Source organism: Mixophyes fleayi, chromosome 8 (assembly GCF_038048845.1).
Source record: "Mixophyes fleayi isolate aMixFle1 chromosome 8, aMixFle1.hap1, whole genome shotgun sequence".
NCBI classification, from domain to species: Eukaryota; Metazoa; Chordata; class Amphibia; order Anura; family Limnodynastidae; genus Mixophyes; species Mixophyes fleayi.
In genome coordinates this window covers 36,785,394-37,073,751 of record NC_134409.1, presented here as the reverse complement: position 1 = coordinate 37,073,751, position 288,358 = coordinate 36,785,394, and the positions used below count along the sequence as shown (strand labels likewise).

At 40.7% G+C, this 288,358-nt stretch overlaps 4 protein-coding genes across 7 annotated transcripts; 3 read left to right on the top strand and 1 right to left on the bottom strand.

The window, feature by feature from the left end:
• Positions 1-787: 787 nt before the first annotated feature.
• Positions 788-17,278, top strand: LOC142099173 (retinol dehydrogenase 8-like). The gene is made up of 6 exons (XM_075182359.1): positions 788-961; positions 7,452-7,613; positions 10,217-10,396; positions 11,705-11,798; positions 13,287-13,470; positions 15,773-17,278. The coding sequence occupies exons 1-6, from the start codon at positions 865-867 to the stop codon at positions 16,004-16,006; spliced, it is 951 nt and encodes a 316-aa protein (XP_075038460.1). The 5' UTR covers positions 788-864; the 3' UTR covers positions 16,007-17,278.
• A 10,285-nt stretch (positions 17,279-27,563) lies between these two features.
• Positions 27,564-40,365, top strand: DR1 (down-regulator of transcription 1). The gene is made up of 3 exons (XM_075182356.1): positions 27,564-28,139; positions 36,713-36,876; positions 37,244-40,365. The coding sequence occupies exons 1-3, from the start codon at positions 27,920-27,922 to the stop codon at positions 37,385-37,387; spliced, it is 528 nt and encodes a 175-aa protein (XP_075038457.1). The 5' UTR covers positions 27,564-27,919; the 3' UTR covers positions 37,388-40,365.
• A 43,096-nt stretch (positions 40,366-83,461) lies between these two features.
• On the top strand, positions 83,462-176,314 carry FNBP1L (formin binding protein 1 like). 3 transcript variants are annotated; one of them, XR_012678485.1, is made up of 16 exons: positions 83,462-83,615; positions 131,504-131,619; positions 149,432-149,485; positions 153,488-153,635; positions 154,474-154,536; positions 154,788-154,892; positions 156,211-156,339; positions 158,726-158,872; positions 159,703-159,906; positions 166,303-166,317; positions 168,124-168,233; positions 169,214-169,346; positions 170,639-170,733; positions 171,129-171,274; positions 171,659-172,795; positions 173,406-176,314. XR_012678485.1 is itself a non-coding variant. In XM_075182355.1 (16 exons), exons 1-16 carry the CDS (start codon positions 83,592-83,594, stop codon positions 174,378-174,380), a joined length of 1,656 nt encoding a protein of 551 aa, XP_075038456.1. In that variant the 5' UTR covers positions 83,462-83,591; the 3' UTR covers positions 174,381-176,314. The 3 variants fall into 3 exon arrangements, 1 of the variants encoding a protein (XP_075038456.1); XM_075182355.1 differs by having other exon boundaries at positions 171,659-171,817; positions 174,373-176,314; XR_012678486.1 differs by lacking the exon at positions 166,303-166,317 and having other exon boundaries at positions 83,463-83,615.
• Positions 176,315-177,536: 1,222 nt separating this feature from the next.
• On the bottom strand, positions 177,537-267,006 carry BCAR3 (BCAR3 adaptor protein, NSP family member). 2 transcript variants are annotated; one of them, XM_075182353.1, is made up of 12 exons: positions 266,769-267,006; positions 251,960-252,288; positions 225,873-225,915; positions 193,132-193,263; positions 188,918-189,366; positions 188,049-188,149; positions 186,929-187,560; positions 183,463-183,578; positions 181,949-182,117; positions 181,223-181,334; positions 180,227-180,439; positions 177,537-178,593 (listed from the first exon to the last, which is right to left on the bottom strand). In XM_075182353.1, the coding sequence occupies exons 2-12, from the start codon at positions 252,277-252,279 to the stop codon at positions 178,433-178,435; spliced, it is 2,448 nt and encodes an 815-aa protein (XP_075038454.1). In that variant the 5' UTR covers positions 252,280-252,288; positions 266,769-267,006; the 3' UTR covers positions 177,537-178,432. The 2 variants fall into 2 exon arrangements, with proteins under 2 accessions (XP_075038454.1, XP_075038455.1); XM_075182354.1 differs by lacking the exons at positions 225,873-225,915; positions 251,960-252,288; positions 266,769-267,006 and adding an exon at positions 211,039-211,335.
• Between the last annotated feature and the right edge of the window lie 21,352 nt (positions 267,007-288,358).

Genomic DNA, 288,358 nt, shown 5'->3' with positions numbered 1-288,358 from the left:
AGGTGCAGGCCAAGACTGTGAACTCTTTATGTACACACTGCATTCTTTCTATACTACACTGTGGTGCTACATGTCCTGAAAGTCAGGAGTGCTGGGACATATGTCACGCTCCGGCAAGCGGGCACTGCATGCTTGTGTCAATGGTGTACACAACAGTGCAGGGTTTTTTTTGTGTAGGGGGGTGGCCTAGCACTTTTGACCTGCTAGGCACGCCCCAATGATGCATAGCCACCCCCTAAATAGTATGACCACTGCCAGAGAAACGTTGGTGCCGCCACGGGGCGAAGTCAAAAATTTTTTGGGGGGGGGCCCCATGAAGTTGCTGTATCGGGGCCCTGAATTCCTCTTGGCAGCCCTGTAACAACCAATCAGATTCTAGTTATCATTTATTTAGTACATTCTACAAAATGACAGCTAGAATCTGATTGGTTGCTATAGGCAACATCTCCACTTTTTCAAACCCGCCGTTTAGTGAATATACCCCTAAGTATCTTGTTTTGCCATTTAGCAGTTTACAGTATTGATAATGAATAGCGTGTAGTATTTTAATATTTAATATGAATGAACTATCCAGGAATACTTCAGACCATAGCCGAAATCAACCTCTGCTTTGCCCTGTCAGCCTCATAATGCAGAGTCTATCCAGATTATGTCATTATGCTGTTCACCCCCATTAATGTCAGAAAAGAGATTATCCAGCTTTAGTCATAAAACGTGCAGGTTTGCATTTTTAGCCATGCTGACGCAGCCTGGATCCAGATAAAGCACCTAGAGGCACTGACTAAAGCCTAGAAATAAACTTTCCTTGCTTCTGCTAGCTCACGTTTGATACTTCTGTTACACAGACAGGCCTGAGCAACAGCCATGTCTCTGAGAAATGTCCTTGTTACAGGATGCTCATCAGGAATTGGTTTATCTATTGCAGCAAAGCTGGCCAAGGACGAGCAGAAGAGATTCAAAGGTAACCGGCTGATTATTTTACTGTGCAAAGCATGGGAATGATCAGTGTCAGCCATATAATGTCTATAATGTCATATGTTACATTAACAGAGAATGCAAACATTAACATATTTAGAACTAGCTGCACTGGTTTAAAGGTCTTTTTGTGCAAGGATTAGTGGCTTTAAAGAGCAAATCTCTGCTGTTTATTACAATAGCCTATTACTTTAACTGTAAGACAGAGGCAGAGGTCAGTTTGTAAATTCATTATGCTGGAACCACTTTTAATCAATATAATACTTTAGTTTTACAACATTTACCGTTTCTACTATATCAGGTGTCCAGCTCCAGATATATTTTAGAAGCATATTTCCAAATCTTGTAAAATCCAGTTACAAATGCTACATCCAATAACTGAAACCTTTTAAAAAATGCAATGTTTGGGCTTGTTGTCAAGAGCAACTGTTAGCATTTATATATGTCATATTTCCCAACATATTATGTCTGTGTTTCAGTTTTATTAGTTATTATTATTATTATTATTATTAATTTTTATTTATAAGGCGCCACTCAGTTTCCGTAGCGCCGTACAGGGACAAACAAGTACAGTACAAGGTGGGATGGCAAAATACAGTAAACAATAAGCACAGTAACTCAGTAAGCTCGGAGCACAGCTAGAGAGAGGGGGGAGGGAAGACCGGCAGGCGCTGGAGCCCAAGAGGAAGGGCGCGGATGACGGGGAGACCCCCAGAGGGGTGGGGGGAAAGGTAGCTGGAGAGCAGAGTAAAAGGTGCAGGAAACAGGAGGAGAGATGGCCCTGCTCAAGGGAGCATACAATCTAAGGGGAGGAGTAGACAGACAGAGAGACACGGGGTGAGAGGGAGAGAAGGGGGAAGAGGGGAGGGAGGCAGAAAAGGTAGGAAGTTAAGTGGGAGACTGGAAGGCTTTGAGAAAGAGGTGGGTTTTTAGAGCCCGTTTGAAACTGGACAGAGTAGGGGATGTTCTGATGGAGGGAGAGAGTTTGTTCCAGTGGAGGGGGGCAGCGTGGGAGAAGTCTTAGTTGTTAGATACTATGCATATACACTAAGCAGACAGCTTGTTAGGTGTACCTGCACTTACCATGTAATCATATGTGCAGAGAATGCTATTTACAGCATGTGGTCAGGTACCAAATGGTTTATATGTAATAATTCAGAGTTAGGATGGGCTAGCTGTAATTGTCAGCTCATGACTATCCAGGTGTGTGTTATGATGCTTCAATGTATTCATATATATGTTATTATGTTTATTTTATTCAACTATGTCATAAGTGTACGATGATTGTCCAGCGCTACGGAATCTGTGGCACCCTATTAATAAGTTATGATGAGGAAAATAGCTTTTCCTGCATGATTTTGAATATGATGTACTAAGAATGGACTAACCACACAAAATAATCATCATCATTATCTATTTATATAGTGCCACTAATTCCCCAGCGCTGTACAGAGAACTCACATACATCAGTCACTAGCCCATTGGAGCTTACAGTCTAAATTCCCTAACGCACACAGACAGAGAGAGAGAGACTAGGGTCAATGAAATAGCAGCCAATTAACCTACCAGTATGTTTTTGGAGAGTGGGTGGAGACCAGAGCACCTGGAGGAAACACAGGGAAAACATACAACCTCCACACAGATAAGGCCAGGAATTGAACTCATAAACCCAGTGCTGTGAGGCAGAAGTGCTAACCACTATTTAAACTTAGCCAGTGCTGCTGGAGACTGCAGCAGTGAAGGTTTATAGGAATTGCCATAGTTGTCCTAGTATTATTCCTATTATCATATCACTGAGCCTTTTGTAGTACAATTAGAAAATGTCTCATGTCCCCAATATGACACATGAGGAAGTACAACTTCCTTCATCATCATCAGTTATTTATAAAGCGCCACTAATTCTGTAGCGCTGTACAGAGAACTCACTTACATCAGTCCCTGCCCCATTGGAGCTTACAGTCTAAATTCCCCAACATACACACTCACAGACCGAGAAAGACTAAGGGCAATTTAAAAGCAGTGAATTAACCTACTAATATGTTTTTGGAGTGTGGGATCCAAAGACAGTCATGTAAAAGTCGGTTGATGAAAGCAGCCAAAGTATAAAATGGTAAAAAGAAATCAGTCAGCTAACAGCAGAGTATGATATTAGTGCTGAAAGAGGGATATCAGGATTCATGACTTGTCATACCTCATCATGGCTGTCATATGGCAAACAGCGACACCATTCTTTGCAAGAAGGTGCTATGGGATGAGGAACACATACACTGGACAGCAAAAACATTTCCTGGTCTGATGAATCCTGGTTCCTCATGTTTCACACTGATGAAAGAACCAGGATACAGCGAAAGCAACAGTAGTTCATAAATCCATTTTACTGGCTGTCAAAAATACAATAATGGTGGTGGCAGTGTAGTGGTGTGATGCTTAGGGTCCCTTGATATACAGTGTGACCCGAGCACTCTTCGAATGATGCACACATGACAATGACTTGTTTGTACTTCGCTTTTATTGTCAGGAGGCAAAGTAGCTCATAAAACAAAGTTCCACAAACTTTCTTGTGACCCTGATGGTAAGTTACCAGAGACCATTTCCCTAGTCACCAGCCAACTTTTTCAGCATCAGTCACACTGCATAATGAACAACTCAGGCATAAATACCTTACACTCCTCCCACATGCATATCATGATGAACAGATTACACTCCCATCTGGGGGTATATTTACTAAACTGCGAGTTTGAAAAAGTGGATTGTTGCCTATAGCAACCAATCAGATTCTAGCTGTCATGCTATAGGCAACATCTCCACTTTTTTTAAACCTGCAGTTTAGTAAATAAACCCCCATGCCTCCAGCCTATTAAAGCAAATTCTGGCGGATACGGTGGATTCACCCTTTCTGGAATTGGTCATGACAATTTTCTCTGTTAAGGGTACAAGTGGGTCCAAACATGGTTTATCTGGTCATTCAAAAAATTATGTTTGCACCATTTTTAACACTCTTTCATTTTCCAGCGTTATTTGCATTCCCGGAAAAACGTGGCTGCTATATTTTATGCTAAGTGTATTGAATACACTACTTTATACAAGCGATCAAAGTTGGAATTATAATAGTTCTACTCAGAGCTGCCACCAGAAATTGCGGGGCCCAGTTCAGATGTAACAGACAGGGCCCCCTCCTTCCTTCTATCACAATACCATCATTCTTTCTCTACCCAACATTTGCTTTCCCCCCGATTCTATACAGTCACCTCCCATCTCCGCTTCCATCTAACCCCTGCAGTAGTTTACTACCCTCTGCATCTTCTTGCTGTCTCCTTTCGGCTTCTCTCTATTGACAGCACTGTGACAATGTTAATGTATGGGAGCCGGGCACCTGGGGAGCTGGGACTAGAGCAAATAGCGGTAGCTGTGGGGCCCCAACATCTTGTAAGTGGAGGCAAACATGCTGTCTACAAGGGGCCCGCTGCTGCATCTCCCCACACCAGCTCTCGCATCTCAGGCACAGCTGCTGCATAGAAAAGGCGCCCACGACCTCCCTTAATTAACTGCGGAGGCTCCGCCCCTTATACATTTGTTTGGGCCAAGGGCTGGTGGGGCCCCACTCTGCTGTTGGGCCCCATACTGCTGTACTCCCTGTACCCCCCTGATGGCGGTCCTAGTTCTACTGCCAACTGCACAATACATTATGTTTTTTAATTTATCGTTGATCGTCTATTTTCCATTCTCTTGATAAAATATTATTTGTGATAAATAAGAGATTGCTCTGTGTCTGTGTTGACACGTGGAGGCAAATTGTCAACTGATTTCTGTGCTGCCAGAGAAATAACATCCTGAGAAGATTAAAAACTAATATTTGCATTGGCGTCTGCTGTATCCTGCAATTCTCAGCTATTATTAACTGCTGAGCTAATTCTGGGCATTCACAGATCGCACATGTTGATATTGCCTTTAGGAAAAGCTCTGAATAATAAATGTATTTATAAGGATTTATTGGTGCATCTAAGTCTACGTATCTTCTTAACCTATTAAACACATATTTACTAAAACTATTTTAGAAACATGTACATTGACTGTAGAAGCCAAGAACAAGATTTTAGAATCCACTCTCTTGAGATTTTCTACCCCTAAATTAACTGCATTAGTCTATTCCCAGTGTATTTTCTGTAATGAAATGGTTTAAGGTTGGTTACATCAGATATTTAACACGCTACCACCTGCCAGTTAGTTCCATAGCAACCATTACTAGAGATAGTGTCATTACTGTGATCAGAACTGGGAGAAATAACAGCAATATTTCTAGGTTAATAAAGTCTATATACAAAATTGCAAATAAATTATAAGTTTACAATAAGGGGCATATTGAATTAGGTCTAAAGATCGCGGATACGCGCTCCCACTGACAATACGGTACTGCAACATCGCAGATTTCCGTGCGCACCCCATAGGGTTGCGAAGGATGTTGCAGTACCGTATTGTCACTTTACACGCTCAGCCGCGCATAATCGCAATCACTGGACCTAATTGAATATGCCCCTAATTGTCTTTGAAGTAAGTGCCTAAACACACGGATAGCAAACTCAAGTGCTAGAGTGCATTTAACACATGTAAAAAAAACTTAGTAATTGCTCTCTGATGCCGAGGCTTAAAATAAAAATAATAACAAAAGAATGTGCAGAGAACGTGTGTGTACAGGTCCATGCAAAGTGAAACTGGGAAGCTGGAAGGCACAAAATACTCACATGAAATTATAGAACTAAATGCGAAGCGTGTCAAGCGCGGGCAGGGGGGAATGTCTGTGCGCCCTTTTGTGTAGCATGGAACTCCCATGGAACGCCCTCCTTCCTTTTATTTAATTTATCTTATAAATATAATTTTTGCACCAATCCACAAAACTAGTGGCACGACTGCCCTACTCTTCCGCAAACACTGCTATCTTGTTACCCATGCACCTTAGTAGAAATCAGGCACACTTACCCAAATTAAGGTGCACAGCACCACCAAATTGAATCTTGCGCTGTATCTTGCGCTGTATCTTGCCCATTTTACTCTTTATAAATGACCTCTGCTAGGTTTTAGGATCTCTTTGCATTTTCAAATTTGCATCTCTAATTATATCGTTAAAGACTGAACCCTCATTACAACCCCTAATTTTCAGATACTAATATCGTTTGCATGGTAATAGCAATCTGTATAAAAATTACCATACATACATTTTTATGTTCAGCCAATGATGAGAGATAGTTTTAGATGGTGTAAATATTTTTATAATGACGTCTATGTGAGGCAGCATGTGCACATATGTTTAAGATCAGCGACGACATAGCAGCACACGCTAACAGAATTATTTAATCTTCAATGCTGAGGCTGGTTGTATGTAGGAGAGAGGGCAACATGCTTTACTTTATTCTACTAAAAGCAAGAAGTCCTGCACTGGAGTAGCCCAAATAATGGTAGCCCTTCCTGGTTGGCTAGTGCAGGACATGCTGTGTAATGGAATTGGGGTTCTGTGGACCCCATGACTGTTCTACAGGGACCCTAGAATGGTGGGGTGGTGGCTGCTTTTTTAGGGGCCCTACTTGTTACCTGGCCACCACTACCACCCAGATGGCTAAGTAACCCCATACAACTTTCAGTGCTCTGACTATTTGTAATTAGTAGAGGCGGTGGACAGTGGCAGATGGGGCGTTTGACTGGTACAAAGGTGAGATCAGGGAGAGCAGAAATCTGCAAGTAAGTCTGTTTCAGGGACCCAATGGTGTGGGTTATCCCCAAATTATGGAAGCCAACAAATCTGTGGCTTTTGATTAATTATGCTAGCCAAAATCAACTATAGGGTGTCAATGCAACTATATAATTGTCACCCTTTGGAGCCTCATTAATTACCCTAGTAACCACATGCACCTGCAATGTCCCATGCTTCAGTCGGATTGTCTTTGTTGCTTCTTTTGGTATGAAAGCGAAACATGCCATTGGCCCCTCTAAGTCCCTTCTTCATTAAAAGTACCTATTAACCATGGTAACCTGGATTTGATTACCATGCTTAATGGTGATTCCATGCAACAGGTCTATATAAAGCATGCTAGCCAGGCCAGACTGGCTACCTTCATTTTAAAACATATGAAGGTGGGGTAAATCGCTTCCTTTGTATGTGAGCACAGGTCTTTCTGACTCATTATCATAACATATGGCTGTAAATGGGCGCAGCATTGTCTAGATTTCTGGTCCAGGAATTAGCATAAGCTTAAATAGCCCCCACCCCCCAAGATTTTCTGATTACATCATTCATAAATCACATAACGTTTAATGAGGTCACTGATGACATCACAGAGCATTTCAAGCATTTTAGCTTTGGCCACAGCTTTACTTATACCTAAAAAAGTCAATTAATTGAAAATGTGTGTTTTTCTTCATTTATGTTGTTTTATCTCATTGAATGTTATAAAGTCGTGACTTACTTTCCTGTTTGGTTTTATTAGTTTATGCAACAATGAGAAACCTGGGGAAGCAAGACGAGCTGGTAAAAGCAGCAGAGAAACATGTGGGGAACACACTGGAGATTAAACAGCTGGATGTGTGCAGTGAAGAGTCCATCAGAGACTGTGTCAATAGCATCCCAGACCGCCGCATAGATATTTTAGGTAAGTAGGGTCAAATCATTAAAAAAAAAGACTGATGCATTATTTAATTAATTTCGTTTTTAATGCTTGTCAGTCACCACATGTTTATGCTGTTGCTGTTCTGTGCATAGAACACATATCTGCTGCACAGTAAGTTTACAATGTATTTTTTGGGACAAGAGCAAATAAAAGGCACATCCTATTATAGAAGGAAACTATTTATTCACTACCTATAATCCTGATTGTAAAACAAAACATTGTATATTTAATTTAGAGCAGTTTTAATTGACATAATCCATGTGCTACAGTAACAATTTCATATTAAAACAAAACTACATTACAGCCTAATTTCCTAACTTAATAGAAATGTCAGACTGTATGCCACCTGGAGGTAAATGTATCAACATGCGGGTTCTTCAACACCCGCGTGTTCAGCCTGTTCGGCGATTAAATTTCAAGCGGCCCTGCATTGTAAAGGGAAACTTCCCTTTACAATGCAGCGCCGCTTGAAATTTAAATGCCGAACAGGCTGAACACACGGATGTTGAAGAACCCGCATGTTGATACATTTACCCCCTGGACTGGATCGAAAGGAAAATACTATTTCATTGTTATTTTTCTATCCATGTTCATTTAGATCAGTGGATACACTGAATATTCATTTGAACGTTTTCAGCTGCATATTTTAATTTTAACGTAAGTGGAGGCCATGGGGTAATACGATACAGTCCTATCAATCAAACATTACCCTTATATTATGGCAGAAACTGAATAATTCAAAACTCACATTATTTTCAAAATAAATATATATTTTTTTGTAGCATAACACCCCTTTAAAAGCTTTATGGTTTTGGAGCTAAAAGATATTATGGTCTTTCCATACTTGATGACCTGGACTGACAGGTCTCACTCTTACTCCAAAACTGTTAAACGAACTAAACAAACAAAAAGCTTAACATTTGTCTTGTTCTAATTAAATGGATTAGCATCATCAGACCTATTTACACGTGAAAGGATAAAGATTTGAGCTTTGCAGTGATACAATATTTTTATTATATTTGCGTGGGTTTGTTTTCCCTCTTCCATATGCTTGAGTAATGCTTTCTTACAGCATATGGGCTGCCCTGTTGCTCTTGGCTATAAAAAGATTGATTTTTGGATGAAAAACTTCCATGATTCAGGTTGTTTGTTGAATGAGCAGATGTGTGATTCAGGCCGGGCTGTGAATATCTGTCTGTTTAGCAGTTGTGCAGAGTGACTGGATTGCATGTATAGTGGGTGGCCTATTACACCGTCCCTGTGTGATTGTCAGACAGACAGATTTCTACCCAGTCAGAGCAAAATCAACTGCACATTGAGTGGCTTTTGATATGACAGGATTTTCATGTTTGGGTTTATGCAGAGCAATGTTGCGGCAACTTGGTTGTAAATGACCAAATTATCATGTTTATGTAGCCAGCTGAAGAAACAGCATTTGAAAGATGCCAGTGGAGTAGTAACCAAGGCTTGCCCTGGCATGAAGCATGCAGGAGTTTCATCTCAGGCAGCACAATTCCAGAGTTGGCAGAGTTAGCATCTTGTCCCGGTGGTGAAGGGACAGCAGTGTGACACCCATCATCTGTCTTTTCTCTTACAGTCAGTACATGAGATGTGCTGAGACTACAGGTTACTGGAAGGGATGAAACTTTTTCCCACTGCCCTACTAATGCAATGACTATAAGGCATTGAGATTTTGAGATGGGAAGGGGGTAACACTGCAGCTGATTGATAGGGGCGACACACGAAGGGAAAGGGGGGATGTGGGTAAGAACTGATTGAAGGGACAGTGCGCTCAGCCGTCACTTTCCTGGAGGATCTCAGGCTGCCTGTGCGGTGTGATCATTTGTATCCACGTGAGTGAGTCTCTATGTCTGTTGTTCCTGCAATTCAGGTACTGGGACCCCTGATTTGGAAATAAAGTGGAGATACAATAGAAGCCATTATGGGAGAAACATAAAATAATAAGAATAATAATATTATTTATGTAGCGCCTTTCTCCTAATTAGGACTCAAAGCGATTTAAGATGAAACATACAAAGAATACATGACACAGTAAGTTGGGGCTATTTTGCTAGGCTTACCTGGTACTTGCCAGGAGAGTCCCTCCTCAGGGGCTTGCTAGATTTTGTCACAGCTCGAGCATCTGTCAGGCTGCTGCTTAGTCCTGTCTAATCACAGCGACGGAGAGCCATACAAGTAGCCGGGTCCTACTTGTCTGGGGGTGATGTGGGCCCTGGTATAGGGGTTGAAGTTGAAGGAGAAGCCTGACCTGATGTTCAGCCATTTCTAACTGCAGTCGGTATGACACTGATGGCAGAGGGAGATGATCATGATAACGGAATATCAGGGTGAATAAGGAGCCTATCCTGGAAATATAATGTATTTTGTCCATGATAAAAAAGTTTTGTTTTTTTATGTATGGTAAATTATAATTGGTTGTGTAATATAGTGTGGGAGGTACAAGTGGAGAAGTATTACATAGTAATAGCATACAAATTATTGTGGGGCCTCTGTAATATTCGGTTGTAGTGCTCAGTGATTTCTAGTTATGTCCATCATTGTAACTCTTTCTTTATCATTCACAGTTAGTAATGCAGGAATTGGACTTATTGGTCCCATTGAATGCCAAAGCATTGAAGAAATGAAAAATGTGATGGATACAAATTTCTTTGGACTGGTCAGACTACTGAAGGAAATATTACCAGACATGAAGAAGAGGAAGAATGGACATATAGTAATAATTAGCAGTGTCATGGGAATACAAGGTACAGTGACCCTCTCCATCTATGCACTGTTCTGCTACCTGCAAAGAACACATTCAACCAAGAACACAATTAGCTTGGATCCAGGCCTGGACTTGTGGAAAGGCCACACAGACCAGGACCTAGGGCAACAAAATTGTAGGGGCAGCAGTCTGTGGTTAGCAGTAATGTTTGCTAGTTATATTTAGGATCTCGCCATAGGTGATCACTGACTATAAACGCAAATGGTGCTGTCAGCAGCAAAGAGACTAACAAAGGCAGCAACTAAATGGGCTCATTTATTTTTCCGTACACAAACCAACACAATAATCTCTTTCTGCATAATACAATTGAATGGACACATGTTGTCACTTAATTTAGTATTAGAATTTTCACCAGTTGAGAAATCATTAATTTAGGAAACAGCAACAAAAACATGTGCAATTTAAAAAAAAATTCTTCTACAATGTGTGTACCCCAGCCAAAACCCACTGCCTCACCCAACTGCCTCATTGTAGGACTATTCCTCCTGCCAGATTGTTGGCGTTGCTGTTTATGTGTCCATACATCCCAACATTCCAATTTGTGGAATCAGGACCCTGCGAAAAGGGTCCGTTAACACCTTGCAATGGTGGGAGTGCAATCACATCAAGATGGGGGCGGTAGGCTGCACTCAAACCCCCTCCTTTCCCTTGAAAACACCCGTGCATTGCTCCACATAGCGGTGGCAGGTGTGTACGGCACCCACTCACAGCTCTGAGACATATCTTCCAACATTCCTGGCAGTCAGGACAAAATTCCTGCCTGTTGGACCATCATAACAGTCCCACAGGATCTGGATAGTCTTGTCTGAATTGGGACACTTGGGAGGTATATGTGTGATATCTTCTCTTCAAAGCAAGGATAATTGACTTCTGTGTAATGGTAAAATGATTAAACGGCTTCCTTTTGCAAAGCAATAATTCTGCCAACCAGAGGACAAATTCATTCTATATTTCTTGATAAATCTATCTTATGCTAAGCTAGGAATTATATTGTGTAAATAATCATTACAAATGCATCAGTTTTGTAAATAGGATATGGATTTATGTAATATGTGAGCACGCATCAGTTGGAAAAGTTGGATCATTCTCACACCATTGGGGAAGAACACATAAATGAGTAATCCAGGTGTCTGTGTGTTACTGCATTGTACGTGTTAGTCTATCAGTAAACATGTAAGCACAACTATAACGTACGTGTGAACAAGCACTTGGAATTGAATACTTTCAATTGTATCACTAAATACTTTACAGAATACATTGTAAACACATTCACCTGTTCTTCTTGCAGGTATTTTGTTTAATGATATATATGCTGCCTCCAAGTTTGCTGTTGAAGGGTTCTGTGAAAGTCTTGCAATACAGGCGTTGAAATTCAAACTGCAGTAAGTGTGACTTCCTTTTATTGTTAGGTTTGTGAAAACAGGACCTGAATGTATGAGTGGTTTTACATTATGTTATTAAGGTCAGTTTACTAACTAAAGTGTTGAAGGTCGTATATTAAAACATAGTTATCGCTTCATGCCCTACACTAACACTGTGAGAACTTACAATTCTGAATATTGCTCAAACCTTTGCCAATAGCTTGTTTTGGTTGACAATAACAAATGTAGCTAGAAATTTGGCTATATGTTCTGCTAATTAGAATGCATGTCCAAATGGGAAGGGCTGCTGGATCACATTGTAACAAATACAGACCTTAAAATGATAAGATCATGGGATGTCCCCACAACCCTATTATTTTAGACACATTGCTTAAAATGAAGGCAGGACTTTGCAGTTACTTTTCCTCACCATGCGCATTTCCACCTCCACTCATATCGGTACACACAAAGGGCCTGAGTCATGAAGGAGAGCAAAGCATAAAAAACGAGTAACTTTGCACCTGGGCAAAACTATGTTGCATCGGAGGGGGAGATAAAATTAAAATGTGGGGACAAATTTATACTTGTGGTAGGGCATGTTCTAGATCAACTTTAAATTTCACTGTAAAAATAAAGCTATCAAGTATTTGTGTGCTAGATTAAAAAACAGCCAGTATTTAACTTATATGTGAAAATAATAAACTAATTTGCACCCCTTGCATTGTAACATGATTTGTCCTAGAGAACATTTACTAATTTTTTTGCCCTGCTTTCCTTAATGACTCAGGCCCAAAGCGTTTGTGTGTTGGCAGTTCACAAACCAGGTAATGAGCATGAACCTCATGGACCTATGAATGTGCTCTGTCTGTCCACATGTTATAAAAGTGGTGCTCAACTGTTTTTTAGCTGGGACCACAAGGGTCACTGTGCAATTTGTCTGGAACCCCAAAAGAACAAAATGATAACCCAACTAATGCCTTAAAGAAGTCCTGAGCACATACAAAACAAGTCAAAAGATAAAAAAGAAGCATACTTAAAATGTAATATTACAAGTAGATTTAAGAGTAACCTCTTATGCACCAGTATATATGGAAAATAATCTCTGTATGGCTTATTTACCAACATTGCATTTAGTGCAACATTTGCAGTATATCATAGTAACTAAACAGACACTTGATTTCATGGTCTAACTTGCACAAAACAGATAAAAGCTAATTGCTGATGTGTTTCTGTGCAAGGGTTAAAGAACTCATTGGAGAATTGGCTGGAATGTTATGTCCTTACTGCCTGGACTGGTAGGAACAGACTCAGACTACTCTGGAACACAGTGAACTTAGGATGTCACTGTACCAAGAGTTCAATTACATACAAGCTTGTATGACAATACATTTTTTATTTCAGTGTGAGATTTTTTTAGTGCAAAAACACAAAAACTATATATATAAATTGAGAGTACATAGTTGGGGGGAGTCCTCTCTTCATTGAAATTTGTCTGGTAATGTCTTACAGGCTGAGTCTCATTGAACCAGGTCCAGTCATCACAGAGTTTGAAAAGAAGGTGTTTGAAGATGGGATGAAAATGGACCTTTCTGCTGCAGATAAGGAAACTGCTGACATGTTCACCAATGTCTATCTTAAAAACTATAAATCTATCTTCCAAAGCCTGGGACAGACAGCTGAAGATGTGGCAGAGGTAACGAGTGTACATATTTATCCTGTCCAACTCTATCAAATTGGTGTGGGCATATAGGCACATGCCTGGAGTCCAGGACCCTGCCCAGTTTATCATTACATTGTCTCATATACCCATGTGACATTATGCAATGTACAGTCATGGCCAAAAGTTTTGAGAATGACACAAATATTGGTTTTCACAAAGTTTGCTGCTTCAGTGTTTTTAGACCTTTTTGTCAGATGTTGCTATGGTATACTGAAGTAAAATTACAAGCATTTCATAAGTGTCAAAGGCTTTTATTGACATTTACATTAAGTTTATGCGAAGAGTCAATATTTGCAGTGTTGACCCTTCTTTTTGAAGACCTCTGCAATTCGCCCTGGCATGCTGCCAATCACCTTCTGGGCCACATACTGACTGATGGCCGCCCATTCTTGCCTAATCAATGCTTGGAGTTTGTCAGAATTTGTGGGTTTTTGTTTGTCCACCTGTCTCTTGAGGATTGACCACAAGTTTTCAATGGGATTAAGGTCTGGGGAGTTTCCTGGCCATGGACTCAAAATTTTGATGTTTTGATTCCCAAGCCACTTAGTTATCACTTTTGCCTTATAGCAAGGTGCTCCATCATGCTGGAAAGACATTGTTTGTCACCAATCTGTTCTTGGATGGTTGGGAGAAGTTGCTCTTGGAGGATGTTTTGATACCATTCTTTTATTCATGGCTGTGTTCTTAGGCAAAAGTGTGAGTGAGCTCACTCCCTTGGCTAAGAACCAACCCCACACATGAATGGTCTCAGGATGCTTTAATGTTGGCATGACACAGGACTGATGGTAGCGCTCACCTTTTCTTCTCCGGACAAGCGTTTTTCAGATGCCCCAAACAATCTGAAAGGGGATTCATCAGAGAAAATGACTTTACCCCAGTCCTCAGCAGTCCAATCCCTGTACCCTTTGCAGAATATCAGTCTGTCCCTGATGTTTTTCCTGGATGGAAGTGGCTTCTCTGCTGGCCTTCTTGACACCAGACCATCCTTCAAAAGTCTTCACCTCACTGTGCATGCAGATCCACTCACACCTGCCTGCTGCCATTCCTGAGCAAGCTCTGCAGTGGTGGTGCCCTCATCCCGCAGCTGAATCAACTTTAGGAGACGGTCCTGGCGTTTGCTGGACGTTCTTGGGCACTCTGAAGCCTTCTTTATGAATATTGAACCTTTCTTTTTGAAGTTCTTGATGATCCGATAAGTGGTTGATTTAGGTGCAATTTTGCTAGCAGCAATATCCTTGCCTGTGAAGCCCTTTTTGTGCAAAGCAATGATGGCTGCAAGTGTTTCCTTGCAGATACCCATGGTTACCAGAGGAAGAACAATGATTTCAAGCACCACCCTCCTTTTAAAGCTTAACTCAATCAGCATCACAGAGTGATCTCCAGCCTTGTCCTCATCAACACTCTCATCTGTGTTAACGAGAGAATCACTGACCTGATGTCAGCTGGTCTTTTTATGCCAGGGCTGAAATGCAGTTGAAATGTTGTTTTTTGGATAAAGTTCATTGTCATGGCAAAGAGGGACTTTAAAATTTAATTGCAATTAATCTGATCACTCTTCATGACTTTCTGGAGTATATACAAATTGTCATCATAAAAACTGAGGCAGCAGACTTTGTGAAAAATCATATTTGTGTCATTCTCAAAACTTTTGGCCATGACTGTACAACAAGCCACAGTTTTGTCTACATCATGCAAATATTAATGGCATGCACTAGGGAATATATTTTTGCAAATAAGTACAAAAGGTTATACAAATGTCCATACTCTAATCAAAAAGTAAAATTATGCAGGATTTTGTAAAGAATATTTTGGTTAAAAAACTGCAAATAAGTTTTGAATCCCTTCCTGCCCGCCGTTACTTATGGATTCTTTCCACAGTTAGCGCTGTGGATAGCACAGAAGGGAAGCATGGACTTTACCATTGATCACAGGAAGTCCTGCGAAAGTGATGTCATTGGGGATTTCCTTATGGGTAGGAAAGACCATGGAACTGCAAGGGAAATATATCTCAGCTCTCCCATGGTTGTCAGCTCTGAGAGATCCATTATATGCTGGATCTAACAGCGACTGATATGTCAGTTGCTATCATATGATGTCAGTCTTGAAGCAGTTACTAACACTTTGTTGGGTCAAATAGACAGAGCTACTGGTTGTGGAGTTGAGTGTCTTCTACTAGGAAAACATTCTCTGCACACTTCATAGTTTGTGGGATCAAGGATTAACCTATCAGCAAGACGAATGTGTAACTAGTATTTGTTTCTTTTTTAATTAACAGCACACACTAAAGATTATTCTGGCAGAAAACCCACCTTTCCGACACCAGACAAACACCCTCTACACGCCAATGACAACCTTAAAATATGCGGATCCTAATGGAGACCTTCCCATTGACACCTTCTACAAGATGGTCTTTCAACATGACAAAGTTTTCAACGCAAGCCTTAATTTTATCAAGCTGTTGAGATGGAGGAGTAAAAAGAGTTTTGACCTTGGAAAACCACAGCCATAAGAACCATTGTTTGCATTTACACTATATTTCTTGATCACTTCCTATGCAAAATGTATTTAAACTTAACCAGTGCAGTTGGAGACTGCAGCAGTGAAGGGTTATAGGAATGGCCCTAGTTGTCCTAGTATTATTTCTATTATCATATCACTGAGCCTTTTGTAGTAGAATCAGAAAACATCTCATGTCCCCAATATGACACACGAGGAAGTACAACTTCCTTCATCATCATCAGCTATTTATATAGTGCTAATAATTCCGCAGGGCTGTACAGAGAACTTAATAACATCAGTCCCTGCCCCATTGGAGCTTACAGTCTAATATCCATAACATACACACACACACACACACACATAGACCAAGAGAGACTAAAGTCAATTTAATAACAGCCAATTAACCTACCAGTATGTTTTTGGAGTGTGGGAGGAAACCGGAGCGCCCGGAGGAAACCCACGCAAACACGGGGAGAACATACAAACTTCTCACATATAAGGTCATGGTCAGGGAATTGAACTCATGACCCCAGTGCTGTGAGGCAGAAGTGCTAACCACTAAGCCACCATGCTGCCCACCTTACTACGAACACTGAGATGCGTCTAATGCCAATAGTAAAGGTTTCTTCCACACCTTCATATCGCTTTTGTATCCCCTGTCCAATGGCTGAGAGACTGACTGGAGAACTCCAGAGAGTATGGTAATGTTCTTTGGTAGGATTCAGTTTGCTGACCATACAAATTGAATAGACATCACCGTATAAATTGATCAGGTTGCACTCAGAATTTGTCAGCTGATGATCACATCAATATGTGTATGGTGTTATTGGCTGGCTAACAAGTATTAAGTCACTGGGTCCGTACCTGTGTACTGACAGTTGTCTCTTTTACTAAAGTTATGGGATCAAAGGGATTAGAGGGGTTACATAGTAGATGAAACATATTCCATAATGATTAATTTAGCACACAACTGCAACTCTTATTTAACAATGTAAATGATGGTTGTTAAACCCTATATTGTACATACATTGTCAGGTCATTTATTATGATAAAATGTATTTGTTTGATGAAAGTCACTGATTATTTTATATTACAAGATATCTTCCTTTGGTGCAATAATATTATACATTATAGAAATTAATTTTCATATCTTAAAAAAATTCAACCAGTCTGTATTGTGATATTGGATTTTACCTGTTGGTGCATTTCCGTCTGCTGTATGTAATTGTGTAGCTGATATCTGAGATTTATCAGCTCCTTATTCATGACGGCGTTCAGATGTAAATATATTAGCAATTGAACTATAAAAAAAATAAAAATAAAAATTGTTTCAATTGTATCTCTTTGCACAATTTACACAATGGTAACTACAGAATCATTTAAAATATTTAATGCCTGGGATAGACAGAGGGTGGTAAATATAGCAGAGTGGATTACAGGTTACTAGAATCCACCCAGTAGAATTATTGAATATAATACATTCTTTTTTTAAACAAATCTTTTTTATGGAAATTTTCAAAGTGAAAAAATATAAACAAAACAACCACCCCTCCCCCCAAGAGAAAAGAACTACAAAATAAACCTCAATCCCAAGGTACAGTAATACAAAAACACATTAAAAGCATAAGAACAACCGGTGTCAGTGATAGTTTGCACAGTTCAGTACGTTACATAGGCAGAAGGAGACAACAATGAAATGAAATAGGCATACACAGCAGGATGCACATTAAATTAAGCTTCACACAATAGAACATTATATACACCATCGTAAAACAAATACGTGCATAGACATACATTGTGGCGAGTATGTACATATATAAGTACCAAAGAAAGGAAAAATCCGGTTTGGGCGCCTAGGAGGGATCACTATCTGAATCTTCGAATTCCTGGCCATGTGGATATAATGTTTATGGCCAATGGAACATACAAACTCCACACAGATAAAACCATGGTCGAAAATTGAACTCATGACCCCAGTGCTGAGAGGCAGAAGTGCTAACCACTAAGCCACTATGATGCCCTTCATTAGGGTAAACCTGAAACCAAAGGTACCCTACACAATGCTCTTTCCCCAACGGCCATGCAATTTCTAGCTGTAATAACATTGACCAGGGGCAACAAATGAATTACATACTGGCAAGATGACCGACCCAGGAAAAAAACAAAACAAGAGCCCTGTTAAAGTTGAATTTATAATATTAAATACAATTCATAGTGTGCAACCGGAATTGCAATATAATATATATTATTATAATTACATTATATTGCATGGGCACACTTCTGGTGATGCATACACAAACAACTTCTTGATGAATAAACGGTGCTTTTATTATTCCCTTCACAAATAAACAGCACACTTTGCATCAGGATGACTCCAGGTAACCTAACACTGACTAGACACAGTCTTTTTGTCTAGTTACCGGCCACTATCTGGCATCGGTTGCATTGAACAATGAAAAAGACAAGTTTTTACACTTTACACTCCTCCCACAGCCTTAACTTAATGGACAGATTACACAACAAGCTGACAGGGTGTGTCTATAGTGAAGAGTAATTAAACAGAACACCTGCAGAGAACTCCTTTTTAAAGAGAAGGTAGGAGTGTTATTAAAATCTCCAACACATAGCACCGCGGTATCCAGGGAGAGAGAGAGGAAAGGCTTATGCTTTTCTGAGATCATCATTACTAAACGCTGGGTAATGTACAGTGCCAGGATAACCAAAGGGGAGGTGTCAGTTCTACTACGAAGAAATACAAACCAACATTATGAGTCAGTCTACACCTGTTTCATGACAAAGTGTAAGCCAGTCCTAATAAAGATGGACACTCCCCTGGATATAGAAGAATGGGAGGGGTGGTAAGCCCACGGCACCCATGGCCTCTTAAGGGCAAATGTCCAACTACCTTCCAAATGCGTTTCTACTAAGCACGCTTTGTCGGGATTATATGTATTGAGAATGCTTGATCTCATCATTCAGACCCCGTACGTTTCACATGAGCATCATACATAGAATGTACCCACTCAGGAGGCACCTGGTCCGCTGCTGAGCGAACAAACATATATCAAATTTTACAATATCCAAAGCATTGATCAATAGCTCTCAGCATGGTGAAATAAACCCCTACCTATGAACAACTAAGTATATGTACCACCAAAAATAATGAACCAGCAAGTAAATAATAGTACCTTACATAAACCCTAAATCCTCCCTGTGTATCCATACCCAATTAGATATACCTGGAACCCTTAACAAGAAAACTAAAGAAAAACCCCTTACCCCCCTGGACTCCCAACAACTTCTGGCAGAATCCAACCCACTGGCAATCCCTGGAGCAGAAATCTTCAGGAGAAACTATTTGAAGGGTGGGAGGCGCAAGAAAACCCTCTAATTATGCCCTACAGCACAGGCCTCCCCTTATATATGGAAACTCCAGGAAATGGACTAAGGTTGAATCCAACATAGGAACCACAGCACAGTACAAATAGTAATAATAACAGCAATAATAATCAGCACCCCTAGGCTACTAAAGGGAAGAGAGAACATATTAGTGAAACATCTGAGTGGTGCAGCCCTGCTTACATAGAAATAATCAAACTTTACCCTTCCCAACCCACCGTAGGCATCCAGTTAAAGACATTATGCAATACATGCTTCCCATATGATACAGCTCACAGTTATGGCATTTCATTGTCTATGGCAAGCCTTCTAAGGAAGATGGTGGTCCAGCCAGTCCACAGCATCTTGAAGAGTGAGAAAGAGTGAGATCTGCCGGCAACCACCACTCTCGGGCGAGATGGAAAAGCATGGCGTACGGAAGCTGAAGGTCTCATAAATGTCTCTTGACAAGTATAAATTGTGCCCAACACTTTTGTACATTAAGGGCAAAATCTGGGAAGACACCCACAGTCTGATTTTCTAATTTAGCAAGTCCTGTTGCCTAGCCAGTTTTAGGATAGCGTCTTTATCTTTATAGTACAGGAACTTTACAATGATGGTATGTGGTAGGGCGCCAGGTTGCGGGGCTTGTGTAGGCAGACTGTGTGCTCTCTCCACTGCAAATTGCTGCGTGAATGCTTCCATTCCAAACAGCTGCGTAAGAGAGTGTTCAAGAAAAAGTTTTGGAGTGGAGCCTTCGGCTCATTCAGAGAGGCCAACAAAATGTATATTATTCCTACGGAGCCTGCTTTCCAGATCTGTAAGCTTTTGCTTGAAAACAATAGATTGCAAGGCAAGACTGGAATTTCACCCCTCATGGAGGCAGTAAAATCCTCCAAAGTAGAAATCCTATGTTCGCCTTCAACAAATCTTTCTCTCATTTTCTGAAAATCCTGCGTAATTAAGGATGGGTCAGTTTGGACTCCTCAAAAGTGGTCAGTCACACATTTCTTCAATGCCAAAATAGCCAGCTACAATTGTTGAATAGTCGGCAGGAGGAGGAGGTAGATAAGATGTAGCTGGAGTATCACCGGAGTTGGACAGAGTAGAGGCTCTGGCAAACCTTTCCAGGTGAGCTGCCATAGCAGCAGCCTGACTGGACTTTCCCATGACAGGCGTGAGTGTAGGGATATCGGGGAGGTGAAGGGGAGGAAAACAAACACATGTATAATTTCAGCTGAAAGTGCCAAAGCAGGGTAGTAAAACTATAACCCTACTTGACTGCCACAGGTGCAGGTCACAGGTTAATATACAGCAGAAGAGAGGCCCTCCACACACTCCCAACAGGTAAAGTTCCAGGTGGAGGAGAGGTCAGCACGAGGCAGGGAATAGCACCCTAACATATGTTTAATATTGGAGCAGTAAAGGGATCAATGTACAGTACTGTTGAAGTCAAGCGGGTGTCACACAACCCTAAAGGTGGCCCACAATGGACAATATGACCAAGGGAGTGCATAGGCTGTGGCACATATACGTGGCAGGTCATAGGCATTGAAGCGCGAGTTTTCAATAAGGGCTGTACCACTCAGTGGCCCCATGTGGGACTCTTCAGGGCGAGTACGTGAAAAATGACTCCAAGCAGAGTAAGTGTGATAAGCGTTGGCAGCCTAGTGACGGATAAATATCGCTCTCTGCAGGGCCTAGAACAACGGAGCCCACCTACCCTGTGCCCAATAGTGGATGTACGTACTGGTGGCCCAGTGGTGTGAAAACCTAACTCACCGCCCAGCAAACAGGGAAACATCCAGCGTTGGAGGCTGCAGTGATCTCCCAATGCCGGACAATGGATGTGACTCCTCACACCTTGTCCCCTGACCACAGAGTACATGTAGATTGTCACAGACGTGACCTTAGTACCTGCAAGTATTGGCACTACTACACCAGGAGGCGCGGAGTCTAACACGCCGCTGGTGTTCACCAGGGACCCCCGCAAGGAAGTTTGGACTTAGCGGCAACGACGTGCAGGTCGCGGCCCTCCCAGGTAGCTACTTGCGAGATATAGAGAAAGACGTAGTCAAACAGGCAGAGTCAGGAACCAACCGGGCAGATGAGGTACCGAATCAGAAGACAGAGAATGGTCAGCAGGCAGAGGTCAAACCAGAATATCAGGATGGGACAAATGGAGAATCCGAAAGCGAGGTCAGGAAGCCGGGTCAAAACACAGGAAACCAGAAGTTACTATACAGGGACACTGAGACTAAGTAAACCAGTTGCTCTGGCACCCTAATGGTGTCAGAGCAGGCTTTAAATAGGAAGTGAAGCTTCCTCATTGGTGGGCAGGGAATCGGCGGTCAGCTGTTCTGACCGCCGACAGGAACTAGAGAGAGGCGTCCCGTTGCTATGGCGACGGGCGCGCCTGCGCACCTCGTCGCCGGAAGAGGCGTCCCCGTTGCTTGGCAACGGGGTGCTCTGGAGACAGACGTCCGTCCCTGCTCGAGGAGGAGGCGCAGGGACGGCGTCTGACATAGATGAGCTGCTGCGGGGAACAGCCCACATGCCAGTGTGGCTATGCTGGCACTGAAGCAGTCTCCAGAGCAGCAGGTAGTTGCTGGGGTCCTGGGTGGTCACTTGGTAACAAGATTGCTACCAGACTAAAAGAATTTCCAGGATAATTAGCGGATTTCAGCAGAAGAAGCAATCAAATATGACCAACTTCGTGCAAATCCAGGCCACACCCTGAATATATGACATTCTTACAAATAAAGCCACTCTACCACTTCAAGCACTGAAGAAGAGCTTGGACTGGTTCCCCTCTACAGTACAGTACAGTGTGTACATTTTTGTCCACAGCAGGTTATACAATAAATATGTGTTTGCTACATATGAATATTCAGAGAATAGAAAACTGTTGGAGAAAGGTAAATTCCTGTGTGTCCAGGACGGTGTAACCAATAGGTTTTAATATGACTGATTAAAATACATGTATTTGAATTATGCATTTTTTTTATATTAGACAAAATACACTGGTCTGATTATATGTAATGTTTAGCAGCTTCTCTATAGAATGTAAGGTAGTAACTTCCTATACTTTGTGTTACGGTTGATCTTGGAGATAATAAAAGATACAGCCGGTGATTAGCAACTTTCTGTAAATAGAGATATACTAAAGCTGGGTACACACTACAGAAATTTCGACCAACTTTTTATGCCGAGCGATTTTACATGCGACCGATGGTCCGATCACTCGGTCCATGGACTGCATACACACTAGCCTTGTTTAGGACGATAAAGGGAAGAGCGGACGTCCCTTTAGCGACTTTTTACAGCCATGTTGTCGTGAACAATGATTTAAATTTCGTACACACTGCAGCAATATTTGCGGGAAATGTAACGAGATACCAAAGACATTAGCATAAAGCGGCAGAGCTTTCACGATAGTTAACTCCCAAAACAGCATAAAAACAGAAGGCTACACTGTCTCTTCATTCATTCCTATTTGTAAACCTACAATGGCTACAGAAGTACAAGAACAAGCAACTGCACTTCTCCTGCTTGCTGTGGCAAGAAGACTGCTGGTACGGAACCAAAGAGAAAGAAGGAAAAAGAATAGATCTTGTTGGAGCAAAGATTGGTTCAAGAGGAGAGACACGTTCTCTCATATGCCCCTGCTACAGGAGATACGGGACAACAACCCAGATGATTTCAAGAATTTTCTTCGTATGAATGATTCAACTTTTCAGGAACTGCTCCAACTAGTAACCCCTCTCATCCAGTGGGAGAACACCAATTTAAGGAGACCCATACCGCCAGAGCAAAGACTGGTGGCAACACTACGTTTTTTGGCAACATGGAGAACACTTTCAGATCTTAAATACATTACGGCTATTTCACCCCAAGCTCTTGGCATGATAATACCTGACACCGGTGATGCTATCATCGAAGTTCTCAGTGACCAGTATATGAAGGTTGGTGAAAAGCAATATTATTTATTGTAAAAATAGCGGTTTACATATTAACATATATAACAAAAATACATTTCACTTGTAATGTGCAATTCATACATAGTTTGGACCAGAGCAATACTTTATAATTGTTGGTAGTGCAAAATTTCGCTTGTGTCCATACCAGATGTGTCCCCTGCGTAATGTGGCATCCTTACTGATGGTAATGGCGTGGATGTCATATAAGGTTGAGACACGTTGCTTTGCAACGTAAAAGCAACGGTGGACGTACCACTCAGCTGAATGTGGAAAGTACTGCCGAGGACATGGAGGTAGTGGGCTTGACACCATTAGAGTGTGGACAATCTAAAAACAGTAGTGTATTGGCAAAATTAAATCCTGAAGCGTACCTTACGTATTTCAACGGTGATGGCGACGTGCCATGGCAGAATGATTGCTTATGACTATTTATATACATGTTATGCATTGTTATTGTATTGTTGATTGTTTGAACATGAATAAATCTGTTACATGGCAACATCATAATGTACTGTACTTACTGTGCCGCTTGCAGGTATATCATATGCTTGCTCAACCTCTGGGGATGAACTGCTGTCCGTGGGCATGCTGCTAGTGGACGTACGTGGTGTTTCTTGGTCCCTCACAAAGTGTAACATATCAAAGTACCATAGCTTTGGCACATACACGTCTTCAGCTGCAGCTCCTGATTTTTTTGCTGCTTCCACTTTATTTAATTCCTTTTTATACACAGTCCTAAGGTTCTGGATCTTGCTTTTTGCCCATTCAACAGTTGCTCCAGGGTGATATGGCAGACATGTTTTACAAGCTCTTGCATGGCCATGTTTCGCATCATTCTGTTAGAATACTCTTTGGATTTGGTTTTCCACAAACATGGGTGAGCCCTGTAGGTCTCAATAAAATCCTTCATTAGGTCAGCATTTCTTTCGTAAGCCATTGTGTTCTGTTTGGGTATAATTAAAAGAAACATAAGTCCCATCTGTGCTGTACAATAAACCAATGCAAGTACACACATGTGAACGAATGTACAGCTCCGAAGAATCGTAAAATCCCTTTGTATGTAATGGTCATGAACGGGTTAAAGTTATAGAAAAAAAACCTGATACACGAGATTATTATACACGAATAGGCTTCACCCACAATCAGGGCCGGATTAACCCGAGGTCTAACTGGGCTATAGCCCAGGGGCCTCGGGCATCCAGGGGGCCCTTCAAACTCCTCAGCAGCATTATTGATCGGTCGGGGGCGGGGGCGCCCCCGGCCCGATCGATGCTGCTGAGTACTGTCAGTGCAGTCCTCCGTCCCGGCGCGCTGTAAGCTCCTTACTGAGGAGATCTCGCGAGAGTTCACTCTCGCGAGATCTCCTCAGTAAGGAGCTTACAGCGCGCCGGGACGGAGGACTGCACTGACAGGTAAGTGCTTGGGGGGTCCTCGCGGGGGGTGGGGGGCGGCGGACGGCTCACATTGGGGGCCTCGCGGGGAATGGAGGGCCCCTTAGCCCAGGGGCCTCCATTCCCTTAATCCGGCCCTGCCCACAATGCTCCATTCTCTAAACAACGCCCATGTCTCAGTGTATAAAATTATAGAGGAACCTGTCTGGCGCCGAGGAACGTGAGAAGATGGCGAATGAAGAGAAGGAGGTAAATGTATGAATCTCCGGATTCTTGATCTCCGGCGTGTTCAGCCTCTTCAGCGCTTAAATTTAAAGCGGCGCTGCCTTGTAAAGGGAAACTTCCCTTTACAATGCAGCACCGCTTTAAATTTAAGCGCTGAAGAGGCTGAACACGCCGGAGATCAAGAATCCGGAGATTCATACATTTACCCCAAGGTGTTAGTGGGGGTTGAAGCAATGGAGACGGAGAAGCGGTCACAAATGGTGCTGGAAGGGCCAACAAATGTTCGAAAAGTTAAGGTGGGGTATGGAGATGCTCAAGAAGAATGTACTGCAGGTAAAAGAGCAAAGTCAATGAGCCCAAGAGAGATGGAGATGATGGTAAAAGTACTGGACCAGTACAACTACGACTGTCAAAAGCGAAAATACAGAAAAGTAATTAATAGAAAGGAATTGATAATGCAAAAACTACTGCGATTACTGAAGGAAAAACTTGGAAAGAAAAGAAATAAATTCCAAGTCCAGAAGAGGTGGTCGGACCTTAAAAATAAAGAGGCTAGGAGACTGGAGCGAATACGTAAAAACATTAAAAAAAGTGAGTAGCCCGTGTAGTCGTGTAGTGTACCTGTTTGAGGGACTTTATGTAATTCATTCTACTGTCACAAGAACCAATGCATGTCGGCTGTTTGAGCCGATTATTGGACGAAAACAGTGTAGTGTGTACCCAGCTTTAGAAACGGGAGATTCATAACAAAACCTGGCCGTGGAAATGTACGAAGAGTGAATTAAGAAAACCAGATAAAAGGAAATTAAGTATATTAGAGTGTGCAGTGGTGGCAAAATATGATGCAGTCAGTGCAAAGGTAGCGGATTGGAAGATACAGCTGTCAATGTTAGTTAAAGAAGATTGATTATTTGCATTACAGAAACATTCCAATGTAGAGAGTATAAATCTGAATTGATCCTAAATCCTTATGGAGTGATGAAAACTGACTAATTTGTGCTGTACGCTAGTAACAGGATGGATTGGGGACAGCCAGATCCTCATGAACTCTTGTAAAAGATAAAGTTACCCAATGTAAATATAAAATGTGAAATGTCTAGACAAAGTTTCACAGCATGAGAAAGAATCTAAATTAGGAGGGTATAATAAATATAAAGCCATTTATTGCGATTTATTTGAATTGATCATTAGCAACTAAGAAATGCAGTGTGTAGACTATCACAAATTATCCTAATGAATAAAAGGAAGCACCCCAGGCACCTCACAAATGACAATAAAATAGCTGTCACCAGTCTACAACATACTTACCAACTTTTTTAAATCTGGGAGATCCCGGAGGACAGGACATGTGACAGGTGGTGGGGGGGGGGGGGGGTTTGGCATGGTGATGTTGTTGCATTACCATAGCTTCGCCCCCGCTTTAAAATGTTGAAAATAACAGCATTGAATAGCGGGGGCAGGGTTTAATGACGCAATCACGTCACTAAGGGAGGTCTTTGCTAAAAAAAAACCTGTGTTGTGAAGGGACAAATTGTGAGTCTTTTTGGAAATCAATCATCATTGATAAGCTGTCCATTTCCCAAGCCAATTTCCCATGGCGCAGATTATACAACTCATTTAAGTTTATATTCTGAAACTTTTTATTTTTAAATCTGTTTCGTTATGAATGTCATGTCATCTTAGTTGTTTTTATAACATGTAAGCATTGTTTTTCTCTATATTAAATCTAAACATGTAATAGTGATGTCCTTAATGCTCTAAATTAATTTACTGCCTGTTTATAACAGATAGATTGCTGGACCACGCTAACCCTTTAATTGTCAAGGTGTGAAATGTGAATACATTTGCATACAAAGCTGAGTGCCTGCATGTACATTTGTGTCATATAATTTAGATGGGTTGTTAACCCTTTGATTGCTAGTGTGTGCCTTGCTAAACTGTGTGTAACAAGGAGTGATCATTGTGTGCCATGTGTGCCAATATTTTGGGGTCCTGTTGCTTTTTTTCAATATGTGGTGGCAAAACCAAAATGGGTGCGGTTATGAGCGCTGTTCGTGGGTGATTCAGCATATCTGTAACCTGTGCGATAGATGAGAGGAAAATTGAGTGCTGGAATCCTGTGTAACCCCATACAGTAAATACTTCCAAGTCACAAGTGCCCAATGTGCGGGGTTGTGACTGGTAAAGGTAGTTTAGTTAGGAGAGGTTTCCTGACAAAATAGAGGTGATATATTGTTTGACTGTGTGTATATATGATATTATATTAAATCAGGGAATGGCTATTCTTGACACCAGTGTACTCTGAATTAGGGTTATCCCACAGACATGCAGGGGGTGCACCTCACTATGTAACACCACACAGTAACTAGTGCATCCGCATACAAGCTAAACAGAAACATCCTGAAAATGATTTATAATAAAGGTGAATGTTGTTGACAACAGTATTAATGTTTGTGGAGTTCGTATTTGCAAACCAAAGTGACTTATGTAAATATCCCTTTAACAAGGCCGCGTCCGCCTATCCCGTGCGTGCAGGCCGTGACGTCACGACGCGCCAGCGCGGCACCGCCATGGTAACCTGGACGTCGGCGCGTTCCCGGAAGTGGAGAGCAGTGCGCCGTGCTCCCCTCAGACGCCGCTTCCGGCGGGAGAAGGTGGCTCTCCGCCCTGACCGCTCGCCTGGCCGGGATGTGCCCATGACCGGTTCCGCCTGATTACTTGTTTTAATAGACACTGCCCGCCCCGTGTCCTCCTCTCTGGTCCCGGTGTGCGGAGTCCCGAGGATGCTGTGAGGAGGAGCAGGGAGCCTGCCCGCTCTCCTCTCCCCGGGGTTTTATCGCAGCCTGTGGGTCCCTCATCTCTGGTTTTATTGCTTTCTGCGCGTTCCCCGTTATATCACCCTCTCCCCGGCCCCTGGTCTCCGGTACTCCCTCCCCTGCTCCCGGAGACATGGCTTCCTCGTCCGGTAACGATGATGACCTGACCATCCCCCGGGCTGCCATCAACAAGATGATCAAAGAGACTCTGCCCAGTGTCAGGGTGGCTAATGACGCCCGGGAGCTGGTGGTGAACTGCTGCACCGAGTTCATTCACCTCATCTCCTCGGAGGCTAACGAGATCTGCAACAAGTCTGAGAAGAAAACCATCTCACCCGAGCATGTCATTCAGGGTAAGCGGCTGTGCTCATCACAGGGGCCGTACTGCTGGTAATCCCACTTGTGCACATACACCTGGCGATCACACTGTATTATACATGGACTAGTGTACATGGCCCTGCTGATCATACCCTAGTATACATGGACTAGTGTACATGGCCCTGCTGATCATACCCTAGTATACATGGACTAGTGTACATGGCCCTGCTGATCATACCCTAGTATACATGGACTAGTGTACATGGCCCTGCTGATCATACCCTAGTATACATGGACTAGTGTACATGGCCCTGCTGATCATACCCTAGTATACATGGACTAGTGTACATGGCCCTGCTGATAATACCCTAGTATACATGGACTAGTGTACATGGCCCTGCAGATCATACCCTAGTATACATGGACTAGTGTATATGGCCCTGCTGATCATACCCTAGTATACATGGACTAGTGTATATGGCCCTGCCGATCATACCCTAGTATACATGGACTAGTGTACATGGCCCTGCCGATCATACCCTAGTATACATGGACTAGTGTACATGGCCCTGCTGATCATACCCTAGTATACATGGACTAGTGTACATGGCCCTGCTGATCATACCCTAGTATACATGGACTAGTGTACATGGCCCTGCTGATCATACCCTAGTATACATGGACTAGTGTACATGGCCCTGCTGATAATACCCTAGTATACATGGACTAGTGTACATCGCCCTGCAGATCATACCCTAGTATACATGGACTAGTGTACATGGCACTGCTGATCATACCCTAGTATACATGGACTAGTGTACATGGCCCTGCTGATCATACCCTAGTATACATGGACTAGTGAACATGGCCCTGCTGATCACACACTAGTGTACATGGCCTTGCTGATCATACACTAGTATGCATGGACTAGTGTACATGGCCCTGCTGATCATACCCTAGTATACATGGACTAGTGTACATGGCCTTGCTGATCATACCCTAGTATACATGGACTAGTGAACATGGTCCTGCTGATCACACACTAGTGTACATGGCCTTGCTGATCATACCCTAGTGTACATGGCCCTGCTGATCATACCCTAGTATACATGGACTAGTGTACATGGCCCTGCTGATCATACCCTAGTATACATGGACTAGTGTACATGGCCCTGCAGATCATACCCTAGTATATGGACTAGTGTACATGGCCCTGCTGATCATACCCTAGTATACATGGACTAGTGTACATGGCCCTGCCGATCATACCCTAGTATATACACTAGCATATGTAGTCCTGCAGGTAACCCACCACTTGTACACTATAGGTAGCCCTGCAGGTAACCCTCCCCGTACACACTATACATGGCCCTGCAGGTAACCCGCCACCTACACACTGTGTGTGGACCTGATCATAAATCACCACTTCTACATCAATCAGCAGAGATTTCACCATTTACGTAACTGACAATAAATTACAATTTGCAATGTGGGTGCTTTATACATAGACCTATTGATAAATAGAGATTTGCTGGGTAGGTAATCATTTTCAGTCTGAGTTATATATAGTTTTGTTTCTTGTTTTATTTTTTTTTTATAAAATTGAAGTTGACTTTATAATTTGGTAAACCAATGGTCCTTTTTCTGAGACTGCACCTGATCGGTTGTGTTGCCTGCTCGGCAACTATTCAGCATAACACTATCCTACTTAATTGTATGCCTTTTACCAAAAAGAGAGGCAGTGTTACTATTTTCTTCCCTGTGTTTGCAAAGTAGCAATTCCTGCTTCACTTAAATAGTAAACTTGCTAACATTTGCATGCAGATTTTGTTTGTGCTTTTGCTTGTTACCTGTGTCTGATTTAATATAATGCAAAACAAGGTTTTCACTTAGTTTTAGATTAGGTTGGTATGTTTAAGTGGGAACTGTGATAGCTTTTACTGCTAGTGAAAACATGTCTGGTTTCGGTCTTTGTGGCCTACCAGAATATTGTTTGCATATTCTCACAATCTGCTGTATCTGGTTTCTTTTAAAGATATACAGGTACGTTATGGCTGTCATAATGCATTCATGACCTGCATGTTCTATGTAGGTAACAAGTACAACTTATGTGGCGTGCCAGAACTGGGGTAAAAGGAGTTGAAAACATGTATAATTTGTCTTTGTAGTGGACACACAGGATCTACAATAAATCTCCATTCAATATACTGCAGTCAAGCTTGTTTCTGTTTTCTTTTCCTGTTGGTGACGCTAGAGACAGAATTGAATTGCAGCTTGCAAAAGTGATTGAGTAGATCTCCTCACTTGTTCTCCTGAACTGTACACGCAATCCCACACGAAGCAGATGCTGAAGGCATTGTTGTCCCATCTGCTTGAATGCATTTTTGGCGTACCCTGACAGTATGTTTATTGTATTGTCACTCTGCAGCTTAAAATAACAATTTAAATTGATCTTTTCTTCAGAGTTGAAGGTGCTAAATTAATAAGTGCCATAGCAGTGCTAAAGGCTTTAGTTTCTAGCATATGGTAGCCATAATATTTGGTCACAGAAACACCAACACTTTATATGGCAGCACGGTGGCTTCTGCCTTACAGTGCTGGGGTCATGAGTTCAATTCCCAAGCATGGCCTTATTTGTGTGAAGTTTGTATGTTCTCACCGTATTTTCCTCTGGGTGCTCCAGTTTCCTCCCACACTCCAAAAACATACTGGTAGGTTAATTGGCTGCTATCAAAATTGACCCTAGTCTCTCTGTCTGTGTGCATGTTAGGGAATTTAGACTGTAAGCTCCAATGGGGCAGGGAATGATGTGAATGAATTCTCTGTACAGCGCTGCGGAATCAGTGGCGCTCTATAAATAAATGGTGGTGATGATTTATATAGCGCCAGCAAATTCCATAGCGCTTTACAATTGGGAACAAACACTGTATTTAAACAATACTGGGTAATACAGACAGACAGAGGTAAGAGGGCCCTACATACAATCTGTAGGACAATAGCACTCTGATTCATGAGGTCAAGTTCCATATGTTGTATATTGGTCCATCCAGAATGTAGAGTTAGAGTGCCTAGTGGGCCATATGCAACTCTTTGCTACAGTAATTTTATATCTGTATCATGCACCATGGTATGGAAGTAAGATAAATTAATGTAAATTTATACTGTAGTTTTTATTGTTTTAAGAATTATTACTGATCTAGTGACATCATGATGTAAAGTCACAGATTTTCCCTCCATATTGCCTTACACTCTGCACTGGCAAAATATATATTGCGATCTTGTGGCAGAGAACTGAATTATTCTATACCTGATCTGAAGACTGGACCACCAAGCTGTTGTTAACAGGCATCATCCAGCGGCCGTGGCATTCATAGCAGACAGTGGCCACCCTCTTGTTTCTAAATGCCAAAACTTTAGAAACCGCTAAGTTGATATCTTAAAATGCAATGCCTTTTGAAAGTGATTCTGTGGCACCATCTTCTGGTCATAAGTGGTATTGTAGCTTCTTCTGTATTCCTAAATAGCAAGCTGATTTATGTATTTATAAGGCGCCACACACTCTGTAGCATCAGATACAGAAGCAAGAAAACAAATTTTTTTTTTTTATTGAAAGCCTGAAAAGCAGTGCTTTCACCCTAGTGCTCGAAAAAAAAGTGCAAAACTTTAAAAAACGTGCATAAGGGTGCGGTACGTGGCCCTCCTTAAGAAAGGAAGGGCCCTAGTCCCCGACCCCCGGATCCAAAAAGGACCCTTAGGGGGCAAGGGTCTTCAGACCCCCCTTCGCCGCAAAGCTAGGGGGGGTCCCTTTGGCCCTGGGATCCACCGAGGCTTCACCCAGGGCTCTACGTCTAGTCCACCCCCTAAAGGGAGGACCTCCAGTGTTTTCAGGGGGGCCGGAACCTCAGGGCCACACAGCCCCCCCTAGATCTCTCGGGGGGAGAACCCATAAGGGCCCAACCCGCACCAATAAAATCCAAGTGAAAAAACATAAAAAGGTGATAGAGACAAAACGGTGAGAAATAAATAGTGCCGTGCATAACGGCCCCAGCCTTTCGGCCGAGATGTTAAAAATTGTTCCTGCCTAGCCAAAAAGGCCGGGGCAAGAAAGGGTGGTGGTAGCTGAAAGTGAGATTGTGCTCTGTGCCTTTGTGTCAAGTGAGGATAATTTAGACCTCAAGTGATATCCGGCACCCCTGGGTCACCACTCCAGGGGCACTTTTTAGACTCAGGCTTCCAAGCTACCGGCCTTCTGGCCAGACCAAGCTTTCCCATGGTCTTTTCACGTTGGGCGAGGCCTTACTCAGACAGGTACTCACTTGATCTTAGCCAAAAGGCCGAGAAGCGAGAAAACAAATAGATGAGGTGATATACATAATTAGCACAAATGAGTTTGAGTAATGCTATGGGGTCTCTCAGTGTGCAGCAAAAGACATAACAGGACGTATGAGGGAGTCAGAAATGGGACAATGGGTTGAGAGGACCCTGCCTGCAAGAACTTACAATCTAAAGCGAGAGACAGTAGGAGCAACTGGGAGAAAATAGAGATGTCGGGCAAGAAAGAGGAGGGGATGGGTTTAGGCGAGCTTGAAAAGGTGAGTTTTGAGTGAATGTTTGAATGACTGAAGGTTGGGTAGGGAGGCGGGGTAGAGGGAGTTCCAAAGAATGGGGGCAGCACGGTAGAAGTCTTGGAGGTGCGTATGGGCGATGGTAATGAGAGGTGAACTGAGGCGGAGGTCAGAAGTGGAGTGGCCGGGTAGGTATGTACCGCAAGACAAGGTTAGAGATGTAAGCAGGGAGTAGTGTTGGTAAGGGCTTTGTAAGTGAGGGTAAGGAGCTTGAATTGAATTCTGAATCCGATAGGGAGCCAATGAAAGGATTTAAGCGGAGGAGGAGCATCAGGAGAGGAAGATGAGCATTGCCTCAGCATGCTGTATGGGTTAAGGTCAGAAAAGTGAGAGACCGGAAGGCCAGTGAGAAGGAGGTTGCAATAGTTGAGACGATAAATGAGTGAATGGACCAGAATCTTGGTTGCTTCCTGAGAGGGGAAGGGACGGAAAGTTATAGGGAATGCAATTGCAGTGGGGCAGTTGCAATTTACCTGAAAGCAGGGGCGGATCCAGACTTTTGCTATACCCCGGGTGATTTTAGGGGGGGCGATTTAGGCCCCGCCCCCTTTCTAATTTCTAAGGCTGCCGGCGGCTGCACAGTATGTGCAGGTCCGCTCGGCAGTGACAGTGTGCTGCCCCGCTGCTCTGATTGTGCCCCCCCCCCCCCCCCTGGATCCGCCACTGCCTGAAAGTATCTTGTTTGACCCTTATCTGTCAACAAGGTTTGAATAAACTGAACGCTCCTCAGTTTACAGGATCAAATGTGGCCTTGAAAGGGTTTGTTTTCTCCCCTTCAGCTTCAGTGAGAGCTTCTGCAGAATTTAGCATATTAGATTATTATATTTTTCTTATGCAGCTCAATCCATTGATGCTTTCTAATTAAAACTTGGACAGAACTTTCATGGATCAGCATCTTTATCATTTATAGACTCCGTTATATGAAATACTTTCTTTTGACTTGTAATTGGCATATAGTTGTAACATACAACCTTCTTGCAGTAAATACTTGGACACCACTGATCTAGGGTATATCTTTATAGCCGTGATTGGTACAGTCACTGATGTCATGTATATTGTGATGCTGTCATTATAATAATTGTTACATGTAACTTCTGAATGGTGCTGTATATTTGATAGTTAAGAAACAAACACAGGATTTTCACAAAATACAGGATGATACACCTACACAAATGTAGCATGTATATTGAAACCAAAATATGTATAATGGATAATGCAATCAAGTGTGGATATCGCCAATGTACACTTGGGACAATTGTGAGCACTGTATTCCTCCCATATCTTTGTATCTCCTACGTGAGTGCTTTGCAACACTTGGAGATTTATTAGAAATCAGAGCTTTCAATTTACTGTCTGTTGTTCAGTAAAAAATTGTTGGGTTCCAAATCTGAAGTCGGCAAACTGCCTGGTCAAAATAAGACCAGCTATGCAGTGCATGTAGGAGTGTATGACATTTTCTTACCAAAGATGCAACCAAAAGTCTTATTGATGCTCATCTCCTACTTGCTACTGCAGCCACCTCCTATATGGCGTTACCCTCACCCATCTGTCACCATTTTATGCCCTTACCAAATGCTTCTGCAAGATTGATCTTCCTCTTTCTCTCCTCCACATCCACCAAACCACTCTGCAAATCCCTTCACTCACATTCTCCTATGTACCCTCAATACCACCAGCCTTTCATACATGGCAACCCTAAGCTTGAAATACATTCCCTTACGCCTTCTTAGATCTATCTCTGACCTGCACTTCCCCCTCTGCTTTAAAATCTTGACATAATTTTTTAAAAGCCACCTCTTTACTTAAGCTTACCATACTATTATACTGCTCACATTGCTGTCCCAATTTCCACTACACATGAGCCACAGTCTCTGCTCTTGTCTCAGCTATGCCCTTTTCTCACTAGATTGTAAGCTCTCCAGCAGGGACTTCGCTACAGTGTTTTCATGTCTGCTTTTATTTGGTCTCTTATATGTCCTTGTCTTATGTATTCTGTTTTCTCACTTTCTGCTTTAACTGGAAAGGGCTTCAATGATAGACTCAAACCACAATACAGTTGGGTGTACCAATGGCTGATTTGGATGTTTGTAAAAAAACGTTTACTAAGAAATTGTCGCTCTCAAAATTTTGTCGCCTCCTGCCGCTGTGCTGGCTGGAGGTGGGGGCGCTGTGCTGGCTCCTGGCAGGTGGAGGCGGGCGCTGTGCTGGCAGTGGGTGGACACGGGCGCTGTGCTGGCTCCTGGCAGCAGGTGGAGGCGGGCACTGTGCTGGCAGTAGGCGGAGACGGGCGCTGTGCTGGCTCCTGGCAGTAGGTGGAGGCGGGCGCTGTGCTGGCAGTGGGTGGACACGGGTGCTGTGCCTGGCTGTGGGTGGAGACGGGCGCTGTGCTGGCAGTGGGTGGACACGGGTGCTGTGCTATGCTGGCTCCTGGCAGCAGGTGGAGGCAGGCACTGTGCTGGCAGTGGGCGGAGACGGCCGCTGTGCTGGCTCCTGGCAGCAGGTGGAGACGGGCGCTGTGCTGGCTGCAGGTGGAGGCGGGGCCGCTGTGCTGGCAGCAGGTGGAGGCGGGGCTGCTCTGCTGGTTCTTGACTCCAGACATTTGAAGTTTAAATCCTATGTATTTTTATAATTTTATTCATAATCTAACGGCACATGCTTCTTAATAGTTTGAGGGCCTAGTTGAAATGTGTGATTTAACATCCTGCACAAGCTCTTTGGCACCTTCCTTCCTCCCAGTCTGTTAAATGCCATGTTTACTTGGAGGAGCACTGGTTGTGTAGTAAACATGTGTTAATGAAGCATGTCTACAGCAAGCCCTACCATTCTATTTGCAGCAGTTTTATAATGCTACAGGCCATTATTAGAATTGAGATATGAACCATTAATGCACTTCATGTTAAATTGGACTGAGAGACTCAAATATACATATTCATAAATGTTATTTGCATATTGAAGGACACTATAGAGAGATGCTTGAAGCTTTGGAATGATGATCGTTCATCGTTTCAGTGTACACACTAATGCAATATCTGGCTGAACAGTTGTTTTTGTGATTGGCACGATAAGTGGCTGAAAAACCTGTAGTGCAGTGTTGGCTAACCTGTGACACTCCAGGTGTTTGTGAAACTACAAGTCCCAGCATGATTTGCCAATATATATCAGCGTATTGCTGGAAGGGTATGCTGGGACTTGTAGTTTCACAACACCTGGAGTGTCACAGGTTAGCCAACACCGCTGTAGTGTATACCCAGCCTTATGGAGTGTTTTAAATCTGTTTGCCATTTCGGTTTTTATTAATGACCTGTAGACAATGTAAAATATCTTGTGTACATAAATACCAGATATTAATTACATCTATATAGTCATGCTAGATTTTACAGTAAAAGTGTAATTATTTTGGTTTGAATAAAATGTAGGTAACAATACACCTTCTCAGGGATTGATTTGGCAATGGGAATTGAATAGCCCTATCTATAAAAGATAACTCTCTGAAGTCTTTGAATTTAGACTTATCTAAGTAATGCTTTTCTATAACCTTTTTGTGTTGCCATAAGACAATAAATACAATACCTACAAATCTGCAATCTGTATTCAATATTGATATAAACTTGATAGATGAATGAGTTTGGTTTGTGAGGTCTCTATTGCAGTTGATCCATTTTGACTCTTCTCATAATTACTTCTATAGACCACTGAAATCTGTTCCCTCTGCCTATGTAACTGGTTAATCATAGTTGCCAATCTGTGTTAGTATTTACTTGTAAATTGTTTGAGTGTTTGGAATGTTACATGTGGTTATGGTTACATTAAATATTTTATTTAACTATCTTTCCATTCATTCACCTAATACTCTGCTTATTATTACCTTGTATGTCCACTTATTTGACTGCTAGATTTTTGTTATGTATGGCTTCTGAATATTAAAATGTCAATTATGTAAATACAAGCAATATAATTTTGCTTGTTTTTTTTTTTTCTCCCAGCACTAGAAAGTTTGGGTTTTAGTTCCTACATCAGCGAAGTAAAAGAAGTCCTGCAAGAATGCAAAACGGTAGCATTAAAAAGAAGAAAGGCAAGCTCTCGCCTGGAAAACCTCGGCATTCCCGAAGAAGAGCTTCTACGGCAGCAGCAAGAGTTATTTGCAAAAGTAAGCATTTACTAAACCTCCTCCTTTATTACAGCCTCCTCTGGCATGTGTAATAAGGGCAAACTTGTGACCGATCTGAATCTGTATTAATGACATCCAGCTGGTGCAAGGTTTTATTTCCCAGGTGTCAGCAGAAAGAGAGCCATGTTGTAGACTCCTATGAAACTAATGTGCAGGAGGCTAGCCCATCTGTCTGTCTTTGAAAATACTTAGTTGGAACTCCAGGATATGCCAACCATTCTTTTTTAAAACTCCGTGGAAGAGCCATCTATTCATGTCATTTTGGGAGAACTTGTAAAACATTATTTTTTATTTGCCTTTCTGTTATTGCTTTCCTAAAGCCTCTTCTCTGCTTTACTTATTGTAGGCCAGACAGCAGCAAGCGGAACTAGCCCAGCAGGAATGGCTACAGATGCAGCAAGCTGCTCAGCAGGCACAACTCGCAGCCGCCTCAGCCAGTGCAACCAACCAGGCAGGCTCCTCTCAGGACGAGGAGGAAGAAGACATATAAATCCTCCCTGCTGGCTTTTCTATTTACCTTCTGAATAGTTTTCGCCTGCACAATGAAAACCGTGGGGTGGGGGGGGGATGCTTACCTGCAACAATTTTTTTTTTCTTTTTAAGCCTCTTTGGTGGACTTGTCAATTGGTATTATAGGGGTGTCTGTTAAGTCTCCGCTGTTGTATGCATATATGTAAAAACATCCTCTTTGCACTGTCAACACTGATGGTTCAGTATCATATCTATAGAAATTTTTTAATGGTCTTTCTGAAATTTTTATATTAGCAATGAGTCATTTACTTGATCAATAAGCAGTGTTAAACCAAACTACAACTCTATTAAATATAGTGAGATTTATACAGAAGCTCTAAAACCTATTTGCATTTCCCCTTTTAACTAAGCTTACAAAAGAAAAAAATAAATCTTAGGAATTTTTTAATTTTTGGGGTCGGTTAGGGACATTTATTGATCTGACGGGAAGACGAGTAGATATTGTATTGTTGGTACTGGAATCAGGGACACGTGAAATTGTAGCAATTCGGATAGTTGGCGCATGGCTGCATAGAGTACTGAATTGTATATACATCCAGGCTAATTCCAGGACCTGCGGTATCTTTTGTATGTGTCTTGTTTTATAAGGCTGAACTGGCAATCTATAGACGAGTGCTACGTTTTACAAGAGCGTGTCACAGATAAAAGGGGTATGAGGAGACGAACATGTATTCTGCTATTGTATGTTCAGACATGTAAAGCTAGTGATTGTAAGAGTGCACGTTGGCTGTCATGTTTGGGTTTGCATTGGTCATCTTTTAGGATTCAAATGTTCATTTAACCCCCCCCCACCCTTTTTTTTTTTCCCTTCCTCTTTTTAAAAGTCTCATACCCACACGTACTGTGACATCCATATAGTGTCAGTGTTTCACAGTGAAATAAGTTTCAAAATTGGAACTGGGCCAATGATATTAAACTTTGGAGCGTACCGTAACATAATTTTTTCCAGTTGTGTTAGTATGTTTTGGGTTTTGTTTTGTTTAATCTCTTGCACCACTGTGGATATGTTGCACTCTTCAAATTGTGGTGTTTGTGGATTTATTTGCTTGATGAAGTACAGTGTGATTCTTAATTTGAATGTTGAGAAAGGAAAAAAGGCCATGTCACAGTGTGTTTCATCATTTGAGATTGGCTCCAATTTGTGCTCGATAAAATATACAAGTCATTTGCAGCATGAGCTAAATTAATGCCTATTATGACATAGTGAGCATGTAAAGAGAAAAGAAAAAAACCTTAAAACCATTATAAGAAAGTCAATTCTAAACCACTCCAGTCCAAATGTAAGGGCATAAATATTTGCTCTCCCTAAAGTTATGTTGTTGGCTACCTGTTCTCTAGCTGTCTGCGCAATCTTGTCATATAAGTTGTAATTACAATTCATGTGATGTGTCAGGGCTTTGAGTTTCCATCTCTATACAGTATTTTTGCAGTAGTGCAATATATCTTTTTGCCATTGATAGACACGTTGGCACCACAGTCTCAATTTATAGATGCAGTTTTACATAGAGAATATTTGGTTATATCATAGAATGTCTGTTTTCCAGTGTTTGCTATCACTGGGAACGTTGCTAAACCTAACCAGTCTGACACTTGTCATTCCCTGTGTGACTTCATCAGAAGCCTCAGCGATCTAAGGCTACATGTTACCAGCCCATCTTCTCTGCTCCTGTAATCTACATCATGTTAAGGACGGCGTATATATGTGCCACAAATTAAATGGAGGGCGAAAGCTAGCTATTACCTCTAGTGTAAACTTTTTTTTTTTTTTTTTTTTGCTTTTTAACACATAGGAAATGAAAGCTTGACGGCTTGTAACATATTGTATACATAATGCAAATTTGCGATTTTTGCAGTAGTAATGAACTAAAGTGAGTAGTGACAGCCAACCGGCTCATGGCATAAAATGTTGGGAAAGTATGTTGTAAATCCAGGTTATTTCTAGAGCCTGATTTTGATTCATCGACAGATGTGCTGATAGTGGAATCTTTTATGTAAATATTGCACACTTTACCTGTTTTTAGTTGAAGTTTTATATCAGATTTATTTCTCATACCTTTAGCTCTTAACAGTTTTTGGGTTTTGTGTTTCTACTTTTCTTCCTGTCAAAGACCCACGTTAAGAACTGTCTCCTCCAAATTACTGAAAATAAGCCCCGGGATTGAGTGTCATAAATGATATCGGTGCTGCTTAATATTTCATATTTTACCTGCTATGTCTTATAATCATGAAACCAAGGTCTCCTCAATTTAGTTTGATCTTGGACCGAGTGTGTTAAAGAAATATGGAAGCAAAGGGTTATAGATGATTTAATGCTAGTAGGGTGAGTTACTATACATAGCTTACCTGTATTCAGGTGAGGCACATATAGAAGCAGACCTAACCTCAGCTAGTTTATTCTCATTTTGTGATGGTCACAATTGATCCAACTGAGAAGTTTTTGTTAAGACCGCAGAAAACAAATTTAATTTAAGGAAGATGGTGGATTTTATTGCATAAATTTGACTTTTTTTTTGTTTTGTTTTTTACTTGGGCGCTGCTTGAAAAATTGATGGTAAAGATCTATCTAAAGTTGGGGTATATTTTCATTTTTGTTTTTTTGTTTTTAGTGTTTTTTTGTTTTTGTGTGCATGAGGTGGTTTTAATAACCGAAGTTAGTTACATCAAGTATGACCAGGATAATTCCAACATGCAGTGTTGACATTTCTAATTTGTATTCTAATACGCTAACATTTTCCACTTGAACAGAAAGCCTTCCCTTAAAACCATAGAAAAATATTTCGCAAACCTGATTTCAGTGTGCAGTGTTTGGGATGAGGTCACTGCATTAAGTGTTTGTGTTATGTGATGGTTGGATCTTTGTGAAATTTTTCTTTAAACATATTTTCCCTTCTCATATGCTGTATTCTTCAAGCAATAAAACTTTCATGTTTTTTTAAACCGTATTGTGTGTTCCCTGTTCTAAAAAAAGGTGAAGCACAAGCCAGTGATATACGTTAAGAAGATACATATGTTTTTTAGGTGTGCTCTTTGCATGTCATAGACTTCAGATGTGTAAATTTGCTGTGTTACAGGTCTGTGCAGCACTTCAGTGTGTGTTGTGCGTTTTGCATAAAGCTCAGTGATCGACATGATGAAGCCATTCAGCTGTGTCCACGGTTGTTTGACTGCATAATTAAACCTCAATGAGTCCTTGTTTAGGTAATAAGGATATAGATGTTAACGCTGAGGTTTTAATTTCAGTAGACCCTCTTCTATATTCCCCCTGTATTGCACCACCCCCACTTACCACCAGGTACATGCTCTTATATTCCCTGGCTGCCTCTTTATAATGCTAGCAAAGCAGGTAATAGTAGCAACATAGTTGCTTAGTGCTGTAGATTCCAAATATTTGTACCCGACCATTACTTGGGGCTCATGTTCCTGATTTTGTGCATTTGTGTTTTAAATATAAGAAACCTCATTTTTTTTTTAAAAAATATAATAAATATTATTTTATATAAACATTTCTGTACCAAAAAAATCTTGGTGATCAGAGCACTGCTATTCATTTACTGCCTATGTGTTACCACCACCCTTTAATCACAAATAGCCACAAGCTGTAAAGTGCTATATCCACTTTAATAGAACACACATTCACCTTTTATTTGACCTCTTTAGTCAAATATGCCCCCCTAAGTTATAGCAATAAATCATAGCGGTGTACAGTGGAAACAATGTACTGCAAAGCCCCAGTCATCGCACTGTCTTCCATATATGGGTTAGTGAGCTATTCCAGTGCTTAAGGCTGGTCTGTGAGACTGCTCTCTGCTTCTGATAAGGGTATGCTGGGTGGGAACCAGCCCTCTTTGATTTAGGTATGGGGTATATTACTTTTAAAGAGGCATAAAATAGAGTTATGCTTTTTAAATACTGTGTAGCTAATTAAGCATTAGTGAGGAAAGTTCAAGAGCGGGGCACATATTTAGAGAACGTTCTCTCAAAAAAAAAAATAATCCCTTATTTAAACCGAAGGTTTCCCTTTTCATAAGGCTGGCTCATGATTCCTTACCCCTTAAACTACTAACTGGCCCTCACCTTTCCTTTCCTCACTGCAGTGCCACAATATGGTCCTGTGCTGCTCTACATTCTCTAGCATCAAAGCAACAATCTTGGCTCTGGTTACTTCTCTACTGTAACCAGATGGAAAAGCTGGTCTAAAAAGAAAAGAGGAGACAGGTGTCTAGCACAGATCATCTTTATCAAAAATGATTCAGAGAAACCGGCCAATTAATATACTTATGGTTTGTGGAAAGTGGCTTAAAGCTGTTATAGATAAAAACAAAAAGAATCAAATTCCAAACAGCCTGAATGTTTTCCTTAAGCTCCTTATTAAGGTGTGCATTTCCAAGCTAAAGGCCAGGATACTTCAAGCAAGTCTCGAGTGGCACTGTTCCACATGACTGGGGTCCTCTATACCTGACAGAATTAGAGAGTTCAGATTGGTTTTCATAGGTCATCAAATTGAAGATTTATTCTTTCCAGTATGTGGAACAGGATTGTTTTTTTTTTTTTTGTTTTTTTTTTGTGAGAAATTAGCTTTAGAGTGTTGGGAAAACCAGTTCTAGATTTTAAGGTAAAGAAATTTGGAATCGGTCACAACTATTGTAGCTAGAATTGGACATCGGCACTAGGGAGTATATTTCCTAAACTATGGGTCTTGGATGGATCTACAGTCATGGCCAAAAGTTTTGAGAATGACAAACACATTATTTTTCACAAAGTCAGCTGCCTCAGGTTTTTTTATGATGGCAATTTGCATATACTCCAGAATGTCATGAAGAGTAATTAGATGAATTGCAATTAATTTCAAAGTTGCAAGACAATGAACTTTATCCCAAAAACATCTTTACTGTATTTCAGCCCTGCCGCAAAAGGACCAGCTGACATCAGGTCAGTGATTCTCTCATTAACACAGGTGAGAGTGTTGACAAGGACAAGGCTAGAGATTACTCTGTCATGCTGATTGAGTTAGAATAACAGTCTGAAAGCTTTAAAAAGAGGGTGGTGCTTTAAATCATTGTTCTGCCTCTGGTAACCATGGTTATTTGAAAGGAAAAGTGCAGTCATCATTGCTTTGCACAAAAAGGGCTTCACAGGCAACGATATTTCTGCTAGTAAGATTGCACCTAAATGAACCATTTATCGGATCTCCAAGAACTTCAAGGAGAGAGGTTCAATAGTTGTGAAGAAGGTTTCAGGGCGCCCAAGAATGTCCAGAAAGCGCCAGAACCGTCTCCTAAAGTTAATTCAGCTGCAGGTTTGGGCACCACCAGTGCAGAGCTTGGTCAGGAATGGCAGAAGGCAGGTGTGAGTGCATCTGCATGCACAGTGAGAGGAAGACTTTTGGAGGATGGTCTGGTGTCAAGAAGGCCAGCAAAGAAGTCACTTCTCTCCAGGAAAAACATTAGGGACAGACTGATTTTCTGCAATAGGTACAGGGATTGGACTGCTGAGGACTGGGGTAAAGTCATTTTCTCTGATGAATCCCCTTTCAGATTTTTTGGGGATCTGGAAAAAATGCATGTCCAGAGCAGGAAAGGTGAGCGCTACCATCAGTCCTGTGTCATGCCAACAGTAAAGCATCCTGAGGCCATTCATTGTGGGGTTGCTTCTCAGCCAAGGGAGTGGGCTCACTCAAAATTTTGCCTAAGAACACAGTCATGAATAAAGAATGGTACCAAAACATTCTCAAAGAGCAACTTCTCCCAACCATCCAAGAACAGTTTGGTGATGAACAATGCCTTTTCCAGCATGATGGAGCACCTTACCATAAGGCAAAAGTGATAACTAAGTGGCTCAGGGATCAAAACATCTAAATTTTGGGTTCATGGCCAGGAAACTCCCCAAACCTTAATCCCATTGAGAACTTGTGGTCAATCCTCAAGAGGTGGGTGGACAAACAAAAACCCACAAATTCTGACAAAGTCCAAGCATTGATTAGGCAAGGCTGGGTGGCCATCAGTCAGTATGTGGCCCAGAAGTTGATTGACAGCATGCAAGGGCGGATTGCAGAGATCTTCAATAAGAAGGGTCATCAATGCAAATATGCAAAAAGTTAATAAACTTAATGAATTGTCAATAAAAGCCTTTGACACTTATGAAATGCTTGTAATTTTACTTCAGTATACCATAACATTAACAAAAATGTCTAAAAACAGCAGCAGACTTTGTGAAAACCAATACTTGTGTCATTCTCAAAACTTTTGGCCATGACTGTAAACATGTGCGAGATATACTTTTCCCCTTGGATTACCTGGCAGCCCTATCGAATGAATAGGTTAACTCCTTGGTCAGCTGAGTAGAGACAGGAAGAGCAATGGCCCTCAGAAGGTGGCTCCTCCTACCTTAGATATCTACCCAACCGCCTGTTTTTTTAACGGAGTAAGTAGTGATGAGTGCAGAGAGGTTTGTTTTATTTGCATGAGCTTACCTAGATGTTCATAGACATAGATGGAGGATCCAGAATCAGTGCTGATAGGAATGCAAACCGAGACTGGTGGCTACCTGGGCTGCAGGTTGCTGAAAATGCTGGTGTATACTACATGTCTGTGAGACAGAGTATTAATAAGGAAAAATGTGTCCTTTGTTACATCAGTATAAGCTGCTCGGGTGTCCAGAGTGACTTTCGGGTCAGTCTTACACATGGGTTGGTGGTGATCCACGCAGCAATTATGGATCCAGAGCCCACCACGAGAAAGTTGAAGAATATGTAAGTGCTTTGATTGTTAGAATAGTTCCTTTTGTTCTTTAGTACTCGCTTAGAATATGGGATGAAAGAAGAACAATAAAACTCATAATAGGTATTGTGGAGCATGTGATAAAGAACTAGCTGGTGACAGTGAAGGGGCCTTATGGTATGGACTATATTTCTCAAAACAAGTAGAAACCAACTTAATCTCTAACGGTTTAAAGATTTAGGAAATTGGATGATGAAATATTTTGTATGTTTGTCAAGGAGTAAAGAGAGCAAGGTCACATAACTGTTTATATCTGGTTGATATTCCAGGACTTTCGACCTGTGGATTTTTAGATTCCTTTGGGGAGCATGGATCTATGATTCATAATGAGCATGAGATGGTGATCACATCATCCAGAAGAGATGGGGAACTATATGATTTATAGTGCAAGGATCCTGATTTCCTACCTATGAACAAATAAATGTAGCAAGACTATAATTTTCTTATCTACATGTGCCCATCAAATTGGGTATTTTTCTGTTCAGTAAACCAAGACACGTCTAGCGGCCCTAAAGATTATTTTCACCCACAAAGTGAGTTTTTAGTTGCTGTTTTAGTATCCTTTATTTACAGGGTGCCATAAACGGTCTGTAGTGCTGTACAGAAGGCATAGAGCACAGCAGTACATTACAGGACAATAAAAGTAGCGGTGAAATCACATTACAACTAGGAGCCCATATTTATTGTGCTTAAAATCTGGAGACCTTTTAATACCAATGGCAATTCCTGAGCAAGCCTTGACTAACATTAGGAAATTCTTGTGGGAACATATGAGTAAACATGCATTTGCATTGCTTCATTTAAGTGCCTCCATTGGGTTGGGGGGGGTAGAATTCTACTATTATTCATGTATACCAGTATTTAATCACTGCTGTATTCAGGTGTTTCTATGGTGAGATGAGGGTATGTTGTGGTTCTTTGACATGGTACGCTCTTGCTTGGGCGGGTGTTACATGAATTAAGAAGTCCCATAGTACAATTTATTTCTACTTTCATCTGATGTGAAGATTCATTAGGTATGTTTCACCTCTGTAATTTTATTTCCCTCTACTCAGTTGTTTACAGATCTCTTTAGGTATCCATGGAGTTTGTCACAATGCCTGTACAGCTTTGAACACTGTTAGGTGAAACAACTTGAAATAAATCTGTGCTCAACCCTGCCTTTAGATAAGGATTTGATAATAAAATCAAAGATTATTTGTTTAGTCATTAGATTCCCAAATTTACTACTGGAGGATATAATCACTTATGATGGAACATCCCACTCTCCAGTTCCTTTTGCTAGCAACCCATTTTTCAGAATCCTCCTACAGTATATAAGAAAAGTATTTGGCCACACCTGTTAATTATTGAATTGAGTTTCAATCAGAACCATTGCCAGAGGTGTATAAAACCAAGCACCTAGCCATGCAGTGTCCTTTTGCAAACATTTGTGATACAAAATGAGTCGTTCTGAAGAGCTCAGTGACTTCAAGCATGGTACTGTGATAGGATGCCACCTTTGCAATAAGTCGGTTCATGAAATTTCATCACTGCTGGATATTCCACAGTTGACTGTAAGTGATATTATTAAAAAATGGAAGTGTTTAGAAACAACAGCAACTCAGCCACAAAGTGGAAGACCAGGTAAAATCACAGAGCTGGGTCAACGACTGCTAAGGCCCATGGTGCGTAAAAGTCACCAACGCTCTGCTGATTCCATAGCTGAAGAGTTATGAACTTTCACTGGCATTAATGTAAGCACACAAACTATGCGGGGCTTAATGGAATGGGTTTCCATGTTCGATCAGTTGCCTGCAAGCCTCAAATCACCAAGACCAATGCCAAGTGTCAGATGGAGTGGTGTAAAGCACACAGACACAGGACTGTGGAGCAGTGGAAACATGTTCTGTGGAGTGACAAATCACGCTTCCCTGTTTGGCAGTCAGATGGGTGAGTCTGGGTTTAGCGGATGCCGGGAGAACGTTTCCTGTCTAACTGCATTGTGTCAACTGTGAAGTTTGGTGGAGGAGGGATAATGATATGGGGCTGTTTTTTAGGGTTTGGGCTAGGCCCCTTATCTCCAGTGAAGGGCAATCTTAATGCTTCAGCATACCAAGTCATTTTTGACAATGCTATGCTTCCAACTTTGTGTCAACAGTTTGGGGGAAGGCCCTTTTCTATTCCAACATGACTGTGCCCCAGTGTACAAACCAAGGATTACAAAGACATGGTTTGATGAGTTCGGTGGGGAAGAACTTGACTGGTCCGCACAGAGCCCTGACTTCAACCCCATCAAACATCTTTGGGATGAACTGGAACGGAGATTGAGAGCCAGTCCTTCTCGTCCAACATCAGTGCCTGACCTCATAAATGCTCTACAGAATGCATGGGCACAAATTCTCACAGAAATGCTCCCAACATTGTATGGAAAGCTTTCCCGAGAAGAGTGGTAGCTGTTATTGCTGCAAAAGGGGAACCAACTCCATATAAAAGTATATGTGTTTGAATACAATATTATTACAGTCCCTCTTAGTATACTAGTCAAGCGTTTTAATTCTCTTGTCCATATAGTGTATATCTCCATTGTCTTCTCAGGAAGACTATATGCAGGTCAGATCTACCAGACATAAAGCTTAAATAAAAAGAATCGCAAATAAGTTCTATAGTAATTAGTTTGGTCACAACCTAAAGCTACTTAGCCATTATCTGCAAAACAAGCCTTTTTAAGTTAGAACAAGACTTTGGGCTAGATTTACTAAGCTGCGGGTTTAAAAAAGTGGGGATGTTGCCTACAGCAACCAATCAGATTCTAGCTTTCATTTATTTAGTACCTTCTACAAAATGACAGCTAGAATCTGATTGGTTGCTATAGGCAACATCACCACTTTTTCAAACCCGCAGCTTAGTAAATCTAGCCCTTTATTTTTGCCCCATCTTACAAGACTTGTCATGCAGGCCTTTAATGGGGGGAAGTAGAAGTGTGGAGTAGGAGCTATTCTTTCTCCATGGGATCCTGGGACATAAATCATTTATTCCTGCTTCTTTTGTTTTAAAAATTCTTGCCAGCAGAACAATATTGATGATCATTTTTTTACTACCAGTTAAATAGTCATAATGGTATGGAGAAACCTTTCATAGGGTGGTAGCAATGAGATCACTGTTCTAAAGAGGAACAGGTGCTGTGATCCTGTTCCACATCCCTAGAGCCAAGTCACAAGATCACTGTTCAATGTGTTCACACAGTGCTCAGTCCAAGTGGCTGAATCACGGTTTGCATGTATGTCGCCTATATGTGCGGTCAGACAATGAACACAAATACATGCTGTTAGCAATCATCCACTGAGCACATTAACCAACATGACCAATAATTATCTAATTCATTTTTATATGATCATTATTGTACACAGTGACTGTTTAAGGACCACACGTTGATATATTTTGCTACGTGTTGCAGTATACACAGATCAGCCACAATAAAACCACCTGCCTAATATTGTGTAGCCCAAACAGCTCTGACCCATCGAGCCCCAGACTCCACAAGACCTCTAAAGGTGTCCTGTGGTATTGTTAGGAACCCCTCCAGCCGGCACAACACAACCCGGAATCTACTCTGCCAATCAGGTGTTCACTGGAGCCCCTGATGGTGAGGACAGACTGGGCCGCAGACTGACAGAGGGTCGTGAAGTGTGTACCGGCTGGGGAGAACCCAGGCAAGCGGAGTGAGGTTCACGCAGAGGTCAAGGGCCGGCAGCAGGCAACAGTACAGGTAAACAAGCCGAGGTCACAAGCGGATAGCAAAAATGGTAAACAGGCCAGAGATCAGGGTCACAGGATACACAAGCGAAGTCCAATTCAAAGCCAAGGGTCATACACGGGAAATCAGTAGAGGTTCAGGAGACAGGAACGGGAACAAGCAGGTCAGCAGACTGGAGAGCAGAAGCTATAACCGGCAATGAGGCAGCATACCTCATTGCCCTAAATACTCAGGCAGACCAATGAGAGCCCAGCTCTCTTGATTACACACCAGCTGTTCCAATTACCCTGCAGGCTTGCCCCGTTGTTTGCGCACGTGCCCGGCAGCCCTGTGATGCCGGGACGCGGCGCTGGAGAGGAAAGCGTCTTGCCGTTGCCACGGCAACATCCGACGCGCCCCCGGAAGTGACGTCCCGGTCGCTATAGCGACGGCCGGGACGGAGGTAGGGGAGTCGCAGCGGCAGGGCACCGCCGTGGCTTGTAACAGTACCCCCCCTTGAGGAGGGGTCGAGGGACCCCGACATCCAAGTTTTCTTGGAAACTTCCTAAAGAACTCCTTCAACTGTTTAGGGGCATGAAGTTGTCTCCGCGGAACCCAAGACTGCTCTTCTAACCCACGGTTCCTCCACTGCACCAGGAAGTGCACCTGCCCTTGCACTTTTTTAGAATCAAGGATCCTCTGAACCAGGTATCTTTGTGGTTTGTTAGAATTTTTTCCAGGCCTACTTGAAGACTGGGTACGACTAGGATATAGTACCGGTTTCAACAGCGAACAATGAAATGTGTTGGGGATTCTCAACGAGCCCGGAATTTTAACCTGAATGCGACGGGGTTCACCTGCTTGATGATGGGGAACGGCCCGATGAACTTAGGACCCAACTTCTTGCAAGGCTGTCTGAGCCTGATGTTCTTCGTAGACAGCCACACTTTCTGGCCCACCTTGAGGGAGCAGGTGGTACGGTGGCGGTCCGAATTTTTTTTTTACACAAATGAGGCTTGTCTTAATGATGACTGGACCTTCTTCCAGATAACTCTGAGATCCCTGGCAGTGGAGCGGATCTCCTGGGTACCAACAGACTTGAAACGGACTTGAGGGAGTATAAAGAGTTAGACCTGGGGTGAAAACCATAATTGCAAAAAAACTGAGAGGTTTTGGTGGATGAGTGACAGGAATTATTGTAGGCAAATTCCGCCCAGGGTAACAAGGAAGACCAGTTGTCATGAAACTGATGTGTAGCAATGTAAAAACTTCTCCAAGGACTGGTTAACCCTCTCGGTTTGCCCATTTGATTGAGTGTGATATGCGGATGACAAATTGACCTTGATTACGAGAAGGGTACAGAAGGATTTCCAAAACAGCTGTCACTCACCGGACCGTGAGTGCCTCTTCCCGGACATTTAGGAACCGTGGCCGTCCTCCATCCTGAGGGTCTGCGCATGCGCAGCCCTTTCCTACCCTTCAGTGTCTGTCCCTTTAACTTAATTGGAAGATCAGGCAACACTCCCTATATTAAGCACCTGTGGTCAACACCACGTTGCCTGATCTTGGAGTCTCATTCCCCATGAGTCTCTGAAGGTGTTTCCTCGTTTGTTCAGCGCTGCTGATTCCTGTGGTTTCCAAACCACTTCTACCTCTGTGGTTTCCAAACCACTTCTACTACTGTGGTTCCCATACCACTTCTACCATCAATTGTATCATCGTGACTGTTAGCTGATTCCTATCCGCTGCCTCCGTGCACTACAGTCTTCTATACCACTTCAACTCTATCTCATATCATTGTGACTGTTTGCTGATTCCTATCCGCTGGTTCCGTGCACTTCAGCCACTCTCCACATCTACTCACCTGTTCATCATCAAGTCTGTGAGCTGATTCCTATCCGCTGCCTCCGTGCACTTCAGCCACTCTCCACATCTACTCACCTGTTCATCATCAAGACTGTGAGCTGATTTCTATCCGCTGCCTCTGTGCACTACAGGCTCCAGCGTACAACTCGTCTGTGTTTCAACATCGTGACTGTTAGCTGATTCCTATTCCGCTGCCTCCGTGCACTACAGCCTCCAGCTTGCAACTCGTCTGTGTTCCAACATTGTGACTGTTAGCTGATTCCTATCCGCTGCCCCTGTGCACTGCAGTCTTCATCTCATCTCTCCCGTGCTTCCTCGAGACTGCTGCTATTATTGCCATCCGCTACTCTCCGTGATCAACAGCTCCTGGTCTACTCTGCTCACCCGTGTTCCATCGCTATTTGCACCTGCTGGTTGCTACTGGTTACCTCCGGGGATCCGCAGAGTCCTGCTGCTGCTGCCAGCGCTAATCGTCCATCTACTGCTGATCCGCTCTCCACGCCTTCCTGTGTTCCGCTGGTCTCTACCCGCCTGTCAGCATTGGATTCCTGTCTCATCCGCTATCCTGCTGCTAGATCATCACCATTCTCCTGGGTCCTCCAAGAGTCCAGTCCGCGTTCTACCGATTCCTGTGGATTCGTGTCCCTGTTGGTTTACTTACCTGTGCGCTGCACCTACTAGACCTCTGCTTCATCTATCCAGGGACTTCTCATCCTGCCGGCCTCCTGCCGCTCAGGTATCGCTGCACTCCTGTCTGACTGCCTGCTTCTGAACCACGGTATGCATACTTCTCATTGACTGTGCTGGTGTATTGCATACCTTGCTGGACTGAGTTTGTTCTCCTCTGGAGTTTACTATCCGCTGAGACTATTACCATCATTGACTGTACTATCTTGTGCCGGATTACTTCAAGAGACTTTCCATATTTGCAGTGCTGTTCAGTCATTCATATATATATATCTATATTGTGCATATTACTGTGGATCGTGGTAAGGTGCCGTGTTTACCCTGTGTTGCAGTCTCTCCCCGTGCACCTCCTCACATATATATTCAGTGGTACAACTTGCTAGTAGCAGACCACTGATCCCTGTTTCCAGTATCACCTGTTCCAGTATCCTCTCACATAGCAGTGGTACAACTTGCTATCGCAGACCACTGACTCCCCGGATACCTCCACTTGGATTCCATTCCTTCACCCAGACAGCGGTACAACTTGCTATCCGCAGACCGCTGACTCTCATCACTTCCTCGTTTCTGTTGGACATTCCTCCTCACTATAGCAGTGGTACAACTTGCTATCGCAGACCACTGACTACCTTCACGTGTCCTTGTCCATACAGTTCCTCGTGTACTATTACCTCCATATTACCAGTGTTGCTAGTCATAGACTTTCCTGAGCATCTCATCATCTGCTATTTACTGTTCCGTGATCACCCTGCTACCAGAGTACCCTATTACCACCTACATTGCTCTGGTAAGCCTACCACCTGGTGATCCCTGGGTAAAGACTCCTAGTGCCCGTGACAACAGCGTTATGAACTGAGACCCCCGATCAGAGACGATGTCAGTAGGAAGTCCATGGAGCCGAAAAATGTGTTGAATAAATAAGACGGCCAACTCTCGAGCAGAAGGGAGTCTGGTTAACGGAATGAAATGAGACATCTTACTGAACCGGTCTACCACGACCCAAATGGTATTGTGTCCTGTAGAGAATGGCAGATCCACTATAAAGTCCATGGACAAGTGCCTACATGGTTTTGCAGGAATGGCCAAAGGAACCAACTGGCCTACCGAATGAGTCCTGGGAATTTTGTTTCTGGCACAAACCTCACAAGACAAGACATGATCCTTGACGTCAGCAGACAAGGATGGCCACCATACCGTACGGGAAAGAATTTCCAAAGTTTTGAAGACTCCAGGATGTTCAGCAGTCTGATTATTGTGTGCTTCAGCAAGGACTTCCTTAGATGAACTGGGACAAACAAGCATCCTACTGGAGTATTATCAGGAGCCAATTTCTGAAACCTTTGTAGGGTGCAGCTTAGGTCTTGGGTTAACCCAGCATGGATCACAGATATGGGAACAATAGGCTCTGGACTAGTAACTGGAGCATGATGTGCCAAGAAACTTCTGGACAGGGCGTCTGCTCGGACATTTTTAGAACCAGCACGGTAGGTGATTATAAAGTTAAACCGAGTGAAAAACAGTGACCAACGAGCATGTCGGGGGTTCAGTCGTTTGACTGACTGTATATACTGAAGGTTCTTATGATCCGTGATAACGGAGATCTGGTGTGCAGCGCCTTCCAACCAATGTCGCCATTCCTCAAAGACCCATTTAATAGCCAACAGCTCTCGGTTTCCCACATCATAGTTGGTGTCCGCTGAAGAGAACTGACGGGAAAAATAGGCACATGGATGTAAGCGGTGGGTATGTGGATCTTTTTGTGACAAGATGGCCCCAGCACCGACGTCAGAGGCATCTACTTCAAGAATAAATGGTATCTTAGCATCCGGGTGTCTAAGGACCTGAGCAGACACAAAGGCTTTCTTCAGGGTTTCAAATGCAGTTATTGCCTGTGGTGACCAATCAGCTGGATCACTTCCCTTGCGGATCAAGATGACAATAGGAGCCACGATGTCAGCAAAGCCGCCAATAAATCTCCTGTAATAATTGGCGAATCCCAGGAATCTCTGGACCGCCTTGAGGTTATTTGGTTGTACCCAATCCAGGATTGCTTGGACCTTGGTTGGGTCCATGGAGAAACCTTTTGAGGAGATTATATAGCCTAGGAAGGATACCTTCTGGACCTCAAACTCGCATTTCTCGAGTTTAGCGTAGAGATGGTGTTTCCGCAATTTCTGTAGGACTTGTCTGACATGACCCTGGTGCACTGACAATGATTCTGAATATATGAGGATGTCCTCCAAGTAGACAACGACGAAGTGCGTAACACCTCATTAATCAAATTCTGGGATACTGCAGGGGCATTACTAAGGCCAGACGGCATGACCAGATATTCGTAGTGGCCCAAGAGCGTGTTGAATGCCGTCTTCCACTCATCACCTGCTCTAATACGTATGAGAGTTATACATTGTCCAGAGCGCCATCCAGTCTGTTGGGCCCCAAAGCATGGGTTACTAGGCTGAGAAGTGTTTCAGAGACACTTGGCTGTTTTGTGACAGGCAGAGAGTGTTTCCTATTGAAAGGCAGGTGACACTGTCGGAGCTTCAGTTCGAAAACTTCAGAGTAGTACCAACTCAAGTATAGGCGTAAATCTGGATAGAGCTGCGGGATTTTGAGAAACGTTGGGTCTTGGAATATTTTTGTGGATCATTCATTCTGCTTTGAAATATCACAACATAGGGATCCATTACTACTCTATGCTGTGCCCATCTGATGTCCACAGGGACAACAGTGATTTACATGCTCAGCAGTTACCACAAAAAATGGTATCTGCATAATTTTTTCACAGAAACATCTGCCTCACATATCATTGCTGTCAGTGGATCTCTGTGCTGTGCTATTTCCTTCCCAGAAACCACACTGACAGTCAACTAGTGGTCAGCTAGTATGATGTCACTATTACATTTCCACCATGCTGAGGTATTTTCCAGACAAAGCCTGACGTCACCTGGTTTCCCAGTAATCCTTATGTGGAAATTATGGCCCTTTCTAGATGGCACTTTACAGTTTTTGTCCACATTATTGGAAACAGGAATTATTGCTGACAGCTTGTAAGGTACCCAACATTTCATAAGGCCATAGAGCATTAAGATTTGGGGGTGGGGGGGGGGATATATAGTGCTTACTAGACTCATTCCTGTCTTTCTTCAGATATAAATAATCACAGGTTAAAATCCAAAACTGTTAACAGTAAAATAGTTATTTACAAGGTGTATGTTATTATAAATGTGGGAGCCAAACAGATACTTATAGGAGCCTGTCATAGTCATAACATAACCAGGTGTTAAAAATAACTAAAATATGCATTGTGCGTAATTTGTAAACTCTGGGCAGGTAACAAAGTAATTAATTTAGCGTTGCTGACATATCAACGGATCATTTGACAAAGCCAGGCCCCGTTACTGTTCAATAAGTCCTATGTCATAGGCATAGCATGGGGATAGTGGGCTCAGTGACACACAATTCTGATGCCAGAACGGTAGATGAACAGAATCCTGGCGTAATCTAGATATAACACCCCAGCAAGGCGCGGAGTCTAACAAGGAGATGGTATTCACCAGGGACCAGCTGCAAGGCGGTTTGGGATTAGTTGCTTCTCCTTGTAGGTCGCGGCCCTTGCTTGGAGTAACTAGCAGGAACTTCTTAGAGGAACAAGCCTGAGGGGTCGGCAATAGTAGAGTGTCAGCTCTGCAGACAACAGGTTACCACTGGAATGGCGTCAGAACACTCAGGGGTGTTTGTACAACAGTCAATAGATTCTACAGGAACAGAGGAAAAGCGCTTGAAATAGAGTGTCAGCTTTGCAGACGACAGGTTACCACTGGAATGGAGGCAGAACACTCAGGAGGTGTTTGTTCAGCAGTCAGCAGATTCCACAGGAACAAAGGAGAAGCGCTTGAAATAGAGTGTCAGCTCTGCAGACGAACCAGAGGACAAGGAGCCACATCAGAATGCTATGAAACATAAAGAACAGGCGCTGAGGATACAGGGAAGGTGCCTTTTAAACTTTGGAGCCAAAACTCCAACCAATGAAAGAGTAGCTGAGGAAATTAACAGGAGCGAAGATGGCGCCCGACCAGGAGCGAGCGGACGGCCGGAGCAGGTAAGTGTGCCGGGGATCGGGTGTATAACCCAATCGCCCGGCGTGTGACAGCCTCATTGGCACAGTTATCAGATCATGTCATAGAAATATATGACTGTCCATACTGATTCAAAGTACATGGTCAGACATATATTTACAAATAAGAAATGTCAACATCGAAGCTATTTATTTAAATTTCCTATTTGATCAAGTCACTGCATGTATTCGTACTCAGGAGAATGAAATACACCTAACACTTGAAGCAGAAAGGTCTACCTGACTTGGAAATGATAGAACAAATTAGTATCCCACATAATCAATATTTTATAGTTATGTTTCATGTCTGCATGCAGGTAATTTTATCATCTATTGATTGCATGTATTATTAAGATTCTGTGATATTCAGGAGGAAACATATATTGTATAAGAATTTCAGCGTTAATGAGAACTCTGATTGATTTAAAGTTAAATTGTAGTGAAATTTAAATTTCAATAGAATATAAGAGCTCCTACAAAGTGCTAGAGATGAAACTAACTCTTCTTGGTGGCAGTTTGGACAAAGATAGTGAGTGTGAAGTATCATTTTGAAAGGTGTTTAATCATTTTAGATAGACTAGATTTTCTTGTAGTGATCAACCAATGTCATAAACTTATTATGCAGGCTTAGGTGAATGCTTTTGAGGACTTTTTTCCTTACATATCATCATCATTGTCATCATCTATTTATTTATATAGCGCCATTGATTCGGCAGCACTGTACAGAGAACTCATTCACATCATTCCCTGTCCCATTGGAGCTTACAATCTAAATTCCCTAACATACACACACACAGACCGAGAGAGACTAAGGACAATTTGATAGCAGCCAATTAACCTACTAGTATGTTTTTGGAGTGTGGGAGGAAACCGGAGCACCCGGAGGAAACCCACGCAATCACGAGGGGAACATACAAACTCCGCCAAAATAAGGCCATGGTCGGGAATCGAACTCATGACCCCAGTGCTCCTTACAGATCAGTGCATCAGTCTGAAAAGATGGGCAATTTGGAAAGAAGGACTATCCACCCTTAAAAGGGACATCTGGTAATTATGATAATTATGACTGCATTTTCATGAAAACAGTTAAATTAATCAAATAATGGATTGATAGGGCTGTCACAACAAGACAACACTACCTGGTCTGTGTAAAAATGACTAAAAAAAACCTCTTAAATCAATCTTACAATTACTATTCAAAAAAAGTACTGTCATCTTAGAAATTTCATTCAAGAATTGACATTCCTAAGAAGTCTACAGTTCACTCCATGAAATTCCATCTCAGCCCAAATTAGCAAAGTTAGTGTAAATCAAACAATTCCCTGAATAAAAGTCACATTGACTATTGAATAACTATAGTTATAACAAATTTACATACAGGAATATAAATGCAAAACAGTTAGAGGGGTGAATTCAAGTTTTTAGTTAAGTGTGTTATATGCGTCAAATACTGGGGGGAACTATTAATTTCCGGGACAATCATAAGTGATGAGGAAAAGATCATTTGGATGTAACACAGTAATCTCTTGTTTTCTATATGGCCCAATTTGAGAAACATTTAACATTCCATTTTTTACACCTTTACTAATTATACTCATCACATGTGTTAATATGAATACATTTCTGATATCCACCAGTTGCCTATAGATAATGTGCCATTAGTAATATTTATATATCTGGACCTGCTCTTTAATTGTAACTAGGATTTTCTCGATATATTATCAGTAGAGCACGAAGCCGTTTATGATACTCAAGGATTTAGTTATTTTTCTCTTTTTACCTGTTTTATGTCTGATCACACACTGCCATACTCGTATTAACAACTTCTCTCATGTGACTTCTTCATGTACTGTAGACACTGCGTGCAATACTCACAAGTCAATGCCAGTGATAGAGCAGCATCCTATTTTGCCAGCTCACACACAATTAAACTTTTCCAGTATGTTTATGATTACATCACTAGGAATAGATGGTGAAGGTCTGGATTCTGTCGACCCAAATTATAATCAACTCCACTTACAAGGCTCTCTCGCACTCTACAGCCCCCTATATCTCTAACCTCCTCTCCATTCACACTCCTGCCCGCTCCCTGCACTCAGCCAATGATCGCTGCCTCTCCTCCACTCTTATCACCTCTTCCCACTCCAGAATCCAAGATTTTTCCCGTGCTGCCCCCCTTCGCTGGAATGACCTCTCTCGTTCCAGCCGCCTCTCTCCTACTCTGTGCTCCTTCAAACGTGCACTGAAAACCCACCTCTTCCTTAAAGCCTACCAACCATCCGCATAACCCCTTCATCTCCTCCACTCACTCTCTCCCTTGCCTCATCTAGTTCCCCTTGTGCCTGTTCTGTTTTCCCTCCCTTAGGATGTAAGCTCACTTGAGCAGGGCCCTCTTCCCTCCAGTCTCCTCACCTGTTCTTCTGCTCCGTGTTTATTGCTTTAACCTGCCTGGAGCTCCTGAAGTACTGGTATCTCTGTTTATTGTTTTGTACTGTTTCACCCTGTATAGTGTACTGTTTGTATGGTGTACGGTGCTGCGGAAATCTTGTGGCGCCTAACAAATAAAGGATAATAATAATAATAATAATAACTCCTGTTATAAATCAGGTAATGCTGGAACTTGTGTTAACCACACAAAAAACAAATCATACCTAGAAAAACAAAAAACATTAGCTATGGCAAACTTAAGTGCTCAATGTTACAATATATAATTATTATACTTTCTTTATATAGCACCATATAAATATACTTTTGTGTGTTTCTATCAGTCCCTGCTCCAGTGGAGCTTATAATCTAAATTGTTTACCATACAAACACAAACTAAGGTTAAACGGCTTCTGATGAGCTTGAAGCATCAGTATGTTTTTGGAGAGTAGCACCTAGAGGAAAGACATGCAGAGAATTTTCAAGCTCAGATAATTCCTTGGACAGAATTGGACCCATGGCCGCAGTGCTGAGAGGCAGCAATGCTTGCTGCCATGCTATCAATATAATGCAGTGGTCATTGTAATGCCTCCATAGACAAAATGATGTAGAAGTAGTAGAGATCATCTGAATGCTCCCCTTACAATTACATTTCAGTATATTGTACACGGAGTGAGCAATCTCATGGGTGCTGGTTATCACAGATGCACATTTTTTCTTTTGTATTTTACTTCCATCTCTGCTATCATTCATAATTTTTTATGGTAAATGTAGCCCCACCAGAGCCCACTGATATCCCAAGGTCCAGGGGCGGGCTGGGCCGGGGGGCAGGGGGGCAACGGCCCCCCGGGCCGCTCAGTCTAATGGCTGTTCGGCGGCCGCATCGCTTGTCATATGATGCGGCAGCCTGTGCGCTCCTCGGGCTGAAACTTGCCAGCCCGCGCCTGCCAAGGCCTTTAATGAACAGTGATCATTGTTCATTGTTCATCAGTGATAGGTAACCTGACATACTTCAAGGGCTGAAAGGACGGCCCACTAACCTCCAAAAGGCAGCACATTACCCATAATGTCAGTAATAAGTTAAAACAATTAAATTAAACAACGAAAGAGACACAGACCTGTAATAACATATCAACAGACATTTAAACAAGTGTTACACGCTATAACAAACCTATCTGACAATAAAGCAGGAAGGAGCTGGGGGCCACATGTGGGCTTTGGCTCTACATTAATTGAATTGGAAGCTTCTTTGTTTATCTGGCTGTGGGAAGGGAACAATGAGTGAAATATTGTGTTGACACTAATACTACCTAGACTGAATGGGCCTGATTCATTAAAGAAGGTAAAGCAAAAAAAATAAAATAGTAACTTTGAACCTTGACAAAACCATGCTACAATTCAAGGGGTGCAAAATAGTTTATTATTTTGCACATATGATAAATACTGTCTGTTTTTTCATGTATACTTGATAGCTTTATTTTTACACTCACATTTAAAGTTGATGTAGGACATGCCCTACCCCAATTATAAATTCATCCTCACATTTTAAATGTACCTCCCCCTCCAATGCAACATGGTTTTGCCAAGGTGCAAAGTTACTCTTTTTTTTTTTTTAGCTCTACTTTCCTTAATGAATCAGGCCCAATAACTTTATTAAATCCTGAGTGGAAGTAGCCTCTGCCAAATGAATACTATTAAAACTCAATTTGTTAGTGCCATTGTTATACGAATGCGTCTGGAGCTCTTTAGGATATATTCATCCGCTGGTCATTTTTTTCTGTCAATCTTGTGGACATGACATTTCTTTTACCACTTATTAGTCACATGATCACATAATGTTACTGTGGGAATATGTAAAGGACAGTCTGGCTTGTTCCACTTTTAATGCAAAGCTAACATTTTGTTTTAGAGCGTGATAAGCTTTTTGAAAACTTGCTTTTTATGTGTAAATCAGAACACTTACACGAGAGCAAGTTTTTCTTTGTCAGTATGGTTATAAATTCAGTGCTGATTGACACATACAATTAACAAGCTGTCTCAAAAGCTGTTGCACATAACACAGCGGAGGAGGCTGATAGGACCCTGTACTGTAGAGATTCATACAGCTCCGGAAACTGCAAAAAGGTGAATAAATAAAATAAATGCTTCCAAGAGATAGAAGGATCAAGAGACATAAATGGTGTTATGAATGTTTTTTGCTCCTTTCCAGCCAGGATAAACTTCTGTTTCTATCCTTATTTCTACAGAGGTCAAGACCTTTAGAACTTTTTCAACCATGCAAACATTTTTAGACCACATACATAAAGTACTTAGTACGTAGTACAGTACTTAAGACCAGTGTCGGACTGGCCTGCCGGGCAGCCGGACTATCCACCGGTAGGCCTGGCAGGCTTGAAGCTCCGCCCCCTCTGCTGTTAAGGCGGAGCTAACGGCACACTAACAAGCTGTTTTTTTTTTGGGGGGGGGGGTTTTCTTCAAGTGCCGGTGAAGCCCTCAGATTGGACTGTGTGAAGCGCGTGCGGTCCCCGGCTCGCATCCCTATTGGTTAAGAGGTGATGTCAGTCAGGCGGATACCTGGTGGTGGCGCGGCAGGGCAGTGCTGCGGATGGCATGGTTATAAGGACTATAGTGTAGATCCTGCACACACTGGTGATCCGGGGAGATACCAGCACACAGACAGCAGCAGCATCAACACCATCATCATCATCACAAACAAGTAAGTTTGAATACTGAATGCCTGCGCTGATATTCTGGATTATCCTGAGTATACTAAATATGCATGTTACATCTCTCTATAAATCAGCTATGTAGGAGACAGGAGGTTCTGCAACTGTTGTGGGACTGTAAGGCTCAGCATGCCTCTCCAGCTACCTGTGCCCCATCCTTCCAATGCTTGCAGTAGGTTTAGGCAAGCAGTGGCTTTCCATCTGCTGTGGAACTACAAGTACCAGCAGCCTGTCAGTGAGTAGTAACTGTAAGGTTCTGTCCAAAAGATCACTATTGTGGTTAACCCTTCCAATGTGCTGTATAGATCTTTGCTTAGAACTGCACAATATTAGGTCTTTATGTAAAAATTATATATAATGTATTTATTTTTTTCATTGCAACCCAGCCTTCTGTTTTATTGTACAGCAGAGTCTGCATTGCTGTTCCCTCATCCTGCTGTGCAGAAGCTTGTTACCTGGGAGGGACAGTGCCATCACATACAGGGGCTGGCTGGGCTGGGAAGCAAAGGGGCATCTGCCCCCTCCCCGGGCTGGTGTTCCATAGTGGACCACCTTGGGCTGGGTCATTGGGCCACCTGCATTTTTTTTTCCTTAAAAATGTCCCTAGTAGGCTGCTGAGTTGAGTCTTGCCCCCAGTGTCGGACTGGCCTTCGTGGGCTGACCACTCCCCCTCTAGTGTCTGGTCCCGCCTCTATGATGGCTGGCCACACCCCCTCTGGTGGGCCCCTAGCGTTGCAGTCCCCCGGTGGGCCCTTCATGCCACAGTCCGACACTGCTTAAGACTCAAACTGTAAGACTGGGAAAAGAATTTCACTGCAGATTACATGAGGAACAATTATCTTGGGATCATCTGCACATGAGTTGGAAAATAGCACCTGTGGAAATAGTGTACTACCATAGAGAGCCAAAGATCCACGTGGACAGCTGTAATACACAGCTCAAGTATTGCCACTTCCTTGGAACATTCGACTTTAATGAGTAGAAAGATCTGTTCATCAGTGTGGTGTGTGGTATAGGGAAAAGCAAATCGTACCAACTAGAAATATAAACACCTATAACTTAGACCTGTTATTTGGCAAGTCTATATTTTTTTAACTACTGAATGCAGGAGGTGAAACAAAATACTTTACTCCCGTCTAGAATGTAAGCTCTTAGGAACAGGGCCTCTCTCCTAATGTTTTCCTTATGTAATTATGTATTTTTGCGAGTTGTAAATTTGCTGTTTGTATTTATATAATTTTGCCACTTTTGTACTGTAATATTATTTTGTCATTTTGGTGTATGTTCTAAGCCCCTATGCACAGCGCTGCGGAACCCTTGTGGTGCCTTATAAATAAAATATAATAATAATGCTATGATACCAAACATATGGGTAGCCTGGTGTGTAGATAAGCAAGTTCTGTTAGGTCATGTAGGTTTTTGTTTCTTTTCATAAGAACATAATTCAGGTATTTACAATGAGTTCTAATAACAATATATCCTATTCATTTATATCAATTGTGTGCTTTATCGACTACGTGCTAGATTTGAAGTGTTTTACAGCAGCTGTGCTGCTACCAGTTTCTTCACCTATGGCAGGCCTGGCTAACCTGTAGCTCTGCAGGTGTTGTGAAACTACAAGCCCCAGCATGCTTTGCAAGTAGATAGCAGCCGGTGGCTGGCAGGGCACGCTGGAACTTGCACAACACTTGGAGAGCCACATGTTGGCCAGGCCTGACCTATGGAATAGTCAAGAAATACTTATTGCTTTTGATTCCGGCGTGTGTTCTAGTAACTGAAATAAGAGATATAATGATCATGTGTAAAATGTCTCAGATGTGCTATGCTCTGGTTTCCTCAGCAGGCAAACAGATACAGTCATTTTCCCTATTCTATATTGTTAAATAAGTGACATTTATATTGCAGGCACCTGCTACTCACCATTTAGGGAGATCAGTTCCAAAATGAAGGAGAACCCCTGTTTGAAATCTAATTATTTCTAACTACTTCTAAACGGTGTCAATAATTTTGTTTGGTCCGTTTAAGGCTTTCTGGGTGGAATAAGCTATGACGTAATACATTTTTCTGCATTTTGTCTTTTTATTCCACTGCAAACCAAAGAAATACAATTGTGGATACTAAAATATTTTTAATTTTCAACAATTTTCTGGAAATTAGTGCATTACTTGAAAAAATGACAAGGGTGCCAATATTTTTGGCCACAACTGTAGATGTACTGAAAAGATAAAATAATACAATAAAAATACCGATATGTTAGGAATAGTTTCTGACATTTTCACCTCAGACCACTAGAGGTCACTATTATACCTAAAACTATTATTAAACTTGCCCTTTTCGTAGATGGCCAGTACTGCCTCAGAAGGAACCATCTTGAATCCTGTTTACTGTTTGGGTCTACATACAGGCACATCCAGACTGAAGCCTTTGCTTGATTATTTTGTTTGCTCAGCTCCTGCTACCTGGACATGTTCCTCTTGTATTAGCTACTATCTGCTGTGTACCAACTTGGGTTACATGAGACTACCTGCCTGTGTACGGACAAGGCTTACGTCTGACTTCTGACTTGTATACTTATCCGGATTATTACTGTCTACCTGCTTGTTTGATAACTTGGCTTACTACTGATTATCTGCTTGTGTTCTAACCTGGCGTACGTCTGACAACCTCTATTACATCCACTGCTATTAGTCTAAAATACCGCACCGCCGCGGGCGCTTCTTTAACAGCGCCGCGGCTGCTGTATAGTACAGTGCTGCCGTATGTTCTACCTGTGTTTGCGTGGGTTTCCTCTGGGTGCTCCGGTTTCCTCCCACACTCCAAAAACATACTAACAGGTTAATTGGCTGCTATCAAAATTGACCCTAATCTGTCTCTCTCTGTCTGTCTGTGTGTGTATATTAGGGAATTTATACTGTAAGCTCCAATGGGGCAGGGACTGATGTGAGTGAGATCTCTGTACAGCGCTGTGGAATTAGTGGCGCTATATAAATAAATGATGATGATGATAACTGAAGTTCCTGCCTTCTTTTATACATTAAAATTCCCATCTCCTCTTACAAAAAATAAATTGCTTTTGCAGCATTTAAATAGTGCAGTGTAAGCCATAATAACTGTTTGGTAGAGATCTGACAGACCCCCTTCCATCATGGATTAGTTCAGTAGGATTGAGTTTTATATGACTATGTAAGACCTTATCCTCTCAATCCAAGAAAAAGTTGCTTACTTTACCTTCTCTTGGCTCAGCAGGCTAACGTTTAAAGAACCAGACGAATACCAATCTCATATCTAGGCTCCCTACTTCCAAATTCTATGCCATCTTTAAATCAAACAGATCAGGTAAACTATGCATGTGCCCTCATAATGTTATAATCATATACATAATAGCCCATAACCTTGGTGTTTCTCTAACCCCAATCACAACCACCCTGCTTTCCGAATATCCCCGCCACCCTTTCATCTGTTCCCTCACACGAACACTCTCCTATGCCAACCGTTTTTAGAAATGCACTGTTTCTTTCATTGCTTTGTCTTTTATTTAAATATTACAAAATAACAATATAAATAGTTTTGTGATAATATTTTTATTTAAGTTTGTGCAATAAACAAAGAATATATAAAAATATCACCACTCTAGGGAGTAAATGTATCAAGCTGAGAGTTTTCCGGTGGGTTTGAAAAACCAATCAGATTCTAGCTATCATTTATTTAGTGCAAAATGATAGCTAGAATCTGATTGGTTGCTATAGCCAACATCTCCACTTTTCAAACCCGCCGGAAAACTCTCAGCTTGATACATTTACCCCTAGGTCAGTACCGAGTAACAGAAAAAGACCATGGGCTAAATTCACTAAAAATAGTGTTTTGTGGTGGCTGTAAACCGCCACAAATCGATCAGTAGTTTAGTGCTACAAAATGCCGCATTTACTATAGGCCCGTTTGAGGGTGTGATGTAAAATATCTGGCGATATGTAGCGGATTGAAAACAGCGAAACTGCCGGCGATTTGATGAAAACCGGCATCAAAAAGATAATTTTTTATATACTTGTTGCTGTTTGAGCTATCTTGCCATTTAGTACATAAGAGGAGGCACCATTGACATATAAATTATTATTTATTGATTAAGGGGCAAAATTAATTTCTAATTAACTTATGTGGGTGAATGTAATTTTTCATTATACTAAGGGAACACTATAGAGTGGCAGATGTGTGCATCATAAATAATTATTGCCCCCATTAGCAATCAAATAGTATTGCAGAGTTAATATAATTATATATTTATATTTCCCCATAATATAATACAATAATAGTGTCCCCTTCATATAATGAAAAATAAAATTTGCCCCATAATTTAAATTAGAAATAAATTTTGCCCCTTAATCAATAAATAATGATTGGCCCCATAATGTCTATGTGAATGGTGCTTCACTTTATGCTGTGAATGGCAGGATAGCTCACCCAGCCTGCAGCTTGAGCAATCTTGCCTCTCACAGCCACCTCTTTATTCTGGCTGGCTGTCAAACAGCAGCAGTGGTGGTTTGTAAAACTGTGATTTCTCAGGCTTTTAGCTGGCGGTTTGGCATTTAGTACGATGGAAAGATGGCCAAAAAGTGGCGCTTTAATCCAACCACCCCCTTTAGTAAATCTAGCCCCATGAACGAAACATGAATTTATAATAGTAAAATTGCAAACAATTACTTATAAGCAAAATATCATGATAAGAATTCCTGCACCAGCTGAAAATGTCCACGTAAGAAGCATGAACCACTCTCTTTATTAATTTTCAATGATTATTTGATTTAGTCCCATTTATCTCTTTAATGATGAGAGAGGAGACATCTGCACTGCCTTTTGTGTGTTTGACTGTTCTAGTTTCACTGGACGAAGTGTGCCTAGCAAATCACATCACGGAACTGCAAAAAAAAATCTGAAATTCTATTCTTGGCTAGCAGAACCTCCCAAGACATGGGGAATTTGCACTGGTCACCAGATAAGTTAATGTGGTTACATGATATTGAGGAAGAGGGGGATTAAGAGCTAAAAGAGGGTGAGGGGATTCTAAATGGTGATGATGATGATATTGCTTATTTTTATGTAAAAAAAATACCTGCTATAAAGAATCACCTTAAATATTACATTTAAATGACCATCATCATCATCAACATTTATTTATATAGCGCCAGCAAATTCCGTAGCGCTTTACAATTGGGGACAAACACAGCAATAAACAATGCTGGGCAATACAGACAAAGAGGTAAGAGCGCCCTGCTCGCAAGCTTACAATCTATAGGTCAATGGGAGTGAGATACACAAGGTTAAATCTATATACTGTGTATTGGTCCAGCCAGATTGTAAAGGTAAAAGTGATTCATATGCTATGTGATCCAGTCATACAGCAATGTTGGTCTGGGGTCAGTGGGTTGTTGTCCAGACCATATACTCATCTATGCTTAAAATAATCAATTTCATCTTTAATAATAATAATAATAATAATAATAATAATAAAAAATAAAAATAAAATTCTAATTAGAATAATATATATCCTGCTAGGTAGCTTACTGAGCAACAAAGAGCTCTTATATTGACAACTGCCAAAGAAAGTTGATTTCCAAATGTGATAATCTATGAAGGAACCGAGAACCAATATACCCAGAAAAATAATTATTATTATGTTTAACTGTTATTGTTCCTACAGACTGTCTGTGTTTTCCTCATACTGTAAATACATTTGCTTTTACAAAGATTACCAAGTAACATGGGGAGGCCCCGTGGGCCATTTTTCAACAATATAAGCCGGCAGGGTTAGGTCAGAGGTTAAAGTGTCACTGGGCCTTTTTCAGGGCACTGAATGATTTGTATTGTAAAAGCATGTTAAGTGTGTCACACACTCCGTAAAAACACAAAATCACACTTTGTGAGCTGTCCGGTTTTATTCTCTTTTCATACGATTGATTAAATGAGAAATGAGATAACCCACAGGAGGCAGATTGTTTTACTCTCCCAGAACAGATAGACATCTTTAACATAATTTTTTTTAAATTATTTTCCCCACTTCAATATACCTTAAATTTAATGGCCTCTACGTGCTATACTGCAACATTTGCCAAATTAATTGTGGGTTTTTATGCTTTTTAGCCACAGATCTTTACCAACCAACAGAGTTGTCTATTTTTGTTAATCAGGATTAAGACACAAAGTTTACCATTAGTTCAATGTTCTGTACCTGTAATTACCAGCTGCCTGGAGCCAAGAATTAGCGCAGTGGTTGTTTTAATGAACGTGATCATCTACAATTATTATTCCGCTACCTTATTTATCAGGTGGTTCCCACACCAATTAGATCATAAGTCTGTTTACGCAGGGTCATCTTTACCTTCAGTTTCACTTTGTTTGTATCACAATTCTATCAACGTACAGCGATGACTCAGCACTGCTGAGGTATACGTTGGCACTTTATAGATAAAGGATAATAATATTATAATACTGCTCAAAACGTTAGCTACATTAGATCATCTTGCCTGAAAATATTTTTTTTTCCTCTGGCCACTATTTGGGATGTGAGAAAATAAATTTTTGACATAATTCTGAAATTTAGTGATATTACATTTGATGCAGTAGCCATTACCACAAGCATTTCTTTACTTGTGTAAACTATTTTCCCTGCTTTACAATTAGTTAACAACAAATACTGACACCTCCCTTAAATGCCTCATTTATGAAGCTTTAGTTGGTGTCTTTTATATGAAGGTCCAGCTATTATCCAGGATCGAAGGACCATCTTGACCCATCTGAATAATACTCTAGATATTGACCATCTCAACTGTACTATCTGCCTCGTTCCCTTTGTGGCATACAGGTAATTCAGAAATATTTATTCACGTACAGTACATATATGTATCACTAGGCATGGTCTGCTTACTGTTCTAGGCTGCAGAAAGAGTTCCTAAGTGTCCTTATCGTCCACCACTGGCTAAATCAACTGACACATAAGAAATGGTTTGAGTTGGCTCTATTTTAATTACTACATTAACTTAAGTGTAATAGAATTAATTTATTTGATTCCCTTTTATTCTATTCTTTGAAAATGGATAAATTAATAAAGATGCTCAAACTATTCAAGCATCTTCATTAAACCTGGTTGTACAAATTACTGAGGTCCTTGTGATCCCTTAGTGATTTTGTTGAACAAGCCCTTGAAATCTACCAGCAAATCCCCAGTCAGACTCGTTATGCACATATGCAATGCAGCTAAATTTCAAATGCCAACATTTGGGGAAAAAACAAACTTGGGTAGGAATGTTATACTAAGTTGTATTTTGCTTGTATCATCAATGTATATCAAGAATATTAAACAATACCATTTAATCTTATCATAAAACTAGGGAACATAGGCTTTGTATAATAATTTAACTATTCCGATTGCAGCTTAAATGAATGAATGGACAATTAAACAGCAGAATCTCTCCACCACTTACACAAACCAGTTGTTATTTGTACAATTTCATTTAAATCTAACTTTTCTGAATCATTATGAATATTGTTATTTACATTGCTTTAATAAATAAAGACCATCAGTACTGTGTGTATTTCTTAGCTGCTAAACTGGTAACTCATATTCACAGACTGAACTTTGAAATTTTCATTAAAATGTTGAATTTTCTGTATGTATCAGTTTAAATGCCCATATTCTATAGTATACTTCAATATTTTTTTTTTTATTTGAAAAGCAAATATTACTGTATCCAAAGTCAAAGTTCAAATTCACTATCTGCTTGTAAAAATTGCTATACAATGTAGCCATGTAAGCTTGAACAACTTCAACACATTCAAACTAGTTTGAGTCAGATCTGTTCAAATGTAGCTATTTTTTTTAACCTTAAATTTGAGATTTTTTTTGTAACTTTGCAAGCTGTATACGGTTATCGGTTTAACAAACCGGTTCATGAACCACTTTGAAACAATTTTGATTAACTCTACAAACGAAGTGTGTGTTAGCTATTGTTTTAAACTTTATTAGACATCAATATAACCAGCACCAATGACCACTACTAAATCTAACCGAAACAGTTTTCAAATCTGTTATCAAGAATATAATAAGCAGCAGCTTATTCTCTAAATAAGTATTAAGTAAGTTTTACACTACTAGGTTGTTAATTGTTAGTTTTTCCATGCACAGGCAGAATTTTAGAAATAGTGAATTACTCTTGATAAAAACAGCAAATTAAAATTAGTTCTGAAAAAAACTTACACAAAAGTAGCTTTTCTACCTCAATCACAATATGTTTTGGTGTGATCATTTTGCATCTGAATTTAAGTACTGCTGAATTATCCTATCATTGATATGCAGACATTAAAACACTTTGTTATAGAAATCATTACTACTAAACCTATATGGAATCTTCTACAAAACGTGGGGGCTGTTTGCCAGTGTACACTGTACAGATCTCGTCTGATGACCAGTATGTAATGCAGAGCCACTATTCTGGTGCATTATAGACCCCAATTCTTGTGCAACACTCTGATGGCTAGTAAACAATGCAGACTTCCATGTAAGTGGCTTAAATACAACACCATCCCCATTCTTGTAGCTGGTGTGTTAGGAACCCCTCCAGCCGGCACAACACAACCCGGAATCTACTCTGCCAGTCAGGTGTTCACTGGAGCCCCTGATGGTGGGGACAGACTGGGCCGCAGACTGACAGAGGGTCGTGAAGTGCGTACCGGCTGGGGAGAACCCAGGCAAGAAGAGTCAGGTCCACGCAGAGGTCAAGGGCCGGCAGCAGACAACAGTATCGATGAACAAGCTGAGGTCAGGGGTCACAGGCAAATAGCAGAACGGGTAAACAGGCCAGAGATCAGGGTCACAGGAAACACGAGCAAGGTCCAAATCAAAGCCAAGGGTCATACACGGGGAGTCAAATAGAGATATCAGGATACAGGACAGGAACTAGCAGGTTAGCAGACTGGAACACAGGAGCTATAACCGACAATGAGGCAGCAGACCTCATTGCCCTAAATACCAGTGGCCACCAATCAGAGCCTAGCTCTGAATTAGACACAGCCCCCAGCATAATTAATAGGTTGCATTAATTAGCCCACAGGCTAGAGAATATGGTGAGCGCTGCGCCCGGCTTCCTCTCATTGCCGGGACGCAGCGCTGAAGCGTCTTCTCGTTGCCCCGGCAACGGCCGGGTCAGGGCCGTAAGTGACGTCCCGGTCGCCATAGCGACGGCTGGGACGCAGGTGAGTGAGTCGCGGCGTCTGGGCACCGCCGTGGCTCGTAACATGGTGCATAACGGTGACTCCCATTTTGGTGGCTACTGCACAACAGTGATTGTTACTCAGATAAGTACATATTCCCATAGAAGTGTCTCAAATATAAAACAAAGAAATGGCAGCAAAGATACATGTGGTATGTATACCTTATGGCTAATTTTAACTATCGAAATATAAGATGGGACAGTGATTTATCTATTTTATTTTTTATTTATTAATTTTGTTTTATTTATTTTGTATTTATTTATTTTTATTTATTTATTTATTATTTTATCTATCAGTGACAGTGTTTTATCTATTTTAAAAGACAAATAACTTTTACATATGTTAAAACCACCTAGGAGAGCTCTGCAGCAATAGGTACTATCTGATGCAATTTGACGTGAGCTTAAATAAAATATTCTCTAAGGCTGGTTACCCTCTGGCATTAAGAAAACTCCACTAACACTGCATGTCATACTCGATACACCATATCAGTATTTGATATGTGGTGTGTGACCAGCGCTTACACCTGTTGTGGAATACAGCAAGCATCATCCAAAAAAATGCTTCTCTGCTGCTTCCACTCCTGGCTAACATTCGAAAGCAGAAGTGGGTATGAGGTCATTGGTACCAATAGATTCTATCACCATACCCGTTGGCATGCTTTGTAATGCCAGGAAGCTACAAAAACTATGAATTTTAAAGGGCAAAGTTCAGAAAAGCATTAAAGACTGTAGATTGCAGACTGGGAAAGTGTACTCTTAAATTAAATTAAAGCACAGAGACCAAAATGGGAAAAATTTAAATACTGTTGCCTGTATATATCGTATGGCATCCGATGTGGTTAAAAAAGAAAGTATTGGAGACAATAATGTAAGAAAAGAAAGAGCTTTTAAACCCTTCCTAAAGAATGAGTGGGATATACTTTTGAACCCCACTTGTTCTTAGCACTAAAGGAGTTCAAAGTACTTGAATTTATACTTAAGCTAGGTACACACTACACTGTTTTGGTCCAATAATCGGCTCAAACTGCCGACATACGACCGCTCGTTCAAAAGTCGGGTTAGTGTGTACAGTTACACGATGGTCGAAAGTCTGCCCAAATGGACGATTCTCGCCTCATTTGGTTGGTCGTACCGTTTAATATTTTCGTTCCAATCTCGTTTCCGCTGTGTAGTGTGTATAAACTTCCGACCGATCCACAACAGTGAGTACGAAATTACAGTCATTGCTCACGACAACATGGCTGTAAAAAGTCGCTAAAGGGACGTCCGCTCTTCCCTTTATCGTCCTAAACAAGGCTAGTGTGTATGCAGTCCATGGACCGAGCGATCGGAACATCGATCGCATGTAAAATCGCTCGGCATAAAAAGTTGGTCGAAATTTCTGTAGTGTGTACCCAGCTTTAGTCATCTTCCACTTATATCTCCTGCTAGCGGAGGTCAGCAGAAGAGACACCTATTGTTGACATCATTGCACCGGTACATGGCTATGTCACTGAGCACGTCCTAAATTACAGGTAAAAGATCTGTAATGCATGAGATGGGGAAAGGCACTAAAAGTGCCCGATCTCACCCCATCCTGGCACCTTATCATATTCAAGTGAAAATTTTACTATGAAAACTGTTATAGAATACTGCTTTTTGCTATTTCAGAAAGGTGGATTGATGCCAAAGCAGAAACCACAAAGTGTTTCCTGGAGGTGTTCAGAAAAAAAATACACACATTTGCTTTTAGTTTAATTTCTTACAATTTCAGTTAACAAAAAACTAGAGATGTTCACTGACCCCCGTGCATTGGTTTTGGTTTTGGATCTGGATTAACTTCGTGTTTTGGTTTTGGTAAAACCGCTCTTGCGTGTTTTGGTTTTGAATCACGATTTTTTTTCTAAAATCCCGATATTTTTTTTGTTGCTAAAGTCACATATTTTTGCTTTTTTTTTCCCCTCTACATTATTATTAACCTCAATAACACTAATTTCAAGTTATTTGCAGTCAATTTTGACCACTTTACAGGTCACAATATTATTATCATACACTTTCAAATAAAGACTGCAGCGACCTGGCTGGATGCTAAGCGACAGAGCAATGACTCAAACACACAGCAGTTCATAGCACATCTAGGAAACATTGCCACACAGTAGTGCCAGTAAGTGGTGCAATTAGGAACGGAGCAATGAAGCTCTTCTCTTTGTGTGTTACCTATATAACACAGTACAATGTGACTGCAGATTTAGAAGACCAAGCCTGCCAGACCTATTATTTGTATTTCAGCAATGACAATTAGCAATGGTGCAATGGAGCTCTCCTGAATGTCACTGGAGACTTTGAAGAACACTGCTACCCCTCCTCTTTCTATTCTACCTATGACGCTGCCCAACTGCACTAGAGACTGCCAAGAACTGTGCTACCTCTTCTGTGTCCCTCTGTGAAATGGCGCTGGATCGCCGTGGAGGGCGGTACTTATAGAATCCAAGGCTCACGAGATCTGACGATGTAACAATGACGTTTTGCCTAATTTTTAATTCAGAGGGAGCGCAAAAGCTCGGCTCGGTACTCGAGTGTTAAATTCGGGTGTGTTCGGTTCTTGGGGAACCGAGCCTGGGTCAATTTTATTTGCCTTATCAGGAGGTATAAGCAAACTAATTGCATTTTCTGAAAATTCAGTCTTCAGGAAAAAACCAAGGTATAATTTGTGTGGTACAGCATAAACAAATGACTGATATTGATGTAAGAATATGATGAGCACAAAAAGTGCCAAAATAGGCTCAGCACAGGGGTGAGAAAAGCTCAACGGAGAAGGAATTAAATTGTTAAAAGTAGAAGGGACTGAAAATTTATTGTGGATATACAAGGAATGTAGCAAATACTATAAAAAGGAAATCAGCTTAGAAATAACTCTATGACGGACTGAGAGGGTTTTCTGGACTGTCTGCGCTTGTTGTGGTGTTGATGGTAGGCTGTCGTGCAGATGAGGGTCAGGAGTTCCTTTCCTGCAAGTTGAAATCTATGTTTGGGGTTTCAGAGGCGCACCGTGGGGTGTTTGTGGTGATGATTTAATGGACTTACCTTTTTTGTGTTCTTCTTTTTAGTAGGGTGAATTTCCAGGGGTGTGTTTCTTGAGAGTGTTGTTGCTTTTGTTTTGTTTTTTTCTTTTGTTCTTTGTTTTCTCTTTTCTTTTTAAATGCTCATGTTGGAGGCCTGTAGAGAAGAGTAAAAAAAAGAAAAAAAAAAGAGGGGAAAGGGGGAGAGAGATGGGTTTTTTTTTGTGTGGTTAATCTCTTTTGTGGCGGTTATAGGTCGTTTGCTGCATTCAAATTTCCTTTTTGCAGTGTTATAGTTTTTTTATGGTGTTATAGCTCTTTTGTGGTGCTATAGCTCTTTTGCGGTGTTATAGCTCTTTTGCAGTGTTTGCACGGTGCGCCTCGGTAACCCCGTACACAGAAATAACTGTAGGTGAAAAACAGACTGCAAAAGATAGCAAAGTGTTATTGCAAGAGGAGTATTCCTTAATCTTGATCCTTTTTTTTAAACATGTTTTCTATTTCAAAAGGAAGTGGGGAGGAGGATAGGGGTACATAAAATAAGATGTGTGTGGTACTGTTACGAATTGCCGCCTTAGCGGTACAGCTGGAGCTCTTGCTGGCTGTGTCCCGGCTGTTGCTTTGGCAGCCAGGATGTCACTTCCGCCCACAGTGTCCCAGCCATTGCCAGGACGACCAGGACGCTTCTCTCTCTCTGCTGCCGCAGCGTTCCAGCCATCAGCTATAGCTGGGATGTGCGGCGATCATGTATAATTATTGCCTCCTGAGTGGCTAGGGAGGTGTATGTCCTCTGTCCTTCTCTGATTGGTCCTTGTCAGAATTTAAGGCAGGGAGGGCTTAGCCTTAGCCCTATGGCCTTAGTTCTAAAAGCTTATGTCAGTAGCCGTCAGCCGTAAACAGGTGCAAAGTTCAAATAAATCCAAAGGTAATCAATTGGCATAGACTTAATAAATACAATTTGTAAAATTGGTACTCAGTCACATTAAGGAGAACTCTAAAGAGAGAAGGAAATAAGAAGAGGAATGTGGGAGCAGAGGAAGGAGGGAAGGGGAAAGCAGAGGAGTATTGTAGAGAAAAGTAGGGGGAAGGGGACAGGAACATACGCAATGACCTATAAAGGAGTTCAAACTGTGGGTCATCAGTACAGTAGATGTCCATGTGCTCCAGTCACAGTCACTATGATTGTTGGATCCTTGAGGCCTATCTGGCTAGGCGCTACCCAGCCCAGAGGTGCGGAGTCTAACTGTCACTCACCGGACTGTGAGTGCTACTTCTAAAGTAGCTAGGAACCGTGTCCGTCCATTATTATGAGGTACTGCGCATGTGCAGTCCCTTTTAACCTTCAGTTCTGTTCCTTTAACTTAATTGGCTGATCAGGCAACACTCCCTATATTAAGCACCTGTGGTCAATACCATGTTGCCTGATCTTGGAGTCTCATGAAGTCTCATTCCTCATGAGTCTCTGAAGGTGTTCCAGTGCCTCCTCGTGTGTTCAGCTTATGCTGATTCCTGTTTGCCGTTTGTGGTTTCCAGACCACTTCTATTCCTCGTGTTCCTAGTGACTTCAGCAGCTGATTCCTATCCGCTGCCTCCGTGTATCTACAGCTACAGATTACTGCAAACTCTCCTGTGTTTCATCGTGACTCCAGCAGCTGATTCCTATCCGCTGCCTCCGTTTATCTACAGCTACAGATTACTGCAAACTCTCCTGTGTTTCTTCGTGACTCCAGCAGCTGATTCCTATCCGCTGCCTCCGTGTATCTACAGTTACAGATTACTGCAAACTCTCCTGAGTTACATCGCTACTGTTCCAGCTGATTCCTGTTCGCTACTTCAGCGTGTCTACAGAGTCTGCTCGTCTCAGCGCTCCAGTCTGCATTCTACCTGCCGTCAGCTGACCCGCTGCCTACTGCTTCTACAGTGTGTCCATTTGTGTCAACTCGCCTGTTGCTTCGAGTCTACGCTCCTCGGCTTCCAGCTTTGCTACATCGCTTCAACTCTCCCGTGGTCTCCTGCTGTTCTATTCAATATACTACTGCTTCCTGAGTATTTGTCATCTTTGCTGTCCTACCTACAGTGCGCTGCACCTACCTGCCGCTTCCATTCTGCAAGGACTTCACATCTCGTCTGTTCCCGGCCGCTCAGGTATCCCTGCAGCTATCCCTAACAGCCTGCTCATCTGAACCACGGTATGCATACTTCTCATTGACTGTGCTGGTGTATTGCATATCCATCTGGACTGAGTTGTCCTCCTCCGGAGTTTCCTTCCTCTGAGACTATTGCTATTATTGACTGTGTTTCCTTTTGCTGGACTATTTGAGTGACTTTGTTTATCTGTGCAGTGCTGTTCATTCTTTATTATCATTGTGTGCAGTTCAACGTGGGATCAAGTTCAGTGTACCCGTGTAGACTCTGCATCGCATTTATCTCCTCGTGTCCTTCCTCACATATATATTCAGTGGTACAACTTGCTAGAGGCAGACCACTGATTCCTGTTTCCCTGTGTCACCAGTTGCATATATCCTCTCACATAAGCAGTGGTACAACTTGCTACTCGCAGACCACTGACTTCCCCGTGACCTTCACCTGGATTCCATTCCTTCACTACAGACAGCGGTACAACTTGCTATACGCAGACCGCTGACTTCCACCTCCTTATTACTCCTGGACATTCTTCTCACTATAGCAGTGGTACAACTTGCCTTGCGCAGACCACTGACTACCCTCACGTGTCCTTGTCCATCCAGATCCTCGTGTTCAGTTACCTATTGTTTACCAGTGCTGCTAGTCATAGACTTTCTGAGCATTCTCTAACCATCTGCTGTTTCCAGTTCCATTATCACCCTGCCATCAGAGTATCATATACCAACTCTACTGCTCTGATAAGACCATCAGCGGGTGATACTGGGTAAAGCCTCCTAGTGCCCGTGACACTAACGAGGCAGATGGTTTTCGCCAGGTACCCCGGCAAGGAGGTATGGACTTTGCGGCCTCTGCCCCGCGATCCTCTAAATGAGTGCCAAGACGAGATCAGTAGAGAGAACCCAGAAGGTGGTAAAAGGTGATGATCCAATATAGAGTGGAGAAGGCTCAATGGTCTGAAAAAAAAAAACTGCTAGGCAGTTCATTCAGTCTCTCAATATCTGGGGAGGAGGTCAGATGGCTTCTAAGATACTACATTTTGAGATTTGTAAGTTATGTTGTTTTGTATGTGTGGAACACTAGGTCCCTACTTTAGAAGAAAGGGAGTTTATGTGTATTAGTTAGAAGTCAGAAAGGAAAGGATTTTTTTATGCCTTTTTTATTTTCGTGTCAGTGAATAAAACTATCTGAGACTATTTAAACCAAAAGACTGGACGGGTGTGACAGTTTTGACTGATTGTGTGTAAAGTGCAGCTGTCTACCCCATGAGACAGTACCCCTAACCTGACCTTATCACTATTATTATTATTATTTTATTAATTTTTATTTATAGGGCGCCACAAAGTATCCGTAGCGCCGTACAAGGACAAACAATGGCACAGTACAAGGTGAAACAGCACAGTACAAGTAACAGTAAGCACTATAACTCTGGGGGCTCAGGCACAGCATGAAAGAGAGGGAGGGGAAAAGTGAGTACAGGCAGGTAACTATGGCCCAAGAGGGTGGGCACGGATGACAGGTTGAGAGTCACTGAGGGGAGCGGAGAGAAGCGAGAGGAGACAGAGGGCAGAGGGACTGAGAGGAGGTGAGCTGAGTAGCTGGAGAGCGCAGTTAAAAGTGATGGAAACAGAAGGTAGGAGAGCCCTGCTCAAAGGAGCGAACAATCTAAAGGGAGGGGAAGACAGACAGACACATGGATGAGACGGAGAGACGGGAGGAAGGGGGAGAAGGGAAGAAGGGATGAGAAAGAGAGGTAGCCGACCGGTGGGAGTTTAGGCATGAGACTGGAAGGCTTTAAGGAAAAGGTGGGTTTTTAATGTTCGTTTGAAAGAGGACAGATTAGGGGAAGTTCTGATGGAGTGGGGGAGCTTGTTCCAATGGAGGGGAGCGGCGCGGGAGAAGTCTTGGATACGTGCGTGAGAGGAGGTAATCAGAGGGGAAGAGAGGCGACGATCGTTGGACGATCGCAGTGAGTGGGAGGGAGTGTGAATAGAGATAAGGTTAGAGATGTAGGGAGCAGTGGAGTTGGCGAGGGCCTTGTAAGTCAGAGTGAGGAGCTTGAAAAGGATTCTGTAGGGGAAGGGGAGCCAGTGAAGGGCTTGGTAGAGTGGGGATACAGAGGTGGAACGGCGAGAGAGGAAAATAAGCCTAGCAGTGGCGTTAAGTACAGATCTAAGGGGAGCGAGATGAGAGAGGGGGAGGCCGATAAGGAGAAGGTTGCAGTAGTCCAAGCGGGAGATAATCAGAGAGTGGACGAGAGATTTGGTGGCATCCTGGGAGAGGAAGGGCCGAATGCGGGCAATGTTGCGAAGCTGGAAACGGCAGGATTTGGCGAGAGAGTGAATGTGAGGGGCAAAGGAGAGAGAGGAGTCGAGGATGACACCTAGGCAGCGGAGTTGGGGAACAGGGGAGATAGATGAGTTGTCAACAGTGATGGAGAGGTCAGAGGTGAAGGAGGTACGAGAGGGAGGAAAGACAATGAGTTCAGTTTTAGCAAGATTGAGTTTAAGAAATCTAGAGGACATCCAGGAGGAGATGGCAGAGAGGCATGCGGATACCCTGGAAAGAAGGGAGGGAGAGAGAACAGGAGAGGAAAGGTAGAGTTGAGTGTCATCAGTATAAAGGTGGTACTTGAGGCCGAAGGAGCTGATGAGTGCACCCAGAGAAGATATATATATATATATATATATATATATATATATATATATCACAATGTTCCTCTAATTGATCACATTGCTCCCCTCCATTATCACACTGTCACCCTTCATCACACTGTTTCCCCTTCATCACACTGCTTCCCCTTCATCCCCTTCTCTTCATGCTCCTCTCTGCCTGGAATTCACTTACAATGTCAGGACGTGATGATGATGTCACACCTATCAGTCAGTGAGAATAAGGGAGCAGGGCGTCAGAGCTCATGGCACCCGCAGATGCAGGAGGGGGAGAGGCACTGTCTGACCGCATCACACGGGGCACCCCCTAGTTCACAGCGCCCTACGTGGCTGCACTTCTCGATCATGCCTTGAGCCAGCACTACCCCTGCTAGCAGGTTAATTTACATTATATTCCCCGTGTACAGGCTCTCAAAAGCACCAGTACCACAAGTACAGTTACTGTAGTGACAATAATATACCTACTAGATAGACTGACACATGGTTATGTTGTCCAATTCTGGATGATGATTTCTGGAGTATAAAACTTGAGACAGCTGACAAAAGAAATGGTATTTTATGAACTCTCAAATTGGGTTGCCCATATATGTAAACCCCTGCTTAATCATACTTGTCCACTCTCCCGGGAGAGTAGGCCATTCTCCCCCATCCTGCCCACTTCCTTATGAAATAATCAAGACACAATTCACGGCGAATAGCGTCATTTTGACCCCACGATGAAATGACCTAACTCATCATTATGTTGCAGGCCAAAATAACGCAAATCTTGCCCACCCTCTTCTGCGATCACATTTCACCTCCCCTCCAGGAGGGGTAACAGAAAAAGGCAGCAAGTATGTGCTTAATCAGTCCTTTCACCACATTTAGCAAAAGGTGCCTCTCAGGCAGTGGTTTACATAGGCCACTGATTGTCATGATCAGCAGTAGCTGTGTGACTATGAAGAAGCACTGAGCATGCTCTACACACCTGAGCCAAGCATGCTCCAAGAGACAGGGAAATATAGACAGATTCCTTACATCTCCTTGCAGTTAATTCATGTCTAACTGATGCATAAATAACTATTATACAATGTCTGTTGTCTGCAAAAAAAGTCTGATTACATAATGAATGTGCTAAAAATAATTGCAGAACATGCAAGTGTGAAGACTGAATTCCAGGGAAAAAAACACCAAACCAATAAAGTATAATGAGATCTTGAAAGATCAGTGTCAGGGGTGAAAGAGTCAATCTCTTTATTACCACCTAAAGGGGCTGCAACTGGTGCCTGTTCAGCCATCTGTCACTAAAAGGGGTCTCTGCTTGCACTGAAAGTAATAGGATGCAGGCAACTATCAGGTTAACATAGCAAACCCTTTGTGTCATTTCCTTCCTTCCTCTCCTGAAGAGAGCAATCATAAGACGTTGTATTGTTTCTGATTTAAAAGGCAGTACCTGACTGTTGGTAAATGAGCAAAGAATAAATAAATCACTAATTCTCACCCCATGATGGGGAAGTTACTATTGTATTAGATCAAATTTTCCAAAACTATACAGTATGTAAACATAATAGATCACCAGACATAGATACTTAATATTTGGGTAAACAGCTCTTTTTATTGCGTTCTATGACACATCCTGTGTCAGAATAGTGTATATAAATTATTATAAGGTCTGCTATATATACACTAACAGAGATACCACATAGCACTAAAACTCTAAAAATACAGTGTGGGAAAGATCCTGTTTTAGAGATGGATACATTTTGGCAGTGACATAACAATAGGATTTGTAGGGGTTGTAGCTGCTATCGGACCCAGGACCCCAAGGGAACTTCAAGGTCAAGGCAGTGACCGCTATAGGTACCGTGTACAAACCAAGCCACATATCTGGGAAGCCACCCAGTCTCACAGCAACCATGCTAATAATTGTGGTTCAAGTGTTACAATGTTTAGTACCTTTATCCTGTATGTATGGATATTTGCACAGTAGCAATTCTGTGTTATTTATGCCGAATATAATTTTATATGTAAGAACAACTGCATGGGTCATGAGGGTCCCACATCGGGTTATGCACCAATCAGTGCCCAGGCATCTTTACCAACACTACTGCATTTTGGAGCCAGACAAGAAGTTTTTCCATTTAGTGTATGCATCATTTTTAAAAGGAGGACTGCAGTATTTTGAAGAGAACCCCTTTATTGTATTATTCAGGAATAGTCACAGTGAGCAGAAGTAGTTGAATAGAAGTCTAATGATTGAAAGATTTGATTGATAGACTTTCAGTTTGCTAGGTAAATGATCTGTATAGATTAATGAAGTCAAATATAGAAGCATAAAGAACAAACTGGGCTCATATCATTTGACACATTTTACGTAAAAAACACATTTGTAAAATGCATCTGAAAAAAATGTGTAATTCTGTGTGTATGCTGTACACACACCTAAAGAAGTAAAACCATGTAAAATACAATTAAATTCAGACACAAATACAAAATAAAAGTATAAATTAAATTAAATTAAATACAAACATCTACTTTCTTCCCCTTTAAAAGTCAATGGGAATGTTCTTTCTAGCAAGCGGTTTGAATGCAAATATCGATTAAGTATTGTGAATAGATGGACGCATTGTCACATAATATACTAATTATTTATTACTATCCGTGCGAGGGGTCCAGACGTAATCAGCCAATCAGAAGTGTAAGTTAAACATCCTCAGAGGTCGAGCACCTACAAGAGATACGCTTCCTGACAGGCGCATCTACATCTGTGCCCAGGTCTACTGGGTAGCATTTACGTGACCATAGCCTTCATTTGTAAGATGAGAGTAATATTGAACTCTGAATTTTTCTCCCATGTTTCATAAACCAAAACCAAACATTTTAAGCTTGGTTGCGTTTTAATATTCTCTGACTCAATAATAAACTGAAATCTAAGGGGAGTATTCAATTGTTGCTCCGGGCGCCGCCGGAACGAGCGCGTTAAAACTATTACCGTTTATACGGTAATTACTCGCTCAATTTCAGCTCGCAGCTCCCTGAGCGGTAATTACGCGCAATATTACCGTATCAACGGTAATAGTTTTAACAAGCTCGTTCCGGCGGTGCCCGGAGCAACAATTGAATACCCCCCTAAGTGTATTATATGCTTTGGATGAAGGGGGGTCACATACCATCTTCTACAACTGTTAGTTCAGCTTCAGGACTTCACTGCACCTCCAGCTTCTGTGCCATGCCAGGGTGGTTTCTTTATGTTTTACTTGTAGTATGTAATAGATTTTTGAGTGTTAAAAAAATAATAATAAAGAAATAAATATAAAACAGCATGCCACTCCCCCCCCCCCCCCCGTGCTCATATCCTGGGGCGTTTACAGCTAATGTGGAGGGATGAACAGCGTGTGGTCCCCCCACAAAAGGCATCACTGATTATGGGCCACCACAGGCGCCTCTGCTCCCCCAGTCGGTCCATAGTGGGCTACCTTGGGCTGGGTCACTGGGCAACCTGCATTTTCTTTCCATTAAAATGTTCCCAATAGGCTGCTGAGGCAAGTCTTGCCCCCCAGGCTAAAATTTGCCAGCCCTCCTCTGATTACACTACAATCTTAGGATGTAAGATCGTATGAGCAGGGCCCTCTTTCCTCCTGTCTCCATACCGGTTCTTCCGCTCCGTCTCTACTGTATTTGCCTGCCCGGAGTTTCTGAAGTATTGGTATTTTATGTTTAATGTTCTGTACTGTTTTACCCTGTATTGTCTACTGTTTGTACTGTGTACGGCGCTGCGGAAACCATGTGGCGCCTTTCAAATAAACGATAATAATAATAATAATAATAATAATAATCTTACAGCTTCGTTTTAGTGATCGACATTCTCCTTACAATTACAAACCCGCACAGATCCCTCCCAATATTATCATCATCATCATCATCATCACTTATTTATATAGCGCCACTAATTCCACAGCGCTGTACAGAGAACTCACTCACATTAGTCCCTGCCCTGTATTTGCGTGGGTTTTCTCCAGGTGCTCCGGTTTCCTCCCACACTCCAAAAACATACTGGTAGGTTAATTGGCTGCCATCAAATTGACCCTAGTCTGTGTGTGTTAGGAAGTTCTCTGTACAGCGCTGCAGAATTAGTGGCGCTATATAAATAAATGATAATGATGTATTCTTAAGTGTGATGCTTCCCTATTTCTCCCTTCACCATACTGTTTTTCCATCTTTGTTATATCGAAAATTTAATAAAACACTATTTTAAGAAAAAAATAAAGGCCTGAATACTTGCCCTGTAAAAATGGTTTTGTAGGCCAAGCACTAGAGTAAGGAATTTTAAACATGGCAACACAGTGTCATCTATTTGCTATCAAATCTTTGAACAATGAGGGCGAGAAAGTCTGAAAACAGAGAGAGACCACTGAGAACCCTCCCTTCTTATAGAAATTGGTCAGCAGACTTTCATATGAAAACAGACCGTCCTCAGGATTAACTATCCATCACTGTCACAAAATTACACTTAAGGGGTACCATGTGACTATTAGCACAGAGAATCAACAAAATTGGCAGTAATAGGTATATTTCCTCAATAACTGTTGTGTATAACAATATCCCTTGTCATACTTAAAGTGAGTCTTAGTTACCATATCACAAGATGCACAACAAGAGTCTCAGAAGAAGTAACAACTCCTTTGGGCTACTTACTTGCAGAAAGTAAATGGGAAATAAGTAACAATTTCACATGTTCCTTTACAGTTTCCTGTAATACTACTTTTGAATATTTTAGCATTCTAAAAATAAAGCATAATAACAAATCAGAAAGAAAGCCAGATCTATTAAACTTTATAAAGGGCATGGTAGCTGCTTTACCACTTTAAAAGCTATACAATCAAAATTGTAACCTGTTTGTTATTTTGTTGAGAAGCTTTAATTATTGAAATAAATGGCCACACTCCAAACACATACTGGTTGGTTAATTGGCTGCTAAAGCATTTGAACCCCTCTACTAGAAATCCTGCATTTTCCCCTGTTATGGGTTTATAGAAAACACAATCTTTAATGTACACAATTCACCTCCCACTTTTTCTACAACTGTATATTTGTTATTATTTACTAATCATACTGACATTTTATTTATCACTCTGTTATGAAAGTTTGCTCCAACGCCATATTTTTTTAAAATTTATATCTTGAGGTAAAATGCTCTAATTTTCTTACACATTTTCAAAATAGTGCATGATTATACAATTTTTTTTTACATTTTCAAAACAGTGTATGATTATACACTTTTCTTCCTGGCTTTTAATTATACCACCAGAAAGAACTACATGATTACTATGTGAGCTTGAACGTTCAATACTGTTGTAAGTATAAGGCCTCAGTTAGCCTTATGAGCATCATTTTGTATAAAATATAAACAAAACCTTTATTGATATTTAAAAAAATGCAATTGTATTGTGAAGCATGCACCACCATAAAGTATTTTAGTACAAGACCACTGTACATTAATTGAGAACCAATCTCTCCATCATCATCATTTATTTATTTATATAGCGCCACTAATTCCGCACCGCTGTACAGAGAACGCATCTGACTTTTCAAGCTTTATGCAAGTCTGTTGAACCAGTGGAGTTTTAGGGTCTACTATGTTGGATATATATAATTCTACATTACGGACATTGGGAACAGATGTGGTGGGTATATTGATGTACTGTATGTTCTAGACTCTGTGCAGTACAATATGGATATTGGGCTAAGTAACATTTGTAATAATTGAAGACAGCTAACTCTTAAGTATTTGTTTTTCACATAATAAGTCACAGTGACAATCATAGTTGCTGGTGGGAAAGCACGGTGGATTAGTGGTTAGCACTTCTGCTTCACAGCACTGGAGTCATGAGTTTGCGGCGTGCGCACTATTGCTGTCATTACGGTAATAGTGCACGTAATTACCGTTAATACGGTACCTATAACGCTGGATTTCAGCCCGCAGCTCAGGGAGTTATCTGTACAGTGCTGCAGAATTAGTGGTGCTATATAAATAAATAAATGATGAGGTGTGGCTACAGTGGAACAGAATCCTTATCAGCCACCAAACTAGTCCTACTTCTAGTCCAGTGTTGGCTAACCTGTGACACTCCAGGTGTTTGTGAAACTATAAGTCCCAGCATGCTCTGCCAGCTAACAACTAGTTATCTACTGGCAAAGCATGCTGGGGCTTGTAGTTTCACAACACCTGGAGTGTCACAAGTTAGCCAACACTGTTCTAGTCATTACTCACCAGCCTCAGAATACGCAGCAGCTGTGTACAGTCACCTCACTCATCTGACATTCAGTCAATCAACAGGTCAAATTGTTTTAAAAACTTATTATTATTATTTCGTACATATTAAACCTTGATGAAGTCTACTAGTATTGCTACAACTCTGTATTTCTGGGTTACTTGTCAGTATACCATCTAGGAGAGTGTGTCCTACCCTCTAGTAAGAGATGCCCCTAGCGGCCAGGGCAGCCTGTGCCCTCCTGTCTCACGGTAACACCTAGAGCCTTTCTCCACCTCTTCTCCCATGCCATGATCCCTCCCTGCCCATCCCAAGCCCTTCTCCCACCCCGGCTCTCCTCCCTCCCTCCCGCTCACTCCTCCCTCCCTCCGCCTGCTCCCCCCACCTTCCCAAGCTTCACACAAGACAAGGAAAGAGCTCCAGCAGACAGAGCCGCCCGTCCTTCCTCTGCACTAACACCCGGACACAACCCAACACCCAGCCGGAGCCATGAGCTGGGGCACGGAGCTGTGGGTGAGTGGCCTCTCGCCCCGCGCCGCTGGGAAGGCGCTTTGTTTGCTTGGAGGGGGCGGAGGGAGGGGTGTGAAGGTGATTTGGAGGTCCGGAGTAGTTTGTTTAATTCACCATTGTGGCTCTGCTTGTGACCCACAAGGCTTACACTGGTGGTGGTGGTGTCGTGGCTGGAGCTGTGATGGTGCTCGGTGCTGTGCAGTGTGTGTTTAGCACATGTGTAGTGTACTTCGTGGTACTACTGTTCCATTATGATCGGTAGATGGATGTACGTGTTTGTATTTTTAATATAAGGTCTCCTGCGTGTACGCACCTCTGTGGCTAATAATAGACTTGGCAAAATTATATTTACACTGGCATTGTGGTGTATTCTGTTCCAGTCCCTACGTATAGTTTGCATGCTGGTGTGACCTGTGTCAGTTTTGGTTGTGATCCAGGGGTCATTGTGTAGCTGAAGTCATGCTGTGCAGCTGATTAGCCTGTGTAAGGTTGTATTGTGTGTGTGTATGTGTGTAGTATCACTGCTGGGGTGTGCACACATAGCCAGGTGAAGGTTTGCTATTGTTTCACTGCCTGTAAGCAGACAGATCACACCCTTTCTTTCATCTCCTTCCTGGCTTCAACCAGTCACACACTCTCCTCTCTCTCTGTTCCTTTACCAGTCACACACTCTCCTCTCTCTCTGTTCCTTTACCAGTCACACACTCTGCTCTCCTCTCTCTGCTCCCTTACCAGTCGCACACTCTGCCCTCCTCTCTCTGCTCCCTTACCAGTCGCACACTCTGCCCTCCTCTCTCTGCTCCCTTACCAGTCGCACACTCTGCTCTCCTCTCTCTGCTCCCTTACCAGTCGCACACTCTGCTCTCCTCTCTCTGCTCCCTTACCAGTCGCACACTCTGCTCTCCTCTCTCTGCTCCCTTACCAGTCGCACACTCTGCTCTCCTCTCTCTGCTCCCTTACCAGTCGCACACTCTGCTCTCCTCTCTCTGCTCCCTTACCAGTCGCACACTCTGCTCTCCTCTCTCTGCTCCCTTACCAGTCGCACACTCTGCTCTCCTCTCTCTGCTCCCTTACCAGTCGCACACTCTGCTCTCCTCTCTCTGCTCCCTTACCAGTCGCACACACTGCTCTCCTCTCTCTCTGCTCCCTTACCAGTCGCACACTCTGCTCTCCTCTCTCTCTGCTCCCTTACCAGTCGCACACTCTGCTCTCCTCTCTCTCTGCTCCCTTACCAGTCGCACACTCTGCTCTCCTCTCTCTCTGCTCCCTTACCAGTCGCACACTCTGCTCTCCTCTCTCTCGGCTCCCTTACCAGTCGCACACTCTGCTCTCCTCTCTCTCGGCTCCCTTACCAGTCGCACACTCTGCTCTCCTCTCTCTCGGCTCCCTTACCAGTCGCACACTCTGCTCTCCTCTCTCTCGGCTCCCTTACCAGTCGCACACTCTGCTCTCCTCTCTCTCGGCTCCCTTACCAGTCGGCACACTCTGCTCTCCTCTCTCTCGGCTCCCTTACCAGTCGCACACTCTGCTCTCCTCTCTCTCGGCTCCCTTACCAGTCGCACACTCTGCTCTCCTCTCTCTCGGCTCCCTTACCAGTCGCACACTCTGCTCTCCTCTCTCTCGGCTCCCTTACCAGTCGCACACTCTGCTCTCCTCTCTCTCGGCTCCCTTACCAGTCGCACACTCTGCTCTCCTCTCTCTCGGCTCCCTTACCAGTCGCACACTCTGCTCTCCTCTCTCTCGGCTCCCTTACCAGTCGCACACTCTGCTCTCCTCTCTCTCGGCTCCCTTACCAGTCGCACACTCTGCTCTCCTCTCTCTCTGCTCCCTTACCAGTCGCACACTCTGCTCTCCTCTCTCTCTGCTCCCTTACCAGTCGCACACTCTGCTCTCCTCTCTCTCTGCTCCCTTACCAGTCGCACACTCTGCTCTCCTCTCTCTCTGCTCCCTTACCAGTCGCACACTCTGCTCTCCTCTCTCTCTGCTCCCTTACCAGTCGCACACTCTGCTCTCCTCTCTCTCTGCTCCCTTACCAGTCGCACACTCTGCTCTCCTCTCTCTCTGCTCCCTTACCAGTCGCACACTCTGCTCTCCTCTCTCTCTGCTCCCTTACCAGTCGCACACTCTGCTCTCCTCTCTCTCTGCTCCCTTACCAGTCGCACACTCTGCTCTCCTCTCTCTCTGCTCCCTTACCAGTCGCACACTCTGCTCTCCTCTCTCTCTGCTCCCTTACCAGTCGCACACTCTGCTCTCCTCTCTCTCTGCTCCCTTACCAGTCGCACACTCTGCTCTCCTCTCTCTCTGCTCCCTTACCAGTCGCACACTCTGCTCTCCTCTCTCTCTGCTCCCTTACCAGTCGCACACTCTGCTCTCCTCTCTCTCTGCTCCCTTACCAGTCGCACACTCTGCTCTCCTCTCTCTCTGCTCCCTTACCAGTCGCACACTCTGCTCTCCTCTCTCTCTGCTCCCTTACCAGTCGCACACTCTGCTCTCCTCTCTCTCTGCTCCCTTACCAGTCGCACACTCTGCTCTCCTCTCTCTCTCTGCTCCCTTACCAGTCGCACACTCACGCTCTCCTCTCTCTCTCTGCTCCCTTACCAGTCGCACACTCACGCTCTCCTCTCTCTCTCTGCTCCCTTACCAGTCGCACACTCACGCTCTCCTCTCTCTCTCTGCTCCCTTACCAGTCGCACACTCACGCTCTCCTCTCTCTCTCTGCTCCCTTACCAGTCGCACACTCACGCTCTCCTCTCTCTCTCTGCTCCCTTACCAGTCGCACACTCACGCTCTCCTCTCTCTCTCTGCTCCCTTACCAGTCGCACACTCACGCTCTCCTCTCTCTCTCTGCTCCCTTACCAGTCGCACACTCACGCTCTCCTCTCTCTCTCTGCTCCCTTACCAGTCGCACACTCACGCTCTCCTCTCTCTCTCTGCTCCCTTACCAGTCGCACACTCACGCTCTCCTCTCTCTCTCTGCTCCCTTACCAGTCGCACACTCACGCTCTCTCTGCTCCCTTACCAGTCACACATTTAGTCTTTTTTTGATGCAATTGACAATGATTTGTCATGGTAAGAAATAATCTGTTCCATCTGGGAAGATGAGATAACCCCCCCAGTACTGTCCTTCCTTGATATTCATCCCTGGTTTTGCCTATGGGTATACAAACAATGCAGTGTGAAACACAAAACAATACCCTGTGTAATCACTAATGTGCTTGGTTTCAGGCTCCTGATTGCTTTGCTAATTTCATGGTAGAGTCAAACACACAGTACTTGCTTTAATACTATTTGTTTAATTTTATCCTGAATTAGATTTCTGCAGTGTAAATGGAGACATGATGGAATAGCTCCTGTTTTACTTGAAAGGGAACTATACCAGATTATAAACTCCCTTGTTCAGGGCCTCACTATGCTAATTATAAGGCATTCACAAGGGCCTGTTCTTGTCACTGATACATTTTTACTGATTTTTGGCCACAGGACATTGTTCCAGACACTTTTAGTGGCATTTTATACCTCCGTCAAACCCTGATCTGTATGGCAAACAAATCCTTTAATGTAATAAGGTAGGCCTTATATGTAAAGTAGAAAATCTTGTCACAGTTCAAGTACTTGGTATAAATAGTGTCTGTGAACCCAAAGCATTATGCAGGGAAGATTTTGTTGGCAACAGGCGATCGCTTATCTGAATACCCTAAATGACATATTAAGGCAAGTTCTAAAATTCTATAAAATGCACCTTAAACCTTCACCATTATCTTGACATATGAAGACATCACACAGGAGACACTATAATCTGTCTACCATTAGAATAGACGGTGTGAGCACATATGGCGAGAATCTGGGATGCTTGTAAGAATAGAGGAAATGAGTCCAAGACTCTGTTTGTTCACTGAATCATATTTGATCTGTGTAGTAAAATATATGGCTTTAGTACTTCTTAAGGTCACAAGCAGGTTATGATGGTTTTTAGTGGACAGGCACTTAATTTCCTCTGATTTTGTATCAATACATCCACTGATATTTAACTTTTACTCTCCCATACATCTTTTTTATGTTCTTAACAGAGTGCTAAATTAAATATACACTTCTGTATTTAACATATGGCTTTTTCTGATGTCAGAAACAAATTGATAAGTGCACGTGTGTGTATATGTATGTATGTATGTGTGTGTGTATATATGTATGTATGTGTGTGTGTATATATGTATATATGTGTGTGTGTATATATATATATATATATATATATATATATGTATATATATATATATATATATAGTATATATATATATATATATATATATATATATATATATATATGGTACAGTCCAATGCCTAGATGTAAGTGCAACTTGCTTATTGGGTTAGTTATGATCATATTAATGCTTTGTGGTCATGCATATTCATTAATGCTGGACTAGATATATTTTGAGATTTCCGGAAAAATATATTTCAACTCCAAACCCATAGTCTTCCCATGCACCAGTCCTGCTTTTTTTTTTTTTGCATGTTAATGCAGAAATTATCCATAATCCTAAATTACAGCAAGACCCTCAGCTTGCCTATATTATTGCATTACTGCACAACCATATGCTGTGTATAATATAGTGTGACTTGCCACGGCTTGATGGTGTTCAGATCTGGTGACTGGGAAGGCTTTGACATATGGATAACATCTTTGCAATGATCATCAAACCATTGGGCCACCACACTTGCTCTCTGGACTGAATATCGTCATCCTAGAAGACACCCCTCCTGTCAAAAAGGAAATGCTGTAGCATGGAGTGAAGTTGGTCTCTTGGTACCATGAGTAGCTATTAGGATTGATCTTGCCTTCTACTGGAATTATTTGCACCCAGACCACGCAAAGAAAGTGTGCTCCACATCATAATGGATCCACCACAACACAGCACTGTTGCAAACAAGCGCTCAGGGCTGTAGTCTCTTAGGTTGATTTGTAAGCGCTTGTCCGTTTATCGAGAACATTGTGAAGAATGATTCATCTGACCATATCACCTTCCTACACTGCCCATTAGTCCATTGCCTGTGCTTGTTGCATTACTGAACTTGCAAATGTACATTACTAGGTGCAATTTATGCTCTGCAACTAGACTATGATTTACTGTTGTGCAGTTTTTCTTCAGACTGTTTTGGATGAAGCGGGATACTTGCACCCACAAATGGAAAATTGCAGTAAATTGATCTGCAGTTACTCCTCTGATTTTTGCTTGGCACTTTGAATAAACGTATGGATAGCAAGTTGCTGCAGTATGTGCTTCCTTTCCTGGTTACCCTTTGGTGATGATGGTTTCCCTTCAGAGTTCCTTGTTGACATCACCTTAGATACTGATACTTTAGCAAGTTGAGTTGTCTTGGTCACTGAAGCGTCAGCCAAATGCACCACAACATTCACTGCTCGTTCAAAGTTATTGAGGTCTCCCTACCTTCTCCACTAATTTCCAATTGTAGTAACCATACTCAAATGTAAATATTTATGTTCAGTGTTTTTTATTTATTGTTTTGCTTACATTTTGAGAAACGGATACTGGAAATCATTGGGGGCAGACTGTCTTATGGGACAAACTGCTCGTGTATGAAGTTATGTATTTAGTTATTATAAGTAGTATTTAAACTGTAGTCTATATTTTAAATAGGCTTAAATGGGTTTAAAAAAACTGACTTCTTTGGTATAACTCTATCTGTGGTCTTATTGCATGTGGAGACAAATGATCACAGATCTGGTTGTGCAGTAGGTGGGGTGAATAAACAGATCATTGACACAATTTGTGCCACCTAATGATTGGTCACGCAGGTCGATGCGTTCATTGGGTACCATGCTTTACTAAATACCTATATCCTGTCCAGAGGCAGAACTAGCGAGCTGTGGGCCCCCGATGAAGGGAGACAGACCCCTGGGCCCCTGTCCCTCTGCATTTGCCATGAAGTGCGCCCCATTATCTCCATGGGCCCCGGTGCACAGCACCTGCCTCACCAATGTTCGTTTCGCCACTGATCCTGACTGATTTGTTTGTTTATTAATTGGATGGGAATTTTGTCATGCGTGGCTAGCTTTATTGCACTGCATTTAAGCAGTGTGTGTGCTCTACAACATCTCGCAAAGGGCAGCAAGACGTTCTAAACACAGAGTGTAGCACAAGAAACGCGCTGGCACTGCTTTTTAAACCGAGCTTGCAGTGTTTTGGGAAGGTGTCAATTGCCGATCCATAGAGATGTTTTATTATTGCAGACCTTGTCACGCCGAGTGCTTTAAACACTCTGTAAAAGCAGTTTGTTTCAAAGGCCCAGCGCTAGTACTTTAAAATGCCCGTGTTGCACAGTTCTAATTCTCACTGTGTATATCGTGATATGGATTTAATGTTTATGCTGGGGTTCAGATTACTGGGGAATGTATCATTTTCACTTATAAATGTGTGAATTTTCTTATATTTATTTATTTTTAGCTTTTATTTTGTTAAAACATATTGTTGCCACAATGCTGGATAGGGTCTTTTCAGGATATACACTGTCTGCTTTTGTTTAAATCTTTGCAGTGATTCTGTTTCTCATCTATTGAAAACGTATGTTTTGCTTTTTATGTTTGAGGCAATGACAAGATCCATGAAGAATAGTTTACAAGGCTGACTAATTTAACATGAAATTTTGATAATGTCCCTATCTGTCAGGTCTCCTATATTAAACTTTTTTTTTTTTTTTTTTTTTTTTTTAACACTCTTGTTAGATCGTTGGTAACAACAGACAATTACTTGTTACAGGTGGATGTTCTTTAGGCTCCCTATGGATCCAAACCCTTAGTCCACCATTACATAAAGTGGGATAATCATAATATCACCATAACATTAAGGCTACATTAAGATAAGCATTTTTATTGGAAAATAGTATTGGGGTTTGCCGGTACACATGTTTCAGCAGAAATCCTATTGCCTGTTTCCATTTTTAAAAAGCTATTCAAGGGGTATAGCTTGGTGACTTCTGTGTCACATCTTCCCAGGTCCTCCTTAACATTTTTTACCTCCCAGGAAATGAGTAATGACCATGATTTTTGGTGTAGTCCATACCAAGGACTCTGCTCATGAGCAAGGCTAAAGAAACCATATAAAGCTGCTGGAATAAGGCATTACAGGAATAGTACAAATCAAATAGTACAATGACTGGTATTTCACTTATGTAGTGTATGAATAGCCAAGCTAAGAACATTATTAAATGGAATTTAATGTGGCAAAATAGCCACAATGCTTAAGGTATACAAAATAAGATAACAAAATGACACAAAGTAATATGCAAACAGTTTCTTTTGGAATAATACAAAATCATACTAAATGTATGAATACATTTTCAATTTCAAGTTGAATCTTAATAGAAATGACTGTTTTTAAAGTATTGCATAACCTTTTAAAACCGCTCTTTTTTCACCTCTTACGTTGCCCCCCCCCCCCCCCCCCCTTGTGACCTCACAGAAAAGTGGTATATGTGTGTGTGCCAGTCATAAAATTTTTAGATGAAAGTATATTTTCTCCATTACAACTTAGGGACGTAATTGTACATTTCATTAAAATATCACAAGTGTACAGATACATACCAAACATGCATACAATATACTGGATGATTCTTCATTCCTAGGCTCCTCTAGCAGATTGGACTTTGAGCTTGACATATGAACAAGGCCTAACTTCACAGATTACAATCGTATACAGATTTCTAGACACGTAGAAATTATGAAGCAATTTCTTTTGGTGTTTTTTTTTTTTTAGAATGGGGATTAAATAGAGACTGAAGATTTTCCAAATTGGTTACACTGTGAGCATTTAGTACCTGGGTCTTAAAGCTGTATCTGTGCATTGGGTCTGAGCTGTAAGTTAGGCTAGGTACACAATGAAGAATTTTCCGACTGACTTGTCACCTACAACGATTTTACTAATGACTGGGGGTCCGATTGTTTGGACGATTCATGCGTAGGCACGTTTTAAAAGATTAATGAAAGACCGGCCAGACAGACACTTAACAGCCGTATTGTCGTGTTAAAAGATGGATTTCGTACACACTGAAACGACATATGTGGTCCCTGTAGCGATATCCCCAAGAAATTTAAATAGGCCGAGCATGTTCATCAAGAACCAGCCAAAAACTCTTAAAAGGAGAAGAAAACACGTCTTCTTCATTCATTCTCTCCACAGCTAACACAAGACGACAACCCTCTGACCAACATTGCTGTGTGACTGATCACACAGCCCACTGAACACTTTTTTACCTTTGCATTCTAGCTGGTCCAATGTGCAATATGATGTAGCACGTGCCCCTGTGTTTCGAACTCCCATTGTCCCATAGATTGGGAGCTTGCGAGCAGGGCCCTCTTACCCTCTCTCTGTATTTATTACCAGTATTGGCTTATAAATGTTTGTTCCCAGTTGTAAAGCGCTACGGAATTTGCGGGCACTATATAAATAAATGATGATGATTCTCTAACACATACTTGTTTACAGTGCACGATCCTTTGCAACCACACTGTAACAAATTCTTTTACTATTATGGATACTGTTGGATAATCTAATACACGTCTTTTATATTTCAAATGTATGTCTTTATTGCATACTAGGGGGGCATAATTATAGAGGCAGACATATGCGATACACACATATAGAAAACAAAACTACGTGTCTTCTTGTAGACTATACTGACAGGTGTATAACTAAACAAGCAAACATGCTATCACATCAATGTAGTAGACTGCTACTATTACGTTACCGTTACAAGCATCTAATTACCAATTGACTGACCTACTGACACCGTACCACGTTGGAGACTTATAGGCATCAGAAATTTACATACACGCTCCCAAAGCAGTCGCAGCTAGAGGAACTATCGGCACTTGGTCGTGGATCAACCGGAAAATATTATATACGTACATAATCGTATGGTGATTGGACAGAGGTTATTAAGCAGTAAGACCAACCAAATGAATCGACAATCGGCACTTTGGAGTGACTTTCGACCATTGTGTATTTATACACAATAAGCCGACATCCGAACAAACGGTCGTATGTCGGCTGTTTTGCACGATGATTGAATGAAAAAGCTCCAGTGTGTACCAACCCTTACTCATTCTAGTTAACTATACAGACAACCTCTTGAGACTTCCTTGCTAAGGAACAAGACCCACACCTTCAAAAATAACATCCAGCTCAGATGACGCAGGGGAAATGGACAGGGGTGAAGTAGCAAAGGTAGATTAAGCCCTGACCTCAACACTTATTGTGGGTTCATTTTTTGCTTTTAGTCGTCTTTTTAATGTGTTACTTTGTAAAGAATATTTCAAAGTGTTCACTAATAACATTTAAAGCTCTATAATTTCCTAATGTGCCCCCCTCTCCCTAGCCAGAGCCACGGGGCTGCTACGTGAAGCCATTTTCCCTTGGTCTCCTCTGTCGATCATTGTAGGAGGAAGATATGTTTGTGTTACAGAAAGGACCAATCGCAAGCCACAATGAAGAGATTGCGGCTTGTGATTGGATCTCTTGCTCCCGTTCCCATACAACATTGTAAGGTGGCAATTTAAATTTTATTTCCCCAATTCTGTATCGCAGAACAGTCAAAGACCTGGTGGGGAAGAAACAGCTGCTTGTAGCAATCCCTGGGACACTGGTTTGTGGGATGGGCATGTCAGTAAAATCTTTTCCATAGGCGATAGTACAGCTTTAAAAGTAAAATAAAAAAAAATTGCATGGATTAAAAAGTATAAACAACTCTGTTCAATATCTACTATGCTGTATGGTTTTACAGAGAAACTACAGTGGAGAACTCGGTAAACTGTTGATTGAGAATTGTGAAATTTCTGTTCAGCAGAGGCACATAGGAAGCAGATCATCCTGTATGTATATTTCATAAACATCTGGTCACCTTACACATGCTCCTTTGTGTTACACTAATAGATTGACCCCCATGGTGAGCAATGCATTTGTCTGTCTCTCAGAACTGTCAGTAATTCGAGGAACAGGCATTACTTGTATGACCTGCTAACTAGTCTAGAACCCCCTGAATGTAATATGAGTACCTACACCACACTAGCACAGGATGTAGTGGATTATAGCCTGAGATCACTGAATATTTGTGAAGTGAATCAGGAGAATATTTGGTAGCGTATATGTCTTGTCTTTCCTGGAGTAATTTAAATGACAATTATTTATGAACAGACAATTAAACAGTTTTGCATTCCATACTATTGTTATGTGAAAACCTTCATTGCGATATGAGGTGTAGTATATAGCGATACAGAGATGTGCCTTGCTAGATCCTATTTGCAGAAAATGTTTTAACTTTCAACCTCCCTGTATGTGAAGGACACTCTCATTACTTTATAGTTGCCATGGAAACTCCTGAGTTACAAAGCAGAGAACACACACTGTGCATTTGGATGTTCCTAAGATATGCCAGTATCATTTTGGCATAAGCTCATGCTATGAAGCTGGAGTGCTGGGGAGCTTAGGCGTGATCCTTACAAAGAGCTGCTTTGCTGACTGAGTAGTGGATAGTTTTAAATAGATTTCCAGCTGAATTGGTACAGATGATTAGAGTAACATTCTTCATTGTGCTTGGTGCTAACCCAATTTCTAAACTGCAAGCCAGAAGTAACATTTTCAGGATTAAACAGGTTAAAGCTGCAGTACCATATACTATTATTCTATATTCCTAGGCGAGTGCCCCTTCTCCCCAACGGGAATCCTGTAGCTTGGGGGGGGGGGGGGGGGGGGGGGGGTGGTAGCGGTGTGTGTTTGAGCAAGAGGTCCAATCACAAGCCGGAAAGAAGAATTTGCCCTTTGAGACTGGTCCTCCTGCTCACACACCTCCTCCATCACAAATAAAGTTGATAGCAAAAATAATTTTGCCAGTTCAGTATTACAGAGCCTCTATATAACCTATAGCAACAAGTTATGTATCTTGCTTTAAAGTTGACTAGACAGAATTTTTTATTTTTTGTGTGTGCATCGGTCATAAATATGCCCATTAGTTTTCTGAAGTTTTCCTTGATAATTCCAGATTAAGAAGCACAAGTGTCGCTGTAAAAAGACAGCAATTTGGATTGAAAACTTGATCATTTTAGATCAAGTTGATCTCAAAACACTGTGTATGTCAGCTCAAAGTGTCTCCAATCCTGATAAAAACCTGATTGGGCCTTAGTGGTCTGGTGTGAGTCTGGTTAACAGCGGACTATATTAATTGGGCCTCATAAGATTCATGTGCGGACAAATTGGATGTAGATCAGCCTGTTCAGCACTTAGGCTGGATCTACCCGATTACTTAGATGTGGAGAGATTCAAAGGACTTTTTTGAAGTGTTTATATATTTTTAAAAAAACAACAATATTGAATGTTTGTATACACCACTCGCTGTGAATGTGGTTGCCACAGGGATCAGCGATCCCTCAAAGTCACACTTTATTGGCTAGTGTTGTGTCATTAGCCTTTGTGTTAGTTTGTTTTCGACTTTTGTCTTTGTTGTGATCACAGAAAGCAGACCCAATGCGGTATGTAATACCAGTCTATGGGGTTCCCTGCTAGAGCCCTGGGAAGATGACCCCACTCACAAGCTTCATTATTGAGCATCTCAGTCATTTAAAGGGCCACTGTCTAGTTTGGCCACACAGGGAGGCCAGATACAGTATACTGGTCATACAGGTGTGAGGTCATTCCACTGTAATTAGTGATTGGAGTGGTCAGATCATGTCCAATTTGGCCTCCCATATGTCTGGTTAAAGTGGAGAATTTTCATGTTTTGCTCTTAAATATTGAAATTAAACTTGGAAATTTGAGATGTTTACATATGTTCCAGCTTGCAACATTTGTGTTCCATAGTTAAAAAAAAAAAAAAAAAAAAAAAAGAGTGTATCAGAGTACCTTATATAAATGTGTGCAGTATGTCCCTTAGTAACATTTCTGGATTGTATTATTTTTTTTTAAAATCCCACAGGCAACTGATAAACACTCAGGACTGTTACCAATCCTCCTGACATTGGCGTACTACACACAAGCAGGCGTCATGTTAATTGTTTGTTATAGGTTTGTGAATCCTAGCTGAAAATCTGCTCTTTCTCGTCGATGCTGTTGTCATTTAAGGTGCCTATATGGGCAAGTACAGCAGATCCATATCCAGTTTGCTGTCAAATAGGAAAGACCCAGTCATTTGATGCTGTAGATGAACGAGTGGTACCTATACAGGACAGATATTGTGGTTGCTTGATTGTTCACATGGTCATATAGCAGTTATCGCTTGATGGCATTTTCCAGTAGTCCCCATCATTACCGAATAGATATCAATGTAATCGACAACTATTTGAGGTTCATATTCTGTGATTCGTGGCCATTTAGATCTAATATGGCCCAGTTGGCAAGTGGAACTGCATAGGCCTCTTTACTGTTGCAAAAAAATTTGGTATAGTAGTTGTGACCGTTAAAATGTTTCTTATTTTTAGAGGGTTGGTAATCCTAATTCAGGACCTGCTACTCCCTACCTCTGTTTTTAACACAGACCTGACTAAAAGTAGCAACTTTTGTGCTATTGATTTGGATTGTTCATGAAGAGTTTTTACTCTGTTCTTTTATTAGCAAAAGATCTACAAATAGAGATTAGTTATGAGCACACCTCGAAACACTGGTAGTTTGTGTAGGCCTTGCTGTCTACATGTGACTAAGTCCTGGAAATTTAGTTTTGTGTTGTGCAATTGAAGGAGGGATTTGTTGCTCCTGAAGCATGTCAAAGTGCATGAGCTAGCAGGTAACTAGCTTCCTGTGGGATCGAATTCTTTTTGCCGAGTAACATTTATTCCCTGCTGTCATTGTTATGACAGCTACTGTATGTGGTTCTTGTTAGAACAAATTCCCAGAATTCCATTTGTATAACTGCAGCTTCAACACATGACTTTGAAGGGTTATTCTCAACTGTGTCACTACATGCTGGATAATGAGAACACGTCAATGGCATACAGGCAGTGTTTCGCATCGTTTAGAAAAGCAATACATTGTTATGCTTCAGACTGAGAACACCATTAAAAAATAGGAGTTAAAATATTCTTGGTACATTTGTCATTCTGTAGTTTTAGGTCGATCTCTGTTGTTTCTTCATATGGTAGTTATGCAATTATTTTAGAAGCTTGCAGTGTACACACTTTTGCTCTGTGGCAATAGGTAGGTCACAGTTCTGTCCCGGTTTCTATTAGACTTTCGTTGCTTAACCTGTCTGTTTTGTAGGTGTGTGAAAATGAATTGTATACTAATCCCAAGGCAGCATGTACTCAACTTAAGCTGTAGCAGTGTATTTATTCATCCCATTGATTGGCTTCCTACACTCTGTACAAGCAACAGGTACACTTAAGTGCAGTTTAATAACTTTACAACAATTGATAGTGGTAACATAAACTTTTTGGTGCTTGCTGAATGGTCCCCTTCAAGGTTATATAAATACTTTTTGTTAGACTAATAATAACTGGGTTGCACTTTGCATTTTACATGGTTGGATTTCCATGACACCTGTAAAACTTTCGACCACAATACTTGAATTGCTTTTTTTTGTTTTGTTTTGTTTATTCATTTTTTCAGTTTGTAAATAGTGAGAACTCCCCTTGTCTGTGCAGTTTATTTTCAATATGGGCTCCATTACGTTGAAAGAGCTGGCTATCAGTGAGCTGTCGCCATAAGACCTCTGTGTGTTCTAGTATCCATATAATTATTCCATCTACTGCTAAAAATATCACATTCACAAAAATGTAAAGAGTTTGAGTCAGCAACAAGGGGCGAGTAAAATTCATTACCATAATTGCCCTTTATGCGCACACAAACACAGTGCTCAAGGTTACTATGGAACCTTGCAGCTAATTGAATTATCAGACCCTTAATGTAGGAAACTAGTTTTGTTTTGTGAAACGGAGTACACGAGAAAGTGTTAAAAAATTGTTCTCTAAATTTTATTATTATTCATTCCATTATTGTGAGTTGTGTACACGCTGTTTAAATGGGAGGTTAGCACCCTCTTGAACCAAGAAAACCTACAATTTCTTACATTATTCCAATATGTTCCTATGGCAGCGTTTTTCTTATCCCAGTTAGTTACATGTACCCTATGCTCTCAGAACAGTAATTGCTTATTCTTATTTCACCAAGTCTAACAAATCATGCACTTGTCCATGCATTCGGCACCACACTGCTACTTTAACATTACGCTGGTCTTGGAGGTGCATTTTAGTATTATATCTAACTTGGGACTAAAGTAAATGGAGATATAGGTGACCTGCATACACGGTGATTCAAAGTGAATAAAGCTAAAAACATTTTTTTCCCCTGTTGATTAGACACTATATTGTGTTCAAAATAAGATCACACAAACGGCCCAATTTAAATGAGTGTCCCTTTAATACTAATACTGTGGTCATAGTCTTTGCTATACAAAGCAGTTTTGTTTTCTGATGTGTGCTTTTCATGCTACAGGCATTTAAATGCTTATGAGTCTCATCCTGTGACTTGTATACAGAGGCAACTTCACACATGCCTGCTGTAATATTCATGAACAACAAATATAACGGCTGTTGTCTTAATAACAAAACACAGCTTCAAGCGTTGGTAAAAAAAAAATCGGTTAGGTTCCATTAACCTGATGCAAATATCCTATAGCATAAGCTGCAATAAAAATAAATTGTACTTAACCATGAATAGTCAAGACAAGAACCAGCATGTACGTTGTACGCTATGTTTCCGCTCACAAAAATGATAGTGTTTGAAAGAGTCTGTTTTCAGAGTTCATTTATATCAAATGACTTACAGTCAACTAAAAAGTAGTTCCTGCAATTTTCTGTACCCTAAGTGTTAATGGTGGAAATTCCCTCAGCGGTGTCATTAAGTCATAGATTTTGTCAGAAGTTTCCTTGTGGCTCATCTCGAGTTGGAAAGTGTTACTTGTTAGTCAGTGTTCCAAGGTTGAACCCCAGGAGGCTTTTATGTTTTCCAGTAATCAGCCTGCGCTTCATAGTTGGTCATTTATCGATCTGCAACTATTCTTTAGAAAATAATATGATGGTCTTCTCTTGAATAAGTGAAATATAAATTAGTTTAAACATTATATGCTGCAGCATAACATTTTTGTTTACTAAATTTCTTCCAAAATGGAAAAGAATGAAAAAGCAGTTTGTTTTTTTTTGTGGCATTTTTGTGCTGGCTTTGATGAGTTTCAGGATAGCCATGGTTTAATATACTTTTGGACACCGTCTGGTAAAAATGCAGGGATTGGGTTTCATTCTTTAGCAATGGGCGCTTATCTTTACATATAGACTTGTTCAAGCGTCTATCGTCATTCAGATAGGCTTGAGGACCAGATTACTTAGACGAGTACGCTGTAAGAAGGGGATGGTAATCATTATCGCCGTTTTTCATATAGTGACACCAATTCCGCAGGGCCGTACAGAGAATATTTGTCACACATCCGTCCCTGTGCATTGGAGTTTACAACCTATATTCTCTGACACACACATGTTCATTCTGTCATCAGCCAATTAATCTACCAGTATGGTTTGTTTTTTGTTTTTTTTGTTGTTGTGTTTGTTTGTTTTTGACGTGTGGGAGGAAACCAGAGTACCCGGAGGAAACTCGTCACCCCAGTGCTGTGAGGCAGAAATGCTAGGGAATGCCAAGTCGGGAATCAATTTGGTATTTCCTGAGAATCCTACTTGTCCAAACTTTCTTGTATATTAAATGATGTTTCCATAAGCAAGGAGCATGTTTGTCTAACCCACCCGTGTTTCCTTGTAGGAAGAGAATATTTATTGCAGATCATAGGTCTCTCACACTTGGAAAACCCAGATGCTTGCTGGGAATACAGGGTTATTACACCTATACGAATCCTTTTCATTCTTAGGTGTCTGTTTTCCTGCCTGTACTTTTGTCTTTGTAAGAAACGGAGGGAAGGAGTTGTTAAACTAATCACTGAAATATTTCATGGGCTATGAATTTCTTTACCATCTGGTTTTAATTGCTGCATTGGGGCAGCTTGTTTTGTTAGGACCGTTTCTCTCGAAAAAATATAAATGCTAAAAAAATTAAATTTCAAACCTTAATTTGGACTCCAAAATGCAAAAGTTATATGTCTGACCCTGTCCACCCCCCTTCAGCTGACTCTGTGGAGGCCGGTCTGACCAGATCAATGCGTTTTTCCCCCATCACCTGGGATGCAGGCTTATTCTTTGTGCTCCATGTAGCTGTAACTTGACATTTTCAGCATCCAGTATTGCTGTTTATAACATAGCAGGTAGGCTAGAGCGTTATTAATGTGTCCGTAAATGACATTTAACTTCTCGCTTTCTGCAAACAAATTCCAAACTTCCCTTTGTGTCTTCTGTGTGAAATCTGTGATATTTGAGAACCACATTATTGTGGTGGATTGAAAGGGGTAATGGGAAAACCTTAGATCCGCTTACTGCAATCCCACCAGTTCTTCAATAAAAGTGAAGCTTTAAAGTGTCTGGTATATTGAACCTGCTATACTATGACATTGTTTGGGAAGTACTAGTTTTGGGATACCCCAGATGCTATACACGCTATCGGCACCTGCCTCTTCTGGTGTTTGGGGCTCCAGAATAACGGCCCACTGACACTTGTCCATACTATAAAAAACAAACTGGTTGAGCGCCTCTGAATATCAGTATTGGAAAGTGATGTCCAGAGATGTGAGGAGGTGCATGGTAAGCAGGGGCTGGCTGGCAAACTGTAGCCTGGGGCGAGACAAATGACCCAATCCAAGGTAGCCCACTATGGGACCAGCCCCTGGGACTATTACCCCCCAGCCCAGCCAGCCCCTGATGGTAAGGGAGCCTTGTTTCTTACAAGAAAATCTGTCTTGGTTTGAGCGTGAAAAAAATTCCATTGTACATTACTCATGAGTTGAAACATTGTACTTTGTTATGGATGCATTTCCTTCCAGACTAACAGATTCCTGAATCAGCTAACACATCTGTTTGATATTGTGTGGAGGTCTAAAACTTATGTGAAGCCGGTGAAAGTTTGGTAAACGGTGACGGTCACAGAAAAATATCAGACACTGATGGATAACCAATGTCTCTAACTCTTGTTTAGTGAAAGCTCCCAGCAGTCTATCAAAGCCGCTGCTTGGAGACTGTTCTCTCCTTACTTCATATACTATCACCTGCATATAGTCAGTATGTTGTTTAAAACCTGATGGCAATTGCTTGTATAACTTGCCTTTTGGGGATTAACCGTGGGGAAAAAATAGAGCAGTAATTATTTGTGCTGTAGGCTATGCTCATCTGGACGAAACCGAAAGTCACTGCAGAAGTTAAAAGTATCATAACCTGGAAAACACAAGTAGCTGCTTGTATTAGTATGTCCTAGTGATACATTACTGAAGAGTCTACTGTGTTTGTACAAATTTACTAACTGTCCACAAACCATGTTAATAACAGGACTTGCCAAAACATGTGGAATACAGGAACCAAATAGCATTTTGGTAGGCAGGAACAATTCTATTAGTTTAAGTTAAGGTTTAAAATATCAGTGTTAAGAATGCCATTTTCTGAGAGGGGACTTGTTGGTTTTATTTTTTTCTTTCACGCAAAGCAAATGTTTGGGGTATATATAAAGTATATTCTTCAGATTGAAATATGACACATGTTTATCATGTTTAACCGTTCATACTCGTAAGACGTCCGTTGATCTCCAGCAGTGGGTCTTAAAACATTGCTCGGCGTGGCTTGCCCATTTTCACCAACTCCCAACCTTACCTGCATTAAAAATGATCTGGGAACGTCTTGCCAGTTTAATGGATTGCGCCATTGGCTCTAAAGACTAAAAAGTCTTTCAGTATTTGGGTCTCTTTGCAAGCCATGTTGGTGGCTTGGTGCACACATTTGTACTAAAATCAATATAGTGCATGGACAATGCAAAGTCCTGAAGCTGCAGCTCTGGAATAGAGATCAATGATGCCATATTCCTGTTCATACTATAACATAGATTAAAGCCCAAATCACATGCCAGGTTAGAATAAGTGACCTTTTGGTCAAATTTATCAGTTAAACTAGCACCATGTGCTCAGCGATCTACAGTGTATTCGCTGCTCAGAAAACGAGTTTGCAAACAAGCCAAGTTGGTTATACAAATATATGATTATTTTGTCCTCCGAAGATAGATGATGGAAAAGGATTTGGGTTGAGTAGGAGGTTTGTCTGAGGCATTGTGACATGAGACAAATGATAGAAAACAGAGGAAATAGGAAATCAAATCCTTCCCAAGACTCCTTGCATTATTTACATTCCTCCTCTTAAAAAGGAAAATACTGGTTATAGGTGCCAGCTGTAGTCCATTAAATATATTGTGGAATGCCTTTCCCCCCAAGGCTTGCGGTGGTTTCCCCTTTAAGCCTTGTACCCTGTGAATGTATGGCTCATTTAGCAGTGAGATTATGGCAGTAAAAGCCTCACTATTATACCATGCTTTATTCCCGTCATAACTGCAGTATAGCACATAAACGTCTCATTAATGTGAATATTATGTGCTGTCCTTAAATTTTTCTTTTTTACCATTTTATAGACTGCTGAATTTCCATCACATTTCTGTAGATGACTCTGCTGAATACTCCACAAAAATAGCACATCCAGAAATGATGGTAAAACACAACAGCAGTAACTACACAAATCAAATATTGCCGCACTTGTCTAACACTTTGTCGTCGAAATGTTATTTTTTTACAGATCACACAGTAGCAAACAAGCTCTTTGTATAACGCACAGAGTATGTATTTTGTTTGTTTGTGGTTTTTTTTGCCTGCCGTGGGTTTGTACACTTGTTTGCACTGATACCCTGACAATGTGGTGCAGTTTAGTTGCACACAGAACACTGAAGCAGCAGCCAGATTGGCACAATCCTATGTCATTTTCCTGTTCATATTGTAACCTGCGTTAAAGTCCAAGTTCTTGTGCAGGGTACATTAATTTATTAAAATGTACAACAGCCTGCCAATCAAATAGTACCACGTGCTTAGAGATCTATGGGGGGGGGGGGGGGGGGAGGGGGTTTGAATTTTGTTTTTCTTTTTTAAGCTGTATTTCTGATAACAAGTAATGCATGGCTCCCATACTCCAGCTTAAACCTCTCCCACATCTTTAGAAGCGTGTCCTAATGGCATCAATCTGACATTGGTCAAAGGATGCAGTCAGTTGAGTGTCTGTGACATCACTAACTTTGTGTATGAATCCTCCAATCCACACACTGTATTTCTGTACCGAAACAAGTTATCACTCGTACTGTGTTCAAGATGGCATGAAAGAGAATAGTGGTCATTTTTAGTCCAGTATAAACCCTCAGGTTATATCATGTATATCACAGTAATACACAGCCTTTTCTATATAGTAATATAAAATTGTAGCTTCAATTGCTTTTTAACTCAGTCCAATGGTAATCATAGAGTGGCTTTTCATTACAGGTCACTGTGCATTTTCCTGATAGTATTTCTGTTGCCTAATTACTGAGCAGATTTTGCTCTCTTGCTCTTCTGTGTCTCTTGTGCCTCCGTACAATCCTCATTGTGTGTGCGGAGCCAATTTTCTTGAGCATGCAGTCTATCCGTTCATTGGACACTAGTACCCCCATGCTGTATTGGATTTATAGGCTGAATTATTGGTTCTTCCTTCAAAATCACTGCTTCTACAGCATTTAGTGACAGGTATACTTGAAAGCCCCAGAAGTGCAAACAGTTTAAATTGATAATTTGTGCTGTCCAGTTTTGAACTAATCTGACACGTTTCCAGTGCCAATACATGTCACACAATGAATAAAGACTATATGCCGTTTTCAGCCATGTTTTCACCGTGTGCTAACATTTTAGCTTTGAGGAAATATAATATTATGTGTTCAGCTTGTTTGTTGAGAAAGTGATGTCTATAGCCTGGAATTCCTATAACCTTACCTCAGTTGTCCCTTGTGAGGTTACACATCCAGCTTCTATCAATGCCTTGGCAGAAACATGAGCATTTCATTCTCTAGAACATGTCATTTTTTTAGTACTTCCAGCTGAACAGGAGGGGAGGGAGAGAAATATGCCTTTCAATTAATAGAAACAGTATGTGAGTTTGTGTAACTGCTTTTCCCCTAGACAACGCTCTTACTGTGGGAAGCTGCAGCATCCCAGTATATTTTATGGTGGACATGTTGTGTTTCTGTGTGAGGTGCTTTTTTTTTCCTTAAAGGGTGTATGTCCCAATTTAGAAATGCTGTGTATATCATGGCACATGGGTTGCATGAATGTAGCTTAATTTCTTTTTAGTGCTGACAGAACTACTAGCAATTGTAATTTTGGTTTGTGTTCAGGTTCTGCTTTCAATGGCTGACGTCCCACACTGTATAGGGAATGGTTCACGCCAACTGTATTTTCTTTGCCTGATTTGGTATAAGGATTTAAAGCTAGCTGGATAATTGGGTTTTGTTTTAAATCCTTAAAGGGATTGAATCTAGTTTGACAGCATTGAATGAGTCTTGTGAGATAACACACTTCCAACCTCCAGTGGCAAAAATTTCCTCTTAAAAGAAAGTTACTTTCCATTTAGTATATTATTACAGCTATTTTTTTTTTATTTGGAGTAAAATTGCCTTTTGCTACTTTACACCCAAAATAGTATTAATACTACTTCCAGAAGGATTGTACTTCTAGTTTCCATTCTGTATGTGATGTACTGGATTGGGGGGTAGTAAACCATTATGTGAAACAACATAGCTTAGTTACTGTACTCATTTAAAGCTTTGATGCATAGCTGGACCATCCATTAGGGAAATTTTGCTCCCACCAAGGGCCCAGTAGGCACCGAGGGCCCATATTTCTATAACCCATTTATTTTTTTTGTTTCCCCCTGACAAGCAGGGGTGGGGGGAAGGAGAGGAGAGGGCCCAAACCAATATATGTTGCTTAGAACTCTGTGGGGTATTAATCCCCAAGTTACCATACTATGGCAGAACAAAGTGACATTTTATTGTCATTTGTACAGTGTCTGTTGTGTCTTTAAATCTACTGAAAGATGCTTCAGCAAGTTGGGTGTATGACGGTGGTGGTATCAAGCTCATCTCTGTATGAAACTGAATGTGACTAAAGCTGGGTACACACTACAGAAATTTCCACCAACTTTTTATGCCGATTTTACATGCGATCGATGTTCCGATCGCTCGGTCCATGGACTGCATACACACTAGCCTTGTTTAGGACGATAAAGGGAAGAGCGGACGTCCCTTTATCGACTTTTTACAGCCATGTTGTCGTGAGCAATGATTGTAATTTCGTACTCACTGTTGTGGATTGGTCGGAAGTTTATACACACTACACAGCGGAAACGAGATTGGAACGAAAATATTAAACGGTACAACCAACCAAATGAGGCGACAATCGTCCATTTGGGCAGACTTTCGACCATTGTGTCACTACACACACTGACCCGACTTTTGAACGAGCGGTCGTATGTCGGCTGATTCAGCCGATTATTGGACGAAAACCGTGTAGTGTGTACCCAGCTTAAAGTCCAACGTCACTACACTACTGTTTCATACATTAAGATGCTTGGATTGACTGCATGTTGCCTCTTCCACCTGAAACTTGTCGACACATAGACATGCAGCAGTTAGCTTAAGTATTCTAATTACTGTCTTAATTTGAATGATTAGATTGGCTTCCTTTCCTTTAGTTTGACATGAGCCTGGCACCACTACTGTTATTGAGGTACCATTATGTATACCTATATGTGATTTCCTGCTTGTCTCCATTCCTTGTCTCACATCATGGCACTATTCCTGTCATCCCCAATATAATCATGTACAAGTCAGTGAATCCCACGTGATCAGCACACGCATCACCTGCTGCTGTGAACATTCCGATGGTAATAAACGTGGAACACACAAATGCGCACGAGATGAAGCCTGAATACAGTATGGGGCTCTGGCTTTAGTTGCACACGTTAACTTGTGTGCAAAGGACAAAGATGCAGTTTAATGCCCCATTAATGTGTTCTCATACCTTTACATATTTGTAGTATGAAACTAATTTACAGATGGTAATTTGACTCTTAGCCTTAGAGATCAATTAAACTTGTGACCAAAATTGTTTTTAGACTCTGTGTTTTCCTTTTGGTCCTAAATCATTATGTGCAAAAGATGTGATGTCCTGGTATTCTCTGCTCACAAAGAGGCACGCTGGGATCGATCACTCTTTGTAAACTTCCTGAGTTATTTAATGGTAGTCGTTAGAGACAAGGTAGCTTAAATTCTCCAGATACAATTGTGTCTAATTTCAGTGTTGTCATTGTCTAATGATTTACTAGTAAAGCTATAAATCACAACGTTTCCAAGACGCAGACAGGCAGTGCTAAGTAGCAGCTGGCACCTTTCCCCTGGTGTCATACCAATACAATGGAAAGTAGGTCCTGCACGTTGTGTACATGTTGTCTGGTACATATAGGTTTCTTTTTATTTTATGTTGGACAAATATTGACTGCAGTTTAGTTCTGCTCTAAATATATATAACAGCGATTCATGGCTATGTTAATGGCTATTACAGTAAAACTCATTGTATGAATGCTTATGATTCCAGGTAAGTGAACTATAATTTGAAATACCTGAAAGTTCAATATGATACGTAAGTATTATTTGTGAAACCCTGCAGAGTATGCTCAGTTCTGGTAAAACCTGTATGTGATACTATTTATAAAGCGTGTTATTACACCAGTACTGTGCACAGCGTAGAAAGGCTTGTACGTTATAATGGATTCAAGTGAAAGCCAGATACTATACTGCCAACAGATCACTACTTAAACATTCTGCATTGTTTTGGTAGTGGGGCTGAGGCTGAGTTTTAAACATGGATAACACTGCGGCTGAGTGGATCACTCCTCTTCTATGTACTGGATAAATACCGTCCACTACCCAGCACTTCACATTGTTACTAATATCCTTGATGTATATAGCGCCACTGTATTACACAGCGCTGTAGAGAGAATATTTTATTATTCACATCAGTCCCGGCTCCATTGGAGCACACAGTTTCTCTAAGTTCCCTAACACGCGCACACTAGGGTCCCAGTGGGCTGTACAGTAGCACTTCTGCCTCACAGCACTGAGGTCATGAGTTCGATTCCCGACCATGGCCTTATCTGTGTGGAGTTTGTATGTTCTCCCTGTGTTTGTGTGGGGTTTCTTCCCACACTCAAAAAACATACTGGTAGGTTAATTGGCTGCTATTAAACTGTCCTTAGTCTGTCTGTCTCTCCCTCTGTCTGTCTCTGTTAGATAATTTAGACTGTAAGCCCCAATGGGGCAGGGACTGATGTGAGTGAGTTCTCTGTACAGCGCTGCGGAATTAGTGGCGCTATATAAATAAATGATGATCGGAAAACGTTTCCCGGGCGCTAGCGTTCGTTTGACATCGGGTGCCTCTGGGAATTCCGAATTGTGAGATTTCTGGAGATTTGGGGGTGGGAGGTTCACTTCCAAAAAATACATAAATGTGGGGTTATTTTAAGTTATATTAAGGATGAAGTTAAATTGCAGCAGTTGTGAAATAGCAGTCCTGTGCAAGATGTGTTGGAGTAGTACAAACTATTACTGTGTGTGAATTTGACTTGTCCGTGGGAATTTCTAGGTAGACTTTAAAACATTTGTTGCACAGCTATATTTGTCTGAGATACCTAATACAACCCAAGAGAGGAATTTACCCATGTGAGTTCAACTATAACTCCGCTGATGACTGTAGCATATTGCAGCCCTACGGCAGACATAATACTTAGGTCTTGGTCTTCTATATTTTAGTAATAGGGCATCCACCATCATAATGTATTAATAGAAGAAGAATTAGTACCTGTTGTAGGAGCACGGGATGAGTGGTGTCTATTCAGACACAATATATACATACACCACATATAGTCATCCATCTTTGTAAAATCCTGAATAGATTGTATTAAGGGTTCAGTGGGTAAAGAGCAGTATTCAGCTTGGTGTTGTATGGTAATAAGCACGCAGACGGGTCTCATTTTTTAAGTTTCTGCCCTTTTTCTGCTGTTTTAATGAAGGGTCGTGTATTCAATGTACACCAAGGAAGATATACAGAGCTGTGGTTTTTTGAGCTACAATGATGCTGTAGCCTTTAGAAAATAAAGCATAATTAGTCTTTATAATATTTGATCTGTAGTTGTAGTAATTCACTAACAAATCAAAACTAGAACATTTTTAAGTTTTCTTTACAATCTGCACCTTCCTTTCCATCAAGGGGATCCAAAGATCTATCTTCAGAGTAACACAGATTGGTAGATATTGGTATTAGCAAAAGCGTATGATTGTAGAGGGTACAGATTAGCTGACAAAGCAGTGTGTACCCCCTTTGCACCCCTGTACTGCCAGCTCTGACCTCCATCCCCATGAGCTCTAGCTTTACAGACATTCTATGGCATATCCAGAGAAGTCCTATAAAAGTATGCTATTCATTTTACTGCTGCATACCAAGGGTACAATATAAATCATACACCAGCTATAAACATGACTGTGTAATATAATATATCGCTAGATTGCATAAACAAATGCTGCATGTTGTTGAAACATTGGCATGCTAAAATCCTCACATTGGGAAACACCTAAATACAACTTTATAGGTTTTAGAAATGCTTAAATAATAAAGAACAAATCCAGCTGGCTTCATATGTGTTTAAAATAAGAAAAGGAGATGGCTGTATGGACCTGGTGTCATACAGAGATGTTGACTTGGGTCCTTATACTGTGCTACCAATGTTTAGATGCTTGGGTTACATGTTGGCCTAGCCCCTCCTAATTTTAGATTGCTATATGAATGCAGGAGTGAGTTGATCTGAAACCATCAAGCCCTGACGCAAGCTGTGCGCCTCGGCACATTTCCGGGTATTCATCATCACCATCAACATCTATTTTTTTTATTTTTTTTTAGCGCCTGCAAATTCTGTAGCTCTTTACAATTGAGTATTACGCGATGTAGTGCTCTTTTTACTAATGCAGTGTGTCAGCCATTAAAGAGACTATAATGTTTATTTTCTGGAACAACCACGCAACCCTTCGGGAATTGTTGACCTAGAGCACCATGCTTCAACCCCTGGTACATGGGCCTGTGTCGTACCCCTTTCATACGGCAACCTAGACCTGGGTCGAGGCTGCAGTATGAATGACTCCGGGAATTCGACCCGGGCCTTTTGGTGGGGTAATTCCCGGGTCCCGCACTATGAACGGTGAGACCCGGGTCTCGCCGATTTAGTGAAGAAAAAAAAAAATCCTTATCTTTGTATTTTCTCATCGCTGATTGTCCAGCAATTACATGAAGAAATTATGTCATTCCTCTTAGCCAGGGAGAAAATTATGCATTTAAAGCAGCAATAGTGGACCCTACACCTGGATTACATTATACAGGCACAGGGTCCGCTGTTGCTGCTTTAAATACATAATTTTCAACCTGACTATTAGAAATTATGTAATTTCAGCTGCCGGACATTCAACGTGGATGAAATACTACGAGTCGAATGGTAAGTTGGCTTTTTTTTTTTTTTTTTTTTTTTGTTCAATATGAACCCGGTCGACCCGGGAATTTGACAGGCGAGAGCCTCTGTCCCCCGGCAATATCCTGGGTTCATATACCTGGGATATTGCCAGGGTGGCAGTATGGAAGTGGTATCAGTCAGAGGCTGCACTATGTCTCTCCTTCAGGTGCTTCTGGGAGTTACAGTCTACATTTATATGTGTCTGACCGAACTATAGACCACTTTCCTTTTGGGACTGTTTAAAAGAAAAAAGTACAGCTAAATTGTTGGTTAACCCTGCAAGAAATAAATTCTGCTAATGTGGGATGGTGTGTGGCAGGAAGAAAAAATTTAAAGAACACTTCATTTTTTTTTATTTTTTTTTAAAATTGACATTTGTGGTTAATCATACATAGTGCAGTTCCAAATTTATTGAATAACTTCATGACTACCTAGTTCTTAAGCCTTGTAATTTCAGTAGGCGATTAAGAACTATCATTTAGGACAGTCATGATTTGTAGGTGGTGCTATTACAATTCATGGATAATTGTATGTCTTGTGAAATGCTTGTATTTATAAATGCATATAGTATCTGCAATCATTGTATCTGCTATCATTGCAAATATGTTTAGAACAACATTACCTCCTATAGAAGAGAATTTCTTTTAGTTATATTTAGTCTTCGTCATTGTTTAAAATGACTTCATCTCTGCAAAAGATAAGGGCATTTCGCCCTAGAGTGCATGTGGTATGTGTTCCTGCCTGCATGGAGCACTTGTTTGTTTTAGGCCATAAAATAAGTAACCTTTGGGCTGAGTGCAAGGTAGTAGTTTAAGTGGCCTCTACCCCTCCCCTGGAAGTACTATAGAATGAATTCCAACCAGTTTTCAACCTGCATGGCTTGTTTTAAGGCCCTTACTAGCTAGCACGGAGCATTGTACCATGCACAACAGCACACCTAATGAACAGATTAGTAATGAAATGTACTGAAACCTGATCTGGGTATTTAAAGTCCTGTATTGGTTTTCAGTAATTGCCTTGTTGCTAGAATACTGTTTGCATTAAAATGTGCCATTGTGCTGGCTACTTGCAAGCGGCATGTACTGTAACGGCTACGACATGTATACTAGAAGTGGCTTTAATATTAGAGCACAAAAACACTAATTGTGGAATTAAAACTAAGTATTTGTAAAGGATGTCTTCATTTTTGTCGGTTTTTCCATAGTCAAATTGAAAGTGCTTTAAAAAAATATATATATATATTTTTAAAATTATTTTTAAGGTTATTCCTTACTAGCAAGCAGCCTCCCGCTACTGATAAACCACATCACTGCGCTGCTCTATGGCTCCCTGCTTCTCAGCATTGCGTGAACAATGGAAGTGGGAGGTAAATGGAATTTATATCTTCATTGTTTGGTTGCCGGAGGTCCAGTGTGTCTTATTTTGATAAATTTAGAAATTAAAATGTACATATGAAGGTATGTACTGCGTCCCCTGTTTATCCATTATTCATTTCTGTATTCCTAATTGTCATTTTGATGGTAAGTGTTTTCAGTTCAGCAGCTATTAAACCACCACGTGTAACAAAAAAATAATTATGTAGGAGAAGATTACATAAGCAGTTTGTCAAGTCTTGATAGTGCCAAATTGAAATGATTTACCTAGACACACCCTGCAGACCAAGGAGAAAATGTCAGTGATTTGTGCCTGCTCTGAACCTCTCCCTCATCTGAGTCAATGGGAGATTAAGGGAGCAAATGACATCCTATATGAGGAGTTCGGCCTTCCCCCTACTTATCTTTTACTGGCTCTGCCATTCACTCCCCACTTTATACCTGATCTATGTGGCTGTACTACTAACTCGTAACACAACTGCATAAAAATAGCTTTTATGGGATTTATTTCCTATGACATGTAAAGGATACTCTTTAATTGCTGTATTTAGTCCTGTGGGTTTCATTGAAGGAGCATTTGGTTATTTTTAGTACATTGAGTCACAGAAAAACATGAAACTGAATCATGTAGACAATGTGCGTAAACTCGTTAAGATGTAAAACACTAGTGTAACATTTGTTTAACATGGCCGTTTGTATGTCTGCGATACGCGTTACAAACTGTTTGGACGTGGAGATAATGTAATTCTCTGTGAATTCCAAAAATCCATCACATGCGAACAAACATTGTGACCATTTATCAACCATATACTTGAGCAGAGTCGTATCACTACAACTTAAATCACTTATGATTGACCCACATGCAGTATCTGCATCAATATGGACAAGAAATCACAATATGGACCCAAAATGACTGATAATAATTTCACAAATCCATACCTCACAGCTGTCCTGATTTCGGCAGCACACTGATTTTAGAGGTCTGGCCCAGCTGGGTATATGTTTGTTCCAGGGGTAGTAACGTCCGAGCAGTGGTGAATGGGACTGATGTGAGTTCTCTGTATAGTGGCGCTAAATAAATGGCTGAATATGTAGTGTTTGGAGGGGAAGGGTGGTTTCTAAATCGTCAGCCTAGTACAATGTTGGCTAACCTGTGACACTCCAGGTGTTGTGAAACTACAAGTCCCAGCATGCTTTGCCAATATATAGCAGCTTCTTGCTGGAAGGGTATGCTGGGACTTGTAGTTTCACAACACCTGGAGTGTCACAGGTTAGCCAACACTGAATTAGTACTTCACAGCGCTGGGAAGCTCTCTGTGGGAATGACACACCCCACGAATATAACGTACTCGAATAATGGGAATTATGCAAATGTTTTACATGTTTGCATGTTGGGGAATGCAGTTGACAGATGTGTGTGAGGGCATCACCAAACTTCATCTTCAGGCCCTGAGTACACCGGGAATGATCATATTTCATCCAGCTTGAATTTCCGTGTGACCATATTGAACATTAAACTTGTTGCCCTGTGTGTAAGCAGAGAGGCAGAATTGGCTTGTATATGGCCTTCTTTATTCTCCTTAAAAGTAATCAAACTTGTATATATCTTTACTGATCTGATTTTTCTCCCAAGATGACATTCTTTTAAGATGTATGAACTTGAGGTTTATATGTGGCAATGGTCCACTGCAACATGGTGCATTTAGCTGCATGAAAATACCGCTAATGCTAACTAAAAATAGGGATTATTAATTTCTTTTGAAGAAAATCCCTATAATATCCACTATAAATTCTGGACAAACCAAAAAATATTACAGGCTGCATTCATGGTCCATTGCAGCGAGCACTTCATCACATGACCTCAGTAGGAGTGGCTCCTATAAATTAAGTGCTAGCGGTAATTGTTTTGTGCTCATTGGCTTCTGGGCTTTATCCAGCCTTGGCGTATGGCTGTTCTTCATAGAGCCAATGTTCCCTATATCTAGGTGTGGTGCTGCTATGCTGTTGAAGATGCCCCTTTGTCGGTGACCATAGACCTGGTCCTGTGTGTACACTGCCTAACTCAACGATACCCCTCTCATTAGTACTTCTGAAATTGCTTAAGACGTTTTATTTTACCAGATAGCTGCTCCAGTAAATCACACTCTAGACGTGTTTTCTGTAGTATTCACCTGTCTGAGCGAAAATCGGAATTTACTTACCTACATCCCAATAACCGAAATATCCAATCACAAATTTAAGGTTTCATTTGTTTCCATCATACATTGAGTCCTGACAACAACCTGTTCAATTTTGTTAGTGTGTGTTTTTGTTTTGTTTTTTTGTTTTTCTATCAAAACTATTGTGGTGTTTGGACTCCTCAGTCAGAAGAAATGACGATCTTTTATATAGTGTTTCAGTTAATAATTAGTAAGTGGTCAGATTGCCCAGTATACATGGACAATGGTTAAAAGATTTACGTTTATACACACAGATTTCTTTGGGGAAAGTACATTGACATACAGAAAACTACCACATTAGTGCGTAAAAAGTCCCCAATATGAATGTGTTCTCCTGTTTCACAAACGTAATGAAAATAGTTTCTAAAAACCATCCAGTATATGGTTGTATATGATCATATCTCACAGCACCTTACACATTGTATAGTACACAGGCCGTATTCCTCATCGTTCCTAATCATCTCCTCCCTATAATGACCTCAAATTAATGTAATGGTTTTAACATCTTACCAATTATGTGACTCGGACTATTAGAAAATAATAGAAAATGTGTGTACCTATTTCAGAGGTTCCTAAAAATCATAAGTAGCACTGGTAATAAAACAGAGTGAAGAGATGAGTATTATTATTTTACTAGCGCAGAAATTAACTGTTGCTCGAGTTAAACGTCAGTAAAAAAGATATTTGCTGTATAAAGTGTTGGCAGGATATCTTGCTCGGACAGAATGTGTATCCTGGCTGAGGGTACAGATCCGCCGTACTGAATGTTATCTACAAAGATCCCGTGACACGAATAGGTCATCAGAAACGCTTGAAGTGAAAGCAAATTCTACAGGTGTGTAGGGCTTCCCAGTGGGAGTTTGACTGCACTGTGTGTTACATTTTCAAATGAAGATACAAGTAATGTGAACGAGCAGTGCATCCTGAAGAGAGCACAGCAAGCTTTTAGGTTTATTCTAGAGCATCTATGTGACAGTGCAGTGCTTTGGGGCATTCGGCATGTATTGTTATGCAGATGTAAGAACAACTCCAAGTTGTTATATTGGAACCTCAGATTATTTTGTCTCTCCACTGCTCAATAATGAAGGGAAAAGTTGCAGAGTTTTGTAACCATGCTGAGATCATACATGGTTTAGTATTTCTTCTCTTTGGTTATAGAGAAGTGTGTCTCATGTGCTGTTTGTACTTCATGTGTCATACTTTAGTAAATGTGATGTGAGTTCTCTGTACCGCGCTGCGGAATTACTGGCGCTATATAAATAGCTGCTGATGTAAAGTTGTGTGTCGCCCAATTACATTGTAATGCAGTGATGTCAACAGGAATATGTGCAGACAGACATGCTTGATACACAACAGTATTACCACTTCTAGGGGCAGATTACTTCTAATTTAAATTAACCAGGAGGTGGCTGAGTATAGAAAGCCAGGTTACATGATTTATCAGAAGTAGCGTGTGTTTCTGTCTTATTTGTGTTCTCTCTATGGCGGACATGAGACTTTGATTCCCCTCTTGGCCACTTTTTGTCATTACAACCTCACTCACTGTAGAATTGTGTTTGGCAATTAAAAAAAAAACAAACAAACACACCAAACTGCATTTTATTCCCATAGCTGCCAACTGTCCCCAATTTCTAGGGAAAGTCCCCAGGCTTTAAAGGTTTATCCCTGAAAAGTCCCTAACGTTCAGTTCTGACCAACAGCACAGTACACTTACACTCATTCTATGTATTGGATACCATTCTCCCCATCTAGTCGTATTATCTGGTCTTTACAAAGTTATAACTGTTAAAGTGGATAATATAAAGCACTACATTGTCACCAAGTACAACAAACAGTATCTTGGTTCCACATACACCATATTATTAGTGTTTGTGGGAATGCTGCAGCGTATCTAAAATCAAGAAATAAACATTAGTCTTTGACTGGCTAAATGATGACTTATAATTTATAAATATGCAAATGGAAGCTTGAGTGATGTGCTATCTTGGCGATTTGTAATAGAAGGTAATGTCTGTGTTCTATTGGGTATTGTTATGGCACAGAGAAACTGGCAGAAATATAATGTTGCAGCTTCTACCAGCAATTGAAACTGTGTGAACTGTTTTATTGGTACTATTGTGCCTGTATGACTGTCGGGGACCAGTAGGTAATAACATATTTTCCGCAACTGTTTTTTAGTGGAACTCCCCCGTACAGGACACACAGTTCTGTCAGTATACTTACAGCGCAGCACTAAAAACTGATCTCGACCTAAACATAACTTGGCAGGAAGTCGTTGGGAACGGGCCATGCAGGTGCTATGGCTGACTAGGACACCCATCCTTGGGGGCAAAGCCCGACTTACAAGGGTTAACACCTTCCATATGGCAAATGATTAATGCAAGAATTAGTGATACAATATGTGTAACACTTTTTCCCTGACTCCTTGGGTAGACAAAAACAATTATTTATAATGGTATCATTAACATAACTTAACAATTATCACATGACCGCACCATAAATGCCACCCACGCAGTCTTGTGTAAGAATTCTGGGTAATGATACATGTAGGGACTGAAACGAAGGAAAATTGCACTTGTGTTTCCTGCTGTTGTGCAGGGTTGTCGGATAGGTTGACAAAACATGTGAAGCAATTTAGAAAAATGAACTGAATTGACAAGTTCTAACGGTTTAATCCTTACAATGTAGGTGGAATTTGGCTGTAATTTTAGTGAGACAAAACTTTCTCGGGGTGACGAGCCCTCCCCTTCCATGCTTTCCCACTTGCATTTTATTTTGCTTATTTTCCTGCATTACTGCCTAACAGTTCTGGGGTCATGAGTTCGATTCCCGACCATGGCCTTATCTGTGGGGAGTTTGTATGTTCTCCCCATGTTTACGTGGTTTTCCTCTGGATGTTAGTTTGCTCCCACAATCCAGAAACATACTGGTAGGGTAATTGGCTGCTGACAAAATTAACCCTAGTCTGTGTGTGTGTGATTGTTAGGGTCTTTATACTGTAACCTCCAATGGGGCAGGGACTGATGTGAGTGATAAATATTCTCTGTACAGCGCTGTAGAATTGGTGGCGCTATATAAATAAATGTGTATAATGATTACCATCCTCTTGTTACAGGGTACTCATCTAAGTAATCTGGTCCTCAAGTCTATCTGACTGTTGTAATGGGTTGTTATTTTTTTTTACTACTTGTTTAAAAGTATAAAACAATTAAAGTGTCTGTTGGTTATCTTAATGTTGTTTTTCTATTTTAATGAATGGAATTCAAGCCTCATTTTTGTACAATTTCAGATGGCACAAAGCTTTAATACTGCTCGCACAGTCGGGATATCTTTGGAAGATTTGATATATTTTCATACTTGCTCACTGTTCATTAACCTTAACACTCACTGAAAATAATTTGCTTACAAAAGCTTTTTATAAACTGTGTCATTAATATGCTAAATCGGTCCTAACTAGCGCTGTAATAATTGTGTGGATGTGTGGGCAGCTATGCCTGGTCATTACATCTGTTTATCCTTTAAACGTTTCCTGGGAAGAGCTGCCTAGATGCTCCAATTTCATGTAATGTTTGTAGGCTGGATGCTAAAAAAGATTGCCAAGAGAATTTATGGTGGCGATCAGTTATCAAGCCCTGGCTTATGCACTTTATATACTTATTACACTTTGCATGTTAAGTGGGGTGGTCAGTAACCTTTTTATTTTCTCCATGAACATAGAAGCAGCCATGTTTTGACATATGATGTAACTTTTGTAAGGTGACCCAAATGTACGTGCTCACGGTCTATAGCAGCGGTTCCCAAACTGTGCACCATGGCTCCTTGGGGTGCCGCAGCGATCTCACAGGGGTGCCGCGGCCAGGGCTGGGGGTAAGCAAGGGAGGGGACTGCTTGGTAATTATTTTGGCTTAGGGGTGCCTGGAAAAAGCTATGGAGATCCTAAGGGTGCCTCAAACTGAGAAAGTTTGGGATTCACTGGTCTATACTAAACTGCCGGGCAGTAACTCTGCAGCTTGTACATTGTGTCTTGGTCCCAGTATTTCCTTACATAGCCACCTTTGTCTGCAGTGTCCCGTATTATGTAAAAATACATGGTTGGAAATGGCTGCTCTTACAAATGATAAAATTGCCTGGGGCTGTCCGGCTTCCCAGACGTTCACTGCTTGTCTGAGTACTTCAAACACATCGGGTGAATTCCTGCATTCCGCACCACCTTCCTGATTATTCCTGATATTAACTTCTTTTCCGCTATTGGTATAAAAATCATTGTCCTTGTGTTCAAAAGTCTGTTCTGTATTTTAGTTTGTTTTTTCCTCTTTGCAGGTTAGCTGTATATTTTCTAATGGTATAAACTTGACTAGGACATCGGAAATACATCCATTAACATATCTGGAAGTATTTGATTTTTAAATAAAAATGTATAGGAGAGATCCGGTCGAAAAGGAGTTTTCACTTGATGGAACCCCACAACCCATCCCCATATCCAACCCCCCTTCCCTGGGGCCAGTCTGGTGGAAGGTGAATTAAACGATTGCATTGACAACCTCGGTCCCTTGTATCCTACATTTAGATTTGCTGCTACACATTTCCTCTGTTTTCTTGATTGATTGTCAGGTGGAATTTATAGTAATTGTTTAACATCTTTTGAAGGTGTGTCAGTTAATGGTCCCATTAATAATCCCGTTTGTCTCGTATGACCTCTTGTCACTGTGAGTGGAGACACTCAGGGATCCCGTCAGCAGTGTGAGATGGAGTGTGTTTTGCACTGAGCACAGGAGACATGTCATAGCTTGCAGCTTAAATATTTTGCAAGTCACATTGTATTTCTGTCATGTAGATCTCAGATTACAGCTCCAGTACATAGTGTAAATATGTGCATACCAAACCTTGGCTGAACCAGTGTGTCTTGCAAAATAGACTGTACTTGGTAATAAGACTGAATTGAGGTTCTAGAGCTGGGCTGTACAACTGTATAATTGTGTTTTTTGTTGTTGTGCATCGCCCCCGCCCCATTCATTCTTGCACCTTCTCTCAATTTTGTTTGTCTCTCTTTAGTGTTCTGGTTCATATTGAATTTTATTTAAATATATCCCATGTTGTCTGTTTAGAAGAGGGCCTGATTGCGGTGTGGGAGTCTGTCGTCTGTCATACCTCCTGTGTGAGCTGATAGTTAGTTTGTTTATGGCTCCAGAATGCTCATCTACAGAATGAAGAGCTGCACTTCGCCCCTCTTGGAGAAAAAAAAGTGGTTAAGGTGTCATAACTTTTTTTAAATGACTAGTTGCGTAAAAAAAGCTAAATCTGTAAATCCATTTAACTGCGTGAGCGTTGAACACTAAGCTTATTTATATTAAGTTTATTAGAGTTTCTGTTGCAAAGATGGGGATCTTTAGAAGTGTAGTTTATGGTATAATATACTGTGTTTCTGTTTTGCAGCTCCTGAATTTTTAGAAGATTCGGTCATTTAATGCTGTTCGTTTTCCTAAGGAAAACACTGGCTACATTACTTATCAGGCTTTCTGCATGTTGCTTCATCTTTATCAGTTGTCTTAGATGTTAGTTTATAGGCTGGGACTCCACGTGTCGGCTGAAGGAATTATGGGTCTGAAGCCCATTGTTTTTGGTCAAGCTGAATGTGTCACTACCTTGGAAATGCATAGAGAATTGCTCAGCTCTCATAATTACATAGTTATCCCAAGTGTGTTTATAAACTTCCCCTCCCTTCAGTGCATTATCCCTGACCCAGGGATACACAGCTGCACATAGAGTTTCCAAGCCTGACGTCCCTCAGAGAAAGATGGTCAATGGAAACCTCTTATAAGCAGGATGTGGGGGGGGGAGGAGAGAAGTCTATTGCTGGTACCAATGGGGGAGTAAGACAATATATGTCCTATCCCAGCTCATTAGGGTAATATGTAATTAGTAAAACCTTTATATAACTTGTAGTATTTAAAGGTCCCTAGTTTTTCAGATTCACGTTGCGTCATCGACGAACATTTTTCCTGTGCTTAACAAACTTTTGGAAAGTTAATGTTGGAAATTTTAATCCTATTCATAGCAAATATACTGTACACCTAAATAGCATGAAAAGTTTTGTTTTCACACATTTTTAAGTTGTGGAAGAATTAATTCACACCTCCGAACTGAGACCTGCTACTTGGCAGCTGCACGTGGGCACTGTGCAGACATAGCAGACGAGCTGAACCATCCTGTAGCTGAACTAGCACTTTGTATTGTAATGTGCCCAGAGATCTAAAGTTATGTGTTAACCTACTGTTTATTAAATCGGTGGCCGTCCGACAATCTATTCTATCTATGGACCCTCAAATGGGTGCACACTGCTTCAGCAGATAAATGTATGAACAAGATATTATCTTAGTTAACTCCCTATGTTACATCACACCAACTATGTGAGCTTAGGTTAATTATTGATCGGCTGTACAGTATCCTGTATCCTTGGAGGTTAAAAGCAGATGGTCCTGATCAACCTATGTATGTAAGGCCAAAGTGCACATTAGCCTATTGCCTGGTGCTTGTGATAAGTGACAGGATTGGCCAACTTGATGGTGCTGCTTTGCTCTTAACCTTTAAACGGGACCGTCCAGCAGTGAATGGGTTAACCTGTGAGCCTGCGGGGTGCACTTTATAACCTTTCTTGGGTCACCACCTTCCTGCTTCGTTTAGAGATTATTCCACATTAGAGAAATTGCATGTCACACAGGTCTCCTTCTCTAGCTGAAGTATTCATTACGGAAGTTACGCAAAATACTCTTCATATTGACTTGCAGTTGGTGTATTCCATTTTAACAATGCCTTTCCCAGAGAAACATGAGAAGAATAGAGTAATCCTTTCCAGAGAAAGGGGGAAACTTCCAATCGTAATCTGACATGTAACAAATTCAAAACAGATGTCAATCAATTGGAATGTGCTGGTAACAAACTTAAACATGTTTCTATAAAGGGGAAGATTCATTCTAGGCAGTTTCTGGAGACTGGAAAAGTTTTATAAAAATAAATAAATAAAAAATAAATAAATAAAATAAAAAATATAATCATTCCAGGTTCCATTTATTGAAACTTATTGAATGCTGTTTTCGTTTGTTTTCTTTCCTCTCAATCTTGCAGGATGGTAATGTCCTATTTGCTGCGTACTACATGATGTGCTCACTAAACGGTATTTTTTCAAAGCAGTCAATTGGTTCATTCTACCGGATTCTAACTACTGCCTGTAAAATACAGATATTACTAGAACAATATATTAAATATTGAAATAACAATGGAGTATTTAAAAGGTTTTTAAATTAAATGAGTTGACCCCCAAGACTACTAGGTAACGGGAAACTATTTCCTTAGCAGTGACTGACACGTTACAGATGCACGTTTGCCTATTTTCTAGTGTCAAAAATATAATGAGGCATAAAGCTTTCTGAGAGAGACTGCAGGAAGAAAACGCTTTTATTAGTTGCATATGGCCCTTTGCCTGTTATTTGGACAATCCTGTTCTAGTCTGAAGATACATATAGTCACCGTTTTGGGTACCTGACTAGTTGCCAAAGATGCTGTGGTTCCTCAGTATGTGTCTATGCTCAATTAAAAATGTGTGTGTTTTGATTAATTAAGGCTTTCGAGTCGGCATCATGGCTGGGGCTGAAATGCCAAATTCCTCTGAGGTGCTGCATTTTGTACCAGAAAGTGTAAACATTCTTCCCTTGGATTCTCATAATGAAGAACAACTGTCCCTAAAAAAAAAAAAATCTAATTTTGGGCTGCTCAGTAAACTGACAATGTTTTTGTAAGAATTTGTAATAGTGACAGCATGGCATTACGTTGCCACAATCAGGGGGGTTGATTTTACAGATGTGTCTTGAGGGTGCTCTCATGGTTAGTAACTTGCCGTTACTGACCATTCCTATTGATGTTTCTCTGCAACCAGATGCTCACTGACTGCAAGTGCCAACTGTGCACAGCCGTGGTGCCCCCTGTTGTACAAATGTAATCACTGCCACCACCAGACTCCTCCATCAGCAGCTGGGAACGCTGGCTTATGGCTGGTGTGTAGCTGCTGCAACTTGTTGCTGGATTCTCTTGACTTCTGTCCTCTACCCAGGACTGCTGGTTAGAGAACAGAACTCTGAGTTCAACACAAGACATTCAAGGGATGGATGAAAGTGGTGGCTCTGTAGGATTTCAGCAGGTATAGGTGTCTTGTAGCAACAGAGCAGGATCTTTTAAGACTATTAGGGGCGTATTCAATTGTTCCGAGATCCCGCCGCGTAAAAACTACTACCGTTATTACGGTAGTAGTTAGCTGGATTTCAGCTCGCGGCTCAGGGAGCCGCGAGCTGAAATCCAGCGAGGAAATTACCGTAGTAACGTTTTTTTCCGCGCACTATTACCGTAATAACAGTACTAGTGCGCGGACCACGGGATTTTCGGCGTTTCCGCCGACAATTGAATACGCCCCTTAATGTTTATTTCAACAAAGGTAACTTTTACTGGAGCCATTACAAACAGCAACTTAAGGTCCACAAACAAAACCAACAATGTTTGCTAATTATATAGAGCTAAAAGCAGTTTTCACTCTTTGCCATAAATTAAAATAGGCTATTTAAATACCAGACCAATCCTAGGGGTTGATGTGAGCAGGGTGGCCAATCAGGACAAGAATTGACTAAGCCAATAGGCAGGGACTTTCTGTGCATATGCAATTCATGACTTCCTTGTCACGAGTACAGAGGAAATGTTCTCAACCCAACGATACAACTCCCCAATAGCTGGCATCAGGGTGTAGCCCTGCTAAACGTTTTCTGCATTATTACACTTCCAGGTTTTTCTAGGCCGTAACAAAGGGTGTAACCATAGCCATAGCAGTCCGTGTCTTAGCCTGTAATAGTGGGCCTGTCTCGGATGAAAAACTTTGCATTTGAGTACTAACTAGTATAGTTTCATAATGAATTTATCCAGGCAGTAATTATATGGAAAAATCAGGGGGGGGGGGGCATACATGGTGGTATGTATGATGTAACCACAATCTTGCTATGGGACGCAGACATTTGTAGTTGCACCCCTGGCTGTAACATTTTTGCTGGCTACTTCAAGTATTTTTCTCTCTTCCTGCTTTGGTCTACAAGTATACTTTCCTCAAGGAAATCCTCAAGAGCCATTCAGCTGTCCTAACTCAATAGTACATAACTATTTCCCCCCCTGCTGCTTTAGTATGCCTTATAATGTAAACTTCTGTTTCCCGTTGATGAGAAAGTTCTCTTGCAGACTTATTGCTCCTCTTTACTGGTAATGAGATTTGAAGTTTAGTGTCTGATCTCTTGTGGATGGTGAATCAAAGCCATGGTATTAGGGATCTAGCAGTCAGTTCCCTACTGTTCTTTATTACAGATATAGATTTTTTTTGGACAGCCATCGGGATTCTAAATGTCAGTGTATTCTGCACAATACTCAACAGTCACGGTACAATTTTAAAAAGGATATTTTTTTATAATCGTCTAAGAGGGAATTTCCTGCTTCACATGGGTGCTTATTATGAATGACAGGTTTGGATAATGATGTTAATGTGTAACTATTGCATACAAGGCCATTGGCCATTTTGTTGACTGGAACAATATTAATGAGAAAAAAATAATCAGTGTTTTTAATACTGTAAAATGCTGCTTGGTTCAGACAGGACTTCGCTAGATATTGATTTCCCCAAAATGAGTGAGTATCTTCTAATATTCAGGACTCGTTCATGCATTGGTGTGGATGTGAGCTGTGATTGCTGTGTGATTTGTCTCTTTGTTAATATTCTGGAGCTTTGACAGCATTACATATATTTAAAGGGACAATATTTGTGGTGGTTATAGGGGGGGAATTCAGTTTTCAGTTCAATTTTTATTTTGTTAAGAAAACAAACAATTTACCACTTTTTTATTCTACATATATTTTTCTATTTGGGGACCATACCAAACTGGAGATCTCTCTACAATGATCACAGATTTGTATTAAATGGGCCTGCAGAAATAGGAGACCAAAAAATGTGAGCTTTAAGTAGGAAAATATTTTAGTTTTGAACCAGTTAGAAACACTTGCAAAAAAAAGATGCATCAATGTCACCATTTATTTATATGTATGGGAACTTTAAACTTTTTTTTAAAATGTATTTATTTTTTTGTTAAAGAAAGTGCTCATTCCAGAATTTGTTTCCTGTGTTAAGTAACAAGCTCCAAGTGGGTACATTTTTTTGTATTTGTGTGCTCATAATAAAACTATCCTACCTTAATGCCAGTATTTTTTTTTTTTTTTTTTTCCATGATGTGACTTCTCTGGCTGGAATGATTACAGTGCTGAGGAAGTTGTTGTCATATACTGCAATGCCAAAGGAATGCATCTGCAGGGAGCAAGATTTTGTGCTCTTAAAGTTGCACTACCACCTAATAAGTGGGAGGACCAATCAAAGCGACTGTGGCTCTACTGCTCAAAAGTCAGGGAAAGCACAGGGGAAGCTGGGTTGTTTTTGAGCGCTCTTACCACCACTTTTCTAAAAATGACCAGGATCATGGATAAAAGAAAACCATTGTACAGTGAACATCACTGGATTTCCAAATTATGCAATGGAGCCAGGAAGCCATTTGGTAGACTGTAAATCACATGCATATAAACATTTATAAATTACTCCGACATGTCATGTTGCTGCCTCATTAGAGGCGAGCATAGAAGAAGTTTCAACAGCAACTTGCTGGACATGACTGCAAAAACATATGACCCCAAAATGTATGTTTGGGGCAGCACGGTGAGTAAGTGGTTAGCACTTCTGCCTTACTGCACTGGGGTCATGAGTTCAATTCCCGACCATGGCTTTATCTGTGCAGAGCTTGCATATTCTCACTGTGCTTGCGTGGGTTTCCTCCGGGTGCTCCGGTTTCCTCCCACACTCCAAAAACATACTGGTAGGTTAATTGGCTGCTATCAAAATTGACCCTAGTCCCTCTGTGTCAGTCTGTCTGTATGTTAGGGAATTTAGACTTAAATAATTTTTCCCATACAATGTCCCCTCAAAAGAATATACATATAAAGGTTTGGCGTATTTAAAAACACATAGTGCTTGGCACTTCTGCCTCACAGCACTGGCGTCATGAGTTCAATTCCCGACCATGGCTTTATCTGTGCAGAGCTTGCATATTCTCACTGTGCTTGCGTGGGTTTCCTCCGGGTGCTCCGGTTTCCTCCCACACTCCAAAAAAAACATACTGGTAGGTTAATTGGCAGCTAACAAATTGACCCTAGTCTGTGTGTGTGTGTATGTTAGGGAATATAGACTGTAAGCTCCAATGGGGCAGGGACTGATGTGAGTGAGTTCTCTGTACAGCGCTGCGGAATCATTGGCGCTATATAAATAAATGGTGATGTAATGATGATGTAAAATCTGTGACATTAAGCTAGCTGTTGCTGTATGAGGCCGCCTTCTTCTATGTCGGGATTTGTTACAGAAGCTTCAGACTCGAAAACCAATTTGTATGATTACATATAATTTTTATTTATTTTGCCATCTATAAGCTACTTCTAGAGATTCCTAAATATACAGTTACTTTTTGGTGGTAACAAAAATAACATTCCTCTCCAAATCCTTGTAAAACGTGTATTCTGGCAAAGATCTTTTGGGGATCTTAATTTATAAATGATTTTGGTAGATGCTGCTTCAAATATCTCGCCCACTTTTTGCAACTAGTTATCTGATCCGTCTGTAAAGAAATAGGATCCACGATTATAGAACATATCCATTTCTTTGCACTGTACTTCTGTGTGTCTCACACACAGATCACTGCATCAGTCACATTTTTGCAGACAAAGGGATGAAACCAAACACCTAGGATGGGACTGCACAGCCTCTCCTAAACCACACACCAGTGTGTTCCTTGGATCACACAGGAGACTATACTTTATACCAGTGTTCCTATGTAAGCTGTGAGTGGCAGACCCAGGGTGTCGCTGATGCGGGAGTTGAGCTGTAAAATTGGTTGAGCATTTAGCCTGGGCTCCAAGTCAAAATGACTGTATAATATTGTTTCTCTCTCTAACCCGCCAGATGTTTTCTGCTATACATTTGATGCTTTGGAAAAGGAAGTGAGATGCAACCACTGGGACCATTTCAGCAGCTTCTTGTGCTATTGCCAAGTATAACTTGTGATTAATGCACCGTATTGAACCTGGTATTAAAATTGCATAAGTTCCTTTAATTACAGCTGAGGATACAGGGGTAATAAAGTATACTCTGTTTTACAAGTCATTAAATAACGTGCTCTTTGTCTGATAAATAGGTCTGTGAAAGCATCCGGTCAGTAGGGCTAAGTGCATTTTCTATTAACATGAGTCATTCAATGTAAGCCAGGGTTGGTCGACGTTTAGCATTCTTGTTGCTACTGTAGAGTGTCTTCCTGAAGATGTTTAGACATCTCTCGTTTAGGTGGATGTCAGGTGTGTAATAAATGTGCACTAGCAACACAAATAGAATGTTTAATGATAAGGTGGTAGTTAATAAAATGATTTCTGCCGCTAGTGGAAACAAAGCTCATATTTATTTTTCCACACATCTTTGTTCTTAGGAGAGCTATGCAACCTCTTTTTTTTTTTTTTTTTTTTTTTTTTTCATTTGGTTTTTTTGGTTGTTTTTTTTGTTTAAGAAACTGGTAACTATTAGGCTTTATGGATGTTAAAGTGCTGGGTTTTTGGCTTACAATTCTAATATGCTTTTTAGTGTTCAAATCATACTTGCCCACTCTCCCAGAATTTTTGTGAGACTTTAGCATTCCGGACTCCTGGGAGAGCAGGTCTTTTATCCCACACCGTGCCCGCTTCCCAGTGGGATGGGGACCTCCATGGCATGATTTGTTGTGAATCGCATCATTTTGGTGCCCTCCCCCGGGGCAAAATGAGCCAATGGCATTGTGTTGCCTAAAACGCCGCTATTTGTGGCCCTCTGCCGCAGTTATACCTCCGATGGAGATTCCAGAGGGGACAATAAAAAAAAGGTGGCAAGTAGGACATAAATGAAAGGAGAGGTGCCATAGTCTTTATATCGCAACCGATAAGTAGGCCCATCTTTGCTGATTTCACTCATTCACTACAATAAAATGTAAAGTGGACCTGTCACCTACACAACATCTATTTTTCTGGTCTGAACTAATAATAATGAGAATGGGGCATATGCGCCAACTAGAAACTGGTACCTCATGAACATAAAGATCTGGTAGTGATGTCACTGCTTCCTAGCAAATTAATAGGCTGCAAGCTGGATCAGCCCTCAACATGGATGTCTCCACTGTGTGCCAGTGGCAGGTTTGCGATAAAGGCAATTTTTTCTTTCTTTAAACTCACCTTCTCTTTAGCAGTGACCGTATTTGAGGGGTAAATTATTCTTATTTTCAATCCTTGCTGCTGTAACAAGCACTGGGCTATCTACAGAAGGACCAGTGTTCTGGAAATGTTGTTATCTTAATGGGCCTGTACATCTTTAGATTGCTTTCAGTTTACTGGCCTGTGTGTGCCCCCCTGCAACGCTTACTAAATACGTGTAGTTATGTCTTTGGCTTCAGTGTGCACTTTTTGCAGTTATGCATTTATATCTTTAGACTTGGTTGTTTTATGATCATCACCCAGTCATGACAGTTCTACTGTTCTCTGGACTGGGTACAATTTTGCCCTGATAGTAGAATTGTGCTGTATCTCACGACTGCAAAAAAATAAAGTAATCTTCCTGTTGATATAAAGAAAAGTACAGAGGAAAGTCAGAAAGATAAAATAATGTAATTTATTGGCTTGTATATACACTCGGGCAAGTTTTTGTCAAATAGTCACCTAAAGGTGCCTTACCCCTTTATTTGTGCCTTATGAACTACTACTTTAATTGTATAAAGTGCTGAACATACTAATTGATTTTGGAAGAAAAAATTGGCAGAAACCAACCAGGCTAATTATGCAATGAATTTCTGAAGGAGGTTTAGGATAATTGAGCATATGGATCACTGTTTTAAATTCGCCCAATCTCCATTTTTAATGCTCCTGGTCTTGTTTTCACTTCTTTGTTGGTCCTGTCAGTAAATGCCCTTGCCAGCCCCTCTGATCAGCTATCCCCGTTGTCACCTTATTTTGTCAGATTGTTTACAGCTCCTGTTGCCTGGTAATTCCTCTCACACACACACAAGCTGGTAAAACCCTTGTCTCATTTGTTTCCCTTCCTTATGTTCCCTGTGAGGCTCAAGGTTCACTCCTTGTGGGTTGCTCTATAGCTGCAGAATAAGGCTGGCTAAGCTACTTCCATGAATTCCGAGGGAGTGCATGTACATGGGGGTCACTTTAATGTTAATGCCACTTATTTTCTTTCCTCTCCCTCCTCTGTGTGGTATGCAATATCTCTGTGGGTCATGAAGCCTCATGGGTAGCTTGCAAATTAGACTTAGACAGACTCAATGTTAATATTGGTACTGTGCATGTTTAGTGATCTTTTATATCTCTAGCAGATCAAAAAAGCATAAATATTGTGCCCGTAAACCTGAATTGTGTCATTCAGCCACAAAGTATGACTTTTCATATAGAACTGGTTATTGTCATACAGTATTATAATTGGTGAACAAAGTGTAGTGACGTCTCTCAAAGGACCACTAAGATACAAGTTAATATAAGATGTAATTTTCCATGTGTTAAGATGTTTGGTATTATTATTATTATTATTATTATTATTATTATTATTATTATTATTATTTATTCAGCATCTTACCCAGTGCTGTGCAATTGAAACACAGTATTTGAAAGGCCCTGCTTTACACTCTGTTGCATAGCAATGGCAAGAACAACCCTATTTTAGATTGTAACATATACAGTCAACAGCCATTGTATAAATTGGCTAAACGCGTAGAGGTCAGGTTGGACAGTTGCCTTGCTGTTCCTACATGTGTGGGGGCCAAAATCACATTTTTTTACGATATGTTGGTTAATCTTTGGCCAAAAAACTAATTTTTGCAACTTTTTTTTTCTTCAGTTTAACAGTTCACAAAAAAGCATTACCTTTGTGATTTTGTTTTTAATGTTGAACAATAAAAAAAGAACATAATTTACTGTATATCAGAACTATAGTTAAGTAAAGTCTTATGTGAATGTTAAAGGGTGACCAATGGGTATTAAGTCTGATGGTCCCAAATATTCCTGTAAATATCTCTGATCTAGAACCAGCACATAGTCTCGGGACAGATCTTTTATTTACCCTACCTAGGGTCTGAGAGACAGACGCAGTGGGGTGCCCTCCCATTGCCTTCTGCCATGCATATATTCTGCAGTAGGCAATTAATAACTAAGAATTCAGAATAGCCAGGAAAAAGTTATTATATGGGGCCTAAACGAAGGATCACTGCTAAGTGGTAATAGCACAGATCCACAACATGCATCATTGTACCGACACTCGCAAATGGACAGAAGGAAACGGCTTTTATGTAAACTGTCTGAAACTGATTCGCATCTTTAAAACACACATTTTTTGTAACTTGGAGGTATATTTAATTAGCTTTTCGGGCCATGATTATGGGCGGCTGCGCGTGTAAAGTGACAATACGGTACCGCAACATAGCGGATTTCCCTTTGCAACCCTAGGGGGTGCGCACGAAAATCTGCAATCTTGCGGTATCAGGACTCCTGCAGCCGCGCATAATTGCGGACCGCAAAGCTAATTGTATATGTCCCTTAGTGTTTAAAGATTTGTTAGAATAGGTGTGTGTGTATATACACAGACACACTTCATAGCTGTACGGACAGATATATTTGCTTCTCTTCTTCCCTGCACACATTTATAATCTGAATGTTGTCTGTTCAGAGTTCAGTAGAGAAATACATGAGGAATAACCAGCTCCCTCTTAGATTAATGTTGCTGTAATTGTGATGAGCCAGTTACATTGGGCTAGACAGGGTTAAATAAAACCTTAGGATGGACATGCTCCTCATTGTTTGTCTCTGGTGTTATCATTTGTTAGTCTAAGGAACACAGGGAAGCCACATACCATTAATGTTGAACTAACCCCAAGATGACTAAAGGTTATGTTGAAGATTAATAGCGTACTTCATAAGGATGTTGTCTGTGGCAAAAGTAGGTGGGAGATGTCAGATGGTTTATTATAGCTGAATATCAGAGTGGTTCCATGCACCATAATAACACAGCACGTCTTGAAATTCAAATGTAGATTATTATTTTTTAAATAACTTTATTAAGCAACATCATACCTTGTACACAAAGTAAGGGCCAGAATAGGTGGCATTATGTAGAACTGGCAGGGACTGTGTGACAGTCCGAGCCAATCATCATCATACACAGAAGTATGTATAGAAATAGAACAAAAAGAAAACAAACTGAATACATATACACCTAGTTGGCCCTAAATGTGCCAGAGCAATTATACAAAACCACTAATTGATGTATACAAATGTAGATTTTTTTTTAACCTTACAGGCAGGGGCAAACCCTGGATTTCTAGAGGGCAGTTTTCACACCACTAGAGTGCATGCAAGGGGAGCTGCTACCATTTGAGACAGTGCTAGGCTGCTCCCAAACTATTCCCATTCCCTTTAAATACACAAGTAATGGTAGCCAACAGTCCTGATTCTGGTGGGGCAGTCCCAGTTTTGTGTGACTATCCTGCTCAGCCAAGCTGCATTCATCAAACAGTAGTGCATGCAGCTGGCCCTTAACAAGCAGTACAGTGTGAAGTGACTAACCTCCAACTATCCTTGCAGTTGGGACAAAGTCCTGACTGAGCTGTACAATCATACCAAACTGGGACTACCCACTAGATTTTGGAAGGTTGGCAGACAGTGCTGCTCTCTCCTACTTGTTCTTGTGGCTGTCACTACCTGTTGCTGCTGGTGTATTGAGCTAAGTCGCTGCTTGTCTGGATCCTGTAATGTTGGGGCTATTTGGAAGTAAGGGGGTATGTGCTTTAAAATATGGAAATGCTAGCAGTGTGTTAACAATTTAGGCCTCTTTACCCCCTCCCCCCTCCACCAGCCCCAATGTTAAATGAATAGCTCATATGTTTAATAATTAGGCCTCCCTACCTGAAACCAGCACTGACAAATGAAATTAATAGCATTCACATTTAATACACATATTCCACCCCAAACAACCCAATATTAAATAGGTTCAATTAGCCTCAACAGTAAATAATTAGTAGTCACAATTAATAACCACCAAACCAACCTAGCATTAATTAAATGCCATCAACCTACAATTGACTCAAATAGTCTCCACATAAAATAAACTGCCCCACCAATAAATTAATTATTCCTACTATTAAATAATTAGCGCCCATATTCACCAGTAATTGAATACCCAGACGCCACCCCCTTCACAGTAAAATCACTGCCCCCCCTCCCCACAGATTTACCACCTTTCATCCAGCTCTGTAGATGTCAGAGGCAGACTCTTCCGTCTGTCAATCAGTCCTGGCCGGATGAGGGGTTTGCGGGCAAATGGAGCCGCCCACTTGCAGGTGCATTAAAATATCATAAATGTTTTCATGTGGACTTGTTCACACCATTGTGTTCTAAATGTTAACACTGTGTTTACACTTATACAATGCAGCATGCCCTATTTTTCATGTGATAACATGCAACACCAGAACAAAATGTTTTAGTAAAAGTGTAATGCACGTGGAAAGAGTTAAAGTCTACAACACTTTAATCTTAATTCCTTGTATAATTTAAAGCATGAGTGACTAAGTTCCTAAGGTCAATTTCTTGCGATTTCTTATTTTTATTTATATGGCTTTTAAAGTATTTGTTTCCGTCTCAAGATGTAATAAACCACACTTTTTTTCTTCTTCCTTTCCCCCATGGAATTTGATCTATGTCCTCTGTGCTACAATCAATATCCGTTTTGTTAGCTTAGCCCATTGGTTTATGCGACTCTGCAGTAACAAATCAATAGCAGCTTCCCCACTCAAATGTTCTGTTTCTGCAAAAGAGAAGTTTTTTACATGCACTTTCCGACTCTCAAGGCCTAAATAGAACAGAAAGCATTCATAACATGCTAATGGACATAGCATTGTAAATAAATGGTATATTACTGTGTGTTCTGACACTTTGATAGAAAAGCCAGAAAGGATTTCTTATGAGAAATGTTTTTTCGAAGTACAGATCGCAGCTAGTCCTGGTTTGGAATGTTCTGTAAAATATCTAACGTTTAGGCTGTTGGCAGCACAATATATTCCAAGCAATTTAAGCTACTTTCAGCCTGTCGCTAGGCCGCTATGAGAAGTTACTTAGTGTAACTAAGTGTTTAATGTAAATAATAGGGGGGAAATGTTTAATAATCTTGTTGCATTTTATGTTTCTTATATTGGTTGTGAAGTTTATTGTTTAGTAGAGTGCCAGTATATCCGTCTCATAAGCCCCTTCTCCTTACAATACATTTCCTCCAGAGTGGTGTGTTGGGCACCATTGCACGCATGCTATGACCGATTTGGGGCATGGCAGGACAGGGTCATGCAAGAAACTAAATGACAACCTATGGGGTGCTGTTGCAAACACTAGCTTTGCCTATGGTGTTTGAAGAGAAGACATAGAGCTATAGCTATATTCAGTCCACTGTTCTAGACACAAAGCAAACAGAATGCTTTACGTTAGAATGTTGCCAAGCTACAATTGTGCATTTACTCATTATTGTATTTTTCCCTTCTTATACAGGATCAATTTGATAATTTAGAGAAGCACACACAATGGGGCTTAGACTTCTTGGACAAGTATGCAAAGTTTGTGAAAGAAAGATTAGAAATTGAGCAGAACTATGCAAAACAACTTCGGTAAGTGTCCACTCTAATAGTTTCTTTGTGTGGAAAGTAATGTTTTCTAAAACACATTGGAGTAAATGGGGTATGCCTTCAGTATGGTGGCACTATATTTAACAACTTTGTTGCCCAATTGGAATATTCATCAGAGCTTACATCCTCAAATTGTTTAACATTAAAGTGAAACCAACACAGGAAACACATTTGATATTTTGTACAGAAGGGTAAATTGCCATCTTGCATCTCCTTGAATGTCACAGCAGATCCGGTTAATCAAAATAATGAGAATGAAATGGAATTAGAAATTGTTCATTGCCATCTGTCTGTACTCTTCCTTCCTCGTATACATTAATAGCCTTGCCATTAGATTGACCTTTTCTGCATAAATGCAAGTAGAGAATACATTGAGAAGTTTGCCGCACGGAGACCAGGATTTCTCTTCTCTTCAGTTATCACGTTCCTGCAACTTGTTGTTGTTAACCTCTGTGCATCGGGATGTGAATGTATGTCCTGCTGTAATACAGGCAACGCTTGCTGCAGAGCTCAACGCAAAGAGAAGCTGGTTCCACTGATAGCGGCTGGTTCCTGTGTAAGGGCTGGTTACGGTAGGAATTCTTCTCCTGGACTGTGAGTGGTGAAGCAGCTTCTTTGGTACGGTGGCGGAAGTGCTAGGACAAAGCCATGGCTGCATACTCCGAGGGTAGAATAGCTGCTGCTGTTTGGAAATGCTCAGTGCTGTTTGCCTCACAGCACTGGGGTCATGAGTTCGATTCCCGACCATGGCCTTATCTGTGTGGAGTTTGTATGTTCTCCCTGTGTTTGCGTGGGTTTCCTCTGGGTGCTCCGGTTTCCTCCCACACTCCAAAAACATACTGGTAGGTTAATTGGTTGCTATCAAAATTGACCCTAGTCTTTCCCTCTTTGTCGGTCTGTGTCTCCCTCTCTATCTGCCTGTCTCCCTCTCTGTCTGTGAGTGAGAGTGTGTGTGTCTATATTAGGAAATTTAGACTGTAAGCTCCAATGGAGCAGGGACTAATGTGAGTGAGTTCTCTGTACAGCGCTGCGGAATTAGTGGCGCTATATAAATAAATGATGATGATGATGAAATCTTAACTGAGGAGGTTCCTGAAAAGTTGTCCTGTGACTGCTGCTATAGCTTTTCTTACATGAAAACTGTTTTTGTAGGAAATACTGCAGATTGTCTTCTCATAAATCATGTGCGTACTGTAAACAATAACTGCTTTGACGGTTGTATTGTTAGTGGTGTATTCCCATGGCTCCTATGTGCATTACAATACACAATGAGCAAGCATATTGTAGACACCAATCCCAACCCTACTGCTGGGGGTGCTGTATGGGACAAGTAAAGTCTTCTGCTAGTGACTTACAAACTAAATTGTTTTTAAACACAACATTTTCTAAAGGAAGGTAAGAATCCAGCTCTTCTAACAAATGCACTGGCCTTAAATCAAACATCAAATTACAGGTTTCATATGGCTGGTGATCCCTACTGTGTTTAGCTACTGTCTGAGTATTCCCACCTCTGCAACGGATAAGAAGTATTCTTGCTGCCTCCACCCCCCTCCCTTTCACTAGCCGACCTTTATAGCTATTTTAACTTCAAGCCTTATTTTAAACCTCTGCATATATGAAATTAAAAAATATTTTAAAAACTTGTCATGGTAGTGCCTCTTTTATCTGAAGTTCAGTTTAATGTGGCCATACAAAATAACAGCTGATTAAGGATCCAATGGTAACTCTACACTCGGAGGGAGCAGGGGGTTGTAATGCGGGTAGATGGCACTGCTTAAACGGTTTCTTTCTAACAACTAGACATAAAAAATAGTGAATTGACAAATGACTCTGTAAAGGAGGAAAACAGACAAAGGGGCTTATTGAAACACTGAGGAGTATATAAAGCAGGCAGGATGTGGTGGGAAAAGACTGCGTTTGGCACTGTTTGTGTACTATTTGAACTGTAAGGATAACAATCCAGAAGTTATACAGGCAACCCATGAAACTATTTTTAGTGAAATGATTTTACTTGATGAATTGCATTGTGTTTTTTTTGTTATTCATGTCGCACCATTTGTACCAGTGGGGTAGACTATAGTAAAGTTGTAGGTTTTCAAAGAGCGTGATCAGGGATGATAGGGAAATACATAGCTGGTTGGTGGCTCAGGAGAAGTCTTGTAGGTCAGAGGTAGAGGTGGTTATCAAAGAGGAGAGTGAGGAAGGGTTTTGCTGAGAGGTCTGTTGGAGAGAGTGAGTAATTCGAATTGGATTTTGGAGAATATAGGGAGCCAGTGTAGAGTGATGCAGCGAGTGTGGGACTGTGATAGGAAATCAGTTTTGACACAGCATTTATGACATTGAAGCGTGGGCAGATGGGTCAGGGAATGCCAGAGAGGAGCAGGGTGCAGTAGTGGAGAGTGGAGGTGATCAGATAATGGATAAGTGTTTTGGTTGCATCTTGGGTTTTGTATTTTAGCAATATTTGAAGGCACAGGACTGGGAGAGACTTTGAGGGGTAACGCCGAGGGGGCAGAGTCAAGGGTGAGACTGAGAAAACTGGTGGTGACTTGGAGGTGGGAAGATGAGCTCTGCTTTGGACATGTTGAGTTTAGGCAACATTTATGAGATAGCAGAGAAACAATTGGTCACACTACATAGTGGAATTTTGTAAAAGTAGAGGTGGTACTTGCAGCTGAATAAGCAATAAAGTTCACCAAGAGGTGTGTACATTGAGGGCAGGAAAAGAGCATATTTACTAACTCTCCCGGAAAGTCCGGGAGACTCCCGAAATTCGGGTCAGGCTCCCGCGAGAGCTGGCATTTCTCCCACATTCCGGGACTCCTTTGTCAAAATGCTGCGTTTCGCAGAGAATCGCGTCATTTTGGCCCCGCCCCTGCGAGAAAACGGCATTTTACTTGTGGGAGCGGGGCCAAAATGACGCGATTTGAGGTGCCCCGCTTCCTCCTGCCCATTAGTCACGCCCCTCTCCCGGACGTCGCCTGCCCAAAGTAGGTAAGTATGGAAAAGAGACTTGTGGATTCCCAAAAGATTGTGGTAGTGGAGTGGAGGATATGCTAGAAGTAGACACCGGTTGAACAGTTGGTTAGATAGGTCCCTCCCGGTTCACTTCCTATGTCACAAATGGAGTGAGTGGTGTGCATAAGAAAAAGGTGATTAACGGTGTCTAAAGCTGCACAGAGGAAGATGAGTAGAGTCCCGCTCCCCTCTCAGGAACTACTCTGGGGGCCGGGAGTGAGTGTGCGACCCACCGCCGGGGCTGGAAATGAAATTGAAACATTACTTATTCAGAAACAATATTGGCTTTGTCTACCTAACCATAATCTGCATATAAATCAGTGACCAATTTTTTTTTCCTCACTGACCATTTATACAAAAATCAAGCCATAAACGTAGTGTATAGTCTGTAGTGTTAAATATCTGCTTGTCAGGTCAGAGCCTGAAAGAGTTTAAAGGTTACAGTAAATCTACTACACAATGAAGTAACTGGAATCTCATCAATAGAGTATTAACTAGCGGCATCATTGCTCTTACCTGATCTGCATGCTAATTGGTTCACAGCTTTTCAGCATTGTGACCTTTTTAATTAAAGATTGCAGCAGTTTACTCTGTAGAGTAACAATAGTCTGTGTGTGAGGTAAGCATCGGCCTTAATCTGCTCATTTCTCTTGTCTGTTGGTGTCACAATATTTCTCAGTTTGGACAAAATACTGCAAATGTTCAGCTTGGTGCTAGCATTTTAACTTGTGAGTTAATGTTAACTTGGAGGTGGTGGGGTTGGTGTAGATTTAATTTGAGTCTTAAATTTAATTTTGATTTACCGTTCCTGCCAAATTTAATGACACTGGTTGGGGTACCCCTCGTTTGTGCATTATAATCAGTATTTATAAAGCACTGACATTTTTAGATGCTGTACAACTTGTAAGAATTATAGGAGTCTTTATTTTTGTTGGGGTGGTGTTTTTTTTAATGTGCAGATTTCATTAAATATAGATTATACTTTAATATTTATATTATAACACTTTTGTGCGCTAAAGTGCCGACCAATAAATACACACGCTAGACTGCAGGCTTTTAGGTATAGTACAGTCATGGCCAAAAGTTCTGAGAATGACACAAGTATTGGTTTTCAAAAAGTTTGTTTGCTTCAGTGTTTTTACATCTTTTTGTCAGATGTTGCTTGTAATTTTACTTCAGTATACCATAGCATGTCATAAGTGTCAAAGGCTTTTATTGACAATTACATTAAGTTTATGCAAAGATTCAATATTTGCAGTGTTGACCCTTCTTTTTGAAGACCTCTGCAATTCGCCCTGGCATGCTGTCAATAAAATTCTGGGCCACATACTGACTGATGGCCGCCCATTCTTGCCTAATCAATGCTTGGAGTTTGTCAGAATTTGTGGGGTTTTGTTTGTCCACCTGCCTCTTGAGGATTGACCATAAGTTCTCAATGGGATTAAGGTCCGAGGAGTTTCCTGGCCATAGACCCAAAATTTAGATGTTTTGATCCCCGAGCCACTTGGTTATCACTTTTGCCTTGTGGCAAGGTGCTCCATCATGTTGGTAAAGGTATTGCTAGTCACCAAACTGTTCCTGGATGGTTGGGAGAAGTTTCTCTTGGAGGATGTTTTGGTACCATTCTTTATTCATGGCTGTGTTCTTAGGCAAAATTGTCAGTGCACCCAGTCCCTTGGCTGAGAAACAACCCTACACATGAATGGTCTCAGGAGGCTTTATTGTTGGCATGACACAGGACTGATGCTAGCACTCACTTTTTCCAGATGGCCCAAACAATCTGAAAGGGGATTCATTAGAGAAAATGATTTTACCCTCAGCAGCCCAATCCCTGTACCTATTGCAGAATATCAGTCTGTCCCTGATGTTTTTCCTGGAGAGAAATGGCTTCTTTGCTGGCCTTCTTGACACCAGGCCATCCTCCATAAGTCTTTGACTCACTCTTCGTGCAGATGCACTCACACCTGTCTGCTGCCATTCCTGAGCAAGCTCTGCACTGGTAGTGTCCCGATCCTGCAGCTGAATCAAGTTTAGGTGTCTGTCCTGGTGCTTGCTGGATGTTCTTGGGCGCCCTGAAGCCTTCTTCACAACTATTGAAGCTCTTTCCTTGAAGTTCTTGGTGATCCGATAAATGGTTGATTTAGGTACAATCTTACTAGCAGCAATATCCCTTTGCTTGTGAAGCCCTTTTTGTGCAAAGCAATGATGACTGCACGTGTTTCCTTGCAGATAACCATGATTAACAGAGGAAGAACAATGATTTCAAGCACCACCCTCCTTTGAAATCTTCCAGACTGTTATTCTAACTCAATCAGCATGACAGAGTAACCTCCAGCCTTGTCAACACTCTCACTTGTGTTAATGAGAGAATCACTGACCTGATGTCAGCTGGTCCTTTTGGGGCAGGGCTGAAATGCAGTGGAAATGTTTTTGGGATAAAGTTCATTGTCATGGCAAAGAGGGACTTTGAAATTAATTGCAATTCATCTGATCCATTCTTCATGACATTCTGGAGTATATGCATATTGCCATCATAAAAACTGAGGCAGCAGACTTTGTGAAATATATTTGTGTCATTCTCAAAACTTGGCCATGACTGTACAGTAGTCCTCACACTATAGTAGTATGACTGACTTTTCTGCATATTTTTAATTTTACAATAGTAAGTGTAGGTTGCTTTCTTCACTGTCACATTCTGTTTGTGCCATACAAAGGTTTCCAAGGGGGAGATTCAATTGGCTGCAAAGTGTCTCCAGAATGTCCGTGAGACACCTCGCGGCGGAGATTTGAGAGAAATCGCCGCTCATTTTGGGTGCAAGGAGATATGAGTGGAGATTTCCACTAGAATTGCCAGCAATGTGCGCGCACAATTGAATCTCCCCTATCTTTATGTAGCTACGATGTATTGCATACAGAGAAGCACATGCAACCCTAATAATCACTGTAGGATCTATTGCATTCTGATATGTATTGGCATTCATTTACACTATACATTTACTAAACCTCTTGAATAGAAGCCTTTTATTGTTTTATAGTGTAACTGCAAATTAAACGTTGTAAAATTAGTTTCTAGACACTGAATAAGATGACAATATTTTACATTTCACATGACCAAAATCCTCTGGTTGGGAGGATACACTGGAGAAATGAAGGAAAACAAGCTTTTATTAAACCATGTGTAGGCTGCTAGAGGTGTAGGAGGTGAATGCAAATTGATTTAAATTTTTTGCTTGCTGTGATCTCTGCGTTTGCATTACTTTCCATGTCCAGCTCTGGATTTTATTTTTTAGTTTTATATATTTATTATTACTGCACCAGTACAGAGGAAAAGGGTTGAATAAAAAGTATAAACATTCACTGCATGCTCTGAATGAAAGATTAAAAAAACAAATAATTATTTGTCTGGATGACTTTGACACGAAAACCCTAATTAACTGTTACATTTACCATCTAGCACCCCCCGACATCCTCCTACAGAGTGGAAGGGGGTCATCGCTTCTAGAGGAAAGAGGAAAACCTGACCAGTATTATCTGAACTTGAAATTCCTGTAGGATATAGCAGTGGGATGGGCGACCTTTCCTTTCTTAATCCGTGGTAAAATCTTGACAATAGTGTATGAAAGAGATATGAAGGTTAAAGGGGAAGCTGCACATAAAATACAATTGCCTCATGAAAAAATGTAATTTCCCAAATACATAGCTAAAGCAGTCAGGCACATTAGCAGGCCTAATGATATTTGTATGTTGGGATTTGTGTTTCTTTACATAACGCTGTGTAGTTCCCTGTAAGTCTGTTTGGATTTGGGAACCGCTTTGAGTTATTTCTAAAAAATTCATGACATTGTTGATTTTAAATACTTATCATTCAGAAATTCCTTTGCAATAAATCAACTGGTTACGGCATAATTTCAACTATGAAGATTTCGGCGCTCATGAAAATTCATCAAACGTGTATTAAAAGTGCATGTACATGTCTATGGTCATATGAAATGTCAGGAAGTTGGCTTCTACACTGTCAGATATGTGATCGTAAATAACAAGAGGTAAGAGGGTCCTGCTCGGAAGCTTACAATCTGTAGGTCAATGGGAGTCTGATACATGAGGTCAAGTTCCATATGTTGCATATTGGTCCTGTTGGAGTGCCTAGTGAGCCATATGATCTAGTCACACAGCTATGTTGGTCAAAGAGTTGATGTCTTGTGTTAGCTGTGTAAAGGGTGATAATAGGGTAACCTAGAGAGATAAAGAGGGTGGTTGAGGAATATTATAAGCTGGTCTGAAGAAGTGGGTTTTCAGAGAACGCTTGAAGGTGTGAAGAGAGGAAAGTCTTATTTTATGAGAAAGGGAATTCCACAATGTGGGTGCAGCCCGAAAAAAGTCCTGTATCCAGGAGTGGGGACAGGTAATGAATGGATGAGAGATGCAGATCTTGTGCTAAGTTGGGAGATATTTTGAGACAAGTGAGAAGATGCATATAGGTGCAGTTTTGTTGATGGCCTTATATGTCAGTGGAAATATTTTATATTGGATTCAGTAATAAAACAGGCAACAATGTAAAAAATGACAGTGGCTCAGCAGAGGAAGAACGATTTGCACGGAAAATCAATCTAGCCTCTGCATGCAAAATAGATTGTAGGGGTGACGGTCTAATTTGGGAAAGACCAGTGAGGAGGCAATTGCAATAACCAATGCGGAAGGAAATGAGTGCATGAATTAGAGCTTTTGCAGTGTCTTGTGTGAGCATATTCTGGAAATCTTTTTTTAGATGTATGTAACATTTAAATATAGAGTCCATGTGGTGAATAAAGGACAGTTCTGAATAAAGGATCACGCCTAGACAGAGAGCTTGCGGGGTGGGATATATGGTCAGGTAAGTAACTTCTGTTGACAGGTGGGAATATTAACTCCATTTTTGAAGCTTGAGTTTGAATTGGCGAGACGACATCAAAGATGAAATGGCAGAAAGACAGCCAGTAACACGGAACAGCACAGATCACGAGAGATCAGTAGAGGATGAATACATTTAGATATCATCCACATAGAGATGATACAGAAATCCAAAGGTGCGTATTCGTTTTTCAAGAGAAGTGGTGTAGATAGAGAACAGCAGAGGACCTAGGACTGAGCCTTGTGGTACTCCAACTGATAAAGGAAGCGGAGCAGGGGAGGATCCAGAGAAACGAACACTGAAAGAGCGATTGGATAGGAAGGATGAGAACCAGGATAGGTCAGTGTCTTTAAGACCTAGGGATTGTAGCGTTTGTATAAAATGCAGCAGAGAGATCCAGGAGAATTAGAAGAGAGTAATGGCCTTTAGATGTAGCAGTGATAAAATCACTGATAACCTTAGTCAATCCAGTCTCTTGAGTGTTGCAAACCAAAGCCTGACCAAAGAGGATCCAGAAGGATGTTTGCAGAAAGATACTGTCAAAATAAATCTTCCACTACCTTAATTGTTTAATAAATGCACATGAAGCTGGCATATTTTTATTCCTTAAATAATGAGATTGACATTGCTGTGATTAATGAGTCTCTGGGGTTCAGCAGCATGAAAAGGAAGGAAGTAGCATGTTTGGAGCTATCAGCAAGAATTGTTACATTAATCTTAGTACCAGGCATAGTTTGAAGGCTTTGGTTGAGCACATGAAAACCTCTTCAGAGCAATCTGTGGGGAATTTACTGGGATTGACAGTAGACCTAAATCTGCGTTTCCTTTTTAGCATGAGTTAGCTGCAAACCTTACACATTATTTGGAGGAAGGTCGTAACTTGCAACTACTTTCAGGCCCGGCAGCATAGGAGGGCTTTGTCTCAGAGGAATAAAACGTTCCTTAAAGTACAAAGTTAGCCTGGCTTCATAATGAGTTTATCCAGACAGTTATAGGAATTGGACAATAAGAGGACTGTATATATAATGCAGACTAACGTGCCATATTCATACTAATACTTTTAGTACTCTGCCTGGGGTGGTGCAGACATTGTGGTGGGCATTACCTTGTACTGGTCCTTGGAGGGTCACATAACAAATTTGCCCATTCAGTTCTAGTTTGGAGCTATAGTCCCCTTTTTAGGACTTATATTCCTGCTGGCCCTATTTGGGCTTTATTGATTTAATACACATTATGTATAAATAACGAGTTTTGCTGAGCTGTCTGAACCCATGAAGTCGTGTCTATTTATACCTTATTAATGGTATGTGGACAAGGGCAATTATCTAATAAGAAATCCTATTGAAACACATTTTTTAAGGGTTGGTTTATTGAACATTAAATAAAAGCAGTAATTTAAATATGAAATCTACTGTGGCTCACTGTATTTCTGCTGGGTGTACTTGAAATCCAAATTTCTGTCATTCTTGGCCATTTTTGATTGTCGGTGGAGCCCCACAAATGCTCACCTCATTGTAAACACCAAGTATAACTTTTGCTATCCTGCACATACCATCCAGTTGTCTGTAAATCACCATACTGTCACACTCTGAGTAGTCTATACTACTACAACGGTGCTCCACTAATGTGCCCAGGAAGCAATGTACCAGCCTGTCCGTAGGCTTCTGCTTTGTCTCTTAGCTCTGTGTATGGTGACTATCCTAGCAGGGATACATGTGCTCATACTGGCAGGTACAGCCACCTAGTCTGACTGATGTGGGACTGGATCTTTGTCAGTTTTGGCCTAATACGTACATACACATAAGAGTAGGTAGCATTAGTGAAGTTGGTTGACAAGTCCATATACCACCCGTCCTGATCGACATCTGATGGTTCCCAACAAACAATAGCATGTTATCAGTCTTTTTGGACTGGTAACATGTTGTGATTTACAACTAATTCACTCTCAAAACGGCACAATTGGCTGTCTAAACCACGGCTTCACCGGTACACATGAAAGCCACTGACCTATGCAGTTTTCCTTAAAATGTGCAGTCAAATTTGTCAGTTACCCTCAAAACAATTTTTATAATAACTATATAGTTTTTATGTCCTATTGTATACTGCCAAATTATTCAAATTGTTCCTGCTATAAAGGACTAATATTAAACACCCACATGTAACCTGTTAGGTTGGTGTCAGGGAGGACACACTTCCACATCCATTCAAACTCCATGCCCTTCGGTTAAAGATGGTCTGAAGCTCGCTCTCACGGTCTCACACGCTCTCTCTCTTCTATGCCAGTGTGTATCAGTCAGTGTGAGCAAACAGAGGTTCCCGAACATGGAGGTGAGAATAAAGATGAAACAGAGCTGTGGCAGGTGGAATAATGAGCTGGCGTAACTAATGGAAAGAATGAGCACCAGGTTATTTTCTTTGGTTAAATGAATTACATGTACTTGGTCTCAGTACAGTTGTCCACCTTTTAAAATGATCATTCTTGATCACCCCACCTTCATCTGGCTTAATGCTTTATGACAAGTTCACTTGGTTCAAGAGCTAATCCTTACTCATGAAGGGACTGCCGCTCTTTATTTTTCACCATAGTTTGAGGGTAACTGATTTTTTGCTTCCCCACTACTCCATGCGCAGAACTCAATCCTGTAATACCTTTATCTACACCAGATGGTCCCATATACTGGGGTACCCTGGCTCTCCCCTACAACTCACATGGACTTCATATTAGCACCCATGCTCTTGTTTTTCAGTTCTCACACTTGTTGGGATCAGTTGTATGGTGATCTCATGTCTCATGGTTGACACTTGTTGTGTCACTTTACCTGCCTTATTTCTCCTATCTTCTGTGCATCTTTCTCTGGCTTGGGGACCTCGCATGTTCCTTTGCCTTAATCTCTGCTCTTTAAACTCAACACTGATCATGATCCACTCATCGGTGGATCTCTTAACACCTCCCAGCTGAAAGCATCACACATTTAGACCTCCCAGGGGTATAAGCAGCTGAACAAGTTCCACATAATTTCTTTTTCCGGATGATCCTAGTACAGAAATTAGATGGTGACAGTTATTGTGGGTCTGAGTCTATCTTTACATTTCTCATCCACTTTTCATTCATTTAGAACAAATCTCACCAGCAAATGAGTTTTAATTCCATGTACTATGTTGATTAAGGGGATATTTTTGCTTTTCTAAACAAACTTAATGAACTACACCCTACTTTATGTAATTGTATATCTGCTCAATTTTTTCTTTCCTAACTCCACCTGCTCCATGGTACTGACAGGGTAACACAGGAGCTGACTCACGTGGTCCCACCATGTTATACAGTTTGGTATTGTCACTGCCTTGCCATAATAAAATAATTTGCTCATCATCACCATTTATTTATATAGCGCCACTGATTCCGCAGCGCTGTACAGAGACCTCACTCACATCAGTTCCTGCCCCATTGGAGCTTAGTCTAAATTCCCTAACATACACACACAGACGGAGAGAGAAACTAGGGTAAATTTTTGAAAGCAGCCAATTAACCTACTAGTATGTGTGGGAGGAAACCGGAGCACCCGGAGGAAGCCAACGTAAACACAGGGAGAACATACAAACTCCACACAGATAAGGCCATGGTTGGGAATTGAACTCATGACCCCAGTGCCGTGAGGCAGATGTGCTAACCACTTAGCCACCGTGCTGCTCAGGTGTTCGGTTTCCCTTTCCAGCTGATAGAGAGCAATCTGTGCCTTTGGTTACAGCACTCCCATTCTGCTTCTTATGGTGAACCGCAGCCAAATTAATTTTCACTTGATAGCACAGGTTGTTCCCTAGATTCTTGGAGCCAAATGGCACTTCTTGGTAATTCTGTCTGTGAGTGTGGGGGCTTTTATATGGTGTAAATTACGATTTTATCCAGGGCATGGAAGATGTTGTGGTTTGGTTATGGGCTATCTAGTATGCTTTACAATTGGGTTTGTTGTGGTCAGTATACCATACTGTACAGGTGGAGTATATATTTGTGCTGTGTATGACTTGCCCAGTTAAAAAAAAATAAAAAAAAATAGTTCAGTCTATGCTGCACGTTTCATACATGGATCGCACTGTAAACGTTCATTTGCGGCTGATACAGGAAGCTATACATTTTGAGTACAGTGACCAAAATAGTACAAATAAAAAAAAAAAGACAACTTTTTGTATTTGGCTTTGTGACCAGATCTGGCATGGTTACATAGCAAGATCATTACGTCCATGATGCAGTAACACATGTATTTCTTAGCTGCTGAGAACAACAGTTATCTCTGGAATACATGCTCCTTCCCTTGCTGCTGCTTGAGCTCTAATGAGCAGTGACATTCTGTGTACTTGTTAAATCTCCAACGTGCAGACATAGCTGTTTTTCCTGTACCTTTTTCAGTTGTCCTTGATAAACAAAACTTTCACTTCCTGAATGGGACTCGATCAGAAGATTTTGTAGGTCTTGGCTTGGGTACTTTCCTGAAAACATTTCCTTTGTAGAAAGAGCATAATCTTCAAATCTTCATTGCTAACTTTTCTGTGTCCCCTCACACCAAACACACACTTACAGGCACATCTAAGAAGGTTGTGTAGGAGGAAGATTGGTGACTTCATTTTTTGTCTTTTCTTCTTTTGTCTGTTCTTCTTTTCTCTACAGTCGTTCAAATTGAGAATGCTATGTGAAAGAGTGGCACATAGTCCATTTTATTGTTGAACATATAGATAAATAGGTTGCATTTACATATACCAGACAAATAATAAAGATGATGCATTAATGCTACCAAGCAATGTGGATCAGGTTAATCACAACTAGAGATGAGTGGGCTCGGATTCCGCTAATCCGAGCCCATCCGAACACTGTTTGGATATTTCCGGCGGGCAAAAAAATGAAAACGAGGCTCTGTCGTCCAAGTCTCGCGTCAAATCTCGCGAGGGGTGGGAGGGAGGGCCCAGAACAATTCCATCTTGTACCTCTTTTTTTGGCATTATGTGCTCAAGCTACCTCGGTGCAACCTTTTGGCCTAAAAACAATATTGTGAGGTGTTCAGAATAGACTGGAAATTAGTGGAAATGATTGTTATTGAATGTTATTGAGGTTAATAATAGCGTAGGAGTGAAAAAAAAAACACACAACTGGTTTTTAGCACTTATGTTTTTTTCAAAATAAATCTGAATCCAAAACCTTTCGGCAGGTGTTTTGCGAAACAAATCCGAACCCAAAACCTCAAGCAAATCTGAATCCAAAACACAAAACACGAGACACCAAAAGTGGCAGGTGCACATCCCTAATCACAACCAGTATTTACTCTACGCGTTTCGAGACTTCTCTTCAAGACTATATGGGCCACAATGGGTTTTTGTTGAATTTTTTTTTTATATAGATGAATTGTGGCTAATGTTAAAACTATTCTTGGTGAATACAGTGTTTAACATTTTTGCCAATAAATGTTGCAAATAGCCCTGTGGTTAAAAGTCAAAATAAGGGCAATTAAAATCCAAGCACTAAAATGTTTTAGTGAGAACAAGACGTTAAAGTAGACTTTATTAGCAAATAGGATATAGGTGCTAAGCGCTTATCAAACCTTTTTGTAGCTCCAAAATCTGTTTGTTGCAGCAAAGTGCAAAGATGACCATCATAATCATCCTTTATATAGCGCCACTGAGTCCGCAGCACTGTACACAGAACTCGCTCACATCGGTCCCTGCCCCATTGGAGCTTACAGTTTAAATTCCCTAACACACAGACTAAGGTCAATTTGATAACAGCCAATTACAATACTAGTATATGTTTGTTTTGTTTTCTTTTGGGTGGGGTGAGCGGAAACAGGAGCACCCAGAGAAAACCCACGCAAACACAGGGAGAGCATACAAACTCCACACAGATGAGGTCATGGTTGGGAATCTAAATCATAACCCAAGTGCTGAGATGCAGAAGTGCTAACCACTGAGCCACCGTGCTGCTTACATTTGCACTTGGAGAGCGTAAAATGGACAAAAGCAAATATAGAATTTAATGATCAATTTTAATTGATAAGTATATTTTCTCCACATAATGTTGATATAGGAACTTCTAATTCCTATTATGGGGTATCTGGGCCATGTCGATAACTGTCAATCCCACTTAGGGCCCCCTTTGCACAAGCCATAAAGCCAGGAATAAGTTCCCTTGTCCAGTTGGTCTCCATCCCTCCCCAAGGGGGTCTAGAGATAAATTGCTTCACAAGTCCTCCAAGTGCAGCTGAGCTGGTCACCACCGAACCTGTTCTTTTAGGATTCAGGTGGCAGAAGAAGGCCTGGCAAAAGCACTCTAGGATCTGGTGTTGCCATGCCAAGGGTACGAAACGCCACGGGATGTGTGCATTTTATTCCCTTTTAGAGTCCCAGGAGGGGGTGAAAATAGTTGAAATGACATGTGGTTTGTGTGTGTTATGTTAGCGTGCACTCTGATTATCTAGTGGGATTTTTGTGTTGCTGTGAATCTCCTGGAAATTAAAGTAAACATTTTTTATTTTTTTGACAAACTGTGTGTAAGCTTAGAGTCCTAACACACTGTCCCCTTTGTTCCTTAGTTCCTAATGAGTCTGCTTAGGCAGGGTGTTAGTATGTGTTAGTAGACATTTGTGGGCTCCATAGCAACATTTTCAGGGCTCCCATGTACTGCCCACAGGGGGACAGGCTCTGTAGTAGCTGTACCCCTGCTACTATGGTACCTCCACTTTTGTGGTTAAACCAGGTTACCAACTGGACACAGTTGAGGGAAAAACCAGGCAAAATTGTGGATAGTCCTCTCACCTGGTTATCGCACCTATCGTGATGTTTTGTATCTTAGATTCAGTAGTGCAAGTATTTGATTTCAAAGCGTATGAGAGATTGGTGGTTAAACATCTAATGAACGAACGCTTAGTCACTCTCTGAATGGCAGTCTTGTAGTCTGAGGGATTTTCTGAGATCTTATATGATGGATTAGGACATGGAGCTTCTGTGCCATAGGTCTCCTTGATTTTAGTATTCTATTAAAAATCCAATTAAACAACTGTGTGTGTGTGTGTATATGTAGATATAGATATATGGTGATAGATATCACCAGAGATGTTGGAAACTGGTATGAAATTCTTACATGGCATATTGTAAGAGCTCTGAAGGACTTTTTGCTGAGCCAGTATCTGGAAGCTTTTTCTTAGACCAGTTTTCAGAAGTTATATCATGTCTTATTTGCATGCTCTGTAAAACTGTTTCCTTCCTTCTATCTATAAATGCCAACAGAACCCTTGTTGAAAGGACCATTGCTCAGTTGCTAGGATACCAGATTGTTTTGTATTTCACCTAATGAATAATAATTAGGTATGTTTAGACTCTGCATAGAAAGAAACACCAAAACTAGACAAACTGATATATTGGGGGGAAATGATTTGCACCTTGTAAACAGCATGCTATTGAATGTTTAGAATCACTAATTTGGTTTGTATTCTTTGTAGAGTTTTTTCTCTATGCATGGAAAATATATCACTGAGCTCAGTAAGCTGAAATGGGTTCACACACTAGCACATGAAACCGCTTTTAGTATTTCGCTCAGAATAAATACTATTGTGTTGTTCATACAATAGCTTACATTTTACAATGGGCCATAGATTTTGTGTGGGTCCTGGTAGCTAAAAAGGTACATTGATTGTACTTATGTCAGCATTCTGAAGTGCCTGTATCCTATTTCTTACAATTACCTTGGCATTTGCAATTCAATAATTCTGTTTGAGAATGGTTTGCTGCAGACATAGACATCCCATGGCTCCACTGCTTAGAGGGAATGAAAAGTCCCAGCATGCACTACAGCCACCAGCTGTCAGACCTGCTGGAAGGAATTCTGCAACAGGTTGCCTGTGTTTTTTTTCTTTGTTTTTTTATAAGTGGTCAAGATAAGCTTTCCAGTTGCTGAAAATTAGTACAGATGTGACCCTTAATGAAGCATTCCCTGGGAGTCCAAGTAGGGAAAGTAAGGAATAAGGAGAGACGGTTGAAGGGGGAGACATGAAAGATCAACTAGCCATTGTAGAATCATTAAGGCCGAAAGATGCCAGCAACCATGACTGTCACTCAATTATCTTGATTGAATCTCCTTCCTCTTCTGGGCCTGGAGAAGGCTCTCACTCTTGTGCTACTTGGGCACTTCTGTGGTCACTAGCCACCTTGGAGTAGCTGCGTGCCAGGTATATTTGTTTGGCATCATGCTCTCTTCTGGACACAGACAGGGCATTTTTTCCTAATGTGTGCAGAAAATGTGGTAGCAACTGCTGCCACCAGGGAGATGACAGGAATAGAGATGGCGGCAGCCATGTCGGTTGAACTTGCTGGGTGCAGCAGCTGAACTTAAACGGTATTTCCATAGAGCTTGGAAACAACCCTGTTCTTGGTGTTCTAATGAAAACAATGTTTACTTCTTATCTCTGCAGTCTATTTCAAGGGCAGTCTCCATTCCATACAGCTCTTGAAATAGAATGTAGATTATCCAAGTTCAAGTCCTCTGAAGTCCATCAGGTGGACATACTTCCAAATAAAGATATCTTTATTCAGATACCTCAAAGGGGTCCTAGGTGAATAAACACCAAGATCAAAGCTAATTGAATAAACACCGTTTCAACCTCTTGAGTGGGAACAGCAGTGGCCTCAAGTGAGCCGTCAGCCCTTCACTCGTTACTGCAGAGTAGACATGCAATGCCGTGAGGATTTGTCCTCTGCTTGAAAACTCTTGCAAGTGATCATCACTCCATATTTTGCTCTACCTTTATTTTCATTTCATTGAGGGATTGTGTCCTGGAGTTGACATGGAAACTGATTTGGCATCACTGGTAGCTTTGTTTCCAAAAATCCTGGCGGACAACACTCCTCTAACCTCCACCTCTTTTTACTTCATTAAAACAAAACAGGATTGCAGGTGTCAAAAACGTGTCTGCTTTCTGTCCATATGTTGGTGGCACTTACTGGTGGGTGATCTCCTAGAGCAGTTTCTCAACTCCAGTCCTCAGGAACCCCTAGCAGCACATGTTTTCCATATCTCCTTGCTGGAGCACAGGTGAATTCATTACTGACTGGCACAGTGTAGCAGGTGGTATAATTATTTCACTGGTCACCTGGCAATCTTGCACTGTTAGTGGTTCCTGAGGACTGGAGTTGAGAAACGCTGCCCTAGAGGTTGCCTGAGAAAGGAGTCTGTTAATTTCCACTCCCAGGCTTTAGGTGGAACCTTGTGATATTAAACACATTATGGGTGACTTGTACAGTAGCGCAATCCAGTCTGCTATGGGAAGGGAGAAATATGTGACACGTACGTGCACGTGGTGTAGGTGTGTCAAGGCAATAAACAATTTTATGTTTATCTGGTCCATCTGTCTTTTGCGTGTATCTCGTAAACAGGCCATACACGCTTGTCACTTATCTCATCAGTGTTCTATGACCGTGTAGGCATTACCAGGATTACCTCCTACAAGAAGCTTTTTAAATATCATGAGTGGAATTCTCAGAGGTTGTGGACCTCATAAGACTCATTGACAACTACATCTAGACTGTAAACTATCATCTGGACTTCTCTGATGTATTGCAATGGATAACACGAATTCTGGGCATAAACATTTTGTTAACAGCAAAATGGTTAAATTCTAATTTCTAAGTTTTTCTCTAGTGTCTCTGTATTTAAAATACTTGGCATAACTGCAGTTTCCACTAAGAATAAGTTAATTTTCATGCGGAATTGTATATAAAACAGGATATGATTTCATTCTGCTTATACCCTAGCTGTCAGCTGATTGATTCTGTTCAGAAAAAAATAACTTTATGAATGCCTACTACTTTTTTCCCAATCGGTCGACTAACCAGAAGTCTTCCATTCTCTTTCAGAAATTTGGTGAAGAAGTTTTGTACCAAGCGGGCCCCAAAAGATGAGGAGCCCAGGTATGTGAATATGTTTTAAAGATGGTTTTATGTTTTTTGTTTTGTTTTTTTTTTCCTTCAAAATATCAGATAAAAAAATGTGCTGTGTATGGCCTGCATCCTATGCAGGTAGTGAACAGCAAATGGAAACCCCTGGGTGAATGAGGGCAACAAATTATATTGAAAGCATGGGCTTCCACATAGGGGTCACTCATGGTTTTAATTAAGCTAATAACATACCGGTATGGTCAGGGTGATGTATAAAGGTGCTGGACTGTCCTGGTTGCCTACAATTATGACTCTCATGGCTTCAGGAGGAGACCTCATTGACTATGAAAGAGGGGTGAATGTTGGGGGTCGATTAACAGGAGCTTCATTAACTCCAGGAATGTGATATACATTCCTTAATTTGAAATGCAAGGTGAAAGGTGAGCAAATGCATATCAATTGACTTCAACCTCACGGCCCGACAAGAATCCCACAGAGCAATTATACCAGTCGGGATGCAGAGCATAAGCCGCGTGTCACACCTGTAAATGCATGTTAGAGTTCAGTGGTACAGAAAGCACAGGCAGTGTACCGCCAAGCAGCGGCGGAAGGAGATATGGTCAGATTCATTTTTCGTAATCTTCTCCACAAACTGACTAGTGCATGTAAAGAAGTGTACAGCCCTGAATTCTTCATTGGTGAAATGTTCTGGTGGTTCTGTAATGCTTGGGTGTCATGACATGGTTTGTGTGCAGCCATCGTCTTAACAAGCCTGGCCAGTGCTAATGGCTACTTAATAGTACTTTGTGATCATCTTCACCCCATGCTGCAGCATCTCTTTCCTGACTAAAGGAGTATTTTATAAGATTGTTTCTATTTTATGTTTGTACAGTCATGTACAAAGTTTTGAGAATGACACAAGTATTGGTTTTCACAAAGTTTGCTGCTTCAGTGTTTTTAGACCTTTTTGTCAGATGTTACTATGATATACTGAAGTAAAATTACAAGCACTTCATAACTGTCAAAGGCTTTTATTGACAATTACATTACGTTTATGCAAAGAGTCAATATTTGCAGTGTTGACCCTTCTTTTTGAAAACCTCTGCAATCCCTCCTCTGCAACCCCTCCTCTCCATTCACACTCCTGCCCGCTCCCTGCGCTCGGCCAATGATCGCCGCCTCTCCTCCACTCTGATCACCTCTTCCCACTCTAGAATCCAAGACTTCTCCCGTGCTGCACCCCTTCACTGGAACGACCTCCCTCGCTCCATTCGTCTCTCACCCAATCTGTGCTCCTTCAAGCGGGCACTTAAAACTCACCTGTTCCTTAAGGCCTACCAACCATCCACTTAACCACTCACCCTTCTGTTTCTCCCCTGGCTCCTTTCCTCTCTCCCCGTTGCTTCACTGGCTCCCTTTTGTGCCTGACTTTGTTTACCCTCCCTTAGGATGTAAGCTCGAATGAGCAGGGCCCTCTTCCCTCCTGTCTCCATACCTGTTCTTCTGCTCCGTCTCTACTGTATCTGCCTGCTTGGAGTTTCTGAAGTACTGGTACTTTGTGTTTATTGTCCTGTACTGTTTTACCCTGTATAGTCTACTGTTTGTACCATGTTCGGCGCTGCGGAAACCTTGTGGCGCCTAACAAATAAACGATAATAATAATAATAATAATTCGCCCTGGCATGCTATCAATCAACTTCTGGGCCACATACCGACCGATGGCCACCCATTCTTGCCTAATTAATACTTGGAGTTTGTCAGAATTTGTGGGTTTTTGTTTGTCCGCCTGCCTCTTGACGATTGACCACAAGTTGGGGAATTTCCTGGCCATGGACCCAAAATTTTGAAGTTTTGATCCCCGAGCCACTTGGTTATTACTTTTGCCTTATGGCAAGGTTCTCCATCATGCTGGAAAAGGCATTGTTTGTCACCAAACTGTTCTTGGATGGTTAGCAAAAGTTGTTCTTGGAGGATGTTTTAGAACCATTCTTTATTCATGGCTGTGTTCTTAGGCAAAATTGTGAGTGAGTCCACTCCCTTGGCTGAGAAGCAACCCCACACATGAATGGTCTCAGGATGCTTTACTGTTGGCATGATACATGCCTGATGGGTAGCACTCACTTTTCCTTCTCCGGACAAGCGTTTTTCCAGATGTCCCAAACAATCAAAGGGGGATTCATCGGAGAAAATGACTTTACCCCAGTCTTCAGCAGTCCAATCCCTGTACCTTTTGCAGAATATCAGTCTGTGCCTGAGGGTTTTTCCTGGAGAGAAGTGGCTTCTTTGCTGGCCTTCTTGACACCAGGCCATCCTCCAAAGTCTTTGCCTCACTGTGCGTACAGATGCACTCACACCTGCCTTTTGCCATTCCTGAGCAATCTCTGCACTGGTGGTGCCCTGATCCTGCAGCTAAATCAACTTTAGGAGACTGTCCTGGTGCTTGCTGGACGTTCGTGGTCGCCCTGAAGCTGTCTTTACAACTATTAAACCTCTCTACTTGAAGTTCTTGATGATCCGATAAATGGTTGATTTTGGGTGCAATCTTATTAGCAGCAATAGCCTTGCCTGTGAAGCCCTTTTTGTGCAAAGTCAATGATGACTGCACGTGTTTCCTTGCAGAAAACATGGTTAACAGAGGAAGAAGGATTTCAAGCACCACCATTCTTTTTTTTTTTAACTATTTATTTTTAAAAATAGCAATCATGTACAAATAAGAATCAACAATTAGTACATTTGCAGGGCAAGAAACAAAAAACAAAGAACAGTACATGTCATGGGCATATATCAATGAAGCTGAAAATATCTGAGCAGCAAATATACAAAATAGCCAGAGTTTGTCAATAAACAGACAGGTAAGTATACAATTGTTACCCAGAAAACTCAAGAAACTATAACATTTTATAACAATATAATGTGGGGGAGGGGAAGGGGGAGGGAGGACACTGGTCGCCACCGAGACTGAGAGAAAAAGAGAACACTCTTCCCGTTATACCACCATTCTTTTTAAAGCTTCCAGCCTGCTGTTCTAACTCAATCAGCATGACAGAGTAATCTCCAGCCTTGTCCTCATCAACACTCTCACCTGTGTTAACAAGAGAATCACTGGCCTGATGTCAGCTGGTCTTTTTGTGTCGGGGCTGAAATGCAGTGGGAATGTTGTTTTTGGGATATAGTTCATTGTCATGGCAAAGAGGGACTTTGAAATTAATTGCAATTCATCTGATCACTCTTCATGACATTCTGGAGTATATGCAAATTGCCTTCATAAAAACCGAGGCAGCAGACTTTGAAAAATATTTGTGTCATTCTCAAAACTTTTGGCCATGACTGTACTTGCAGCACTCAGATAACCACTCTGTCTGTGTGTGCCATCATCTAAAAGTGAATGGTTCTTTCCTTGTCTGAGAGCTAAACGTTCGGGTTTGATGTGTTTAGGCACTTGGGATGTCATCATTCAACCAGATTGCTCATTTTAAGACCTCACACAGCGATATTGAACCAATTTTATTATATCATCTGCAGTATCGCAGTATGAAATGGCTAAACTTAAATATTGTGTTTGGTTTGCACTGTGCTGCACAGAAAATGCACTTTCTAGTAAACTACTTCGGGCTGAGAGCCTGCATCATTCATTGTTATTCAAAGATGTGACCCCATAGGTCTGGTGAACTGGGGGGGGGGGGGGGGGAGACCAATGTGGGCAATTAACAGGATACTGCAGCATGTGTGGGCTGAAATTTGCCACAACTTGATAATTGGAAGATGACTGTTGGTGTGTGTGTGTGTGGTCCTCTTCATGTATGGCCAAATGAAACAATAATCTTGTTGCTGGAGCCTCTGGCTCAGCCAGTGTGTGACCAGTTTAACAGATATCAGAACGTGACTAAACCACAGATGTATATTATCATTGGGAGGGATTGATTCCCACATGACTCAAATGTCTGTCATAAATGGAAAGAGTATACCGACAGCTATAGGATAATAATGTTATAATTTGTATCCAATGTTTTTTTGTTTTTTGTTTCTCCATGACAGATTCACGTCTTGTACAGCATTCTATAATATCCTCAATGAGTTGAATGACTATGCCGGACAGCGTGAGGTGGTGGCAGAGGAAATAGGACACCGAGTTTATGCAGAAATAATGAGATACTCCTATGAGCTGAAAGCAGAGAGAAAATCGGTATTTCTCTACTTTTGTCTTGTGACTGTATTTAGCTACTTGATGTTTGACAATTGGTCTTGAAACTGGGAATCAATGATCTTTATATTACCAGAGAAAGTGCCCCCATTGGTGAAATAAGATGGACTTTGCGATGTTTAAATAAAACATGGAAGTAAAATGCCCAGAACATAATATTGATTGATGGTTTTAGTTGTGGAATTGTCGGTGAGTCTCTCTTATAGAACAAATCCCATGGTCTGCACAGATGAATACAGAACAAGAGTCACTGAAGGATTAACCATTATCTAGGGAAGACCTTACAGTTGCACTGTTGATGACGTGTCTGCATTGTTAATAACGAGAGAGAGAATGTTCACATGTCAGATAGTGTTTTATTTAAAAGTTATTTCTCTAAATTGCCAACCAAATATTCTGCCATTTTTCTAAGAACTTGTGGCGGATTGATGATATATACTTTAATGTCGACAGAACAAGCTGGGTATAGGGTCACCTTGCTGCATGTAAATTTCAGGATAGTATATGCAAATGTTGTGTATCGACCCATTGTGTGTTTGTGCAAATATTCTTCCTTTCATACTATGGTCCATCAGTGACTCCTCTAATGGTTAATTCTGTCCGCTCTGATGTGACCTTGCGCTTGTGTAGAGGGCAGTGATTGGACGGCTTTCACAGCAGTACATCTTCTTTCTTCTTCTTTTTTTTTTTTTTTTCTTTCTTCAAAATCTCACTAGAATTTCTGCCTGGTGCATGCAAATTGTTTCTACAGTGTGCAATAAAAATATCACTTTTTCTCCTAAAGCTCTGACATTCTATTTTTCTGTGTTTTTCACCGAAGCATCTTCAAGAGGGGCGGAAAGCTCAACAATACCTTGACATGTGCTTGAAACAAATGGACAGTGTGAGTGACCTTTTCCTTGTTCCTTCAGCTTAATAAAAACTGAGAAGATCCGTATGTAAAAGCTGCAGTCTCTGACAGCCAGTATTACAGGTTCTAGCGTGCACTGCCAGCCTTATCTCATACCCCATCTTGTACAAATAACTGCTGTAGGTCTAAAACATCCATCACAAAAAAAATAAAAGCAAAAGCATACAATCCAAGCTCTGAACTGCAAAATAATATTGAAGTGGCAATTTCTGTAATTTGTTTAGAGTAAAAAGAAGTTTGAAAGGGAATGCAGAGAGACGGAGAAGGCTCAGCAGACATTCGAGAGACTGGATAACGATACCAGTGCCACAAAGTCCGATGTGGAAAAGGTAAAGACAACAGTCTATGAAATTAAACGTAAAGTGGACATCCCATCCCCACTTAATACTATATTGGTGTCTTTTAAAGGGCAATAAACCCCTCTATTGGACATTAATGTATCTCCGAGCCTGTGTTTTCCTCTGTCTAGTGTGCTATTTGTCCTGTTCCGTTGCGGTTAGTACTGTTTTATAAGAAGCAGTTTTGGTGGGCTCTCATAGTTTTGAAACGAAACCCTGCTCCAACCTTTTGACCTTAAATTGGCTGAGGCAATAATATCCATCCCATACTTCCTTATATGCTGTTTATTTGGGTGCATCGAGAGTCTTACTTATGGCATAATAAGGATTGTGGTTGGGTGCAAAAAGAGCCCTATGGGTGGCGCTTCTCTGTCCTGCATCATCTTCCTAAGTGGGAAAATACACCTGGGGGAACTCACACCTCTAAAAAGGAAATTATTTTCTAGAATGTATTTCAGTGGGGGAATACATGTTATGCATTTAAGTAATTGAGATCAAGAGACTGAAGTATCCACGAGGACTGAAGAACGTGTTCTGAGTAGCATCTTACACAAATCTTGCATGCTGACTGCAGCTGAGAGGAGGTCTTGGTGCCCTGTCTGCTCACAGCTTGCCGTAGTATTTACCTATCATTATGCCAGCAGAACCTTGTATACAGAATACTAAGGCAGTGACTTAAAGGGACACAGTCATGTACAATTTATTAAAGGGACACAGTCATGTACAATTTATTTATAAAAAATGTAAAGGAGGCGTTCATTGACTGTTTTCTTTAGATACTTTTCGTGCACATAGAAAAAGTTTATATCTTGCCATTCAAATAACCATCCCTACTTAACAATATTTAGTTGTAATCTCTGTATCTTTTCTCTCCAGCTCCAATCGCTTGTCAATTTTCACTGTGCTGGAAAATAAGACAACTCTGTTAACTGCTAGGGCTGTAACATAGAGCAGCGGTGATTGATATTTTGGTTTAGTTGGGATCCCCAGGGTCTGAGTCAACCCCCACCTTCCTCCCCAAAACACACACAAAAAAAAACAGATTATGAAGTGGCTGCAGCACCTCTTTGTTTTTAGAGCGCGCCGCGGACATTTAAATGTGAATGGTCTAAGACAAATCACTGAGGGATATAGACCGCTGTGCAAGGCTTGTGTAAGAGACCACATAGGTCTGCACACGTCCTGATAAGCCTGTACCCCACGTACAGTGTTACTGAATGATTCACCCGAGTCATATGATTGCGGTATAGATACATTTATATTTACAACATGCATAAAATCTTTTTTGTCTTTACTGCCTATTTTCCAGGCAAAACAGCAGCTCAACCTGCGCACACACATGGCAGACGAGAGCAAAAATGAGTACGCCGCACAGCTGCAGAACTACAACGCAGAACAACACAAACACTTCTACATTGTTATCCCACAAGTTTACAAGGTAGGTTTTACTCCTGGTCGTGTTACTTTGTTGCTGTGATACAGGAAATGTTCTTCTTGCTCTTCTCTGTTATGACTGTTCCACTATTTACTGGACAGTATGTGCTTTTTGTACAGCGGAATATAAAGTAATGCCGATATTAGTGTGAACTACTTATTGTAAACAAAGGGGGGAATATTTATTTTATAATCCTGCTGTTGAAGTGAGAACAAGGAATGTGTACCCATGTCCAGTATATGTCAGAGGTGTAATCTTATAGTGTTACATTTTTGCTGGTCATTAGTAGATGTTTTGAACAATAACTTTCCAAGTAGGGTTCCTGTTTGTTTTACTGCGGATACCTGTAAAGCGTAGCCAAGTCCTTATTTTTTTGTTTGAGGTTTTACAGAAGAAACTGTTGAAAATAAATGAAACCAAGGCCAAAACAAACAAAGTTTGTTTTACTGACTATGACACATTGTCTATATGACCATGTTTAAAAACAGCAAAGCGCATTTTATAATTATTTTTATTCCTCTCACTAAAGCAGCAGTGCCAGGGGTCATCCCACAGTCCCCTTCCTGTCGGTCTTAGTCTTGTGGTACATTGTGCCATCATGGTATAAACTTGTTGTGGCTGAGCAGCAAGAAGCGCTCTCCAGTCATTGGTGGTGGGATATGGTTTAGCTGGAGCATGGTCTGGTTAGAAGAATAGGAACGCGAGAGCAGAAGTGGGGGTGCAGTTACATCACAAGTTAGCTCACAACCTACAACCAAGTATACCAATGTGTTGCACAATGTAAGGCACAGTTAAGCAGGAAGCATTTTTGATATTAGAGTGCCTTCAATTTATCATTGGCTTCTAAACCTGGACTATATAGGACAGGTACTGGAATTTTACAAGATGACACTGCTGTCTATCACTGATAATGTGGTGTGCGATTAGTTGGAAATGGAATCAAAACCAGTGTCTGCTGCAGTGGTTTAGTGTTAAAAAAAAAATATCCTAAATCCCTTTTACACCGTTAACTCAGAGTTAAATCGCCCTCTTTCTTTCACATTTACTGAACGCTTGGAGGTGGCACAATATGGGGATCATCTAGAGCAGTTTTGACTAACCTGTGACACTCCAGGTGTTTGTGAAACTACAAGTCCCAGCATGCTTTTCCAATATATAGCAGCTTATTGCTGGAAGGGTATGCTGGGACTTGTAGTTTCACAAACACCTGGAGTGTCGCAGGTTAGCCAACACTGATCTAGAGCAAAAGAATTTGGCTGGTATCAGAGGAAATATAATTATAAAGCACTGCATCTTCTTGCATTAGCAGTGTTCCCCTTAGTGATAAATCTAACCTCAAGTAAAGTACATTTTAAAAGGACAGAACACCATACGTTCAGAGACCAACAGTATGTTAGCCCATGGTGCATTACATACATTGTTTATTTTTTATTTTTTTTTCCCTACTTGTCGCCTTATTTCAGATCCAGTCTAATATATTCTAATACGTGACTGTACCCCTTTGTCTGCCCCAATGATCTCGGATCACATCACCAATAACTGGCTCATGCATATTGTAGCTAGGGCACACCCCGAAGATATTTTATTGTGGCAGGATTGTGACACATGTTGAAGATTGACAGGGGGTGGATCAAGGCACAAAACCTTGCTACTCTAGGCCAGGTGAATTCTGCAAGCGTAGGAACATCTCTTGAGGAGCTATGGGGAACTTTGCAACAGGAATATTATAAGTGTGCCTTAAAGTTGTCCTAGAATACATTTTTCTTTCTTTTATTGGGGGCAAGAGTCCATCTCTAGTAGGAGATCTTATGTCTAATCAAACATTAACAATAGAACAAGCCAATTACTCTTCTACTTGATAAATACATGGTGTAGTATAGTAACATTAGTGCCACGTTGGCTCCCCTGACTTTGATTAAATGGATGTAGTATTGGAATACTAGAATGTATGATGAGTTGTATTTAAAATGAGCAGTACATTTGTGGTACGTCAAAAACATTTCGTAACAATAGCTTCACTGCCTAAAAAGCCTGATGAACATAACATACCAGCTATATCCTACATTTACATTGAAGGAACACTATGGAAGAAGGGGGTGGTTTCCCAGCCAGTAGTGGGGGACTATACAGATAAAGAAATAAAAAATGCATCTTTCAGACCTAAGGATTTTGTAATACACAACTAACACACCCCCATTAGCAATGTGCACAAACAATCTGTGCACCGAGATTAGCGGAGTGGATGAGCCATATATGCCTTTTTTTTATTATTATTTCAATTTTCTGTAACTCAAAACTGCATTATATATATATATTTTAAACAAACTCCATAGATTTTAGCTTAATGACCCTTTAACATTTGACCTGTCCTTATGTCTCCTGTCCACAGCACCTTCAGGAAATGGATGAGAGGAGAACTGTGAAGCTCAGCGAGTGTTATAAAGGTTTTGCAGATGCTGAGCGAAAAGTTATTCCAATTATCTCCAAATGCTTAGAAGGAATGGTGCAGGCAGCAAAGTCTGTGGACGAGCGCATGGTGAGTATGTAATGTCCTATATACAGCAGGGAATCAAAATCTATTCTACACGTTAATGGTACTTTACACTTGATAATGTCAATACATGTTATCAGAAATATCCTAATTCTTATTAAGGTACTTTTTTTTTTTTTTATTTTTTTTTTTATATCTTCAAAAAAAGTTGACATTTCATGGGTATCAACTTGTATTTTAATCCCTTTAATGAAGCTCCTATAGAGTTTGCTGCCTTGTTTTTTTGCAAGAGATAAAACACGCTGACTCTGCGCCTGGACACATGTATAAGCTCTTACTACATTTTGTTTTTGAATACATCTATCTGTCCCAACTAGTGACCTACAGCCTTGCCTTATGAACAGACCTGTGAGTATATACTTAGAGCATGTGTGTGTTCTGTTCTATACTAGAGGCTTAGTGTGTGAGGTCACCAGCCGACACGGTAGTAGTGCCGAGCAGTGAAACGGATTGATCTGTGCAATTTTAGCTTCCACGTGTAGGACTGAATTGCCCACAGATCCAGTTGTCTGGCCATCGTACGTAAAACCATCTAACATATTTCTTTGTCTCGTTTTTTTTCCCCTGGTGATTTGATCCTTTACAAATATGCTTTCTATTTCTAATATTTTTTTGACATTTTTGTATTTCTTTTGTTTTTAAGTGTAACCTTGGCAGATATGTCTCCTACATGGTTCTATTTCCATGCCCACCATGTAACGCTTCTTTGTGAAGTGTACTGCTGTGGTCTAACGCTTACCGGATAAAGTTGAACATAATCTGTATTTGCAGTGTTTCCGCTGTATATATTCATTTGCCTCCATTCTATACTGCAGGACTCGCAAATTGTGGTGGATTGCTTTAAATCTGGTTTTGAGCCCCAGGGAGATTTCCCCTTTGAAGACTACAGTCTGCATATTTACAGGACGGTCTCCGATGGCACCATAAGTACTCCCAAGCAAGAAGTCATGAGAGTTGACTCCAAACCAACAATGGGCAAGGCCAAGGGCAAGCTGTGGCTTTTTGGAAAGAAACCCAAGGTAAGATCATGAAAGGTAAAATGTCCTACTGACTTAGAAGTGTAATCCTATTTATTAGTACATGCCAGTGTTGTTGTGGTCATTTCTTGTGCTATGATGTTTGTGATCGTGTCATTCTTTATACAACAACAGGGGCAACGTTTTATCGTCAAACTTCATTCCTACTCAGGGCTGTAGAACAAAGTTGTTATCTTGTTGGGTTGTGCAGTGAGCGAGCGCAAAGAATATTAAGGTATTTTATCCTCCGTTTTAGTCTCTTCAAATCACCGATCTTCAAAAACCCCCAAAGTAATCATGCTAAATTGAACTCCTAAAATAAAATTTTCATACACAAATCTGCATCCTGCTCCATCACCAGCCATAAAATAAGTTACAGTATCAAGGATTCAAATGCCATTTATCCTAGAAACATAAATGCTCTGTACATGTTGATGCACATGTTGCGTATGATACATGTGATGTGTACACACAAATTATAAAACGCATGCTAAGCCTTGATACTGTGGCTTTGAGAGATGTTTGTTTTATGGCTGGCGATGGAGCAGAATGCAGGTTTTTACTTTTTAACAAATCTGTAGTTTTTGTGTGAAAATGTTGTTTTATGGGTTCTAATTAGCATTATTACTTTGGGGCTTTTTGATGATCGGCTCTTTGATGGGACTGAAACGGAGGATAAATATGTCCCTTCCTTTCTGTAGGAGCTCTTAAACATTACTATATTAAGCCTCTGTCGGAATAATTTTATGTCGTTCTTATCAGATTTGCCTTAAAAATAAACGGAAAATTTCTGTTGCTGTGAAGAAAGTCACCAGAATAACACATGATATGGCAGAAGGTGCAGATGAAAGTACTTATAGTTAGATCAGAGTTTTAGGAAGTTAATATTTATAGCAAAAAAAGCAGAACTTAACTCTGTCTCTAGTCTGTTGTATCTAGGAAATAGAGCAAGCAAAAAGCGATACCACCACATCAGCTTTTATTGTGAACAGAATTTGTATTCGCGGTTTGCTCCCAATTCGTGTTATTCTATTTTTGTAATAATAGATTGATATCGATTAAACGTCTTAGACTGTTATACAACAGTCAGGGAGGTGTGACCACCTAACCTATACAGATTCATAAGGAAAAGAAACAAAGTTTTATTTTGTGGTGCACAAACAAAGTAGTAGTTTCAAGTATTTCAGTAATACATAAAAATGCAACTTTTTATTTAGAATTCATTAAAATGTCGTTTTGTTACAATCCGGATAATAATAAAATGCAGCAAAACATTTAAAACGTGTGAAGTGTAGTGAATTAAAAAGTAATACGCTAGGGGGCATATTCAATTGGCCGCGTTACTGTCAAAAGTAACGCGGCTTGGGCACTATTACCGTTATTACAATAATAGTGTGCGTAATTACCGTTATTACGGTACATTCAACGCCGGCTTTCTGCTCGCAGCTCAAGGAGCTGCGAGCTGAAATCCGGGTTAGAATTACCGTAATAACGGTAATATTTTTAACGCTGCCTTACTTTTGCGAGTAACGGGGCTAATTGAATACGCCCCTTTGAGTTATCCAATTTCTCTAAATTGTTCTTTAATAGTTTATTTACTACATGATATCAAAAATAGTGTAGCGGTGATGATATACAGTATCAATTATTTATAACTACCAACAATCACTTATTGAGATGTTGTTGGTATGCTGGATTTCTGAGGGCAGATAGAATTCTCCGCACATTAAGCAATGTAGTAATGTTTCATAAGCGGATATAATTACCCGTTCTTAGGTGTCGCCAGCTTTCACAATCTCTGCATTATCTCCACATATACCGGATAGCATAGTATTTTGAAAGTAGTAAGAGATATTTTACATTGCTGAGCATGTCTGGGCACTGCCTGCTCCTTACCCTAACCCCAGACATATCAAGATAAATATTATCTGCTGATCAGAGAGGCCTGTTGTAAACTAAACATTCTCTGAAAAATCCCTGTTCCGAATGTCTGGATTGTTCAGGGGATAGACTGGTGTGAGCAGCAGTTTCCATACAGGAGAGGAAGAGAACTTGGCACATTAAATGTATAGAGTTTTTTTCGGTGCTACTTACTTCTAAGATCTTATAGTAGATGAAACTATGGTGGATCTTTAGCTCGTAAAAGTATGTATGAGCTATAAAGAGGAGCACAGTTTATCAAGGGCACGTTCTATGAGAGAAGATGGTTAGAAATAAGGGTCCAAAATGGATTCTTTTATTATGTAAAACGTATCAAATTTACAAACTGTAACACGTGCACACACATAGTTCAAGATATAGATCTATATTGAAACATCTATAATGAACTATTGCAAAATGGATGCACAGTGGCATACAATAGATTATATTCATATATAGAGAGATTTGTAGAGATCGACATGAGACAGAGAAGCAGCAATTCCCATTTACGGTTACGTCTCCCTATGGTTTTCTGAGTGGGAAAACTTGGGGGATCTAAAACACCCATGTGCTATTGCCTTCAAAAAAAAAATCCCATTATCAATGTACATTTGTTGTGTAAAATAAGATGACTGAACTTGGAAGCTAATTTAATTAGAAACTGTAATATTTTTAATTAGGTGGTTGGTGTTTTTCTTTCTTTTATACCTGATGCTAATTGTCTGATTTTGAGAAGTTCAGTCAGATGCAAAATCGTCTTTGGCTGCATAACAAACCAACCCTACTTACCGTACTACAGAGGAGAGACCGAAGAACAAAACACTAAATAAAATCAGTGTCACAAGTTCTTTAAATAAAGTTGAACGCCACAATTTTATTCAAAGGAAATATCCATTTTACATCAGTCTAAATCCTTCCGAGCCCCATACAGAGACCATTCCAAAAATAAGTTGGTACCTGTGCGGCTTCTGTATAAATTAATTGCGGTCATCTCCTGGACACCTGTTCTGAAGGATCACTGGTGGTGGTTGTGCTTTCTCTGGTCCACAAAGCCTTGTCCTCCTCATTTACCCTGCGCTGCGTTCTTCAAGGTCCAAGCAGAGAATTGTTCTCTGCAGGTGGCTAATATACAAGATAACACAAAATCTGTGTGTATAGTTCTCATGGTGCTTTATTCTATTTGAATCACAATACCGTGACTCCACCATGTCTGGTGCTGCCCCGTGAGTGTTAAAATGACGAGAGAAGCAATACTTATACTTGTGCTACTAGAGTGGTTGATGTATTAACTATTCTCTTAGTTGAGGCAAAAACTGAAATGACTGCTTTTGTGTCCTGCTGTTTGAGATCGCTGCCTCTGTTTCCCTGGTTTTAGCACACTCCTGGCTTGGTAGTGGCATTGAAAACTACTGTTGGTATTTTGCTTGGGGTAATCTTAAGAGGTCAGAAGGTTGTAGGTTGCAAAGCAGGAAATGTTTACATCATACTTACATTTCTGTATCCTAATGTTAGACTAGATCCCCTATATGTCCGCCACCTGGAGCATACGGATCCAGTGGGTCAGACAGGGACCTACTGCACTATTGTGTGAGTGAGGTGAACGGATGCAGACCAAGGACAGCTTCTTTCAGAGGCCTGAGAAGAGCTGTAAGTTTATAGACCTGCTGGCGTGTGGGTGACCTTTACAGAATGAAGTTTCTATGTGACCAGGCTGAACTTATGGATTCTCTATTCAGTGCATAAAATTATTCTTAGAATAAATTGTAAGCATTAAAGTATCCTGCTGATCTCCTTGGCCATTTACTTTACACACGTTCATCAATGCGGGGGGGTGGATGTAGTAACTTTAATGTTGAGCCCCTTATTCTTTATTTTAGTTCCATCGTTGGTATTGCAGTGTTCTATCAGAGATCCTGTCATTAAATGAATAATTCTAAGAACTGAACTTTTGACATCCGTCCATTCAGCCTGGTTACGAATACATTTCTCCCTAACAACCAATTTACTATTGTGGCCCTATGCCGATGCTGTCTGCGGCAGTGTGAGTAAGAGAATAATGTAAACCTGAAATTACAAGCGTCTCCCAGAAGGTGGCGTAGCAGGGGTGAGTGTTTGACCAGCAGATTCCTGACTAGTTGCCTTCTTGCACACTGCTATTGCGTTAACACTCCTAATCCTAAAAATATATGGTGGCTGAAAGTTTTCTCAATCTAAAATCATTTTTATGACCTTAACATCTCAAATGTTTGCAGTGACATGCATGGACTGTCTTCTCTGTTTATCTAGGGCTAGTGACTAACCGGATCTGTGTGCTGTCACATTGCCGTGTGCATGCTGTGTGTGTTTTATGCTCTCTGACTAACTGGTTAAATGTAGTATACATCTGTTCTGCTTCAGATACATTGACATTCATCAACTACCTGATGAGTAAGTAGCAATTCCAAAATATCGTACTCACCAGGAATTTGCATTAAAGTTAATTTTAAGCAGTGATAGGCAACCTGATACACTTCAGGTGCCCCTTGGGCGCCCCTCTAGCCTTCTAAAGAGCTGCATGTTGGCCCTAATCTCAGTAATAAGTTAGAACAATACATTCAATCAAAGGACACACCTATCCGTACCGTATCAGCAGGCATATTAAATAAGTGTTACACTCTATAGCAAATAAATCTGACAATAAGAGGTAGTAAGGAGCTGGGGATCATGGGTGAAGGCTCGGAGGGCCACATGTAGCCCATGGGCCGCCTGTTGCCCATCACAGTATACACACCTTTCGTCATCCAGCACAGCAGGCGGCATTGTTCTACAGAATGCTTAAAGGCCCTCTAACTAAAATTAATTTCTATATCAATTCAGCAGACCCAGTGAGTGATGGTTATTCCCCTGTTTTCTTGAAGAGTTAACCATCATCATCACCATTTATTTATATAGCGCCACTGATTCCACAGCGCTGTACAGAGAACTCACTCACATCAGTCCCTGCCCCATTGGAGCTTACAGTCTAAATTCACTAACACACACACACACACACACACACACATAGACTAGGGTAAATTTTTGATAGCAACCAATTAACCTACTAGTATGTTTTTGGAGTGTGGGAGAAAAACCAGAGCACCCGGAGGAAACCCACGCAAACACGGGGAGAACATACAAACTCCACACATATTAGACCATGGTCTGGAATTGAACTCATGACCCCAGTGCTGTGAGGCAGAAGTGCTAACCACTTAGCCACCCTGCAGAAAAATATTTTTTTGTCAAAGCTGATCTCTGGTGCTACGTGTACAATGTGGCTAATCAGCCCAGGTTCAGACCAGATATATAGTTGATGACCAAACTTTGCACAACAATTTTGCATCCTTGTTCTATATAGCCTGGTAAGCGAAGGATGCTGATGCTACATTGCAGTACTCCCATCCATGCCAATGTGATTTGCCTTTGTTTAAAAGCTCTCTCTGACCGTAAACAGATGAGCAAGGGGCCAAGTTAACTGAGTGTCAGCAATGGTATTCTGTACTCTTGAGCAAGAAAGAGAAATATAATGTTCAAAAACTCATCTTTGAACTTTTCAATAAATTGCTCTGAAAAGCCTTCTGCTGTGTCTTACAAGATAGCCTGTAAAGGGGTAGAAAACCCTGGCGGTGTCGCTGGTTATAGAGCACTGGGCAGCAGCAGGACATACCTGTGGTGTAGAGATCGCCCCAGGGTTTGAGGGGAGCTGATCATGTGACTCAATGAATCCTGTGTCCGACCTTTTCAGCCATGTATGTTGCTGTCCAGTCCCCCTTCTACATTAAGGCTTTGATGCTTGCAGCCAGGGGACTCTTACACCTTTTTTTTTTTTTTTGATAGTTGCTGATTCTTAAGCCACAACTACTGTGGTTTATGAACCAGTAACAATGGTTGTAATGGGAACTGTGAAGTCCTGCAATTGATTTACACTACCCCCAGACTATTTAATTAACTGCAATGTCGGCCTAAATTGACAGGACAAAGACAATGTAGTTCCTGAGCTGTTAATTTTTTTTTTCTTTTTAATGTGTTTTGTTTGTTGTATGTAATATTATGGCATTCCTAAGCTAGTAAGTGTCCTATACCTGGAATTATGTGCGCTTCTAATTGCTGCTTGTTGCTCAGTCCTGAGGATCACACAGAGAACTGATACTAAGGGCTAGATTTACTAAGCTGCGGGTTTGAAAAAGTGGGGATGTTGCCTATAGAAACCAATCAGATTCTAGCTGTCATATTGTAGAAAGCACTAAATAAATGACAGCTAGAATCTGATTGGTTTCTATAGGCAACATCCCCACTTTTTCAAATCCGCAGCTTAGTAAATCTAGCCCTAAGAGTGAGAGGACAGGGTTTACTTATCACAGTATATACTTTTCTGTGGCTTTTTTACACATTATTAGAACACAAATCTGCAATATCTTTCAGTAACTTGCCATTTCTTTCTGCTGCTGGGGAACGCTTCAGTGGTCATTAAGGATGGTAAGCAAAGTGTGCCGGTCTGTGTCCCATCACGTGAACGTCCCTGCTTGATACTTCTGTCTGTTCTATGACTTGTGTGGCGCTGTCGTGCTCATGAAGGTCGATGAGACTCCTCTCTCCCCAGTCATTGGCTCTGGAGCACCGTGGTCTGAGTAATAACAGACCTGTTCTGTCTGCTTGTGGGGGGTTTGTCTGCTGTGAAGACCTTTGTTAATGTGTAAAAACACACCAGCTACATTCCTAAAATATCAAGTGTACAATAACTTTATTTTGTTTAAAGTTATAATGGCGCCTTGTGGGTACAGTAAGTTACTATGGTGTGGTGGTGTCTGTTTGTGAGAAAATACATCGTAGCTTTTGTGCTATCTACAAAAGCTGCAAAATATTAATCTGCATCCTGGTGTAACTGACCATACACACCTTATGACTATACGTACACTGACAGGATGTGTGGCAGATGGGAGTCGGCAGGGCTGATTGTGGGAGCGGGCCCTATTCATATAAATGTACAAATATTACTATTAATAGCCCAATGTACAGCCTCCACGTCCAGTATAACCATGGTTTGTGTGATCCAGGCACGCAAGTTGGACATTTTCAGCAGAGTTTCTGTATGTGGGCAGAATAGACAAATTGTATGTGAAAAAAAAGTTAACTATTTAATTACAAAGGACATTAGGAACCTCTTTAGAAAAAGAGTATACCACCTTTTAATCTGCTGGCTTTTACAGCTCACTAAATATGAACACCTGTTGCGGAGTCATGTAAGATTGAAAGGTCATTGTGGAGACAGGAGTCTTGTGTACAGTCCATGCTGAATACCTATGGTTCCCATTTAAATACACTCTTACAGCACTTTTACTACAAATGTAATTGAGAATTTGGGGCACAGAAGGGTCCAAAAATCTACTTTACGCCAATATGTAATTTCTACCAAGAATTTACAGTTCCACAGAAATAAATACATTCACGGTAAGTGATAGGAGTACTCTACAAATAGCTCAGCAATAAGAATATATAAGTGTTTTGAATCTTAAGTTTGCAGGGGGGAAATCCAAAATTAGTTTGTTTTTAAACTGTGCTGTCAGAACTTTTGCAGTTTAAACTGAGTGTTTAAATCAATTACTATATTTCTATTTTTATTTTTAAAGATCAGAGCCTATCAAATGAATAGCGTAGCCACACTTAATGATATTGGCCGTTCAGGATGCTGTAGCCTTTGCATACATACAGTATGTTCTAGGATTGGATAATGTCAGCGTATTGAATCTACTTGGCTTTAATTAATGACCTTGTCCCAGACATTAGAACAGTGATCTCATGCAGATATTTCCAGACAAAGCGAGGTGACGCCACGCACGTTGGGCACATTTGTCATTTTTCTGTGTTTTGGCTGAACCCCATTGTTCATATTTTTGCTGCGTTTTTTTATTCCGAGGTCCGCTGATCTGTATAATTGACGGTGTCTTGTGTAGCTGTCATAACTTGAGTCTTCCCAATCATCCATTATATGCAGGAAACCATGTGTTTGTGTATCTTACATCTTGGGTGGACCTGGATAATACAAGATAACATTTTAACAGACAAGTAGTGATAACTTAACGTGATCTTTGTACAGTAATACATCCAATATAACAGAATAGTACAATATTTTTGTGTACCCATCAGAGCAGGCTTGTTAGAGTGACAAGCATTGGGACAGTGTTTGTTCTGCTGATCGGACGTGTGTTTTGTTTGCAGTTCCATTCAGTGTGCTTCTGTCTAGCTTTCCATTCTTCTGGTTGATCTGTCCTTTCTTCATCACAGGGCCCGGCCTTAGAAGATTTTAGTCACCTTCCCCCAGAACAAAGACGTAAGAAACTGCAGCAACGAATTGATGAGCTAAGTCGAGAGCTTCAGAAGGAGACTGATCAGAAGTAAGTGACCTTGTGTCTTCCATAGCTCCTCCGTCCTGCGTTTCTTTATCAAGAGGCTACTGATGACATATGCATTATATGTAGGGGTTTTAAGACTGCATATGATCTCTCTGGTTTCTGTAGTATACTTAGTGTTTATAGTAAAGCCCCAGGAGTTCTGCAAAGCAACACATTACTTTTCCCAGTTATAGCTTTCCTTTTATTTTGCTTTTATATTATTTTGTAAACTCCTCAGAAACATTAGCAACTGTTGTAGTAAAACTTCAGGAGACGTTAGTCACATTTGAACAGCAGGAGATTGTAGTGTGCGAATATTTAACTTGTAGTCTCTCCTATTTAACTTTGTTACCAGTTTATTTTTTATCATTGCACACCAAGCTCCTAAAATAACATTTTAAAGTGTGAATCTTGCTATTAAATTTCTATGTTATGTCTTACTCTGACTTTTTAAAGTGTGCTGGAGTGTCCCCCCACTTGCCCATGGCTAGCGCCATAAACCACATCCCAAAGCAGGCCACTGATAGGCCCAAAATCTCAAATGGGAAAAATCCCGTTTCACTTGAAACATGAAGCGACATCACTGATAACCAGTGTCCATCAGTTTCCAAGGAGCTTTTCCGTTATCTAGGAGACCGCAAGCCAATCAATCATGCTTATGAAGCTTTACGCTACCTCTTCATTGTCTTTCCATCACAGGGGTTTTAGGGCTATTGCCTAGACATGCTTTTACCAAAGAAATATGGAATGTCAAATGAGCCGGTTTCTTTAGAATAGCAGTACCATTGTGTACCTATTACTGAGCACATTTCTATTCGTTACTCAAGAGCTGCATATCTCTGCATTGTAGTACTTAGATATGCATCAACAAGTTTGTTCAGTTTTTGAGCTGTAAGCATGTATGTAATAACTGTGCTAATAAATATTATTTATACCCAAAGAAAGTGTGAGCGGATATGACCCTTTTTTTTTCTTGCCATCAGAGAGGCCCTGAATAAAATGAAAGATGTCTATGAGAAGAGCCCACAGATGGGAGACCCCAGCAGCTTGCAACCAAAAATAGCAGAAACGATGAGTAACATCGAAAGACTTCGAATGGAAATTCATAAAAATGAGGTCACTATGTTGTCTGTGTGTGTGTGTATAGATATATATAGAGATATGGACAGGTTACTCTTTTTATTGGTAAATCGGTGCTTAATCTTTTTTTTAAATGGATAATAAAAGAAATGTATAGAATTTGTGACTATGTTGGAGCTTGCGTTTGAATCAGTGAATAGAACACAATGGTAACAGGTCCACTTAGATATCCTATCTGTGGAAGACAGAACCACTTTTTTTGTTTTGTTTCCTAGAGCTATCCAAGGCAATCGTTTTAGAAGTGCGATTTATGTGCGCTTAAAGGACTGTGAAAAGAAAACTAAAGTTCTTTTCCTTTTGAATAATTGACAGTTGAGAGAACGTTGGCAGCGTCTGTTGATAAACAGACCATGAAGAGTAGAACATCATTTATGCACCAGCAGCATTCCAAAACTCACATACTTTACATCTACAAACGTTGCCTCATTACAGCAAAGTGAATTAACTAGATGATTAAAGGAGACTGACGGCAAGAAATTCATAACGCTAATCTATTTGTATACACAGTGATAGAACAGGCTGTGCTGCCACTCGCTTTCAGAACCAGAAAGCATTTCTGTAATTATACATTGAACGAAACGTAAGGGACAGAAACTGCGAGACCCTAATTTACAACTAAAAAAAATATATGTATTTTTGACAGTCTCTCCCACTCTATTTCCACTTCCATAATGACGTGTTATTTGAAATGCACTAATGACCACAAACAAATCCCAAATCCAATGTATATAGATTGGGTGGAGCTTGGGCTAGATGTAGAAAGGGCACTGGTTATAAAGCTGTTTATATAGGACTGCTCCCAGCATGCCTTGCACCTTGAATCATAGGGCTACCTAGACTTTCTAAAGACCATCTTTTTGGCTGCCTGAAACCAGACAGTAACTTCTTTGAATTACCAGAAACATTAAAAGTATCTGATGTTTTTAGTGTTTTCTTTAACACATGTTTCATGCAAAATATATAAAAATGTTTGAAAAAAAATAAAAATGCCGAATTTCAAATCCACCTAATGATGGACTCAAACTACCTAACAGAATTCTGAATATAATGTTTGAGTTGTTTTTGTAGTCTAAATTTGGTTTTGTAGATTTCCATCAAAATATGAATGTACTGTAGTTAACAAAATATAGGTTATCCCTGATGCTCTCTGGTGAGTTGTTCAGTCCTCTGATATGTACTGCTCACCTACTGGGCAACAAGACTGTTAAGGTCAGAACTCTGTGGTAGGTGTGACAAGGAGTCTAACGTCTGCTTGTTTCCATGGATAGGCCTGGCTATCAGAAGTGGAAGGTAAAGTCCTACAGAGAAGTGAGAGGAGGCACAGCACCGAAGCCAATCATCTGGTGGCACAAGGACGAGAGAGGTAATGATCTGAATTAGACTTGTATCAGACATGAAGGTGTTTATCCATTATGATCTAGGCAATAAACCCCAAACCACAAGGGGGTGATATTTACAGGTGACTGGAATACCCCATATGCACCAGAAGCATAGCCAGTGGGGCTATTAAAGGTGTCTGGGATCCTATCCGAAGACCATAATCATATGCAAGGGGTGTATTACAGGTGTCTGCAATTCTCCCTGTAGACCAGAAGCACAAGCAGTGGGAGAATTACAGGTGTCTGTGTTATGCAAAATCGCCTATTATTCAAACCCACAGGGCATACTTGGGCACAAGTACTTGATAAATGGGTCCCCACACAGTATATGTGTTATGGTCATTGCTAGTCATGGTAACGTTTCTGTGTCTCCCATCAGTCCGGAAGGAAGCTACACAGAAGATGCCAACCAAGAGGGCAGAATCCAGCTTCAGTCGAACGTTCACTCAGAGTTTGATGATGAGTTTGACGACGACGACCCTCTCCCAGCCATAGGACATTGCAAGGCCATCTACCCGTTTGACGGTATGTATGCTGCACAGCAGGACAAGAAGTGGGTGGCTAGTAACCAGCACTTACTACAGTGTAACAATGTCACCACTACTTTACAGAAAGGAACTTCCATTGGCCACAAGAGGGTGCTCTGGGCTTAGGGATCCAATAAGCAGCTTCACATTTCTGTGTGTTTAGTTTATTTGTGGTCAGCTGGTGTTTGCAGGTTACACATATGTCTGTATTTGATGTGCAAATCTTTAATTTGTAGAGACCGCTTTGGTTATTAATCTGTCAACGACGGAATGGAGACTCCCTCGTTCAAGGCTGCATGTTAGTTGGGCTGCTGGTTAATGATATGCCTGTTTGTGCATCCTTAACGTTCCTTCGTTTAACGCCTCTACCTCTCCTGTCCAGGTAACAATGAAGGCACCCTAGCTATGAAAGAAGGTGACGTTATGTACGTTATTGAGGAAGATAAAGGGGACGGCTGGACAAGAGCGAGACGGCAGGCTGGAGAGGAAGGCTATGTCCCTACGTCTTACATAGATATTACTCTAGAGAAAAACAGTAAAGGTGCAGTAACCTATATCTAAACTACACACGTACACCAGGGATTGGTCAAGGCAAGATGGAGGAAATGTCTTGCTGAACGTGAGATAAACTTGAAGAATGGGATTTTTATTTTATTTTAGGTGCCAGGCGGATATATTGTTCACTGTGTGAGCACAGTGAGGTTTCACTGAGGCTAGAGATAACTTCGCGGACAGGATTCACTTCCATATACCCTTTGCCTTAAACAAGAGCTGTTTCTTAGGATTTTAAGCTGTACATTGATTTATATTTTATAAAAAAAAAATGTTTTCTATTTCTTTTATCTTATTGCCTAAGCTGCAAGTTAGGAAGCGAAGGTTATTTTCAGAAAGTCCCGATTTTTTTTTTTTTTTTTTTTTTTTTAATAAATTTCCTTTTTAAGGCGACTTTCATCCTGTATATCTAATATATCTGTGGGCAAGGAAAACTTTATAGTTTACTTGTCTGTTTTAGTAACTTGCATTTTAAATTGTGGATGAAAAGGCAAAGTACTGGGTCAGAATATCAAGAAAAAGTCTAATTAGCTTTTAATTCCACCCCCCCCCCCCCCCATTGTTTTTTGTAATTTGAAATTTGATACACGTCTAATTTAATCCTGTTCCACTGCTAAATCAGTGAGCGAGAGCTCTGGTTTAATGACGTGCGCCCACGCAATGACATTTTAGAAAGTGATATAAATATAGAATGGAAAACAGACCCGTGTGCATCTGTCATTTTTGCAGCACTGTATTTTTTGCTTGGTTCCTTTTATCTCTCAAACCTGTTCTGAATAAACAAAACCATTTTCAACCAATATACAATAAAGCCAGTTGTTTTCAGGAAATCTGGGATGTCATCTTTGGCTTGGCTTTATTTTTAATTATTTCTTTTGCGAATTGCTACATGGTACCATGCTTTTTACCTTACGATTTGTATGTAGAGGAAAACCTGTTTGAAAATGAACATGCTTAGTATAATACTGTACAGGCCAAGGATATGTCTGAGGTGAGGGGAAATGTTTCCCGTTAATACTACTTAACGCATTAAGAAGAGAATATATCTGAACTTTTGAGATCATGCTAGACTGTAAGGAATAATGTTTTTGGCTACAGTTAAAGCTCCCCCTGCACAGCTAAACTATACAGTCTCTAATAAAGCTCTAGACCAGGCCTGTCCAACCTGCGGCCCTCCAGGTGTTGTGAAACTTCAAGCCCCAGCATGCTTTGCTAGTAGACAACCTGTTGATAGCTGGAAGGGCATGCTGGGACTTGTAGTTTCACAACATCTGGAGGGCCGCAGGTTGGACAGGCCTGCTCTAGACCATGCCAGGCCAACCTGTGACACTCCAGGTGTTGTGAAACTACAAGCCCCAGCATGCTTTGCCAATATATAGCAGCTTATTGCTGGAAGGGTATGCTGGGACTTGTAGTTTCATAACACCTGGAGGGTCACAGGTTAGCCAACACTGCTCTAGAGCATGCCTGGTCAACCTGTGGCTCTCCAGGTGTTGTGAAACTACAAGCACCAGCATGCTTTGCCAGCAGATGGCTAGCAAGGTATGCTGGGACTTGTAGTTTCACAACCTGGAGAGCCACAGGTTGGCCAGGCATGGTCTAAAGAGATCAGTAATTACAGAAGCAGCCATGTTGGAGAGAGGGCTGGCAATGTGTTCGTTCTTTCTCTGCGCTATTGCTAGACATAAATATTTTCCTATGATAAAATATAATGTCATGTTGGGGCTGCCTAGTACTTCTGAAGTAGTTACTGTGACTTTATAAGGTTATCTGTGCTCTTACTCATTTGAAGCAGTGCTTCAGCTACATTTGTTTATTTGAATTAAGTATCGCCCCACTGCCATTTACTCTATATCGTTCACATCGAAGGTTGGATAAGACTAGGTTTTCTAACTAATTTCCCATTCATAGTAATATTTGCGGGGTCATTTCCTGTCCATAAGTCTAAGTCCTGTACAAGTAATGACCTGGGCATGTTCACCTTCAGCAGGATCCCTGCACCAACTCTTGATGGTCCTCGCCTATTTTGCTTTAAATTACATTTATTTAATCTCTGCTATAACGGCAAAGATTACTGCTTTGGTGCATCATGTACTGCTTACAGGAGAACTGTAACCAAAATACAGTAATATGTTGTTTAAACATAATTGAAACGGGTAATCTAACAGGGGCGTTCATACAGTGCTTTAAGTGCTCTGTCCGTAATACCTCATTATGTCGTCACTAGTGCAGTTGGTGAAAATTTGTAGTCGCTGTCTAACTAAACTCCATAGAGACCAACAGTGACAGATAATCTACTTCCTCTTCTTCGTACCATATGTCTAAGCAATACATATCATAAAGAGGTGTTTTTGTTGAAAAACTTCAGTTGTTCCATTTCATACAACATATTACAATTGGATATTTTGATAGTTCTCCGTTGGTATTTTGAAATATGCTATTTGGATTGATATTTCAAAAAAAACAAAAACGTAATCTACGTGTGTGATCTCTCTGAAGTGCCTTCATAACTGTCCTCTTCTGTTTTTTCCCCTCGGACTGCAGGTTCCTGAAGAGGGTGTCTGTGAATCTGGGCGAGATGTGGAAGGCGTTTACATGCAGCAGCTTTTAAGGGGAGGGGATTAGGCCGGGGACACGTGTGAGCGCAGAAACACGCATGAACGCATGATACATATATACATTCACTAACTTCCAGACACCCTGACTATATATTTTTTTTTTCTTATTTTATTTTTTGGAATACGGAGCACTTTCCGCTGACAGCGAAAAATGCATCAAATTTCCACAGTAAATCATTTCATCTTTTAAGATTACATTTAACTGGAAAACAAACTAGTGAATGTTACACTGCTGTGATTTTTTTTAATTTTTTTTCCCCCCAGTTACAATATTAAATCTGTGTATCTGGTGTTCAACTCCCATGTCTATCACTCTAAATAATTGCCCTCTATTTTGTTTCTAATTTTGCACCTTTTTTCAAACAACCAAAAGATCAATTAATGTTGTGGTTTTTTTTTGCAACTACCTTGGACTTTTGTCTGAGGTTATTAATTCACGGTTGTGGTTTAATGTTTACATTACCCAATTTGTCTATCTAGTAATGTCCTATTATTAATGCAGCTCTTCCAATATTCACTAGTGTGTTTTGGTGTTTTTGTTTTTTTTCTCTCCATCACTTTGAGAATGGTTGCCTACAGGGTTGTATCTTGCCAGTGTCTGCCTGTGCCATCTACAGTCTCGACCCTAAACCCTTTTATTTGCATGACCCATGTTTCTCTCCTTAACTTCTTTCTATAGTCTGATTTTTCCTCCCACAGTCTGTGCAGCTTGATCGCCTTCTTATCAAAACCACTATTTTTCCTTGACTACCGATCACTAAATATCTGCAAGCCGACTATTGGTTTTTATTTTTGCTGCTATGACTGTCCATCTTTCCGATTAACTTATTACATTCCAGTTTTTATTTTGGAATTCGATAGCTTTTGTATATGTCTACATAACTTGCACGTGCACCATTCCTGGGCAAGAGAACGCTCTGAAATCTGGCTGAAGGGTGCGCTCCTCTATCGAGAAGATCCTTCTGTGCAACTGCCCAAGGACAGAAGATCTTCATTATTACCTAGACCAACCTGACTACTTTCCATTCAAATGCTGCCTTAAACTGGAGTGCCTAGGAGGTCGATCGTCAATATATTGCTCCCAGATCATTAGGTTTTTAATTGGCTTAGCGCAATGATTTCCTATCCTCAGGGAATAACCTTGTAAGACCGTATCTCGCTATTAATTGGACCAATTCTTTTTCTCTAAACGTTGGTTCATTCCAGCCGCTTGTAATGTTATGGGGTTTTATGGCTGGTGGTATCTGAGGATAAGGCTTGAGAATAGCTGGTTTAGCATTCTTCAGTGTTTAAGCCCCTACAAGAATTTGATTGTGATCCCATTAAGCTCTGGGGATGTCTACTGTGCCACAGCTGCAGAAGCAGCCATTGTAGGTGTTTATCTATGGTTGATTTATTCTGGATAGCATAAACTAGAATCCAGATCATGTAACACAATCATTGTATTTTGTTGATTGTCTTTAGGACTGTAGCGTATTTTTTTGGGTTAGGAAGTTTCAGTCCCATTTTATTGCATTGTTATGTCTATTGCCAGGCAATCCCTTTATTGTATAAACTTGATAACATGACAGTAATACTTAATAATTCTGTGCACTTTTCTTTTATAAACAAGTGTATTGCTGAACTGTTTTATAATGTACATAGGTGTCGGAGACCACTTTAATCACTTGTCTCTACTTGTGAATTAATGTGTTAAAAAAAAAAACAAAAAAAAAACTACCTGGCTTAATGTTTCATTGGATGTATTAAAAATTAATGTATGATTTTTATTTTTTATTTTCTATATAGTTGCCAGCAAAACCTATTTTCAGCTTAGGTAGTGAAGCTCCTCTGGCAATTGAATAAATGGCTAAATTACTATAAAAGCACTATTGTGTAAGGTTTTTCTTGTACCACAGACAAGGGTACTCTCATTGCTGGTGTAAGCCTCATTCAGAAGTTACCACACTGGCAAACTGCGTTTTTTTTAGGAGAGGGTGGTCACAATGTTTTTAATAGTGTACCTGTGTTAGTGGTGTACGGAGAACGTAATCAGCAAGCTAATCTCCCACACCCTGCTGTTTTTAAAATACTGGACCCCATCCTTTAATTTGTATTATAAAGTTTAAAACTAAATGAGAACCATTTTTTACTTGACAGAAAAAAAAAGGAATTATTCTGATGGTGGAGTGCCACATAAGCAATAAACAGGCTCCTGTGTTTCCCATACATTACAATGTTATTGTCTGACTGGAGTCATTACCGTGGGCAGCCATCTTTACAACTTGCCCATACATGAAGTGCCATTTTCTTTAGCTCTAACCACTCCAAATCTGAAATGGAAACCAACATCCATCTTAAACGATTGGGAGGAATCGAAAAATAATAAAATGGAAGCCTCCCGACATCGTACAGTGTTTTATTCAATTGTTTTGCTGTAATGCCTGTTTTTGTAACAAAACAATTGTTTACATAAGTGGCTAAGGAATACAAAATACCACTATCACAGTATATACAGTTTAGGCTATTTTAAACCATTTTCTTAGATATTTAATATTATATACAGGGGTTATTTAAAAAATGTCTTTACTCATTACTGACAAAACTACAAGACTAGTTTTTTAATGTTAAAAATATTACACTATTTTGCTGGCAGTGAGGCCTGTAATGTGACAGGTTCTCTGGGAAATTAATATATATATATATATATATATATATATATATATATATATATATATATATATATATATATATATATATATATATATATATATATATATATATATATATATATATATATATATATATATATATATATATATATATATATATATATATATATATATATATATATATATATATATATATATATATATATATATATATATATATATATATATATATATATATATATATATATATATATATATATATATATATATATATATATATATATATATATATATATATATATATATATATATATATATATATATATATATATATATATATATATATATATATATAATCTCCACAGCACTCATCTCGATGTTGGGTCATTGTACCCTTGAAATCATTTAGCAATGTCTTATAAAAAAAAAACACTGACTCTTCATACAAGACTGTTTTCTTTTAATGGTCAGCATTCATTTTGGAACTTTGTAAATTAAAATGATCATGATGACACTAAGGAAAAATATGGTTCTTGTACACAAAGGGGCATATTGGTGTGATAATGCTGTAACTCACGGCAGCCAATCGGCTATCAAGTTTTACGGTTTAGTCAAACCAATGAATGCTAATATGTGGTTGCTATGGGTTACTGCAGATGTTTGCACTGTTTAACTGAGCCCATAGTTCTACATCTATTTCTTCTGAAAAAACTGAACGTGAGTTGTCTTAATAAAGTTTTTTCCCACACCGTGCATTTGGTTTAGTCTCATGTGCACATGTTTTTTCTTATTGATCAATGCATTGTTGAAGAATAGTGTTCTCTGTTGAGAATATTTTCATGGAATAAAAATGGAAAACTTCACGATTGTTCTTTTATTCGCTGAAAAGTGTCTGGTTTCAGCTTGGCCTTGTCTTTTATTAGTAGAAGTGCAGTTTGTTTTCGGAAGTGGTGGTAATCTCCTTTTTTCAGGCCCAGCCCAAGTCCTGTTTTCATATTTATCTAATGACATTTCTGCATTACACACACATTCAGTTCCGATGTTAACTAATATGAACGTTTGACAGTTTCTGCCAGTAGCATAATCCATCCACGGTGTCATTAGGAGAATCCCATCCATGATGGCCTTCAAACCACTGCACGTGTCCAGTCTGCTACTACACAATTAGTAGCCAAGATCATAGTAATATTAAATAAATAAATTTGCTATTATAGTCATAAGTTTCTTTAAAAAACAAAACACAATATACATTGTACACATACAACAGCATGCTACTGTTAAGATTGTAGATTCGTAATCAGTCTCTAATGTTACAGATCACAGGTGGACTTTAATTTAAGAAGGAGGTTCGAGTTTTCTGGACAGGGCTGTTAAAATCTGACTAAACTTCTGGTATCGTTCAGCCTGGCTGACTTGAGCCCCTTTACTGCCCCATAACAGTCTCATCTGAAATTCTGTCCTAAAAATCTCGCTCATCTCTTCGTCCGGCTTAAAGCCTAGAATAGAGAAAGAAAATGCATCAGAACAAAAGAAAATTGATAGTGAAAATTCTCTACATTTAAGACTAGTATGTAGAATCACTTCTACTACACGTGTATAATTTAGTATGTGACTCAGTGTAATATTGGCCTTTGTGTGGTGAACAAGACGAGGCAGATGGAGTGCTTGCTTTACATACAATACATTGGTCATTCCCCTGAAGACAGGTTCACCACTATTCATGAAATTGCAGCTTTTCTATAATAGATTAGATATGTTGCAGATAATACTATCATCTGCATATTCACGAATAGGGTTCAGTTCAGAAAATGGCTACCGCACCATGTCTGGGTGACCGATGCATTGTGCTTATAAATGGAAAAAGAATTTAAATAATCGAACTTGTCCACTAGGTGGCACTCTTTACTTGTGCAAGCATTTAATCAGCTTCCTCTCACTTTAATATGGTCCTCTGTAAAATAACTCACTCCAGTTACACTATGCATGTTGCATGTGTAGAAAAAAAATAAGCCCTAGCCATCTTGTGTAACTATATCATCAAATCTGGTAACTGCTTCTCCTGTTAGACACATTAAGGTCCAGTACACAACACCACTCCTACAGTGTCCATGATACGGAGAGTTGAGCTGCATCAGGCTGATTACTGTATTCAGCTGCGACCTCATAGCCAATAGAATTAATTGTTCTCTATGTGAAAGTACATATAGAATGCTGAAGACGTTGTTACAAACCAGACGTCCAATATTTAGTGTGTACTTCGGCATGTTATGTCCAGCACGCAGCTGCAATCTCATTCTTACACTGGACCACGGCCCCCATCTATATACAACCCTTCTGTAGGATCATCACATCTCTGAGCAAGTCATTAGAATACTGCCAACTACTCTAGAAAATCTACAACATTCATTATAAGTTGTATTTTATGCTAATGAGATTGACATGTTCTGTATATTTGTCAGACTAAAGCTGGGTACACACTACACTGTTTTCGTCCAATAATCGGCTCAAACAGCCGACATACGACCGCTCGTTCAAAAGTCGGGTCAGTGTGTACAGTGACACAATGGTCGAAAGTCTGCCCAAGTGGACGATTCTCGCCTCATTTGGTTGGTCGTACCGTTTAATATTTTCGTTCCAATCTCGTTTCCGCTGTGTAGTGTGTATAAACTTCCAACCTATCCACAACAGTGAGTACGAAATTACAGTCATTGCTCACGACAACATGGCTGTAAAGTCGCTAAAGGGACGTCCGCTCTTCCCTTTATCGTCCTAAATGATGCTAGTGTGTATGCAGTCCATGGACCGAGCGATCGAAACATCGATTGCATGTAAAATCGATCGGCATAAAAAGTTGGTGGAAAATTCTGTAGTGTGTACCCAGCTTAAGCTACAGCACCTGTTTAAAAACAAACAAAACACTTTCTAGGTTTGTTAGAAATAAGTTAGTTACAGGGCTGTTTGATGATGATGCTTCCTCCTATATTTTATTTACAGGGTGAGAAACTAAATATAGTTCTCTTAATGCTACAATAACAAGATATTTAACCATTAAAAACAGTACTTAATAGAACCCAACACTTTCCCTCCCACAGAGCCGGTGTGCCGCTATTGGTCAGTACTATTTCTTACCTTCCAATAGCCGCTCTGCATTGCTTTGATACAAAGCTGCATTTTGGGCAATAAATCGTGCAGTTTCCAGATGACTGAACATTATTTCACACCCTCGGTTGTGGTTCTCCCACCAGTCCATTCCTTCAAACATGAGGGACTGACGTTCCAACAACATTATTATCGGCATCAGCAGTGGGACCGTCAGATTCTCCTGCGTGGCTAATACCACTCCTAGAGGTAAAGCAAACACCAGATTTTCATTATTCTAATGCAAATTGCACATTATGCCTGTGCTTATTCAATATCCAAATTTAGTAACAGAAAGAGGCCATAGGCTCAGGGTGCTGTAATAAGTGCTGTGGAGTCCTGTGTTATTACAGCCAGCAGCAGTTATCAGAGCCTGGAATGTCGTATTATTGCCTAATCATGGTAAGTTTATGTTCTGTAACCCATGCTCCCATACCTAATAATTAACCTTGGTGTGTAATTACATAGAAAACACACTGTGTGCTCATTAGAAAGTGCAAATGTGCAGTAAACCAACCAACCATTTACTTTCATTCTCTTGGAGGAAGAGGACCAAAGGTAACCGGCACATTTTCACTTTGTTACTAAATAACCTGTGGTTCCTTTTTGTTTTAACATGAGAATAAGTGTTCTGCTTTTAAGGGCATATTCAATTGTTGGCGTTACATGTAAAAGTAACGTGACATGCGCACTATTAGTCACTACGGTAATAGTATGTAATTACGGTACCTTTAACGCTGGATTTCAGCTCGGAGCTGCGAGCTGAAATCCGGTTTAGAATTACCGTACTAACGGTAATATATTTATTACCGCAGGAAACTGCAACAATTGAATACCTCCCTTAAGAGTGAGGTTTGTTTAACAACTGGCACAATCATGTGATTTCCCTCCAGCTCACCCTGGGATATAAATGATCTGATTGGACAGCTCTCTTCATAATGAGGGTTACTTACAACACGATTGGGTAATAAATCAATACACAATTACCTGAGCCTTCATGCAAGGTTTTGCTAAATGGTTTAAGCTGTTTTTCATAAGTGATTGCGGTCTGTGTATACTGATGTCTTAAAATGGTCCATGTGTTTTCCAGCCTTGTAATCTGTTGAAAATAAAACACAAAGTCCTGTTAGAAGGGTCGTGCAGCAATTTAAGTAGGCAGAGGACTGCGGCTACCCTAATCCCACACCAGTTTAAATATATAAAAGGTTTAACTCCCCATGCCAGTATCACCCCCTTATATTTGAGTTCTTATAATTGGGGATTAACGAGTACAAGAGAACAATAAAATCCTTCATGAAATAATCATTTACAACAATGGAAGTGCAATCATTTTAATTATAAAAGAAAATGTAAACTGTAATTGGAGGAAGTCTCCATTAGAAATGAGTTTCACTACAGCGCAGCATCCTACCGCCTCTCGCACAGAGATAGAGAGCTATCCTTGTACTTTGTTTTCTTATTTATCACAACTTACAGAATGATCAGGGTCTACACTTTGGCCTGACCACACAAGAAGTGCTTCACTGAGTTATAGTGGGCGCGTGATCTGTCGCTTGTAGCACCCACATTATTAAAGGGGACTGCTAAAGTGCTAATTACAAAAAAAATGAATGCAGCATCCAAGAAAATAGCTTAAAAAAAATAAATATATTTTTATTTACAACACATCCAATGTATATTTCTCACAATTATTTTTAATACTGTGCACATTACCTGAGGCATGTCAAGCGCTTTCATAATGGAAGAAAATGCAAAGAAGTCTCCCAAATCCTTCACTTCTACTGCAAGTTGGATGATCTTGTTCAATGTTGCAACTCTCTCTTCTAAATTGCCTGTACATCCCAAAATATCCACAGCAATGCCAATGGCCATGGTGGTATGCCTGGAACAGCAATATACTGTAATTAAACTCAGAAAGTGAAGACTGAGGCCTCAGGCTAAGCAGACATGGAACTAAAAGTTTACACCTAACAGCTGGCACATGACAATTTGGGTAGCAGAGTTTCTCAACCCAAGTACCCTTAACAGGTGATGTTTCGAGACAGATTTCGGAGCAGTGTCCCGATTGGCAGGAATATTGGGAGGTGTGTCTTGTATACCGCAGTGAGCGGGTGACTGGGAGAAGCCCAGCACTAGGCACTCTCCACCATAATCACATGTGACCACGTTCCCCTTTCAGGGGTGTGGAACATCCACTGTGCCGATTCCAGAAAACCACATGTTGGGGAAATACATGACTGGGCTAATGAGAGATTAATTCACCTGTGCACAGTGAACAACCTTCTCCTTGACCTGTTGGGGGTACTTGCAGACCAGGGTTGAGGAACATTGAGTTAGAGCAGTGATGGCTAACCTGTGACACTCCAGGTGTTGTGAAACTACAAGCCCCAGCATGCTTTGCCAGTAGATAACTAGCTGATAGCTGGAAGAGCATGCTGGGACTTGTAGTTTCGCAACACCTGGAGTGTCTCAGGTTAGCCATCACTGAGTTAGAGCATAATTTCTCAACATCTTACTTTACCCGTCATCTAACAATGTTTTCCACTATCCCAATTATGTCTGTAAACCCTCTGGCTCTGCTTATACAAACATTAATCGGTCAATATACCAGCCTGACGTTAATTCCCGCACACGTGTGTATCAGTTTGCGAAACCCTAAAAAATACAAATGTTTACAACTCTGCACTATTGCAGGGTGTCTGTTATATCCAGATGCTGGTGCAGTATAAGTCAGTCTGGATGCTGTACATCCTATTGTGAAGAACACTGTCACTATTGTGCTTCATTACTGTTCAATTCAATAGACATTCTGAATCAGAATGTTTAATGGTCTCCCTCCAATGTTTTGTCCTATGTAGATTTATCCAGCCCCTCAATGACCGTTAAATAACAATATTAAACTGATAGGGCAGAATAGACAGTAAAGAGCATCCAGTTCCTGATCTCCGTAACCAATGCTACAGGCTGTGTTTATATAGTGTGTAAGTGAGGGGTGTTTGGTTGGCTCCTCTCCAGGACATAGTGGCACATAGCTAGCTAGCTGCGGCTCTGGTCCAATCACACGCCCCGGCTTTACCCCTGGATGTTGGAAAAAACAAATTTAAATAATATGGATACCTGCTCCACCCTAAAGCTGGCATGCTATGTGTGCCACTGACAGCAGCAACAGGTGCTCGTATCTATCGGACAACGCAAATATCTATAAACCTACTGGTGAGGCTATTTACCTTTCAATTAAGTCTAAGCGAAGTTGGTGCCCGTACGGTAGAGTCATTAGTTCCAGTCCACAGCTCACTCCCATGATCCTTTCCACCTCCGATGAGACATCAAGTATCCTAGCAACCTGCAAGGGCAGATACGTCTACATTCAGGAAGTGTGATATTGACAAGACGATAACCATTTCTAATCATTCCCAGGAACTAATTTTAGAAAATATATTGACTTTTTTTGTGAACAGTAAAGTCAGAAGCTACGGTATTATGTAATTAAAAAGAGAAATGTAGAACTTAAAACAAATGTATTTTGTAGTGCTGTTCAACAATGAAAGAGTTTAACTTGATTGAATACTAAAAGGCATTACAGGTATATGATCTTTTACCTGCAAGTCCATTATCCAGAAATTTCCAAAAACAGCAAAAGTAAATAATTATTGCCGTTTAATGATCATGTAACACAGACTTTCCCACTGAGTGCCTCCTTATATGGTCACTGTAAGGCACTACACTATGCAATTCTGTGAGTATGGCAAAGTCAGGGGCGATGTTGAGGAAGATAGGGGTCTATTTTAAATGCAAGTAGATTTTAGGCATGGTGAAAACACCAGGTTACAAGTATTCCAAACAACGGATGTGTGTGTGTAATAATATAAATACATACATCAATTATAGCAGCCCATCCACTGTCTGTGTTGTTCAATAGAAGTCATGGGGAATACTGTGCTTAGGGAAAAAAGCCCCCAAATATTTTTAATTCAGAAAAGATTGCGAGACAGAGATATATATATATATATATATATATCTCTCAAAATGTTCTATTTTCTTACATATTTAAGGCAACTTGTATTTTAGCTAAATAATTGAACTACCCCCCCACTCTGTTTGTTTAGTGGAAATATTAACATAGGCTTGTCTAGTTCAGTTCAAGAATATGGTAACCCTAATTTTAGTGCTAATGACCACTATTATACGCCATTATATGCAGCACAATATAATGAAACAAGAAAGCCACATGAAGATGCTGGTCTGAGACCTATCAATTGATGTCCTAACAGTTCTGTGCCAAAAGAAGAACTAAGCAGATCCTGCAGCCAGGGCCATCTTAACAACATTATGGGCCCCCGGGCAAAGCAGTGCACCGGGGCCCCTAAATATAGATATATAGATGTATACAGATACAGATATAGATATATAGAGATAGATAGATGTACTTGCTCAGTGACCCTTGAAGGTTTTTTTTGCAGGTTTTTTCTTTTGCAGGATTATTTATTCTCATTAAGAGCCGTGCCTATGGGGCCCCCTTGCCCGTGGGGCCCCCGGGCAGCTGCCCATCGTGCCCAATGGAAAAGATTGCCCTGCCTGCAGCTAGAGCGGAAACCCATCATCTGTACACCCCTCTTTGTAACCCATCATCAGGACAGTGTGCATTGTATAGTGGTCACTAGACTGTACACCCCTCTTTGTAACCCATCATCAGGACAGTGTGCATTGTATAGTGGTCACTAGACTGCACCCCTCTTTCTATAAAGGGCCCTAGAATAAACTCTGCATTGAGTACTGGTTAGATGGGGCTGTATTGTATATGGGAAGGAGGAGGGGGGGTGGAGAACACCTCTGGGGGCTACTAAACCTAAAATACAAGTTTATTCTATATTAAACACGTTTACAAAAATACATCTGTTCAGTAGTTAGGGCTCAAGCAGACGAGTGCTATTCCAGACACAAAAGATTTGCTTTATGCGGGCATATGGATCATTACAGGAAGGAAAACGGCCACTGGATTTGACAAAACTGAGTACTAAAACTAGCAGCATTTCTATATCTTGAAAAGACAGAACGTGTTTCTTTATTATATAATATGCCGTTAGGCAACCAGGTGCTAGTTCTAATCCTTCTGTAGTTTAGGCTCTAAGAGTCCTGTGCAGTGTTTTAAAGAAGCTTAAGCAGACACAGCACAGGAGAACCAATTTGCCCAATTTCTACAGCGCTTCTGCTAAGTTTTTGGGAATTTCACATACACCTTTGTGATTGCTTCTCTAGGGCAGCTTTCAGTTTAGGTTAGATTTTTTTTAAATTAAAATTCCTATTCTCTTTTTTCAACTTTTTCTTTGTCCCCCAATAAAAATTGGGGGACAAAGAAAATGGCTTTTGTTTTAGAGTACCGCTATTCTTGTGACCACTGTTTTCTCAGATATGACCCATTAGCCTTTATTTATCAGTCCTCATTTTCAAAAAACAATTCAGTGGCTAAATGATCTCTGCAAAACCAAACTGCTCCCCGTAATGGTGTCATGACCAGAGCAGCCACTAGAGGGCAGAGTTCTTACATCTTACCAACCCATCATTGGGACAGTGTGCATTGTATAGTGGTCACCAGACTATACAATGCAGACTGTCCTGATGATGGGTTAAAAAGATGGGTACAGTGGTCACCAGACTGTACCCATGTTTGTAACCCATCATCAGGACAGTCTGCATTGTATAGTCTGGTGACCACTGTATAGTGGTCACCAGACTGTACCCATCATCAGGACAGTGTGCATTGTATAGTGGTCACCAGACTGTACCCATCATCAGGACAGTGTGCATTGTATAGTGGTCACCAGACTGTACCCATCATCAGGACAGTGTGCATTGTATAGTGGTCACCAGACTGTACCCATCATCAGGACAGTGTGCATTGTATAGTGGTCACCAGACTGTACCCATCATCAGGACAGTGTGCATTGTATAGTGGTCACCAGACTGTACCTATCATCAGGACAGTGTGCATTGTATAGTGGTCACCAGACTGTACCTATCATCAGGACAGTGTGCATTGTATAGTGGTCACCAGACTGTACCCATCATCAGGACAGTGTGCATTGTATAGTGGTCACCAGACTATACAATGCAGACGGTCCTAAAGATGAGTTAAAAAGATGGGTACAGTGGTCACCAGACTGCACCCCTCTCTGTAACCCATCATTAATAAAAATGGATCCACCATACTGTGCTTAGCATTGTACATGCCACTTGAAATGTATTTCTCATGCTCATACAGTGCTGCAATAGTTTCAGCCATGTTATATCAAAAACAGGCCCATCTCCCATTCTACTATTCCGACAAATTGTCCTTATCTTCTTATCCATCAACCTCCATTCTTTACCTATTTACCCAAATCACAGCTCTGTCCTTTACTGAGCTCTCACCTCTCCCACCATCATTTAGAGTCCTCTCTCCCTATCCTCCTGCTTATTCCACCCTTTATTTCCAATTTTCCAAGCACCGTATCATATGTGGTCTCAAACCCAATAAAAATACCTAATGATATGATTGGGTATGGTAGATCATCAGGAGCCCATTATTTCAGCAAAATCTAGTGGTTGGTTTGCATATAATCCACCCACTGCCCTTTGTGCATTTTACTTGTGATAGCTTCAAAACCTAAGAGGTAAAACATAAATAAAATAACTATGAGAAATAAGTCACATTACCTTACAGTCCATTCGGAGGATGTATTTGGCAATAGTCCTTGGGTCATTATTGGTGAAAAGTTCTTTGACCCGTCTCAATAGAACAGTTTCCAAGGGTTTATTCTCTGGGGTGAGTAGAATAGACTCAAAGTCATTAGGGTTAAATGATGATACAGTCTCATATACCGGTCTAATAAACTCTACTTCATCCCCTTGCTCATTCAGTTCTGTTTGCGAGCACTGAGACATACTGTCCTCCAATGTGGGGAAGCTCATGTCCGAATTACTGTAAGAGAAGGTCTCCTCTTCATCTGTTTTCTGACCTTCCACAAAGCTGTTGTGTGAGGAATGTGTCTTGGTGCAGCCAGAGTCCAGCGGAGGGGTAGGATGAAGCTCGCAGTAATTTGCCTCTAAGCTCTGCCATACTGTAGGAGACTGCGGCTGCTTCATACACAGAGACTTGCTGGGTTTTGGAGGAGGTCTAGCACACAGCTGACTGTCTGATCCCCTTAACACTTCCGGTGAAGGCGTCTCAGTGCTGAACCTCCGAATTTCTGTTGGACTTAGAGTAGGTTCGCTTCCTGTCCTGAATACATGCGGTCGTGGCGTTAATCTCCCATTCGTTGCTTGTGATAAGTAAGGCTGTCTGCCGCCTACCAACAAAAATATATTAATATGTCTGGCTAAAGATGTGAGTGGACAGAATGCTGCAGTGATTTCTTATCAATACAATCATATGTCTGTATATACAGTTAGGTAGGTAGTTTCACCTTTGAACACATCCAATAGGAAGTAGGACAGTACAGATGGTATGTACATATATAGAGTAGGACAGTACAGATGGTATGTACATATATAGAGTAGGACAGTACAGATGGTATGTACATATATAGAGTAGGACAGTACAGATGGTATGTACATATATAGAGTAGGACAGTACAGATGGTATGTACATATAGAGTAGGACAGTACAGATGGTATGTACATATAGAGTAGGACAGTACAGATGGTATGTACATATAGAGTAGGACAGTACAGATGGTATGTACATATAGAGTAGGACAGTACAGATGGTATGTACATATAGAGTAGGACAGTACAGATGGTATGTACATATAGAGTAGGACACAGGGAAACTTACCTAGCGGCAGGAAGCTTTCAGACTGGTGAGAATTCAGCGGCCGTCTCTTTTCCTGCATGTTATCCAGACAAGCTGGGTGGCTGCCACTCTTCCCTTTATTTCTGATGAGACAATACACATTGCATATTATAATATATATATATATATATATATATATATATATATATATATATATATATATACACACACACACACATATATATATATATATATATATATATATATATATATATATATATATATATATATATATATATATATATATATATATATATATATATATATATACACACACATACATATACATACATATATACATTACTATTACTACCATTTGTTTATATAGCGCCACTAATTCCGCAGCTCTGTACAGAGAACTCACTCACATCAGTCCCTGCCCCATTGGGGCTTACAGTCTAAAATTCCCTAACATACACACACAGACTAGGGTCAATTTGTTAGCAGCCAATTAACATACCAGTATGTTTTTTTTTTTGGAGTGTGGGAGGAAACCGGAGCACCGGGAGGAAACCCACGCAAACACAGGGAGAACATACAAACTCCACACAGATAAGGCCATGGTCGGGAATTGAACTCATGACCCCAGTGCTGTGAGGCAGAAGTGCCAAGCACCATGTGTTTTTAAATACGCCAAACCTTTATATGTACATTCTTTTGAGGGGACATTGTATGGTAAAAATTGATTGCATATATTTTGCATCTCTTTCTGGAATAAAATGAGGATAATACAATCTAAGGTCATATGTTTTATGAAACATGTAGAAAAATATCATTCAACATATTTTTAGATAACCTTTTGGCATACAAAAGGATGAAATATCTGTATTTTCTATCTCTGGTCTACAAACCTCAGCAGGTTGTCCCGGATCAGGCAGTGTTCCTGTGACAAGCCGTGCCCATGGCCTATATTCAGGCTCAGCCGTTTTGGCATTTCTGCTTTTCCTTCCAGTGCTACCAACTCCAAGCGTCTGACCGGCGAGGTCCCATACTTCTCTTCTATACATCTCAGTGGAACGCTCCTGTTAATAGGCTGGAAAATGATGGCTCCACTCTGCTGTGACACCGGCTTGCGATTCCCCACGTAATACCTCACCAAGGCAGGGACGTTGTCGAAGCTTTCATGTTCAAACTGGTACTGAATCCGACTGTAAGCCTCATTGAGCCTGATGACTACTTTATTTATCTTGAAATGCTGGGAGAGGTTTTTCCACTGACAGGTAAGCACAAAGTTTCCAGGGCTGGACAAAGAATCTCTGATCAGAAAATCTCCATCTCTCCTCACCAGGCTTTCAGATACCTGCAGAGAGAACATCGGGCTTTATGGTGAACTCACGCCTCAACAGTTTGTGTACCGTCACAGAAAATACATAGACAAAATTACTTCACCCAAAATATAGGTTTGGTAATATAAGGTAACCTCCTTCTGTGAAGCTTTAGTTGTACCACTCACATTTCTAAAATAGTAATTTTCAAAAACATTTAGTAGAGCAGCCCTTTGTTTTAGCAGATAACCCTACCAATATGCACACATGCAGTAGAGGCCAAAGTGTTTTACTGTAGAGTACACTGGTGACTGTCCACCAGCCTCCAAGGATTCTAGTCTCTCTTTCATGGCTTCACCGTTCCGCAATCACAGGTAATAATACTGGCAGCCAAATGCTAATCCTAATCAATGTAGATAGAGCTATTAATATGGTTAATATTACCTGGCATTAGTATGTATATAATAAATATTACACAGAGAACGCTTCTTGTCCCAGCTTTAGCCACTGGAAATCTGTCTGGCACAGCACGGGGATAGACACAGCATGGTTTGAGTTTGAGCTATTAGCTGTTGTCTGTGGGGACAGGGAGCTTTTGCAGTTCTAGGGGGAGGAGAGGTGCTTTGTGAAAAGAAAATAATAATTTTATCAACACAAATTTCAGATTTAAGTTCATGACACCAAAACAAACAATGAGGCTATAGTATCAAAAAAGCATAAAGGTTCTGAAATACCATGTCACTTCATAAACAGTTACCTACATGTCAACTTCAGGTGGCCTTTTCCGCATTTTTGGTATATAAACCCTCTCTAATCCCCGTAAAATACGCAGCTAAAAAATGAATGTAATATACTCTTCAACATTATAAAATGACCAAATAGGAATCATTACATGTATTACAGAAAGATGTACTTTTACCATCACCACAATACGTTGTAGTAGACTTGCAAGTACAATGTACCCAAGTTACTGCACATAGTTAATACAACACAAAGTATACAGGGTGGAAGCTGTTATATATTTAGAAAGCAAACAAATGCAGGTCTATATATCAGACCAAACAGGAGGAAGTGTTACACCTCTCTCCAACACTGTGTCATCACCTGCTGCCTTATCCCCGAATGGTGTTTACACAATGGTGGAAAATGTGAAAAGTTGATGCAAATGCAGGAAACGTTTAGCATGGCCTCAGCATGTGAGGGCATTTACAACTCATCAGACGTCAGTGCCAATAGGGACCTCCCTGGCTTGCTAGGCCACTGCCTACTCTATAGAGCCTGACGTTTTATTATTGCTGGTGGGTGTGGCATTGGAATATACTCCATGTAATAGAAGTATTGTCCTGTGCTCTCCTATGACCTCACGTGTGAGGAACAGAGGTCACAGACACTTGCAGTCAGGTTACAGTCATGGGGCGGGGAGAACGTTTGGCTGTTTCAAACTGTGACATTGTGCCAGATTCAGAGATCATAAGACAAATCAATACACTTTCTCCTTTCACGTTGCCGTAGAGCTTATTCTTTCCACGCTTCCTTTAGAATTCAGTTATTTATAACTTAAAGTAACTTAATAATGAAGCATATGTCCCGCCACAAGCAATTTCTACAGTTTCATTCTGAACCAATGAATACAAGAACAGAATAATGATTAAGAATCACATTGTGGGTTAAATCCCATCATGATTGAGTAAAAGAGCATTTTGTAAAGCACTATAGCTCTACAGAGGGCAATCTACAAATATTTTATGACACAAATAATGCACACTAAAAGGCCAATTTCATTAAATAATAATACCCATCAGTTTCTATCTGTACACAGTGGCCCTGAGTCATTAAGGAAAGGAAAGCAAAAAAATGAGTAACTTTGGACCTTGGCAAAACCATGTTGTATTGGAGGGGGAGGTAAATTTAAAATGTGAGGACAAATTTATAGTTGGGGTAGGGCATGTCTTAAGATCAACTTTTAATATAAAACCATCTAGTATTTGCATCCTACATGAAAAAAAACAGCCAGTATTTTCCTTATGTGCAAAATAATAAAGTCATTTGCACCCCTTGCATTGTAACATGGTTTTGCCAAGGTACAAAGTTACTCATTTTATTTTGTTTTTCTTTCCTTAATGAATCAGGCCTACTGTGTTTTGTGAGATACAGAAAGAGACCATGGGCCTGATTCATTAAGGATCTTAACTTGAGAAACTTCTTATTTCAGTCTCCTGGACAAAACCATGTTACAATGCAAGGGGTGCAAATTAGTATTCTGTTTTGCACATAAGTTAAATACTGACTGTTTTTTCATGTAACACACAAATACTTGATAGCTTATTTGTACACTGAAATTTAAAGTTGATATTTGTGTGTTACATGAAAAAACAGGCAGTATTTAACTTATGTGCAAAACAGAATGCTAATTTGCACCCCTTGCATTGTAACATGGTTTTGTCCAGGAGACTGAAATAAGAAGTTTCTCAAGTTAAGATCCTTAATGAATCAGGCCCCATGTAACATTTGTAATCTGGGCTTGGTTTAATGTCTATATAAATGATGAGTTAAACAAGATCAGCCCCCAGTGGCCAACATTTCATGAAAAAATATAAGTGATCGTTTTACTTTGCCCAAGTATATTTTCCTTTTAATAGAAAATTACGTCAGCATATTACCCATGATGCACACACCATGTTGACCCATAACTTTTTTCACTGCAACAAATAGCAGTTTTAGACAGTATGGTTTTAGAATTGTAAATAAAAAAAAAATAATTTGCATTCTTTACATTAATGGAGCTCTATGGGTGTGAAACACAAATTTCTATAGTTTCCCCAAACATTACAAATGAAAATGGTTTAAAGATTTAGTATTTGCCTGGAACCAAATCTCCTTGGTTAATTTATTTTAGTGGGAAAAAAATAACATTGTGCTGATGATTAGGATCCTACATGGACCTTTGTAAGCCGTTTCAGCATGCTGAACTTCTATGCTATTCAGCGGTGAATCAAACGGAGACAGATGTTGAATTCTACATATCACAGCTGATCATTTTCTCAAATAAGAGAATTGAACACCGATCTATCCAGGTGTATGCAAGTATGTGGGTATACTGTGTATACTGCTCTATGGCCAGCTGCATCTGTGATACTACAATAAGGATTGCAGGGAGAATAAATGTCTTAAAACCAGCTGCGGAGGTATTTCACTTGATTCCAGGCCAAATATTACGCAGCTTGTTAAATATTGGTGACTGAGATATCAGATGGAAAGGTTATTTTGGCAAAGCTTTGTATTAGAGATGCGATTCAGGAGTATATTTACTAAACGGCGGGTTTGAAAAAGTGCAGATGTTGCCTATAGCAACAAATCAGATTCTAGCTGTCATTTTGTATAATGTACTAAATAAATGATAGCTAGAATCTGATTGGTTGCTATAGGCAACATGTAAACTTTTTCAAACCTGCAGTTTAGTAAATTTAGCCCTCGGCAAAAACCCCTGGAATAATGGGAAAGAGACTCAGTGATTTATTTGACGGTGTGTTGAGCAGATAAGAAAACTGGCCTGGTGACCTCACTGACAAGCTGCTCATACACCTTGTACACCTGCAGCTTACTGTACACTGCGTAGCACAGCAACAGGTCTAGAGAGAAGTGACTTCTTGTACAGCGTTTAACCCCATTATTGCTCTAGACTGAGGGTCTTACAAAACATCACCTCATTAAAAACTGAATGACCATCCTCACAGAATGCAGCGATCTCCAGGCTGGTTAACTCTTTCCTGTCTATGTCACAGTGCACTGATTGTTCTTACCTGGCGAGGAATCCTTCCATGGTACCAGGCGTGACTCCGTAAATCTTCACTGCTTAACTTCAGCTCCTCCTCCAGTTCCTTCTTAAGTTTGTCAGGTGTCCCTCCATCCATAATATACTGGTCCTTAGAGAACTGAAATGACACGACAGGTGAGCGTTAGCCCAGGTGAGACTATTTCCAGTGCTGAGATCACCTGGCTACCTCTAGAGCCGCACTGCAAACAGGAACTTTCATTTTGTCACTTGTCACATGCTCTGTCACCAGTCACTGGGATGGGGGTGTTGTATTTCCTAAGCCTGCCTGCCTCTGTGATCAAAGGCCGTCATGCAGGAATCGGATGCAGGGAGGCTGCACCTGGGCTCAAGTACGGCTTATTCTCAAATTTACCATCTGCCCTTTGTACTGGGTTTATGAGCCGCTGCCTACACCCACTTATCATTTAACACTTAAATGGCTAAAAATGCCATATTCAGAGCCACTAACGTACAATATTACAGGACAGTAAAAGTCTGTACATTAGACTTTCCTGCAGTGCACAGCTCTGCTCTAGTAAAGTCAAGCAGTTCTGGCTTTTCTTGTATGCTTTTCTTTTAAAAGCCTGGGTAGCATTAATCAATAGATAATACTAACAGATGTCTAAACCGTGCACGTGGCTTTGGTGCTGGATTGGGGTTTACAATGGTTTCAGAAATCTAAAAAACAATAAAAAAAAAAAAAAAATTGTCAAAAATTAATATAAATACATATGCAAACATGTTCGATGTGCTGGATTCAAACACAGAACGAGTAAAAAAAAAAATTGTAGTTTAGAAGTAAATCGGTGAGGCTTAATACCTACTGTCCTTTTTTGGCGTTTAAACCACGCTAATAGAAAAGCATATCAGATGCAAAGGAATGCATGTTGTGCCAGCATTTGTAGTTCACTGTAGGCTTCCCATTGTGTTTAACTGTAAACGCAAGACTGCCAATGGGTACAGTAGAAAAATGGTTTCTAGTGCCAGATCAGTTTACATGCAAAAAATGAAAAAGAATACATATAAAACGGATTTAAACAATGCCAGTGGGAATGAAAGTAAAACGAGACTCTTTGTGAATGTTCAACAAATACACTATTTTCTTTAACCAATTAAATATTAGAAAATATGCAATCTGATTTAGAATAGGGAATTAGTTTTATATTTCACAGGGAATTTTCAACATTTGGTTTTTCAACTACTGTCACGTCTGATGGAATTGTAGTTTAGAATCAACCTATACAATAAATAAAAAGGAATGGTTGACTTCTCTCTGTCTTTTTTTTCTAGAAGGCAATGGTGTGCGAAATAGCAAGTTCATAAGTTCACTTAATATAGCCGTGTCACTGGCTGACCACTGGTTATTTTCTCTCTTCGTATGCTGATATTGTGTTGCAACAAGAAGAAACCCAACAGAAGATCTCCAGGACAGCTGCAGACCAAATTGGCTCTAAAACGTGCTCAGCACATTTTGCAGAGAAGATGCATGTTATTAGAGCCAATATGAAGAACAGACTTCACAAAACAGAGAAACATCACAAGAGTGACAGAGAATCTTCAGCACACCACTAACTCACTTGACGTTGCTGTGTCAGTCACAGGGTGACCAGGTGGGTGGGCTAACAGCGAGAGACACTCTTTTCAAGGACAAGTGTTGGCTAACAATATAAACTGAGTAGACTGCACAAGTGAACTTTTTGAAAAGTTATTTCCGCAGAACCATTTGTTATTATAAAATATTTAGCTGGCATGTTGTCGATAAATAATAATAATAATAATAATAATAATAATAATAATAATAATAATATTATCAACAACAGTAATAATAATAACAACAACAATAATAATAATAATAATAATAATAATAATAAAAAGAATAGTCCAGTATCTGTAAGATGCTTTGTTAAAAAAAAAAATAAAAAAAAAATCACTGATTTCTGCTTGTACTTCTATGGAGGTAGGAGCAAATATCAGCTATGTTTAAGTACAATAACATCCCACAGAGTCTCATCACTCTATGGGGCATATTTAATAAAGCACGATAGTGCTTTTAACGGGTAATTAAGGTCCCACAGTGCCCTCCGCAAATTTATTAAGGGGGCATCGCAGCAGATATCATGGATATCTGCTGCTTTGCATTCCTCTTCGTTTTTGGGAGCAGTCACCATTCAACAGAATGGTGACTGCTCCTGGCCGCAATCTAACAAGTCCCGAAAAAACATTTTTTTCAGGAACTTGTCATGTTAATGTACGCCAGCTGAAGCTGGCGTACATCATCCGACTTGAGGAAATCTAATGCTGTCAGCTCTGCTCCGGAGAGCAGAGCTGGACAGCGCATGTGTGGAGGGATCACATGATCCCTCCCTGTCACTCACAGCTCTCTCTCTGCAACTATCGTTGCAGAGACAGAGAGGGGATCTGTGTGCGCATGTCCAGTTCTTGGAACTGGACATGCGCAACTGAAGAGTAAGGAGAAGACCCGAAGACAGCGCTTCCGAAGAGGCAGGGGTAAGTATGATTTTTTTTTCCACAGAAACAGCAGATTATCGGGACTGCTGTTTCTGTACTCCGGTTTTGATAAATTTGAGAAATGAATCAATACTTATCCGTCCGATAAGGATTGATAACCATTTCTCAATTTCAACTATAAATGATAAATGTGCCCCTTAGCTGTGTCAGGAATTCACAGGTAATTCAATTTCCCCCTTAGATTGGCATCTATGAAAATATTTTTCCAAGGTTGTCTGCGCGGACTGATGAATAAATTGAAAATAAAAACCTGATCATGTTGGATAAGTCTTATCTAACATGTGTTTGACAAGAGTCCTATAGCACCTGCACATCGGTGTGTCCCCACTTTTGAAGTGGGCGGGGATAGAACCACCTGTAGCCAATCAGAACATCAGAATGTTCACAGCATCACTAGAGGAAAGCACTAATCTATCAGGAAGCAGTGACCTGTTCACTCAAGTATTGTTTGAAAGGAGGACAGAGCTACATGTGAAAGGGATGTATCATAATATGAGGAATGGAATGGGAGATGTCACAGAACAAGTTATGCTGGTCACTCACACTGTTTTATTACACGCAGTAGCTGACAACTGGCCTTATATCTCTGCATGTAGAGCCCCAGAATGGCTGATCATCATCATCACCACCACCACCATCAGGCTGATGCCCGATAATGATCTTTTCAAAAGCAAGAGGATCATTATCAAGCATGATGTTAATGTGGTCAGAAGAGGACTAAGATCTGCGGTGTGGTCTACATCTTCTGTCTGGGCCAACAGGCTAGAAATAATCTGAATGTTTGGTCCAAGCACTCAACGACCAGATCAAGTCCTATTCGGTCACACATGGGCCATTGATACAGTAACTCTGTTCTCAGGCCAAGCGACAGGATCGCAGCTTGTGGGGCCAGTTTTAAATGTTGGAGGACCCTGCTCTATCCACCACAACTTATCTTAAGGGAAACCTTCAGTAAAGGCAATTAAAAATTACTGGGATCCATTTCAATATTTTGAAGACCCCCATCACCCTGTCACTCCCCATTAATGAACTCGCCCACCCACCCACCGACACATGCTACACCCCAAACCAGTACCCAACACTACAATACACTAAGTACAGTTGACCGACCCAAGTGTCATAACTATATATGGACTATGGGCCCGATTTATTAAGGATCTTAACTTGAGAAACTTCTTATTTCAGTCTCCTGGACAAAACCATGTTACAATGCAAGGGGTGCAAATTAGTATTCTGTTTTGCACATAAGTTAAATACAGACTGAAATAAGAAGTTTCTCAAGTTAAGATTCTTAATGAATCTGACCCTATATTCCTTAATGTGAAGCCAGATAGACAGAGCATTACAGGCTCAGGGTCCAACAAGCATGCATAGGCTGCTATAGCAATAGTTTCTCCAGCAATATTACCACAATAGGATTGAATTATTTTTTATTCGTATTTACCAGAATGCCTTTCTCCCCTTTGTGTAGCATGACATGGCCATTGGAAAAATAAATGTCAGCAATCAAAAGGGAGGAGACAGAGAAATACCTCTAAAAAGTCTGGATTTCTAGAACAGAATACTAGCACCAAGTACGAGTACTTTTCATGTAACATAGAATGAAAAAAATGTTAATTCAGGGTGACAGGTTCATTTTAATCCTCCTATTAACTAATCACTCATGTACCAGCTACCACTGTGGGACATAAAAGACACAAAGGGTTCTTTAGAAAATGGCTAAGAATATGGAAAATGTCATGAGAGGATTGTACAGCTTATATTACATTATTACAATAAGCCCCATCTAAAACCATGAGATTTCTCCCAATTAAGGGAAAATCATAAATAAAATAAAATGTGCTCCTGTATTGAAGAACTGTAACATCTATATATAATATGACTACATGTGAACATCCCAATAGTTGGTCAGAATCTGTACACAAACTTTTTTAAAACTTAGAATTCTAATTTTGTTATTAGATAAATGTGATGCGGCCCACGCACTATTACCATTACTATGGTAATACTGCGCATTATTACTGTTAGTACAGTAATTTCAACGCTGATTTTTGCTCGCAGCTCTGTGAGTCTTAGATTTGGGAAAGGTATGAAAACTGGGCACAGGTGCATGTGGGTATGTGAGTGTGTGCACGTGTGGGTATGTGAGTGTGCGCGGGTGTGGGTATGTGAGTGTGCGCGGGTGTGGGGTAGGAGGTATATTTAGCCAAATCAAAGGCTTGTTTACAGAGCATCGACTGACAACCAAGGTAAAATTAAGTAAAGAATATAAATAAAGGATAAGTATTTACCAACAAGGATGGGGGAATGGAAACAAATTGTAAATAAATGTAATTTTATGGGGGGGGTTCATGTGATCATATAGCTCTTATGCTGGTTATGGAGTTATATGTTGTGGTCATGCTGTGCACATCAATTCCTTTCTGATGCAATCCCATGCATGTACTTTATTCATGTGCACACGGTATCTCCATTCTTGCTGTGCAATTATATGGGGCTATTTAAGAAGCGGTGAAGAGCAAAAATGTTGGTTTAAACAAGGGGAAATGGCTCTACACTGCTTTTTATTTATCTAAGGATTAACGTGGGAGAAATCAAACATTTTTCCAGCATTCATCATCACCATTTATTTATATAGCACCACTAATTCTGCAGCGCTGTACAGAGAACTCACTCACATCAGTCCCTGCCCCATTGGAGCTTACAGTCTAAATTCCATAAAATACACACACATACAGAGAGAGAGACTATGGTGAATTTGTTAGCAGCTAATTAACCTACTAGTATGTTTTTGGAGTGTGAGAGGAAACCAGAGCACCCAGAGAAAACCCACGCAAACACGGGGAGAACATACAAACTCTTCACAGATAAGGCCATGGTCGGGAATTGAACTCATGACACCAGTGCTGTAAGACAGAAGTGCTAACCACTGAGCCACAGTACATTAACCACTGAGCCAACGTGCATTAACCTAATTATTGGAGCTTAACGCTGTCCCCATAAGCCTCAACAGCATTTGATAATTTATTGAGCTGTGAAAACCCAAGCAATGCTACCTCAGCATTACATTACTGGTATCCAGCTGTAGACACTCACTGGGATAACACTATGAACACAGCACTTTTATCCATTTGCTGGCAGCGTTGAGCTGCTGGTGAAGAGGTAAAATATTTCATTGATAGGGTGGCCAATGCCGGGACTCCCAGAACAGTCACTAACTTACAGCCATGCTTCCTTATATACCACCACGATTTGCAGCGATAAATATGGATGGCTACTCTGCTGGGGTCAGAAATAGACCCCTATGGATGTACTTTTTCCCCAGTGACTCTGCACTAGGTAGATCCATATGGAAGAAGCTGGACAGCAGATTCAATGGAGAAATGTGATAAATAAGTATTATTTAAGACACCAGTGCACTTTAATGGAGGGAAAGGACAGTCTACTATAAGAATGTTATGGAAAGAAAGTTAACTTTTAAACTTACAGAAACTGGCTGGTCCTGAACCTGCATCTTCATTTATACACATTACTGTCTAGTTCATAAACATGCTGGCACAGCTCCCTGGAATTAACTTGTTTTAGGTTACAAAGACTTTTATTGTGTCCATCATTCTGGCATAATAACATAACAGACTTAAATTGCTCTTAAGCGTTTAACTTTGAAGACTGAAATATTTAATAGAATGGATTTGCCTAGACTTTAGAAAAAGAGAAATACTTTTAGCATACATGAAATATATAGTTCTATATCCAATCGGGGAGAGCAGAATAAGGGGATGAAGTACAGCCCAATCTTCAGGCTTATGCTGGACAAATAAACAATGCAAAATCCTCTCTGGCAGTGCCGTGTGCCTATGTCTAGATCTTCTCCTAAGCATCACAGAGATGGCGGTGACTGGCAGACTGCAGGTGTTGGACAAGGGGCACTTGCACAGCTAGATTTATGGTGACATGCAAGAAACATTACAAGAATCAATCATTTTTTTTCATGGAGATTATCGAAATGAGAAGAAAAAAAAAAAAAGACTCTTGTCCAACCGATATGTATTGATGAACTTTGTTTTCTAGAGATGTATGTTTTGACATCACCATTTTCCCATGTTGCATACATGTCCAGATTTCTTCTGCACAGTAAAATGCCTCATTTTCTATACCAATATAAATTATTAGTGAGCCCATCATCTGGAATAGACCACCTAGAAAAATGCATATTTGTCATTCTAGGGCACGAGTGTTCTTACTCAGAAGAGTTTAAAGGTTCTCAGACTCATCGCAGCTGATGGTGACTCAGATACTGTGATGTCCTGCCAATTAGTCAACAGTAATAGACCCCATTCTTCAGTTAGATTGGAAACTTTATTTACTGATTCAGATTTAGAATGTGCAATATATTCCAAATACCATATCGTGAGGACTACATTCCCCTTTCTGTCTGTCTGTCTGTCTGTCTGTATGTATGTATATATATATATATATATATATATATATATATATATATATATATATATTTATATTTATTTTTTTGACGGGCAAAGTTGATAGGAGCTGGAAGCCACATTGTAATCAACTAGAAGATCTGTGTGGATTATTGCTGTCATTATACTGCTCAGTTACAAGCTTACTTGTAGTGCCCGAGTACAGGTGTCATTCATTATGTCTATCTCCAATTATAGCATTATACTAGCAGTATAGTAATTACTTGTGTTACTTCAGGGTTCAATATTCAAAGATACTATTACGCTACTAATCAAGCCTCACTGATACACTGGATATTGCTCTACCCTTTAATGAACATTCTGTTACAGCATTTGCCCAGGTCATGCTCTACATTCCAGTGTGTAAAACATTGATTGAATGGGCATCCATGTAAATGGCATTACACCTGCTATGGAGTTGCTTATTTTTCTATTGCCATTAATAAGTAGCATAAACCTTTATCATGGTTTCAGTGAGGATGTCTATGTAAGTGCTTCACATGCTGAGCAATAAACGGTTATCCTGCACTGATGAACCCCAAACACTGTGAAACAGGCTCCGTGGAGGAGGGAGGAGTGGTCAAATCTTTTGATGGTTATGACTAAAAGGGCCTATTTATGATCCAGCCCACCCCTATATAAATAGTGGAGCTTCCAGTTCCACTTCATATACAAAATAAAGTTTTAAAAAACACATTGAAATAATTATTTGTTTTCAAAATTATTAAGGAAAGAAAACCCTAAGACTTGTTTTCCTGTCTTAAATAGGCTCTAAAGTCTTTATGTGCACTTTACATGTGTGTAATAATATCTATAATATAAATGTCTAGTGGCGTGTGTTAGTCTGTGTGTGTGTGTGTGTGTGGAAAAAATAAAACCAAGCTGCAGCGCCACCTGCTGGGCGGAGTTATACACTGACCTACTAAATTCTTAGTGTGTGTGGAAAAAAAAATTCAGAAAGGGCTGAAATTTGGTATACTAAGATGTTTTCAATTTGTTAATTTAATTTGTTAATTGTTAAAAGTGTTTATAAAGATTTAAAAAATATATATATATATTTCTTGAAGGAGAAGTGACAGTGGGGAGTGGTTGGTGGTTGCCGGGGGTGACAGAGTGAGAGGAGTGTGATACTCAGGACCGCTGAGAGAGATCCCTGTGTCTGGATAGACATCTGGATAGATGTGGCGATGAAAATGAAGGATAAGGTGATGGAGAAGAATGATGAGGTGGTGACATGTGGACAAAACCACGTTAAAAAACGGCGCTTGCGTCGGGAAGTAACACTCTTCCCCTGAGGAGGCCTGGGCTATGGCCCAAATGCATGACAAGAACCTTTTTAACACCTTAAGTAGCTTGATTTGACTATAATGCATGAGTATCATGCACGGGTTATATATACACACATCTGTGTGTATGTTCTCCCTGTGTTTGCGTGGGTTTCCTCTGGGTGCTCCGGTTTCCTCCCACACTCCAAAAACATACTGGTAGGTTAATTGGCTGCTAACAAAATGACCCTAGTCTCTCTCTCTGTCTGTGTGTGTATGTTAGGGAATTTAGACTGTAAGCCCCAATGGGGCAGGGACTGATGTGAAGGAGTTCTCTGTACAGTGCTTCGGTATCAGTGGCGCTATATAAATAAATGGTGAGGATGATGATATACACACCTATATACATATATACACACACATTGCTGGCAACAGCAATTCAGAAAGAGGACAAAGTGGGCTCAAAGTATACATGGGAATATTTGCTTTAAATATATCAAGGTTATAGATCTCTGAGACAGTTTCTGCATTGCTACTACACAGGATCCAAATTCTGTGTACAGTATATCCTACAGTGTAATTTAATTTCCTCCAAAGCCCAGTGAATGACTCTCACAATAGCCGCGAGGTCTCACGCTTCCTCTGTGTGTGTAAACTGATGCCCTACAGAGATTCAGCTCATCGTCCCACCTCTGTATTGCGAACTATCCCTCTGGGCTTGATGTCAATATAAGAACGATAGCACGTTCTTCTAAAGACATGTGGTTTCCCGTAGCATATAATGTGATTATTAGATACTTACTGTATTATCAATTGCAGAGATGTTGTATCCTTATCACTTAGCATCTTCAGAAGAAAACTGTGGTGTGAGAACCCGCCGGCTGGGTAATGTCCAACCTCTCCTAAAAAAACATTATACAGCCGGCGGGTCCTCGCATTGCCCCCTTAATAGCAGAAATGTAACGGTCGGCCTTTGAATTGACGTCAATGTCAGTGTATATCCTTGCCTGGATTGTTGCCTGTCTCGGTTTCATCAAGTCTGTATTTGCCGCACGTCGTAAATTACAGCATTCGCTATATTCATGACGGTAAATCTGCTGCCAGAATTTATTTAGTCGCAAACTCGTACCTCATCCAACATTCACACCACTGCAACATTAAATAGTTCTGGTCTCTCTTGGGTCTGATGTACAGACATTTAAAAACAAGTAAATGTCCATCTTTAGCCATTTGAAATGTTGGGGGATATACTATACTAATACCAATGTTCTGTCATTACAATAAACTAAATCTTACCAATAATTTTACTTATACAGAGTAACGATCAGCTCATATTGTTTCCATTCACGGCAAAAAATGATGGTGCATTCACTTAATTCAATGTTCATTTACTGCATGAGTATTTCTCTCTTTATTGCTGCTGTAAAATCCAACAAGTCAGTGACACAAAAGACAAGAGTAGTATTTCTTAGGAACGCTCCTCCATTGTCTACTACAGGGCTCTGTGTGACTGAGAACAGAGAGAGCAGTGGGCTCCAGACAAGGAAAGTTTCACATTCTTACTGCTGGCGGCTTAAATGATGAGAAAGTTTTAGGAATGTTGAAAGTGTCCTGAAAAGTCAAAAGATCTCAGCTGTGCCTCTCCAACTAAAACAACATCTAGACCAGGGTCTGGTCACACACACACATATATATACACACACACACATATACACACACACACACACACACACATATATACACACACACACACATATATACACACACACACACACACACATATATACACACACACACACACACACATATATACACACACACACAATGTCCGGTTGTTATTTCAAGTTCCAAAACTAGATTGGTCCAGCTGTATCCTGCTAGAGATTCCTATTTAGACCAACAAGCATTCCGCATAATAACCTACGGCCTATCTAAAAGACAAACTGTCCTTTGTCCTGTATACCTGAAAATATGAAATTCCCCTACAGTAATATGTCATTGTATGACTGACGTGATCTTTGTCACCTAGTAACTACTATCAAATGAGTATGGTTACATAATACCTTGCAAATATAGGTGTGTAAATAGAATTTTGGGGCAAAACTGAAGGGACACCCTTAGACGACACTCCCCTCACTCACCTCGCCAGGCTGGTTGCTGCATCTACACTACCTGTTCACAGAGGAAGTCACTACCAGTAATTCCTTCCCCTATGAGCAGAATTTAGGGTGGAGGCCTAGAATACAGACTCACGGGCACAGCATTTTTTAGCTTTAAATGTAGCAGGGTGGCAACTACAGGGGGCCTGGAACAGCAAGGGGGGCAACTACAGGGGGCCTGGAGCAGCAAGGGGGGCAACTACAGGGGACCTGGAGCAGCAAGGGGGGCAACTACAGGGGGCCTGGAGCAGCAAGGGGGGCAACTACAGGGGACCTGGAGCAGCAAGGGGTCAACTACAGGGGGCCTGGAGCAGCAAGGGGTCAACTACAGGGGGCCTGGAGCAGCAAGGGGTCAACTACAGGGGGGCTGGAGCAGCAAGGGGGGCAACTACAGGGGGCCTGGCGGCTGAGGGTCTTTGATGGGCCCCTTCAGCTGCTAGGCCCCATTGCAGCTACTACTCTGGTATTTATGCCCATTATTACATATACACAACAAAATGATTATTGCAGCTCAGATGCAGGTTATGGGACATTATACATTTGTTTTTTCTACAAGACATATACTTTATAGGAGCCTTGGAGCTCTGGTTACACTTTTCCAGCAGAGGTATAGTAACATTCATATCATTCAATGAGGAAAGTACGTGACCGATTGCCAGCACAGATTATATGTCCGAGAGATCAGCTAAATGCTTCCTATAGACCATCCGAGACATTGAGAATCGGGACAACATGCCCACGTCCCCTTAAACGCCGGCTTTTAGGTGACAGTCCGCCCATTCTGCAGAAGCCCCACCCACATTGAGGTCCATGATTCAGGACAGTCCCACCAAGATCAGGACAGTTGGGAGGTTTTCTATACACAGCAGTTGCAACAATGTCATCTGCACTAAAATAGGCCAATATAAGGATGCTTAAAACACTGAAAAATCAAAATGATTCATAAATTTAAATTTTTTTTTTTTACTAGATTTAATTTTATACAGCATATTTAAAAATAATATCTGATGCTACCACGCAGTGTCCACATATCTGTCAACAGGGCACAGATCAGGAATTAGCTGGGGGAGGGGGTGTCGCATGCAGCCCTAGAGCCGCCCGTTGCCCATCACTGTATTATAATGTCCTTCAGCAGGTCGAGTATTTTACATTTTTCATGTCCATAATCCAGCCACAACATTAATAACATTTAATCTACATTTTCTCAGATGTTGACCTCTGCAGTTTAAAGGCAAATGGCATGGGAAACTGCAGGGTATGTTCAACTTTATACAAAGAGAGATGAAATCACTGTACATCGTAATTAAACTTCCTTACTGAGTGGGAGGTGGCTGTCAGAATATTTCAGCTTGATATTCCTAAAGTAGAACTACTAAAGTACAGCTCCCACAATGGCTCCTATTGTTGCACATTTCAGCTTATTTTAAGAGGAAAAAGATGGTGGAATAGTGCAGAAACATGATTTACTTTATCGGATTTTGGGGGGCATTCCTTGCTATGCGCACAGCAATTTACAGTCTGCAAAAGGACTTCAGTTATACGCCAGCTTAGAGCTGGCGGTCTTCAGGTCTCATCCTTTGCTTTTAAGTGGGACATCTCCTGTGGGTGGAAGGTATGCGGCTAGCTTAATGTACCCCGGTAGACTATCCTGGAGCACCATTTGAAAACCAGGGTATTTCTGCTGTGCTTTGTCAGCGCTTGGCTAAGTGACCTGCAGCGATTTTTACCTAAGGAGCAGCAGCCGAAGGATAGAAACTTAGGCCCTCTTAGAGGGAAAAAAGTGGACTGTGACAATGTATCAGGTCTCAAACACACAAGGCACCTTTACATGTAGAGTCCTCAGAAAATCGGGATCATTAATCCCTTCAATAGATGCTTGTTCTGTACACATTTACATTCAAGGTGCGCACAGACAGCACTTACCGGAAAGGTGAACTCATTTTCGGTGCGTTCACAATGTGTGTGAAAGCAAAAGGCCTCGTACACACAGACACCTCCACACCTCCGCTGTGTTCTCCCCTTGATAAACATAACTGGCAGTTCAAATTGGGTTCATGTAACCCTATACACAATACACCATACAGTGTTAACTGCAAATCTTCTTGTGGCGCATTCTTTATAGGGTTTAATGAACCCTACTGGATGTATTGGTTAAGCGTTGACCAAGTGATGACCGTGAGCACACCATGGGTGCATGGAAAGCACCAGCATTTACAGCCTCTAACATCTAATTAATATGTTAATATAATAAAAAGAAAATAAATTTAAAAAAAAAGCAGTAAAATGTATGTTGGAAAGTGATATTTTACTTTTTCATTAAATAATTTAATTTTATAAACCCCATTATGCACTGGCCGCTTTTCAGGCACTAAAGATGCAGAGGGGAGTAGACTGCCCAGAAAATTTGTGACTATAACCCTTGGTGTGCTCTTACAAACCCTTGAACCTACTGTGCGGTCTATTTGTGATCGGGCAGTGGTAAGTGTCATTACGTATCGCTGCAAATGTATTTACCGTGACGGGGCTGGAGTTTGTATGTTCTCCCCGTGTATGCATGGGTTTCCTCCGGGTGCTCCAGTTTAATTGGCTGCTATCAAATTGACCCTAGTCTCTCTCTCTCTCTGTCTGTCTGTCTGTGTGTATGTGTGTTAGGAAATTTACACTGTAAGCCCCAATGGGGCAGGGGCCGAGTGAGTTCTCTGTACAGCTCTGTGGAATTAGTGGCGCTATATAAATAAATGGTGATGATGATAATAGCGCTTTGATCCATAATGGGTCCAGCAAAGCCAGGGAGGCTTCAGCTACATTCCATTGTCATCCTGCTTTTTGCAACTTAATAAACTGCCTAACACCGTTGTCCCCATAGAACTAAAGCTTCCTCAATTTGTTTAAGGCCGGAGATTTTGCCAGCATTAGCCCTTTGTGAAATAGGAAAAAGCGGTGAACGAACAGGCATTGCGTCTCTACGCCGCTTGTTAAATAGACCCTTGTATCTCAGTGTAACACACCATAGGCAACTGAAGAGTACACTTCTGTACAAGACCTACGTAGGCTGTTGTAACCCTGGGCGCTTAAACCACCGTCTGCTTTCAGGAATCAGTTGACATAACGGACAATATTACAACTAGTAAATGTGACAGTTCTACAAAGACCTAATAAACTGACTGCAACCAAATTAGTCTGTGAAGATCTTTATATGAGGATTTAAAAAAAAAAAAAAAAAAAAAAAAAAAAAAAAAGTAAGCCCACTAATATAATACCAGGCACACCTACTGCAAATAAAAATGTCCTAATATAGGATGATCTTCAGAGATATATATGGCCTGCAGTCAATCATACGCTATTATTATTGCACCTGGAAGTGGCTCTTCTATTTTGCTCCTAAATACTTGACAGATATTAATTTTCATGTGGAACGCTGCAGTATTTATAGTGTAAGTAATACAAATGCAGCACAGGGCAGGAAGGACAGTGTAACAGTCCTGCAGCAGTTTGGGTGCAGAAGGTGTGGCTGTGTGTTAGGGATCACACTTCTTCTGGACTGCAGATACAGAACTTGGAATAGAGGTCGTTACTTTATTGGTAAACTGAGAAGTGTCAGCATAGCAGACATAAGGAAGAGAAGTAAAGATATGACAGGCTGTGGCTGGGTGTGACACAAGGAGATAATAAAAGTACATAGACGCGCATAGATTTGATCAGTCTACACCAGTGTTGGCTAACCTGTGACACTCCAGGTGTTGTGAAACTACAAGTCCCAGCATGCTTTGCCAATATATAGCAGCTTATTGCTGGAAGGGTATGCTGGGACTTGTCAGAGCCGGATTTAGACATCATGGGGCCCTAGGCAAGATACTGGTTTGGGACCCCCTCCCTGAAAAAATCCATAGCACTATAGTTTTTTAGCATAACATATACCCCTATTCAGGGGCTGGCTGGCATACTTTAGCCCGGGGGGGGGCAAGCATATAGCACTGGCCCATAAGTAGTGGCCCATTTTTAAAGGGTGGGCCCTAGGCAATTGCCTAGGTTGCATAGTGGTAAATCCGGCCCTGGGACTTGTAGTTTCACAACACCTGGAGTCTCACAGGTTAGCCAACACTGGTCTACATCATAGTGTTCCATCCGGTTGGTCACTCATTGCTGCGTGTGCAGTCAAGTCCAATTCAGATCCAAACCGGAGCATTAAGAATGATGGTTTACTCTGTCCTATCATTTTCAGTCTTTTGCCTTATCTGTTTGTAAAATGTCCATAAGCGTGAGATTTCCCACATGATCCATTGCACTGAGCACGCTCCAAGATTCTGACAGGTATTTTAGACTCACAAACAAGCAATATCAATGATCATCTGTCTATACTGTTTTTTGTGTACTTACAGATGACACCGATTAGATCAAATATTAATCGTTCTATTCTGCAGTGTTTTACCGCTGAGGTCTGCTATATCTTTCAACCTTTTTTAGGATGTTTTAATCTAATTTATTTAAAAATAATACAGGAATTTTATGCAGCATTTTCTATCCTACTTGCCAGTCAATATAGTTTTAACTGGTTATTTTTGGATCTTTTTAAAAACAGTTAATTTTCTATGAATCCTCAGTATGTTAACATGACTAGTATTCTTGATGACAGGCGTCAGTCAGGTTCAACAACGGTCTGAACTGGCCACACATGTTCAGATCTATTTGGCCAATTTAGCTTCCTATTAAACGGACATGGTTAGATATGTGAATAACCAATCTTTCTGATCAAAATCTGATGTCATTTGATTATATCCAATTATAAAACTAGATGGTCAGGAGAAATATTTGTAGTGATTTCTAGTTACAACAACTTGGCACATGGCACACTTGCATGAAGTAAAGTTGTGAGGGCGGCCGGGCTACAGAGCTGCTACATGCAGCAGTTTTTCCCCAAAGCTCCGCCGGCTCTGTAACGCAGAACCAGGAAATCAATAAAGGTCACCATCTTGTAATGGAGGTCAGAGGGCATATGAGCTGGAGGACCAATCACAAACCATAATATCTTCTTTTGGTCAGTGAGAGAAACATTGAGCAATCCTCGGGGCTCCAGCTAGAGGGAGACGGGCAAGTTAGGAAAATATTTCCCTAGATGATAATTCAGCCTTAAACATAACTTATACAATGCGAACAATACGCTGTAACCCTTACTAGCACATTTATACATAAATACTAGTAACTCCGTGTGCTTATTGTCCTCATCACGCTGCACAATACCGGCGACTTAGCCTAATATAAACAGAGCAGTCAGTAGAATACTATGGGAGATAAATGACATGTAAACAATGGCCACAAAGAACAGTCTATAAATACACAATGTACAGTTCGTTCTACAGGGAAGAAAAAAAAAAAAAAAAAAAGACTGAAAGGAAACGGTCTCCGCTTTGTTGGCAAGAAACTTATTTTTGGGCTTATTCCCAGGCTGTACACGCTCATAAATACTATGTCACTCCCTCTAGGGACAAGATGGATTAGTCTAAATGGAAAGTTGCTATGGGAATCTCAGAGCTATTTTAGGTGTAAGTGCAAAAAAAAACCCAAAAACACAAAGAAACTAATTTACTAAAAACAAATGTTGAAATTAGAAAGAAAAAGAAACAATATAGTGCTTAGAAGAGTTTCCACTATACATGATGGGTATCTTTATTCACAAAATTTTTTTACTTTCAGGGAAGAGAGGAAAGGGGGCATAGCTGAATCTTAAGTGCATAGAGCTTATTTAATAACATGTTGTAATGTGCAATAAACCACATTATACCACAGTTATGTTTCAGGCACAGGTAGCAAAGTGAAAGCCAACCTCTGATTTGTTGATATTGGTAACAGCACAATTTGCAGTTTTCACCATGTTACTAATAAGGATTTCAGTGATGTTATCTCCAGAATAGTCAGTTCAAGCACTAGCACAAGGGGGAACACTTCTAAACATGTAGGGGGAAAAGGGGAGTCCAGAGGTAATGTTAAAAATTTTTTTTAATTTACTGGTAGAGTAGATTGTCAACATATGTAAAGGATTTTAAACAGATTTAGACCAAACAAAAGGTCTACCCTGGAAACTAAACACTTAATAAGATCATGAGATTTCTAAAAAGGACCAATTGATCTTTAATCACTCACCAATATTCTATGTTCCTATAAAAAAATAGATGATGATTGTATAGTCTATTAATATACAATGCTATGAGAGTGGGCAATATATCTTATATTAGGTTTTGGCGTTATACACATGGACATTATGGGGATGTCTTAGAACAGTGCACTGTCCAGAACCTGAAATCATTGATCCAATGAGGGGTCCATATACTGAGAAAGAACATGATATGGGCTAGACAGCATAGGCCTGATTCATTAAGGAAAGTAAGGCAAAAAAATGAGTACATTTTCTCCTGGACAAAACCATGTTACAATGCAAGGGGTGCACATAAGTTTATTAATGTGCACATAAGTTAAATACTGGCTGCCTTTTCATGTAGGACACAAATACTTGATAGCTTTATTTTTACACTGACATTTAAAGTTGTTCTAGGACATGCCCTACCCCAACTATAAATCTGTCCTAACACTTTAAATTTACCTTCCCCTCCAATGCAACATGGTTTTGCCCAGGTGCAAAGTTACTAATTTTTTTTTGCTTTACTTTCCCTTAATGAATCAGGCCCCATATGTTTCTATAGATACGCTCTATGCAGCACAGCGGACCATATTTTATGCTCTGTTATCATTCCATCAGCAATATGGTGTAAGGAGACCGCTTGTTTATGCAGTGACTAAATGTTTATTTTTACAATTTTTGACTAACAAATAACTTTTTTCATTTAAATTTACTATGATATCCATTTTTTCATAGTATGCCGAATAGTGCAACTTTGTACTCTCAGAAAAAAAGTTTAATTTGCCAACCTTCACTAAAATAACACGTGTGTGCCAAAATAAAGGCAGTTCAGATACCTCCAAATAGTAAAGTTTACCTGTATGCTTCTATATACTATAAACCCCTTTTGTGTCACAGATGAACAATCACGTCACTGATTACAAAAGGCTCAATTGCTTACCCCCAAATATCCATGGTCCACGACATTTATCTTACAGCATAGCAGACAATATATCTTGGCTCATTTTAGTTTAGGAAACACCGAATGCCACTTACTTCAGCAAACATGACTAATATTATTCTACAGAGATGTGCAAACATTGTTCCATATGTATAAAAACATAACAAAATCCTAGTAAGGATAACATTAAAATAATTCAAACAACATTAACAGCAAGTTTGCTGTCCAAACAATCCTGAGGCTAAAGAGGTTAAGGGATTACAATTCACATTATCCAATGATGTTTAACACAGCTGAGTTCCTCAATGTCAGCATTATCCCTAACGCACAGTTACCCTGAAGAAACTGACCAGCACATCATTCGCTGCCACGTGTGACCCAGCACTTACCTTGACCCCAATAACGGATTTACGTTGGTAGAAGCAGCACAGAGCTGCTGTAACGGTCTCAAAGACATTGCAAAAACAATCCTTGGACATTTTCAAATCTTTGCTGCAATAGTCACAAAAGACCAAGGAGAATAAAAGTGTGAAGTTGTATTTTCACCCACAAGGTTATGGGCTCCCTGGATGCAATGTGTCAGCTTCCACCCAGCTTCTACTTTTCCTTCCAGCGTGACATTTGTCTCTGCTTATTTGCTCAGATGGAGCAGTGTCTATGAACTCAGTGCTTTCTGGCAGGCGAAGACACAGCCTGCCATGTATAGAGTGCTAGAATTCTCATGTGATTCCTCTTACTCACCAATGAAATTCTAACCATCTGAGAAGCCCTCACCAGCTGAGCTCCCTGGGGCTTTCAGTGCTGTATACAAACCATTAAACATTCTCATGCTCCTCAATTGCATACCTCATGCACCATGCCTACATGACTCCTCTGTCAGCATCAGCAGTAGATTCTGCAGCCAGCAATCAGCGTGCCAGTAAGAGGATGCTCTACCTAGCATGAACCTTGACCCAGACTCCTCTGTGCCTTCCACAGGGTCAGGAGATGACATGTACTACAGATGATATTTTTCTCACTCACATAAGAGGGTTTTATCTGTATTAGACAGGTAATGGAAAGTACACCCCATCTTATTTGCCTTTAATTAAGAGGTCCACAGCTAAGATGCAAGCTAGTGGTGACAGATGAAAGCATCTAATGTAATCCTACTACAATTTGCAATGGGGCTTAAAATCCCCAGTGTTTAATTAGCTGGCCAAGTCCCAAACAGTAACCCTCGGTCTCAGCAAAGTGCTAGACACACTTATTAAACAAATCATGTCATTGTGTTTTACACATAAAAGTTTTTCAATTTGTACAGGGGCTCCAAAAAGTAGTCCGTGCTTCGGCATTTTTCACAATCTATTTTCTTACATCATGGACTCAAGATGGATCTATATTTGTAATTGTTACCAGTGATGAGCACAAAGTGTGCTGTAATGTAAAACAATAACAAAACAAGAAACAATTATAAAGTGTTTTTCTTAAATAAAATTACAAAATTTGGGGCAGCACAGTGGCTAAGTGGTTAGTGTGAAGGGGCAGGGACTGATGTGAGCAAGTTCTCTGTACAGCGCTGCAGAATCAGCGGCGCTATATAAATAAATGGTGATGATGATATACACATACATACTACATATACACATATACATACATACATACATATGATAGTTAGAATAAATGTCCTACCTTGTAATATTTTTTCAACTTTCAGGATCTATCTCACTGGGACATTTTTTGTAGAACAGTTTTGTGCTTGCCTGCTCCTTCTGTCCTTCAAACATAGCTAATAAACAGGACTCATCCATTTGAGTTACTCAATTTATTTTGAATATTCCCTGATGGAATGTATCACAGCTGCTGAAGGGGAAACACACCTAGATATGAGCATTATGCCATGTAAGCATTATGTGATCACACTTGGAAAAACAAGTACTTCTTTTCCATGTATAAGCGCCCAAAGGTTCTCATCTAAACCCACTTATAATCTTGATAACTACTCATTGTAACCCCAGAACATCAGTCTTCAGTACACCTCCACCTCACACCAACACTGATCGTTATTTGACATGATATATATTGCGGATATTATACCATTTTACTAAGTAATCACTGAATGTCCTCATGAACCTATACACAAAACTATCAGCCTTTTGGTCTGGACAGCCCTGCCAACACAAGGTGGATAGATTCTCAAGCACACAACAGCCCACTTCTAAAATGTGTCAGTAGATTATGGAACCAGCAAGAGATGTAACACTAATGTGTGATGACCGGTCTGTGGTCACTCAGGTGCCCGCTCAAACAGCAGCTGGACCTCAAGAACTGCTGTACAAATGCTCAACGTGTTTCTGACAAAAAAAAAAAAAAAAGATTTTGAAATTTTTATACATGAAAAAAAACAAACAATTTTATGTATATATAATATAATATGTACACACACACCCAAAAACTATTCTTCTGGTTTTAAAAAAAAAAAATAGTGTATTTTCCCCTGTATTACCTATATGGATCCCTTGGATGGTGAGGTTTTGATATTTGACAGCAACTTTCCAGCGGTGATGGATAGAATAAAATTGGAAGCACCAGACTCCTCCTCACACATCTTCGGGTTTCCATACCAGCCCTGCAGAGCAGAGAAGGAAGAGGGCCTACGAGGAGACAGACTCCCTGTGCTCTCACCAACCAATGCTGCTTTCAAGGATGGGCTAAGCGTGCATGTTTTACTAGATGTCACCACATATATTAATACGTAAGTGGCTACTTTTTTACTAAAATAAATGCTTTCTGAAACTACAACACAAACTAAACCATTACACACCCATTTTTTGCCTCCCTTCCTCAAAACTGCCCTTAGATTCTGCAATTCCTCCCAAATTATGCACCTGTATCTATAATTTATGATAAAAATTGCTTTTCATTAAAATGGTCCTGACATCCATTGTAGGAATTCAGTCAGCCTTCCTCTAACCCTTCCTGGTGTACAACTTAGGAGCACTTGACCTTTAGATTTTGTCAGAAGAATACCTTGTGCCCTTCCCTCCATCAGTGCCCTCCCTCTGAGGGATATTGCTATTTATAGTGCTGAATCAGGCACAGTCACAACCAGGGAAAGGTAATCCATGGCTCTAATTGTTCTAACAGTTCTACAGGTTCTGTGTTGTCCCGCAAGATTCTGTCCTCCTGGGTAGGATGGGACTTCTAATTTTATAATAACTGAAAACCCGCAGGTTACCAACATTTGTTTTAAGCTGGTACGACATCACCAAAATTTTGCCTAGCATTACCCCAGTCCTGTATAGTAAGTGGTTGCCTGGCAATGTATATACTCCATTACCGGAGAGAGAGCCTTTATCATACAATACAGGAGGGAGGAGAAGAACATGTCATTTCAATGTATACTTGCCAACTTATGGCAAGTATGATCTGGGAGCCTGCTGAGGAAGGCGGGCATGCAGGGGGCGGGGCCCCGGTAATCGTGTCATTTTGGCCCTGCCCCATGACGCAAAACGCGTCATTTTACAGTGGGGGCGGGGCCAAACACCGCGATTCCCAGTGAATTGCGGCGTTTTGGACCTAATTCTGCCCACTTCTGGGCAGATCCTGGAGATTGCCATACTCTCCCGGGAGTCCGGGAGAAATGCGGGAGTCTCCCGGACATTCCGGGAGCGTTGGCAAGTATGTTTCAATGTCTGTCCTACGTCATTTGCAGGGAATGCAGTTTTACTTCTTGGATTAAATGTAGTGCGACTGCATTTTCTTCTGTCCTTCCTCTATCTCAACGAAAACTGGAATCTGCATCGATGGATTAAAGCCCCTTCCTGTGCTTGTACACCTAGTCTACACTTCTGGAAGGTGGATCCAAGCATCTACTACTCTTTTAGCAAAACTATGTTTTCTAACCTTACTCCTGAATTTCCCGGTATAGATTCTGTTTCCCATCCACTATGTAGAGTATTCCTCGCCGCAATCACACGCAAAGCCAACATTAAGAGATCTCATGCTGGCAGCGGAAATACAATGTTCTTTCTAATCATCCCCTCTCTCACCAGTCTATTTCTCTTGTGTACAGAACTTATTATGAGAGAAAGGAATGTTTACTGATTAAAATGGAGGCAAGTCATAATCACAGTCATTGACTACATTTATGTGGTTGAAAATTAAGTGTCATGGGACTGTTTTCATGGAGTGTCATTTCTAAGGATATCATTAGCCTGGGAAATGTTGAACAACATCACTTAAACAGCCTGCCTGCTGCCAAAATGATACATGGAAACTTCTGTCTTCAGGAATCCATGTGAACAACAGTCCCAGAGATGATTAAACACATGTACTACAACAATGATCCCAGCGAGAATGTTTCTAGTTACAATTATAAGTCACCAAGCCATGTCCCATTACTGTAACCATGAACAACGCAAAAGGGACACTTGTGTTACTTAAATGTTTAAGTACATAATCTGAAATAATAATAATAATAATAATAATAATAATAATAATAATAATAATAATAATAATGGGTGGTGTTGCTATTAGTGTCTATTGTAAATTCTCAAGAGAGTATAGCAAATCTTATATATGTTCACAAGATACACTATATGGACAAAAGTATTTGGATGCTTGACCATTACACCAACAGGGACTGTAATGACGTTGTATTCAAATATATATACTTTAATATGGAGTTAATCTCCCTTTTGCAGTGATAACAGCTTCCACTCTTCTTGGAAGAGTTTCCACAAGATGTTGGAGTGTTTCTGTGGGAATTTGTGCCCATTCATTCTGTAGAACATTTATGATGTCGGACGAGAGGGCCTGGCTCGTAATCTCCGTTCCAGTTCATCCATAAGGTGTTCGATGGGGTTGAGATCTGGGCTCTGTGCGGCCAGTCAAGTTCTTCCACATTAAACCATGTCTTTGTAGTCCTTGCTTTGTGCACTGGGGCATAGTCATGTTGGAATAGAAAAGGGTCTTCCCCAAACTGTTGACACAAAGTTGGAAGCGTAGCATTGTCCAAAATGACTTGGTCTGCTGAAGCAATAAGATTGCCCTTCACTGGAGATAAGGAGCCTAGCCCAAACCCTGAAAAACAGCCCCATACCATTATCCCTCCTCCACCAAACTTCACAGTTGGCATAATGCAGTCAGGCAGGTAACGTTCACCTGGCATCCGCCAAACCCAGACTAGTCCATCTGACTGCCAAACAGAGAAGCGCGATTCATCACTTCACAGAACACGCTTCCACTGCTCCACAGTCCAGCGTCGGTGTGCTTTACACCACTCCATCTAACGCGTGACATTAGTCTTGGTGATGTGAGGCTTGCATGCAGCTGCTTGGCCATGGAAACCAATTCCATTAAGCTCCTGTCATGCAGTTTTTGTGCTTACATTAATGCCAGTGGAAGTTCGGATCTCTTCATCTATGGAATCAGCAGAGCGTTGGTGACTTTTACGCACCATGTGCCTTAGTAGTCATTGACCCCGCTCTGTGATTTTACATGGTCTTCTGCTTCATGGTTGAGCTGCTGTTGTTCCTAAACGCTTCCACTTGTTAATATCACTTACAGTTGACCGTGGAATATCCAGCAGGGATGAAATTTCACGAAGTCTTATTACAAAGGTGGCATCCTATCACTGTACCACGTTTTAAGTCACTGAACTCTTCAGAACAACCAAAATGTTTGCAGATGGAGACTGCATGACTAGGTGCTTGATTTTATACACCTCTGGCAATGGGTCCGATTGAAACAGCTCAATTCAATAATTAACCTGTGGCCAAATACTTTTGTCCATATAGTGTACGTACTTCACCCCCTATGATAATGCTCAACGCCATCACTTTTAACTGAAAACACTTTAAATGATGCTATTTATCAGAGGTGAATGTGAATGGTCGCATTAGAAATCAGTGCCTCATTTTGGTCTTCAGCTAGTATCACTGGTTCCTAAAGTGACCCACATATTGGCAGATTTGATTGTAACTATTAATTGCTGTGGACCATAATGGACCAAATTGAGCAGATTCTGATGATCAGTTCCTGGTCCAAAAAAGCAGATCTGAAAATAAAAAGGCAAATTCCTGTTTCCTTTTCACACGCAGATTGATGGGGATGATCAGCCCAGCGCAGCGCAGATTTGTATATACATTCAAAGTATATTTTGACTGATAGTATATGGAGTTTATCACATTTACAAGAATCTATGAGATATAATAATGTAAAATTTTTCACTGATGAGATCGTTTATGCAAAAGATCTTTTCGTTCTTTTCTTTATAAAAGAAATTACTTTTGGTTTCCTTGTTTACGGTTTTTATTACAGGACAGATAAAGGTTAGATAAGAGGCGACATGCTTGGCAATGGCTAGATTCACCTTTATAATATAATTCCTGGAAAAGGGCGGTGACTAATGGTAAGACTATAGAGGCAGATGTGTGGGAGAGATTCTTGTGCTACCAGGTATACTGCTCAGTTACATGCAGGTCCTGAAGTCACAACTGCATCAACTATAAACATGTGACAGGTCCAATCTGTACTACCCAGCAGGATGGATCAAACTGCGGTTACTATAGGTCCAACATTACGGCCATGTATGCCCCCTCCCCATTCTGTTCAGAATCATCAGAAAGCAACCCACAAAAATAAATAAAGGTAATCTAATGACCCTCCCATAACAATTTGTGCAAGATTAATTGGTTAAACAGAAATGGCCGCCTTGACTTTGTGATCTGGATATTGCTCCTTCACGTATTTAGTAACATTTCCAACAGATCCAGTTGTTAGACAGACTTCTTCATTCAGCCCACTGCCCTATGTGCAGACATCACACGGTGAGAGGAGGCCGGCCAGCGAGAACTAGTCACAAGGCTCAATACTTGTTTTGTGCATTTAATTAGCCACATATAAATCCATGACCATTAACTTTATAGTATGCAAACAGATGGAGAAGGAACATGTGGACAGCACGTTGGCTTAGTGGTTAGCACTTCTTCCTCACAGCACTAGGGTCATGAGTTCGATTCCCGACCATGGCTTATCTGTGTGGAGTTTGTATGTTCTCCCCGTGTTTGCGTGGGTTTCCTCCGAGTGCTCCGGTTTCCTCCCACACTCCAAAAACATACTAGTAGGTTAATTGGCTGCCATCAAAATTGACCCTTATCTCTCTCGGTCTGTCTGTCTGTGTGTATGTTAGGGGGCTTAGACTGTAAGCTCCAATGGGGCAGGGACTGATGTGAGTAAGTTCTCTGTACAGCGCTGTGGAATTAGTGACACTATATAAATAAATAGGTGATGATGGTGATGATTAATCACAGATGTACACAATTGTGCATGTTAAGCCATTCTTTAAAATATCACTCATTTAGAAAAATGAAAGGACTTCAAAACTCTGATATATATGCTGTACTTTCAAACATCTTTGTTCAAAACACCATCTCTGCCTCAATATATTTTTATAAAAGAATTATGCTTACATCACAGATCCATAATGCTCTAGATAGTTAATTATATGATTATTATAAATAATAATAATAATAATAATAATAATAATAATAATAATAATACATTTAGAATTTCAATGAAGCTGCTTGAAAATACAACGCAACTTCACTGATTAATGTGGGCCACATTGGCCGAGATTCTGACAGGATAACTGTACAAAGTGGCCACATGGGACAAGATATGCTTTTTTGGACTGAGTGGCCACTTCAATTTCAGCGTCACTGGGGTCTGTATTAGTACGGTCAGAAAATCCAATAATGTTCCCCTTGATTGCAGTAGATGTGGGGGTTCATGGTCATGTTGGGGCACCTCATGTGGAAATTATCTGGCTACTTATCCCAATATCCCCTGCGATATAGCGTGTGTGGCCAGCATTAGTCAGGTGACCTGTATACAGAAACACGTCGTTCACTGTATTATATTTATTATTCAACAAAGACCTGCTTAAAATTGCTCAGTATTGTAAACTTATTACGAAAAATATCTGCATTTTACAAGATGGGAGTTTTGAAAAATGCATTTTAGATGTACAGCGTTTGAAGATTTTTTTTTTTTTTTTAGTTTAATTTGGCTTATACTGAACCTATTCTATAAATCTAGTACACAAGGCATAGTGTAACCTTTGACTCTTGTCTTCTTGTTATATTTAGACTGCAAATCTGAGTTATGTGAGTGGTTTCATATAGCACCTCTGTTCCTTAACAATCCATTTGTACATCAAGCAATAACGAAGGAAAGTAACACATTAAACCACATCCCCCCATATTTGGCACTTGCCATTACAATACGTGAATACACTGCATCAGTTAATCTGTGTGACTATTTTTGATGCAATGATTCATAAGCTTGATCTGTACAATGAAGACTAAGGTCTAGATTTACTAAGCTGCGGGTTTGAAAAAGTGGGGATGTTGCCCATAGCAACCAATCAGATTCTAGCTGTCATTTCATAGAAAGTACTAAATAAATGAAAGCTAGAATCTGATTGGTTGCTATAGGCAACATTCCCACTTTTTCAATCCCGCAGCTTAGTAAATCTAGCCCTAACTCTTTAGCAGATGCGAGACCACTGCACATATTTCCCTGAAAATACTGAAACTATCTTAAGCACTGGTGCTGCAGTTCAATGACAGCTATAATCTACAAGACATTATTTGCTGTAAAGAATGTTTCACATAGTGGAACAGTTCATGTTGGCTAAAAATGCAAAATTGGAACATGAGGTATTCTGTATAGTGATCCACTTCATCCACTGACACTGCCATCATTCAGATGTCAGATATTTACCATCTGGAGGAAACAAGTCAAAGAATAAATGAACATGTCTGGCCGAGTTCACAGATAGAGACACACAGACTTTTATGACTTGTAACTAAAATACAGGCGGAGGACAAGGACACTATCTGAGAAATCTGATAACCAGGAAATGCCAGATTTAAAAATAAAATAACTACATGGATCCATCACACAAATATGTATAAAAATAGTTTTAGGAATAGTTACTTTTTTCGATAGACTGTAAGAGACCCCAATTCACGGTCAACTAAAAATAACCATAGGTCTTTTTTCCCCGAGCAAATAAGAGGAACCAGACATTTTACAGCTATAGATTTATGGATCATGTTTGAGATACATCAGGGTCACTACAAGATTTAGGTCTCATTCATACTATGCTACATCTGCTGCTACCGAATCATTTTGCTTCCTAAGGAGGCAACTAAAATGACAATTTATAGCCAGCATACTGCCGTGTTTCAGCAGACTATAGGACAGGTAAAATATATTATTATTACTTCCTTCTCTTGCAAATGAGTCCCCTACTCCCTATTATGTGTTTCCCTTCCCTTTAGGATGTAAGCACTCACGAGCAGGGCCCCCTTCCCTCCTGTCTCCCTACCTATTCTTCTGCTCCATCTTCCCTGTGTAAGCTATGTTTGGAGCTTTGAAGTCCTGGTAATTTTTGTTTATTGCTGTTTGGTTCCATCCTGTATGGTCCTCTGTCTGTATTCTGTACGGTGCTGCGGAGACCTTGTGGCTCCCTATAAAGACTAATAATAATAATAATAATAATAATAATAATAATAATAATAGTGGCTAAGTGGTTAGCACTTCTGCCTTACAGCACTGGGGTCATGAGTTCAATTCCCGACCATGGCCTTATCTGTGAGGAGTTTGTATGTTCTCCCCGTGTTTGCGTGGGTTTCCTCCAGGTGCTCCAGTTTCCTCCCACACTCCAAAAACATACTGGTAGGTTAATTGGCTGCTAACAAATTGACCATAGTCTGTGTGTGTTAAGGAATTTAGACTGTAAGCTCCAATGGGGCAGGGACTGATGTGAGTTCTCTGTACAATGCTGCGGAATTACTGGCGCTATATAAATAAATAGGTGATGATGATAATAATAATTATTAATTATTAAGTATGTCCCCAATTGTAAAGGAGGGTGCAGCATGAAACAGTCTATACCAAGTCAGAATACTCACAGCAGCACATTCTTTCAAGAGATAAATAAGTGGATCTTGTGGGAAGCAGAGACCTCTCTGTTTGTGTGATTATGTTGGTGAGTACATGGCTTTAGGTAACAGTTCAGGGTAGTGATGCAAGATGGGGTATGGAGACTAGTAGAAGGCCACAGCCTGAAGGTAGATGTGAGGATCCTGTCTACATAATGCAGAAAGATTTTAGTGCCTAACACACTTCTTGATGAAATTAAGTTCATGCATCCAAAATTGTTACCCTACAATGTCCTGCTGCTCCTTCACTATGCGACATCACTAAGTACTGACTACAAGTGGTGTATAACAAATATATGTTACTAAATATATGTGGATTATATAGTCATGTGAAAAAGAAAATACCCCCCCACAAGTCTGTGTTTATACAAACATAATTAACATAACATACAAAATGAACAATCATCTAGTCCTCACCAAGTCCTAGAATTTGATACATGTGATCTCATGAGACCAATAACCCATAACAGATTTTTATTTAATCATTATTTATTCAACATCATAATAAGAAACCTGAAGATGATATGTATGGAAAACGTAAGCCCCATGAAGCATGAAGAACCACCATAAGAAGCGATAACTTGAATAATGAGTTTATAAGTCTCTTACATCATATTTGAGGAATTTTGGCCAACTCCTCCATTGCTTCAGTTCGTTGAATTTTTTAAGGCATTTATGTATGCACAACTCTCCTAAGGTTGTGACACAGCATCTCAATGGGAGTAAGGTCTAGACTTCCCAAAGCCTGGATTATTATCTTTTTCAGCCTTTCAGTTGTAAATTTGCTGGTGCGCTTAGGATCATGGTCATGTTGCATGATCCAATATCAGCCAAGCTTCAGTTGTGGAGCAGATGGCCTTAAATTAATTAAAAATTATTGTAGTATCAAGAAGAGTTCAGGGTGGAATTAATGATTAGAAGGTGCCCCCGTTCCTTGGCTGCTAAATATGACCAACTCATCACCCCTGGTATGAAATGCTTTTAGCGATATGCTGTGTTTAATTTTCTCCAAACATGTCGGTGGTCTTAATACACAACAGCTGCACTTTGGACTCATCTGTCCAGAGGGCAGAAGTCACGCGTTTCATTCAGATGCAACCAACAAACCTAAACTGTACTGTAATGTTTTTATTTTGGAGAGAAGGGCTCTCTCCTGATTATCCCTGCATGAAAGCCATACTTGGTCAATCTTTTATGGGGATGTACAGAGTTGAAACAAGGCAACAATTTTACAAGGAATGCTGCATCACTCATTGCATCTCAAAGCAGTCTCAGATTCCCACAATTAAGATTACATATGGATTGAATTTAGATGTTGGTTCAGATGCAGTCAGCGTATGTACATTAAATACACGTGCACAGCAAAGCATGCTATGGATGAGGAATAGAATAATGTGATGTTCAAATTGAACACCAGGTGGCAGTGTAACACAGGTTCTTTGCCATGTGTGAAGTTCCCAGAAATACTATTAGCACAACTGAAATTCATCCTTTATTGAAATTAAAAATAGTCATAAAACATAAGTCTGACCCTAACAATTACCAATAGGTGGTTACCACCCAACCCTAATGCCTACACAGTGTAGCCCTGATATGAGGCAGGTCGACTCAAAGGCGCCAACACCCAAATGTAGCTTCATTATTTGACCATAATTTACAAAAAGATTTTGTTTTCTGTTTAATTAGATTAAATTCCATCATTGATTCAGCAAAATGGAGAATGTGAGATATATGTGGTGTGACTGATATCCTTATAGCCAATACACCAATGTAAATGTTTGGTGTTACCATGTTTGTGTTCCACATAAAATGGTACAAGTAAAAAGGAACAATCAGGAATTGCGTTTCTGTAACTAATTGTATTCTAGAATGCTATTCCCTCTGTAACTGCCAATGTTTGGGAGAGAACAAAGTAAATAAAATAAGGCGAGTCTACATTTGGACAACTGTTCTGAAGTGGAGAGAGGTAGAGCCTCTCGATCCTCCATAGTTACTCCCACCCGGCTCCCAGTCTGTTGCATCTGACATGGGGAAAAGAGAAGCTGACAGATGTGGTGAGTGTGTGTCCGACTCCTGAGTGAAATGGCTGCGAGACACATTACAGTCCGGTAAGTTTGGACTATCCTCCCAGCTGCACTGACCGTGCCCTCCTGGCAGCATGGCTGCTGGACCTTGTATCAACATACATAATAGTGGGCGAAACAGAGAACCTGTTTCAGTCAGTGGTTACATGTACACAGACATCAAAGCAGCCTACAAACTAGGGGCCTGATTCAATAAGGATCTTAACTTGAGAAACTTCTTATTTCAGTCTCCTGGACAAAACCATATTACAATGCAAGGGGTGCAAATTAGTATTCTGTTTTGCACATAAGTTAAGTACTGACTGTTTTTCATGTAGCACACAAATACTTAATAGCTTATTTGTACACTGAAATTTAAAGTTGATATTTGTGTGCTACATGCTAAAACAGTCAGTATTTAACTTATGTGCAAAACAGAATACTAATTTGCACCCCTTGCATTGTAACATGGTTTTGTCCAGGAGACTGAAATAAGAAGTTTCTCAAGTTAAGATCCTTAATGAATCAGGCCCTAGGTCTGAGAGAGGAATTTAACATTTTCTTTTGTATTTTACAATAAATCAGGGTACAATGTGGAAAAGAACAAAAACCACAAAACCAACAATGAGAGGAGATACATTTTACTGTTATTTTCCAGCAGGTTATGGTGCAGATGGTGGACAGCTCACAACCAGCAGTGAACAACTGAAAGTACCATTATCTGAATAAAAAACTCCCCTTTCTTGGCACGTGGATTAAGCGGTGACTGGCATGTTCTACATTCCCTATATTCAGCTCACAGCAACTTTATGTCTGAGGTAAAACGTTGAGATTAGTTACAGTGCAGCTACTCAGTCACAGCCCAGTCTGATCCTTTGTCCCATGAGGCAGACGGAGCTGGTCCTCCATGATGTCACACACAGCCAAAGAAAACCCTACAACACCAGCTAATGCAGCCATTATCCGCTTCATGCAACTCGCACCAATTTCACACAGAGGACAATGTGCTATTGTTTTTGCAAATCTCTTTTCACGGCTTGTTAGCAGACAGAGCCAGAGCTGTGGGGACTGTTTTTACTTCTTAAATAAAAGGGGAATTATGAAAAAGTAATTACAATGGGAACATCTCAAGCCTGGAGACAAATTAGTGTGTGACTTCTATCTGGGTATCTCAACACCAAATGCACTGAAACACCCATTCAATTCTTCTGCCTGACTGGGGCTATTGGACCCCTTTCAGTTCTGGTCATACATGGGGGCCCCAGACAGATAGTCATCATCGTACCCCCTTTACCATCCTCCTGTTTGACATCTGATCACTTCCGATACACACAGCACAGAGACTGGATAGGTCTAAAATGGCCTATTCGGACTACAAACTGCAATGTATCCGGCACCTGTAGACTTGACCCCTCTGCATCTTGACATTGACCAGGAGCTGGCTGGGAAATTTTAGCCCTGGGGGAGGGGGGGCTATTGATTTATACGTCACTGTATTTCTGTGACCACACAGATGTAAGTACATACGGGGCATTAACAATGACATCACCTACACAGTAACAAGGGCAAACACAGGATTTGTAGAGGGGAGTTTCCAGTGGGCGTGACCATCACGCATGGGGGTGTGGCTATAATTTTAGACAGTGCTTGGCTGCTTTCCAACTCTTCCAACCCCCATAATATACATGGGCAATGCTGCGTGCACTACTGTTAGGTGCAAGCAGAGCTGTGTGAAGCAGGAGCAGGGTCCAGCCACCTAAATTATACAGTGCCCCAGGCTTGGAGGGGGGGGTTTCCAGGCACTAGGAAACCCCACCCCCTCGGTTTGCCTATGAGTAACAACAACATGGAGATAAATTAGGACTAAGAAACCGACTCAACAGAGCTTAAATTCCAATGAATTTCAGAAAGACCCTTAATGTAATGTAATTATGTGTGGCTCAGTGTGTATTACCTTAGAAATGAGCTACTGTACAAGTCCAACCTAAAACAAAAAGGTGGGGTACCTGACTGACCAGAGGTCTAAAATTTGGGGGAAAAACATTTAATGGGAAAATCACATTTTCCTCAGCTATCTGTAGCTATAGTCGGCAGACACACAGAAGCAAAATGCATTTAACAGTACTAATTAGTTATACTAGCAACCTTCAGTTTTTCAGCAAAGGGAGTAACAATCAAGCCATTAAAGCTTTCGGAAAGGCCACTTCCACAAGAAAAAAATATTTAATACTTTGTATTAGCTGTAAAACAAGGAAAGTGATCTTTGGGGAAACTCTCCACACTTTCACAGATAGAAGCAGCAGCTACTCTTCATAAAAAACCCTATGTAGAATCAAAGCAAACTGTGCTATTTAGGGTCTTAAAAATGATGTGATATCCTTATAAAAGTCCTATTCTAGAGTAGATTTGGAAAGCTGCAGATAATTTTCAATTTAGTGGCTGAATGTGATTGTTCCAAAGTATATGAGGGAAATGCTAATATCCATTACAATTTGCAGAAGGGGGAATGTTATTCTTAAAATACATACGTTTTTTTTATAATGAATGGTAAGGTAAAGACATCAGAACTCCCCAGTTACGATTCACATTATTGTGGTACCGCCCCCTGCTGGGCGATGATACTACTGCAGCATTGTGCAGCGATAACGTGAATTACATTGTCACGCTCCCCACATTTGCCCTGTGTGAGATCACGGAGGAAAGGTCCAAAAGTAGTGTGTGATTGTATGTAAAATTATATATAATCACATACACACATATAATATACATCTCGGAATAATGCACCTGACACATAGTGACATTTGTGGGGGTTTTTACAGCATTTTAGTTCTGCTATGAGAAATAAAGTATGGGCTTGACTATTTGTGATCGGTATTCAATACAACCAATTATGTTCTTTCTATATCTAACGTGTTATGTTAGAGACTCCAAGGTAAACGCCCAATCCCAAGAGGGATCATCATAGCCAGAGACTTGATACCTGGAACCATCATAGATCTCAGATCTGACATGACAGCTACACTGATAGGTGTCCTTCTGCCAAGCGCTTGTTCAACAGGAGATTGGTATAATAAACTACAGCGTGTAGTAAATCTCTGTCTTTGTAATGTTTAGTAGACAGAAGTTAGAGCAGATTATCATTTTTGGTTTTCATCATAACCTTACCTTGACATATTCCATGGTAGGATCTGGGGAAGAAGACGGATCCCTAGAAGGAGAAGGGAACGAAATGAGTCAGTTGGTTCTTTTAAACTGTGAAATGAACTGTAGTAGGAGAAACAGATACTGAGAGCACATTTACAGCCCTAGGAATATTGGAACTGTTAAAATTCCACTGTTGTTACAATGTATGTTTTAGAACTTCTGCAGTAATGTTACTCATTATACAGCACCATATTCCCATTTCAAGGCTGACTTGTCCTAGTTACTGTTACTATTTATATATAGTCCCTCACATGGACCACACTGCAGTTGCAATTGCAAAAGCAAATTATACACAGCATTTACATTACACTGCAAACCTACCTGTCCTAGTCACAACGTACAGCTTTCCACCAACGTTACATAATAATGCATTTTATGTAAACTGGTACTATGATTTAGCAGGAACTAAATAAAAGTGGATCATGAGAAACATCAAGAAATAATTACAGGAAAAATGCACAATGTTGTCTTTTGTTGTACAAGAGGGACTGTATGCTGCACTCTAAGGGGTATATTTACTAAACTGCCGGCTTGAAAAAGTGTAGATGTTGCCTATAGCAACCAGATTCTGGTTATTTATTTAGTACATTCTACAAAATGACAGCTAGAATCTGATTGGTTGCTATAGGCAACATCTCCACTTTTTTTTTTAATCCGCAGTTTAGTAAATATACTTCTAAGGCTTTCTGGTGTCTGCCACATTTCCCTGACCACCTCATTAGACTCTACTGTAATATATTTCTTAATGTTCAGCCCACCAGCACACCAGTAGAACATCATTGTACTTATACAGTATTAAACAGTACTTGGCTAGCACTGTACTGCACAACATAAAACAAGACAGAAAACTCAAACAAGGTCATGATAAGAACCATATTTTCCTTTATCAGGAGCAGTGGCACACGCAGGGGGGGTTTCTGAGTCTCCAGAAACCCCCCCCCCCCCGTGCTAACTAAGTGGCCGCCATAGCGGCACTATCCTATACAGCAGCCGCGGCGCTGTCAAAGAAGCGTCCGCGGCGGTGCTGTATTGTATACAGCACCGCCGCGGACGCTTCTTTGACAGCGCCTCGGCTGCTGTATAGGACAGCGCTGCCGATACGGAGCTGCTGCGCATGCGCAGCAGCTCTCTCGTGTTTTTTTTTTTTGTTTTTTTTGGGTCAAACCCCCCCCCCTGACAATCCTGCGTGCGTTCCTGAGGAGTTGTTTATAAGATGGGCAGATAGTCAAAATTAGCTGCGCCCTGATGTTTCAGAGCAGCCTCTTTAAACAATAGGTCATGATTAAAGTTTAATTATTATTACCACTATTATCCTTTACAGATAAAAGTAACAGATAGATTCTGTAGTAGTATACAAATAGGGATAGTACATGCTAATTTACAATTACAAAGTGGAACAAAAAGAGGATGTTGCTTGTGAGCTGACATTGTGAAAGATCTGCTTAGACCAGTGTTGGCTAACCGGTGACACTCCAGGTGTTGTGAAACTACAAGTCCCAGCATACCCTTCCAGCAATAATCTCATATATATTCGCAAAGCATGCTGGGACTTGTAGTTTCACACCACCTGGAGTGTCACAGGTTAGCCAACACTGGCTTAGATGGTATTATAACAGTCCTCTCTTATCACAAACCCCTATAGTGCATGAGAGGTGCCATTACCCAATGCCACTGTCAGCGGTTTCAATGGATGTATAGACTGTGTTCTGTAAAGGTGCATATGACATCACAATCTTCTGGTGTCATGTTTGACCCTACTCTTTACTCTCAGTCGGTGGCTTCCTGATTCTCTAAATTCTCTGTCCCTACATCATAACACTGCCCTTGTCACACACAGCCCTGTCCTCTCTAGCATAATAGGGAGATCACTGCACCATACAGGATTAGCAGAGGTGTCTCCTTAAATAATCAGTGCTGCTGTGGACATTTGGGTCATATGATTGCCTACAAGTTGGACTGTCCCTGTCCACTTTAAAACCAGGACACATGGATGAGCAGGCAATGAAGACAAAGGGTACTCTGACCCTAGTAATTACTATTACGGCAGGGAGAACGGTCTATGAATCATCTTATAGATAACAGTCACAGTAATTGCATCAGCATTACTAATATCACAACTATTCAAAATATATTTCAAGCATTTCAACTTTGCAATGTTGGATTTCTAAATTTGTTTTGGCAAAAGATCAGCTGTACACACATTCTTTCATTGAGGCCTGTTGGAATTGTGCCTTAATCTAGAGCAAATAATCCATATAAATTGTTCTGGAATGGCATAAATACCTCTGCTACTCCGCTTCATCTCTGTGCACACTCTTACCACCTGACTTGTCTGATGACAATACGTGCAATGAATTGTCTCACAAAGAGTTACCGGTTGTATATAATAACACAATCCTGAGCCAAGGAGTTTTAACATTTCAGATTTTGCACCAATTTGGAGGCCTCAGCACCACAAAACACTGAATTACATCATGGTGGGGTTTGGGAAGATAAAGGAACAACACGATTACTTGCTTTTGAAATGTAGAACAGTGGTTGATACTTATTGAGTACTACTGCTAAATAGTATATCCAGGAAACCATTTAACATTTAAACTGAAGAGTTTATCATTTTGGACAATAACTGTAGCCCCTACTCTCCCCCATGTCAAGGGCTGCTTAATCACCACAAAAAGTCGAATTTTGAATGTGGTTTAGTAATTATTGTGTAAGACTGTATTCATTCATTGGCTTATACACTATTGTTGCGTCAAAAAATGAAAGTGTAAACTAAGCGAAAGTTTCCCATCATTCAAATAGCACATTAATGTCAATGGGAGTTCCTTCGTGTCTCCAAGTTTCACTAACCAGCCCCCACTATTAACAGGAAAACTCTCAGCATGGGGGTCCCCTGTTATAGTGGAAAAAGGCTCAGCAAAAGATATATATATTCTATTCAATTGTAAAGCGCTACGGAATTTGCTGGCGCTATATAAATAAATTTTGATGATGATGATATCATCATCACTGGCATCCCCTGTGGTGGAATATTTGCCAAACCAGGATATATGGAGATATAGATATATGGAGATTATATATATATATATATATATATATATATATATATATATATATATATATATATATATATATATATATATATATATATATATATATATATATATATATATATATATATCCTGGTTTGGCAAATATTCCACCACAGGGGATCCCAGTGTGATGCTAAGGAATCTATAAGTCCACAAGACCCTGTTCCTTTGACTGAAAAAATAACAACATGTAAAAAAAACACAGAAATCATTGTTAAGGAAAGATTTATTGACATAAAAACTCCCCAAATCCTTGTTCATCAATTTGTTTTAAAAATAAATTAATCTTCTTGTATTCCTAGGTAATCTTTTAGTTTAAAAAAGAAATCGTTTTTCTTGTATAAAAAATGGGAAATGTACCATATTTGTAAATCAATGGGAAAACCTTTTAAATGGACATAAGTCTTATTTCACTGGGTGGTGGGGGACAAAAAGTGCAAATAAATTATATGTACTGTTCTGCTTGGAACACACCGCAGAATGAAAAAATAAATTGCCCAGGAGTGTCCAGAGCAGAAAGGGCAATCAAGGAGGCTGGCCACAATATGATTGGTTTACAGTCAGGGGATCCCAGAGATCCCTGCTCCGATAACGTATCACTAGAGAGAAGCTGAAGCTCTATTAATGTGGGGGAAAATACAATTACCAGCGCTGTGCAGCTTCAGTCATGTCAAAGGAACATTCATTTCAATCAAGTTTATACATGTAGTGCACAACCTCATTAAAAAAGAAAGGGCCAGTGTTAACCCCTCATGGGTATGTACACATCGCTCTCATAGAGATCAATGGACTTTTTCAAGTGCGGTGACATGTCTTAAACTTCTGAAATTGAACAGGCAGTGTAAATAAAGAAAGCACAGCAATGCAAGTATGAATGAAAGTTGGTATGGACACAAAGAACAGAGTGGGATTTATACACACGAATGACTATTTTGCACTTGCATTAAAATCATAAGTCGGCCGCAGTGTTTAAACGTCAGTGGGCAATAGTCCTTTAACTCTTGGAGCAATTTCTGCCAACGCTGCACTAGTTGTCGTATTACATTATCAATGCTACAATCCCTTCTTGCTTTACTTAATACGGGTTTCTCTAAAGGGACAATTACACTCTCTGAAAAGTGGTTTCAACAGCTACTGTGCTTGGACTTTTAAATAGAACGGAGTGGTTCGAAGCAGCAGTGTGGTGCAGTGGTCGAAGCAGCAGTGTGGTGCAGGGGTCGAAGCAGCAGTGTGGTGTAGGGGTCGAAGCAGCAGTGTGGTGCAGGGGTCGAAGCAGCAGTGTGGTGCAGCGGTCGAAGCAGCAGTGTGGTGCAGCGGTCGAAGCAGCAGTGTGGTGCAGCGGTCGAAGCAGCAGTGTGGTGCAGCGGTCGAAGCAGCAGTGTGGTGCAGCGGTCGAAGCAGCAGTGTGGTGCAGCGGTCGAAGCAGCAGTGTGGTGCAGGGGTCGAAGCAGCAGTGTGGTGCAGGGGTCGAAGCAGCAGTGTGGTGCAGGGGTCGAAGCAGCAGTGTGGTGCAGTGGGCCCAACATTATGCTCCGCTGTGTAAAGCTCTACACGCTGGGACCCTCTTTGTGGACCTACAATTTCATCAGGGCACAGAGGACGGCGTTACCAGGAGAAGAACAACCATTATACATGTATGGGGCAAGATACATTTTTTAAACTACCTTTTCCAAAGTGGCTTTGTCCTTTAGTTTGATTTATGGCCACTAGAGGTCTCTGCAGTCTCTTCACATGTTAGGTTATCAGCACAGGGAGAAACTTTTACAGGGGAAATCTAGTAAAGATAGACTTCAGTAGTTTAAAATCACAAATAAAATCATGAATTTATTGACGAAAAACACTCTAATCTAGCACATATCACTTTTATACTGAAATCACCAGATTTGGCACATCATAATAATAATAAATAATAATAATAATAATAATAATAATAATAATAATAATAATAATAATAATAAATAGAAAGATTTCTTTTCCCATTCATTTCACATAGATTTCCATCAAGCGCACTACATATAAACCCAATTGAAATAAATGGCCATTGAAATGAATAGCACTGTATGTATGTACATAAAACCCAGCAACATAAGGACTGGCTTCTACTAAAACATGAAGACCACAAGGGTTTTGGTATAATGGGCAACGCCTTATCATTGTACTGGGATCCCCTGGGGTAACAAAGATGCCACTACCAGAGGTCCAGATCTTTATCATTACTCTAGCACCCCTAGCCTGTTAGTGCAGGGCTGGTTTTGTACAAGGGTTCTTGCTCATCTTATTTTCTGGACCCCCATACCACAGAGGAGCCAGGCCAGTAGTGATCAGGTTGGGTGTGGTCCCCACTATGACGGGTCTTTCCGTTCATATTGAAAACCAGGTTGCCTAATGCTGGGCTGGTTGAGGAATGATGGACGTGGGGGGTGGGTGGGGGTAACAGTCTAATTTTTCAGAATACTTTGCAAAGCTTTCCTATTCATTTCAATGGGGTTTCTGCATATAGTGCACATGCTGGAAAATAATGGTCATTGAAATAAATGGGAAAGCACAATACATAGAAAAACTATGGTTTTCTCCCTACTTATTTCTCTGGTTTTTTTCAGGCAGCTTCGAGAACCAGAAACTAGGGATCTCATTTCTGGAGATTTTCACGATGATCTACTAAATCACTTTTTAATAGATGCTCATTGTTCTATACTAGTGATGGGCAACCTGAAGAACAGCGGCTAGTGCTAAAAAGCTCTGGGGCTCTTCCTGGCCCCTGAGCTGTGATAGGCCGCAGTAATTAACAAGTTGTGATTCCCATTTGTCCCAGTATATGGTACGGATGTCCCCAAGACCCCTCTCATTATACTAAAATTTTGTTTTGCTTTTTCAATAATTAAAAGCCCCACAGTTTACATTTTTTTAATTGACTAAAACACTGCTTTATTAAATATTAAAAAAAAAAACGATCATAGTCCAAATGAGGAAAAATTGCAAAACCACACACAAAAACCCCAGAAGTTTATTCTTGCAATGTAAGGTATAGAAGAGTGTTGGGCAAAAGATGGCATAAGGGCCACCATTGACCTGGCGAGGCTTCACATGCAGCCCTCAGCCGGCCTCTCCCGCTATGGCTTATTCTCTTATAAAGCAGATAGTAATACCGAACTTGAGTAACTAACTTTCATGTCACATGACCTCCTCTGTACAATGCAGAGAGGTCACGCAGAGGACCAGAGAAGGACATTGCTCTTTCGCCTTCCTCTGCGGCCTCAGTCTGTAAAAATGGGGGAGGTGCGAGTGGACCTGTGGGGGAGTTTTTGGCATACTTGTGGGGTCTGAGGGCATGTGGAGGTCTATTTTGGAGCAAGTGGGAGCTGTGAGTGCTATGCAGTTTAATTTTGGAGCAAGTTAGGAGCATTGTGGGATGAGTGATGGGAGAGTTAATTTCTGGCCTTTTTAGTTTTTCTCCATTCTTGGGAAGCAGACCTTTTGATTTTTAGTCAGTTTATAAAAACAAACGATAAGAACTGCTTTGGTATGATAAAACATAATCATGGGAGCGTACACACTAATGCGATATCTGACCGAACAGTCATTTATCGGGAGATTGGCAGATAATTGGTTAAAAAACCTGTACCCAGCTTAAATCAGGACAATTAGTACGAATGGAGTCATGTACTATGTGAAATCTTGATTTCTACTCTTTTATAAATAAAATAACATATAAGTAATTAAAAAAGCCAAGCTGCCCGGTTCCATTTTATGTACCTATAGACAAAGTGAAGTATTATAATTTTAATACATACATAGTAAGTTTTTAGGAGTTTTCTGGTTGCTAACAGTGTAGAATCAAAAGCTCAATGCGCTCGACTTGAATATTCTAATAATCCCTATGTCTATACCCCAATTCTTAATTATATTGAACCTAACTTGCCTACCTTAGGCAAGCTGTATCCGAAAGAGGGGTGTATCTAGAGGGTGGGAGGGGGCGTATATGCTGTCTCGGTCATGTCAAATATGCCGTTTTGTCATGGGGCGGGTCCAAAATTCACTGCGAATTGCGTCATTTTAGCCCCGCAATTGCAGGATGCGGGAGATTTGCCAGCTCTCCTGGGAGTCCGTGAGACCAACCTGAATTTCGGGAGTCTCCCGAGCATTCCGGGAGAGTTGGCAAGTATGCATTGAACTCCTGCCTTTCTTTCAAAGAACACAAATAGCTTGGACAAGCATGCACTCTCATAAATACAGCTTACACCATATCTGCCTCCACTGTGCACTGTGTAGAGGGCACGGGTGGACTCTGAGCAGGACTCTAACACTTTGCTGACAACTGCGCTGTCCCAGGGCCATGCTAGAACAAGGCGTCCACAGAAGTGTCCTTGGATTTCACAAACTGCTGCCATACAAAACAAATATTATTTCATAAAGACTACATAAAGAAAGGTTTTAGGACAATACTAATTGAATCTGTCCCCGAAAATTGTAAAACATCAGCAAACATGAGGTCACTTGTGCTCAGACCTGTGGAAAACACGAGTTTACTAAACATCAGATACTGGAGGTTTATTTTTATGTTTAACAAAAACTTGTTTTCAAGCCATGATGTGGCCGCAGCTATCACTCACCCCTTAGTAAATCCAGATCGTGAGAGCTGAAAGATGAAACCAAGCAGCTTCTAGCTAAACAGAATGATTAGAATGACTCATGTAGTTCAAGTGTTGCCCCTTTCAAGTGAACCTGACCTTCCAAAACTGATCCATTTTAGTGCAATATTATGTTTCAAGCTTCCAACAGGGAACAAACAAGAGAGAATAAGGGGAATAATTCAATTAGCTTTTCCGTCTGCAGCCGCTCACGCAAAGTGACATTACGGTACCGTAACATTATCATCATCACCATTTATTTATATAGCGCCACTAATTCTGCAGCGTTGTACAGAGAACTCACATCAATCCCTGCCCCATTGGGGCAGGGGCGGATCTAGAAATCTATAGTACCCGGGGCGATTTAGGGGGCAGGCGATTTAGGCCCCACCCCTTTCTAACATCTTAGGCTGCCGACGGCTGCACAGTATGTGCAGGTCCGTCCAGCCGTGACAGGCAGGGACAGTGTGCTGCCCGGCTGCTCTGATTCAGAGCAGCCGGGCAGCACAATGTCCCTGCCTGTCACGGCTGGACGGACCTGCACATACTGTGCAGCCGTCGGCAGCAAGTGTCTGCTAGGGGGGAGGGCGATCGGGGCTCGCCCCCCCCTGGATCCGCCACTGCATTGGGGCTTACAGTCTAAATTCCCTAATACACACACTAAGGTCAATTTGTTAGCAGCCAATTAATCTACCAGTATGTTTTTGGATTGTGGGAGGAAACTGGAGCACCCGGAGGAAACCCACTCAAACACGGGGAGAACATACAAACTCCACACAGATAAGGCCATGGTCGGGAATCAAACTCATGACCCCAGTGCATGAGCCACCATGCTGCCAACATGGTGAATTTCCCTTCGCAAACCTATGATGTGTGCACAGAAATCCGCAATGCTGCGGTATCGGGACCCGTGCAGGCGGGCGTAATCGCGGACAGGAAAGCTAATTGAATATGCCCCTATAAGTCTTAAGCTGGGAACACACTACGGTTTGTCGCCCGATTGTTGTGCCAATCACACAATAAACAATTGTTTGGTCCATATCGCATTAGTTTGTACACTTTCACCATCATGTTTTATGGTACCAAAGCTCATCGTACTGATTTTATAAAACTGGTTAAAAATCACTATAAACGATATCTGGCAAATTCTGAAGTGTGCACACACTCACGGCCAGCAGTGTAGGCAGATCTCCATAGAGTTTACAGAGTCACAATCTTTTTAGCAGATGAAAAGCACAGATCTGCAGGTAAATCGTGTGAATGTGTACGCATTAATCAGCATGCTAATCGAGACTTTCAGCTATTGATAAAATCATTAAAGATATCGCATCGGGAGAAATTTTCTGCAGTGTGTACCCAAATTAAGACGGAATAACCTAAACTAACAAATACATAGAATCTACAAATGTTAGTTGTGCCTCCAGTCATTTCTAGGACTCTAGCGCAATCCTTCACAATACAGCTTTAATCCAGCACAGGACTCCTCAGGTTTAAGCCAACAGTTCTGATCGGCCAAGAATGATCCCACAGAATCATTACAAAAATGAGAGATTACAAACAAAAGAGAAAAGTCAAAGCTCTCAACGTGCTAAAAAAATCAACCAGCTGCAATACAGCATTTGGAAAATATGTTTCATTGACCACAAGGCCTGAAAACGGTCATTCCCTGGAATCTGATCATCTGAAACGAATTGTCAAGATTTACATATAATAGAACGTGGTCTTAGGGAAAACACGCTGCACTGGCATGAACCTGCAATCTTAGGGACATACGGCTCTGGGCTGTGGTTACAATGCAGAGAGGCTCTGCTCTTAATCACAAAAGGTATTTATAAAATACACAAGATGAATTAGGTAAATCCATTCCTCAGCCGATGACTCAAGATCGGAGCCAAAGCTTATGCTGCATAGAGTGACTGCACTGAGCCTTGGAAGAGATGGGGCTGTAGCTACAGGCTTGTGATTTTAATACACATGAAGATTCTGTATCATTCCCTGTAATGTGTATGTTATGGTACATTTCTCATGCCGAGACATGGCTTATAGTAGGGACAAGTCCCGATGAAGGGGAGGGGATGACACAGTTACCAAGTCGTATCAATGTACAAATCTGTGCAAAGATTTAACACTTTGTCAGCTGCAGACAAAGGAAAGTCTGGGAAGATACATTAGCCGCTTTTATGTGGGACTCCTTGGGGGTCAGAATGAGCCGTTTTCACATGCGCTTCACCAGATGCAGCTGTTTCTCTCAGCCACATAACAAAAGCATCATCAGGTTCACGGACCACAATGCAGGTTCTCTCGCTAAAGAGCTTAACAATGAATCTTCCATTTTCAAGTTCCCATGTTCTCAGCCCACTGGCAGAACAGCAATAATAATAAAATTTCAACTACTCTTGGAACAAAGAAGGAATTCCTCACGTGAGTTGCAGTATGTGAGGAACGGTAGTAAAATGAATAAACCTCTTTTTATTGCCAATTTAAAATTCACACTATCATGAAAAGAATAGTTGTTATGCATTGTACATATAGGGAAGTGACTTGTAATCAACGTTACAATATTAAATGTCAGGATAATAGTTTTGCCTTGGTTTACCGAGAAAAACACTATGGGCCTGAGTCATTAAGGAGAGCAAAGCAAAAAAAGGAGTAAGTTTGCTCCTGGACACACCATGTTACAATGCAAGGGGTGCAAATTAGTATATTAACTTGCACATAAGTTAAATACTAGGGGCTAGATTTACTAAGCTGCGGGTTTGAAAAAGTAGGGATGTTGCCTATAGCAACCAATCAGATTCTAGCTTTCATTTATTTAGTACCTTCTACAAAATGATAGCTAGAATCTGATTGGTTGCTATAGGCAACATCCCCACTTTTTAAAACCCACAGCTTAGTAAATCTAGCCCTAGATGTTTATTCATGTAGGACACAAATACTTGAGTGCTTTATTTTTACACTGAAATTTAAAGTGGATCTAGGACATGCCCTACCCAAACTATAAATCTGTGCCCACATTTTAAACTTTCCGTCCCCTCCAATGCAACATGGTTTTGCCCATATGCAAAGTTACGCTTTTTTTATGCTATGCTTTCCTTAATGACACAGGCCCTCTGTGCACAGGTCCACTGAGACACAATTCCCATTTCTTCGGTCATACCCACTTTGTCTCTATACCACCTGTAGGTCAGGTCACCCCTTTCATGCAGTGAAACAACAGTGAATATCCATGCAGGTAACTATGTGGAACAGTGGCAACACTAGACACTAAGGTGTATTTGTTGCCTACATACAGCATAGGAGATTCATTTTGTGGACTAAATCAATTCACTAGGCACAAGCGAGGGCACTGGACAATTTTGAGAAAACGTGCTGGTCACGTGACCTCCATGGAGATCACATGACCATGCAGCCTATCAAAATCTACATGTAGGTTATTTGGCTCTAGTGGGTGTACATGCCTGTAGAAGGGAATTACACTAAACTCTACAGGAGAAGGGACTGATGGGACTTAGAAAATTAATCAAATTGTAAAGTGCTGCATAATGTGTGGACACTAAAAAATAAAGTCTAATATTAGAATCAGACTTTTGGAGGAAATACCATAGTACTATTTCTAAAATAAAATACAATTAAAATGATATTATATTATTATTTTTTTTATTAATTATTATTATTATTATTATTATTAATAATAACAGTTCTGACAAATTCTATAGCAGAAATAACTAAGCAACAATGATCGAGATCATATGGAAAACCATTTTATGCTAAGTGTAACGCAGTCTATCAATATAATTAGGCATAGTAAATTCCTTTTCACATGTGTTCCCGAGAGGTAGTCAGACATGAATAGTTCAGTGAGCAAATATCATTTGTTCCCATTATTTGGCTCTGATCTGATGCCACATTTAAAGAGTTGTAGGAAGTGAATTTCTATGTCTGCTTTGTACTTCATTCTCTAAGCAGAGCAAACAACAATAATGTCTCCCAGTTGTGACAAAGAATCTGCATTTGGCACGATCTGCTTGCAACCCCACAAGTGTCGCACATATCCACAGGGCCATCAAACACTCCCAGTATGGCATGTATGTACAGCTGGAACAGATGCCATTTTTTAAAGGGGCTCATAGCTAAATATTTTTCTGTGTGTGGGTGGGATCTGCTTCATTTCACAGCCTATCTTGTTATCTCAATACCAGGGTGAGGCAACATTCTGTACAAATATAGATATCCACCAATTTGTGACTCTCCTCAAATCCTGGGTCTGCTGAAGCGAATGAAACAGGCTTCAGTAGCCTCTGATGTTCTTAGCTACCGAGCTACTTTACACCCGGTCCTCTTCTTAAGGCAAGAAGACTGCATTCCTTACCTGAGATAACATTACTGTCTAATATCCTGATGGATGATTGTGTCTCCTGGATTTGCCTGAACTGCAGTGACATAAATGAATGAGGCCAAAAACACACTTGTATGTGCAAGAAAATGTGCACGTGTGCGCAGTACAGAATTTACACTGCAAGCTCAGGGATTAAATATTCTCTGTAAAGCACTTTGCAATATGTTGGCATTATATAAAGGTTACTAAATAAACATTGTTACTAAATAGGCAGCTGTTGAGGTTCCTAGTTCTAGATGTCCATTACATTGGACCAGGAAAAAACTGAAATAATTAATGGTTGATGGACTTAATGTAAAGCTGTACTCAACAAATATTCATAGGGCAATCCCCCGGCATGAATATAGGAAACGGACAATAGTGTGTGCAGTCCTAACTCTTTGGGAGTTCTGTTTCATCAAATATTACTCACCTTTGAATAGACTTCATGTACACTATATAGACAAAAGTATTCGGATTCTTGACCATTACACCAACAGGGACGGTAATGACATTGTATTCAAAAACATATATATACTTTCATATGCAGTGATAACAGCTTCCACTCTTCTTGGAAGGTTTTCCACAAGATGTTGAAGTGTTTCTGTGGGAATTTGTGCCCATTCATTCTGTAGAGCATTTATGAGGTCAGGCACTGATGTTGGATGAGAAGGTCTGGCTCGTAATCTGCATTCCACCAGTTCATCCCAAAGGTGTTCGATGGGGTTGAGGTCGAGGTCAGGGCCAGTCAAGTTCTTCCACACCAAACTCATCAAACCATGTCTTTGTAGTCCTTGCTTTGTGCACTGGGCCACAGTCATGTTTTAATAAATTAATAGCCCCTGGGGTGAAAATCCTTTTAGGAGATCTCAAGCACTTTCGCAACCAGCAGTTTCACTACCCTTACGCATTTCGTGGGCCCTGCTCACTTCTTCAGAAAGTGGTGATCCAGAAAAGAGCGTATGTAATGATGACCAAGGCTACATTTCTATTCAAGACCTTAGGTCTGTTGAGGTCATCAAAAACCAATTAAAAATCTTTTTTTTTTGTTCAAACAAAGGTACCTCTATGTTTCTAAGTGCCATGGATGGGAGACAGAGGCTCTAAACGAGACACTTACTCCTTTTTTTTTCCTTCTATACACGTGTCTGTACGTTGCAAAGCCATAGTGCTACAATGGCTCATCCACTCCAGCATTAATAGAAAACCCTATTAATCATGGTAGGAAGTGATAGGTTGGGTTTCTCATAGCCCCATCACTGGACTCGTCCCCCACAGTCTTGAGTTAGAAGGAGTGGGACTGGTCCTCCAGCCTAAGTAACAAGGGAGTTAACAGACATGTTGTGCTTAACCATTATTGATGGCTTAATAATGGGCATAACCGCTACTGTTAATATACTGTATTCTTGGGTATTACTACTGCTGTTGGCTCAGCAATACACAGTAATAGGCCAGTAGTAGAAATAATACCCAGTAACACTACTGCCGATATAACATATCTTATCTGTGGAAGTAGTGTCTAGGAATATATACTCGCCAAATCCCACATGCCGCCATCTGCTTCTTCTCATCAGCCGCTTGCTTTGCCTCTTGCAATACTACCCCAGCAGCACTAACTGTTCCGTGGTACTTGAGGTGACCTAAGGGTAGCGCCAATAGCTTTAATTGCTCATGACCAGTAGTCAATTAGAAACCAGCGCCGCATATCTAACATCATAATGAATGGCATGTGATTACTGCTGCCCATTACAGCGTCTTACCCCAGACCCAACCCCACTGTGCTGAACACATAAGAGGAAATAAAAAACAAGCATGACAACGTGCTACTGACAGAGACCTCAATCAACTATAAACATGATACTTATGGCAGGATTTTTCCATAATATAAACGCAGGGTGGTTACTCTGTCTAGGGTCTCAGTCAATACTACCATGGTTTCTCCAAATTCCCACATGGTTCACCTGAGGTACTGTGACCAGACATGGAGGTCATCATGACACTTCAAGATATCCCACCCATTGGTGAATGGCAGCCTTACAGGTGGAGTAAAACCAGTGGCTGCGTCATAATATACCACTGCCACCTGGGCTATAAACAGGGAATCTGATAGGACCTGTAAAATATGGATGGTGCTGGTAAAAATCAAACAAGTGGCATCCCTTGGATGGAGTAATATAGGAAACTTATTTATATGCTCACTTTATTAACCAAGTTTTGACACGACTAATCTATTCTACTCTCCCGATTCATTCTACAAAGTCCCAAAAACTTGTGTCACATGACTCATTTTGACACTGTACCTTAATGCACAACTATCAGTGAAGGCAAAATATAGAACAGAACAATAGGATGAATAGACCACATCCCCGATGAAGTCCAAGACAAAACGAGTCAGGTGGCCCCACAGCATGGCTTCTACAGGTCAGCAGTGATCTGGGTCCAGCAACAACTTCAAGGAGAAGGTGGTGTCTCTTCAAGCTCTCAGATTTGGATGTAGAGGTGAATGAAGGCATCTCCTCTCTGTCGTGATTGTTCTGGCCAGGTAAGCAATTGCATTAAATTTATTATTTACAAGATTTAAACTTGTTATTAAAAATAAAGTACCTTACTACACACAAGTGGCCTCTTTTTGGCCTTGCTCTTGTGTTTTGATTGGTGTGTGGCTATATTTTAGAAGCATCATGAAATTGGTAGGAGTAACTAGAGATGGCAGAATACAGGAATTGAGGAAGATGTATGTAACACTGCAAGGCTCAGATAAGCCTGCCATTATATTAAATAAATTACTTATATAAAGAAAATACTCTCTTTTTAATACTACTACACTATTCGCATTCCCTCCCATGTGTCTGCGTTCTATTTAATACCTTCTTCGATGGGAACTTTTGGAGGAAGCTGGAAACTCAGACTCATCCTTGCAGCGCTTGTTGTTGCGATTGTATATATTTCATTGATATTTTTTAAAAAGTGGCAGGAGTGCATATTTAGCGTGTTATATAATTATAAATAAATATATCTGTGGTCCCCGTGGAGGGGGTAAGCAACCGGGAACTGGACTTATGCTGTCACTAAAAAGGCAGATCTCATATAATTATATTATATAACTGCCTTGCAATTCGATCCCGACACACTCTACTCTCTTGCTTATCTTGTGACAACCTCTTCTTGAATAAACTCTTCTTGAATAAAGAATATATAGTATGTGATTCTCGCACGGATAAAAATGATCTAGATCTAGTACTGAAGGGTTTGCGCAACACATGAATGGACTTGAGGATTTACATTCTTACAGAACTGCACAAACTTACACAACGGTCAGGAATTCAACATCTGAAATATTTTGCACTAAGTCAGCCTGGATTCCCTTGTACAAATATACTCTGATGGTTGGATAACACATTTTTGAAGAAGGTAAATACTTTCATTACTGCAGCAATATGTAACAAGTTGCTGTGAATTTCAAAATTTCAACTGGCCGGAGGATAAGGATTTTGTTTTTATCAAACATATTTCGACAGAAATACCACATTCCATATGCCTGGAAATCCATGACTCAACTACCTTTCATACTTCTCGAAAACTTATCCGTATTATTTATTACGCTTCACATAGATTTGATGAGAGAATGATGAGTGTTCGGGGGGAGTGTGCGGGGGTTAAATCTGCCTCACTTCCTCCTCCAGTGGGTACGATGACAAATTGGGAGAAATTGACTAGTGACTGAGCCAGACAGATGGGCTCCGGTGTATGAACTGTCCTATGTAACCGTACTGTGAATTCAGCACATTCTGTACTGGTATAATAAGTTATAATGTACTGTACGTACACAAAACACACACGACTTACATACTGACCAATTCTAAACTAACAAACTATGAAACAACCTTATGTACCTACCTCCTGCAGGCCAGAATACTACAGTGCACTCTTCTGGAGACATCTCACGCCAAACTGAATCTCTCCCTAGAAGTTGTAAAGCAATTCTTCAAAAGACACAGTATGAAAAAAAACCAAACATACATACTATATAATGCCTTCCATCAAAGAAAATATTTTGGTATAGAAATATAAAAATTACGGATCTGAAATAAATTTACAACACAGTTGGCACATGTTCCTGAACTTCTCTCTCTGGAAAGGTTCCTGGGATTTAACAGACTACAATTCCACTTATCTAGCGTTGCATGCAGATTGCCAGTCTCACTGTTCTTGACCTGTGTTCTGTAGGAGTGAAGATAGACTAGGAAAGCTTAAAATACAAAAGCAATGTGCTTTAATACACCCATTAAGTTAGGGTATATTATGGGGTTTAAGACTCAATGTTAGGAACGCTCTGAATCCAGGATGGATTTGGAAGAATTGGTTGAATTTTGGGGGATTTTTAAACCAAGATTTCACTATGGCAAAATTCTTAGGATAATACCAATAAAACCCCGATTTCCTCTTTCCTCTTAATTTCAACAAGCAGAAGAAAAAATTATCCTTTACAGGTTATACCATTCTGATGTTGCAGACTGTCAATTTTTTGAAGGCTGAGCACCAATTGATCCCTGCATCTGTGGAACCCCTAATGGGTATGAGAGAGAACGTAAGGAGGAGCGATATTAAAAATCTTCTGCAGCTAAAACTTTAATCATACTTGCCAACTCTCCCGGAATGTCCGGGAGACTCCCGAAATCTGGGTCATTCTGACGGACATCCGGGAGAGCAGGCAAGCATCCCGCAACTGCCTAGCCTAAATGACGCGATTCGCTGTGAATCTCGTAATTTTGGCTCCGTCCCCGTGACAAAATGGCATTTCCATTGCGGGGGCAAAATAACGTGTTTGGCTGTGCCCCACCCACTACCACCCTCTAGTCACGCCCCTCTCCCGAACTACACTTGCCAAAAGTAGGCAAGTATGACTTTAATACAAGGCACTACTGAAGACCAGGACGCACTCATTCTCCTCAACCACAGGACCAAACCTATAGACCAGGGAGATCTCACTACAAAGGGTCCAGTTTTGGAGGCCAGGTGTAAAAGCCTTTACTGTGGATGTGAGAATACCCCAACCCCCATACGGACTAGGTCCCTTCACTTTCCCAGTAGAAGTGTCCTAAAAGCCATTTCCTTGTATTGTATATAAATGTTGCCCAGTCAAGAAGTCTCATACAATTGACAGAACAGGGAATAATGCCCAAACAATCAGAAATCAGGCATTTAATACGGTATAACTCTCTTTTCTTCTCTGGCCAACACAGATATGAAAACTGTGTGATCTACTCTCCTTATAAAACTTCTCCTGGATAGAGATGCAAGAACTTTCAGCCAAGTGCTTTATGCATAGCAATGGGAGATAACACGGACCAGACACTATTACATTTAACCTCTACCTCACACAACATGTAATAGAACTGCATATGCAAAGACATGCACTATTGTTTCCTATTGTCCTTTTGTATATTTTACTACCTGCAATTAGTTCCACATAGTCTGGGGGACATTCAATTCGGCGCGAGGTGCCGCTACACAATGCCTCGGTGTTCAGATGCACCTTTTGCTGGCTATTACGGCGAGAAAATTCTGCTCATTTGTAAGATATTTCCCAATAGTGCACCTCCATGGGACGCGAGGGAAAATGAGCGGTAATGAGCGGAAAGTTCTGTAAAATGTCTATGCGATGTGTCACCCCGCAGACTGTACCGGAGACACAATGCACCTTGCGCCGAATTTAGTCTGTCCCAATATGTTTAAAAATTGTGAGTAGAGAACGAATGGAAATACCCACTACTCTTTATATGAAGGAGGATGTAGATAAAACATCAGTCCCATCAAGAGGGTAAAGGATAATGGGCCTGATTCATTAAGGAAGTTAAGCAAGAAATTGAGTACGTTTTCTGGACAAAACCATGTTGCAATTCAAGGGGTTCAAATGAGTTTTTTTATTTTGCACATAAGGAAAATACTGGCTGTTTTTTCAAGTAGCACAGAAATCCTTGATAGTTTATTTGTACACAGAAATTTAAAGTTGATCTAGGAACAAAAAGCCAGTATTTTCCTTATGTGCAAAATAATAAACTAATATGCACCCCTTGGATTGTAACATGAATCTGTCCAGAAGAAAACTTAAGTAAAAAAAAATAAATAAAAAAATAGTACTTTCCTTAATGAATCAGGCCCAATATGCTTAATTGTGTGCATGTAAAATGTTCTTCCATCATAGCATCCCTGATATACTGAGGATAGCTCTAAGGATTTCAATGATATAATAGACCCACCCCATATCTCCAATTAGGGATCCCTGGTCTGTCCTCTGTCTTGAACCCAGCATTTTCAATACCCTAAAATGTTTTTTTCTACTGACAATTTGATAAGAATTTACAAACAATAAGTCATTTGTAAGGGGTGAACCTGCTGGCTGCAGTGCACTATACTTTACAATGTCAGGAGGTTGGCGGCAAAAAAATAATACAGCTCACAATATTATTTTGCAACGGTTAAAAAGGTTTCTTATTTTTTACGGTCAGAAAATTGCTTCTGGTTGACCACAACGAAAATCATTTCACCTTCCTTAAAATGGACAAAGAAGTCTAATTTATTACAGTGCTGACACAGGATTGTAGTACAGACCGTTTCATCAGAAAATGCCAGAAAGAGACCGCGTGTGACCTAATTCAGACTGAATGGTCTCTACGATTATCACCGATGAACCAAGGGATTCCTCAGAACAAAGACGGCAATGTTCTGCTGGCCCATTTTGGCAGCTCGGGGGTTAAAGGAACATAAATTTGAGTCACAAAAAGGCCCTTTTGAAGCTGTTCTATTTTAGTGAATAAATGTGATTCTAGAGTTCCTCTTTTCTCAGGCAATGAATTCATTCCATGTGAAATCAGTCACTGTAGATGGTGCTTGACATGAAATGGCTCCACACAGTGCTGCTCAGTATGAGGCCAGCAATGAATGGCATGACACTTTGCATATCTGGAGTGGATGAGCACTACTTGTAATAGTGCCCCAGTGATTCTAGGGTGTCCAAAGCTACTTGAAAAAAAATAATAATAATTATATTACTGTATTTATACTTATGTGATCTGCAAAGTGCAAGCAGCGCGTTCTGTTTGTTATAAATCTAAAAATATTTTTCATGTTTCTACATTGACCTTGGGAGAGGTCATGGTCATGGTATTGGAGATACTTCTGAGGCCATCTGAACATGGTGAAACCATGGTGAAATAATCATGATATTATGCTCGTTAGAAAGTGGATGACAGATCATGCATGATTAATCTAACAAGTAAAACAAAGACTATTTAGTATAGGGATTGATGATCCCTATATGATTAGGTCAGTTGGCACACCATTCACCGTGCAATGGAGTGTTTTAAAAGCTGATAAAAAGGTGATTGTGTGACAAGACTCCTTTATCAAATTATTTATAAAGGTTTCAAAAGAAAATTTGCAGAAGATGAAAACTGATAATCATGGTCAAAAATAAAAATGAAATAATTGGAGGCTGCTATTTCAAACGATGAGGAAACAAGACGGCGGCCATGTTGTCAATAGAGATGTTATGCAGCAAGCCTGCAGGGGTCAAGGTTCAGACTACAGGAGATAAACACTGACCACTGCACATCTGATGAAAAGTTAGGAAAAGGAATTGTATTATGAGCACAAAATAATTCACACTGGTTGCTGTTCTAAAAATTACCCAGGGCTGTACTCTTGGCTAACGAACAATGAAATTAAATTGGTTTTTGAGAACTCAGAATAGTCCAATAGATGTACCCTACACTGAACCTCTTCTTGCAAGTGTGTTTGCTATCCATTTGCTGATACAATTATCAAGCCTTTCTTTAAATATCAAAGAAGAATTAGCAGGGATAAGCCAGTATCAGATACGATTGGCCAGGAGATGAAAATAAGGACGCTATGTTTTGACTGTTCCACTCATCCCTGACCTTCCAATGTCATTAACAGATTTATTCGCCTGAAAAAAATATATAAAGTAATATCCCGGTTTAACAAAGTGAGACATGAATTTCCATCCTCAACAAAAATAAAATGGTGAATCAGTGTTTTACTGACATATGTCATCTGAGCAGAAATGTTCTTGTTTTTTTTCAAATACGGTAAAACAATCTGATATCTGTACAACAATTATGTTAAGTGGATCTGGTGTGTACAGTGCGTAGATGTGCAACCAGCAGGGTAGGACAGAGAGTGAGACCAAGGGGTACATTTATCAAGCTGCAGGTTTGAAAAAGTGGAGATGTTTCCTATAGCAACCAATCAGATTCTAGCTGTCATTTTGTAGAATGTACTAAATAAATTACAATTAGAATCTGATTGATTGGTTGCTATAGGCAACATCTCCCCTTTTTTAAACCTGCAGCTTGATAAATTTACTCCCAGGGATGCTAGAACATAAATAAAACAGTAGTGGTTCTGTTCCAGGTTCCTGTGCATCACTCCTGTCTGACATTGCACCAAGTCTCCTTGCTGCTGCAGATGTGTGGACTGGGACAGTGAGGTCAGTCATTCTGGCAGCCAATCATAATGCACTTTCATATTGTCCCTGTGCAGCTTAGTCTCGCGAGGGACACATGATCAAAGTCAATCAGAGCCACCTCATCCTCCCATCACAAGACAGAGAAGGGGAGGATAATAATACAGACAGCGAGTCTGGGCCTGGAGAGGAGAACTGTGCTGTAGGGAAGAGATGAGGGCAGACTTGTGACCTCAAATGTGTTACAGGGGAGAGGCATGGTTTCTCTGTTACATGACTTTGCCCTTACATAGCTTGGTCAAGTCCCCTCTGGCATGTTTCTAGTCCCATTAGGACTTTCAGGTAGGGTATAGCTACAAACAGTTCTTTTTCAACATATTTTAAAGGTTTGTTGGAGCCCCTTCAAATGAGTACAATCACCCAAAGAATTCCTAATAAAAAAAATGTAAACAAAGTTCTATACCCCTGGCACAGCGAGTAATATTCAGAGGTTTAAAATAGGATAGAGTGCTCAATGTCTCTACTTTTCCAAAGTTACCAATCTCTGTATCATGTTTGGGCTTGTTATACCCTATCAAAAGACCAGATCAATGGTCTAGAATTAGATGAATTAGATCAGGGAAGGCTGAAAGTCAAGTCAAACATTAACCCTTAATGTCATGCATGATCCAGTCTTATATGGGTAGCACATAAGTGGTTAGCACTTCTGCCTCTCAGCACTGGGGTTATGAATAATTCCCAACCATGGCCTTATCTGTGAGGAGTTTGTATGTTCTCCATGTGTTTGCGTGGGTTTCCTCCGGGTGCTCCGGTTTCCTCCCACACACCAAAAACAAACTGGTAGTTTAATTGGCTGCTAACAAATTGACCCGTGTGTGTGTGTGTGTGTGTGTGTGTGTGTGTGTGTGTGTGTGTGTGTGTGTGTGTGTGTGTGTGTGTGTGTATGTTAGGGAATTTAGACTGTAGGCTCCAATGGGGCAGGGACTGATGTGAGTGAGTTCTCTGTACAGCGCTGCAGAATTAGTGATGCTATATAAATAAATGGTGATGATGGTGATATTGCAGCAGTTCAGCCAGATCGCAGCGATGGGCTCTCTCCAGCTCGCACAGATTTCATGTACTAACTGATCATTTAAACATTAGCCCTTAATGTCAGGTCCATTTCCAAGTAGAATAATCTTCTGTGTATACTTCAAAGCAACACTGCAGTTCAAATGTACACTATACAGATGACTTTCCCAATAACGTAACTGGGCACAGGGACAAACTGTGCTTGTTCATTGAGAGCCATCCATGTCATTCACAATCTCACAAGCCTTTGCTTATAGTTTGCTGAGGTCAGATAAGCACAATGCAGCCAAATGACTGTTTCATGAGCGCCTATTGTTTGTGCTCAGCTTCCATGCTGCTGATGTAATGCACATTGCAGATCTCGAAAACTCATTCAAAACTGCCAGAGGAATTCAGAAACCGCTACAGAATAGTGAGCAGCTAGTGTACAGCTCTGCTGATACCGAGAGCTGCACTATGATGGGTGGATGAACAGAAGTGGAAACTAAAAGGGGATGGTTTACTAGCTGAAAGCAAGAAAAATGTGTGTACCTCAATATTATAAATCCTATATACCACACAACTTAAAATGTAACCAAACAATTTGTTAAAAACAAAAAAACAACAATCTGCTAACAGTAGTAGTAGTGTCAAACTTTACATTTAGCCCCTAAACTACACTCTTGCCATGAGACTTCCCACCCAAACCTACTACCCCCCAGGCCAGACCATGTTCTGCTTCATTCATTATTATAGCATTGGCCGGCCAGGTAGTAGTGATCGCGGCCTATACAGCCGCATTATTCACAGTTACAGCAGTGGTCCTATGGGAGTCCAATATGGTAATGGTGAATTACAAGCCCCAACAGGCCGCGATCACTACTACCTGGTTAGCCGACTAGGAGTGTCTGTGTCAGTAGCAGGGTCTCTACTAGGTCACCCGCAGTGGAGAAGACAGAAGAGAGGAAGATATAAGACATTATATGTGAATAACCAGTATTTTATATATTACTTTTGTTCTAAATATATTATTGTATTGTATTATTATTTTTATATTTTAGGATGAAAAAATACCCAGTGGCGGAATTACCATCACAGCAGGGGGTACAGCCGCTACAGGGTACAGAGGTGAGGGGAGAGAAGGTTGGGGGGGGGGGGGGGCGGGGGGGTCTGTAGCTGCCTCAAAAAAACCAAAAAAACTTATTTAAATGGATGCTGTTTTAGGTTTTTCTTCTGGTACGTGTCTGAATGCCACTTAGAGACCAGTACTGCACCACTGGTTCCACTGTCTTCCGCTGCATGGCTGATGCAATGGCTTATTTACTGAGGTTCAAATGGAGAAGCGGCCCAGCTCTGGTTCACTACAGTGGCATCTGTATATATAAAAAAAACAAAAAAACAAAAACAAAAGCAGTACTGCATTAAATTGTGCTTTATATGAAGAATAAAGCATTTTTTTTATGCTAATGTTCTGGTAACTCCATCCACCTTGATGTTTGATAAATAGGTTCTCCAAACAAGGTTATTGCTGGCAGTAACCCAATTAATATATATAGAGGGAAAAGTGAAAACAAGACCTTTCGTCTGCAATGACACCTTTTTCTCCACCAGAAGGGATTTTTGCCTTTTGTTAAATCAGTCCGAGTTTTATACTAAAACTACCTTTAGGTGTGGGCCGCAGCTTATGGGATAGTGCGGTGTACTTTCCCCCCAGGTTAAATTTGACAGTCGGCCCCTGATAACTGTATTGCAATGAACTTGGGGCTAGGGTCAAAGTACAGCATTGTATAACCTTGGCTAGTAACCAAAAGTGTTCTATTATTAATCAATCATTACAGAGCTTGACAAACCTCAGGCTCCAAACCGCAATGCTGCCTAAAAATTAGGCCATAGTCCCTGACTACCGTGGAGCCGTGCCCTGTGTGCATCAGTACAATAGGCTTTCTCCTTCCAGTGTCGCTGTGTAGAGGAGAGGGCTCGATGTACTCAGCAGCAGAGAGCTCTGTAATGAGGTCTCTGCTCTGATCCCCACACCAGTATCTACACGATGCCCCAAAATACTGTGTGCACAGCCCGGCATTCTGGAATGCCAAATTTAAATTTGCTCATAAGGGAACTGATCGCAGATGGTGCCCCAACCATTATGTCTGTTTGACATGTCGAGAATCCAGTGAGGGGTGTAGGTGTATGTACAGCCCTGGGTCCCAGATCAACTTAATCAACCACTGTGTAGCGCTGTGATGGACAGGCATTCTGAAACCCTCAAGTGCAACGCGCCCCTTGCACGCTGGCCACACCTCCTCCACATGCTGGCCACACCTCCTCCACCAGTACAGACATGTTGGATGTGGTGGCACCATAGATTGCGCTTGCTCCGGAGGCCATGACTCTTTGCTACACCACTGCATCAGACATTGTTATTACTTGACTAGCAGACATCTAGTTCCCTTTGCAATGGGTCAGCTTGGATCATAATATGGACACAACAACGTGGAATAAAAAAGCCAGACAATAATCTTTGACTATAAGACAAGGGGGGAATTTTTTTTTTTTTAAAAAAAAAGGGTATTAAATGAAAATCTATAGAAATTATACAAAAGAACATCAACACTGATTTATAGGCAAGGAGTATGTATAGCAGTGATGGTGATATAATCAGTGGAGTAGTGTAATAGGGACTTTTAGGCTGTAGTGAATACATCATCAACTATTAAACATTCATCCCCAACTTCATTGTCTTCACGTGAAGACATAGGTGGTTTGTAAATAAAGAAAGAAAATAAAAGGAGCATAAAACCATTTCTAAGCTGAATCCTGGGAAGCGCTGAACGTGTTCTGCATCTTTATACTCTTGGCTTCTACTGAAAATACCTCCTGTTCTAATCTGATCATTTTGTCATCACACTTGGACTGACCAAGACCTTCAAAATTTTCCAAAGTATTTCACCTTCTCTCTGGGTGACCTTCTTTTGCCTTTGAGTTGTAGAAGATAATTATTGCAGAGAAGCATGCTCCAGTTGCTCTCTTCTGATAACATCTGGTATTTTCAGCTCCTGGTCACATACTGAGCATACGGTGTAATAAATCTACAAACTAGACTGAACAGGCACAGAGCGCAGCACCTCACTGTCTGCTCCAAACTACAGAGAAACAACCTGGTAGAGGATCTCCCATTTGTTGGAGGAACATAACGTCTAATAGGACCTTTCTTTTCTATAAACCTCCACAAAAGAGCTTGGTGGTTGTCAACTTTATTTATTCAGCACACTGAACGCACTAACCTTTCACTGGGGTTTACTAGCTTGCCAACTAAGAGAAAGGCTTGTAAAAATAGTTTAAATACTTAGAGCAAATGATATGAACATTGTCACAGTTGAGGGTATTCCACATTGTGATCTATTATTTCCTATACCCACGATAGACTTCAATAGATCAGTTCACAAGAACTCTACTTTTACTATGTTAGTTTGCTTTAAATGCAGCTGCAGTAAAATTCACATATGTACACAAAATAGCAGACTAAAAACATATTAACAATGGCTCATCCTGGCAGAGAATCACAACACACTGCTACCATTTGTAGTAGGAGAAATAGACATCAGAGGCGCAGGTGGAAGCGAGAGTCTCCCGAATGGCAGGGGTTCTGAGTATTGGAATCCCGCCATTTGGGAGGATTAATAATAAATAATGTGTTAGGCAGGACATCCCCTTTAATAAATGTTTTAAGTACATGTTCAGGTGTTCTGTTTTATATCACAGCCCTGTGTTGAAATGCCAAAATGAAAACATTTTGGAGTGAATTCAATTCTGAGCGAAGTACAGTGTCTGGGGATGAGACTCTGAGGCGAGGTCTGGCCTGAGATAGATGACAGTTTTGCTCGCACCTCCATAGGCAAACCGATGGGGGGTTTCCTAGTGCCTGGAAACCCTATCCAAGCCTGGGGCACTGTATAATTGAGGTGGCTGGACCCTGCTCCCGCTTCACACGGCTCTGTTTGAAAAGAGAGCTGCATGCACCTAACACTAGTGCAACATGGCTCATGTATATTATGGGGATAGGAAGAGTAAGAGAGCATCCAAGCACTGTCTAAAATTATAGCCACGCCCCCATGCACGCTGGTCACGACCACTGGCGGAGTGATGTGGAAACCCCCCTCTACAAATCCTGCGTTTGCCCCTGACCTCATAGAGGTGATTGCTAGCGACACTTAACTCAGAACTGAATTCCTCACCTATGTGTACATTGCTAGCAAGTGCTCCATCGATTGTAAACCTTACTCAAAAAACAAAATGGCTACCGACTGTAAGCCATACTGCATAGTAATGTTGCAAGCACCAGAACTTTTCTCAAGCAGAATTCCCACCTCAATGACCCCAAGAGTTCAGATGATGCTTCTATGTAATTGTTAGATTACCTTGTGGAGAACATTCTTGTTCTACGGTCCTGAAACGGATATTCCTCTATTACATCCTGCATTATAGGGGTTGGTAGCCTGTGTGACTTTGAGTGTGGCAAGGTTCCCATGTGGCTGAACATGTCACTGGATCTAATAGGAGTCCTGTCCTTCTTCTTACGTGGTAACGTGCCATGGATACATACATTCTGAAACGAATCAGCCCGCCGCTCAGTAAGGGGGGATTTACTGCTTAGAAGATCCATTGACGATGCCAGTGGGAACTGATGGTTCGTTTGCACGTTTCTAGGGTAACTGGCAAACTTCCCAGCAGCCATCATTCTTCAGTCCTGACAAAAAGAAGGAACAGAACAGTTTTCATAATTGTGGAGACAAAAAGACACAGAATACTTAGTTTTCAAGAGACTTTGCAAATGCCATGTCAGGAGAAAAAAAAATAAATTACACTTCCATTTACAGACTGGTCTCTTGTGTTCACCTTAGAATGTGAGAGTTTCCCATTCACAGCACCTCTGTTCTCTGATGTGACTTTGGCTACTTTCCATTAGAATCACAACTAACTCTCAACGAGCTCTTCATGCTTTTACAATGGGTTTTGTTACCAGGGTTGACAGATTATGTAACTGTTAATTTAGGTCTGTGACCTTTACAGCCATTTTCTAAAACTGAACATCTCCATGTAAAAAACAAAAATCTAAAATCTCTCAATTATTTTTGCTTGACGTTTCTCTGACCTGAATACAGAGTAAATATACGACAGTCTAGGGATGCAAAACAAAATCTGTGGCTGGAGAAACAGATTCTAGGGGGTATATTTACTAAACTGCTGGCTTGAAAAAGTTTTCAGATTTTAGTTATCATTTATTTAGTATATTCTACAAAATGACAGCTCAAATCTGATTGGTTGCTATCGGCAACATCTCCACTTTTCAAACTCGCAGTTTAGTAAATAGACCCCTAGAATTGCAATCAGTAGCCCAACTCATCTCAAGCACAGTGAGTAGAGTCCCAACCCTCATGCAACATCCTGTCCACATTATGAATATATATATATATATATATATATATATATATATATATATATATATATATATATATATATATATATATATATATATATATATATATATATATACACATATACACACGCACACATATATATACACACACATATATGTACGTCTGGAATCAGTCTAGGTTTTAGCATGCCACCATTGCATCTTATATGCAATAGTCCTTACCACACGTCATGCATTTTTTTTATTATTAAGACAATGCTGCTATTATCCATATGATAATAATGTAATAATATCTGTTAAGAGTAAAACCGATCAGTATAAACTGTGCAGTAGTTGACCTTCAGCAGTCATGGAGCACACACAGGGGTTAAAGCATGTCACAGACTATTATCATGTCTCAAAAGCACACAGGTCCTGGGAACATCAGGCTGACCAGACTGCACTGTGTAAATATTTAGTATCTGGTATTTGATAATTGCTGAGGTGCTTGGCGTCTGTTGGTACCTTCTCCCTTACTTGTGTGTTGACATGCGCGCTCTCTGACTGCTTGTAAACCTAGGAATGATGTCAGAACATCAAAACACTATTGTCTCTTAATCTTTAACATCATCTAGAAAGGAACACAGAAACATGTAACTTCAAACGTTATCTGTTTGTATACAAACTAAAGTAATACTTTTTGTTCAAGAGATACACAAAAAGGTAAATACGGTTTTGTTTACGTTCTTTGATATAGTAAATTAAATTTAAGTCAATACTCCTCTCCTTGCCAGATCTATAAGCTTCCCATTGAACATTTCAGTAGTAATGCAGGCCAGAAATAAAATTGGTGCGTGTGTAAGGCCAAAAACGACCCGCTGTGTCTCAGTACTGCCTGATCAGACAACTGGGACTGCCCCATTGTCAAGGAATCAGAACGATCTAACCCATCTGACCTGCAGATACATTTGTCGTTTAAAGGGACCAAAATCTTTTTAATGTGTTGTGTGCAGGAAACAAAATTTAAAAATACTGTTTGTTTTTATATTCCATCTTTGGGTAAATGTGTTTCTGCAAGAGTAGATTCACTCTAGGAATAAAATAAGTGGAGCATAGAGATTTCTTCAGGCCAATCTCCCATCTCTCTCCCACTAACCATGTGTCTGATAAGGCCAACCGAGGGGAGGGGGGGGGGGGGTCCTAGTGCCCGGAAACCCCCCCTACAAGCCAGGGGCACTGTAAAATTGAGGTGGCTGCCCCCACTTCACATGGCTCTGCTTGAAAAGGGAGAGCTGCGTGTACCTAACAGTAGTGCTTGAAGCATTGCCCATGTATATTATAGGGATGGGAAGAGTTGGAGAACAGCCAGGCACTGTCTAAAATTATAGCCACGCCCCCATGCATGCTGGTCACGCCCACTGGTGGCGTGGTGTGGAAACCCCCCTCTACAAATCCTGTGTTTGTCCCTGGGTGTTTTGTCTTCATAGGATATAGTGCACAGCCAAGACAGAAGTTCTCTTCGAGTCATCTCCCAAATAGGTTACGCACTGTTAGGATAGCCCCTATATCCAAGAGATGATTTGGTGCGAGTTTAATAAAACAATTAATGTTAAAAGATATCCTGTTATACCCAAACCTCGGTCCTTGGTTACACTGAACAACACTAATAATGTATTAGACATGCCACACTATCGTCAATGGTGTGTACATCTTTAGAAAAGGTTTCTGTGGTGTCCATGATTAAAGTAGGGATGTTATCAAGAGTTAACCAGCTTGTTTCAGAGTGGGAGTGGATCCAGCAGCCCCTTTTGAAGAGGAGCTGCTGTCCAGTACAGCTGTGCACTCCCAAATATTAGGCTGAAAGTGTGCAGCTGTCACCAGCTACTTGAATAATGTACTCGCACATTCAAACACTCTCCTTCAAACTTAGATTCCTAGAATTTTACAGCAGGTTAGTATTTTTGCATCAGCTTGTTTTGTCCTCACACTGAATAGTAACAGTTCTGTGATATAGAAACACAAAAGTGTAGTGATATTGAAGCCAAGACCAACGTAACCATCTCCTGTGCTTACGCTGGAAACTCCCAGTGGCAGAATACAATGGACACACGTTTTTGAATGTGACTATAACCTGTTATGATAAACTCAATGTTATAATAATTTTTTTAATTAAGTGGAACAATTTTATTTCTGTTTTATTGATTTATAGCTGCCATAGCATGTGTGAGCAGGCTGATTATATGGGTCATTTAATAACAAAGGGCAAACGTGCAGCAATCTATGGCAACAACTACCTTTGATCGATCCAATACACGTTAGGCCATAGCCGCACACTGTCCCTTTTTCACAGGAACAGTCTCAGGTATTAATGACTTTTCTCTGGACAGGTCTATATTTTGCAATACTCATTAAGTCCACACCATCACTCCGCTAAATATTGGAAACAATATTTCAATATATGTTCTTGTTCTCTGGGCTTTATATCTTTATTGCAATTTATAAAATGTAAAAATGCAAAAAAACAAAAAAAAAAAACAAAAACCCACATACTACAGTATTTTTAAAGAACTAAAAGAAAAGACATTGTTAACAAAAAAAATAATAACCAAGTTCACTAAATATATTTTTTTATAGTTCACCAAACAAGTTCCTTGTGTGACAGGACTAGATGCATCTGCCCCAGCCAAGTTAAATGTTAATATAAAGGAGTTAGACAATAATAATGTGCAATTAGTTTTATAGACAAATACTTATAATAAGATGGCCTGACTGACACCCAAAACCATTAAAACCCAAATGTAACCTACTAAACAGGACATATGCCAATACCCAGATAAATGTACACAATAAGGCTCATTTACGAGCATCTAAATGGCCTCTTGTAACGATAAACACTTATTGCTGCAGAAATGCACCCAGGGAAGCGCATAGGGTCCCAAGAGACCAGCATCTGCCGGCTGCAACAGTTTACACTGATCAATGGGCTGGGCTGTTGTTCAAAGGCACCGCTTTCCAACCGCGGAATGGGCACACACGTGCACCTAGTTTTGCACTGATCTAGTCTGTGTTATCCCTCTGATGAAGTTACCTCGTGTGATGAAACGCGTTAGAGTACCCTGCTTTTACTTCAACTACTAGCTTTAACATTACTGGATTGGATTCACAACGCTGGATTGTTAATCTACTATATGTTAAAGTGGAACTATACATCTTCATTCAGCACGCTAGTCATGACTGCAGGACGCAGGAAGGGGTATTTAGGGAGGCATTTTCACCAGTTACAGGCAGGGGCCGGGGAGGGGGACAATAAAGTGTCCCCCTCCTTCACTCCTAGCAGTGGCGGGCTGCCTGTGGCCGCACACTGTGTACATGTCCCTGTCGGCTGAGAGAGAAGCAGTGGATGCTGCCCGGCCGCTCAGAGCAACCAGGCAGGATTTTCTGTCCATTGTTGCATTTTCTTCATGTATGACCAAATAATAAAAAATAAACACATTGACAATAGTATATAATGGATCATTCTGAACTAAGAATGAGGCAACTCTAATCACTATTTGACTTGCAGTTCCATTGTCATGTATTATGATAGGGTATTGGAGAGAAAAAAAAGTACCCAAAGGTTTGTGTTGAATCATATTTGAAAAAAAAAAAAAAAAACTATTATAATTTATTTCAATAGTTAGCCATTCTTAGAAATAAATCCCCTTCAGTAAAAAGAAAAAAAAAAGAAAAATATATATATATATATATACACACACACATACCACAGTTTAAAGGTAACCTTTGCAGCTCATTTGTCTTCGTGTTGTACATAATAGAAGAATAAATGGTAGAGGAGCTGGTGTTGAGATGTCAAACTGTATCAGGGGAAGCCCAGAGTATAAAATAATAGATGTAGAGGTGAGTAGACCTACAATGAAAACAAGCTGGTATAAAGCCCTGCAAATATGCTTAAAGGCCTCCCTGCTTTATCTTAAAAGACCTACGTATCAAGCTGATTTGCAGAAGCTTTGCAAATTCCTTTTCCTTCCTTGACAATCAGCATATCAGATCACTGCATCCTGCAGACTAAACTCCGCTCTATGTTGTTTGTTTAGTTACACCTAAAAGCTAAAACCTTTCAGATCTTCCCATCTCCTCAAAGGCAGGAAAAGCCGATATTGGTTACAATTACTGCTTGTGAAGTGAGATGAAACAAAGAAATGAGAGCTCAGCACATGCCATGTAATCACAACATTGGTCAACGGCTCTGGTAGGGTGACTTGTCACTTATTGTCTCTATCTGCTTGTAAGTGACAGCGTGAGCACCAAATGCCTGTCAATCAAATGCTGATGCGCTGTATGTGCGACATGAACTTGGCGCTTACTTTGTGCCTGTGCTGTAATAAGCGGTGCAAGGAAACACTGCAGGCAGCTAAGGTTAAGATAAACACTTATAAATTGCTGATGTTAGTTTATTGGAAAAAGCCAAATACCCCATTACCCTATTAAGAGTTACATTTTTCCAAATGTGCTCTAACCCCTCACTATGCCATTGGATGAAACACATGCGCAGTCCTGACATGTATAAGGAATAAGTTTGGGTATAGTGTGAGCATAAAATTATTTGGGAAGAGGAATATATAGGGGAGTATTCCATTGGCCGTGCTACTGTTTAAAGTAACGTGGCCTGCGCACTATTACCGTTATTATTACGGTATTGCGCCAGCTTTTTTCTCGCTGCGAGCTGAAAGCCGGGTTATTACCGTAATAACGATAATACGGTTAACGCGGCGGTACTTCAGGGGGAATTGAATTCCCCCCATAGACTACAATGTCTGACAGTGCCAACACACTATCCAACCAGGTCATATGGCTTGATCATCAACTTATCCAATCTGTGAACAATTTGGCTACAGCTGCATATGGCCTTCATAGATCTGATTGATTAGGTGTCATGCCAAAAGCCTGGATTGCAAAGTTCAAGGGGCACCTACGACTTCCAGGTCAACCAGTGACCTCACAAGTATGCAGGAAGGGGAGACATCAGCTGACCCAATTATTCATTCAGAATAATCACATCAGATTATATTTTGCTCACTCAGCGCAAAATATAAAACACACAAGGCGAGATCTAAAGTGCTTGCAGAAACAAATTATGTTGAAGCACTCAGAAAACAGTAAGTGTCGAAAAAGTAAAATTCATTTATTCTTCCAAAATGCAACGCATGAGTCTTAGTTCTTACAAATAACATCTCTTAGCATAGTAATCAAATCTTCTCAGCCCTTGTACACTACTCTGCTATAACATACACTGCCCTGTGCAATTTGCACTACTCTGAAATGATACATGAGACAACATAGTTATGCCCTGTATCAAAATGTACCATAACAGGAGTACATACTACTATTTATTCTGTTGTATGGTGTCAAACATTTGAATGTGTATGTTAGGGAATTTAGACTGTAAGCTCCAATGGGGCAGGGACTGATGTGAATGAGTTCTCTGTACAGCGCTGGGGAATTAGTGGCGCTATATAAATAACTGATCATGATGAATGCATCCTATGATGTAATATATATTTCCTTGTAGCTTTTTTTTTTATGGACTTGGTTATTGTCAGTTTAGGTAATACTACAATCCTAGAATATTTGGGTTTACTAAACACTTGTTATCTTTTGAGACACAAAACTAATTTTTCAATTCTTCCTTAAAGCTTCCATCCTCCAGATGTGCCTGCTTCAAGGGTTGAGGCAGATTACATTTTATGACCGAATCAATGTTCCAGCTGAGAAACTAACTTATTGAATATACACAACATGTGACAGTCAGCAAATGAGATTTTAACACCACGGCAAATTGAACAAATCTAATAAAGGACATCTGGTAATATCACCTAGTCTTCTGTATTGGGCAAGAGGAAAAATGTAACCAGATTTTGAACAGTGCTGTACAGGCAAGAAAATCATTGGTATAACCACATCCGGCACAGTACATAGTGTGTAGTTTATAGGTCTCTACATTATAGCCCTTTACTTCAATACCATACCTACCTGGTTTTTAAAGCACAACACCGGTTTTTGCTTAAACACAGAATATCTATAAATCGCAGAAGCATACTCTCCTGACCATATACCATTTTTTTGCGCACTACGAGTATGTAAGATCGCTTACAAAAATGCTCTTCTTGTCAAATTTCCAGGAGTCTTAGCCATTTATCAGGCTTTATGTAGGCTGCCAGCATGGTGGCAGTGGTTAGCACTGCTGCCTCACAGTGCTGGGGCCATGGGTTCGATTCCAACCCTATCTGTGTGGAGTTTGTATGTTCCTCCCACAGACCAAAAACACATACTTGTAGGCTAATTGACCTCTGACAAAAAAAATGGACCCAAACATATGTGTGTATGGTAGGGAATTCAGAATGAAAGCTCCAACGGGGCAGGGACAGATATTAATGACTGCATATTCTCTGTATAGCACTGTGTAATATGATTAGTGCTATATAAATAAACAATAATACCTGGAAGTCTACTCCCCTAAATAGCAGTAGCTAAAAGTAATGTGTGTGTGTGTGCTTGAACGCTAATATTTTACAGCTAGAAAACCAGTTGTGTTCATACTGCTCCATCACTTCCATGGTGACAGGATGGAGAGAGCGTAGTGGAGACGGGGATCTTCTTCCCATGTCACATGGGAGCGATTAAGCACAGAAAACTGCAGCATTTTATTGAGCTTCATTGCTCCCATGTGATAGGAGAAGAACCTTCTTCCTCCTCTTCAATCCGTCACCACGGAAACGATTGAGCACAATCAGCGTTGGAACTTTTATAGCTCTTAAAGCGTTAGAATTCAAAGCGCCCATGTGACACCACTCTTAGCCCCTCCTACTTTTCTGTGCACATATTCTTTGTATCAGCATAAGACAGTGTTATACTTTACAAACCTAGTAGGTAAGGCATGGACAGAAGTAACTAAGTGCTATGAATGCTACGCCTGTGTGACGGCTACCTTATTAGCACATTGGGGCATACTTGACAACTTACTGAAGTTGGCTTCCCGGAGCCTGCCGGGGGAGCTGGGCGTGATGGGGGCGGGGCTCCAAAATGCGCGTCATTTTGTCGCCACCCTCGTGATGCAAACGCGTCATTCGACAGTAGGGGCGGGGCCAAACGCCGCGATTCCCGGTGAATCGCTGCGTTTTGGACTTAATTCTGCCCACTTCACTAGGAAGTGGACAGAATTCTGCCAGATGCGGGAGACTGCCACACTCTCCCGGAAGTCCGTGAGACTCTCGCAAAATGCGGGAGTCTCCCGGACATTCCGGGAAAATTGGCAAGTATGCATTAGGGAGTACAGGTAGGGAGCAGCTCTTAAAAATCCACCCAACACTTCACTTTTTTTTTTTAACCACGCAAATTTACAAAAAAAACCCAAAGTGTTCAGAATTGTTTTCCTTTAGGATGTGACAACATTCCCTGACCTCACTCACAAGAACTGAACAAGAGAAAGTTTGAGAGATACGGTGTCCTTGAAGATCAGACTGTCTGTTTAGTACTAACAGATTTTGGCAGCTTTTCTTGTTAACTACATTACACCAGTGTTGTAAAGGTGGCCTTTCCAGCACTTTACCTGTTAATGACATTCCACATTCATTTCCCATCAGTTATTTCATCCATCCCTGCCTCTAAATGGGTAACGTCAGAGGATAAACTCATTCAATCCCCCTACCAACACATGCAGGTTAAACTGCCAACCTTACACAGAATGAGTTTGACCTTTGGATAGATGTTCAGTGACCTTTGCTTTGGTGCTTTGTACAGAGTAAAGACCAAACAGTTTTGAGTGTTGTTGAACAGTTTAAAGAGGTTCTTCAGGTGAACATGACTATTTTCATACTGGATATATTCCTATCACCCCAACTAGTATAATGCATAGCAACTGACTTCTCAGTAGCTTTATTTGAGCCAAGGGAGTTTTTTTCACCCCTAAATTCATAAAGCTCGTAGTGGCTTTCTGCTAACCGATGGCATTTCACGGTGCCTAAGTGGTTAGCACTTCTGCCTCACAGCACTGGGGTCATGAGTTCAATTACCGATCAAGGTTCTATCTGTTTGGAGTTTGTATGTTCTCCCTGTGTTTGTGTGGGTTTCTTTCGGGTGCTCCGGTTTCCTCCCACACTCAAAAAACATACTATTAAGTTAATTGGCTGCTATCAAAATTGACCCTAGTCTGTGTGTGTGTGTGTGTGTGTGTGTATGTGTGTATGTTAGGGAATTTAGACTGTAAGCTCCAATGGGGCAGGGACTGATGTGAGCTATCTGTACAGCGCTGCGGAATCAATGGCGCTATATAAATAAATGGTGATGATGATCAGCACATATCACATAGAAATACCGAATTATTCAACTGAGATATTGGACCTGATTGATTAAGGAAAGTAAGTAAAAAAAAAGGAGTATGTTTTCTCCTAGACAAAACCATGTTACAATGCAAGGGGTGCAAATGAGTTATTATTTTGCACATAAGTTAAATACTGGCTGTTTTTTCATGAAGCACACAAATACTTGATAGCTTTATTTTTACCCTTAATGAATCCGGCACATTATGTATAATGACTGAACAGTATTTGAATTATAAAATTATATAACGTTTTATAATTACAATAGTCTCTCTGAGAACTGTAAATAAAGAAACTTGTCAGCTGCAATCATGTCTCACAATACGTTTTTGTTTTTTTTAAAAAAAAAAAAAAAAAAAGGGTGTGTAAAAGGTATATAGGGGGTTCTTCACTATCAATAAATAGAACACTTTTTCTTTAAAGAGTCAAGGAGGGCCGGCTAGTATGAATCCATGTTTTGGGGACGGTTATCCACGCTGCAGCGATTATGGTAAAAGTAATCTCATACTACATCCGGTAGTTCTTTGGTGATATTCCTAGAATAGGCCATTCTGAGGTGAAAGGGACATAAGAAGACTTTTTAATGCAAATCTTCTGTACCCATGCACAGTTCAAAAGTGGGGACAGACTGATATCGCAGACCTGAAATAAGTTCCGACATCTTCGTGTAACTCACCCAAAAATAACACGTGAACCTTTATATTAGACATAGGCTTTCATGTAACACATCAACTCAACAACAAATCGTAAGAGCAGGTATATAAAAATGTCTAAAATCTATCTGTATGTTATAATGAATGTTTCAGCTCAGTGTACATAAATGTGTCTCAAACTGCGCCAGAGAGGCTGGATGGGAGCTCTTTTGCAAATAGTACGACCAAATTCAAGACACAGTGTCCCATTCATGGGAAAAGAACAATAAACCAGAACAATGCTAGCCAGACACTCAGATGCAGCCTACTTGTTCAAACTTTTCTTACTAGGAAGGCTGATCGGAATGTTTGCCTCCTCCAACTGTCTCCCAACTGCAGAACACTAAGAACCCTATCAGGGAAACAGCAATCCAACAATAAGCCAGATGGCCTGAGCAATGAGGGGACGAACTTCAAATGCATTTCCAGCACAAAAGGGCATTTGAGCGCACACACTCTCTAAAACCCTCTGCTGATGAAGGGGAAGCAGCCACACTGAGTGATCTGGGTGAACAGACCTTCCTCTGTATTCCGATTAAAATATGTATGTTGAAGAAGGTGCCAACATGCTCATTAGTGGAATTGTGTAAGAGATAATGCAACAACATAGCAGAGGAGTTACTTACTGCATGGGTGGTGAGAGCCCTCCTCCAAATAGCTCGTTATCAACAGTGTCACTTGTTGACACTAATTAAATAAAAAATAAAGGTTTAAACCGTTTTACACTTTAACTTTTACTGAACATTTGCAGGACAATAAACCCCCAAAACTATTTCACGGAGAAAGGTGAGAGTCTTGTCTATTCTGTTAGCCATCTTCTGGGCAGGTATAATTATTTTCAGGGGTGTATTTATAATAGTGTTTCATCCCAAATACAGGAAGGAGCATGCTCACTGTGCTTCCGAGCAGCTTTGTATTATTACCAGAGATTTTGTCACAGAAGCGTTAGAGCTTAAACTTCACAGTTTTCAAAACAGGCTTCTCATTGGCTTTCATTGATCATATGAGATAACGTTAAAATGACGGTTCTACCAATAGCGGTTTTGCATTCTGCCTTGGGCACAATAACAGGAAGTAAAAAGAAGGGGGTACAGTTTAGCAAAAGACTATCTAAAACTGTATGTAACCTGCAATTAAGCAAAAAGAATATTTTATTCACAACAAGTGTAATAGGACCAGAAAAAATATTTACTATTATATCACTATCATCAGCTAGTTATAAAGCACCACTAATTCCGCAGCGCTGTATAGAGAACTCACTCACAACAGTCCCTGCCCCATTGGAGCTTACAGTCTAAATTCCTGAACATACACACACACAGAGTGAGACTAGGGGCAATTTGATAGCAGCCAATTAACCTACCAGTATGTTTTTGAAATGTGTGGGAGGAAACCGGAGCACCCGGAGGAAACCCACGCAAACACGGGGAGAACATACAAACTCCATACAGATAAGGTCATGGTCGGGAATCGAACTCAAGACCCCAAAAATTGCTGTATAGAGCAGCTCCCAGGAAGGAGGACCCAAGTAACATCTAGCGATTACATGGTAATGCAGAGATCAGCAGAGTAATTTTTTTAATGTAACAGAACCAGACATCACCTTGCAATTGATGGCTTAGTGTAAGCAGAGAGACTTAAGGATAAACTGTGCACATGGGCATCCGCAGGAATTTTTACAACAATGAATTTAGGTTTCTGATGTTTAGAGCTAGTGCACATATGAGATATGTTCTGCTTCTGGCATTTAAAGCATCGCACACATGAACGTAAATAGAGAAGTGTTATAAGGGTTATAGCTCTGCAGTGTCATACAATTTTGAATGAAGAATTTAAACTTCATGCATTTTGGAAGGCACTGTTGTTGAGTGTTTGTGTGGACGGTTCTACAGGGGCACCAAAGAGGGTGGTGTGGTGGGCGGCAGAACACTGCATCATGTTAAGGTCTCATCACAGACTTAAAACGTTGAAGAGACCAGAGCCACCATTTCTACCCTATTCAGATGCTCAAGACATTTAACTGGGACACAGAAATATTAACATCCATACACATTCTGTCTTGTTAAAGAACAATTCAACTTTATTTTTTTTAATCTTTACAAAATGTACTTAACACTGTTTAGTAGCCATTTGTTTGGGTCCCTGCACTGAGACCGTGAAAGAAATCAGATATCCACAGAGGCGGCCCTATCTGCAAGTAGATCACATTATAACACTTCAGCCAGGCGAAGCACTGATATTCGAATGTCAAAGGGGTATATTTACTAAACTGCGGGTTTGAAAAAGTGGAGATGTTGCCTATAGCAACCAATCATATTCTAGCTGTCATTTTGTAGAATGTACTAAATAAATAACTAGAAGCTGATAGGTTGCTATAGGCAACATCTCCACTTTTTCCAAACCAGTTTAGTAAATGTACATCCAAATGAGGTTACTATTGACAAATTGACTTTCAGATGTTATTATGTCAGCTTGCTGAAATAACAAGTTGGTGGTTTTAACACATACCTCCCAACAGATGATGGGTGGTATATCCATACTGCCTATGGCAATTCAATGGTCATTGTAGGGAAGTGGAGGGAGGATGGGGCATCCCAATGCTAGACATGCCCTGAACATGGAGGTATATTCAACGTTCTATGACCTATTCTGCAGATTGCATCTCTCTTGTGAAGGCCTTGTTAAATCAGGAAACCACTCAAACTGCTACTAAAAGAAGTAGTAAATCCATTTCATAAATATATTTAAAAACTAGATAGCCAACAAGTGCAGATCCGGTTGGCCAATTTAATTGTTTTTAACCAAACTGCCCCAATGTTGCAAAAGTACGATCAATGCCAACCAAACGTCCATTCTGAAAGACCTAAATCTCATCTGTTCAGTTCATTCAGAACCGGATATCAGATGACTGGTGATTCCCATTGGCAGAGGTGGGAACTTATGATTTTTGGTAAAGTGGTACAGGTGCTGTTTATTAGTCTAATGTCAGTCCGTCTCCCAAGCATATACTGCTGAAATATCTGGGTGAGAAGTTCCCACCTATGCCCACTGGCAAGCCTTTGGGGTCATCAATCTACACTTTAGATATGATTAACAAGAACAGTAAGAATCAGAAAGAGAAGACCGACAAGGCAGCTGGGACTTGTAGTTCCACAGGAGCAGCAGCATAGCCACAGGTTGCCTATCTCTGCATTATACATTTAATCAACAAGAGGTGGTATTTGGTAAACACATAAAGACTCAAAACTAGATTCATCTTAGGATGCACGTCATAATAAAATGGAAAATCACTAGTGTTTTATTTCAGCTGTAAACAGTGACAACAACAATGACATAACGAGTGCATCACAGCTGTCATGTGAAAAGACAACAATCACACTTTGTAGCAAATGACACAGGACTAAGAAAGTCTCTAAATTCTCTTTTATCGCTATATCTGAATATTTAGTCAATTATTCTGCAGTTTCCCTGAAGCCTCATATTAACATGCAGCATTTTATGCTCCAACACAAAAACCCCATGCTACAATAAATACAATAGTGTTAAAAACCTGATGGTAAGAATTATACCCCAAGGATCTTACAATCTAAAGTTTCATCATTTCAAGACCTAGAAACATGACCCAGTTCCTTATCAAGAATATTTCTGAGCACTGGGATGAGTTTGCATTACATGCAGTCAGATTAAGGGCACTGACAAAACACATGAAAACTAATGCACACTTTACATGTATTTTAGTGATGTGTTTATAACATTTGTCTGTGTGTTATTACCTGTGATGTGCTTTATACAATACGATCTGGTTGTGCCATGTATCAAAACATTGAAAGCTGTGTTAACATTTTAGATCGCAATGATGTGAACAAGACCATAAGAAATCATTTAACACGTTTTTATTGCAATTTTCAGGCTTTAGTTAGCAGCTGGTAAGCATATTAATAGCAGATAGGTGTGAACAATCTAAAGGTTTTCGTTTATTATTAAATAGCAACCTTTGGAGTTTAACCAAACCAGAGTGCCCTGTCCCAGGTGACCTAAAAACACATTAAACCAGTGGTTTCCAAACAGTGCTCTGCAGCTCCCTGGGACACCACTGTGATCTCACAGGAGTGCTGCGGCCAGGGTCGCTGGTAAGCAAGGTGGGGGGAGTACATGGCAATTATTTTGGCTTAGGGGTGCCTTTAAAAAATTATGGAGAACCATAAGGGTGCCTCGAATTTGGGACACACTGGGTTAAACTATAAGAATAATTTGGGATTAATAGTAGTTGCACCCTGCATCAGTCACACCCTGGTCTAAATAGCCCTTCAGGCTGCTGAAAATATATTTTAAATGAACGCATCAATTTTAGAAGATTGTTTTAAGACATAGAACATTTCAGTCTGCTCTATCACTGCTCTACTTCATAAAGTCATTGCCCTAGATTTTAATAAGCAGGCAAACAGTCCGTTTTCTAAGTCGCAAGAGGTTCTGCAGAAGTTTAACAAACATATCAACTGTATACTGCATTATGCATATTAAACCTATCCCTTAGAAGTACATGCTTTAGAGATCAGAGGGTCACTAACATTTGATACGTAGGTCATTGACTTAAAACTGCCCCTCCAGGCAAACCAAATGCTAACAAATCCCAGCAACTTGAGATTTTAGTTTAGTAAACGGTTTATGTATACAACACATACAGACTGATACACAGTGTGAGGACAGCAAGCCTTGCAGTACTAGATTTAAATATATCTCTTACCTGTGTGTCTACGATTAGATGGTTTTACTCGGCCAGCATGGTGTAAAGTACAGATCCAGAACAATCACACTCCGACCCCAAGTATCTCCCAGTGATCTCAGCAAGTTCCTAGCGCAGATCAGCGGACCCTGGAGGCAGCTCACACTCAGACACAGGCGCAGGTCTAGCAGCGGCTCAGTGCGGGCTCAGAGATTGGCAGCCACACCCCTGTACTGCCTGCTCAGACTGATGAGCCTGGTGACTGGACCCTGCCGGGTGCTGCTCATTTACATGACATGACCCGGCTCTGCCCCACGGTACACTCAGACAGTGCTGTCCTTCTTTGTGGGGCTGACCTGCAGCATCTCGTGGCAGCTCTGTTTGTCTAAATGTCTATTTATTTGCTCAGTTATGTTTTTTTATGCTTGTGGTTTAGCCAAATGTTATTTGGGAATCATTTAAAGGGCACCGGTCTTCATAATGAGTTCTAGAAGGTCACAATCTTAAACTATGAAACACAGGAAACTTGTTACCTTTTCACTGACACAGATATGTGTTGACTGTAAGTTCTTTGGAACAGGGTTCTTTTCCTATTGAGTTTACATTGAGTAGATGCTATATTTATGCAGTTGTTATAATAATACAGTGTATGTAGGCACTAATTATTTTGTGCAGTGAAATGTAAGAGGGTGGCACTTTACAAATATGTAATGATATAATGGGTTAATGCAGTCCCTACAGTAAAGACGGAGAAGTTCAGTGACTGTATGATATTAATCTGTTCCAGTAGTCATGTCACATGATGCACACACTGATTAAAATAACCTATTAAATAGCCAACAAAACTGGATATTTTGGGGGCAAATGTCTTATTGACAGGGACTTGTTCATCCCCTGCTTGCAAGGGTGCATTCCTGTGAAGGAAAGAAGGATTTTTTTTCTATCATTTCATTGCCTACTATTGGGAGATTTTGGGTGCCAATACAGGCAAGTGTGGACAGGGCTGACTGACACATTTTAGCCCAGGGGGCAAGACAGCTCAGGAGCCTATTAGGAACATTTTAAAGGAGAAACAAAATACAGATAGCCCAGTGACCCAGCCCAAAGTAGCCCCCTGCCTCACAGCTCAGCCAGTCCCTGAGTGTGGATGGTTAACCTGATTGCCGACCAAGAGGATGTGTCTGAATTTTTGGGCGCACACATGGTTGGCTAAATTGGACAGATACAGTTACTGAAGGATTGGGCCAAATGACTTGTAGGCTTATGCCATTGTGTACAGATGTGTTTTTGGCAGATCTACAAAGCAATCTGTGAGAATATAGGTAAAAATGGTTATTTATGAAGGAGGAAAAATGTGCTGCACAGCTAAATGAGCATGAGTGCGCAGGTACCAGGGCAGCACGGTGGCTTAGTGGTTAGCACTCCTGCCTCACAGTGCTGGGGTCATGAGTTCAATTCCCATCCATGACCTTATCTGTGTGGAGTTTGTATGTTCTCCCTGTGTCTGCGTGGGTTTCCTCCGGGTGCTCCGGTTTCCTCCCACACTCCAAAAAAACATACTAAGAGGTTAATTGGCTGCTATAAAAAAAAAATTGACCTTAGTCTGTCTCTGTATGTGTGTGTACATTACAGAATTTAGACTGTAAGCTCCAATGGAGCAGGGACTGATGTGAGTGAGTTCTCTGTACAGCGCTGCGGAATCCGTGGAGCTATATAAATAAATGATGATGATGAGTGCGCCTCAAATTGATCCCAAATCTCCCAGTAGTAGACAAACTTTTAATGATTTAAAAAAAACACTATTTTTGTCTACGTTTATGCAATAGGGATTGGACAAGTAAATGTGAAATGTGAAATTAGAAGTTCTCTCGTGAACTTCAAATGAAATAAATAATTTCTCCCAAGAATATCACACAACACAAAGATCCATGAAAAGATTAATTCATTTTGTGGGCCAAGAAATATAAATAAAAGTGAAGGGGTGGGAAGGTCGCATTTATTAGGGCATTCAGTAGTTTATGGGTGGCTGCGGAGCCTCTTTGTCTCTGCAAATGATTTAATCATTACGGGTGCTTGGGAGGTGTCAGTAATTGGGGGTCATCCTGATTTTTCTTTTTAGCACTCAGGCACATTTATAAGTGTGACTTTATGGGAACAGAATGTAGACATACACATTTGTGTATGCAGACAATTAGGCATACATGACCTCTGTTGGTGTCAAACCAAAACAGAGGCATATCAGTTTATACTAATGCTACATCTTCCTTCTTGGAATTTACAATGTGGAGGTATGACAATTGGTAGCATATCTTACAGTGATGGCTATACAAATGGGTGTAGTCCAACAGTTGTGATCAGTTTCAGTGTAATGTGTTCCCCTCTGGGGTAATATCTGTCATTGACTGCAGTGCAAGCAGCCACTTGAGCAATTTGATCATTGTGATTTTCATCCCTGGGGGCTGTATCAACTTGCTGAGATCTTTCAGACACTCATCACCCTCTGGCTGTCCGTAAGATCCCGCACAAATATATGATCACCTGAAAATTTTAGTGACTGCACCATACATAAAATCATTTCACTTTTTTCAAATAGTGCTATAGTGCACAAGATAAGCACTGAAAGCTTAGGGTTACATTTACATGTCATGCCTCGGGGTATATGAATATTCCCTGAAATTCTGACCCTCCAGGACATGAATTCCTGCTCACACTGTTTATACTGCTTCTTTTTGCTCTCATCCTCATTGATGCCTATCATCGCCCAATCTGTACTGCTGGGGGAAGTTTACTTTGAACAATCCAGAACAAATAGTCATATCATCATCATCATCATCACCATTTATTTATATAGCGCCACAATACGGTACCCCAGGTCTTGTGGTCGTTTGTCATAAACATTGTATTTGCATATGTGATGTATTAAAGTTGTCTATGCATTCAGTGATTCTGACAATTCAAATTAACATCTGATTGGCTGGAGTCCAAAAACAGCCTCTTACAAATTGGTGAAGAAATCAGCCTGTTATGCATTCCTAAAACACTCTGCCAACCCTTGTGAAATAAGCAATGCATCAAATAAATGCATCTTCGACCTTTGACCTGAATATCTTCTCCTGCTAAATAAAATATTGTATTCGGATTCATACGCAGTTAGGTGCATATAGTTGCCATCATACTTGGTGTGTTCTGCCCCTCTATCTGACTGCAATATGGTGCAGAAATTAGTTACTTCTGCAGTCAATACGATGTTACAGTTCTTATTGGCACATAAAAATGGTCAGGATGTCTTAAGGCAGCAGCAGCATCCTTTACACTGAGCCTCCACATTATTATTTTTTTTGTAGTCTTTCTTCATTGAGGGCATAACAAGCAAATGTAACCAGTACATTAAGACAATCAGTGACAAAAATGTTTAACAATCAACCTCACAATTTTCCTTATATGAGTGAAAAAAGAAGAATAGGAGAGCCAGAGAAAGTGGGAAGGAAGAGAAGGGAGGAAAGGGAGAGTGGAAGGGGCATGAGGGGTCTTCAGAACTTCCCAGAATCAGCTAGATGCTCCCTGATCGTGAAGTGGGTGGGGGTTTGGGGAGGATTGCTATCCTGCCTACTGAACCCAGTCAGAATAGCCCTGTAGAATGAGCCAAAATTAAGTACATGTCAAGACTGACCTGTAGGTGGGCGTTTCCTTGAATTCCAACCTCTGGAGCCACATGGGCGTGAACAGTAAATCACTTTGGGCTCGAAATTGAGAGATTTTCCATAGCCATGTAAAGGTCAAGTCTTCGGAACCATTCAACAATACTGGGGGGGAGGGCAGTTGATCTCCAGTGGACTGGAATTACAGCCAATGCTGCATTGCTCAAATGCCTGATTAATGATTTTTATATTGAGACATTGAGACGTCAGAGACATTTAATAACCAAAACTCAGGGCCATCCGGAACCGGACTCCCTAGGATTTCTGCTGAGATCTGGTGGACCTGTTTCCAGAAGGGGGTCAGCACCGGGCAGTCCCACCAAACATGCAGGGGAGTGCCTGGCCTTGAGCCGCACCTCCAGCAGGATCTTGAGACATCTGGGAACATTTTGAGCCTCCACATTTCAATGCATTTATTACATATAACAATATAAAAGCTGAATGAGCGTGTCTGCACCATTTATGAATTCCTATACTGCCCTCAATATGAATGAGCCCATGGCAAGCACTTTGTAGCTTTCAGATATGCTTGCAGGTACTCAGCTGCTGTCATGTCTTATACTGCTACCTTGGGGAGTGGTTATAATAAGGCAACAAAGGACAATATGGGTGTCAAGAAGGTCAGTTCTTTGACAAGTAGGCAGCAAAATCCAAATTTGTTAGGCAAGAGCAGGTTAATATGCAATGGTAAAGAATAAACAGAGGTTGGCAATGTTTATTCAAAATAATAAGAGATATTCATTGCAAAACCCTATATTACAAGATCATTATCAGGTACAGAGACACTGACATAAATAATATACTTCTAACATCCATATGCTATGCAATAAAAAATGCATTATACCATACATAAATTGTGACAAGTGAAGTCATCATTAGAGCTGTATCCACCAGGTGGGACATGAGGGGGTATAGGGGTTTGTTTTGAGTATGCTAAAATAGTAAAAGTTTTACACCCACAAGTATGTTGACAAGAGCGGCCGCAATTTAGTGCACCCAATATGCTAAATGGCATATGTCATTAGCTCTAAAACTCTCTGTCGGCCCCCCTCCTTGTTGTCGGCTCTCTTGTCCAACAAGTAGCACCGGAATGGACTGAGGTACAGGAGGGAGACTGGTGTTGGGAGGCTTTGTTATGCCTGGCTGACATATACTACAACAGAAAACAGGCAGAGCAGAGTCTCTTAATGATCAGACTATCCTAGATGGCGCCCCCCCCCCCCCTTCCTCAAGTATTGCACTCCCCACCCTCCATTGCCAGCTGCTTCTTACCTTAGACTCCTGTTTCTCGAAATGGGAATGTAGCACTGGGCTATGAATTAGATTTATTATTTCTTATGTTATTCATATTTCTGATGAAACAACTGAGTTCTTCATAAAAGACTATGGGGTCTGTGTATCAAGAAAAATATGGAGGTATGAGTGGTGCAAATGTGGGGGGCTTACCTGTGGATCGAAGGTTCGATGGCTTCCTCCGAGCCCATGGCACTGCTTCCTGTTTGGCGGGGGCGGTGAGCTAATCAGGGCTTACCTCCCAACCGTTTGAACGTTTGGCGCCACGGCGAGCCAATCAGGGCTCGCTGCGTCGATGCTGCATGACGTCGGCTATTTAAGCCGGTGAGCGCACCTCCATTTTCAGTTCGTTGATGGAAAGAGAGGAAGAAGACGGTGTGGACAAGAGCAGAAGACAAGAGCAGAAGACGGCGCGGAAGCGGAGGCAGAGAGCCCTTGTCAGGGCTAGGAGCTACTCTGCTCCCTGAAGACCCTGCGGGAAATCAAGACCAGAAGATGGAGGCAGAGCGTTGAGGTGGCGGCAGACGGGGAAATCCCTGGAGGTGATCCCTGAAGAGATCCTTGGGAGACAGGTAGGGTCTTTCTGGGCACCATCTCTCTTTCCCGGGCCCACGCCCGCACTCTTTTGTCACAAAAGGGCACAAAGCCCTGCTGCATTTCGGGCATTAGGCCCGTGGCCAGATAGAGGGGACAAGGCCCGGCTCAGGACGTTTGGGCATTAGCCCTTAGGTAGGTAGTTAGAAGGACACAAAGCCCTGTAGTTGTTAGAAGGGCACAAGGCCCTGTATTTGATAGTTAGGGCATCAGGCCATGTTGTTGATAGCTAGGGCACAAAGCCCTTTAGCTGATAATTAGGGCACCAGGCCCTTAGTTATAGTTAGGGCACCAGGCCCTTGAGTTAGAGAGAAGGGCACAAGGCCCTTAGAAATTTGAGGGAGGGGCCTTACGCCTCGGTTGGTTAGGAGGCCATTAGGTCCTGCTGGTTAGTAGGACAGTAGGCCCTTATAGTTGATAGCAAGCGACAGGCCTTGGTTTAGCAGGATGCTAGGTCCTTGGTAATGTAGGGGACACTTGATCCCTGGATAGTTTAATGTTTAAGTTACTGAGAGTGGCATATAAGGCCTCTCTCATCTGTCCGAAAGGGCACCTAAAGCAGCTGAGCTCCAGTGGACCCGGGTGACCTGGGACGTGTGAGCAGGCTTGAGGGCTGGTTCCTGTTCGTGCCAGAGAAGGGACGGTGTGTTGCATAGTGGTCCCTCCGAATCTGGTGAGTACCTGGGGTGTGGGGAAGGGTAGCGCAGTTTGTGTGACTTTGTCTCCCTTAGCGGCCCTTACACATTTCTGGGCAGTTGGGGAAGAGTGAGGTTGGTACACTTGAAAAGATTAATTATTAGCATGCGGCATGCTGCTCCACTCCATATTATACTCCCGGTCCTAAAATCCTCCATGAGTTCTGTGTAGGAGGAGGTCAACTGTACTCTATTTTCAGACAGAGCTGCATTACCGGTAATAACTCAATATTACATATGGTACCATTCTGCTCCAAAGAAGAGCACTGGGACTCTAGGTATGCTACTACACAGAGCCCTAGGTTTTGAATAACAGGACTAATTTTAGGTGTGTTTCACTTAGTGCCCCTTGTTTTAGAGTTTCTTTCTTTTTGACTTCAGTCTGCAAAGTGGAGAGAGCTAAACCCAATGTTTAGCCAATCAGAGCCTTAGAATCTTTAGTAACAGCCAACTGATGTTTGAAAGAGCAGCAAGCAGAAGTTCTGAGAGGTCTGCACATCTGAAATAAGTGTTCACTTAAAGAGCTGGGATCAGTATGCTATTTATTGAGTGTGCCCGTGCCAACCATCATCACCCGGCTAATGGATATATTTGGATGCTTTGAGAATGCAGATGAAAAAATAGTGTTGATCTGTCCACATGCTGCACAATATTATCTTCAGATCCAATCCAAACAATCGTGTTTGTGACTAGATGACCACACTGTGTCCAGATTGGGGTGATCTGGTCATTCTGAGGATGGGCCTAAATGATAGGTAATAACCATAATGGATCTTGGTACTAGTACAACTGGATTATTCAGGCAACCTCATAAAGTTTCTGCTGGATTTATATTGGCAAGAATGATAGCTTGTGGTCACCTAAATCTGATACAGATTGCAGTGTTATACAACCATATTAGCTGGGTTGCCAAGACAGCACCGTGTGGGCAACGTTTTGTTGAAATCATATTAGCAGCAATAGTCTCGTGTAATTCTGTCTTTATTTTACATTTCATTTACAAGTGAATGAAACACAAAGCAGGACATAAACGTAACAAATGAGTCAGTTTTTAGGGCTTTTGAACCATTGACAAGATAATGACAAGACTGGCCATGTTGTAGTAGAGACAATAGGATGAGTTTTGCCAATCCTCCAGACACAGTACAAGGATTATTTATTGTAAGGAGGAGGATTTGTTCCTAAAGTCAGACATTAGATCACTCACAAACCACTGCTATATAGGGTAGCCATCAAGTCAAATGCTGACTACGCGGTCACATATTCCGTTGTTACAGTAACTTAGTTGTATTGTAAGTGTACCTTGCCAAGGAATAATTATGTGTGAATGAGGAGTAATATTTTTCTGAGTATAAAAATTGTCAGTCCACCAAAGGCAGAAATTCATTTTAAAGATTCAATCCCACATTCTTTTGAAACAGCAAGTTTTATACCTTTGTAACATGCAACTCATTTTCCAGGATGTCTTCCTACAACTCAGCCATCCTTGCGCTTGTTCAGGATAGTTTCATGGTTTCCATTGTAAGAGAATGTATATGAACTGGCAAACATTTGCATTTCAACTCTCAAGCACGTTCATGAGGTGAATATAACCTGATCTCTGAGTCAGAGTCAGCCAGTCAGTTATGAAGCTTCTCAGTGGTCACATGATGGCACAGGAAGGAAGTACAGGCAGGTGATAGTGCTACTAGTCTGCTCATTGCATTATATGTCAAGTGAATATGGTTGGCATGATAATCGAACCACACTTAGCAAACTCTAAGTCATTAATAGCTGCTTAAGAAAATAGAACTCCATGTGTTCTGATGGTAACCAGAGTGGTTTATGTAAAATAAAGTACATAATTTAATAACAAAAATAATAAAATACTCACATTTAGGGGGGGGATTCAATTAACCCCGATGTTCCTCAGAACTTCGCGGCTGTGTATTTTTTCCTATACTGAAATTTTTGCCTCACACCTCTATGGGGCACAAGGAAAAATGAGCGGAGATTTCTGTCTCTCCAGAATGCAACAAATCACTTTGCGACTAATTGAATTTCTACTTTAGTGCTGAAAATAGTGAGTGCTGCTCTGTGTAATATTATTCATGAATTATTTAAAAAATGGGTAAACAGGGTTAATGAGCAAACAAACAAAAACATCTAACTTACACATTAAGATAATAGGATCTGTGTCAACAGCAGTTTACAATCCCGAGGTGCTCTTTATTTTTCTTTATAGTTTTAATTGTCTGTAATGTGAACACACAAGCCATAGGATTTAACCGATGACCAATAGAAGTTATACCACAGCTACCACGTTGTTTTGTCTTGTTGAGCCTGTTAATTACTGTTGATCATTTAAACCGTCCTCTGGGTAACAGGACCATTCCAAGAGGGCATTTGAAGGCCCTGATTGTCTACGCCCTGATGCCCACCTTCTGGAGGTAGCTGAGGTAATCACTGGTATGTTTCTCACCATGCCTGGCTGCAGGGCACATGCAGGGTCTTAATCCTCTCTGCTGGGTACCTGATATATGAGGAGGAAGAATGATGTCAGAGGAATCCCCTCAGGGCCCAGATGTAAGCTGACCCTGACAGGCCTGTGGTTTCACATAGTGGGAACTGGGAAGTCACAAAAGAAACATAAATAGAAAGAAACTAGTGTCACATGGAACACATTATACCTGACACCAATGTCTGATCAATTTGACATAACTCCTTTGAAAAAGTTGTATCGGGTCCAGTTGTAGACTACAGGGGATCTAGGGAAAAATAATATATGTCCACCCTCGTATTCATTAAAGAGCATTAACACATTGAACCAGGTGGATACAGATATGGGGCCTGATTCATTAAGGATCTTAAATGAAGAGGTATCTTATTTCAGTCTCCTGGACAAAACCATGTTACAATACAAGGGGTGCAAACTAGATTTCTGTTTTGCACATAAGTTAAATACTGACTGTTTTTTCATGTAGCATACAAATATCAACTTTAGATTTCAGTGTACAAATAAGCTATCAAGTATTTGTGTGCTACATGAAAAAACAGTCAGTATTTAACTTATGTGCAAAACAGAAATCTAGTTTGCACCCCTTGCATTGTAACATGGTTTTGTCCAGGAGACTGAAATAAGATACCTCTTCATTTAAGATCCTTAATGAATCAGGCCCGTGGAATATTTTGGAAAGACCACTAAAGGAATATATCCATAAGAGATATTTTACAGAACAAAGATTCAGGCTAAACGATAGGCTGTTTAGAAGAGGGTTATCATTAAATATGTTTCTACTAGAGCACAAGTTTCTAAAGGTCTATCAGTGCAAGGAAATGACTAATTTTATTAGTGATAATTAATTCTTTATAAATGTGACTCTCGCTTCCAACTAAGTTCTTGGTATATAATAATTATATGCAATTTAAATTCAATTATGTGTCACTTCTTAATTTCCCCTTGTATTTCCTGGTTTACCCCTAATTTACCTTTTTAATGTTTAATTTCAACCCCCTCCCTAACCCCATTCTACAATGATTATAACTCAAGAAACGTTATAATGACTACAAATTTGCTAAAATTGTTTAAAATGTTCTTTATTTTGTACTCTATTATCTTTAAATAAGTATTATTGTTCTAAATAAATAGCTTTTATTTAAGCTAATTTACAATGTTATTGATTAATAAAAAAATGACAGAGAAACATGAAAAAAGTAAATTAAGTGAAATATTGCAGACTGCCTCAAAAAACTCCCAAGAGCCGACTGTGCTTCCTCATATAGCTTTGTAATATACTATCCTGTTTATTAACTTATTTATTAAAAGTTATTTATACGCCGCCTACATATTGCATAGCACTTTTACAGAGAATATTTAATCATTTAGGTGTACTGCAGCTACAGTAATACAGTAAATGTATTATTAGGCTATTAATGTTCTTTTAACCTGGCTATTACGAAAATTTAGAACTGGTTCGAATTTAATCAAATGTGCTAGAATTTCACTGGTTTGAAGATAGCTAAGAGGTTCATATTACAATCGTTAATAGACTCAGTTTGAACTTGTGGTTCAAAATTTGCAGTTTAAGTTCGCAGTTCACATTGGAGGTTCGCCGTTTGCGTTACATTTTTAAACCCTATTTAAAAAATATTTTTTAAATATTAGAAAGGCACTTAACGTTTTTATTTTGAGCATTACAGTGTTTCAATGGCATAGTTGGAGGTGACCAGAGAGTTCCCGCACATGCAGGTTATTTTTATACAGTCTCTGTGAAGATGTTGGGACACAGGTGATGTTACTTGGAGGTGCAGTACAATCAGATGTCTCAATAATTTTGGCGCCAGACCATCTCTATATTGCAAAATAAACTCTATATTTACACTCCTTCTTCACTACAGCACATTCTTAAATGGTTGCAGTGATATACCGTATTTTTCGCTCCATAAGACGCACTTTTCCCCCCCAAAAAAGTGGGGAAAATAGTGTGTGCGTCTTATGGAGCGAATACTGCTGGCAAGACGTTACCATGACACGCCATCCGGGGAACGGATGAGAGGAGAAAACATTAAACAAACAGTTAGGATGCCAGCCCTTATCTGCGCATGTGCGCACACACAGACGAACGGAGCGGCTGCAGTTTCCACTCCATACTACCACGGACCGTGAACCCGGGAAAATAACTATACCGAAGGTGATTTTCCTTCCACCAACCGAGTAAGTCCATCATTTACTTTTTGTATGTGGCCTTCTGGACGGCTCTAGCACACGCTTGCAACCGCAGAAAGTCCTCTCATTACACTCCATACATGTGGAGATATCCAGAAACTGTCAGGAGACATACGACTCGCTGAACTTTCCTGGAAAAGTGACTGTGCCCACCGGGCTTACACTGTTCCATTGGGGCTATTTAACTAAGACTTTTTGTCTATACCACGATTTAACTAGGAGCGTCTTATGGTCAGGTGCGTCTCATGGAGCGAAAAATACGGTATATGTACAGTTCCTATATGCTGTCTCCTCTTGCACAGGGCTACAAGGACAGAATATTAATGGGGCAGTCACATAAAAAATGGTGAGAGCTCACCTTCCTCTCTCTCTTACAGCAGTGTTCACGCACCCCTCCTCTGCGAGGTTAATATCTCTCTCCCGTTCTCTGTGGGGGTAACATCTGTCTCCTGTGCTCAGCAGGGGTAATATCTCTCTCCTGTTCTCTGCGGGGGTAATATCTCTCTCCCATCCTCTGCGTAGTCACATAGGTCTCCCAGCCCTGATATCAAACTACTATTGTAGCAAGGTTGGTTACTCATCATCACGCATAACAATCAAGAATAAGGGACCAATCATATAAGTTAAGTATCACAGATGGTCCGATCTAGTCCTCAATTATAAGCAGTGGAATAGTGATGAGAGTGGGTCAGCGTATAATTAAAACTATTTCGGACAACAACCCCCCCCCCGCACCACACCCCTTCCCCATTCCCAGCAGGTTTCATTTTCTTTATATGAATATTATTCATAACACAATTGAACAGCCAAGGAAACAAAGTGGTTTGTTTTTGTGCAGTGGTTTAATATAAAATACAACTGAGCCCTGCACGAAACAATGTCATACTAACAAGCAAATGTAAAGACATTGCTGAGGTCAAAGAGCAAAGGTTCCTGAGAAGACTTTACTTAAGCTCCTGTCACTGGAGTGTACTGAAGATAATTTCCAGACACTTCCAGGATTAGACATGTTAGGCTGATAGGTTATTGAACATATATTTCTGTTTAATAAATATCCCTTTATGATTGGTCAGAGAACAGTTTGAAATTATTGTCCTTCATTTGGCTATTGAAAGCAACTTATGACCTGTTACTATGGCAACAGCACTAATAATTATGGTCTGACATGTTTGTGGCCATATTGGACAGATGGATCCATGTGGATGGGATTCAATATAGTCTGGCAGTGTCTATACACACATCAGATAGTGGTCATTATCTAACTAGTTTAACTGTCAATGCTAATTGCATTTTTATGGATTTTGATCAGATGGAAATTGACAGGGCTTCCATAGCTGTAGTCATTTCTATATGGAAGCCCTATCAGACCAATGCTGAGTCAGTGACTTACGAGGCCGCATCAAATGCTGCCTGACGTCGGCATCAATCATAATATTCTATCAATCATTCTATGGGGAGACGTATGTGGGGTTAGACGTGTGTGATTTCTACACTAAGTGGGATTTTCTCACAAAGTGGACGAAAATGCACAGTTAGACAACACAGTTGGCCAAACATTGGACTACATTTGACTTGATTTTACTCCCAGCAATAAGCTGCATCTGCAACAGCCTATTTCTGCACTACTTGTCTATTTATATGGAAGACTGCTAAGAGGTAATTCTTAAAATACCCTTGCTTTTTGCATTTACCCCTTTTATCACAATGTTTCACAAATTGCTTTTCTTAGTCTCATTTCATGGCATGATCTTTAGGACTGTGTCATCTTTCACCCCTCCACCAACACACAAATTTGTTCATATTGCACCTGCATTACTCCACTCGCCTCTATTTAACACCCATGAACTGTTATCCTATTTATTATCTCTAACAAGTACAGCCTCCACCTGTCGCCAGAAAATAAAAGGCCACACATCTTACAATCCCCTTGCCTATCTTTCACTCACTCTGCTTCTATTAGCTGGTGATATATCACCTAATCCAGGTCCCCCACACTCCTCACACACACATACATCAGAACACTACCGCTCTGTAGCAAACCTCAAACACATCACCTGTCTCCCCTCTCTTCCCAAGTCCTTTAAATGTGCCCTTTGGAATGCACGCTCTGTTTGTAACAAACTTACCTCCGTTCATGATCTCTTCCTCTCAAAAAACCTCAACCTTCTGGCAATAACAGAAACATGGCTCATGCAATCAGACACTGCCTCACCTGCAGCACTTTCACATGGTGGCCTCCATCTCACCCACACCTCCAGACCTGAAGGCAGACAAGGAGGTGGGGTTGGACTACTTCTCTCCCCATAGTGCACATACACAGTTCTACCAAATGTCCCATCACTCACGTTCACATCTTTTGAAGTACATGCTATTCGCATTTTTAATCCATTCTCCCTACGTGTTGCGGTGATCTATCGTCCCCCTGGAGCACACCAACAATTTATTGAGGATTTCTCTGCATGGCTCCCTCACTTCTTATCTTCAGACATCCCCACCATCATCATGGGTGACTTCAACATCCCCATTGATAACCCACCTTCCAAAGCTGCTTCCAAACTACTCTCTCTAACATCCTCACTTGACCTCTCCCAGTGGATTGAATCATCTACTCATAAGGATGGCCACTGCCTTGATCTTGTTTTCTCTAGACTATGCTCAGTTTCTAATTTTATTAATACACCCTTTCCCCTCTCGGATCATCACCTTATCAGCTACACTCTCACCCCCACTGCTCTAACCTCTCTACTGTCTAACTCAACCAAGCCTCCTCATACTCGTAGAAATCTTAATTCTATTAATCTTCAACAATTTTCCAGAACCTGTGTAAAGAAGCCCAATAAATCAGACTTAGCCTATATTTTTTTAAATTGAATTGAATTAAAATTGCATATTATTAAAAAAAGGGGTAATGTGTATGCATTGACGAGATAAATAGACCTGATTACTTAGTAACTAATTACTTGTTAAATCTGATGAATGTTCTTAGTCATTTTCACACGATGGTGCATACATAGAAAATCACCTCTGGCAATATTAGTGTGACTTGAAGTGGAAGTTTAGCAGTGGTGGTATGGAAAATGGAAGTGAATGGAATTCGATTGTTTTACAATGAAGGTCAGGCTCTGATCAACCATTAGGCTGATCAGGCTGCAGTCTGGGGCGCTGGGTCCCTAGGAGGTGCAGCGCCGGCACAATTAGCATGATCACATGACCACACTTGCTGCACTGATAGGGCAGCTAACAGCATGGGATGTGCTGTTAGCTGCCTGCCATGAAAACAAAAGTGCCGGACTCAAGGTAAGTTCTATTTGTTAAATATCAGGGGGGAGGAGAAGGGATATGACTAGGAGTGTGTGTGTGGGGGGTGGGGGTAAGGAAGTAGCTAGGGGGGGGTTAATGAAGTGACTGGGAGGGGTTAATGAAGTGACTGTTAGAGGGGTTAATGAAGTGACTGGGAGGGGCGGTTAATGATGGGACTGGGGGGGTTTATGATGTGTCTGGGGGGGTTAATGATGTGTCTGGGGGGGTTAATGAAGTGACTGGGGGGGTTAATGAAGTGACTGGGAGGGGTTAATGAAGTGACTGTTAGGGGGGTTAATGAAGTGACTGGGAGGGGGGTTAATGATGTGACGGGGGGTTAATGATGTGTCTGGGGGGGTTAATGAAGTGACTGGGGGGGTTAATGAAGTAAATGAGGGTGGTTAATGAAGTGACTGACGGTGCGTTAATGAAGTGATTGAGGGGGGGTTAATGAATTGACTGGGGGAGTTAATGATTTGGCTAGGGAGGGTTAATTAATTGACTGGGGGGGGTGAGCAAATGAGTGGGTGGTTGATGAAATGGATGGTGGGGGTCATAAACCTTCTGGTGGGGGTTGATAAAAGTGTCTGTGGGGATGTAGTGGCTGGCGGGGGGAGCTGATGAAATAGCTTGTGGGGGGAATGTATTGTGTGACAGTGACTAGAATGCTAAATACTAGACAGTCAGGGCTGGTAGATGTTAGTATATGATTGTTAAGATTTTTCATATATTTTATTGTCTATATCTGTACTAGGGGGTTGTTTTATATGGTCATAATGAAATGATGTGTTTGAATCACCCAGGGTTTGTTAAAATTTTGCACTATAATACAATTTCTGCACATTTTAAATACAGGACTCCAAGATTTCCGAAGCCAGCCAACTGGCAATGCTCCAAGAAAAAGCAAAAGAGAATATCAAGTAGTCTACGCTGCAAGATCAGGTAAGAGATGAAATGCAGAATGAAGTTTGTTGCATATTAATATTTCATAATTTTGTGTATGTATGCATGTATATATATATTTATATATATATATATATAGACACACACATTGGTTGGGGGGGGGGGAGGGCAGCAACTGGTGTAGAAGCCTGAGGAGACCAGGCGGTATGGCGCACCACCGGATACACCCCCACTGGTTTTACGTAACTTTTACGTATTGGCAGCTGTCTACTAGCAATCTACTTTAAAAATAAATTATAATTTTAATCATGTATAGTGTTCTGCATTTATGTAATTACTCTTCAACATTAAGCATGTTCTGACATTGATATATGAACTATAGACTTGTGTACAGTGTATTAATCAAAGCATTTGGAGTATCTGTCAGAAAGTGCAGATTCACCGGAACAATGTGCATTCAATATTTTTGACAAGTGAAAATAATAGTGATTGAGTCTTTTAGAACATATTTGGGAAAAAGTCAAACAAGTTAGATAATGTGAATACAATTTCCATTACCCTTACATCTGGTCAAATGTACCTGTAATTATATCTATTTTATTAGCCTAGGAGTATCTTTATTACTTGTTACGGGTTATTAATCCAAGTCTATTGCTAAAGGTAAGTTCATTCAAAATCAATTTTAACATGTGAAATAAAATGAAATATCAGCTTTACATTGTATTCCTCATAAAATGCATACCTTTGATAGTATTTTTAACCTGAAAACTGCTTTTAGCATGTATGTGATATTATTGCTACTGATTAATTCCTACCTACAGAATGGAGCTAGAGTTTGAACAGAAGTATCATAGTACAAATGGATAATTTGGGGATATTTGTTTATTTTATTATTTGCCCCTCAATTATCAAAATACCTGAGATCATTATCATCATTTCAAGACGCTTCTTCACTAAATTATGGATAGGTGCATCCCCTGATTCTGGCATAATTGCATAAGCTGGAAGGATGCCCAAACATTGGCATATGCCCTGTTTTAATTTAATTCAGTATGTTTAATTAATAGCAATTGTACAACTGTGTGTATATCTTGATGCAGACACGAACAACATTTTGTTTGTTTACTTTGCTTTATTGTCAGAATGGCAAAGTAATAGACAACATATAAGTTACATGTACTTTCTATTGACCCTAACAATAAATTAACAGACACCAACTCTCTAGGCACCGGTCGACTTCTTCAGCATTGGTCACCCTGAACAATGAAACAGCCAGGCTTTTATACTTGATACTCCTCCCACAGCCCCAGCTTGATGGGCAGGTGACACTCCCACCTTCCCTCTGAGAAGGAGTTCTCATTAACTGCTCTGGTGATTATTCGTACTGCAGACACACCCTGTCAGCCTGCTGCATCTATGGGAAAAGACACTTTCAAACCATGTAAGTTAAATCAGACTCTATACTATTATTTTGTCACACATATGTCCTCTATCTGTTTATCTTTAAACTAGGTGCACTGCACCGCAAATATGTAACTCTTTTCTCTCCAGATTAGCAGCTAAATACCTCTCTTTGTTACAATATATATATAGATAGATATACACAAACTCAATGGCAACATTATTATGTACACCTTTCTAGTACTGGGTAGGAGCCCATTTGCCCTGTGAACAACCTGAATTCTTTCTGCTATTAATTCAACGGGTTGGAAACATTCCATAGAGATTGTGGTCCATGTAGACAGTTTAGCACCATGCAGTTGCTGCAGATTTGTCAGCTACACATTCATTCTGCAAATTTTCCTTTCTACCTAATCTTAAAGTTGCTTTTTTGGTTTGAGAGTCTGTAGAGGCCATTAGAGGACACTGAACTTATTGACATGTCCGTGAAACCAGCCTGATATGACATGTGTTAGGTTACATTATGCGTTGTCCTGCTGGAATTAGCTATTAGAAGATGCCATAAAGAGATGCACATGGTTAGCAACAATACTCCGGTAGGCTGTGGCATTTAAGGAATGCTCACTTGGTATTAAAGGACCTAATGTGTGCCAAAAAAACATTTCCCACACCATTATACCTCCAGCCTGCACCGTTCACACATGACAGGATGGATCCATGGAATCATGTTGTTTATGCCAAATTCTGACCATACCATCTGCATGTTGCATGTGGAACCTGGTTTGGTCTTCTGCCACTTCATGGGTGGACATGCTGTGCATTCGGAGATGCTCCTCTGCATTCTACTGTAGTAATGCATGGTTCCTGTCAGCTTGAACCAGTCCGGCCATTCTCCTCTGACCTATCTCATCAACAAGGCAATTTCGCCTACAGAACTGCTGCTCACTGGATGTAATTTGTTCTGCGCACCATTCTCTGTAAACTCTAGAGACTGTTGTACATTAAAATCCTAGAAGATCAGCAGTTTTTGATATACTCACACCACCCTGCAGGGGCGGGCTGGCCCGGGGGGCAGGGGGGCAGACGGCTATTAGGGCCGGGGGGTAGGCCGGCCGGCCGCCCCCCCAGATGTAAAAAAAACATAGTTTTCCCCCCGTGGCTGCATCTGATGACATCAGATGCCGCCGTGTCAGCGCACAGGTGGCCGCATCACATGACAGGGGATGAGGCCGCGTCATGACGCGGCCGCATCCCCTGTCATATGATGCGGTCGCCTGTGTGCCCCCCCGGCCATCCCTCTCCCAGCCCGCGCCTGCCACCCTGTCTGGTACCAACAGTCTTCTCATGGTCAAAGTCACTTAGATCATGTTGTCCACATCCTGGTGTTGGGTCTGAACAACATGTCTGCATGGTATTATGCGTTGAGTTGCTGTCATATGATTGGCAGAATAAACACCTGCATTAATAAACAAGTAACCACCTCATAAAGTACATCTCCACACCTGATATATATATATATATATATATATATATATATATATATATATACCACTGTGCAATACTAAATGTAAACAATAACTCTGGATAGTTATCTTCCCACGGAATTCCCATAGGTTGTCTTAATGACTGTTATCACAGCTGTGAACCAATTTGCATATCTAACAAAACATACAACTAAATACGCTCTGGTCTCTGTAATGATAATCAAAAGAACAAAGTATATCGCTTGCTTTGTTTGGAAGTACTTTAAAAACAATTCTATACGTAGTGATCTGTTATTTCAGACATGTATCATCAGGTTAAATTAGCAGCAAATATGTAAGTTTCAACAAATCAGTGTGCCATTGCTATACATTAATCCAGAGCAAAAATATGTCAACATGTAATGCAGAGTAAAAATTATACCTTATTATGATATAAAACATAACATAATATAATATATTTAAACAAGATGCACCTCTACTAGTCGATTGAATAATATTTTTATTCATAACAATAATTAATAATAATTCACAACAGTTAATACAAATAAGAGATAATGATGGAAGACCTGGGGGTAAATTTATCAAGCTGCAAGTTTGAAAAGGTGGAGATGTCTGATAGCAACCAATCAGATTCTAGTTACCATTTATTTAGTTCATTCTACAGTCATGGCCAAAAGTTTGAGATTGACAGAAATATTAGTTTCCACAAAGTTTGCTGCTTCAGTGTTGTTAGACCTTTTTGTCAGATGTTGCTATGGTATACTGAAGTAAAATTACAAGCATTTCATAAATTTCAAAGGCTTTTATTGACAAACATTGTGTCTCACGCACAATTTTGCCTAAGACCACAGCCATGAATAAAGAATGGTACCAAATCATCCTCCAAGAACAGCTTCTCCCAACCACCCAAGAACAGTTTGGTGATGAACAATACCTTTTCCAGTATGATGGAGCACCTTACCAAAGGCAAAAGTGATAACTAAGTGGCTCGGGGATCAAAACAATTTTGGATCTTTGGCCAGGAAATTCCCCAGACCTTAATCCTATTGAGACCTTGTGGTCAATCCTCAAGAAGCGAGTGGACAAATAAAAACCCACAAATTCTGACAAACTCCAACACTAATTAGGCAAGAATGGGCGGCCATCAGTCAGTATGTGGCCCAGAAGTTGATTGACAGCATGTCAGGGTGAATGGCAGAGGTCTTCAAAAAGAAGGGTCAACACTGCAAATATTGACTCTTTGCATAAATTTAATGCAATTGTTAATAAAAGCCTTTGACACTTATGAAATGCTTATAATTTTACTTCAGTATAACATTGCAACATCTGACATAAAGGTCTAAAAACACTGAAGCAGCAGACTTTGTGAAAACCAATACTTGTGTCATTCTCAAAACTTTTGGCCATGACTTTACAAAATGACAGCTTGAATTTGATTGGTTGTATAGGCAACATCTCCACTTTTTCAAACCTGCAGCTTGATAAATTTACCCCCTGGACTTACATTGTTCCCATGGTCACTTGTTCATGCCACACCAATACCCACTATCATACAGCAAATTATCATAACCCCAGGTGAATCTAATCAAATGAAATAAATAAAAGGAAATAAATCACCCCTATTACAGCATATGATTAACCCTTTATAATTTGTTAATGTTTAGAATATGTAAATAAAAATGATAACTATAGAAAATAAAAATATAAACTACGATGTAGCATAACGCTGGCTCTGCACATCTGGCACTTAGGCCCTACATGACCTTTCCACAAATACAGAAGGAGTATGGTAAAAAGATTTGTAAGGGGGGAGTAAGTCAAGGGGAAGCAAACAAGAGACAAAAGGGATACAGACAAAAGTTGGAAGGGGGAGAAGAGATAAAATGAAGCACAAAAGGCAGATTATGGAAGACCTGAGTAAATAAAGGAAAGAAGACAACAGAGACACATATGGGCTGATTCAATTCTCACTGATGTACAGTGGAGTGACTCCAGAACGGTGGCGGGGGAACTCTATGCCCATGTAACATTGCACATTATGCCTTGCACTCCGCAGAGGTGAACAGTAAAAACTGTGGTGTTGGGTAGCATAGTACCGGGAATGTCAGCAGCAAGAATTGAATCGTCCCCATTTGGTCATAGAATGGGTTGCGGGGGGCAAAGCAGAGGGTAAAACCCCCATCATAACAAGTATGATGACAAAAAAGCCTTTGTACAAGATAGGTGTGATGTGTGTTTGGGATCGGTGTTATTAGGAGAGAGGGTTTGCCCCAACTCAAATTCTGAATTAGAGCACAGGGGTATTAAACTACTCTGCTGTTTAACACCGCTCCTAAAAATGGGTGTTTAGTGAACAGTGTGAAATTTTAGCAATAATAATAATAATACTGTGAGTTGTTTTCTTTCTTTTGGGTTATTTCTTATTTAGGTGAGTTTAACTAGAGTCTCGGCACCCTCTTGTGTTCATCGTAATCGTCTACTAATCAGGCATGTCCTGAGTTTTGAAGTGGGCAGGAAAAGAAGTACTGTAGCCAATCTGTTCATCAGGACGTCCACAGTGTAGCCAATCAAATATTCAGAATGTCCACAGGAGCATAAAGTGGTTGTGTGAGTTTACTGATCTTTTGGGAGGTAGTTCTGTAAATGACGGCAGGACTGGATGTGATAGGGTCCTTGATATAATGTAGGGAGGGGTTAGCAGAGTAGTGACGTGGAGCTATTATGTAAAATGCACATACATGAAATTACATTTTTATATCCAACTTTTTTTTTTATTTGCTTCTTTTACACAATTCCCAGAATGAGCCGTTCTTTTTAGCATGCAGCCTTGCTTTGTTGTTCTAGAAGTAATTTCAAGTTGTATAAACACTAAAAGCACTTTCTACATTTTTTGTATTGTGTTTTTTTTTTTACTATTTATGTCTCTTCACGTGTAAATCCAAAACATGTAAGTGACCCACAAAATAGAAACAGTTTACTGTCAGATTTGTAGCATACTCAGATAAAATGACTTACTAATATGCAGTCACAGGTGTTTCAGAGCAAGATTACATTTTTTAGTCTGAGGACTGCCCCGGGCAATGAACTTGTGGTTAGTAAAATAAGCAATTAACCTGCAGACATTGTATAAGAAATCACTCTAAGCCCTGTAATTTCAGTTGACAGTGCTGACACGAGATCTGCCGAAATTAACATTTTTCATCTTCATATTATTTCTACATTTGGACGTAAACAAACATAATGTTCTACCTTTATAACTATCTGCAGTTTGAAATTGGCAGATTGATTAGTTCAGTTTGTGTAATGAACTAATCAACTTTATTTAAAGTTTAGTAAAACTATTTCTGTGTGTCAATTTTTTGGGTGTTTTTTCTTTTTTTCAAGAGGACTAGGGTGAGTTGGATGGATCCTCGTGTTTCGACCTATCCAGATCTAAGTAGGGATCTTACAGTGAAGAGGTTTAAAGTTCCCTGCTCCCTACATAGACTTATTTTTTGAAGAGGGCCCAAACTTAGGGCCCCATGGAGCACCTTGCACT

What these genes read in the sequence shown, in the direction of transcription:
- DR1 (XM_075182356.1), top strand. Translation starts at nt 27,920, where the DNA reads ATGGCTTCCTCGTCCGGTAACGATGATGACCTGACCATCCCCCGGGCT. An exon ending in ACCCGAGCATGTCATTCAGG is followed by an intron (nt 28,140 to 36,712) that starts GTAAGCGGCTGT and finishes TTTTTCTCCCAG; the next exon opens with CACTAGAAAGTTTGGGTTTT. An exon ending in AGCAAGAGTTATTTGCAAAA is followed by an intron (nt 36,877 to 37,243) that starts GTAAGCATTTAC and finishes TACTTATTGTAG; the next exon opens with GCCAGACAGCAGCAAGCGGA.
- BCAR3 (XM_075182353.1), bottom strand. Translation starts at nt 252,279, where the DNA reads ATGATGGCTGCTGGGAAGTTTGCCAGTTACCCTAGAAACGTGCAAACG. An exon ending in ATCCGGGACAACCTGCTGAG is followed by an intron (nt 188,150 to 188,917) that starts GTTTGTAGACCA and finishes TTGTCTCATCAG; the next exon opens with AAATAAAGGGAAGAGTGGCA. An exon ending in TCCTCCGAATGGACTGTAAG is followed by an intron (nt 183,579 to 186,928) that starts GTAATGTGACTT and finishes CTGCCCTTGCAG; the next exon opens with GTTGCTAGGATACTTGATGT.
- FNBP1L (XM_075182355.1), top strand. Translation starts at nt 83,592, where the DNA reads ATGAGCTGGGGCACGGAGCTGTGG. An exon ending in CAGAAGGAGACTGATCAGAA is followed by an intron (nt 168,234 to 169,213) that starts GTAAGTGACCTT and finishes TCTTGCCATCAG; the next exon opens with AGAGGCCCTGAATAAAATGA. An exon ending in TGGAAATTCATAAAAATGAG is followed by an intron (nt 169,347 to 170,638) that starts GTCACTATGTTG and finishes TTCCATGGATAG; the next exon opens with GCCTGGCTATCAGAAGTGGA.
- LOC142099173 (XM_075182359.1), top strand. Translation starts at nt 865, where the DNA reads ATGTCTCTGAGAAATGTCCTTGTTACAGGATGCTCATCAGGAATTGGT. An exon ending in CGAGCAGAAGAGATTCAAAG is followed by an intron (nt 962 to 7,451) that starts GTAACCGGCTGA and finishes TGGTTTTATTAG; the next exon opens with TTTATGCAACAATGAGAAAC. An exon ending in CAGCTGAAGATGTGGCAGAG is followed by an intron (nt 13,471 to 15,772) that starts GTAACGAGTGTA and finishes TTTAATTAACAG; the next exon opens with CACACACTAAAGATTATTCT.